Source organism: Dermacentor silvarum, chromosome 11 (genome assembly GCF_013339745.2).
Source record: "Dermacentor silvarum isolate Dsil-2018 chromosome 11, BIME_Dsil_1.4, whole genome shotgun sequence".
Classification (NCBI taxonomy): domain Eukaryota; kingdom Metazoa; phylum Arthropoda; class Arachnida; order Ixodida; family Ixodidae; genus Dermacentor; species Dermacentor silvarum.
In genome coordinates this window covers 85852121-86140478 of record NC_051164.1, presented here as the reverse complement: position 1 = coordinate 86140478, position 288358 = coordinate 85852121, and the positions used below count along the sequence as shown (strand labels likewise).

The window sequence follows — 288358 nt, the reverse complement described above, 5'->3', positions numbered from 1 at the left end:
TGCTACCACTAATTAAAAATCTACAGGCACTATTACCCAAATTTTGCATGGACTAGATGGTTTCAGTACCAGGGTAGTCGGCTTCAAAATTCATCTTAAGACGTTGCTTAAGGCAGTTGCAGTACAGCGGCTCGTGTTGGTTTATTCGTTGTTCCATCGTGGTTTCGAAATGCCATATTCCATTATTCCTCCAACATTGAGATTGGCATGCTCCAAATTGCTTCAAAATGAAATTTTATCTGCTCTAAACACCTAATTGAAATTTAATCTGCTCCAAGCTGCTCCAAATGCAATTTGGTCTGCTCCGAACTGCTCTAATAAGCAATCTCACTTGCTCCAAAAACTGCTCCAAAGTGACTTTGGGTAGTCCCAATCATGCGAGGTGCAAGGGCTCTGGTGTGGCTCTCTCCGGAGGGCAACATGAGTGCCACCCGTGATGTGGACTGTGTGGCGGTGCTGTCGCCATGGCCACCAAACTGTGGCCGAAACGGTTTCTTCCACCAGTGTATCAGGAAAAGCCTACTGCAGAGCCATCACAGGGATGGAAGTGCTGCGCCAATTCCACCACCTTGTGCCAATCTGCGCCAAAACACTAATTTCAAATGAAGTTGCCAAATTTAGCTGAATGTGCGTGTTCAGTGACAACCACACAGCCATAGACATGCATTGGCTAGCGCTTAACCCTGCAATCCAAGCCTAAGCAATCCATTTCAGCGTTGACGTCATTGGAGTGTGGGTGTGTTTGGTGGCATAATTGTGACTAGGCCACAAGAAAACGAAAACCATTGTATGCTATACAATGCATTATGAGTGTTTTATGAAAGTGTTACGTGTTTGCGCATACGCGGACCAGCTAAGGGTGATTTGAACTGGCGCTCATCTCATGGTGCAGTCAGGAAGGAAAGCCGTGCTGAATGAATAAGGTTGTACAGTCTGTTCAGCGTGTGGCTCATCAGTTTTGTTATGCATTTAGCACTCCATCTTGTGCCCTATTGGTACATCTGCAACAATTAATGGGCGAATGCCATGCGGTTGACGTTCTAAATCTATTTCGCACATGCACTACGTCCGTTTGCCGGAATAATAGTGCGACATGCCGACAAACAACCTACTTGCTTTCATGAAACTTGTTCGTCACAAATATCCAATGGCAGCCGCAAATGTCACTCAAATTTGCACTCAGTCTACATTATTTTCTGCCTGGCCACACCGCACAAAATTAGGCTTTTGCCGCCACTAACGCAAGCCAAAGATGTAAAGCTTCATAAATAGCGAACCTTTGCGGCCAAATTGTGGTCGTAATAAACGTACGGCGAAACTGCAAACCTCTGAAACTGCAATCATGGCAACTATGTTCACGACACAACCTGTGCAGATCAAGTAAAAAAATTTTAATAAACCATCGTTGGCCGCACGAAATATTGGTAGCCGTTTTACACTGGCTTTATGGCGCCTGTGGCGGAACCGCAAGTAAGCCCAAATAATTGAGTTTATCCAAAAAATTGGTCGACGATACCGGAAAGATAGTGAACACTTTTATCCCTTTATTGTAAACTTAGAACTATTGTATAACTTAGAACTTTTTCTCGGCAACTGATGTGAAATAATGGCAAACGTGCAATGACCAGTACATCACTTAACATTTATTCTGCGGTATTCTGCTATCTTAACTGAAGGTGGCCAATGAATGAATGAATAAACATTTATTTGAAGCAGTGACTTGTTAGTCGAGGTGGGAGGGTCCCTTATTCCAGGAACCCTCTGGCTTGAATCGTCCTCCGGGCCCGGGCAATGAGTTCGTGCTGGTCGACCAGGTCCGGCTTGGAGATAGCAGCCTCCCACGTCTCAGCAAGTAGGGTTGGGTCTGCATCTGCTGCTACTGGTTGTGTCGCTGTGATTTTTGCTCGGGTGTTCTTGCATTGCAGTAGGAGGTGCACCAGGGTGTCTGACACGTTGCAGTGTGGACAGGTGTAGCTGTATAGCGTCGGGTGGAAATGATGCAGTAAGCTTCCGTAGGTGAAGGTATTGCTCTGGAGTCGCCTGTAGTCGGTGCCTTCATTTCTCGTTAGTTTTGGATGTGGTGGAGGGTATACCCTGCGTCCAAGCCGATAGTGCTGCAGTAGTGCTTGGTAAGTTAGCGGTATTGTTTACGTTTTCTCCGCTGATTTGGGTGAGTGGGACATGTCGAGAATCTCGTGCGGGGAGGCCCGATTGACGCTTGCGTGGGCCGCGGTGTGTGCCGCTTCATTCCCCTCGAGTCCCTCGTGTCCCGGAACCCACATGATACAGGTGTAGGGGGGAGGAGTGTCGCCACGTTTCAGTATGTTCATCACTTTGATGGAGATCCTGCCCTTCATGTAGTTGCGTGCCGCTGTTTCAGAGTCGGTGAAGACCACTACGGCATCCTCACTTGTATGGGTGGCGAGTGCTATAGCGGAGCCTCCTCTGCTGTGTCCGCGCGTTTGTCGAGAATTGTCGCCAAGGCCAGTATCGTCCCCCTGTAGTCTGTGACGCTGATGGCGAAGGCGTTTCGGCCCGGATACTTGGCTGCGTCCACATAGCCAGCCTGCGAGTTTTTACGGTGCTTGTGTCTGAAGGTCGCCAAGAATTAAAAATTACCTGAAGGCACTACGTGAATGGTGTTCACTGTACCTTGGTGGGTGTTGTTCACGGTGGCCACTGTGACTATTTATCGTTCATTGTGCACGAATATGTTTAATTAGCTGTTTATAAATTTGGCTAATTGAGCAGATGTCAATGAAAATGTTGTGGATGACGTTGACAAGTGATCAATAACAACGTTTTGAATAGCGTAGGATTCGTCAAGACTTTTTTTAACGAGAAAGAAAGCTCGTGAAATAAATTTTAAAAAAATGCAGTGACCATGACAACACTTCTGCGCACCAAAGATTGCATCAATCTTTACACAGACCTCGTGAAATAGGGGCACTAGGAACAAGCGGCAGCGCTTTTTCTCGCTGCGTCAGCAGTTTATGGCACGCATCTTTGATCCCTATCAAGACCCCTTATATTACTGGTGCAGGAATGCGTTGTCACATGGATTTTAAAAAAAAGTTCGCAGGCTTGCTCTTGTTTGTTTCTTTTTTTTTCTGTCGGAAAAAAAGGGGACCACACAAGACCTAGGTCACCACATATGCTCTTATCAGTCATTTCTCGACGTATTCCACAACCTTTGCATTGGCACCTTATCGAATAAGTACGGCAATAAATGTTAGTTCATTAAAATTAAATATTAGTTGCTTGTTCACAATGAAAAAGAAACTCAACTAGCATTAACACAAGCCTATCAATATAGAGTGGACGTTGTTCAGGGAAAGCCCTGAGTTATTTTTTTCTTGGCCACATTTAGTTGGCACATCCGGTGTGTAATTTAAAGGTGGTTTCTGAGAAACCTGTATAGGTTTCCTTTGTAGCTTTATGCTATACAGTCAGGTGGATGAGTTTTTCCCCATCATGAATATTGCTCTCCTTGCGGACTTCCGCAGAACGGGTCTGCCGTAACCTGATAGTGTGCTGCAAAGTCAAATAAGGAACATTTGTGTCTGTCCATGAGAATGGAATGCGACAAATGTTCCTTATTTGACTTTGCAGCACACTATTTGGTTACGGCCTACTTCGTTGCATAATACGCAATTGTACGTTGCAGCACTGGACCCAACCAGATCATCAACACAAGCGAGTGCATAAATGGGGCCCAGAAATGACATACCGCATTCCTCACAAGCTCAAAAGAAGCCAATCAAGCGTTACAGACATATGATTGGTTGCAGTGGCATTAGCCCCAATTGTGAATACTGCCAGGTACCAGAAACACTTGACCATATATTTTGCGTTTGTCCGGCGTACGCGCAAGAACGACAGAAACTGGTCTCTTCAATTGCAGAAGTCCATAAGAGGCCCCTATCAGACGAGTTTCTTTTAGGTCCTTGGCCCAATGCAAACAGCGCAGCCCTGATAACCAGTGCCGCTTTAGTCTTTCTACAAGCCACTGGGCTAGACGCACGGGTTTAGAGATGCCACAACGTTGTAAAATTGTACATACGCACCTCCTCCTCTTATCATTATCATCCATCAGCACTTTTCCTCCCCGTCCCTTCTCCCCAGTGTAGAGTAGCAGGCCAGAGCAAGTTACAGCTCAGGCCGACCTCTCTGCCTTTCTGTAAATAAATTTCTCTCTCTCTCTCAAATAAGGAACACCTTTTCTTCATATGCTTGTATTTCACTGATATTGAGCTTTACCAAGCTGCTTCCAAATGCATATTTACTGGTCCAAAATGGACAATTCATGCTCCAAACCTGTTGCAAAGTGCCAAACTTGTTGCTCCCGGAGCTGCTCCAAAACTTCCTTTCCCGCTTCCATCCCTGCATCACTGCTGCCTGCGCAGCGCTCCAGATCCCCCTAGCCGGGCCTACGGGAGGGTGAGCGCACTCCAGGTCCACTTCGAGGCTGAGCAGGGACTGGACCCAGCGAGCCTCCAGGGACAGGAGTGGCTCCAGGCAACGGTCCAATTCGAGGAAGTCGCTGGACTGGAAGAACAGAATGCGCTGTTCAAAAGATAGCTAGCTTCTCTTCGTGTGGCACTCCAGAACATGACTACTAAGGCAACCAAACCAACCTCTGCCCCCGCGGTGCTTTCACCCCCACCTGAGAAACGTCCCCGTCCCAACGACACGCCCAGCAAGGCATCGCAACCACCAACTCCGCAGTTCAAACTCTCCCGCCTGCATATTCTCAACCGGCAGCCCTCCCCACGCAGTATGCCACGAAGGGCGAGGTAGAAGAAATCAAGGTTATCGTAGCAGCCCAAAGTCAACAAATGCAGCAACAACACCAACAGACGCAGCAACAAATACATCAGCTTAATGCAGCTCAACAAGCACAGAACCAGCAGGTTAACAAAACACTACACTAAATAGCTTCCCATCTGATGAGACTGGAGGAGTTGGTGACTGCCCTTGAAGCATCTAAGGCCAAGAGAGGCACTAAAACGGTCAACACCGACCTCGCCACAGGTCAACCCGCGCATAGCCAAGATGGATCAGCCTAATTCATCCAGAGTTCGAGGGAAAAATATTACAGCCTGGCAATGGAACTGTCGCAGATACAAAAACAAGCAAGGCACGCTCATACAGTACTTAGCATCTTTGGATCATGCCCCTTCCCCACGTGATTGCACTGCAAGAAATGAATACCGTAGCTAAATTGCCTGGATACAAAGTGTATAGCAATGAGGTAGACAACAGCCTCCACACCTTAGTGAGCAAAAAGGTCATGGCGATCCAACACCCCCGTAAACAGACAACCCCCAGTGGTGTTCTAATCGAAATCATCCCACAAGACACGAAGAAGTTAACACCCCTCTTCCACTTGAATGTCTACTGCAGGTCGAAATGCCCCCCCTCAGACCGGCAAAATGTAATCAAACAAGCCATTCATAAAGCAGGAAACAACCAGTTGGTCGTCACGGGCGACTTCAACACGGCTCACATGCTGTGAAGCCATGCTTACTCGAACCCACGAGGGAACAAGCTTTACACGCTCATAGATGAGCACGATTTGTCTCTCATCACTGATGCCACACGAATAGGAACGAGCGTCACCAGGGACACGGCTCCCGACCTCACCTTCACCACAAAGATACCTCGCCCCATGTAGAAGCATCTGGATGAGTACCTAGAAAGTGACCATGCTCTCCTTGCGACCACCATTGTGGGCAGAGATTATTGCGTCAGATAAGGCCAAGCCAGGCTCACAGACTCGATGAGCTTCCAGAAAAATCGATGTAACAGATCAACGGCACAGAGACGGAGCCACATCTACACATTGTAGAGTGGACCCGACAGCTACAGGCAGATGTTAAAGAACGCACCAAAGTACTGCAAACCGACACCATCGCTCCCAGCATAGACAACCACAAACTCCACCTCTGGGAAGCTAGAAAGTGATTGCTACATAGGTGGAAGAAACAGAAACATAACAAGAGGTTGAAACGCCGAATTGCGCTGCTCACAGAGGAAGCAGAAAAATATGCTGCATCACTGTGTAAGGAGAGCTGGCTTTCTCTGTGTGACAGCCTGTGTGGCTCGCTCAGCACAGCCAAGGCCTGGAGACACCTTCAGTACCTAATAAATCCCAGTAATTCAAAAACTGAATCCTGCTGAGATATGGCCAAAGTAATACATCAGTGCCCGGGAAGCATGGAAGATCTCCTGCTGACTCTCAAGCACAGGTATCTGCCGAAGCAACCCACGAAGACCCTTCATTCATACTTACGCCAGCCTAACACAGGGTTGGACGAGGATATCCAACTGTATGAGTTCACTACAGCCATACAGAAGCTCCGCAAGCACACGGCCCCGGGTGCAGATCAAATTTCTAATAAGATCCTTGCAAATCTCAACGAAGTCTCTCTCTCTCTTGACGGCCTTTCCAAATTGGAACTCGCTTATCATCTCAGCAACATCTGGAAATCCGGCACAATCCCACAAGAATGTAAGACCACAGAGGTCAGATTCATACAGAAGCCTGGAAAACCCCACACCATCAAAAACTTGCGACCCATTTCCCTTACTTCCTGTGTAGGGAAATTGCTTGAACAAAACGTCTCCACAACGCCACCGAAGTACTCGTAGAGGCTTACCTGACCCATCAATGGTTGCGACTTTCCACCACGACAATGGGACAAACTATTCTCGGCAGACTGGGCATTAACGTGCCACTGCAGCACCAACCACAAATGACGGCCTCGCTGCCTAAGTGTGTACGAAGCCTCATCCTGGTTCATCCGCTACCCAGAAACATGCACCTTATCCACAATGCAGGAAGAAGGGCTGCAAGGGATAAAGCAATCACCAAACAGTACGGAAACCATCCACTAGTCAATTACACCGACGTGGCCCTGTACCCCGGCAGGAAAGCCTCCACATGCATCGTAAGCCAAGAACACCTGACAAGTGTCTCCATCCCCAATGACAACTCCATCGTCGCCGAGGAAGTAGCAATCACCTTGTAGGTTGCACAGACGACCGCAGACACCATCATAACAGACTCCCAACAAGCGTTCCGCAATTTCTCGTACGGCAGAATTGTGTGGGCGCCAGCGCATCACGACATCCCAGGCAATGAGATGGCGCATCTCTTTGCTCAAAGCTTCATTTACCGAGCCTCTGGCATAACAGAGGAGCCCTGGCACCCTAACCCTCTAGTCTCTCATCAGGAAATCACCATACACTATAGGTTGCAACATTGAATATTCCCACCTCCGCATAAAAAGCTAACCTAAGGTCAAGACCGCATCCTCGGAGCACTCCAGACCAACAGCTTCCCTCACCTATCTAGAAACTACCGCTTCACCCCCTACATGTCCTCTCCACTTTGCCACTTTTGTGGGGCGCAGGGCACCCTTTACCACATGGTACGTGGCTGTACAGAATCACCCCTTAGCACACCCAATCCATACCACACACCTGAGCTTTGGGAGAGAGCCCTAGCCAGCTCTACCCTCGCAAGCCAGTGCCAGCTGGTAGCGAGGGCCATTGACATGACGAAAGCCTCTGGTTTCCTGGAAAGGGAAGACCACCCCGAAGACAATGCTTCAAGAAACCCTGAATAAACATGGTTATTCTCTCTCTCTCGCCGCAAGCGTTTCCCGGGTGCATGTGCACACGACCTTGAACAATGCCTTGAAAGAGGAGTGCATTGCTTTCATTGCTCACTGAAGCCGTTAGTGCCCAGTGCGGAGTGAATTACACGCATGTGATGGATGCGGTGGCGTCTGCTAGTGCGGAAGGCTCTTTGGCTGGTGCCATTGGGATATCTACATCAACTGGAGCTTGACCTCAAAGGAGGCTGCAGAAGACGAAGGCACAGAACGCTGAGACCAAAGCCAGACATGCTGAGGCCATGCGGAGGAAGCGGCGGGAGATTTCTGAGTTGTGGGCTCATAAGGTTGAAGCGAAGCGGCAACAGTGGGCAGTGGAGCCGGAACTTCGCGCCAGGGAAGCGGCGGCAATGCGGCGTAAATGTGAGCACCAACGTAGGCAACAAGACAATGATTTCGGGGTAAGAGAGGCTACATTGATGTGTCAGCAACGTGAAGAACATCCAGATCTTGGAGTGCGTGAAACCGAAACCAAGTGCCAACAATGACAAGAAGTTCCAGAAATTCGAGCCAGGGAAGCAGAAGCCAAACAATGCCAATGACGCCGGATTTTAGGCATAAAGGGCCCTTAAAGGTATCACTTCAAAATTGGGGTTTAGGTGGAAATCGAACCTAGGACCTTCGAAATGAAAAACACCCACGAAGGCTCGTTGGTTCAAGCGTGTTAGAGGGGTGGTAGTAAATGCCTTGAGATCTTTGACCTAGTAGAGTGTCTTATAGAGATGTACTGATGCGTACAGGGTAATTGTGAGTATGCAAATTTTGAATGAGGTAATTAGATAAACTGTCGCATTCTACTCTTAAAGGCGAAGCTCAAGCCTCTCCCAAGTTCTTTTAATTTTCTCTGGTTTTGCTGCCATGTATTGAGAGAATATTATTGAACCCTTTTATTTATTGTGAGAAAAACTGTCTTTCTCTAAACACAGTTCACACAGTTCATTATACAGTGTTTTCTTTGAATTCAAGAAATAAAGTATACCCTTAATATTTTTTCAATGAGAATGCTGTGTACAGTACCTCAGGGACGTAAAAGAACATTTGGGAACTTTTGTGCAGTTTCTTTGAACAATCTTGTGGGTTTAAAAAAATTTAATTCTGCGGTTTTACATCCAAAATCATGATCGAATTATTAGGCATGCTGAAGTGGGGTGGCTCTGGATTAATGTTGACTACTTGGAGTTCTTTAAAGGGCACCCAATTCACGGTACATGAGTGTTTTTCCATTTTGCCCCGATAGGAATGCGGCCGCCATATTCTCGAGCTCAGCAGTGCAGCACCATAGCTGCTGGGCTACTGTGGCAGGTAGATCTTGGGAGTTCATGGGTAAATCTAAGCACCTCACTGGAAGCACTACAGAGGATTGCCTTTTATTTATATACATGTTTCTCACTCTCTCTTTCAATTACACTTTACCCCTCTGCGCAGGCTGACATGAACAAGAAACTTCGAATAAGAAACTGTATGGTTGTTGGCTGCACCAAGACCACCAAGCCTCTACACCAGGTGCCCCAAAACTACGAGCTGCGGCGTGCGTGGCTGGAGCGAATTGGTATCCCGCCATCAGACACGCGAACCTACATATATGTGTGTGGACGGCACTTTGCCATCAGTGCTCACATGCTAAACCCAGATCTGGTGGACAAATCGGACTTCGCTTGTAGGTGGCGGCTGCGGCCAGATGCGGTGCCAACGCTGTTTCTTCCCACCGATTCAGTGAGTGCAGAGCATTTCTGGAGGACCTTTTGACATTGATTGTGGAGAATTGGCTGAGAATTTTCAGCAGGGTTTATGTATCCCCATCAGGTGCTGAATAGTGCACCAATAAGCAACAGCACTTATGAAAATAAGGGTGTGTTGAATACATCTTGCAATGCTTCTGATTGAACCTGTGTAGCAAGTTTTAATAATATGAGTGAAGTGTTTCAGATGAACAAGTTGGTCCCGGCCATGGCGGCCGCATTTCGATTGGAGCGAAATGCGAAAACACCAGGGTACTTAGATTTAGGTGCGCGTTAAAGAACCTCACGTGGTCCAAGTTGTTCCAAAGTCCCCCACTACGCCGTGCCTCATAATCAGATCGTGGTATTGGCATGTAACACCCCATAATTCAATTTAAAACAAGTTGGAAGGCAGACGGCTGGTTGTTTTTTCTTGGTGTCAGTATGTCGTCATGTGGCGGGCTGACTACTAACATTGTTTTTCACGGTGTTCCACATAAAACATATTTTTCGAGTAGCTGGATAGGTGCTTTCAAAGTATGCTTGGCACGAAATAGTTGGTCTCGTACCTGACATTCCTGTAGATAGTTATCGCGTGGAGTCCACTTTCTGTAAACTTGACATCAATGAAGCAATGAATGTTCTTAATCTGTTCTGTAGCTATACATTTTTCATTATTCTGAAGATGCAAGAAATGTGGTAAAACTATATTTTCAATGCACAGAATTGGGTATTTTTAGAAATGGCATACCCAAGCGTCTTCGTGTACCAAAAGCCCCATGCCCTGCTTGATTTCTTTTGTCCATCCGACAGTCTGTATCCCTAACTTTCTGTACTCAAGACCTAGAATTCTCTATTATTATGCCTGAAGGGGATAAACGTCACAGGGGTGCCCAGCTCCAGTATAGAAAAAAGTCACACGCCTGCGCGGCACACACGGCACAGTCACAGCGTAAGCTGGTGGAGCGAGCGGCTTAAGAGTAGCAATTTCGGCACCACGCACAACAGGGTCTTCGCGGCAAAGTCTCTTCGCCTCGTTTTGACGTGAGCGATCTCAACTGTCCGCCCGGCCTCGACGCCGAGCTGCGGTTTGTAATGCTCTTTGCACAGCCCGATGATGCTTGGTTGTAGCCGCGCACGTAGCTCTACGATTTGCTTCTTCAGCAGCGGTTCGTACCTTGCGAGGAGACGCCATAACGTGTACCGAAGAGGTACCGAGAATACGTCACGCACATCTCACATCAGGATCGCGTTTATTGCGCGCCTCGTCTGAATCGCATCTCGTCGTCTGTGCCTGTGCATGCGGCTTTTGTAGGTGCCTTAACTAGATGGCGCCGCCATACTTGCGGAGGCTCGGGTCGTCTGTGCCTGCACGCCTGCCTAGGGCACGTTTATAGGGCCTTTTTCTGATGCTGATAGAAAGCGCTTGCGTGGCTCAGTGGTAAAGTATCAGACTCCCACGCAGCCGGCCTGGGTTCGATCGCAGCGGAGACCGGGTACTTTTTTTCGCATTTCGGGAGATAGCGGTTACACGGTGGCGCCGGACAACAACGCGAACCTAAACGGCTATTAGAATGAGCCCATAACAACTTACACTGTAAAAAGTAAACTAGAAGTCTCGTTTGCAGATGCTTGTTTAGGCAATGGAAAAGAGACAATGGGTGGAGGTTAGTTCACCTCCTCACACAATCACTTTGGAACAATTTATTTGCTTCTGTCTTTGCTATCGCTGAACTGTTTAAATTCTTGCAGTAGAATGCTCTCTGGGCTGTGCTTTTAAACTTGCAATTGTATAACTCAAACTCAGTACAAGATCTGTGAAGGTTCTTTTTATGTAAGTCCCCCCACTTTGTGGAGTGGAGTTGATGAAGCTTGAACTTTCGGATCGCCTGCAGGCTCCATTGCAGCAGTACAGCTGTCGTTGTGCGAGGGGCACAGTGTTTACACAGACCACCCCTTCTCAGCGCACTGTTGGTGAACAGACCTCAACAATGGTTATGCATAGGGATGCTGGTAAGCTCATCCTTTGTTCAGCAGTCACAATGCTTGTGTATATGAAACTTGAAACTGTGGTGTAGCCTCTTTAATCTCTTCCTGCCAAGTAATATTTTAAAATAAATGAAGAAAGGAACAGTGGTGTCACTTAAAGGAATGCATCAAGTAGGAAAAAAAAAGAAAGTACTATACTATATTATCAATCACTTGTTACCTACAGGGTTGAAATTTTGGCAATGATAAAAAAACTTGAAAGGAACCTTAGGACTGCATAACAAGCAGTAGAAGGAGAATGTTGCATTGGGTGTAACACTTAGAAATGGGAACAAGACAGCATGTATTGAAGAGCAGATGGGTCTCGATGATGTTTTAGCTGAGATTGAGAGCGAGAAGTGGAGAAGGACAGTTGGCATAAGGCCACGTGACACAGTTGAGGACAGCAGCAAATGATTAGCCAGTGGGATGAGATTAGGTGATAAGGAGATTTAGGATTGGCTTAGTTGTTGTAGATCAGGGACAGCTGTAGAAACTTGTGGAAGTTTTTTCCAGCAGTGATCAATAAGGTGTTAACATATGGGGCAGAAACTTGGAGGATAACGAAGAATCTCGAGAACAAGTTAAGGACCGGACAAAGAGCGATGGAACGAAATATGTTAGGCCTAACGTTAAGAGACAGGAATAGAGTGGTGTGGATCAGAGAGCAAATGGGATAGCCGATATTCTAGTTGACATTAAGCGGAAGAAATGTAGCTGGGCAGGCCATGTAATGCATAGGATGGGTAACCGGTGGTCCATTAGAGTTACAGAATGGATACCGAGAGAAGGGAAGTGCAGTCGGCAGAAAACTAGGTGGGGTGGTGAAGTTAGGAAATTTGCAGGCGCATGTTGGAATCAGCTAGCGTAAGACAGGGGTAATTGGAGATCGCAGGGAGAGGCCTTCGTTCTCCAGTGGACATAAATATAGGCTGATGATGATGATGAATAAGCGATACCAGTGCCACATGGACACAGAAAAATACTATATTGTTAATACAATGTCATCACATTGTTATTGGTAATATTTGCATGGTGCTCAAGGTCAAACTTAATCTCAAGAATCTTAAAAGCCATGGTGGCTTAGTTGCTATGGTGTTGGGCTGCTAAGCATGTGGTTGCGGGATGAAAACCAGGGAACGGTGGCCACATTTTGATGGGGGCAAAATGCGAAAATACCTGTGTAGCTGTGATTTTTGCTTTTAGCTTGTCAATTTGTGTTTTTGGCAGTCTAGTGTTGTAGCAGTTTTATCTTTTACACTACAACCAATAATGTTTTCTTCCTTACAATAGGCCCTTTTACATATACGGATGCGGCACACAAGTCCTTAAGCAGCCTTTTCTTTTTCCACAACTTATCTTTTGTTGGCAAACATTTATTCAGCGTTTTTGGAAAGCGAGTCATACAGTAGCCATTAATTCTTGGAAAACTTATTTGCAACTAGGCTCTAATGATGTTGAGATGCTATATTTGTTAGGATTCTTTAATGAGAATTAGTGATCCTGTGTTTAACACTGATCCTAATTTCCTGATAGCTAGTTGACTTTTTTTTTACTAGTCAGTGCCTGCTGTATTCCCAATAATACCGATATAAATATTCCTGCTGTAAATACATGCGTCTGCGTTTGACCATGCGATATTCAATACTTAATATTCAGATTCTATTGTATTCTGTTTGTATTCTAAAAAGTTGATATTCACCCACCTCTAATTAAAAAGGGTCAAATCAAGACAAGCTGTGCTTGACCTTGTAGAAATGTGCCACAGCACCACACGTACGATAAGAGATGTGCAACGGATTTCGAGGGCGAACGTGTCCCTTAACTTCTTTCTTCATTATCAGCTAGAAGATGCATGCGGTCACTTTTTATAATTGTTGCTATGCAATGCATCTGACACGCCAAGTGTCACAAGGGCTGGCTTGCACGAGATTATTCCACCTTGTCAGCCATGTGTCCATTGTCTAATGGTTAGATCATTGGCTTCTGTGCCGGGGACTAGGTTTCAAAACTGACCCTCGGACATTTTTTTTTTTTTTTTAGTGGCAACTAGGGACACCTAGTGCTTAGGCCCAAGTTGGCCATAAACGGGCAGAAACTATGGCGTCTCACACATGTGCTCTTGGGACAAAGGAACGACAACGCAGTAGTGCAGACAATCAAAAGGGCATTTATTGCACCTTTCATACACTAATACATGCTAGCCGAATTACAACCAATAGAACATTCACACGGGCACGCGACGAATCAAGGAAGTCCGACTCACCGCGACCCGATAGTGAGCGAATACGTTCTCCCCATGCTATGACACCATCGCCTAGTCGTTCACGTGTACAGTCACGCGAACGGTGGCGCGCTCGAACGGTCCGTGTTCGTCCATACCGGTGTCCTGCTCTTAGCCTCGCGCGACGGTCGCGCGTAGCGGGCCGGCGCACGCGCGAAGCGTCCGTGCGTGTTGGTCGCCGATCCCCAAGCCAAAGAGGAAGCGCCGTGGACCCCTTTCTCCCAAGTCACCCCGCCGCCCGGTGATGCCAGCATCGCGACACTCACGCCATCTCTCGCAATACGCTGCAACCACACCGACCGCCGCCGTTAGCCACGCGGAGAAGCCGGACCACGGGAGCCACGCCGGGAAAACAACATCAGGCGACGCGTGAGAGTCGCGCATCCCCACATCCCCCCAACCTTAAATCACTACACATACTCCGGCGAAGCATGTCACAAGGTCTAACAACGCGCGCGTTGTGAACAAGAGTTAGTACATGCGACAGTGGCCGCCGCCGAGGAAATGTCCACATGTTATCCACAACATGGGAGCCGACATTGTCTCTGGGGTTCACCGCTGGCGCCCGTTGGTCACAGCACCAGCTCTGCAGATTCGACGGCACGACTCCAGCCTAGGACTCCGGAAACGGCGACGCGCCCTGCCGGCGAGAGCCGCTGTAGCCGTTGGTGACTACCGGCTCTTTTCCCAGCCGCCGAGGGTAACGAGCCGGACACAGGCGGCCGCCGAAATCGCTGCGCCGAACTGGACCACAGGCATCTGCATCGCCTGGGGTAGCTCGTTTGTAGGCCGGGGCAGCAGCGCAGACGATGTGCAGGTGACAGCAAACCAGGGGTGACTCCGCTCACGCTGCGTACACTCAATGCACTCGACAAACATTAAAGTAGTGCAAGGGAGAGGAATTCGGCACACGCATCGCCCACGTGGTACGATGTTCAATTCGGCTAGCAAAATTTCGGGTGGCTATTCAGATGCTAAGTTCACGTGAACAAAGCTCGCTTTCTTGAGTCGAACGAGTAATTTCAATTCGTGCGAGACGAACAAATGTGCGACACCTCAACACCACGGTCCACCAAGTTGTGTCCCTCAACGTGTGACAGGCGGCTTTGTAATGCCTTAGGCCTAATGCGTCGCTACTTTGACAACAACCGGCATCAAAAAAAAAAAATCACCCAAAATGGGCACAACAGGCAGCTGCGACGAGACGTTAGCTCTGTGAGGTGGTCGTACCCCGCTCGGTGCACACAGCATGCCGAGTTGACGGCGCCCACCGTCCCAGACGGTGTCGGAGCGCCTGGTGCCAGGCCGCAATACCAGTCAGCCCGTAGCGGCACCCGTGGCCCGCAGGCCACCCGGCTCCCTGAGCCGCGACTTCCGAAGTCAAAGATATAGAAGAAGCTATTACACAAGAAATTCGGACCACCCACGAGGCTTTCGTACTCACTCGCCTCAGGCTTGCCAATGCTCCGCGGGCGCTAGGCCTCGCTCTCCCAGGATGCAGACCACGTGGCTCTCGTACCAACAAGTGTACTTCAACAAAACACTCGCGAAAAGGCTTAGCATGTTGAAAAGTTCAAACACGCTACAGCGACCGTCGCCTCACTCAAGAAAGCATGCCGCCGACACTAGCGATCAAAATCCACGCTAGGACTGCGCTTCGGTTGAAACAAAGGTTGTCTCGAACCGTGCAAAACTTTATCGTCCAATGCCCCAAGAGCTCCACGTTGGGCAGCCAGATATGGGGTCTCACACATGTGCTCTTGGGACAAAGGAACGACAACGCAGTAGTGCAGACAATCAAAGGGCATTTATCGCACCTTTCATACACTAATACATGCTAGCCGAATTACAACCAATAGAACATTCACACGGGCGCGCGACAAATCAAGGAAGTCCAACTCACCGCGACCCGATAGTGAGCGAATACGTTTGCCCCATGCTATGACACCTTCGCCTAGTCGTTCACGTGTACAGTCACGCGAACGGTGGCGCGCTCGAACGATCCGTGTTCGTCCATACCGGTGTCCTGCTCTTAGCCTCGCGCGACGGTCGCGCGAAGCGGGCCGGCGCACGCGCGAAGCGTCCGTGCGTGTTGGTCGCCGATCCCTAAGCCAAAGAGGAAGCACCGTGGACCCCTTTCTCCCAAGTCACCCCGCTGCCCGGTGGCGCCAGCATCGCGACACTCGCGCCATCTCTCTCGCAATACGCCGCAACCACACCTACCGCCGCCGTTAGCCACGCGGAGAAGCCGGACCACGGGAGCCACGCCGGGAAAACAACATCAGGCGACGCTGAGAGTCGCGCATCCCCACAAAACATACAAACCGCGAACTGGGAAAAAATTCCAAAGAAAGTAAAATGAAAAGTACGTTCTATGAGCTGAGCTCATCCTTGACTGTTTTTACCAGGAATGGGGATGAAACCATCTCATTCATGGCATGGAAGGGTTAATGTCATTTTTTATTGAATGTATTTACTGCAGTCTCATTTGGCAAAGAAATGTGTGCTCTCAACACTGTAGCTCGTGCAGTTCACTGTACTTAAAATATCACTGCTGTTGCTGCTGGAATCTGCTATTCAGTGCAACACAGAGGGAGATAAGCAGTGCTGTCAACAGCTATGCTTGGCAAACAAATTCAGATTGACTCTGTGTCAACTTTAAAAAGAATCAACATCAACATTGATGCGATAAGTGTCATTTTTGTTCTTGGCTTCAGTTTTACATGGAATGGCCATTTGCAGAATACAAGAAACACCAAGGCTGACTGCACTAACTATAGTTTGCATTTATTGCATTTACATAGTAGTGTATTAAAGATGATTTCAAGTTGTAAGCACATGGGCATGTGCAGTCATACCTCGGTATTACATAATCGCATCTGACACAAAACATCTTCGTTACATCCAATATTCGTTATAAACATATATCTGTTAGACTGTAAGAGTGACCCGCCGCCGTGGTGGCTTAGTGGCTGTGGTGTTGCGCTGCTAAGCACAAGGTTGCGGGATCAAATCCTGGCCACCGCAGCCACATTTCAATGAGGACGAAATGCAAAAAACGCCTATGTACCGTGCATTGGGAACACATTAAAAATCCCCTGGTGGTCAAAATTAATACGGAGTCCCCCACTACGGCATGCCTCTTAATCAAATCATGGTTTTGGCGCATAAAACCCCAGAATTCAATTAGACACTGTAATAGCGGTGAGGCAATTTTTATTTTACTTCATTATATCCCATAATTTGTTATATCCGTGTTCGTTATATCGAGATTTTACTGTATCTCAGTTAGCCTTGAAAAATTACTTGCTTCAGAGGTCAGTTGTCATCATTATCACCGTGCAGAAATCACATTTATACATGTGGCAGCAGCTTAAAAAATATCACTGGGGATCGTAAAGCTTCAACCTCTTCATACTTGTGCCACATGAGTGAGGTTAATGCCATTAAGTATTGAAGATATTAAGCTTCTTAATGTCATTATATATAAAGTGCTGCTACATGCGCATTTTGATTACATTCATGATGACAACACCTGCAATAAATGCAGCAGGTTTGCTTGCCTATTGTAATATAAGCAAAAATGTTAATTAGCTGGCAATAACCAAGCTATGCCACTAAACACATTTCATTTATTAGGCTTTTATTATGCAATATTATGTCAGATTAAATTGGAAGCTTTTTTTTTTTTATGTGGAGCCGTAAGCGCTAACTTGAGAGCAAGGGTATGCCTTCTACAGCCGAATGAGTTGTAAGAATGCACTACACCACAAATGGCATTAAACTTTAAGGCATTGATATATTATGCCTTTTTTTTTTATGGTTGACAGTTGTGCTTTGAAATAACAAATTGACTACTGTTTCTAAGAGCATATCCTTCATTGCACTAACTACGAATGCACTGCGGCAGGCACGCAGATGGGTCGTCACGTCACGACGGCAACACAGACCGCAGCATCTTTTTCCCAGCCATGACCAACGCAGAACAACGAGCAGAACACTGCTTTTCTAATGGTATGCCTAGTTCCAACTGCAATAAGATTTTGGACCATATAAAAAGACTAGTTTCAGACAGTGTAGATAAGAGCAGCCTTCATGCAAAATAATGTCTGATATGCTAGTGGATGTGCCATGAAAAGATGCAAAACATAGAAGTCGACAGTTGTTTTAGGCCTGTACGGTTTTTTGTTAGCTTGATGTTACACGCATTTTATGCCATAAAGACTACACACTTTTAAGTGCACAGATTGCGTATTCGTGGCGAGGAATTGCAAGAGCAAACTCTCGATCATTCACATGTGTGTGCGCTGCAGAAACTGAGGCATCTCTGCAGCGCCTGTAACTCTAACTAGTGTTATTCACATAATTTGATCATTGAGTATATTTCCTGCCTGCTAGCATGTATGTAGACATGCAAATGTGAATGTAAACACTGGTGTAGCTCAATTTCTCACAGAAATTATTTTACATGCAGAATGTGCAGTGTGACTAAAAAGTGCACGAGTGAACAAGTTCAACAAGTGCTCGAGTGAACGACAAGTTCAACATTGCTGAGTCATCAATTCATAATGCCCTTAACCGGCTGTTCTACTTCCTTTCCAGTATTTTGCAGGTGGTCCTCCGGTGACCTACATGTAGGACAAGCATCAGCCCAGCCAAGTTTATTTCAAGGTGCAATGTGCTGGTAAGAGGCAGGCATGCACTGCCTAGAGCAGCCTAGAGTCATCGGCTGTCCCTACGTAGGGGTTGGGACGTTGGGTTTCCGAAGCCAACGGAATCGGAAGTCTTACTTCAACCAAAAGAAGTACCCCTCTACGTTATGTCAAAGCATCCTTTTAAACATGTTCATACTTTTGTGATTCAATGCATAAAACAGCATTTTATTAAAACAAGTAACTGGAACACCAATGCATTTCATCGGACACTTTGAAAATGAATATCTCGAAGCTTGTGCAGTCATCAGAATTAATTCCAAGTGGATACACCTTGTGAACTTACCAGCTATAATTCATAGATTTGAATATGTGCCATAATGCAATTAATTAAAAAGTTTATTAGTGTAATTATGTTAGTTATATAATTAAGCATTTTGATTTCTCATAAAACTAATGGCCACCTCATCGAGTAATTTAGATCAAGGGTTAGAGTTGTGCTATCTGCCTCAGGCAATTTTTTTAAATTTTGGACCTCCTGAAAAAAAAAAAAGTCACAGTTCGAAAGGCGAAGCATTGATTGCAATAGTAAATTATTAGACAGCTATATGGAGTAAGGATAGTAGTTTTATCGGCAGTATAAACTTGTGAACATTCGCTTACTAATTCAACAAGCATGGTCTCATGCGCACTCAAGCAAACATGAACACATCTCACTTGATGACCGCGGAAGCTTGGTGTCAAAATGCTGAAGTGAGGAAGCGCGGCAGTAACATCGAGCGAATTGACCTTCGTGCTGCCTCTCGCTTCAGTGCAAACTCTGTCCCCATCGCCGATCGCTTTCAAGATTTGACTCACGCGATCACCCTATGTGCAGCAGCCGCCGGTGCAGAACAAGCCGCCCCCCCCCCTCCCTCCCCTCACCCCAGTACCTTGCGCACACGAGATTGAGCTGCCACCGTCGGCTTACCCTTGCATGCTTTCATTCGCACATACAGCATACGGCGTGCAGTGACGATGTTATCGCCCTTCGACTTTATACGTAACATCACGGCGACACCAATGGCGACACAAACTGCGCCAATGACAGCAGAAATGCATCTGGAGTGTCCATATAATTGCCATCGTAATAAAAACAACACACAGTATAAATATTAAGATACATGTCATTCTCTTGGTGATTCAGCAATATAAGCAATATTTCGACTTATCCATTTTCAATGTAACCAAGTGACTGCAGCTGTTTCAATTTGAAAAAGAAAATACTATCTTTTGTGCATGCATGTTTCATAGGTGGATACAATCTGGGTGGCTCAGCTTACCCCTTGCTGCATCGACTCCTGACACTATACAAGGCTACAATGAAAGGGCACGATGCAAAGAAATCTACAGTTGTCTTCACAGCCTGCAGAGGGGGATACTTGAGTGCACCTTTGGACTGCTGAAAAACCTGTTCTGACGCCTCTTCAATGCAGCATCCATAATGAAGACAATAATCATCGGAGCATGGGTTCTTCGGAACTTGTGCATTTGCTTCAATGATTAGGACAGTGATGGATGAACTGCCGACATAGTCCATAGCTACTCTGTCGTGTGCTGATGACAGTGGCATTGAGCCCAGGCCAAGCAGATTGAGAGATTGTATTGTGAGAATGCAGTAAACAGTTGGGTTCTGCTTGTTGAGTTTTGTTGTTATTCAGTAGTTTATGCAACAACACATTTGAATTTGCCTTTGGGAAACATTCTCTTCCACGATGCATACACATTTTGAAGTTTGTGTGCTCCTGACAAACTATACTAATGTTCAAATCGTGAGACATCATGTTTATTTGGGAATGGATTTTATAGTTTTTTAGTTTGCTGTGGAGTGTAACAAAAATGTTCTTGGAGTATGTGCTATAGTCCACTTTCGTTAATATGACCCTGACGGGAGCAACGAAACTGAGTGAATTATCCAGCGGGTCGTATTATGCAAGATGCAGAAAAAATGCCGAAACAAACCGCTGATTCACTTGGCAGTATTTTGCTTAATTTAGCATGCCCCTGAATCAAGCACGGGCCAGCTTTTTACGTGTCAAAAGTAGAAAACTAACACAGAATTAGCATTAAAGCTCCTAAGCAAAGTAGAAATCTAATGCGCAGCCGATTTTTTTTGCAAGAAAAACGGGCAAGGGTCAAATGTGTTGCACAATGGCGACCAGTTTTCTAAAGTCAACTTCGCCGCAGTACATGCTTGTTATGCGGTAAAGCATACAAACGCTGCCAAGGCAGTTTTGGTTTCGTATCCGATTGCAAACGATTTCAGGCAAATAAAAAAAAAAGTGAGCGTTGGAGTTGGGGTAAATACCCTAAATGGACCTTATGAGCTGTAGTTATTGCTTGAAAATATTTGTAGGGCAGTCCGAAGGTAGGCGTTTTCGAAGGAAGATGACAGGTGTTCAACACATTCACTGTCCCCTAAGTTCCGCCGGGACACATGTTGCCACTAAAGGATTCGCTATTGGGATCACCATAGGGGTCAAGTGCGTGCGTGCTCACTGGCCAAGTTTGAATTATCTGGCAGAGGCCAATTTTAGTATCTAAATAACGAAAGTTTGGACCCATATAAATGTATTGGCGCCGACCGGGCCCTTTTTTGAGAGAGAGTTGTTTATTTGAAATCAAATACACGCATTGGAATACGTATTCAAAAAGAGCTCCCATAGCACATGGCTGAAAGGGGACCTCCTGTCAGAAATTAAGTGGAGATAAATACAAAAAATGGCAATAAAACAGCATTAAGTGATTAGTTGTAACAATGGAAACATAGCAAATATACCTAGTGCGTAATATATACCATAAGAATATAAACACAGTGAATATCAGTCACACAGAAATTAAGAAAAAACGACGACAATGTAATGATACTGATCAGTTACACAGCGTTAAAGAGTGAAGAAGAAATGAAAGAAGCTCTTTCTGAAATGCTCCTAAAGATAACAGTTGCTTAGTGCTCAATGGTATGGTATGCCAAAACTGAACCGCTGCAAAAGTAGCGGTATGCTTGCCATAATTGGCACGTACATGTGGTAGTAAAAAATTGCTGTTCGAGGGAAACCTAGTCGGGTCAGGGTCGAACTAATGTGATTTTGCAACACATCAGCTGCCGTGGTACCGTTTAATCAGGATTGAATTAACGAAAAATTGAATTAGCCAAAACAGAATTAACCAAAGTCAACTGCATTAGCTTCTTTTGTATTTTGTCTACAAACTTGGAAAGTAAAAAGTCCACATATCTTTCTGACAAAAGTTGTGCAGTTCACAAATGCTCAGTTCTTTTTTCAGGTTTTTTCTCTTGTATTCAAATTTGCATAAGTGGTAAAGTTACTGGAGCAGTACTTTCACAGAGCAAGCTTTATTCTTTATTTTTTTGCTCCCTGTGCACTGACTTGTAGAAAAAAGTTCTAGATGACCTGATGTGCCCTTATATTTACTGTTAATGAGCCCTAATCTGTTTTTGTACACACGACGCGCAGCTTGACTTTTTTTTTCCCAATTTTCACTAGCTGTGGGAACAAGGCAGTGAAACAATAAACTGGATAAAAAGAAACACCTTGTTGGGCAAATTTGTGCCCTGAAAGAAATTGATTAACTCCACTGACAATGATTGTGACAAGCATTGTTTCAGGACATCCTTTCAACCACAGGCATTATCTAGTATGTGAACTTGGGAGCAAACAACTGGCCACTAAACACTCGTGCATAGGTTAACTTGCTCGCTCATGATTATGCTTACTCATACTCACACAATCATGAGTGTGAGCATGAGTGAGTGGGGAGAAAACTTCACTGACGATTACGATACTCCCTAATGCGAAATTTAAGTGCAGTTGTTTAGGTGTTTTGAATTCGCAATACATTGAGGCAAAGAATTTGATTCTGAGCGACAGGGTCCTCTCGGTGGCAGGGAGCGCAGGAGCCGTGTAGAGTAACTTAGCTCGGGCAGCTTGTTTAGCAGCAGCGGCAGACGAGGCATTTCCACCTGTTGCGTCACTCATTCTTCAGAAAGAAAGCGTGCACACGGGAACACGTGGCTCGCACGAAGCGCATTCTCTAGCGGCGCAGGCGAAGTAGTGCATGCGCAATGGGTCCGAAGCCCACGCCAGCGCTTTTTTTCCATATATGGCATCGGTGGACGCACTTGCCGCATGCCTGGTCGCTGCCAGTGAAGCACATCTCCTGTGCCACTCCGCTTTCCTCCTCACGCATTCGCCATACTCTCCCCCTCCACTTTCCTCCTCATGCTTTCGCTGAACCTTCCTTCTCGCCCTCTCTCCGCGAGTGAGTGAGTGCCGATGAGTGTGAGTAGAGGCGAATAGTACCGTGAGGTAAAGGCCAACTTCAATTAACTTTTACTTCGGCTAAATTTGTTGTAAGTGAGCATAGTACATAACACTAAAGCAATCTTGGCAAAGCCGCTAGACTGGTATAATTGCAGTTTTCTTGTTAGCGGTCTTTAAACAGCACCTAAGCAGACAACGCGTGCACTAGAGGTTGTCGCTATGACGCAAGTCACAGCATGTTGCCTCTGAGATTTTTCAGCATGCCACGAGCACCGCTTTATCTCGGAGGTCGCAGAGAAGCCGTGAAATCTAGGTCATGCGTCACTTCCAGCGAGCAGTAATGGCGGCATTGTTTTTTTCAGTTTTGGTATCAGAAACAGCTATTTTTACTTGCTTTTCGATACGCTTCCACTTGTATTAAACATAAAATTTTGCACAAAGGCTCCTCCGTATGTAGAGTGTCTTAAACAAGAATTTTTACGCGGTCCAATATTTTGTTGCAGTTGGCCTTGAAAACTGATGAATGTGAGTGGGCATAAGTGAGAGCGTGCATCTCGAGAAAAAAAATTTAATGGGTGAGTTTCCTCTTAATCTGCTGATCTATGCTACCTCATGGCATTAAGGGTGCCAATTTTCAGGCCCTCGCTGTGACATTTAGGCTGTGTACTGCTTTTACTGGAGTAGTAAATCGCTCAAGTAGTTGTTTGGGAAAGGCAGCAAATTTTATTTCTATCCATAAACATAAGTTCTCGTGTCTACAAGGCTTATTCTCTGATGACCAAGGAACTAAAAAGTCCATATATGGCTTTCATAATGTGTGCATGAAGGCAGTGAACATTGATTCATGCAGCTGGCTTGTTTCACTTGTATGTATGATGACATATGATGGATGAGTCTTGATAGTGCTAATAGGACATAAGCAAATATTTATTATTTGAATTTCAAGATGGCTCATTTAGGCTATCTGTCTTGATACTAATTGCTGAAAGATGAATATGACGAATGGATTTTCTTCAATGTGGAAGTATGCTAGTAGCCTATAGTTGGTAACTACTTTCATTTGAATTTTTAAAACTGCCTTAATTGATTCACTGAATGTCCAACGCATAGGATGCCCATATTTTTCCCACCAAGGAAAACACTGCACAAGACAATAGAATAATGTTCCTGGGCACCTGTAACATATACTTGGTTATTAGTGGTGCACTGCCCTCATTCGAAGCACGAGGTAACTGACATACAAAAATATGTAACGTTAGACTATGGAATGTTCTAACAAAATAATTTATATATAGTTAACGCAACACCAGTGTTGTAGTGTGCACTAAGCTAGTGTTTTTAGAGAGAGCACAATTTTCATAAAACACATGTGGCAAATAGCACTATTCTAATCCTTGAGCTGGATCGCTCAGAGATGGTCATTACTTGCACAGGAAATGGAAATGCATTAGCAACAAATTAACAAAATATCACTAATTAGTTACTTTGTAGTACATGGTGAAATTTACAAATTGCTAACTGATGAATTCACAAGGTATATCACTTAAAATTCTGAACATAACATTTGTTTCAGGATGTGCATATGGGACAAAATGCGCTGGTGTCTGATTTACTTTCTTAGCAAAATGCCATTTTATGCATTACAGAACAAAATTAACTTAAACACCAATGCATTTCATTGCACACTTTTGGAATGCATATTTAGAAACTGCTGACATCCTCGGAATATGTTCTAAGTGGATATGCCTTGCAAACTCATTGGCTGCGATTCGTTCATTGCATTATGTATACTAATGTAATTAATTAGAATAGTGGTGTTAACATGTGAATGTAACACACCTGCTGTGGAATGGTCCCAGACTTCATCAAGCCCATCTTCACCACCTTCGTGCGGCAGGCCTTCACCCTGGACACCCTCCCGACATAGAAAGCTGGATACAGGTCCGAATACCCCATTACTACAATTCCCTATTGGACTACTTGCGTGAAACAAAGCTGTTCATGTATCTCTGACAACATTCCTATTATGCCTAAAGGCAGGCTTTTGAAATAAATACACAATTTGAAATTTGATTAGCAATTAGCCAATTATACGTTTTTATTTCATGTGCAATTAACGTCCACCTCTTCAAGCAATACATCTCAAGGATTAGGATTGGGCTATTTGTCATAGGTATCTTCTATAAGTTCTTTTTACTCTAAAAAAAAGGCACCTTATATTTACACTAAGTGACTGTGTGCATGCAAGCCAAGTGATAAACATAGTTGCACAGTACTTATCTCTCTCCAGTCACGTTGTTACTTGTATTAACAATGTGTCCAGAGCAAAAAAACAGATCATCAGCACACCTACATGTTAAGGACTTCAACGAGCTTAGATTGAACATTGAACCACTAACAGATATGTTTTCTCTAAATAACAATTTCATCATTTATGCCCAAAAGAACTACAATATAGACAATACTTGAACTGTAACACGACTTCAAGTTGACCAGCCCTCTATAGTAACTCGTAAGTTCACTCTTGATGGGTTAATAAGGTTAATACCTGAATACCTGATAAGGTATTCTTAAAAAGTATGTTTGTTTGCATTTGTTAATCCACAATAAAATATGGATTATTGGAAGGGAAAATGAAAGTCAAAATTACATTTCTTTTAATTTGGCGCCTAAACCTGAAGTGCACGCAAAATGCTACCTACGTTAGTTTGCGCGAAGAGTGAATCCTTCCGTGTGTTTCTACGGATAACTCTAGCCAACACTTCCTTGTGGATATGGGCCATCTTTATGAGGCAGCAGCAATTAACAAGCACGCGTGTACTACATTACGATTGCTGCATACATACGATGACGCGTGTCCAGGCATTGTATGCTGCAACACTGGCAAAGTGAAGAACACACGATGGCAGGTTCACTCGTGCACGTACGCTCCTTCACTTTGACAATGTATGGCTAGTTGGTATTCCATTCCAAGAGAAAAACTTTATTAGCTTGACAGTGAAATTGAGTTAATTAAATGTGACTTAATTGGTTCTTAAGCTTTCTTTGTTGTTGTTCTGAGAAACACACATATATATCGCAGCTGTCGGAAGAGTGTTTAATTCTCTTGTTCTTTGTAACTTGAAACAAAGAAACAAGAGAAACACTGTTCTGGCAGCTGCAGCCCCTCGCATGCTCAATGCTAACATGTGACCCCACTCTCCTGCAATCCACTGGCTGTGTTTCTCCCCTTCCCTTTTGGACGCTACTGGATATACGCGTTTTCGTATTCATGGCTACCTATATACGCTTTCTTTTTCTTCTTTTTTTTTTTTTTTTTTTTTGAATGCACGCGTGTTGGTAGTCATGACGCGCACGTTTTTTTCTTATTATTTCTTTTTCTTTTTAAAATGTGTAATTCATCGTTAATTACAGAGAATGTATATATTGAGCTCTGGGTGCGTGCAATCGCACTCTTGATGAAGGCCGGATCCCGGCCGAAACGTCGAAATTAAATGTTTGCTTTTGCTTTTCTACGTGTGCCTGCGCTAAAGCCCCTCCATAGTACTACCGCCGTGAGCTGATGGAGGGGCTTTAGCCTGCGCTTCTTTTACTTTATTAAGCACCAGATATGAATAACTACTTCCTTCACACAGACACACTCACACGCGCATACACACACACACGCACACATTTTTTTTTTTTTAATTTCTTTTGCCGCTACACTGCAACCTAAAAGAGCTGTCATTAAGTAAATAATGACAAAGTACGCGAGTTATGCAGTACGTACGCGGCACAAGCCGCAGATTCGCCGCACTTTCTATAGCAGACGACGCGGTCGGTGCGTTTTTACCACAGCTTACACCACGCAGGCGAGGCTTCCAAGATTTTAAGCAAACCGTGCGTTTTTTTTGTTGCCAGTCTTGGAGGCCACGCAGTTAAATGGCTCATGTTTTCGTATTCCGCCAGGGCGCTGGCGGCAAAGGTCGCGCAGCCGCCGTCAGGTGCCAGCAGGCGTCAACGCCCCGGGAAGCGATCGACGGCCGCAACAAGCAGCCGCTGCCGGCGATCGCACGTGTGATCGTCGTGCGCTGGCCGGCGGCGGCAGTGGGCAGGCGCTGATGCTGAGCTTACGAAACGGCAAGAGCCGCGGAAGCACTCCGAAGGACGGCCAAGGACGCAACACCACCACCGCAAACATCACCGCGCCGTCGACATGGACCTCAAAAGCTACCAGTTCTCCGTCTTCGCGACCATGTTTTTCGGCTACGCCTTCTACGCGTACAACCGAAAATCCGTTTCTCTCGCTCTTCCCGAGTTGATGGAAGAGGGATTGACCAAGGAACAGGCAGGTAAGTAACGTAGTACTCGAGCTGACTTGCTGATTGGTCTAGTCGTCATTCATGTGCACGGTTGCCGATGGCACGCACTTCAAACGGTCGTGTTGTTCGCGTATTGACGGATGTCATTTTCTGACGAAGGCAGCGAACTTTTGCAGTTCATTTCTTTGCCACGACGTTGCTTTTGACGCTTCCGTTTTCCATGTTCAGATCCGGCGGGTTGGATGTCTGGCATTTACGCGGCATATTTGCCGCTGACGCGAAGGTTGGGATAACAAACACTCTATGTATGCGCAGCGATTCAGAAGCGCTCGAGAACAGCTGCCGTGAGATTATGGACGACGAGTTCGTGATCTTGCCTGGCTTGAAATGCGAACCGAGGTGTCGTAAAATACCGGATACTCGTAAAGCGCATTCGCGCTGCAGCTATAGGGCGTTCGCAACATTAGACTTCACTTCCCGGGTCGGTTTTAAGCATTTGGTGAAGAGTGCTCTAGCTGTTATAGAAAGTTCAAAACACGCGGCTTACGATTGGAATTCGTGGCATTTCATTGCTGCGCCCGCGAGAAGTTATGTTAAGTGGTATTTGTAGTTCTCTGAAAGAAAAGCCAGCCGGAAAGGCATTCTCTCCGTCACTCAACGACGGGACAAGAAATTGCCCAAGTTACCAACAATGTACCAATTAACAAGTTAAACTAAATTCTTAACCCATCTGCTCTGTCATCCACCCGAATGTAGCACCAAGCTCCGAAGAAACCCCTACAGGTCGCTTCGCAGTTGAGGAAAAATTCGACCTGGTTAGGGATTCAAACCTGGGACCAACGCCTTACCGGGGCGGTTGCTCTACCATCTGAGCTAACCAGGAGGCTAGCAGATCGCAGCGCAAGGGCGAATTCATCGGCACCCGGAAGCACAAGGACACAGAATATGGTAAATCACTTCTGCGGAATCCCGGAAGCTGGAATTTTTCCTCAACTGCGAAGCGTTCTTTCTGAGAAACTCGTGTGGCTTTCCTGTGTAGCTTTGTGCTACGTTCGGATGGATGACAATTTTTCCCTTTCATGATACTTCCGCCACCTTGCAGAATTCCGCAGAACTGGTTTACCATCTGCTCTACTTAACTTCACACTCCTCTGTACTTCATTCTAAACAATCAGTCTTGCTATGTTGGTGCAAGCAGCAAATGATACCGCAACCAGGAAAAACTACCCACAATTTGTAAAGGGCACGGCACAACTGTCGAGATAGCTTCCGTGTAATGCCACACGACATTGTGCACGTGAGAAATGCTGGGCCAGACAGCAGATATCTCACAGCACATCCCAGCACAAGAGACGAACAGCAGCCGTGCGTGTAACTTGTGTTTCTTGGCCCAATTCCACATCTTTGCCGAGAGATAAAATGGTGTTTTGACCGTGTTGTGGACTTCCACGAGCCTCCCTGGAGAAAGGTTTCATAAGTGCCTTTCTCTTCCCCCTTGCCTTTCTCCGACCTCAAGTTGAGAGGTTCGCTTGTGATGAGGTATGTGTTATCACCACACCAACTTGGGAGATAAGCAATGCTGTGAGGCGTTGTTCCCAGAGTGGCGTGCGCTCTAATTCTTAACTTTACACCTTTATGGCTGTTCCTCGGCTAGTGTTGTCTTGTAGGCTCATCTCAGTGGCGTGGCCCTGTGCTTTGTCAGGTGGCCGCTGATTAAGCAGCGGCTGCACTCATCTCGGAAGACTTGAAACTTCCACTGCCTTCAGGTGTCTTATATAAGTGCAATCAAAAGTGCCCATGAGAGAGAATATCTAATCAAGTAGGATAGGGTATTTTATTCTCCCATGACCCCTTGTCCATGCTCTCAGACCGAGCCTTTTATCCATGTTAAAATGCGAGCTGAGATGATAACAGAAAAAAAAAAGGGGGGGGGGGGGGGAAAACTGCCATGTGGCAACATGTGTCAATGATCTGTTCATGTTGTGCCACCAGCTTTTGTAAACATTGACTCTAAACCAAGCAAGATTGTATTGTCATTACTGATGACAAAGAAGACGAGAAATATGACATTTCAGATGCTGTAGGAATGAAGTCGAGAACCAGTGTGTGGCACCAACACAAAGCCGTCGTATAATGTTACGCGTTCGTCTTGGTGCTTGGACAAGTACAAGAGACATTTACCTGAAAGAACTAGAAGGCATGGTTGCTTTGTCCATGTGAGAGAGTATGCTGATACTATAAAACTAACCGCGACATTAGGACATCATTTTTCATGTTCCTAAGACCGCTATAAAAACCGACATCTGGAAGCAAACAGTGCAATATTACAAACCACAAAGCAGAGAACATAAGTGCTCTTCTACCATGTCCTTCAACTTTTTATACTGCTTCCTTCAAAATGTGAGTTTAGTGATTAAGTTACCCAATTATCTACTCTGCAGTAAATACTGTCTAAAAGGCAATGTGTTGCTGAAATCTTGTAGGGCCTCAGGAAATTATGCAGTATGTCTGGATTTCAACGTTCCGCTTATAATAGGGCTCACGGTTTTAAATGGGCACTAAAAAGCAATGTTAAATCAGTTCAGGCTGGTGATAAATTTCCTCAGAATCTGGCAGTAAAACACTCTTAAACACGAGAAAGAACGTTTTAATGTTTTGGTGACTATAAAACATTCCCAGATGGTCAACATTAATCCAGAGCATCACACTACAGTGTTCCCTAAGACTAATATGGGTACGCATTTACCTTTGTCCTGTATTCAAATGCTTTAGTTATGTGTATGTGATCATTACTGGAGAGTAGCTATGATACTGCTGGGATTATAGTTGGAGTGTTCCTGTAAGGCTACAACTACTTCTGGCAGCCTTTAAAGCAGGGTGGTGAAACTTGTCGTGAAACGAGTTTGTGATACACCATGTTTTGACAAATCAGTTCTGCGGAACCCTACAAGGTTGGGGAAGTTTAATGATGTCATCCACATAACTTGTAACATGAAACTACAAAAAAAACCTTAGGTTTCTTTTGCCTGATTTTGATCTGATATGCTATATTCAGTGCTCCTGCACTTTGAGTCGGATTAATTCGGCTCCACGCTGCAATCGGCTAGTCTTCTGGTTGACTGAGATGGTAGAGCGACCGTCTTTAAAAGGTGTTGGTCCCAGGTTCGACCCCAGACCAGTACATACCTTCTTCAACTCTGAAGCTTTCTGAGAAACCTGTATCTGTTTACATCTTTGTAGCTTCGTGCTGCAATTTGGGTTGAGGACAATTTTTCCTTTCATACACCACACGGTGTTGTTGACTGTAACCTGTGGGGATTGTGGTACGCCCTGTTGTAGCCCTGCGGCTCACTAAGCCCAAACTCACGGTGGTCAGTTCGCTTGTGCCCCAGTGATTTTTCTTGACATTGCAGGCATGATCATCAGCAGCCAGAATTTGGCTTATGCCGGCAGCAAGTTCATGGGCGGCGTGCTCTCTGACCGACTCAGTGCACGCCTGCTCTTTGTCTGTGGCCTCATCCTCAGCGGCGTGGCGACCTTGCTGTTTGGTACTTCGCCCAACTCTGTACTGCTCTTCTCTGGATTCTGGTTCCTGAACGGACTGGCCCAGGGATGTGGCTGGCCATCTTGTGCCAAGATCCTCAGAAAGGTGAGCTGCATTCAAATAACCCGCCGGGGTTGCTCAGTCAGCTAAGGCATTGCGCTGCTGAGCACGAGGTCGCGGGACCGAATCCCGGCCGCGGCGGCCGCATTTCAATGGAGGTGAAATGCGAAAACGCTCGTGTGCTTGCGTTGTAGTGCACGTTAAAGAACCCCAGGTGGTCAAAATTTATCCGGAGCCCTCCACTACGGCGTGCCTCATAATCAGAACTGGTTTTGACCCGTAAAACCCCAGAAAGAAGAAGAAGAATGCATTCAAATAAGAGAGGGGGCCAGAAACTGTGTGGTGACAAAACGGAGCCTTTATTTAATGCTAGGTGCCGATGGCAAAAACTATTAAGTGGGTTGGAATTACAACTTCAGTGACAGTGGCAGCTGGTTTCCTGCCTGAACGTATGCTTAAGATTACTACCAGAATCATAGTCATCATCATAATCATCTACCTGTCCTTCTTTCTTCTCAGTTCACTTAGGTTTACTGCAGGGCGAAGGCTTCTTCTAGCAATCTCTGATTTCCTTCATCTTCTATAAGCCAACTCTATCCTACACCTGCAAATTTTCTTATGTCATCACACTTGTCTAATCTGATACCCTTGACTGTGTTTTTCTTCCTTTGCCTCCATTCTGTCGCTTTAACAAGCCACTAGGTATCTGCCATGCTATATTGTTAACATAGCAACAAGGTAGTCATAGCAATAGGCCTCAAAAACAACTTGTTGCAAAATCTGTTGTTCCACTTCAGGGGCACTTCACAATTTTTTTTTCTTTACTAAAGTATTATTGTGCAACAAAAATACACGGACGAGAGAGAAGAACACACACACCAAGCGCAAACTTTCAACTAAATTTATTGTGCCACTGAATCGGTTGATATGTGTGAAGCAGTATAGACTGCGCATGTGCTTACATGAACTAAAAAAGGATTGCGCATTCGTGTAACATAGTTACGAGTCAAGTGATGCCACCTCCAAGAAACTTGGTTCTTTTTCTGTGAGAGCCAGTGAAGGGAAACTAACACACTTATCACCCAATTTTGCAATTATATGCACTTCAGTTATTTCACAGATAAGCTGCGTCCTGCCACGAGACACAATCGTGCAATCGTCCTCGATAGGTTTGCAGCCGTGATCGCGACAATGAATCACCAAGAACCCACCGGTGCCATTTTTTACGTTATTGCGGTGTTCGCAGAGCCAATCATTGAGGCAACGCCCAGTTTGCCCCATATATTGCTTCCCACATGAAAGCGGGAGATGGTACACCACACAGTGAACACACTCGACAAACTTTTTTCGGTGATGCATAGTCCCTAACTGGGGGGGGAGAGGGGGTGCGCCATTTGGATCCTTCAACTTGCAAAGCTTGCCGAGCTTGTTGGGAGCAGAAAAAACAACTCTTACATTTGCCCTTTGGGCCATCTTTTTCAAGTTATCAGATATCCCGTGCATGTAGGGTACAACACTTACTTTGGGGCGTTTGACGGGAGGGACATCAGCAACAGGTTTCGGCGTGCTGGGTCGCGCTTCTCTTAAAATGCGTTCCGCGACAGACACCTGCATCAGCTTGGGATATCCAGCAAAGGACAAACGTCGAGTTTGCTTCTCAAAACTTGCATCCACTACATGCCAGCAAGACTTGCTAAGGGCATTCTCGAAGCACAAACTGATAATAGCCCGCTTACAAGTTTAGAATGTGCGGACGTATATGGCAGAAGTGGCTTGTTTGCTCGCGGCTCATACGACCAACATGTGTGGCTATCCTAAAAGCTCGGGCGAAGATCAAGAAAGCAAATAGACCTCTCCACGGGCAACTCATCAGTAGTTTGAAGGGGAACTAAGCAGTTTTTAAATGTTTCTAACTCTTTCTTTGTTTCCAGAATGAAGGCATCAGAAGAGCAGTGAATAAAAATTAGAAAGTCATCAACGTATCTAAATATCTTAAAAACTGCAGTGCCTTGCACTTGTAATGAAATGTCCTGGCCTAAATAGAATAAAAACAGGTCGCTAAGAATGGGAGCAATGCAGGAGCCAATACAAACTCCGCTCTTCTGCAAAAAACATTGGTTATCCCAAGTAATGAAAGTGGAATTAAGATAAAGCTGTAAAACTTCTAAAAACTGACTACAAGAAATACCAGCCTCATTCAGGAAGGACACAACGCCATACTCATCAATACATTGCTGAACACAGGACAGTACGCTTCTATGCGGCAAAGAATAATAGAGGTCCTTAACATCGATAGAAAACGCCTGAAGGCCACGGTCAGAATGCAACTTCAGCAAATCAATCACAGTGTCTCAGCTCTTAACAAGGAAATGGTCACTGACAGGCTTTTTCCCTGTTCACATTACATTCTTGCCTACCTTGTACAGTGACTAGCTTTTTAATTATCGATCCAACTCACCTTGTTCTATAATGTGTACTATTTGGTGGTAATAAAGTTTTTGGTTGATTAAATAATTAATTAGCTGGTTGGCAGCGAGCTAAGAAGTCATAGGAGAGGAAGCACAGGCATGATATTCAAAGCATCCAAGAATGCTTAATGTCGCTTCGGTAGAAAACACTCAATTATCTGTGTGCACATTTACCTAATCTGAAGTACCATTTTGTCCAAAGTGGTTCTCACCGTCTCAATTCGGCACCTGGTGGAGTGTCCTCTCTGCATCTGCAAACATCTCGGGTGGAGTGGCTCCTTTTCTCTCTGCATTCCTGATCCTGAACTATGGCTGGCGCTTTAGCCTGACAGTAGCTGGTAAGTAAGGCCTCGCGTGACTTTTTGTTTTGCTCCAGAAATTTCATTGTTGCCATGTGTAGTGGCATCCATCTTGTATACTTGTGTTGGGGCAGTATTCTTGATGGTCACTTTCGAGGACAGTCACTTTCGCATGACTGGCACTGGACGAATAAATGTCTACAGGGGGCATGTTCCTGGCTGCCAGGAATGCTGTTGATTAAAAGTGGACATTCAAGAACACTGCCTCAGCAGGAAGTTGCACTGTGCTAACCAGCTTTGGCTTCCGAGTCTTCTTGGATATGTGAAAATAATAGCTTAATTCACCACTTCTTCCTGGATGTTCCCGCATTTTAGCATCTACTTTGTCTAATGCCAAGCTTTACAAGAACAACTTTTGTGTGCTTCACTTATTGTGACAGGAGATAGGTTTATCACCCTGCTAAGTACTAGTGGATGCCTAACTCATATGCCCTCTACAAAAACATCTAAATCTGTGCCCTTGTGTAGTGAAGTGAAGTTTATTCTTCTTTTCAGGGAAAAGAGGGGACCGGGACAAAAGGCAGTAAGGCCTGACGATGCCCTGGTACCCATACATTTGGCAGTAAAATGTACATAGAAATGCATCGTTCTTTAAAGAAAAAATTTATGTAGCTACTTCTTGAGGGGTTGTTGGTGCGAGTGCTATAGAATTCAGTAATGTAGTGGTGAGGCCCATAAAACTATCAACCGGAGTTTGCGTAACAAGATTTGGTGAACTGACATTAATGAAGTAGTCATTCGGGGTGTTTGATAGCTCACGGCCAGTTAATTTACCATTAGCTGTGGTTATTTCACTAAGTTGTGTCCATTTAGTTTTGTGTTTCAAGTTATTAACATCTCGCCAAACTTTACGACTATCATTTTGAATTTGAGAGAAATGGCTTATGTAATAATTAGATTTAGCATTTTTTAAGTCTTTGTTAAGTTTATTTCTAAATTGTTTAAATTGAGAAAGCAGAGCTAGATCTCTGCTATGGAGAAACTCATGAAACATTTTATTTTTCTTTCTTATCCTTGCATAAAGTGATTTGTTCATCCAAGGCTTCTTAAACTTCTTAACATTAATTTTTCTCTCTATTAGTGGAAACTGCGTTATATTGGGTTAAGAAGGTATCAATAAATTCAGAATATCCTGTATTAACTTTTTCCGAATTAATACCTTCGATTAGTTTTCGAAACTCATTGAGAGCAACATCATTAAAATCTCTGGTCATATGCGTAATGGTGTTTGTTACTCAGTTTAATCTGAGAGGCATAAAACAAAATATCGGCAAATGGTTACTAACATCTAAGGATTCGGATTCAGTGTGTGGAAGCTGAACATTTGAGATACAGATATCTAATAAAGTAGCCGTGTTGCAAGTTATTCTGGTAGGCAAAGTAATATAGCTTATACATGCCTAAGAAGAAATGAGGCTCTGCAATTCCCTTGAATGAGAATCATCTGATAATAGGTCTATGTTTAAATAACCCGTTAAAATGAAAGGTAGTTTATTAAGTCGAGGAAAGTAAAGAGGCTTTCCAAGAACTCAAAAAATTCTAATTTGTTACCCTGAGGGGGTCTATACATAGCAACAAAGATTATCTTCTGTAAGGATATAGCTAAGCACTCAACGTTGGGATTTGTGACTGTAACATCGCTAACCACAGAGTGCAAATGACATTTTTAACATATGCAGCAAGGCCACCACCTCTTCCATGGGGCCTTGATAAACCATTGTAAGTATAGTCATCAAAGAAACATTCGTCGCCATCAATGCCAAACCACGTTTCAGAAAAAAGCATAACATCAAACTCCACCGACAGCGACCCTAGAAGTAAATCAAGATCGTCACGCTTGTTTTTCATGCAACGGATATTTAAATGAAAAGCCGAGAAATATATTTTACTGGTACTTTTAAAGTTAGAATTAAAATGATCAGTTTTGTATCTAGTACAGGCAGGTGGAAAAAGCACCGTGATAAGTCAGGAATGTTGAGCATGCTGCAAAAATAATGTTATTATCTAGTCATCTTTGCCAGATCAGCCTCCATGTGTTCATCTTTCCGTGCGAAAACCTTGCCCCCGCTCGTCCAGACAAACTTCCACGCCACTTCTTTCTTGCGGGCAATAGCGGGGCCAAGCAGCTGCTTGTTAGTCTGCGTAAGATGCTCGTTTACATAAACGCTGTCGGTCCCAGATAAGCCGAGCTGGTTATTTGTTACCTTTTGCTTCCTGGCCTTGGCAAGAAACGCATGACGCTTATCTCTCCAAACAAAACCAACCAAGATATTGGTCTCGCCTGGCTTGCGCATTGGGATCCGGTGACACGTGTCAATGTCATGGCTAGCAACTGGTTCTTTAAGAACGTCGACAATTTTTTTTACAATGTCAACAGGATTCTCGTCTGGCTTGATGCCTTTTATTTCCAAGTTACTTAACCTAGCATACAGCTCCAGCTCTGCGACTCTCCGTGTTAAGCACTTGTTTTCATTTTGCAGGGTTTCATTAATCTTAATCAGCTCGCCAATTTCCTGTCGAAGTGCCCTCACGTCAGCGCCAATTGCCTTTGTTTCGTCACACGTGTCACTACAGAATTTAACACTGTCCTTCACACTACGCAACTCCATCTCATTTCCTGTCTGAAGTCTTCTAGAGCCTTCATAAATTCCTTAGCATTGCCAGCCACACTTAGAGATTTTATGCACACATACAGTCAAAGTTTGGCAGCACTGCGCAGCAATGGAACAAGTAACTACTATTTCAACAACGCGCGAGTCTCATCTGCGCAAAACAAGTGGGTGAGCGAACTTGGAGACTGCTTGCGCACCGCTGCCAAACTGAGCTGCCGCTCGTGATGCCGTCTGTTATAAAGGCAGCAGGTTATAAAGGCAGCCTTCCACGCTGATTGGTGGGCTGTGCGGCGATGCGCCAAGTAGCTGGGAAGCCGGGCCATTGAATCAGCGGTCTTGACACTGTGCCAAACGAGATGAAATCTCGGTCCGTCTGCACATGAAGCTACGCTGTTCCTTGACGTAGACAGTGCAGTAAGTCGTCCCTCGGCTCCTTGCTCCTTGGCGAAATGCGCAGCATCTGCACAAAACGGGTGGGTGAGTGAACTTGTAGACTGCTAGCGTACCGCTGCCAAACTGAGCTCCCGCTCATGATGCCGTCTAAGTACAGTAAAATCTTGGTGATACGAATCTCGCAGGGTCGCGTGAAATATTCGTATCACCCGAAATTCGTATCATCAAAACATACACAAAATCAAGAAAAAATGAATTTATTTTTACCAGAAAAGATTCCTAATAGTGGAACCCCATTGATACCTTCCTTGCTGCTGCGTTTTCCCGGCTGCTACGTCACGTTTTCATGGTCACGACCTAAATCTCATTGACTTCCACGTACAGTCGAATCTCGATAATTCGAACTCGAAGCGGCCCGAAAATTTGTTCGAATTAGAAGGACGTATTTTTGAATTATTCGTGCACCATAGCATAATGCACGAACGGTGCGGGTCGTGAAATATCGCGGCGCACAAGAGCATAGCGAGCGATGTCCACGAAACTGCCCGCACCGGCGGCTTCCCGATAACAGCTGAACACGAAACTTCAGGGTGCGGGCGGTGCCGGCGCGGCTACGGGCGCACGCGGATACCGTGGAAGGGGAGGGTGGCAGGGAAGCGGATTTGGGAACTCCAGCGCTTCGGTTGCTCCCCTCGCCCTACCTCTCAAGCCCCTCGTAGCTCCCTCACCTTTGACTGTCACCGTGCACGCCAGCTACCGTGCCGGCGCCAGCTCGCTGAAGTTTAGTTTTCTGCCGTTATTGGGAAGCGGGCGTTTGCCGGTATGGGCATTTTTGTTGGCCGGACTGGGACACCGCCGCTGCTTCCCTCTGCGCCGCAGCCGCAGCGTGCAAGGTCAACACGTGACTAGAAAATAGAGGAAGCATAAAGGAGAAGGGTGCACTGCCATTTTCTCCGTGTGGCTGAGACGTCGACATGTACACGCATGTTCCGGCACAACACAGAAACGGCGACCTTGCCATGTGAGACAGGGTAAAATTTCCGCGCCGCATTTTTTTTTTTTTTTTGCTTTCTGTCTTTTTTTGTTCGTGCGCAGCATTGAGGGGTCTCTCCTAAGCTTTTACTCTATGGCCGGTAGGAGGCGCCGCCGCATGATTTGGCGTGCTGCTGAGAACATTGTCGGTGCATGGTATGTCCGAATTAACCGTCGCAAATGCTTTCGCCTTGGATTTACCGGGCGTTTTTGTACAGCCACGTGACATAGCCGTGTGTCTGTGCCGGTCCCTCTGCTGGCTCGGCCGCCGCCGCTGTTGATCACACTTTCATATGATCCACAGCAGCACGGCAACGCGTTCGGAACAGCCGATTTTTTTTTCGTATTGTGAGCAATGTATTTCGGCCAGGGAATGTTACGAATTCGTATCACACCGAAATTCGTACCAGCCGGGATTGTATCACCGGGGTTTTACTGTAATAACACATTTGCTATGATTGATCAGCAGTTCTTCAAGCTTAAGAAGGGTGCACTGAACTAACTTTCTGATCGTGTTTGTGTGCGTCTGTGTATTCATTACCTGTGTACATTTCTTGTGGCCATTCTACCATGGCATCATAGTACCAACTTGCCCAACAGCACGTTTTGCTTTCCAACAGAAGAATGACACTATACAGAACTGCATGCCTGCTGCATCGCTAATGAGCAAAGTGCTGTAATATACTAACTTGTACAGTCTACACCAGCTGTGGAGTCTGTGCATGTCAATTTGACCTAAAAATAAAATGTAGTTGTAGCGGTTGTTCGTTCATTCAGCTCTTGTCATGTCTGAGTGCTCATTCGTATGCCCCACCACAAATATAGTTTTAGCGCCTGTGCAAAGGTTGTTTAATTGTTTCATCAGCAGTTATAACTGTAATAAATTGTTAACAGGTTGTGACAAAGCTTATTTCTTGTGACATAACATTGCCATTACTGCAAAACTTGGTACTTGTTAATTCTTTAGTATTGTTTTAGACACAGTAGTCAAGATCTTGGGTGGCAAGTCTAAAGGCAGAGAGTAATCTGCTTTACGTAGTCCCTGTCACTCGTACACTGCTCAAAACCTCTATTCATACTCTATCAATTTGAGCCACACAAAATTCTTCAGAGATCTGTGTGTCCTGTTCGAACTTTTATGTGTGAAGCAGTATTTGTGCATCTAAATGAAAATTCACATATGTACATTACACATTGCATGTTCAGGTTACAGGGGTGTTGCAAAATTCCTTATCAAATATAGGTTTTTATAGTACAGTACAATTCTTTATAATGCACTAAAGTATAGCTTATTTCAAATGTCCCATAAGACATGAGAAGTGAGAGGAAGTGCTACTGTTGGCCTTTTGATGAGGCTTTTGCCCTCCTGTATGGCATCTTCTGTCACGTTTGCCCGCGTCCCCTAGTGCCACAAAGAAATGCATCTAGCCATTAACGTTCCACGTAGTGATCACAGTAGGAAGGCTCAATTTCGGTCTTCTACTGATTTTCATCAGGAACCGTGTCAATCGCCATGGGAGCCGTAGCCATGTTCACACTGGTCAACTCCCCGACCGATGTCGGTCTAGAAGCACAGGATGCACCTGGCAAGAAAGCCGCAGCAGCTAAGAAGGATGTAGCAAGCAAAGGTGAGCTTCATAACACGGGGCAAAGACAGCCTAGTCGTCGGGAATTTCGCATTTTAGTCGCTCACGCGAGTGTGCAGGAGAGCCCCAGAAGCCGGCGGCCGACGACCGCAGCTCAGCGACTGTCTGGGACCTGATGGTTAGTCCATTCCTGTGGCTCGTGTCATTCAGCTACCTGGTCGTCTTCTGCGCTAAAACGAGCGCTGTCGATTGGGGCCAGCTCTACGTGATGGAGGACCTTGGACACTCGCACTATGCAGGTACACCAAGCTGTCTTTCTTGTTTTTATAATTGTTATTTTTGTTGTTACTACTATATTGTCGTCATCTCAGACATCGTTGCAAAGCCAGTGTAGGTTTGGTTTTAGTTCATTAGTGGTGGTGTGAGGGGCTGGAAAAGAAGTGCTACAAGAACTGCAGGCTCATTGTCACACTTGTGGAAGTAGTGCAAACAGGCGATAGTCTCAGTACATTCTGACGGGCTTGAACTTGACCACCCACCCACCTTTGATGTGACTACACACCAACACGCAGCTGTAGAATAAAAATGAAGACGGAGAGCGAACTTATTTAGGTGTAAGGGTATACGCGAAAATCCGTCATAGTCGGCGTGACCGAAAGAGGGTACCAAAAATGGCTGACGGCGCGCAGAGTAAGAACACATAAAAAAGTGCTCGTATTGACGCCTAATTTCTCAGGGAGGTTCCTTTAAATAAAGTAAATTGATGGCTTTTAAAATAAAATTTGGTACGTTTCGGTCTGTGTGGGAATCAAACCTGGGCCTCCGAGGCACAAGATGAGCACGCTTCCCCGACACCATGGCAGCTCCACAGTTGTGGCTGACTGAAGGTGTGGCCTGGTGCGTGCGTCATTTGGGCACGTGATGGCGCAGCCAATGGAAAAGATGTAGTGCCACGTCATGAGTATATAAAATGAGCACGTTCATGATGTTCCAAGGTCTACAAACGGTGTAATGCTTTCGCATTCCCACACATAAGCAGTCTTAAGTGTCTCTGCGGAATTTTTTTTTTTTTAGGGCAGAGAGATTGACTTGAGCTTGTGAACTCGGGCTGCTACCCCCCACTTTAGAACAAGGATGGAAGATGATGGTGTTGAAAACAGTGGTGAAAATATATTGGTGGTGAACATAGTGACATTGCAACCTCCATCCATAAGTTGGTGTCATGCGTAAATTGTAGCCTGGCACGTACTGTAAAAAAGACAAGAAATAGCACACCTTGAACCTTCTTGCATTTTGTTCTGTTACTGCAAGTAGTTGTTTCTTGCTTATTAATGTGCATACATCACTCCACATTAAGAAAGCTTTTTGCTAAGGAGAGAATGCTAAACTCGGATCTTTGTGGGCCACCTCTTCCAACCCTCTCGCATGTTGTCATATTAATTTCTTTACAAATTGCGTCCTGCTTGGCATTTTCTTGTGCTGTTCTAGGCAGCGCACTAACAAGCAGCATAGAGTCCGGTGGGTTCTTTGGAGGCATTCTGGCCGGCTTCCTCACTGACTGGTTTCTGCGCCGGCATGTCAAAAAGGTGAGCTGCTACCAGCATATGTTCGCTAAGGAAAGCAGGTGCTTCCAGAGGGGGTTGCTGCATCTTTGGCTTACAGAGCGTGTGCCATTGAGCTTGTGCCATTTTCTGTGTGCTACTGTAAGCCAGTTAGGTAATGGACTCACAGAACAGAAGATCAGGACACTAGTCTCAAATGTCATCCTCACTCGTCGTTGTAGTCTTCTGACCTTGGGACCCCTTTCTGCATATTCTTTCTGCATATATAAACTCAAATAACTGTGAACTTGAATACTCATCTTTTTATGACATGTCACAAGCTCTAGGAAAAAATAAAATGCCCTCTACAGCAACTTGGCAATGCAATTTGCTTTGTCACTGATTTTTGGAATGAAATATGCTGTGGCTTATCGTCACTTCAGCCATGTCACATTTTTGTTAAAGCTGTTGATGGCTGTGTATGGCAACACCACTGGAAACTAGAAAAGCTTGGAAAAGATGGAATGCACCCTTCTACTTTCTTTTCTATAAAATTTTAGCAAAGTTAATGAAATCGTCGGCTGACCAGCCTGCTTACATGGTTCCTCAGGTGACAGCTGCATTTTGATTGCTTTTCCAAAATGGGACAGACAAAGCCAGGTGAAATAGGTATTTAAAATTTTTAAAATAATAGCAGTACCTCCGTGTCAAATAGGTATTACACAGCAGTGTCTTTCTAACTTTACAAGTTCGGAAACAGGTGTGCTTCAAAGTAGCAGTTGTGCACTAGAACTTGTTTCTTTTAATGCAAAGCATTCTTTGTATTTTACCAGGGACTTTTTAGTAGCTAGGTAGGAAGGCTCATGTCTTGCCTGGTTTGGGGCTTCTTCAATGAAAAAAACTACTTTTCCTGTAGTTGGATGTCATTCAAGGTACCCCTAGTGCATAAGCCAAATGCCTTACCCTTTAGGCCACAGATGCATGCATGGCACGAGAGCACAACAGCTTACCATACTCCTTCCAACTTGCAAGCTCGTGCTTTGAGATGGTTGACTCGTGCATCACGTTGCATAGCAACAGTTTGCTTCCCTCGTGTATCCCTCATCTTACCCTGGTGGCAGCTGGCGCTTTGAAGTGTTACATGACATTGCATTGCCTTTAAAATCAGTCATAATGGGTAAGGTTGCAACATTTCACCATCGGAGCACAATAAATCAGTTGCCGTCACATTGTCGCACTATCATCATTGTCGTCACACACGTTTATTTCACACACACAATTGCTTGCCCTTGTAGCGCCATCTGGTAGCACTTTGCGGAACCCCAAATGATGGTACGTAGCCAGCTACCTGCGAAATGTTTCACGTAACATTCATCTCTCGAGTAGGTGTGACCTGCATAATCTTGTTTTTTTTTTTTTTTTTTTTCCAGGGCAGCAAAAGTAATGCAAACCCTAGGATACCCGTTGCAATACTCTTCATGGCTGGGGCAACCGGCTGTTTTCACCTGTTGTGCTTCACTGTAGGAAAGGGGTCCTCGGAGGTAAGCCTTCACTTTTTTTAAATCTTTGTGCAGTGATGTTGCAAAATAATTTTAAGGAGTCTTGAAACACCCAAAATATTGCAGGTAACTATCACCTAAGAATATGATAAGAGGCTTTGAATTTCCTAGGCTTTTGCTTTCATTTGAATATTGTGTTGTTGTCATTGTTGTTGAAAAAACACTTTATTCCAGCATAGTGTAATTAGTGTAATGCAACAGGGTTGACACTATTATCTACTGCCCTGCAGATTACATGGAGCTTAAACACAAGCATCTCAAAAAGTGCAGTTTGAAAAAAATCCTGTTTGCATATCGGGCAATCCCAGTGACATTAGAATAAACATTAATTGTCAACGAGGTGTCTCTGATGTTTATTACAGTACCTTCTACCACAGCCATTAAGCATCTTCTGCTTGGGTTGGCTTCATTATGTTGGCTTGGCTAGTGCTGCCAAGGGATGTGGACGAGGAGACATGTGCTTGTGAAGTACTTGGCACGTAGCTCTTTGCCTGAGTGTAGTCTCTCTTGAGCACGTGCAGCAGGACAGCGTTGGAGATGGGAGTGTTGTTTTTGCATGCCAAGAAAGATGCTAGCTCACAAACTCTTTCATTCTAGCACAAGTGAAAGCAGGCATTCATACGCATTTCTCCAAGCAAGGCTGGTCACATGATTTCTAATTCACTTCACAGCACTTGGTCGAGGCACCATTGGCTGAAAGGATTTAAAATATTGTCTCCCATCTTGTCACTTGGAATTGCAGCTGTGGATATCCAGCATTGGCCTGGTCCTAGGCGCCTGCCTCTATGGACCTATTGCCATCTTTGGCGTTGCTGCTTCAGAGTCGGCACCAGCCCACTTGTCGGGAACATCGCACGCCATCGTTGCACTTGCAGCAAGTAGTGAGTGACCCTCATGCTGTTTTCCTTCATAACAGATGTTTGTAAATAAGACAGTTCATTATAAAGGGCTTTTCTAGCTAAACCGCTGCATCTAGCATTTCTGTTCAGACTGATCACAGAGTTGAAGTATTAAAGTGAATTTTGTTCATTAGCATGTGCAGATTCAGCACTCCCTTACTTCATTTGGAGAAAATCTATAAGTACACATTGCTCATGCTGATGTTGGAATAAAAATTGGAGGATGCTTAAGCTTCGCCTTTAAGAGTGGAACGCGATAGTGTTATCGGGCCCCGTTCGCATCGCGTTTTTCTTTATGAGTAGGCTTCACTACAACACACAACGTGGGAAAGCCAGCTTACAAAGAACAAGCATACACTGATCCCCTTAAAGTTGGCTTCACTTTTAAGCACAAATGCATTGCTTGGGTAGACATTTCTTTAGGGGCAATATAAGTCGTCTTATATTAAAATGTGGAGGCCCTAGGGCCTTTTTTTATCACTTTATTAATTGATTGCTGTTGCCCCGAGGCACACACGTGTCCAAAACGCATTAGGCAGGCTATGTCCCAGTTTGACCTGCCGAGGACGAGAGCGCCATCTGGATGGTGCTTGCGGATGGTGCTCGGCTGTTGTATAGTTGAAATGCTGGAAAAGGGGTTTGTTTTTGAGTTTCCTCATAACACAATTATGTTTTCTCGTACATTCAAATTACAGTCCAATGCTATCATGTCTGCAGGTTGTCGTTAAGTCGTACTTTACGATTTTCTGACGAATATTACTTTGAGAAATTCAGTTTTTGCTCACTAACGCTTTGCGCCACACGGAAGGACAGCACAGTCGGGGTGGTTCAGGATGATTTTCTTAGCTGGGCAACGCCCCCGACGCCGACACCAGATTTTCTGCAACACGGGGCCCTTAACGCGAACTTTCTCAGTGAAAGGAACAGTAGCGCCATCTGTTACCAGGTCGAACACAGAGAGTTGTGCAATTTGTCGTAAAGTCAAACGCAGTGAACCTTCTGAGATGGCTCTTCTATGCCCATGAGGGAGCCTTCAGGAGAGTGACGGTGGGCTATGATAAGAGCCTACGCAGGCTGCTGAAGCACACACTAACAAAAATTACAGGCACTTTGCATTGCATTATGATATATTCATTCCCTTAAGCTCTTTATTAATCCCAGTACCCTTAAACATTCCCCCACTCATTCCATCTCATTTTTTTTTTCTGCCTTCAAGTTAGTGCGGAGGGCGACTCCATACCTTGACGGAAATATGTTCACTGCACATCATTGTAGACAAACACAGTCAAGGCCAGCACTGGCTCAGATGGATTGATGGCACAGTTGAACCCCGTTTAATAAAGTATATCACGTGACACAAAAGGACCTTCGTTATATTCGATATTCATTGTTTGAAAGTTTGAAAGTTTATTTAACATAAGTAAGCTATACAATTACAAAGTACACACTTTTGGGACCCAACAAATTTGTTAAATGGTCCCTACCGATTGTTATAAAGGAGAAACACTTCTATGGCAGCTGCTGTTTTATATGCAGAAATCACATAAAACAAAAGCAGCTGAAATAACTAAAACAAAACAAAAAAGAAAAGAAAATACAGTAGTACAGAAATATTTCACACATAAGTTATAAATTTTTCAAACAATTTTCTTTCTCACATCATCAAAAAATAGCAGCAGAGGAAAAGAAAAAGGGAGGCTGTGTGCAAGCATGTGCAGTGCTACGCATTGTCAATAAATGAGTGCTTTAATTGTTTAAGAAATGTGTGCAATGTTCTTAGAGTGGTTAGGTTACTGTCAAGCCTATTCCAAACTGAGGTGCCTGTAAACTGCAGTGTAGAGTGGCCGTAATTAGTATTTACCTTAGGTAATAAAAAACGAAAGCGCGATACGTTCCCAACAGTGCGAAGTGAGGGGCGAAGCGAGACTCTTGTCAAGGCTAGTTTTTCGTTGACTATTTGATACATGATGGAGGCGATGTTGTATGTTGCCAAATCGTTAATGTTGAGGATGTTCAGGGTTTTAATAAATCTTCACTCTTAATATGTGTATTGTGGGGTGCCACATTGTTGTAAGCATATATTCCATGCATGCTGATATTGCCGAGAAACATTTTAGATTTGCTTTGTTGTGTCCGATAATCCATTATATCCATGTTTGTTATGACAAGCTTTGACCGTAATTAGGGGCTTTATAGGATGGAGTCGGCTGGTGCAGGGCAGAAGTAACTCAAGATCACTGGGAGAAGCTTTTGTCCCGCACTGGACATAAAAAATAGACTAATGATGATGAATTTCTCAGTGGTTCCTCCTGTGATGATCCTGCAGTGAAGAGCAAAGTAACACCTCTTCATCATAGTGTCACTGAGCATTTAGACACTGAAAGTGTGTGATAACGGTTTGAGTGCACGTGTTTTCAAGGAGCATTATTGAAATGTTGGGTCTGCTTCTGTTGAGTGATGGTGTGGCCTGCCCACTCCTAGAATTTGAGGCGGGCACGTCTGGTGGAGGAATGTTAAAAATTGTTGGAGGCTAGAATGTGATAAAAATCACACCTTGGAACACATAGGAGAACAAGGAGAGATTAAAGCTTTTATTTTATTTTTGTTTATTTTATTTAAAAAATACTGTGGACATGGAGTCTAAGCAAGGGGGGTGTTACGCAATACAGATTAATAAGAATTGAACCAAACACTGAAAAAATAAGTTTAGATACAAGTTTGTTACAGATCATGGGGCTATCCTTCAGTCTGTTGATTACAATCCGCTATCATTCACAGGAAGAAAAGCAAACTTAAACGTACCTGTTCTCGTAAAAATCAGTGTCAGAGAATGAGTGTGGTGGTGTCTAGTATGCGTGGCTATCAAGGGTGATAAATATAGTGAACAGTCTAAGGATTCTGTCCTGCAGTGCTTTTCCCTGCACGCCTGAAGTATTGCTTTTTACCATACATGATGGGATACGAACTAAGCCTTCCGGCTATGCTTTTAAACGGATGGTAGGCTTTTGAAACTAATCAATGAAGCTCCAATTCTAATGTACTATTTCTCAATGCCTATCAATGTCATTAGGTTGAAAGCTTAACTGTACATTTTTCTATTCGTCTGCAGTTGGCGCTGTCATTTCTGGACTGCCGTTCAGTATTGTAGCCGACCACTACAACTGGGGTGCCGTCTTCATCCTCCTGGAGGTGTTGTGTGGTGTTACGTCTGTGGTGCTCTTCCTGGGGATGAACTTCAACGCGAAAATGGGAGCATCGAGATCAAAGAAGGACTAGGGTCGACAGTCATCACACCTACTTTTGCCTACTCATTCCTTCAAGCTTCCACTTACAGACCTCATCGTTATTGCATCATTCCTCTCGCGTATCAAACGACGTTAGACTTTCAACTTGGAGACTCTCGCATCATAATATGAGAGAAGGAAGCGGCACTATTCTGTATTTTCTGAATTCCTCGGACTCCTTCAAAGAATGCCCAAATTTATGAGGAAATGCAGTTGGTTACAAGACAAGAATTACAAGCTAGCAGGCATCATTGCAAGCAGTCATGGGAGGCTTGAGTTAGACATCACTTCCAAAAACCTCTTTGACTTCCCTGCCCCACATTTATAGCAAGGTCGCCTGCCACTGTAGAGAAGGTGCACTGCCACCAAATATTGAGCTTATACAACTGTCATTATCCTTCATACTATTAAGGGGTACCAGGTAAATTCAGGCCAACATGTGAACACCTTTCTCAAAGCAAGCCTGAGTAATCAGTGTGGCTTCTCTCACGATGACCTGAAACTAGCTAAATGCTGCCTCCAAACATATGATATAAAAGCCTCGGTTTGTTTGAATTAAAGATGTGCAGTCTTACATTTTATTTCTAAATGTGTTTTGAAAACTGGCTGAATTTCTTTTAAGACAGCATGAGGAAAAATGGTAACAAATCTGGTCGCTATGATTAATTACGATGCTCCATTGCTCTGTGTAATAGTGGTGGGCTTTCTCATGTTTAACAACACTAAGGTGTCAAAATGAACTTACGTACCTGTCCTAGAAACCTAGCATTTTGAGCATGCAAAAAGCTCTGAATGTGAGGGTACGTATCAAATTGCCATTTTTGGAATGACCGTGCCACAAGTCCAAAGAAATGCAACAAGTGATTATACAATTTTAATGATTGACTCGACATGTACTAAGCCAAGGTCCGTTCATTATGTGTAAAAATAGTTGACCTGCTATGTACGCAGCCAGCTTCCTTTCCTCAGCCTTATCCCATTGTCTAAGGTGAAAGTGGGAGGTAGACTGAGAGAAGATGAAAAGGGAAGAAGAGCCAGCAGAGTTAGTCGAATGGTGCATGTGTGTCTGTTCAGTTTGATATGTGTTTTATACTTTATTCTAGCTTGAAGCTACCTGTACTACAGAATCTGTGGCTACTTTACAGCCATAAATTCAGGAAAAGGGAAAATAAATGTTTCCACTATTCTGTAGATTTTAATTACTGAAGGGAAACCTGGAGTTGCAATTGGTTAACCACCATTGAAACTGTGGGTAGCATGTAGCAGTGGCGCACCGACGGGGGGGGATTCGGGGGTTGGAACCCCCCCCTGAGGCCGACTTAACCCCTCCTTTTGTTTAACCCCTTTTCTTTCCTTACGCATTTGAGTACTGCAACTAAGATGTAAGACGCGCAATCGTCTGCACACTCGCAAAAAGCGCATTTTTTTAACAATTTCCCGTGAGGAAATCGAAATTAGTGCTGTTTAGATGGTATTGGCAAACTGTCAACCCCCCCCTGGCAGAGATCCTGGGTGCGCTACTGGCATGTAGGTCTTTCTGTGATTTGTCATGGATTCATTGGGAAAGCACTTTAGAGCTTCTTTTATTGTCCTTTACGATTCAGTTGTGTTGCTTGGTAACCTCACATTAATTCTTTGGAACACTTACCCGCCTGTTTCCATAGAGTGCACAGGTGCAAACCCACTTTTCTGCTAGCTATTTTCCTTTAAATAATTTAAAGGAGAAAAGGTGCTAACTAGGGTATCTTTTCGAAAAGTGAAGCTTTCACATATGATGCTGTTGAAATTAAAATTTGACAGCTAGCCCACAGAGTATGTAATGCAATAACAACGCACAGACGGCGTCAATTGTTGCCATTGGTAAACAACAGATTCGGTTTTCCACATTCACAACTATTTCATTTTATTGCATAATCTTTAGCTCATAAACAGATCATAATTATTTCCAGTCACTGAACCTAAATTATGATTGGTGAGCAACACTCACACCACAAAGTACGCTAGAGGGTTGAAGGTTAGGCAAATCCATCTACTGTCCATTGTTTCCTTTGGAGGCTGAACAGTATAGCGGCGGCGCATGCAGACTCTAGGTGCTGCATTTTCCCCCCAGTGTGCTCACTGTGAAAACCCATGGTTGATTCTACCCGGTGACAAATTTAACCGTATTAGCTGCGTAGTACAAAACACTACTTAGTAGTTGCTCTTTCTGGGCTGCATAGCTGGCCTTTAGCTTTTATTTCCATGTTCATTGAATAATAATGTAGGATTTTTGGTGGAGTGCTAACACAAGGTATTTTATGAAGACGTCTCTGAACTATACTTCGGTTTTTATTGTGCTAATCGTTTGTGTAACTCTAACTGCACAAGTTTGGGCAGAGCTTTTGTGACATTAAGCTTGGTGAGAGTTTCTTTCTACAAGTCAATTTGCATCGTCATGGACAATGTATTGTTGTACTTTTTGATAAAAATAAAGATGACTTGCATATCGTCCAATGACCTGAATTGACTTTTGCTTGATTATTTGAGTTTCTTTTTCACTGCCTAACCTTAGTTCATCATTGATATGGTGAAATTCACATGTGCGAATTAGCCAACTGTGCATGGAGCTGTTTCCAGTTTGCCCTGTTTACCATTCTGCTGACCCTGAGCCATTCTGCCACTTTCTTTTCTTGAGTACAATGTTTTTTTTTTTTTTCAGCCGAGTTGAATAGTGTTCCCCTATGTTTCCTTCATTGGTCATACAAAATAAAGGGGAACTCTCTATTCAACCCAGCCTTTCATTCACTGACCATACAATGATGCTCTTTGGCCATTTCTGGCTCTTGCACCATTAAACGCCACATATCGTCATTGAACATACGAGGTTGTTACTTATCAGAAGAAAAGTGCACTTTTCCTTCTGAAACTGTGGTATGGTGCATATTTCATCTTCATTACACTATGGGCAACCAAGGGCTCCTATGGAGAACGGCAAGATGTCCTGCAAAACGCTATAGACAAGATTCAAAGCTACCTTCAGGCGGCAGGTATGACCTGCGCCCCAAACAAATCGGAATACCTGCAGATAAGACCGCCGCACACCCAGTCCAACCGTGCACCCCCACTTCACCTGACGATTGCCGGACAAGGCATCAACAGAACCCCGGTAGCACGAATAATGGGCATGCACATACAAGAAAATAACAGCGTAAAGACGGCAATAGACAAACTCAAACACAACAGCAAGAGTATTACAACCCTCATAGCTAGAATAGCAAGAAGTAAAGATGGGATGACAGAAGTCGAGACATTACGCCTCGTACAGGCCTTCGTCCTCACCCAAATCACCTTCGCTCTGCCCTTCCAAGCTACACGCAAGACCGAAATAGAAAACATCGACGAGCTCATAAGAATCGCATACAAAGCTGCACTCCAACTTACGAATTGCACGAGCACAGACAGATTCATGTTGATCGGCATAAATAACACATATGAAGAACTGGCAGCCGCAACGCTAATCGCACAAAAAGAACGACTCAACACCACCCACCAGGGCAGAAAACTACTGCAAAGACTGGGATACCCGCTCACCCCCCAATACTGCGGAGACGACACAGTCATCGTACCGATGCACCTACGGCTTGCATCATCGTGGAACTGGTCCCCGAGAACATGCATCCGCTATACAACCAAAAGCGCCGGCAAGTGCAAGCACGAAAACTTCTCCAGAGAAGGAACGATCCTGATACTTACTAAACTGACGCTAGCCTTTACTCCACAACACCACAAGGCCCCAGAAAACCGACATAGCAATGGCAGTAACTAACCAAAAGAAAGTGGTGACCTGCGCATCTATACGCACCAGATCAAGCGCCACCGCAGAGGCAGCAGCCATAGCCCTCACAATCAAAGAAGCAGAACGAAGAGGTCGCTCCGCATATATCCTGACGGATTCACAGGCCGCCTGTTGGTTCTATTTTAGAGGCACACTTCCCAGGTGCGTCACCGATATCCTGGGCCCCACGCTGACAGAGGACCATGGTGTCGTCTGGTTCCCAGGGCACACAGGCCTGGAAGGCAACGAGGAGGCCGACTGCGTAGCTCGCGGACTTGCTGGCCGAGCTGCAGAAGACTCTTCAAGGCCCTTCACAAACCACCATGAAGGTCCCATCACGAGCAGGCAGATTTTGGAGGACCAACGCCTGACCAGACGGAAGTACGCTCCTGCACATCCCAAGTTAAGCAGCCAACAAGCCAGGGACTGGCGCCGCCTTCAAACCAACACTTACCTGCACATATCAAGGTTGCACGCAATGTTTCCAGAGGTATACACATCCAGTGTATACCCCTGGTGCAACGACCACACAGCCACACTGACACACATTACATACTAGTGTACGGAACGCCCAGCCAAGGCCGTATCCAGGCTGGTGAGCTCATCACACACTCACAATGTGGTCTTGGGAGAGGCACGGCTTTGCGAGCTGGCACTGGAAAGCCGACTGGTCACCCTGGACCAGGCCCAGCAAGCCGCCGCGGCCAGTGGGGCTCTACAAGAGGGCTCCACCCGAGATCATAACCACACCAACCACTCTTCATACAATAAAGTTTATTCATTCATTCATTCCTGCGAACACCACTAAGAATACCTTTAAATTGTGTCTCTCAAAACTGCTTTTGTCAGCTTCAAAAAACATTGCGTTGTAGTCACTTAAATCTTGTGGTACTGGATTTTCTTTTTTGTTTCACGACGCACTCTTTATACTGTTATTTGGTTGTTGTCATCATCCCTTCAGAGTGGTACAAACCCACTGTGAAGGATAGACAACAACTTAACTGGAGGTTGTAGGAAGAAACAAAAAGAATATGTAAATGAGTGGTGAGCCTAGCAAAAGCAAAAGAAAAAAGCTTTAAAAACTTCATAAAATGCAAAAGAAAGAAATGCAAAGGAAATCTTACAAATTTTGTGTACAAATTATATAAATATAGAACAGTAGAGAGAAATAAATCACGGGAAATATAAAAGACTCATTAAAATGGGAAACATTAATACATAAGGTAACTTGTGCTGAAAGGCAAATATTGTCTTCTTTTTCTTCAACGACTTTGTCACCATTTCGGACACCTACAAATTGGATTACTTAGACCTTTTTTGCAGTCTGCTCCTAAATAATGGAGTCCTAACTCTAAGGCCAGGTAAAATATTCTAGAGCTGAACATTTTTCGTGCAAGAAATGCATATTGTACTATTGTTGAAATGTGCTCTAAAGAAAAGGACATAGCTGTGTGAGGCAATTGTCTCTTGAATATCTGCTCTTTAACTTTCAAGATTTCACTTTAGTTGTTTTTTTCTACTACTACCCGATTCATGGCCTATCCCCTATTGTGGGTTGAGCCAGAACAAAACACAGAAACAAAGAAAAATAATAAAGAAAGCAAATTTTAATTGAACCGTCACTTGGAGTTAATAATGAAGTCCTGGATGGTGGCCCTAACAGCCTTGCAACTCTACCTGAGAGTTGAAGCTCTAAATGAAAGGATAACGGGAATTGTCAGATCCAGGCAAATTTTACAAAAGAGAATTTCAAACATTCTTTTTCTCGATACAGTGAAGCGGTGGCATGAAAAAAAAAGGGGGTCTATTGTTTTGTCCACATTACAGAAACCGCACCAAACCAAAGCTTGAAGCATCCCTCACCAAATAATGCTTTTGGATTTTCTCTCTGAACATTTACCTACGCAGGTCTGGTTTGGTGCCTGGAGGTTTGGTGCAGTTTCTGTAATGTGGACAAAGCAATAGATCACTTCTTTTTGTCATGCCACCGTATCACTGTATTGATAAAAAGAATCATTGAAATCCCCTTTTACAAAATTTGCCTGGATCTGACAATTCCCGTTATCCTTTCATTCAGAGCTTCAACTCTCAGGTAGAGTTACAAGGATGTTAGCTCCACCATCCAGGACTTTGTTATTAATTCCAAATGAGGGTCAAGTTAAAATTTGCTTTCTTTATTATTTTTCTTTGTTTATTTCAGTACATTTCAATTCAGGCTACATGATTCACTTTCATGCATCTGTATCATTGAATTTATACTTTCTTGCGAATTTGCAAATTAAATTTAACTTCTGTAGTCATTTAGCTTTGCCCACCCAAGTCTCGGCCAATCCCCCGTAGTGGGTATGTGCCGTGGGTCAAGAGGAAAACAACAACAGCAACAACGGCCTCCCGAGCCATGGTGTCTGCTTTATGGCAGTGTGTGTTGCAAGCCACTATGGCGTAGGCCTTGGAGAGTGCGTTGTCGCGCTTCCGCCTCACCGGCCATGAACATAGAAGTTGAAGACCCGATGGTGGCCCCTGCGGTAAGTATGTTTCTTTTCCATTAAATCATATGCATGCATCTTAAACCTCAGTGCGGTAGCACATCAAAATTACAGTACACCATACACTAAAAAAATTCACAGGGTCTCTTATGTTATCCCTAAGACAACTTGATAGTGAAAGCCCGAGTGCCGATGCATTAAAGATGGACACGTGACGTACTTTGTTTCACAATCTCTCTTTTCACATTCTCTCATTACTCTTTAATTTTCTTACTCATCCTCTTAATTCGTTCAGTCATCCCCCTGAATTCGCTTGGTGTATGTCGCTTAGTCATCCCTCTTAATTCCAAAGGTTGAGGGTTCGACTCCCGCCCAAGGTCGTGGGCTTGAGTGCCTTAATTAACTTCGCCTTCATTAACACCAAAGGTCGTGAGTTTGAGTGCCATAATTAACTCTATCTTAATTATCTGTGCCTTAATTAACTTCACCTTAATTACCACCAAAGGTGGGAGTAGGTCTAGGGTTCGACTCCCACCAAAGGTCGAGGGTTCGTAGCCTTTTGCACCTTTTGTGTCGACACATTTTCACTCAAGGTCGACTGACTGATGAAACGTATAAGGCTTTCGCCTTTAAAAAAAAAAAGTTTACACCCGTTAGGCTTATATTTGTCCCACAAGAATAATCCTTATCTGTCTTGCTTGCTTTTCCTTTCCTGACAACTTTGCACTCACTACTTTCCTGTCAAGAATGCTGTGTCATACTGATAATGCGCATGCTGTTCGTGACCTGGAAAGGCCAGGCATGCAGCATTATGGAAGGGAATGGCACGCAAGATAGCTGATGATTATTGTTTGAGGATGAAATTAAGCCCCAAAGGGTGCAAACTTTTGTTAGAGTGTAGTGCGAGTCTGGAGTGTGTAGATTTGACAGTGCTGCCTTGAACTGTATCTAGCATTTTCTTCATTTATTTGTTCTCATTGACTCAGGATTTCTGACTGTATTTGTATGAGTAGCAAAAACACTGCATTGGAGATCACTCATGTAAGTTTTTACATGCACTCAAAGTTTAGGTTCAAGTTTATTCACTATTAGTAGAACAGAAAAACACAGAAAATTTTGATGGATTCATGATGATATTGATTTATCATTAACATATTGCTGGGGGTCCTGAAGTTACGAACTGTCAGGATGACCTGCGCATAGAAGAACATTATTTGAACACAATCAGCGTTCAGTTGTTTGGCATATTACGATAACTTTTTAAACAGATATTAAAACTGAAAAGCAGATATCATTAACAAAAAACACAGAACTAATTGTATGGTTTGAGAACCAAGGAGCGAACAAAAGAGGTGAAAATGCACATAAAAGAAATGTGAACAAAAATGGTTTCTGGGAGTACTTTGGAATGAACAAAATAGAATTCCTTGCTTGTCCGAACAAACCATAATTGTTGAACTTATTACCTAACTGGGATGATACCTGAATGCCCCAGTAAAACCTTTCTGATGCACATTTCTCAAGGCTGCACAAGTATGATATAGAAGCCTGCAAATCTCATAATGTGAATGTGCTATTCATATCACAGTGCACCAGTTAGATAAATATAAAATGTAATATATGAAAATATAAAATATAGATACAAATTTTTCGTAAACACACAATGGAATACCAAATCCAGCTTAGATTCTTAGCAACCTCTTTAAAGGTGATTTTGGTGATTGCCTGGATATTCATTGTCTGTAACCGTTTGTAATTAAGATGGTAAGGAAACATTCTTGAAGGTGATTGTAGTTCATTTTCTGAGCTTGCTGAATAAAGTTGTTTTAGATCTATTTTTAACTTCACAACTCGCCAAATCTGTTTTTAACTTCACAACTCGCCAATCAGATTAAAATTTGACCTTGTTGCTATGACATGGTATGTATGTCATAGCATGTATGTGTGCATAGGTTTCAAGTAAACCATTTGTTGAAAGATTATCTTGCATCCTCTCGCTCTGTCTGTTTTAGTGCATGTTAAACTTGTGACCCTGGGACTAGTATTGGATACATAAAGAACGATGATTTATTTCTTTCAAAACCAGAGCTTGTGCAGCATTTGCCATGTGTGCTTGTAGATCTGCTTCTTCTTGACATCACTTGGCGTGACACTGGTTTCTCCAAAGTTCTTGACATGTTTGCCCTGACTTGCACTATTTTGATTATGCAGGATGACTGTCGCCTAGTGCTGGATTCGTCACTGAACACTGCCAAAGCGGCTTCAGCACTGACAGTCTGTGTAGACAATCCAGGGGTCCACTTTAAAAGTGAGTCTGTCACTGCTGCCTCGATTCATAGCAGTCTGGCAAAATGGAAGTCTTTATTGACTTAGAGAAGAAATACCTTGCCTTCATGAGCTGAATGCATGAATGGTGCAGCTTTCACTTTGGGGGAAAAAAATTATGGTGCCTTGCTTAAATGGGTTGTGCAAGTGTACTCATTATTTCACGAAGAGCTTTACAAGACCATTAGTGCTTATATAGCAGAAAAGATGTAAGTGCTGTCAGAATTCTCAGCTGGATTCGGATCATTTTTATTTTGTGTCACCTGCTCATGTTTCATACTATTTTAACAATACACGGGATCTTGTAGTGTCTTGCAGTCATCATAATCATATCCACTGCAGGACCACAGGATACTGCATGTCTATTGTTGCAAAGTTATTCTGTGGATAATTATGTGAATAAGAAAAAAACAAGCAATCACTCCCATTCCATATGCAGCTTGCAGCGCAGTGAGTTTATAACAACATGTTTTAGTCCCAGTACCATGTGCTGGGGCCTGAATTGTGCCTCTACGTCCCAACATAAAGAAATTGTCATTCCAATGTTACACTAGTGTCATGCTAATGGCCAACATCAAAACTTAAGGAGACTTTTTAATGTGGTAATGTATGTAATGTGTTTAATGTATGTCTGTATCTAACCATTACATCGTTCACTGGGTAGTGCATGGTCGAATGGGTAGCACATCGGGCTGCTGTGCTAAAATAAAAGGGTTCGAAACCAACATCGGGCTAACTTTGGTCATTGTGTAGGTGGCAATGTGTGCCACTCTTCAATGAACCTCTTTCGTGTTGACATGGGTCACTTTAGGTGCAGGACTGTGTAGGTACCGCTGTTCAGTTAAACTCTTTGATGCCGACTTAATTAGAGCACTGGGATATGTGCCACGCAGTCTGCGCTGGTCATCAGTGAACCTCTTTGATGCCAACTTGGGTCACTGGGTAGGTATGTGCCAGTAGGTGCTGTGCTGCACTTCAATGAGTCTGACGCCAACTTGGGTAACTAGGTATGTGCCACTAGGAATGTGCCGCTCTACAATGACGAACAAGATCTCTTAAAATTCTCTGGTGCTAAGCAGAATCGAACCCATGTCACAAGAGTTCCTCAAGGACAGCAAGCTGACCCTTTAGCAGGCTGCACCACAAGTGCGCTGATTATATGCTGTTCTTCAATGGACCTCTCACCAACTTGGGTCACTGAGTATGAGCTACTGGGTGTGCGGCATGCGAGGGAACGATTCTCAGCGTTTGTATAGGCACTGGCGTGCCACGCTTCTCGTCTCGGAGGCCATGTGTGGACTTCTCGGCAGCGCCACGAGATGGTGCAGTTTGCCCAGAAAGAAGCACGAGAGAACAGCCCGGTTGCTGCATGATACATTTCTATTCGCACACACTGGCAAGCCATGCATTTCGGAGGCTTCGTTGCAGGCGCTGAGGTGGCACCACTAGATGGCTTCGAGTGCTCTCAGGCAAGCACGAAAGAGGAGTCCCCGCTGCAGTACACACCTCATACATAACTCATTTCGACAATGGCAATACGCTGTGTCACTTTATTGATCCAATGCTAAATGCATTTCCGTTGACAGTCATCATGAGATGGGTTCTGCCGAATTTTTTCTGCTATCCTTATTTAAAGGTTGGATGGAACAAACTGATGTGCACCTGATAGCCCCGATTCACATCACATTTGAGACTTGTTCTTGCATGATGAGATTGTTCAGGATTAATGTAATGTTTTACAGTTATTTCAGATTATTTAGGCCCATCTATAATCTGTCATTGTATTCATAAAAATTGGTTGTGCAGGGTTCTGCCGGTGCGGTCTCCAAAGGCCAGCCTTCCTGGATTTGGAAATAGGTGATCCTGGCTTCATCCAGGAGCTACACACCAAGAAACGCAACCAGAAGCTGATGGTCCTCATTCTTACAGTGGCCTGCATTGTAAACCTGGCTGTCACAGGCATTGGCATAGCCTACTTGCGGCTGCACTTTGCACAGGAGGACATCCTGTCCATCGATGAAGTGTCACCGGATGCTCGACGGGACAAGGAGGAAGGTAATGAAACTTGAAATGCTGTATGTTTGATGGCAGGCGCTATGGTTTTCAGTGTCACAAAAAGCTGTCACTTCCTTGCTCAATATCACTTTGATGGCCTGTTATATAGCTGATATCGTGCATCTAGACGCCCGCAAGACTTGACGGATTAGACATCTGGTATATGCCCGCTGAATACATCTGCATTTTTCATCAATAGTAGATTGTGTAAATCATTAAAAATTTATTGAAAACAGTACATATGTTGCAGATGAAGCAATATCAAATGTGGGTGTTGAATGCGTTAACCACATCAAGATCCGTGATGCACCAAATGTCTCCTAGCTACTATTTGGTATACTAGTTATACACATTTTGTTCCTTGCCGACTTAAAATGTTTGATATGAAAATGGATTACACTAATTGCGCAGGTCACCCTGAGTGTAGGCCGACAGTTATCTGTCGGCCTATATACATAAGAAAATAAGAAAACTAACAGTCATTCTAGGTATATGCTATGAATTTGACTGCCTTTCTTACAACTTCAGACTGAGGGAAAAAACATTAGTTATATGTTTGTTTATACTGTGGGCTATGTCAAATGGGATTTTCTATGCCGGCGGAAAAGTAGAATGCTTCTGATGCGTAAACTATATCTGAAAACCATAGTGATCACAAGTTGTGATGTGGTGAATGCTTACCACTTTTACTATGGTGTTACTGTGTCGACTGTCTTCCTTTGTACAATATATGTTAGTGTGTAGGTACTAGAGTTGTCAAAACGTTAACAGTGTATGCCATGTGCTTTATTACAGCTGCCAGTTTGTACAGCCACATCAAAGCCATGATCAAAAGAAGAGTCAAGGCACCTACAAGTGCAAAGCAAACATCAGCAACACCAGGCTATAGGCCAAAGCACAGGCAAAGAACGCGGTGGACATCCCGCTTCCACTTCCCGAACCTTCCATGGTTCAAAAGTGTCACCACAAGCATGGCACCCAAGATCTTCAAGGCACCTTCTGGCTACTCTTTGACATGAGCTGTCAGGTGGCTTGCCCTTGGAACTGTACAAAGCCAGCTGAAAATGGCTGAAATGAGAAGTGAGTGCCATTACATGGCACTTGGGCTAAACAATTAGCCCATTGCTGCTGTATCAACCTTATGCATCCCACGTTGTGCTACATTAGTACAGACTCTTGCAAAGTGTCATGTGGGGCTGCAAAATATAAATTATGAAAGCTTTGCAATTTTTTTGCATTGCTACCTATACTTACGTTCCACCACGCATTTATAGGTCCCGAGGTGAAATAGCCCTGTTTTGTTTGTAAGGTTTATAGAGAGTTAACGTCGTTATTCAACGGGTGCATGACTCGACCATTTTTTACTGCTTAAGTTAGGGAACAAGTAAAAATGAAGAACTGAAAGAAAGGGAATTGGCTGTTAGGTAGACTCTTTCTTGCCTTATTATGTTATGCCTGTGGTATCATTTATGTGATTAGAAATGTGATAGTTGCTTGTTTAACTTTCGTCACTTGAACACTGCTCTCAAAAAAGCTCCTGGGGAGACTAGGATGGGCGCATACAATAAATTTCTTTCGAGGAGCGGGGTTAGTAGCGGCGTAGCAGGGAGTGACATGTTTAGATGCATTTTATTCACTCGGACTCTCAAAGATTTGCAGTTATGTTAGCTCGAATCACTTTCCACGTCCTGGTCAGGCCACGCGTCTGGCAACCAAGCTATGCCGCGCGCGGAAGCTGAGCGAAGCGAATCCAAGCCAATCCAGTTTCTCTGGGGTCTTCTGCCACTTCGACATCGCGCGTAGGTGATGCTGACGGATCCGTGAGGAGACGGGATGCTAAGACACCGGCGGATCTTACAGCTCTTGTTCCTCACTGTGTTCTGCGTCACCGCGTCCCACGCCTTTATCGATGGTCTCTACTGCGGCAGGGAGAGCTGTTACGATGGTGAGTGAATCCCCTCGCGCACGTCCACGGACGGTCGGGTTCTCTGAGGAACCGACGACGTGGTTTCCACACGACGTGACCTACCGAAAGTGTAAAACGTGACATCTTACGAGGAAGACTTAGCGCTTCATTGGCAACGCAGTGGAAGAGGCGCTGTCTTTACGCCGGAGCTGCCGTCGCTTTGAAAGTATCCGTGAAACAAGCAGATAGGCGCCGATTTCGAGTTTCGCTTGTTGCATAACATATGCGTCAAGACAGCTTGTTTGGCACCGATGCTCGTTAGAGCTCAGCGTTACTTGTTTTCGGGAAGTATTCACTTACATGCGCCTCATGCAGGATCAATCGTGCGTCCATGTTGTCGGGCTATTTTGCTCGGAAATGACAAAAAAATCTGGCACCGGCCGTGGCCGTGCTTGTATGAAACGTGTGAGAATTGTCGTACATTCTCCCGAGGACGCCTTACATTTTCCGCTTGCAAGTCCTGGCTGGCGATTTAAACATGGGCTTCACTTGGCCGGCCTGGCCTTTGAGGTCCTGTGAGAACTCGCAGCGTGTGATATATCGACATTGGTTAGCGAAAGCACATGTTCTGGACGGCGATGTCTTGAAGTCACATTAGGTCATCCCAATCCCTTCCTTGTTGCACACCGGTCACGGTCGCATCATTTTTTTTTTTTCAATTTTGCTGCCGTCATTGCGGTTAATTGTGTTCACGAATTCATTGTCCGGTGGCCTTCGCACCGAAAAACTTGCAGATGGTCAGCCCGTGGACAGAGTAAGCTTACATTTGTAGTGGCCTTTTTCGCTGCAAATTTAAGTGCAGTAGTGCATACGAGACGGAAATGTCTCAGCTTTGGCTTACAGGAAAAATAACATGGCAAGTTATTTGGTTGTGGATGCCCACATAAAACATTTAGCTGTGGTCTGCTGTTCAAACATCAGCTTACACAGTGTGACAATATATATATATATATATATATATATATATATATATATATATATATATCGCGTGGGTATCGGAATGGCATATCAGAGGAACAAAATAAGTGTGCAGTTCCTCATCACGGAGAAACAGTAGAAGTATCTTGTAGAACTGGTTTCTCCTTGGGCAAACATGCTATCTATATATCTGGGTACCCCAACGTACTTTCTGTTGGACAGGTTATGTCCCTGAACCTTAGTTTGGCAGACTCACTCACAAGTACACTGACTCATATGCTCTTCACAGTTAGTGAGTGACAAAGGGTGTGAGTAGATGTGTGCATGAACAGGAGTGAGTGCCGGTTACCATAGAAACGACAGTTAGTGGATGTGAATATGAACATGAGTGGCTGTCGACGAGCGTGAGTGGAGGTAAGGATGTGTGTGAGCGTGTGCCATTGAGTGAGCGTTGGCGCCAGCATGAACTTTGATTCGTTGCCAGTAAGTGTGAATGGAGGTGACTGTAAACGCAAGCGAGTTTTGGTCAGCGTCAGCATGAGCTGGAACATGGGTGAGTGCTGACAAGCAGGCATGTAGCGGGGATATTTTTTCGGAGGGGGCCCAAGCCCCTTCAGTGGTCTGTACAAACTGTTCTCCCACATTATCTGATGGCCCATATTGCAATTTACAAATTGTAGCCGTGGACTTCGCAAGGCGGATCCACTTGGAACGAATTCTCGGAATGACACCAGTTTCGAGATATTAATTCCCCAACTTTGCGGAGAAATGCATTGGCGTTTCAGTTAATTTTGAGCTTCAATGCATGAAGTGACGTTTTGTTAAGAACCTAACTGGAACGCCAACGCATTTCTCCGCAAAGTTCTGGAATTAATATCTCGAAACTGGTGTCATTCCGAGAATTCGTTGTATGTGGATCCGCCTTGCGAACTCCACGGCTACAATTTGTAAATTGCAATATGGGCCACCAGGTAATTAGTTAAAAACTTAATTAGTGAATTTTTGTTAATTATTTGATTATGCATTTCAATTTTTTGTGCAAGTAATGTCCGCCTCTTCGAGTAGACCAGCTCATCAACTAGAATTGTGCTATCTGCCACAGGCAACCTTTAAGAATTTTTGAAAGTGTTCGCTGAAACACCCTGTATATATATATATATATATATATATATATATATATATATATATATGAAAGAGAAGAAGGGAAGCACAGGGGCTCGATTTTTGTTAATCACGACACACATGGGTGACCACAGCAATGGTCTTTTGTAAGAGATTTTTGTACTGTGGGGTGGAAAGGGATATGTACGGTATTTCAAGTGAAGAGAGAGGATGAGCAACTTGGTCATTGGCCTCGGCCATGTTCTTTTGCCCGGTAGATTTTGATTGGAAATTGAGAGGCACCACGCAGGGCATGTTCACATTGTCGTGCGACTTGTTTTAGTGTATCAGCTTACATGATGGCCGGCACGCCGGCTTCAGAAGGCAGTTATATGATTCATTAGACACCTTCTATTGCACCTCTTTTTTTTTTCAAAATGATGAAAAGTCATTCACTTTATTTTCTGGTTGAATACATTGATGTTACCAACAGTAGGCAAAAAGTTTCTGATCGAAGGTTTATTGAAGTCAACACCATTTACATATTGTGGATGAATCAATACTTCAACTTAGTTTTAGTTGGGTTTATAATTTCTTGATAATAGATGGGTGCCTTAATCTAGTTCTAGTGTTCGGCCACCATTTCACATATAGGTAGGAGGGGGGGTGAATGTTATCAGCAGTGCAAATTGGTTGGTTGCATAGTCACAACAGGGAGCTCTGTTTTTCACATTTTGTCTTCTATGCCTAACTGGTTTTCTTTATCCTTTCAGTATTGGGCATTACAAGAGACACATCCAAGGTTAGTGCAGGTTTCCACTTGCCACCGGGCTATTAGTGTCATTTGCTTCTATTTAGCACTTGTGACTAAGTTAATGACACTGAACCGCACTCTCTCGCAGGCCGAAATGGCGAGGGCTTATCGACAGCTGGCAAGGAAGTACCACCCTGACATGCACAAGACACAGGTAAGCATTTGTAGCTTACTTATTTATTTTTTGATCCACACCAGGTTTGGGCATCATACTCAAGGTTAGACAGCGTGAGAAAGCACTGACAAAACAAGTGTGTACATGCAGAATGTATCTCATTCCATGTGTACAGAAACAACACCCATTCTGTGTGTTTTGTGTGTGTGCTTTCGTGCTGTTTATCCTTGAGCATGTTGCACTGACTTGTCTGAACTGAACTTTGTTCATCATAACTTTACAGGAAAGAGTCTGCTCTTTAGTAGTAGGCATGGCACTGTTCTGATCACCATTGGCTTGCAACTACTACTTTTCGAACGTAATTTCACAGTCGGTTTGTTTTTGCTGAAAGTAAGAATATATGCTAATTTAGCCTTCTGAAGACGTCCACTAATGTGACATACTTCAGTAAGCTTGAGCCCCTTGTTTTTTCATCACTTAATTTAAACAAAGTCCAAACCTAGTTCTGGCAAAATAAAACTTAATTGAATTTTGATTTAGGCTTGTGATATAATAGCCAGGCTAGACCTCGGTGTTCATTACTATATATCGGTTAACTCTTATTAGTGCTATATTGGTGAACCAACTCGCCCAGCACCAAGTTGTGATTTGTGATAGGTCTGTCACGAGAACATGAGCTCTCATAAGAGATCTATGCACAGAAGTGTACATTGATTGGTTTGTCGACATGCTTATGTAAACTTCGTAAAAAAAAAAAAAAAAAAGATGTACAGCTTTTGCCTGTAGGCAGCTACAGTATGCCACTTTTTACATAAAGGAGTCTGTATTGTGAATCATCTTATATGAAGCTTTATAGGTTATCTTTATGGGAAATTCTTTGAATTGGGTTTTCTGGTTGAAAGGACCACCAAAAGAGTTCCTGAGTAGTAGAATATATTACTGAAGATCGTTCTTGTGAATTGTAAAAATGCTTTCACGCGTGCTTTCTGGTGATGAGCTTCAGTTTGAGAACTGCACGATTAATTAAATACCCAGCACTTTGCAAAAGTTCAAGCTGTAGCAAACTTTCTGGACATGCCCATGAAGGCACGGACCACGTGGGGACCACTGTTGGAAATGCATTTTATGCACAATACCTCATGATTCCTTTATCGAGGAATGGGCATTGTTTTAGTTCTTTGGGAGACTCGAGGCCACAGGTGACACTCTGGAGGATGAACAATGGAAGAAGACAGGTGAGGACAGACATCAAGTGGGCAGAGTAGGAGTGATTGATAGTTGCATTGGGAGCAAATTTTGGCTTGCCTGTGCATTCATTACAATGCACATCAAGCTTCTGAGCAGAAAACTCCGGCGTAGCTGCACTTTCAGCTAACTTTAGCTGAAATGTTGAAAGCACTAGGCATTTCAGCTGAATGCACCAGAGACCGTGTGTCTGCTGCCAGTAAATATCTTACAAAATTCCAGGGAATATTGTTCTTTTGCTTGACATTTCATTCCATTTTACTACATTAAAGACCACACTAAGGGTGTGCTTGAGGAAAAACCAGACCGCCAATGGTGCCTGGTGTCCACAAATTATATTTTAACAGGATCCGCTCAGTCGGGTGGGAGCGGGACCAAGCGCCGCTGGCCTTCGATCTTGCAGCCGCCGATTCCACTGCTTGTGCACCATCAGCAGTGCTGGGCGTGTTGTCGTCTTTTTGGTCGGATCACTATAGCACATAGTAGCGCACTACAAGGGTATTGCATAAGGGATTGCTTATTACATGGAGGAGTGATGTGGTTTCATGCCCAAATTGCTGCTGAATGCACTGGAAACCATGTCATTACTCCCAATAAATATCTTAAGGAAAATTTGTTTTTCCTTGCTGGACAACGATTCACTTTGTTACCCTGAAGACTCTGTTAGGTGTATATTAGGACTTAACTTTACTACCTTAAAGACTGCATTAAGGGTATTTCATATTGGGTTACATATTACATTGAGGAGTGATGGAAATGCAAGCACACATTGCAGGTGAATGCACTGGATACCATGTTACTCTCAGTAAATATCCTGAGAAAAAGTCTGTTTTTATATACAGTCAAACCTCGATATAATGAACCTCAATTTAACGAAATTCACAATGTAACGAACTATATGTATTTCCCCATCTTAGTTCTATTGAATTAACGCAACCTCAATGTAACGAAATTCTCGGTATACATAACAAAGTTTCTCGCGGCAAGTACAGCTTCGTTGTATCGAAATTTGACTATTACATTGAGGCATGGTGTGAACATGTGCCCTTTCCTTTCACCCTGACATTGTTTCATTGATGTTTTGTTTGACCCTGGGTGCTATGTATCCTAAAGTGCAGTTGTGACAGGAAGGAATTTAACTGTTTCATTGATGTGCCTTGCATTGCATGGATCATTCAATCTCTTCTTTTTAGTGCGTTAGCATTCTTTGGGTACTTCACGTACCATTTTCTCGCCTACAAGAGTCACTGGGTTGTCTTTGGTCGAATGGGTAGTGCATCAGACTGCAGCCATTGCTCTTTCACGCTGACATGAGTCACTGTAGATGCGGGACTGGGTAAACACCGCTGTTCGAAAAAATTCTTTGACGCCGACTTGGAGCACTGGGTATGTCCCAGTATGTGCCGATTTAAATTATTCCGGAGTACCCCACTTCACTGAATGTCTTGGATGCCAACTTGGGTAGCTAAGCATGTGCCACCAAGAATGTGCCACTCTACAATGACGAAAAAGATCCCTTATATTTCTCCGATGCTGAGCGGAATCGAACCCACTTCGCAAAGGTTCCTCAAGGACGACAACCCGATGCATTAGCAGGCTGCGCACTAAATGCACTGGGTATGTGCCACATGTGAATGAGTGTATTTCATGCCAACGCTTTAGCGAGCTGCATCATGAATACAGTGGGTGGGTGCCACTCTTCAATGAACCTGTCACCAACTTGGGTCACTGAGTATGCGCCACTCGGGGTGGGGCAAGCGAGAGAACAACTCTGCGTTCGCAGGCACCAGTGTGCCACGCGTCTCGAAGGCCACACGCTGACTTCTCGGCAGCACCACCAGATGGCGCAACGTGTCCAGAAAGGACGAAAGAGGAGCCCGGTGGTCACATAAAGCGTTTCTCAACATTCGCACGTACCGGCGTGCCGTTCATTTCAGATGCCAGCCCAGGCTTCGTGGTGGCAGCGCTAGGTGGCGCCGAGTGTTCTTAGCGTAGCGCGAAAAAGCAGTCCTGCTGCACTGCATGCCTCATGCATAACTTTTTTCGACGGTGGCAATTCGTTGCGTGGCTATATTGATTTAATGCTACACATTACCATTGACAGTCATCGTGAGTCACTCTGACATTGTTTTGTTGGTGCTTTGTTTGACCCTGTGTGCTATGTTTTGCGAAGTGCAGTTGTGACAGGATGGAATTGAACTGTTTTAAGTGATGTGCCTTGCATTGCATGGATAATTCAACCTCTTCTATTTTCTTTTTTCTCTATGATCCAGGAGGCAAAGGCCAAGGCTGCCGAACGTTTCACACTTATAGCGACTGCTTATGAGGTGAGTGATAGACGAGAAAATTTCACTGGCTAAAGATTTTGCAGAATTTCATCACGGTCTACATAATTAAGCCTCCTGCAGGCCCCAGGGCTGTCCCAGATATCTCATATTACCCCTGTCCTGCTTCACCTAAATCCAATCTCTCTTTTCTAATCCAATCACTATTGCCTCAAGTTATTTTTCCCTTTCTTAGTCACCCGTAATTGCTGGTATAGTAGATGGTTCTATTTATTGCACAATTTGTCAAACTCCACTTTTTCCTTTTGATCTCAACGATAAGGTTATCTAACCTCATGTAATCCCTAATTGACTCTGAGGTCTTTCTCTCCAGCATAAGTCTCGCAATAGCAATACTTCAAAAGCATGCAGAGGTCACATATCACTTTAATCAACTTCATGCTTTGTAGCAAATAAAAAGTAAATACATTGATAATTAAATATGCACAAAATAGTTTGCCAGGGAAGGTTTTAAATTGTGAAGATTGCTGTGCGACTTTCTTCATTGCTTGCTGTGATATCTTTCACAGATTCTCAAGGATGATGAATCTCGAAAAGATTATGATGACATGCTGGATAACCCAGGTACTAAGCAGATTTTTTAACTTCTGTATGAATGGCCTCTACTGTTTCTTTATTTTTTGTATATACATGCTTTGTGTGATGCGAAAAGCTTTAATAATAATTTAGGCATTTATTTTTTAGTGCACATTGCATTTACATGCATTTGAATGTGCAGCATTTATACTTGGGTTACCTGTTTAAATTTGTTTTTTGTCATAGTTATCTTCTAGTGTAATGTTTACTGGTGAGCATATGTTATCGTTTGTATTTCTGAGTCAGCTACAATTTCTTGAATTTAGTTTGTAACTGGCTTGTTTTGAGATAAATTTTCTCAGTTTTATTCCATGTTGTAGTGTCTGAGTAATCTGTGGACGCTAAAGTTAACAAAGTGGTCAATAAAAAAGTCACTCGTGTGAATTTTTATATTTATAAATTTCAGACTGTTCGCAAAAAAAAAACACGCATATTTAGGTCCTTGCCATGATTAAGTTGTTTATAGTATGTGATTCTTTTTTCTATGTCTCTTCAGCACTATTTCCTGTAACCAGCTTTGCTGGAATGTTACTATCTGTGTGTATTTGATTAATCTGAGTTACTATAGCATAACAACTGCATTATGTAGCAAGATGTACTGGAGCTAATAATGTATATTTGTATTTGCATGGATGTACAATGTTATCATACCAATGTGCTTTCAAATCATCGTTTGCTTGATTGATTTCTGTAGATTGTAAAATCTGAAACTGTTAACAGTGAAATCTGAAGTGATTCAGTGGTACCTTGATGGTAATCCGATATGTGCTGCTCATATTTCAGAGGCAATATACCGGCATTATTACCGGTACTATCGCAAGCGCATGGCACCTAAGGTTGACATTCGCATCGTCCTCGCAGTCACAATCACAGTCATCTCAGCCGTTCAGGTGCGAACCATTTATAATGCTTGTCACATAGCTCTGCACGGACTTGGATGTCTTTTCTATTTTGTTACTGAGTGCCGGTGGTGACAAACTTGAAGAAGCAGGTGACACTTGAAGTTTGGCCTAGTGAAATTTTTACAGCTGACAGGACTGTTTCAAAACCACGAAATCTTGAACAGAAGTATGCCAGCTTCGATTTTAAACACTTTACTCACATTTGACTGGTGGCCTCTATTCTCTTGTTGGAGTGCGTAATACCCTGCGCTCACTTGAAATCTGAGCTTGAGGACGCCCATGCGAGCTAAATGTGTGGCGTGCTCCCAGAGCATACCACAGCAAGCACACCAGAGCCACCTTAGAGCACATGCAGGAGGCAGGTGCAATGCAAGCCACTTAGGCTGACACGGCGGTGCGGAAATAAGGGAGGCAAGGGGTAGTCACATCTTGAAGGCACTCCCGAAAAAAGTGTCAGGTGTGGCTTGACCAAGGAGGGCAATTGAAACCAATCAGTAGAATGTAGCCAGGGCAATTTAGATAAATGGAATGTAAAGTGCCCTGATATAGAACACTCAGAAACAACCAGTTGAATGTATCATTACGTTACTGTAGATAGGCTGACAGGAATTTTATACTATCTACAAAATTATCACAAGGTAGCAAATTGTCACATTTAGTATGAAAGTGTTTTATGTTGACTGCTTTATCAGTGAGGCCACTTAGTCAGCTATCAGGTGTTTGCTGAAATTGTCTGACAAAACAAAAATGTCATAAGTGCCTCCTTTTCACTACTGCATGCTCTTCTAGAAAAATTTACCGCAAAGGGCTTACCTGTATGTTAATGACGATGGTGATAGGAAATGCTTCTGTAGAACTCTGTTAAGATTTCAAATGTCGTTGGGCCATCTTCTAGCTCAGTGCACCTAAAGTGAACACACTTCAGCATGTGTAGCGTAATGTCTAGCTTTCATCGAATGTTCTCAGAGGGTGGGCGGTGTGGGGTTGTCATTGTAATGCAGATGCTCTCTTGAAAACTGCTTTCTCATCAAGAGCATGCATGTGCACAGCTTAGTGTCATTGTAATCATGTTCATGCCACTTGTAGCTGCCATTATGTGTGCCTGAGATACGTTGCCATTGTTAAAAGTATGTGATCTTAAAGAGAACATTAGGTTAGTAGTATTATGATAATTAAGTTATGCTTCTGTGATAGCAAAATGCCGACTTTTACCTTAAGAGGAGGCTTCGTCAGTCATGAAGGACCCAATGATGAGAGACGGGCGGCAACACTGCTCTGTAGTTTGCGCACTAGGGCCGGTATTTTGTAGCGATGCCTTATGCTTTATCCTATACTAAGTCTTATCATCCACCGCTCACGGCTGGCTGATCCGTTGATAACGTGAGCGGACCGTCGCTTTGACCACTGACCAAGCGCGAAAAGGCATTAGCATCGGAAAGGCATTGCTACAAAATAGCCGCCCCTGCTTACCGTGATGTCACAGGTTTTGACAGTACCTTATCGAGTCAACTTAGTAATTGTTTCTTGGTAAAGTAGGACTGCATTGTGTTCCAAAGGAACCGAAGACATTGTCTAGGAAATTTTGGGAATATTACCATTGTCAAACAGCAAGATACGAGAAAATACTTTTGCAATATGAGATGTAACGCTGATGTACCGGTACTGAGGCTCAATAAAGGAGCGTTTTTGCCTTCGCTTGGTCTAGTAATAATCAGCTTTTTTTCTGCCAAATGAAACTCTACCAGGCTAAACTGATTTAGTGTTGCTCTGTAGTGTCTGTTTGACATGTGACAGTAAAGCAGTATAACCTTGGTATAACAGTCATGGATATATGAATTACTGGATCATAATGGAGTACTAAACGTAAAACATTGATTGCAGATAGATATCAGCATGTAACAATATATGCTTAAACAAATATTAGATATAACAATGTTTGACTGTATTGTGGACAATTGAAACATAGCGTAACATGGAAACCTTCTTAAGATTAATAACTCAAGAGTGCAATTCTGCACCGCTGTGTAATACAGTCACCAAAGATGGTGTAGGCCCCAAACTAAGTGGGCAACTTGAAATCATGCTGACATCACATGAAAGGTCGAAACTTGAAAGAATGGGTTCTTGTTTTTGTTTTTCCCCCTGATCTGCTTGCCTTGCAGCATAGATGCGTACTTATAGGGACACTAAAGGCAAATACTAAATCGACGTGGACTGTTTAAATATGATCCCAGAAACCTCACAATGCTTGTTTCGTGCAAAGAAAAGACTTAGTTTACGAGAAAATTGCGTCTGAAGGGTCCGAATACCTTTTATGGCAATTCAAATCTCCCGCCACACCAACCGGGGAGTGGTGACGTTGCATGCGCCATCACCGCCCTTTGCTGCCATTTGTGAGTAAAACGGCACCCAATAGATATGGCAGTACGATGTGCTGCTGGCGTGGACCATTTGGGCATCCAGCGATATCACATAGAAGTGGAATTCTCTGCTACTTGCAGTTTGTGCGAGTTTCGCGAGCCAGTAAAACCAGTGCAGCACTACGCGATAACATAACTACTGAAACTCGAAAGCGCGGGTAGCGCAGAGTCGAGCAAAAACAAACCTTATAACCGCCCATGTCGTTGTCAACAGTGTAATTTAAATGAGTTCTCTTTTCTAAAAATGAAATAGAACTGGTCAAGTAGCATTTTCTTTCGTCTTATAATACAGTACAATGATGTTTTTATAACCAGCGGTTGAGTGCTAGTGACACAATTTAAATGAGGAGTGCCTTCATCATCGGGCAAGTACTTGAATGTCCCAGGGGAGTCTCTAATCAGGTGCTGCATTTACCTCAGTTTCTCGATTACTAAGGCTCTGTTCGCGACAATATTGACGCCTTAGAGATACTTGAGCACTAATCGATCACTTTAGCTTTGTCTTTAGTGTCCCTTTAAATAAGATTGTGGAGGCCCTTGTCACGGGGAAATTGTACCTATCTAGATCTTAATATCCGTGAGCCAACACCTATAACTGTCTGCTTGATCCGTTCATAGCTTGGCAGCTCTTGGAATCCACTCTCGAGTAGCCCTTGTTCCCTGGGCAGAGCCTGAACAGGTGGTTCTAGTTAGCCCTAACTTGTTCTCATTTCATTCGTCCATGACAGTAATGTTAAGCATCTTACTAAACCTTTGAATGCAACATATAAAATTTAGCTTGCACATATATTTTATGTTACAATGCAATCTTCATTTGATTCTTGGTGCCTCTTTTTTTTTTATTTAGTAATACCCTCCGAGCCGAAGGCATTATAGGGGGGAGTTGTTACATTTAGTTCAATATCTCAATATATGGTATTAGCTAGTGCAATTTTGTAACACCGTTGTATACACAAATAAAATCCTCAGTGCACAATGTTAGCTAGAGCTAAACGAAACAACTGATGTGTTTTAGCATTAGATTAATGGTTGTTCCGGCTCTTATGAAGGTCCTGACACTGCCTTGACTGAACATCTGCCTTGGTGCTAATTGAGGTACCAGTAATGGTTGCTGATCGGACTATGACTTCTTTTCTTGCAGTATTACGGTGCATGGCACAGGTATCATGCTGCCATCGACCATCTCATCACAGTGCCTAAATACAGGCTCAGAGTGAGTTTCCCTTTTTTATTTTTCATCTGCAGGACTTGGTGTATAACAACTGACCACTGAATAGTTCTGTTTAAATCAGGTGGACACCTCGTCGAAGTTTAGTGCTTGGATTGTATTACTTATTATTGGGGTGTTTGAATATAGTGAGATTTTCTAATCAAATGCCAAATGTCTTCCTGCTTTGAAAAGTAGAGCCAGAAACATGGAGAGGTAGGGTGGCTATTAAAATGTCTCTGAAGTCGCATGGTGGTATTAGAAATCCATTCAGCTGGGCTACTTGTGAAAGAGCAAAAAAAGTGAAAAGCTACCATAGCTGCCAGTTCGTTTACTATTACTTGGTACCAGCCAACAAACCAGTTGCTGGTTGGCTTCGGATTGGTGCTGTTTAGTGGTCAATGAACCTGTATAAATGCATGGGCCTTCTTTTGTGGGAGTCAGGCTATAATAGTCATAGTGATCACATTTGGTACACGATACAAAGTGGACTCTTGTTAAACGATAGCTCTAGGGACCAGGGAAATAAGTTCATCAGGACTTTCATTTGCCAAGTTTCAAAGCTCAAGGGTACACAAGATGCCCCTTTTGTAAAGGGGCAGATACATACTTTATTGTCAACAGCAGTATAATAGGTGTGCAAAACAAAAGCACAAAACATACATACAAAAAGAAAAAAAAATTTCATTGCCACTTTAGTGAAGCAACCACTCTTGAAGTCTTCGGAAACGCTAAGCAAACTCACAGCTCACCAACACTGCCAACAGAAAGAAACCGCACCAAGCCACAACAAAGCCACACTAACTACAGCACCAACAATAGCCAGCAAAAGGCACCTTGGGGTTAAGGTTATGGAACTGGTAACAAAACCTGGAAAGGAAAAGCGCTAACAGCGATGCCTGTTGCAATGCTGCTGGATTAGGTACTCAGGTTTATTTTTGGTAATTTCTAGTTTTGTTTACCCGAAGTTTGAAAAAGTGGGGCTGTTGGTCTGTTTAAGTGGCAATTCCGTTTAAGCGTTTTCCATTTATCGAGGTTCCAATGCTTTAGAATATTTGAAGAAACCTTATATTTCAAGAAGTAAATTCTCAGTTATCATGTACTTCTATTAGAAACAGGATTGGTCAGTTCATATTCTGGATTTAGAATGTTCACACACTCTTAATTATTAAGATTAAGCAGAAAGTGAAAGCAGTGTTTTTTGTGTGTAAAAAGCAAAGTGGCTTTGTAATAGCCATAGCTAACTTGTGCGCCTAGTATGACTGTCATTTGCAGTGTTATTCCAAAGAAATTTATTTCATTTACTGCAGGCACAGGTAAAGATGTCAGGCGATTATGGGCACTGAACTCCTAGTCAGTGCAATATGTGATTAAAATGTCGCTGAACGTGGCCAGTACCACAGGATGTGCAGTTGAAACTGAGCATATTGAACTGGGGAATGTTCGCGGTACCACAGGATGAGCAGTAATAACTCAGTTTATTGTACTGGGGAGAAAAAGATTGTCATCATTTTTTAATGCGATTAACATTCTTTGGGAACTTCACCCAGCTTGCGGTATGTCCGCCCGTCCGTGTCTATTCTCATTCACTCCAACTTGGGTCACTGGGTAGTCCGTGGTCTATTGGGTAGAGCATTTGGCTGCTATGCTGACGGAACTGGGCTCGAAACCAACCGTTGGACCAACTTGGGTTACTGAGTATATGGCGCTGGGTATGTGTCGGGGATCTTCAATAAACCTCCTTCACGTCAACTTGGGTCACGTAAGACAATCTTGTCTAAATATATAGTATTTAGATACGCACCACACGCATAGTTTGCGGTGTTGGTGCTAGATGGCACAGCATGTTCAGAGTGAAGCGAGAGAGAGGAGCCTGGCTGTAGTACCCGCCTCATAGATGACGCGTTTCAGCAGTGACAAGACGTTGTGTTGGTACATTGCTTCAGTGCTAATCGCATTAATTTTGACAGTGATCGTGGGATGATTTCTGCTGGGATGTTTTAAAACTATAACTTATGCTGCTTGTTAACTTGGTATGCCATGTTACTATTGCATCCAAATTAGACGAAGGGGCCACGGAAAGGTGTATAGAGACTTGAAGAAGTGATCCACAGAAGGCACACAATGGAAGCCTCAGCCTGGAACCAACATTTCCACAAGGGGACGCACCTTTGTCAGGACCTTGACGAAGATACCCTTGTCAAAGATCTCGGTTCAAGGCTGAGGTTTCTATTGTACTCCCAGTGATTTTACTAGTGTACTACAGTTAAACCTGCTTATAACGAACCTCCATATAACGAATTCCTGGATATAACGAAGTTTTTCAGGGAATTTGTCAATTTCGTTATATCCAGGTTTAACTGTAGTTACCTTGTCTTACACCTTGTCCAGCACATGTTACCTGGCTGTACCAAACTAGCTGCCGTATACCATTTATGTGTTTATCATACATGACACCCTTCAGGTGCCAATTATTTCTGTCCATTGAACACGGCGGGTGCGCATGGCGCGGCTGCACGGGCCTTATCTTGAAAGCGATCTGCGATGGGGGCAAAGTGCTGATAGCTACGTGTGTGCTGTGTTCTCACTGCTTAGTTCCCATTGAAGCGAGAGGCAGCGCGAAGGTCAATTCGCTCACTGCTGCCGCTGCACTTTCTCAGTCTAGCGTTTTGACAGCAAATGCGCACAGTCATCGAGTGAGATGTGTTCATGCTTGCTTGTGCGTGTGTGACACCATGCTCGTTAATTTAGCTAGTAAGCGAATGTTTACAAGTTTATACGGCCAATAAACCTACTATCCTTACTTTGTATAGCTGTATACTAATTTGCTATTGCAATCGATTCTTTGCCTTCTGGGTGAAACTGCAACTTTTTGTTCGATGAGTCGTTTGTCAGTGACCACTTTCCAAGTGCTATCTCGATTATCAAATTGTCACTTGGTGCAAGATGTGCTTGCTGTATAGAAAGCTTTGTTAACTTGATTGCCAATTCTATAGTGAGGCACGTCTGGTCAGATTGCAAGCATGATGGGAATAGTGTTTTACTATCTTGAATCTATGCAAGCATTAGCAATTGCTGTGAAATCTATGCTGGTGTATGTATAAATAGCTGATGGACTTGATCAGTGGGAATAGATTCGACAGCCGATGACCATGCTCGCCGCTGTCATCATGTGAGTGTCGCTTTCTTCCTGAGGACAAGTTTGCCCAATAAAGGGTTTGAATAACTATTCACACTTGCTTATAGTTTTTTCTTCTTCACTGTCACTATAATGTGACAATATACCTAGACTGATAGATTTGCTATAATGTATATGTACTTGTATTGCACACCTGGTTTTACCGTCACCTTTCAATTGGTTTTGTTTGCAGCTATGTACTATCATCGTGCATTCTAGTTCAAACGAGTTGAAAATGACTCGAATTCATTGTTGCATTTCCAGGTTCAGCTGCATTTGTAACAGTGGCTTAATTGATGCTCCAGAAGGTTCATTTTAGACCATCCAATGCTTAGGAACCGGCTGCAAAGCAATTGCACATCCCACTTTCTTTTATATTCATGGAACAGGCATTCTTATATTTTGAGTGCGTTGTTTAAATTTATGCTGGTGGTGGTACACCCTTGATCAGTAGTATTGAGACGGAGTTCTGAGAAAACAAAAAAAACTAAAAAATTCTTTGGCAACTCATACTGACTACCTGAAACTAATGTGTGCACTGCAATGTTCGTAATGCTAAGTCAGAAGTGCACTTTTCAGTTTCAGGTTGCGTGACAAGACATCAAAAAATTTTTTGCAGAAGCCTTGATCTGCATATCACTGTTCATGGGGGTACTTGGGCTGAAAATCAGATGGCTAGTAATGTAGCTGTTTATCTAACCTTTTTTTTTAATTTCTCAACTTTCGTACATGCAGGCCATGGAGATTGCCAAAAAGGAAGGGTTGTTTAACCCAAACAAGAAAAAGGACAGGAGAAGAAAAGTGAGTCTGCACTGGTGGCTGCACAAATCTCCAAACACATCTCACTTCTATGGGAGCTTCACTCTCATGGGGATTTTTTGTTCTGTGATTGTAAGGAAGCAAGTACAGCGGCAATTGAGGCCAGTTGGTTATACATAAACATGCTGTTTTGCAAACAACCTTAAAGCTGTACATTGTGCTTTGCGTGGTCTGTGTTCTGTCCCATTTTAAAGTTGTTCTGCAAAATAATGCATTTATCTGAGACAGTGTAAGGAAGCTGCTTAAAGGGACACTAAAGGGAGACACTTAATCAGTTTAGGCAGATAAAGTATTCTTACAAAGTTTCATTCTTGTTAATTTGACGACAACAGGTTGATAATTAGAAGAAAAAGTGAAGGTTAGATTACTTTTTTCAATTTAGCACCGGAACCCCAGCACTGGTACGCCAGTGCGAAGTAACAGATTCCAAAGTAGTTTTTTCACATTTGAATCACTGTGGCTGAGTAGAAGCTGTAAGTAATAGTTCACTCTGAGTTCAGTCTTTGGCCCCTTTAGACAACAATGGTCATCTTTTAACTTTACCATTAACAACTTAACAAGCGCCTAGGAGACGCTGTCCATGGTGAGGTGTCACTATGATGCCATGGTTCGCAACATTGTCACCACCCATCTTGTTTTTAACACGATAGCGTTAAGGGCCCCATGTCGCAGAAAATCCGGCGCTGGCGTAAGCATTGGCGTCCGTGACGGAGAAATTCATCCTGAACCACACAGGCCCTCTGTGTGGCACAAGGCGTTCATGAACAAAAATTGAATTTCTCAAAGTAAAATCTGTCAGAAAAATTTTAAAGTACGACTTAACTACAACCTACAGACATGATAGCATCGGATTGTAATTTGAATGTATGAGAAAACATAATTCTGTTACGAGGAAACTCGAACACAAACCCCTTTTCCAGCATTTCTACCATAATAGCGGGGTGCTCGGGTAGGTTACTTGCGAAAACCCCATCCAGATGTCACTCGCCTCGGCAGTTGGACACCCACATGCCTCGGGGCAACAGCAAACAATTAAGGCCTTCACATTTTGATATAAGATGGTTTGTAGTGCTCCTAGAAAATAGTCTTCCCAGCAATGCATTTGTGTTTGAAAGTGAAGCCGACTTAAAGGGGTTTGGTGTAAGCTTGGTCTTTGTAAGCTGGCTTTCCCACATTGGGTGTTGTAGTGAAGCCTACTCACAAAGAAAAATGCGATGCGAACGGGGCCTGATAACACCATCGCGTCCCACTGTTAAAAGCGAAGCCTAAACGTCCTCGAATTTTTCATCTTTTCTGGTTTTACCATGCCTCCTCTCACAGTAAGAGTGTCCATTCCGAAATTCCAGGAGAGTAATTCACTAATACAGCTTAACCTAATATTACTTTATGGTAGTATCCCTTTAAGTATTTGCGGCGCCATGTCTGCAAATGAGATGTGAATGTTGCTGTTTAGGTGTCGATGAGCCTTGTTATAACCAAGTAACGTTGTCAGCAGCAGAAAATTTGTTCTTTGTATGCATATTATTGCCAAGCAAGCGAACGCAGAACTTGGGACGAAACGCAAACAAATTAGCAGTAAGCTCTTTTGTGCTCAGCTTCATCAGTGAGAGGCACCACCACTGTTGGGGCTCCATTTTTCAGGCTTTCTTGCACAGATGTTTTGCTGGTTATTAACTGCATTGATGCCATTGCCTACAGGAAGAGATAAAGGAGGAAGAGGAGAACACACTCAAGCGCATCCTGGAGGAGCAGGTAGACATCCGGGGCGGCTACAGCAAGCCGACAGTGCGGCACGTGCTCTGGGTCCAGCTGGTGCTGCTGCCCTACACGGTGGGCAGCTACCTCTGGTGGCAGGCCCGCTGGCTGATAAAGTTCAACCTGCGAGGCGAGGAGCTGGGCCTGCCCGAGAAAGAGTACCTCATCCGACGCCAGATGGCGCTCTCCCAGTCCCAGTGGGACGCCCTCGAGGAGCGCGATCGGCAGGGCTTCTTCCGCGACGAGCTGTGGATCTCCGAGAACTTCAAGGTGCCACACATCTTGCCATTTCTTTTTTTTTTGCATTTTGTGCGTGCATAGGGTGCATCCATTTGAAAAGGAACACCTGGTTGCTCTCTAGGTTGTCATATTTAATGTCCTTGTTTCCATCTATAGAGTTATGATGCATCGTAAATCACTCTAACTTTGTATTTACCCGATCCTAAAATTCATCCTGTTTTTATGGGTTCAAAGTAACACAATTATGTGCATATAAATCTAATGTACACTCGATTTATAACAAAATAACATAGCATGTCTCGCAATCCGAAAAGGACGAAACCTGCGCAATGCACCTTCACAAAATGTAAGTGTATTCATACTTAATGATGATAATCTTCACACTCAGACTGCTCTTTATCGCTGTCTACGGACCACAGCATGTTGTTTCAGGATTGTTTTATAATCTGAACTTAGGTAACCACTCCACAACAATCACGAATGGAACAGTGGTACCATGCCTCAACTAATCACTTCGCCACTTCATCTTGCAATGCATGCAAGTTCCCGCAGTGCTGAAAACATTGGATGGGGACTCTGTTGCCACTAGCCTAACATGTAAAATAACAAATGAGCTTTTGTTATTGAAGCAGTGCGTTGTTGTGGTCAACTTATTCAAAAACTTGTTCTGTCGCCATCTCGTGATGACAAGGGTGATGATGCTGACTGGCTCTCGTGGTAGGCTGTTGTCAGTGCTGGCCAATACTGCAAATGCGGCTTCATATGCAGTTGTAATGTGTAGGCACTTTTTGGAACCACATTCCTGGGAAAAAATGAAAAAACAGTGCATACATTAGAATTGGGTAAATACAGTAACTAGCCAAAACCAATGTTCTTATTGTATGCACGTCTTGATTGCACATACCATGTGACACTGCAAAATGCATAGTTCGGCAGTACATAAGCTAATACTCTCTCATACTCGCTCACTAATATTTACAACAGGATATCTACTCATTCACATGTCGGCACTCACTCACGTTCTTAATCATTTCCATTCATACGTCCACTCATTATCACCATCACTGACATTCGTCTGTTCTCACGTCAACTGGCACTCACTCCTGTTTTAACTCTCATTCACTGGCACTCAACCCCATTCATGCCTCTGTCTACTCACACCCTTCGTCACTCACTAACGCTTTATCTCATGCCTGCGAAATGAATGGAGCGAGTGCAAGTCAGTGTACTCACGAATGAATATGTCAACCTACATGCAGATGACACTCTGGCATCACGTGGTGTTTTTTCCAGGTGTGGAAGCAAAAGCAGGAGGACGAGATGAAAGCCAAGCTTGCGGAAAGCGCCCGGTACAAAAGTTACCGGCGGTACATGAAGAACCATGGCCCTGGGCAGATCACTTTCGAAGACTGAGCCCGGATTAGGGCAATAAATTATTTTTACGTTTTTCACTGGGCTGGCCCTTTACTGTGAGTAGCACTGCGATGAGTGTGAAGGCGTGACTAACCCAGTGTCGGTGTTATTGGTCTGTCCTCTGTCCCATTACATCTCGGTGGTATCATGCATCTAATTGGTTGGTATGGTTTTTAAAATTAACTGTGTTTCTTTAGTTTTTATGTCTTTCATTGATAGCTTGCAAGTCAAATCTGTCATGGAACTAATAATTTGTGTACCTGTCTTCTGCAAAGGACCATGCATCGGTTTATATGAGGCAGCAAGTTATAGTGTTTGCACTGGCTTGTGAAGCGTGTTGTGCGAGTCCTCCTATGTGTCATATGTGCCTCCAAAATGCCTGGTCATGCAAAATTTTACTTGGGATAAGTTATACATCGTGTTTGCATTGGTTCATGTCATTTTGTCGGAAACCTCATGTGTGTCGTATTTCTAATCAAGCACAAAAAAAAAAAAAAAATAGAAGGGCCAAAAAAAGACACTAAGTTGTGCATAGAAATCTAGGAGGCAGCAATCACCATATGTTGAGTGCATGCTAGATGGAATCACAATGCCATACTGCAACAAACGCAGAACCCTCACCAAAGCATGCAGTAGCTTTGCCTCACTAGTACTAATTTGTCAATATGCGCCTTAAGTAGTTATTGATGAGCAGGAGCACATACATCAGCAACACTGTGTGCATTATAAACCTGAACTTGCTGTCACAAGTACTTTCAATTTAATGAATCCTGTACACATCACATGTGCATGTGTGCAGCCTCCAAGGAAAGCAGAATATGGAATACAGCAACTGATGCTATTTTCAGAATTTTTTGCTGGAATGTGGAGAGTTTTTTAAAATTTATTTTTTCTGAGAATGATACTGAGACAAATTAGGCAGTAACAAGTTGAAAACTTTTGCAAGCTGACAACTGCCCAATCTAAATCTTGCTGTTCTACTGACTCTTGTTTCCAGTGTTGCTTTGGTTGGGTTCTAAACAGCTACCATTTTATTGCCGAAAGCTGGTTAGTGATAAATTCATAGCTTGCTTGCAGCATGGAAGTCCAGTGACATCACTGTCATCTGTCGGTGAAAGATAGAGAAGGAAGGTGTGAGAGGGTAGAGCCAGATGGAGGCACTACAGGTTGTCATGGCAGCACGGAATAGGTGGCATCTGTGCTTGACATCAAGAGAGGTCACTGACAGCATCCCTGAAATTTTTTTACTTCAGCTTCCACATATTGTTGGCATGCTGTGCAATATCCATCGCGGTAGCTTAGTGGATATGGTGTTGCACTACTGAGCTTATGGTCACGAGCGCGGCCACATTTCGATGGGGGCAAAATTCAAAAACGCTTGTGTACTTAGATTTAGGTGCATGTTAAAGATCATGTGGTCAAAATTAACGCGGAGTCCCCCACTACGGCATGCCTCATTGTGATTATAGCACATGAAACCCGAGAATTCAGTTACTTCTGTGCAAATGCCAAGGGACTTCGTGTGTTTGCTGGTGTCAAGCCCTAACTTTGACACTGGAAATTTTATACATTGGAAGCAATTCTGCTTTTGCAGCCGGTCATGCATGCTTTGAATGTTGGCGCGATCTTCGGTTGGGACCACAGTTGAAATGGCTTGGAAAATTTTGCCATCTCTCTTATGCATCTGCTCCCTCCCTTTTCTTAAATGTATATGTACACTGGGTGGTTTTCCTAATGCAAAACACTTAAAAAGAGTGTCTTATATTTAGGCCCCTGCACTTTTCGCAGGTGGGCTATGTGGCTAAGCAAAACGTTGGGAGCAAGCATATTTTCAACATTTGTTTGAAAAATTGTCTAATATGTGCCAATTACACTTTTCATTGTTCAGTTTAGGATGCATGTTCAAATTGTGAAGTTGAAGCAGAGCGGCACATTCGAGATAGTCGAACCCGATATATCGAATTTGAAGGGGATCCCAAGAAAGTTCGATATTTAGGTAATTCAATATTTAAAATAATAGGCCTTGAGGCAAATGGCGGCTTACCAATTAGTACATCCGAAGACCGCTACATTACTGCACGTAACACAGAAAAAAAGAAAGCACACTTTATTTACCTGCAAAAAAACTGCTAGGTCACTTTCAACTTCATTGCAAAGTCCAAGTTGATTCTTTTCTTTATACTTGCAGCGGCCATCGCTTACAGAAAATGAACTCACCAAATAGGCACTCAACCCACACGACGATGCCACGAAAATCGGAAAGAAGAAATGTTGACGTTCGTGGTAGCACGCGGGCTAAACCCAACAGCTCGACGGGGCTCAACTGACTGCACATTCTCTTCTCCACCTCCATGTGCCAGAACACCTCAAAGTGCACAGGGAAGTGCACTTTGAGGTCTTCGGCGTGGCGCCGCGTTCGATAAATCGAATGTGCTGGTGAAAGGGCATTCTATATACCCGCGCACCAGCCCTATACATTTGCATGGGATTTTCAAGGGGATTTTACAGCTGTTCGATATACACAATAATTCGCTATATCTGAGTTCAATATATCCGGATTCCACTGTTTTAAAGTTCTGCAAAATTCTCCTAGAATTGCATTGGTGTTTCAGTTAGTAGAAAGTTTTAGAAATAGCATCTCCAAGTGGCTTTGCTTACCACAAAACGCAAACTCGTAAGTTGTATTTCTTTAAGTTCTGCATAAGAAAAAGCATTGGGTACTTCTCGTGTATGTGGCCGTGCGTGTGCTTGGGTGCATGTGTGTGTATATAAGTGAGAGAGAGACGCACGATTTGTAATGAAACAATTGTAGTGAAAACAAATTGCAACAAAGTTGTGAGCAGTGATATTCCAAGGTTGACTTCTTCTTCACAAAGCTTGCGTGCAAGGTGGCGCAGTGGCAGCAGCGGACCCATTTGTTCGTAGACATGCTTTGTCGCCGTCTTTTTTTTTTATTTCTTTTTATTTACTATGTTTAGCAAATGACACTCCAGGCAAAATTTTGCCATTGTCGTCATCACCATGATGTTCCGTATAAAGTCCAAATACGATAAGACTTTTCGCGCCCCATGTGCCATCTTTTGTGGGTGTGCGGGTGAGCACACCCACAAGGATGGTGGCTGCAGAGTGTTGAACTGAAACTTCCTTCATTCCGGTTTTGCTTGACTAAAAAGTTCAAACCGGCTTGAACTAGTTAATTTGCATAAATGAATAATTACAGAACAGCACAAATTTATTTTCTATAATACCTCGATGCTACTGCTAAGCTGCACTGAAAGATTATGCCTGTTTGTTCTTGAGGCTGCACGTAATGACAGAAGGATGTGATTATATGTGATGCATGTAAGGCATGTGAAAAGGAGTAGCCAGCACCATATTTCAGTGCCAAAATATGTTTATTTACTCATATCAATAAAAAGAAAATCAAGCAGATTCAACATCAATGCTGGAATCTGTGGGAAGTGAAGCTTTATTGAGGGAGAGCGGAGAATATATCTTGGAAATGCAAAGAGCCCTTCAGCTTGCTACTAGTACAGATAATGCATGGATAAAGGTGGCCAACCTGAATGGAAAACTGTTTTCTCTTTTGGTTTCGCTCCAGAATTTAGATAGTCACTGTTATCTTTTTAAAATTTTTGGTCAGCTGAGTTGCTGTATCTGGTGCAGGTTATGTTAAACATTTTGAGGCTTCTAAGGCTGTATTTGTGGGCAGCGAATAGTCGCAATAGCTGCAATAGTGCTAATTGGCTGGGGGTGCCTGTACTCAGCCTAGCCAATTAGAACTTCAGCAGCAGACAAAATGGGCATGTCCACCAGGTGGACACTTACAGAATACCCTCCCAGGAGAAGGAGGGGCCGAGCGAGGAGCAACAAACACCCGTACGTGGCACACCAACCTTTTCTTTCTTTTTTTTTTAGACCAACGCAATAACAAACAAGAATTGCCACCTGTAAATCTCCGCAGGAGCCTCCACTATACTCAACAGAAATAAGAGAAAAAAAAGTTTCATGACTTGGAGCCTCGAACAATGGAAAGCATTACTAGTGCTATGACACCGCTAAGAGCGGCAACGTTGAAGTATGAAGCGAACTACGTGAAGCCTGGCGATCATGCTTGGTCTTGTGATTTTCAGCTTGACCGTTGCGACTAGAGATGTGCCGTCATAGCAGCTGTGGTGAAAGAAAAGGGCAAAGGTATGCTTAGATTTGCTGTGTTATGCTCAATTCAACATCAGCAGAATCACCCCCCCCCCCCCCCCCCACCTCGAAATATCAGGAGAGGGACTCGAAACATGAGGAGTAATTCCAACTTCCAACTGGATTGATAAGTTGCATTTCTGGAACATCAAAAAGCTCAGCCTCACCGTGATCGAAGGTTAGTGAACAAAAGAAAAAGAAAAAATATGGACAGAAAAGGCAGGTTGACGCCACCTCGAATGTCTCGCACTAGGCCGCCGTGACGTCATGAATTTTGACGGGGTCATCTCGGGTTGCTAACTGATTATCGATAAATTGATAACATTGCATTCCAGATAAACCGTAGACTCAAATTCCATTCCCGTTCCAAAGCGGCGTGGGTCAAAATCCATGATGTCACGAAAGCCTGCTCGTAGTGCCGGAACCTGAAGATGGTGTCGCCACTTTCGTATTTGCGTCTTTTCCTCGTTTATGGTAAGTGCGGCCGTTTTGCTATTGCAGAAGCCTGATGTACTATAGCATAGCTAAATTAAGTTTATAGAAATGGCTGTGCGTGTCATTCGCTGCCAAGGCGCGTGCCCGTACTTGTAGATTCCCGTGTCCCAGAACTCCGCACGGAGTATGTGCAGGTTGTTGGCGAGGTCTATCTTGACGCGGCCATCGGACAGCTGGGATACGACCATGGGGTTGAGCAGCACGGAGCCGTTGCGCCACTGGTAGAACTTACTGTCAAACCGCTGCCTGCATGCATGCGCCGTTTTTCACGTGAACTCGGGTGCGTCGACTGAGTGCGTATATGTTTGCTCTTATGCTCTAGAATTGCAGGAGAGTGGATAACCGGGCTTCTTCGTTGTGTGTGTGTTCGCGCTTCCAGTCAACCATGCTCTAGAATAGTTGCGCGCTTCTGATTGAAAAGGGGCACGCGGACGCGCACTGCAGCGGGAAGTGGTAGCACCACAATCGCGCTAAGCGCCGTAAATCTATCGCAGTAAACATACAAGCTTATATGAATCATGTCATAATGCATAATGCACCATAATGCATGTCATCGAGTTCTCGCAGTCGTCGAGCAAGTTTATTCGGGTAAGTTCTTGAAGCAGGCGAAATCGTCGACAACAAAGTCGCTGAGAAGTCTTAATGATCTAAAAAACAGCGTGTTGCTTCTCACTCTCTGCTGATTCAATTATACTGCTGCGTGATTGTGCCCTGTGCATAAATTTAAATCGTCGTGAATAACGCGCGTATGTATATCACTAAAGGCTTGTCCTCGGGGCAAGCTTTAGAAAAATGAGTGCTATCACCCCCCCCCCCCCCCCCCCCTTCGTTTTCTGTGTCATGTCCACGGGATTTTTACTAATTTTGATGTTGACGGGTTGGTAGGTGTGCGAGAGCAATGGATGGAGATTGCGCTCCCATGGTGATCTTCAGGCGAACTCGCGATAATCGCCACGACATCCCTCTTCGCCCAGAGTCACGCGGCCTTAGTCACGCACTAGTTCCTGGCATCCCAACAATGAATTCCGAGCCAGCACCGTTTATCGCCGCCGCAGTGGACGTCATCTCGAGCCGTTCGGTGTTATAACTAAATCTCGTTATTACACCGACCTCGTTATAACGAAGTCACATCTGACACAAAACTATATTCGTTATATCGGATATTCGTTATAGGCACACATTCGCTAACACTGGCTTATTTATTCAAAATACCCCTAAAGGCCCTCAAAGACATATTGATGATAGCTTTATATTAACTTCGTTATATCCGATAATGCGTTATATCCGTGTTCGTTATATCGATTTACAACTGTATAGGTATACAGCATAGGCTCTACTCGCCTCGAGCAGGAAAGGAGAACCTCGCTGCCGCGCACCCGGCTGACCGTTCGGCGCCGCACTCTCTTGGGCAACTCGAGAATCTTCTGGCGCAGAGAGAAGATGCCGCGGCTGTTGTCTACCACCTCCTCAACGAGACCCGACGAGTCAGTCACCACCACGACGCCCTTGCCCCGAACGCAGGGCTCCTGCGGTTTAAGAGTTCATCTTCCCTTTCCCGTTCACCTTCACCACGATGCCTTTACGGATAAGTAAGCAAAATGTTTTGCAGTAGAGCGAACGACCGGCCTAGCTTCTACCGAAGCTGAGAGGTCCTTGGAGCTTGACATCACCTTCAGTGATTCAGAAACTTGGGCCGGTTGGTGTAGCACATAGTTTAGTGCAATGTGAGTGTTCTTTTTTTTTCTTTTTTTTTCTTCTTTTTCGTGTGTTTCGTCTAAGCGCTGGTTTTGCAGAATCCTGAACTTATATAGCATCACCCCTTATCAGGCTGGGAGGCCATCCGAGCACTACTGTAGTAACCTGAAGACGACGGACTTGAGTTCTTCGCTACATACACGCTTCGCCTGGTCCATAGTGCACGTAAATAATTTTAACTCCCGTCTATACTTTCTCTCTATTTTAACCCCTCTCCTCAAGCGTGGGTAGGGCCAATCAACTGGCCATCTCGCAGTCCGAGCAAAATGTAGGTATGAGCTGTCTGGTGAATTATAGCAGGCAGCAGTGCCCTGCGACAGATACAGAGAGAAGAGGTCGCGAGCATGTTTTTGCATTTTGCCTCCGTCGCAATGCGGCCGCTGCGGGCGGAAATCGAACCCGTGACCTCGTTCTCAGCTGCAGGACGTCATATCTCGACCCACCGCGAAAGATCGTAGAACAATCTGACAGTGATGCTAATTCCTGAACGTTAATTGTAACGTACTATCGACCAAAAAAGTTTACAGACCAAGGGATCTGACAAAAGGCTGAATATCTCCGCAGCCTCAAAACGCAGCCTGTGGTATTCCCATTTCCAGCCTCTACTGGTGTATGCGAACAACGTTATGATGTACGGTTTTACTGGCTACTTTTAAAGGCTGCTCGGATATTTAGCGTTTTCTGAGATCCCGTGGTCCGTAAACTTTTTTTTTTTTTTCGTCGATAGTTCATTATGTCATACGCTCTGCGGAAGCTAGTCGTGCAAGTCGCTTGAATTTGCGTGGTTTCCTGTCAAAAATGTTCAGCGACGCCACCTGGTCATCTTGGAAATATAATATTGTCCCTTTATGACACGTACACTGCACAGGCCAATCATGTGCACGCTCCAGTGGTCCTTGAGCACCGACGAGATGACATCCGGTATCAGTGCAGACCGACAGGGGAGGCCTTCCGGGAAAAGGTTCAGGAGAAGCGTCATTATTGCTGCTTCCTTGGGTAGCGTCCTGTTGACACCCTGAAAGAAACAACAAAAACGTGTTAGACTAATGTAAATAGCTACATGGCCTTCTTTTGTCACATATCGTATGTGACTGCTGGCTGGAGCCCTAAGAACTAATACAGTGCTCGAGCCTAACTCCTAGCATGTGGCATCCTCTTATGGTAGCATCTTACTTCGCATGAGTTTAGTTCGGTTGGCCGCTTCTCTGCAAGTATGGCTTATCCAAGCTTCGACAATGGTGGTCCTTGCATGTGCGGTGACCATAAATATGCACCAGTAGTATTGTCCCGATTGCATTCGTGGTTTGTTGTATCGATGTGAAGCTGTCGAAAACACGTATGATATTAATATCGCAAACCAACAACGCAGAGGACGAAAAACTACGTAAGCGAGAGATACAGAGGGCGCTCTTTTGACACCCCTACGCTCACGCGACGTAAAATACGACGCGATATGCGACTGAGCGCAGCTACAAACTCGCGTTGATATAATCTTACCCTTCGAAGCTGGCTCTGCCGCAGCAAGGGTGTGATTGCAGAAAAGCTAGAGTCAACGTGCTGATCTTTTATTTCTTTTCCCTTTTTTTAACGCTGGTTTTGCTACGATGGTGACCTGCTTTTAAAATAGAGATCTTCAACGTGCTCCTGGATTATTCGGGTTGACTGGAGCTCAGTACGAACGTCTCGCCAACACTCATCCCCAATAGAATAATTCTGTCGCGGAAAATTTTGCGCCTTGCGTCTCGTGCAACGCGGTAGTGTCTTGCTGGACAATTTCCTGGCATGCGCTCTCTTCATTTTATGCTTCACGTTTATGCCTTAGATGACGACTGCTTTTCGTTTTCATACGCATTTCTTACAGAAAATACATCTCCCAGCTAAAAGAAAGTGTGCTGATGCTGAGGGGTACTATAATACAAACCATCCTGACTGTAAATTCTTATCTCGTTTTATGGAGCTCGTCTATATTAACCCAATGCTTTCTCGCTCCTGCACCCGGCGCGGTGGCTCAGTGGCTGTGGCATTGCTCTGCGGAGGACGCGGGTTCGATACCCGGCAGCGGCGACCGCACTTAGACGGGGGAGAAATGCAAGAACGCTCGTGTGCTTAGCACGATAACGTGCTCCAGGTAGTCTAAAGTAATCAGGAACCTTCTGCTGTCGCGTCCCTCATAACTCACTTTGCAGATTCAGGTCGTTAAACCCTGCAATTTAAAATTTCCCGCTCGCTTGCCTGTCGGCTTCAAGTTCGTAAAGTGCAACAGGCACGCTCAACAACGTAAGGGTGTGTGAATCTTCTGTTATCTCAATACGTTCGATCTGTGGCCATTTACGGCAGTAAGCGTCAACCGCAGGCTCCGCGACGCGACAACGTGCTCTTTCTCTCGCTTTACGTATTTCCAGTTCGTCGCACTAGGGGGGCACGCACGATGCCGGCAACGTCATGGCCGAGATCGTCCTACAAATTGCCCTACATCATCACCTAAACTGCTACTCTTTCTCAATATATCGCATGTACAGAGAACTATCGGTTGTACGGTTATCAAGGCAGAGAGAAAGGCATGCTAGGTGGCTCTAACAGAACTGTTTTACAGCGATAGCCCTCTACAGGCGATGTGCAGCTATCGTAAGAGAGCTATCGGTTTCCGGCTATCGCTATCGCATGTATATGAATCTATTGGTTCTACGGTTCTCTTGGCAGAGAACGCATGCTAGGTGGCTCTAACAGAACTGTTTTACAGCGATAGCTCTCTACAGCGATGTGTGGCTATCGCCAGAGAGTTATACGTTTATGGCTATCGCTATACAAAGAAACACAGGCGAGTTGACGATAACATATCTGCTCAAACAGCTATACCCGCTACGGGGAGATATCGTAGAATGCTGTCGGTCCTACCTTAATGCTGCGACAACACAGGCAAGCTGTCTTTAACAGAGATCTTGGACGGCTGTTATCGGTGTATAAACACAGGTAAATTGGCTCGAACAGAGAGGCATGGAAGCATGAGGCAGCACAGCAAAGCATGAATCTCGCCTTGTATCCGACGGTGCAGATGCCGGCTCGGCGGCGCCTGCCGACTGAGCCGCAGCGGTCGCAGCCGCTCCACTCGGACCACTCGAGCCACGTGACCAGCGGAAAACCGGCGACGTCGGCTCGCTCCTCGGTGCTGTTGTGCGCGTTCTCCCAAACCTTGCGACGAGAAACATTTGTGGAGATCACGTGTGAGAGCATCTTATTACCTTCCTTTCTAATGCGCATTGAACGCGATATCATGGTGACCTATCGGCAAAAACCACTCATTTAGGCTTGAGAGGACCTTGGACCATATCGTATCAGTGACAGCATTGTCGATGAAACGTGCATCTAGTTATTGCAGTGTTATCTTTATAGAATTTTGAAAGTTGTGAACTTTGAAAGAGGGCGACCCTATAGCATTTTGTAGCAATCGTTTTTCTTAATGCGATCAACATTCCTAAGATACTTTACACACTTCCCGGTGTCTGCCTGTCTGTCTTATCATAAGAAGCCAACTAACAAAGGCACCAAGGACAGCATAGGGGAAATTACTTGTACTTGTTGTGTCTCCAAACTTTTCCCGCTAACTTGGGTCACTGGACGTAGTGCATGGCTACAGCATTGGGCTGATGCGCTGAGGAGACCCGGTTCGAAACCAACCGCCAGATCAACTTGGGTCACTGTGGGTATGTGACACGTGTATGTGTCAACCCTCGGTGATGATGATGATGCTTTATTGGCATCCCCTTCGAAACGGGGCGGTGACAAATAGTCACTTAGCCTGCTTAATTTAATCGGGTAAGCTATACATGTTTTTCATTCTACCATTTTTCTACAAATCTCCTTAACCTTTTTTTTTTTTTCGAAACTTCTCTATCTACCTTGTACCGCTACGCATGCCTGTAACATATCCGGTCGTATCAATATCTCTTCCCTGCTCTTTTTCCACCAATACTCTAAACGTCTCTTGCTTATCTCGACTGCTGACCGGTTGATGCTTCCGTCCACTTTAAACCCAAGTGCTTATGGAAAGTGTACGTTTCTTGCGGGTCTCATTGGGTGAATCCCTTCGCATTCCACTAGGATGTGCTGAGTGGTCTCTGGATTTTTGATGCAGCATACATATGCCTCATCTAGTTCTGAATATTTGCTCCGGTATGTTTTTGTCCTTAGGTAACCGGCTCGAGCCTCAAGTAGCATCTAACCTCAATGAACATCTTTGGCGCCAACCTGGGTTACTGGGTTCGTGCCATTGGATAGGTGCTGCTCTTGAATTACAAAAACGTCATTTAAAATTTATCCGGTGCTGGGTGGAATCGAACCCATGTCATGTACTCGTATATTCAGACAAGATTGTCTGAATATATATTTCCACACGCGCCGGTAGCAGTACTGTTTGTCGCTGCATTGCTTCAATGGTGATCGCACTAATGTCGACGTTCATCGTGAGATGGATTCTGCCGGAAATATTTCGTGTCCTAATACCAGAAGGTACATATAAAGACAGTCATGAGTACAAAAGAAATTCATGCAAGAAACACTTCAAGCAAGGTGGCCTCTGGTCAGCACTACTCCTCGCGCCACACGCACAAGCATGCCACAAAATGTGCTAATGTTCTTAACTGCGCGAGTAACTTAAGACAAACCCTCCCTCCTCTTGTTCGTAAGCTAACCATATGTCTGGTAAAAATGCTCCGGAGTTCTTCGAATACGCGTCGTCTCTCAAGTGCAACTGTAGTCTTCATAGTCCTGACGATTGCTTATGGTTCAGTACCCGAAGACCCTGTGATTTACCCCAAATGTTCTGCCCTCGGGTCTGCAGCGGATTCTCTCCATCTGCGGTGGGCTTACATACTGCGAGCGGTTAACTATATGCAACAATTCTACAGGCCACTTACAGGCTTTTTGGTAATCTAGAAAGGAAGAAAAGAAAGGGAAGACGTATAGGTGGCGACGCCGCATACTATAGACGTTGATAGCAGGAGCTCTCGCGCTAGTATGCCCTGACGCATTGGATTCTGGCGGCCTGTGCTCGGACCAAGCTAATTTTATTGATGGACTACATCGCATTCAGAAAAGAGTCAACGACTGAATTTGGCCACTTCCGAGAACTTTTACTGGAAAAGTACTTTATTGGAAAACATGGAAAAGTAACGCCGAACAGACGTACCAGCGCTGAGGTTTTGGAGCAAAATTCGCAAAACTGGCACGTTTACCCTCATTTTCTCCTTCGTAATCAACCTCTTATCGCGAAATCAATGAAAATATGGTTTTGAAAGAACACTTCACCAGTCAAACTGATTTTCTGCAGTTTCAATTTAAAGCGGAAGGTGATTACGATCGCACTTGGGATGACGATCGTACCATGGAGTACGGTTCCCGGGCCACCACCTGGAGGTGGTAGGTGGCGTACTCCCTGCCAGCCCACATGCACCGGTAGAAGCCCGTGTCCGAAGGCAGCGCGTCCGTCACAACCAGGGCTCCGTAGCCCATGAGCTGCCGGCGCGTCTCCCCCTTGCCCAAGGCCACGGGTGCGATGGAAGACTTGGAAAGCGGGTCGACGCGGTGCCACGGAGACTGCGCCTCGGACTCCGGAGGAAAGCTGCGCGCACGCCCGCAGGTAAGCTACGCCGCTCCAGAGGCCGAAACGGCAAGTTAAAAAAAAAAAAAACGAAGAAAACACTCGTTCCGGGCCTTCTCCCTTAGGTTCATTATGTGGCAATTGCCAATTACAAAAATGCCAGCATACTGCAGAATTTCGGTGGTCATGATTACGGCGCGATCGTGCGTTCGTGAGGCTGTTAAACGATCTATTGACCCGTTTAAAGGAGTACTCAAGTGATATCTTCGACTCATCATTTTTTTTCTTTTCGCCTTCGATGAAGGTTTGCGCCCTCTAAAGCCCTCTAAAATGTGTCTTGGCAACCCTCGTAGAGCGCAAACTAATTTAACATGACAGTTTTCCTACAGCCAGTTTCGGTTTCCAGGAGGTGATTGTGTTGTGACGTCATAACGCAGAATATGTTCACTTGGGAGCAGGTTTGATACTTTTCGCAGCTAGTGGCAGCATAGCAAGCAACCTGGCGAACCATCATCATCAGCCTATATTTCTATGTCCACTGCAGGACGAAGGCCTCTCCCTGCGATCTCCAATTACCCCTGTCTTGTGCTAGCGTATTCCAACTTGCGCCTGCAAATTTCCTAACTTCATTACTCCACCTAGTTTTCTGCCGACCTCGACTGCGCTTTCCTTCCCTTGGTATCCATTCTGTAACCCTAATGGTCCACCGGTTATCCATCCTACGCAATACAATATAAACCGACGTAAAACACAGGGACAGAATAGATGAGTTATTAAATACGAAGCTTTTGTTAAGAAAGCAGGATGTCTATCTTTTTTCTAAATGCTACAACATCGCGAATGCTGGCGATGCATTAAGGGCACGAACGAGGCACCGGCTTATGACGGCAAGATGGTTCTGCAGAAATCCGAGAGGTGGAAATGTTTCGTTAAGGGAAATACTCTTATCCATGCGAAAGTAGCGCAAAGCTAGAAAGGTTCTCGGAAAGTTTCGTGGTTGAAGAAAGATGCCTGCTGGTGCGGGGATCGAGCCCTGGACCAAAGCCTTTCCAAGGCGCTCGCATTACCAATTAAGCTAATTCCCCGAGGCTAGAAAATCGCGCAGTGAGGGTGCCGCTTTGCCATTTCGCCCTCGCTCTGCTAGCCTACTGGTTAGCTCAGATGACAGAGCGACCGCTCGGCAAAGGCGCTAGTCACGGGTTCCATCGATCACCGGACCAGGACGAATCTTCCTTCAACTGCGAAGCTCTCTTTCTTAGCGGGTTTCCTTCATAGCTTCGTGTTACCCTTGGGTGGACAAGTCTTTTTTATTACTATTATTTCAAGCACACAAGGCTGATGAGTAGGAAGCTGACAGCACATAGTACATACATAGCACATACCGAGCAGCACTTACCATATGCCAGGGCATGGTAGCTCCACCTTCGAGCCCAGTAGCACGAGAACGGATTGGCGTCGGGGCGGCGTGTCATCTGAACGTTCCTGGATGCAGCGCTCGTACTCGTCCCAGGACCATTCGATCTCCCGCCTGTACGAGCGCAACGGATTGTGACAGCCATATAAAGTTGCGAAAGTGGCTATAGATTTCCCTAGATATGCGCAAATGTCTTGGCGGACCTCATTTTTTGACCGCCGAAACCCCTTTTGTATTCCATCCTGTTTCGGATTGCTCCCAACCCTCGCATACGCATGAAATTTGGCTGCTGTGCTGAGGGACGCGGGTTCAAAACCAACTCGTGCACCAATTTGGGTCACTGGTTACGTAACACTGGGTATATGTGCCGCTCTTCAATGACACTCTTTCACAACTTGGGTCGCTATATAGGTAGGTGGCAGCTAGTGTGGCACTGTGTCTGTGTGTGTGTGTGTTGCTCTTCCATAAACCTCTCTAATGCCAACTTAGGTCATTGGGTATTTGTGAATGGGCATGCGCCGCCTTTCACAGTAAACAGTATATATAACGTAATATCAAAAATTACGCAGTAAACGTCAGATCGATTGCTAATAGCATTAAAGTCGCCAGTCATCTCTAAAAGATGGATGCACCGCCATTTTTCTTTTTATTTATTTCGTTTTTTTTGCGCTAGCAATAAAGTTTACTTGGCTCCGCTGGCCTCTGTAGAAGTTTAATATGGAGGCACAGTTATGCAAGTCGCATTCGGCAAACATGAATTGATGCACGCTTTTATTCATTCTTTCCAAGAAGCGTCAAGATCGAAATGAAATGAATTGCCTCAACTGCTTCTCCGGTGCGATAGTGTCAACTGCTTGACAAAAAGAAAGGAAGAAGACAGTCGCAGTTTCGCCCGAAAAGCGAAGCATCAATTGCGATAGCAAATAGGTAGAAGGCTATACGGAGTATAAGGATAGTAGTTTTATCGGCTTTATAAACTTGGACACATTCGCTTACTAACTGAATTAACAAGCATGGTGTCAGCGCGCACAAGCAAACATGCATAGATAACACTCGATGACCGCCGACAACCGCTGTCAAAACGCTGGCGTGAGCAAGCGCGGTTTGCAGCAGCGAGCGAAGATTCGTGCGGTATATCGCTTCAACGGAAACTGAGCGGCGAAAGGCGCAGTGCATACACAGGTATGCGCTGCGCTTGTATGCAAAGGTATGCGATCTGTGTGCAGATCGCTTTCAAGATACGGTGCGCGCGACCACTCGCAGCCGCGCAAAGTACAACAACGCAGTTGCTGGCACAGCAGAAGCCAATTTTATCGCCCATGGACTTTATACGGAACCATAAGGTGACGGTAGAAATCCGTTTGGAGTGTCCATATATATAATTGCTATCGCAATAAAATGCATTGACTTGTGAACAAGTCGCGTGTGGTTTGCATTACGGTTGTGTGTTTTGTACGTGCAACTTTCTTCTGAATTTCATGTGGTCTCTGCTTCATAGATGAAGTTCTGCATATGTGGTGTCTTAATGTGTACTGAGACTGCACTTTTTGACCTACAACCGTATTGGTAAACAAACAAAAATAAATAAATTGTACGACTGTGCGAAGTTGTCGCCTATTGGCGGCTATCGCGAGACTCACGCTTTGAAGAGGCTCTTGACGGCTCCGAGAAAGTCGTAGGCGTTGCACTGCGGAGTGGTGATCACGAAAAGAATGAGCACAGCTTGAACAGCAGTAGCGTCCGCTGCACCGTTGCGTTTGGCACGGCGAGCCAAACAAAGCATATCCTCCTTAATTGTTTTATACTTATGGCGCATACCCACAGCGGCCGGTTGGGCAAAAGGATAAGTAAAATTTCTCTTGATTTTTCGGAGGGGAGAGGTACTAAAACAGGGATTTCGATGCGAACACCTCCGGGTGAGAAATTGTCAAATAGAACGAGACCATTCGGCCTGCTCACCGCAAATTTTGTTTTAGAGCGAAAACTGTACTACGCCATGTCTCGCAAGGTGATTCATCGCGTCGCAATGACCTTGAGCCGCCATAGCGCGTGGCAGGTGTGACGTCACGCCACGTGATCTGCTGCGGAGAGGCGTCGCAGCAGATCACGGCGCAGAGCTGCGGCCCGCAGCTCTGCCCTAGGGCAGGGCTTCTCAGGACCTATTTAATAAAGTTCTTTGTCTGTCTGTCTGTCTGTCTGTCTGTCTGTCTGTCTGTCTGTCTGTCTGTCTGTCTGTCTGTCTGTCTGTCTGTCTGTCTGTCTGTCTGTCTGTCTGTCTGTCTGTCTGTCTGTCTGTCTGTCTGTCTGTCTGTCTGTCTGTCTGTCTGTCTGTCTGTCTGTCTGTCTGTCTGTCTGTCTGTCTGTCTGTCTGTCTGTCTGTCTGTCTGTCTGTCTGTCTGTCTGTCTGTCTGTCTGTCTGTCTGTCTGTCTGTCTGTCTGTCTGTCTGTCTGTCTGTCTGTCTGTCTGTCTGTCTGTCTGTCTGTCTGTCTGTCTGTCTGTCTGTCTGTCTGTCTGTCTGTCTGTCTGTCTGTCTGTCTGTCTGTGTGTCTGTCTGTGTGTCTGTCTGTGTGTCTGTCTGTCTGTCTGTCTGTCTGTCTGTCTGTCTGTCTGTCTGTCTGTCTGTCTGTCTGTCTGTCTGATTGATGGAATCTAATCGATTACCATGGTAGGCTGATCGCCCCCTCCCCCCCATAGTTTTATTTTATTCATTTTTTCCTTTTATTATTGCTAATATTATTACTTTAAAGTTATTTTTTAATGTTTAATGATTTTTTATGTTTTAATGTTATTCACGGCTTTCTTCTGACTGTTTTCTTTTCTCTTCTTTTCTTCCTCTCACAAAATTTTACTTTCTAAGCTCCAGCGTACAAATCGCTGATGGCATTTTTTATATAGACCGAATTTAACCACCCGATTCATGGCCAATCCCACACTGTGGGTATGCGCCACAACCACTCAGGTCAACAACAATAAGAACAAGGCTTATCAAACGCGCCCGGATCGCCGTTCGCCAACGCTTACAATGACGGAGCCAACAGTGATCGTCCGCGCGGGCCGCACCGCCCGCTGCACCGACGTCCGCAAGACCCGGTCGCCGGTCATCGCCACGCAGCCGCCGCCTACGGAGCGCCGAAGCCAACGTCCGAGGTATAGGCAACCACCCAGCCGCATTAGCGTCATCGCTCAGCTTGCGCTTGTTCTATGCTAGCTTCGTTCACACGAAGTCGACGCGAGCGGGTCGATTCAGAACTCGAGATGACCCAGCCCGACCCGACAACGTTTACATGCATCTTGCCAAGCTGGTCGGACGAGTCAACCCAACCCTTGTAGGCGGGTTGACCGAAGTCACCTCGACGCTCACTCGGTCCGACCTGCTAGCGTTTAAAATCCGAGGACCGGTTTTCAGATCTACTCTGCCCGCCTGTGTCGCGTTCATGTAAACGTCATGGCAGGACGAATTGGTGGCCTTCAATTGGTTGTATATGTATACGTATGGATCATCTTTGCTAATAAGGTGTTGACAGTAGCGCTATACTGTTCATCCCACCTTCATTTGTGTACGTCGTCGTCCCTCGGCGTAACCGCGCGAACGCGCGCTCGTGCCACTGCTCGCGCGTTCGTCTTCTTCCACAGCTGGCTCCGATGCCGCTCATCATGCCAGCGTTCCCATACTACCCGTCCCTCAGCGAAGGCGCTGATGGCACTGGCCCACTGCCAGTAGGTGCACTGATTTCGGTTTCGAATTCTTTACCTCCATACATCGCGAAATAACGACACGTATACAGCTGCGCTAAAATTTCGCGTTAGGAAGTATCGTAATCGGCGGACATTTTTTTAGCACTAAGACTCCTCAACAGCTATGATATTGACACTTCAATGCAGCATGTGCGCACTGCTTCAACGAAATGCACTTTATGATCTTCAAGCCAGCTTTGCCCACTGGCAGACTCATCTTTTAGTCGACAAAAAGTAGACTGAATGTGTTTGAAAGGAACTTCTTGAAACTGTTGACGCACATTTTTTTCGCAATAAGTTTAGCGCGATGCAAACAGCCGGACATGGCGCTCGTGCCGTGTCTCTTCATATGTGCGGTTGTTTGCTTCGCTCCAAACGTTTTCGTAAAATTGCAAGGATATGTGTATATATAGAGACTATATAAACAAAAGTCATTAAGAGGTGTATTTATTTTGCATATTGCCACACTCACATACGCACGCACACTTTCAAACTATTGTTTGCTTAAAGGCTATTTTCAAAAGCCGATAAATATTTGACAGCCACAACTCCATTTGAGTGCTACGTTATTCGAAGCATTCTTGTTTGGTAGGAGAAGGGAACCCACGAACTGCGGTAATTTTCTGAAGCGATAGCTACACCGCAGACTGTAGAGATGAAATGCTTATATTACATTGCGTGGTTTTGAGCAACACGAGAACAGGGTGAGAGCAGGAGCCAACGTTTCGACAAGTGGACTTGGCCTTGGGCGACAAGTCCACTTGTCGAAACGTTGGCTCCTGCTCTCACCTTGTTCTCGTCTTGCTCATCGTCTTGAATTTCCATCTCCCGTATTCCACGCGTGCTTTCCCTGGATTCAGTGGTTTTGGCATGTAAAACCCTATATTTTTATATTACATTGAGTTGTTAGAGATGATGATCATGTGCAATTTTACATTGTGATAGTATGCACAGTTATACATATCTAGGTCAATTGACATAATTACTCGATGTTCATCACTTCACTGATTGTGGTTTGGGTCGTGTCATGACCGGTGACATCAATGGTTTCTCTGGTGGATTCACCGGTTAGGGCGGAGCAAGCGCAATGTACGTCATTGCCGACGTCAATGCACACTTGTGGAACTACCCAAGTGCTCTATATGCCTAGAATCTGAGAACTGATGTGTCGAGCGATAAGTAATTGCACATTGTTTCATGGGCGCTCCACCGGGTCTGAAGGTCACATTGAGCGCTATCTGGGGGTTTGATAACAGCTGTGCGCTCCAATTACAGCCCTAGGTCACTGTTTGAGACGCTGTGTTAAACTAGACTGCCCTTGGCATTGGCCTATATACGATAACGGTTAGATACCCTGTAGGAAAAACGGGTCCACATTCGACAACAATGCTTAATTTGCGTTAAAGAGGTTAAAGACCATAAGTTATAGACGGTGTGTGCTTTTGGTTATTACTTTGCCCTATCTCGTGCTGCTAGTTTCCTTCCAACCAATAAGTACCAACGAGCCCGACGGCACGCAATTGACGTCTATAGACATTCTGGCTAGAAACATTATTGCAATACATCTACAGGATTACTGGAGAGAGCTGTACCCGCGAGTGCTGTACCTACTGCAGTAACTATATAGGATGCCCCAGCTAACGTTAGCCAAGCTGTTCAACGAAGAAAGAATGTTTACAGAAAACATGGTGCAAGATAGAATTTTACGACCTACGGTGTTCGGTTGTCAGAACTCTGGCGACCGAACATCGTACGACTTATAATGGTACCTTGCATGGTGTTTCTGAAATATTTTTTTTAGTTGAACAGTTTGCTAACGTTAGCTGGGACACAGGGTAAATGGCGCGTTCTGCAGCTGAACACTAGAGCTGATGGATAGGTAGCACATACAGTAACTCTACTGAGCATGACGTTGTTGCAGATTCGATTGCTCATCTGTCGGTCGCTTACAGAAGATTTGGCTTTCAGCTGACGCTGTTCTTGTTGAATGCCTACGTAAACGTTCGTACCCTTCTGCATTTTATTGCGATATCAATTATATGGATAATCCATGCGCATTTCTGCAGTCGTCGTCGCCGTGATGTCCCGCATAAAGTCCAAGGGCGAAAGCACCGTCGCCGCGCACCGTATGCTGTATGTGCGAGTGAAAGCGTGGGAGGGGAGCTGACGATGGCTGCTCAATCTCGCACGCGCAAGGGAGGAAAGCGGGAAGGACGCGCGATGTCTTCCGTCGCGCGCGAGGCACCGGGCGGAGGGGAAGGAGGGGATCTGCATTGGGGGCAGAGTCTAGGTGCGCCGACGGCTCATACCTTTGTGCGTGCTGTGTTCTCGCCGCTCAGTTTGCGTTGAAGTGATAGACAGCACGAAGGTCTCTTCGCTCACTGCTGCGGCCGCGCTTCCTCACGCCAGTGTTTTGACAGGCAGTGTCCGCGGTCATCGAGTGTGATGTGTTCATGTTTTCCTGTGCGCGCTGAAACCATGCTTGCTAATTTAGTTAATAAGCGTATGTTTACAAGTTTACACGGATGATAAAACTATTATCCTTAATTTGTATATTGCTATATACTAATTTGCTATCGCAATCGAGGCTTCGCCTTTCGGACGAAACTGCGACTTTTTTTTACTCGCTCTCGTACGTATAAGAGGTGTAGGAAATAGGGAAAATGTCATCCACTCAACTGTAGCTCAAAGCTACACCCCCAATTTAATGTTGTTTCGCGCTACAGTCGGGTGGATGACAATTTTCCCCTTTCCCTGAACCTTCATCGACTTTGCGGGCACCCGCAGAACTCATTTGCCGTAGGCATGTGATGATCTCAGGCGTCATGCCGTAGGAGAGATGTTTGTCACATATGTTCTTACGCGTTCGCAGAGAAGATGACGTCGTCGTCACTGTAGCCGAAGAACAGGAGGCCCGGAACGAGGCCGGTCCTGAGGGCGTCCCCGAGACAACCGTCGCAGCGACGGCAGCGCCTTCTCTTTCCGCTCCCGTTCCGCAGCAGCAGCAACGCAGGGTGCGCAAGCAGGCAACGCGCATCGCCCACCGCCTACGGCAGCAACATGAACGCCGAGAAGCGGTAGATCATGGCTCTAGATCACTATACCCATTGCTTCCAAGATCGGGCGCCGCGCGGCTGCCAATCCCGGAGGCTGTGTTATATGATGGCGTGGTGCTGCTGAGCACGAGGTTGCGGGTTCAAATACCGGCCGCAGCGGCCGCATTCCGACAGGGGTGGAATGCAAAACGCTCGTCGGATTATTAAATTTAAGTGAATGTTAAGTAACCCTGTGTGATCAGAATTAATCCAAGGACCTCCGTTACGGCGTCCTCTCGATCATAACCCACACAGCCAGTTTCAGAAACTCCACAAATGGCTCAATTTTGAAACTGGCGTTCGTAGTAAACCAGTGAGGCGAATCAGAACGTCAGTGGAGTGAATGTAGACGCAGTGAGCACAGGTCGATGTCAACGCCTCTTTCATTTCGGCAGGCGCTTCCCCGCGTCGTCGAAGCGGGTTTCGCTGACCGACCCCCGCCCGGCGAGTCTTCTGCGAGTGCCCCGGGATTCACGTGGGTGCTGTCCTCGCTGGCCGGTGCCTTCGTAACTGTCTCCGTCCTCATCGGCGTGGTTGGCTTCTTCGTCGTCAACATTCGTACGTCGGGATCGTATGTTTTCGTATATCCTGCAGGTTATATGTCTCGCGTTTTTTTTTTTTTTTTCGCGTAGATATATCTCGTCTCAAGCGACATGTCATGCGAGACATGTGCATGCGAGACATCACGAGTAGTCCCGCGAGACGTTGCGAGACGCGTCACGAAATTTCACGAAGTATCGTGAAAAAAAAAAAAGAAATTCTGGGCTGCCGTTTTGGACATTGTAAAATTTCGCCATATCCATTCCAGCGTGTTTGCGTTTCGAAGTTGTTTCAGAGAGTGCGTATATACAGCTACACTGTAAACCAATAAGATACGACAAGATGGCGACATCGACAGCATGGCGAAATTTTACGGCGTTACAGATTTCATTATGCGTCACACGAGACCTTACGTGCATCGTGAACACCTGCACGTAGCATGCGTAGTGCGGTGAAGTAACGCGATGGACTGAAGATGTTGCGCACATGCGTCTGTCGAGAATGCACGAGATGCTGTACAAATATTAACAAGATGTCTCGCGGGCTGCACACGTCGCTCAAGAATTCGAGGCTTTGCCTCGAGGATTAACGAGACCGCAGTTGTCGTCTGCGAAAGGTCGCCAGCAAAACTGAAACTAGAGCGAACACATTCATGAGATACTGTGCCCACGCAGTTGACACCGTTTTAAGTGTACCCTTACGTTGCTAGATTCCAGGAGGCTAAATGAAGATATCAGCATTATTGGGCGTCCAGATCTATGGCCTTTCCTTTTTTTTTCGGTATTAAAGATCTGTCTTATGGCCGGTCCACAGCCGTAAAATGAATCACAGTTTGTACCCAACTTCACTGATGTGGAAACTGCACCCTCTATGAGTTATTTTTGCGACGAGATTATGGTTACTAAAGACACTGCGGGTTGTCATTCGGTGCCGTAGAATGTAGAAATGTGTGCATGAAAAATTTGCATGATAGATACGGAGCGAGCATGTGAGCAGTCACTCATAAAATTCGCCGTGATCCTATGAAATAATGAGTTTTTAAAAATTATTTATTCCACCTTTTGTTCCTATGACAGCCGGTGATGAACACCGCCTCGAGACTGTTGGTAAGCACGCCGGAATTTGTCACAGTGTATGAGGCTTTTCGGGTCCTCCACTGACTCGACATTTCACTGTGTTCTTGCGTATTTGCCTCACTGTCCAGGTGGAACGGACCGCGACCGCACGCAGCCATCAGGTATGCCCGCGACCTGCCGCGACCTGCTTGAAAGCACGCTCTGACAGAAAAAAGTTGTATTACCTTGAGTCGGCAAAGTAGAGAGAGCTTTAGCGTGTGTGTATATGCATTACCCATACGTACACGCTTCACCCATGTACGTGTAGGTACTTCGTGACGTCTATTGGTATTACCTTTACGGACAAGCCAGGACCTTTGATCGCAAATGGTAATACAGCTGGCGTACACGCGAACAGCCACGCTGGTGACGCTATCTTGGGATGCTGAGATCCCCGAGTATAGCAGACGACAGATATAACTATTATTGTTGCAGCGACCGACTGTGTTTTACTTAGCTTGGGGCTATGACCTAAAAGGCGTTAGCAGCAGCATATTAATTAACGTGTAGTGGTTTCTACACCCTCGAGGACAACATTCAGGCAAAAAAGAAAAAAAAATCTGGTTTTAAAACGCGTTGTGGTTGAAGAAGCGTCACTATATTGTCACGTAGTAGTGACGGTAAAGAAAACAGTCGTAAAACTGTGTATGACGAAACTGGTTGTTTATTGGGCGAACCTGTGCCCACAAAAGCAAGCTACACTCAAAGCACAATGATAGCGGCGAACACAGTCGGCGATCGTCGAAAATCTGATCAGCGGCGAAACGCGTTGGCTTTTATACATGAGTCATCGAATGTTCCAGGTTATTCCCTGGTGCCCGCGTGTCTTCCAGAAAGTTCTAGACAATTCGCGTCGGTCATACAATCTGATAACATAAGCGTCGGTGAATACAGACAACGGAAAGAAGCATCGATAACGTTCGAGAAGCTTTTGATGCAGGCGCGTCCTGCGCCGAGCGATAACGTTTAACACTTGTTAGCCGGTGGAAAGCGGCCACCGGTGAAAGATAAACATGTATACGTGTCAATATGTCGCTACCGGAGCTGCTGCCACGTCTACGTCACCAGCGTCCGTAAGCGATAATACATCTGTACAGGCAGGTTAGAACTCTTATCTTTTTTTTTTTTCTTTTTACTGCGCCGTCGTTCTCTTCCTCCCGTAGCAATGCATCGCTTCAACAGAAAGGCAAAAAAGAAAAAGAACACTTTTTCGATTCTTGAAATCCTAGCTACGGCCACGCTTAATGTCGTTTTTCTATGACTGAACGTAATCTTACGATTGTTGATTTTTAATAGACGTGAAAGCAGACAACGCACCCAGTAGGGTGCGCTGCACAAACTCGGTGCGTAAATTTGTCGCAGAAATCTCCGAGGCTGTTGGCTTCTGCGCAATATAGTTCGGGTCCCGCGAAAGGGCGCTGTGCCGGGACATGTGCCCGATTTCGCAAGATGCTCTTCCCCCCAGAGCTATTTGTAAGAATATACGCTCGTCAGTTATAATAGCGAAGGCGAGCGGCCAGTGAAAAGCAGTTCTTACGAACGAAAAGCATTGCGAGTTTCTGCGTCTCTGGTCTTGCTTACTTTACCCAAACACAACTTTCGCTCTAAATGGACGTATTTGTCATGCTGCAGTGCCACACTGTAGCACACATTAAATGATACAAACACACGACGCTACCGCCGAGTCTCAGCGCGTATTTATTTTTCTTACACACGGTTTCTTTGTGTGCGTTTCTGTCAGCTTACGTGCATATGGCTAGATACAAGGCCACCAGTTATATGGATTACCAGTCGAAATCAATGGGTCGCGTCTAGGCCATAAGAACGTTATATTGCGATGACTTGCATATTTTTACAAAATCTCATCATAGAGGCCACCTTCTCGAACAAAATGAAATCTTCTGAAAGATGTCATCTTGCTATACCAGCGCAGCACAGATAAAACGTGGATGCAAGAAGATGACGTTTCCTTCTTTCTTTTTTTTTTTTTTGCCTCTCTCTACGCTGGCGTTCCAATACATACACGATGTAACAAGCCCTCAACACAACAAATACGCGTAAACACTAATTGTGGATGGGTGGCGTAAGCCGAAAATGCGAAGTGCGCACTTCGAAGTATGGTTCGTTGATGTACTCCGTCCTCTGTTTCAGAAAATCTCGACGGCCGTAAGTATAAGATACCTCGCTGTCGCCGAAGGCGTTGCACACTAAACCAAGCCATCAACATTATTCACATTGTAATAAAAAAGACAAAAGAATGATGACATGGCGGATTCTTAACAATCAAGGACAACGGTCACAGTACCAAGTGTCAAGTCTCAGTTGTGTCTTGACTCGATCTAAAGCTCTTTCTTGACTTCCATGATTGGGTGGATTATATGAGCATCTTCTTTAAAATGAGATTGTTGCAGGCGTCGTCAACCTCGCGCTTTCGGTCCCTCCGCGTCTCCTCTTGACCCATGATATCCGCTGGTTTGTGGTAACAATAACCATCGAATAACTTCTATATGCGATAAACTAAAATAACATGAAGTATAATGTGCTCTTCATTGTGTGTCTTCCCTTCCTTCACGCCGCCAGTTATACGGTCACCTTTCCTAATCTCCCACCCAGACCAATTTACGTTTTATTGTGATAGCAATTATATGGACACTACAGGCGCATTTCTGCCGTCGCCGTCAGGTTCCGTATAAAGTCTAAGAGCGATAAAATCGTCGCCGCGCGCCGTATGCTGTATGTGCGAGTGAAAGCGCGCGAGGGTGAGCCGGTGATCGCGACTCAAACTCGCGCACGCAAGGGAGGAAAGCGGGAAGGAAGCGCGCCGTCTTCCGTCGCGCGCAAGGCTCCCGGGGCAGTGTAAGGGGGAGGCGGGTGTTCTACACCGGGCGGCCGGGCGCGGCCGCTGTATCTTGAAAGCCATCTGCGTCGGGGACACGGGCCGCCCTGCTCTGTGTTTTCGCGGCTTAGTTCGCGTTGATGCGAGACGCAGCACGAAGGTCAATTCGCTCGCTCCCGCCGCCGCGCTTCCGCACTCCAGCGTTTTGACAGCGAGTTTCCGCGGTCATCGAGTGAGATGTGTTCATGTTTGCTTGTGCGCGCGTGACACCATGCTTGTTCGTTTAGTTAGTATGCCTATGATTACAAGTTTATACGGCCGATAAAACCACTATCCTTACTTGGTATAGTTGCCCACTAATTTGTTATCGCAATCGATGCTTCGCCTTTCGGGCGAAACTGCGACTTTTTTGCCTAGTGTTCTTCGAACCCTAGACTTCGGGCAGACCAGTTGCACATTTACCTCTGGAGTAATACTTCGTCATTCTATAACAACGTGTTCAATAACGTTGTCTTACGCCCGATTAACCTTCAGGTGTGCTGGTGTCGCATTCAAGCTCTTACTGACAAACATAAAGGAGGTGAGAGCGTCTTTTAACAACACTCGCTCGCCCTTGTTCGTGGGTCGTCGTCGCAGACTCGGGCTGGTCAGCAGCGGCCGGCAGGGACGGCGTCCGCACGTCGGTTGTGTGCTACTGGAACTCCTCCAGCCTGCTGCGGGCAGCGCCCAAGGACTACGACCTGGGAAAGCTGTGCGCCCACTGCTGCACCCACCTCGTCTACATGACCGCCCAGCTGAACCCCGACGGACAGCAGCTGCGGTTCCCCGAAGACGACACCGGTGTGTAGAGTTTGATCAGCAGGCGCTGCGAATTGCTGGCGAATCCGGCCGCAACCGCCGTGGATTTCAGCCCATTTATTCCGGTCGCATTGTCGCAGAAATAGGCCCGGTGGCGGCGGCCGCGACAGAGTTCGGACTTGGTGCAAATATTCACAGTAGCGCTAGAGTGGTACTGTGCCTGAGCATTAGAAACGCCAGAAGGGTATGCCGTACGTGTTGACGTCATCAATATGAAGCAGTGGTAATCGTACCAACGGCGTAAGAAGCTGGACTTGCCGCCATAGCGGCCTGCCCGCCGCTCGACTGGAACGTTTTCGTACCGCACAATTGCAACGTGTGAGACACGGTGAAGTCGTTGCAGAGCAGCAATTTCTTTTGTGCATTTTGGCGCTGTAATAGTTCCAGAAACTTGATAGGTTGAGTGTTTGATTTCTTTCGAATGCAATATATGTAGCCCTTCTTTACTGGTAATTAGCTGGACCCAAGTAGGCGCTTTAATAGATTCATGACGTCAACGGTCACCTAGTAGAACTTCAGGTTGGCGTCGGAACCCGTCTTACAAAGTTTCTTACAGAGCTCTGCCTTAACAGCTTGACAGTTGGCAGACATCGCTTGCATATGCCGCCACGTCCTTCTTCAGTGTGCGCGATATAAACACATCGAATGCGGAGATTCAGCCAGGACTTGCGTGCATGGGCCACAACCGCATACATGTCGCAGGGCTCAAGTCGGTGCGCGACATGGACGCGTTGAAGACGAGCCACCCGCAGTTGAAGCTCGTGCTCTCCCTGCGGTTGGAGGGATCTGGGGTGCACAACCTAACCGTCGGCGCTGAGGCGCCGTCCATGCGCATCCAGCTCGCCGAACGCGTGGGCCACTGGCTGTCCGAGTTCAACTTCGACGGCATCGAGATCGACTGGGACCGGCTGCCGGTTGACCTCAAACCCATCTACGTGGACTTCGTCAGGGTGCGTGCACGTACGCGCCAGAATGTGCCGTGATGACTGCGGCCGAACAGAGGGCGCCTAGTTGACGCGCTTCTCCGGCGGCAGGTGTCGCTCATCGAGGCACAATGTGAAGATATCTACCCAGCAGTCAGTTTAGGCTCCTCTGGCCTCCTTGAAGCCCTTGGGTTTAGGGATAGCAGGGGGAAAGTAAACATGTCCTCAATAGAGGTGATCGGAGGTTTGGTGGCAGAAAAGTAGGGAGACCACAAAGAACGGAGGCATACAAAAACAGAGTTCCTAGTAATGGTTCAAAAAGTTTGATGCTGCGAATTCTTTGTATCTGGGTGTTTTCTCAAAAATATAGGTAGGACATTAGGCAATAATAATAATAATGGTGGCGCAATCCACCAATTCGTTTCAAAGGGGGCGCTCATAACATCCATATCCATCCATCTATCCATCCATCCATGTGGCGTTGACATCGGGGTTTTGTTGACATCGTTAACCTCGTTGACATCGGAATTTGCTACATTAACATGCAGGGTGGTCGCAAGCAGGAAAAATGGCTGGAAATTCAAACGCAGCTGAATGATGAAGCGATTAGCGTGTACGCCTTTACCGAAACGCATCTACGAGATTTGGAGCAGCCGCCTGTTATTGACAATTTTGTATGGGAAGGGTGCAACAGAATGACCGGTTCAAGGAAAGGCGGAGGCGTAGGCGTACTAATTAGGCGAGGTCTCAAGTGGCGAAGGGTAAACGAGACATGTAAAGAGCATTTATGGATTAGCTGCACATGGCAAGGTAAAAAGACGTGGCTGGGAGTTGCTTAACTGTGGACAGGTAGTGATATATAGCAGATAAAAAATAAGGAATTGGTTGATTGCATTAGAAGCGACATTAATGAATAAAGTAAATCGGGCCAGGTGATATTAGTGGGAGACAGGAACGCACACATGGACGATTTAGACGGATATACTGATTACAACGGCTCTCTATAGTGCTGCATCTGTGTGATGAACAGAACCTTATAGTAGTTAACAGGGAGAATAAGTGTCATGGATAGGTAACGTGGCAATGCGGAAACAGGCAGTCATGTATCGACTACGCCTTAGTCTCAGAAATGGCCTACGAACAACTAGACCAAATGATAATAGACGAAAATGGAAAAAAATAGCCTGGGAAGCGATCAAAGACGTTTAGCATTAAAGTTTGAGCGAGATACCAACGCACAACATGAACAAATAGCCTCAGAGATTTTAAAAATGAATGACGAGCAAATAATAGAGATCGCAAGCAACATAGAGAAGAAAATTGAGGCTTTTCCTACAGCAGTCTGGGAATATGAGGAACTGGTGGACGTTATGCAGCATGAAATCAGGCAGACACGGCAAACAATTGTTAAATTGGAAAGAGGAAACCACGTAAGTGGTGGAACAAGGAAATAAAACAAGCTATAGAAGAGCGTAAAGAGGCATCTAGAGCTCACCGAGAAGCCAGAAAGTTGGGATTACAAGAAGAAGAGGTGCTCCTTAGATGGAATACATACCGAGAAAAGAAAAGGGTGGCGAGTGAGCTCGTGCAAGAGAAAATTAAATGCACAAGTGAACGTTGGTGCACAACATTCACAAAAGGGACAAAGGCGCCCCAAAAAGATTCTGGAACCATAGAAAAACACTCGGAGATCCAACTAAAAACTCGCAAACGGCTATAAGGGATGAAGACAGTGACATCTACGAAGGAGACGATGCGCTGCGGTACAGCACAGACGTTATTAGGGATAACTTCGGCACGAGAAAAAACGTAGTTCAGACAACAGATCCAGCAACAGCAGAGAGGCCTGAAAAATCAAAATTTAGCATAGAAAGCTTTTATTGAAAAAGGCAGCAGAAAATATCCCTAAGAACACGGCAGCAGGACCCGATGAAATCCCAATACAGCTAATCAAAAACCTCGGTCCAAAAAGCAAGGCACTGCTAATGCCATAGAGCAAGTGATTAGAACAAAGAAAATTCTCGTTGGATGGCGTGAAAGCAAGATGAACCTCATCTACAAAGGCAAAGGAGATAAGGATAAGGCGAGCTCATACAGGCCATTTACAGTAACGTCGGTGATATATAGAATGGCAATGCAAGCCATAAAATTAGAACTGTCGAAGTGGGTGGAGAAAAACGATGTATTGTGGGAACTACAGAATGGGTTCAGGCCAGGCAGACGCTAAGATGATAATGTGTTTGTACTAACTCAGTGCATAGAGATTTCAGTAGCTCAGAAGAGACCTTTATCGATAGCATTTCTAGATATTAAAGGAGCTTATGACAACGTAGACAGGGAATTGTTATGGGATATTCTTCAGCACGAAGGCATAGATGACGATTTCGTGGAGCTGCTGAGGGAGATATATAGAGACAACCAAGTACAAGTGGTATGGGAAGGTCGGAAAGGTAATGAAATGGTGGGAATTCACCAAGGATTGCAGCAAGGATGCCCTCTATCACCATTGTTGTTCACGCTTTACGTTAACTGTATAGAAAGACGACTGGAAAACAGCGAATTAGGTTATGATTTATCCTACATGTGTAATGGACAAATGGTGCAACAGAAGGTCCCTGGACTGATGTACGCAGACGACATTGTGCTACTAGCGGACAATAGAAAAGATTTACAGATACTTGCGAATATCTGTTGGAATGCAGCGACAAATCTAGGCCTTAAGTTTAGCACAGAGAAATCAGGAATTATGATCTTCAATGAAGAGACGAGTAACTTCGTGGTGTAATTCAACAGTAAGTAATACCCATAGTGAAGCAATATAAGTACCTCGGCGTACACATAAACGAAGGAAAGAATTACTCAAGCAACCATCAAGATAACCTGAAAATAAAGGGGAAGCGGAATGCAGCAATAATGAAATACAGAACACTGTGGGGCCACAATAAGTATGAGGTGGTGCGTGGAATCTGGAAAGGAGTAATGGTGCCAGCGCTAACATTCGCAAATGCCATTCTATGCTTAAAATCGGATATCTTGTCGGGGTTGGAAGTTAACCAGAGATCAGTAGGCCGGTTGGCTTTGGGAGCCCACGGTAATGCCACAGATGAGGCCGTGCCGGGTGACATGGGTTGGGCCTCTTTTGAAGTCAGAGAAGCACAGATCAAAATTATTTTTGAAGAAAGGCTCAGGAACATGGATGAAAATAAATGGGCGGCTAAAGTGCACAAGTATCTCTACATGAAGAGCGTGGACACAGAATGGAGGAAGAGGTCAAGGAAGTTGACAACCAACTACAGGATAATCGAAACTGTAAATAGACAACCAGGAGTCATCAGAAAGAAAGTGAGAAAAATAGAGACCGCGAAATGGATGCAAGAATGGAAACAAAAAGGACAATGGGGATTTACAAGAATGAGAAGAAAGAAATTAGAAGGGAAAATCTGTACGATAACACAAAGGGCAGTGCCTTGCTATCTGAGGCTCGAGCCGGTTTCCTAAGGACCAAAACATACCGGAGCAAATATTCGGAACTAGATGAGACATGTGTATGCTGTAGTAAAGATTCATAGACCACTCAGTACATCCTAATGGAATGCGACGGGATCCACCCAGCGAGAACCGTAGCTGACGTGCAACTCCCAGAAGCGCTTGGGTTTAAAGTGGAAGGAAACATCAACAGATCAGCCGTAGAGATAAGCAAGAGACGATTAGAGTACTTGTGGGAAAAAAGCAGGGAAAAGATGGATACGACCTGGTCTCTTAAAATCATAGGTAGCGCTACAAGGTAAATTTTCGAAAAAGAAAAAGAATAATGAGAGGTATACAAAAATGCTAGATAAAGAACATGTATAGTATATCTGATTAAATCAAGCAGGCTAGGTGACTATTTGTCGCCGCCCCGTTTCAAAGGGGATGCCAATAAATCATCATCATCATCATCATCATGTTGTGCTCATAGCATCCATCCATACATGTTAGAATGTGAAGATATTATACCCGGCTGTCGGTTTGGCTCCGCTGGCCTCCTTGAAGCCTTCGGGTTCAGGAATAAGAGGGGAAAAGTATACATGTACGCAATAGGAATTCGTAAAAGGCGATTGGATACTTTGTGGCAGAAAAGTGTGGAGACCAGAAACAAAAAGGAATACAAAAAAACGAAGTTCTCGCTCATGAGTCAAAGTTTGAGGCTGGGAATTTGTATTGCCCGTTTAAAAAAAGAAATAAGATAGGTAAGACATTCGGCAAAGTAAAATTTAAAACATTGACCGACGATTACGATACACCCTAATGCGAATTTTTAGTGGAGCTGTATACGCGTGTTTTCATTTCGCGATATATTGGCTGGTGCGGACAAGCTGTCTCGTGCGGCACGTTGGAAACGGAGCGAAGTGTGGCGCAACTGCCTCGCTAATCGGGAGAGCGCGAGAGGCGGCGCGTGGGTGCGATTCACAGCAGCCGCCGCAAGCAGACCTCCGCTCATGCCGCGCTTTGTTTCAATACAGACGACGCGCGCTACTCGGGCGCCATCCCGTAGCATCGTCGCCGCAGAGCCCGTCTTGTGCGGCACTACGCTTTTCTTCTCACCCTCCTCCTTCGCTTTCCGCCTCGTGGTTCCGCTGTACCCACCTTCTCCGGTTTCCGCCTCGCGCTCTCTTCGCTATCGCCGTCTTTCAACATTCGCTGTGCTCGTTCGCTCGGCTAGGAGGGACAACGCCGACGCTCACCGCTGGAACGGGCGCCTAAAGAGCTGCGCTCGAAGAGCTTGCAGGCGCAAGTCACCGCCTCGTTTCAACGGGGACGCCCATAGCATCGATCCATCCGTCATAGGCCGAACACATCGTGTGGCGTAAAAAGAAACTTTGAGGGCAGCCTCGGTGCAAGGAGTGCAGACTTGATTATGCAGAACTCGTGCTTCCGACAGACAGCCGCGGAGGTGCAGGGAGTAGCAAGTTCCACCGTTATGTGTCTTGTTGCGGTACGTAAATAACGCAGCTAAATGACGTTTTATAAATATTTTCTGCGCTTTTCATTGTGTCGCATGTTTTCCTTGTTTTTTTTTCTTACGTATTATCTCATCACTTCATTTTTGCCGCTATGTAATCGCTTCCCGTCACAGATTAACCCAAAACAAGCAGATTATTCCAGTGAAAGATTCTGAACAGATAAGCGGTAGTAGACCACCGATTATCTTCTACGCATCACATGTCTTGTCGGACTTCACTTTTTCCTCTTACTCAGAATTGTAGCATATCAGCTAACCCGTTTATTTTATAATCGACACTGCTTGTCTCATAACGACGTATATGACTTTTTCTGGGTGGAACAGGTGATAGCGTTACATCGAAAACCTAGTTTGTTTTTATACTAAAGTCAAGTAACCCTTTCTTTTGACATAGTCGGCTGTTATATTCTCATCCCGCCAATTTCTATCTCGTGCGCCTCAGCATTACACGGCATGCGATCTCGGTTCAAAGTGTTGAGATGGTTTGAACTATACTGGAACAAGAAGAGAAGGTAATCGTGTCGTCGTCGTCATGCTGCCGCCGTCATTGTCGTCGTGGAGATGGCGATAACTTGAAGGTGTCGCGCCATGCAGGTCGCTTAAACAGCTAGCTAGTTTTTAATGCAGGCTAAGTATTTTTTTTTTTGCTATAAAGACGGCTCTTAAGGCAGAATTATTGATGTGTATATGTGTATTATAGTATGTGAGGCCTGTGTTGTGTATGAATTGAAGCAGTATTTTGTGGAATCTATTATCATGTATCCAGCGGTCATAGCTAGTTGTGACACGGTAGCAGAGGCCGGCTTGCAGTAGGAGACGCGAGCGTTCCGATTGTAAGCCTGGACATGTCCATATTAGGTGGTACGCATCTGCCTACATCACTGGGGCGGAGCAGACACACGGTGGGATAAGAGCGCGTGTGTGTCCTGCCGGAGAAAAAAAAAATTTTACGGGCTCGGAGAGAGTTAAAGGCTTGAGGTGGGAGGGGAATAGAGAGAAGATCGGGATTAGGAGGGCAGTGTGCCTGCTGGCTACCAAGAGAAGGGAAGCGCAGTCGGGGACGGCAGAAAACTAGGTGGGTGATGAGGTTAGGAAATTTGCAGGCACAGGTTGGAATCAGCTAGTGCAATGCAGAGGTAATTGGAGATCGCAGGGCGAGGCCTTCGTCCTGCAGTGGACATAAATATAGGCTGATCATGATGATAATATGCCTGCTGGTTAGCAGCAGGCGGTCATAAGCCTTCTAGGGGTTCTCTCGGATGCATAGTTTCGTTTTCTTCGTCTTTCTTTTTTCATTCGGCCATTCACCTCAGGTCTTCTGCCTTGCCTGTGCAGGCGATGCGTATCGAGATGAAGAAGGTCCGCCTGCTGACCCTAGTCAGCGTCCACATGAAGTGGGGGCCTTCGTACGACGTGGAAGCCCTTCACGGGTACGTACTCGCGCTGGTACCGTTGACACCGCGCACATATCTCATGCCTTTCGCCGTGGCTTCCGAAATTTCCAGCGCATGCGAAGCTTCTATAGTGAGTTAAGTGTCTCTTTGGCACTATAGCCCGTGTGTCCTATACCCATTCCTCAAACGATGTCACCTCCTTAGGCCGGTACACATCCCTGAATGTTCCGAGTCCTTCGCATTCCCACACGAGGTGATGGACATTTGAAGTTACCTCCCTCGAACATGCGTGCTTTGACCGTAGTTCCTTAAGATTATTTGGAAATAAAATGGCACTGCGGTGCTATTATATGTAGACTCTAACGAAGATAGGATCCTAGTTGTAATGTACAGCTGCAGCGAAAGAAGATTAGTACAAGTGGGCGATAACCGCAGCAGAGAAATTGCGGTGCGCGGCGCTCTTGTTCGAATCCCGTGCACACTGGCATCATAAGTACCACATGATTCATGTTTCAAAGAGGGGGTGCCTGGCACTCTCGTTTTCGGCGTGCTATAGCGAACAACAGCGTCGCGTGCCGCAATTTATCTGATCAGGTGATCGGTCACTTGTGCTAATTTTTTTCCGCTGCAGCTGTACGTATACTGTTGTGTGCATGCATATGCTGAGAGATGAAAGGGGGGCTTTGGATCGGCATTCTTCTCCATGGGCCAGGGCACATTGAACACGCATCTGGTCAACAGCGTTCTGTGTGTCGCAACGGTCGAGTTTCTCTTAAAACACTCGAGAGTCTGCATCTGCGCAGGCGCGCTTCACCGCAAATGCGTTGCATGTAGTTTCTGCCTCCACCATATAGCTGCCTTACTTCGCAGCTTGAGCGACCTGCTGATCGTGCACGCGTACTCCAAGGAGGACGCCCCCAAGACCGCCGTACCGCCGATCATCTTCAAGGAAGACCTGGTAGGTGCCTAAAATCGTAGTCGCTCGATCCGTCCGCTGCAACAAAGCAACTATACATGTACGCGTCTCATACGCGCAAGAATGCGTCTGCCGCATTCTGCTGGCGTGCGACGGCGCAATCACGCACACTAAACTCCATTCACGGCAGACTGTGAGCCGAACAGACGAGAATGAGAACTTTACTTGACCTCGCTAACGCTGCGCAGACGTAACCATAGCTAATGCTATACGAGTCCTGTTCAGCCAGTCAGGAACAAGAACCGCTGCCTGCGTGTTCCCGAACAAGGTTGAGGGCTTGCCCTTTGTGTGCCTGTGATCCTTCAGTGGTCACTCTACATATTCATCGGGTGTCCAGCACTGGAGTACTGGTGGCCGACAATGGAGGAGCCCTTGTGTGGTTCTCGGATATTGCAGAGTTTGTGAAATGGGAATACAGACATCGCAGACATCGAGTACAGACCCTCGGAAAAGCACTTTTATGTAGAACGTATTGAGCAACAGAAAGCTGTATCGGGAGTTTTTCATGTTGCTCTACAATTTTCTCATTTACACTTTTCGTCTAATTATAATCATTTGAGAAGTTGATTAATTAAGACTAACTATGTAATTAGATGGAATGAAAAAATAATCTGAGTATCTCCGAGGGACGGCAAACAACATTACCCTGGTTCTGTCCCGCTACGTGGCATTTGCATATTTTTAATGTTTGGCTCAAGTTACCTGAAACACCCTGTACCTCCTACCGACATCGCCGTGGTGTGCAGGTGGAGGCGTGCGAGGCGTTTCTGGGAGACCTACGGTCGCGACAACGGGTGGCCCTGGCGTTGCCCCTGTTCGGTTACGCCTACAGGCTACGAAATAGCGCGCGGTACGAGCTGCGCGCCGCAGTCCGGGGTCCAGCACCTCCGGGACCGTACACCGACGAGCGGGGGCTACTCGCCTATTTCGAGGTGCGTGCCCACCTTCTTCTCGTCATCGGGAACATGGCCGCATTGATCATCATCACGACCACCACCATCATCAACTTATTTAATGCCCGCTGCAGGAGGACGAAAGACTCCAGTGGATGCCCATTTATTTACAAGCTTCGATCCTGCGTCGACCTACAGTGCCCTCTATACTATAGTTTCAAATTTATTAATATGGTCACTTTGCTTAATGCACTGCCGACTGCGTTTCTCTGACCGTGTCACCAACTATGGTAATTAGAGTGAATTGAGCAAGTTGGTATTGATTTATGTGAAGAAAAAAGAAAGCGCCAAAAAAGGGACAAACGTAGGGAAAAGAACGCAACACGAACACTCGTGCTGTGTTCTCTTCCCTACGTCCTTGTCTGTTTTGTGCGCTAAATTTTAACGCGACAGCGTTAAGGGCCCCGTGTCGCAGACAATCCGGCGTCGGTGTCGGCGTGCTGCGTCCGCGGCAAAGAAAGTCATGCCGAAACACCCCGACCACGCAGACCCACCGCGCGACGCAGAGGCGCTGGTGTGAATTTCTGAAAGTAAAATGCGTCAGAAAAATCGTAAAGTACGACTTAACCACAATACAGGCATGATGGCGTCGGATTGCAATTTGAATATACGAGAAAACATAAGTCTGTTATGTGGAAACTCGAACACAAACCCCTTTTACAGCATTTCTACCATTGATACAGCGGCGCGCGCGGCGGGGTTGCCCCACCGCGCGCGCCGATCCAGGCGGCCGTGCCCAGGCGCCGGCCCAGGCGCCGGCGGCCGTGCCCAGTCCCACCGCGCCCAGTCCCACCGACTGGGCACCGCCGCCTGGATCGGAACGCGAAAAACTACATCCAGGTGGCGCTCGCCTCCTAGGCAGCGGTAGGGTGCCTCGATGGCATCGAGGCACCCTAAGGCAGCGGCGCGCCGGGGCGAAGGTGCAGAAAAAAATGTCGCAGTTTCGCCCGAAAGGCGAAGCATCGATTGCGATAGCAAATTAGTAGAGAGCTATTCGGAGTAGGGATAGTGGTTTTATCGGCTGCATAAACTTGGACACATTCGCTTACTAACTGAATTAACAATCGTGGTGTCAGCGCGCACAATTAAGCAAACATGAATAGATCACACTTGACCGCAGACAACGACTGTCAAAACGCCGCAGCGGGGAAGGCTCGCGCTGTCTATCGCTTCAACGGAAACTGAGCGGCGAATGCACAGCGTATACAAAGGTCAGAGCAGTGTGGAGATAAGAGACGGTGCGGGTGACCGCCAACGCAGGGAAAGTTGTGCAGAGAAGTTGTTGGCAGAGAAGCTGCCCCCCCCCCCCTCCTTCCCGCGCTGCCTTCCCGCTTTGTTGCTTTCGCGTGGGAGATTGAGTGGCAAGATACGCCTTTTGTGCCCCTCCCATACCCCCATGGCCTTTCGCGCGACGGTCGCGTTTGCTTTCCGCCGTGCGTTCGCTCTCCGTGATAGCACGCGGGGGAGTTCGCCCTCTGTGATAGCACGCGTCCCCCGCGCGCTTTCGCTCGCGCATACGGCGCGCGGCGACGATTTTATCGCCCTTGGAATCTATACGGAACCTCACGGCGACGGCGACGCCGATGGCAGAAATCCGGTTGAAGTGTCCATATAATTGCTATCGCAATAAAAAGAAAACTGCAGTTGTCTGGAAGCCTGACAAACAGGCAGGGACCTTTGAATGCTATCGCGTTCCACTCTTAAAGGCGATGCTTAAGCGTCCTCCAAAAATTTTTCCCGCTCTGCTTCTCTGGGCCAGCAGTTACCTGTTTTACGAATTCAAACTCCACTTCTTAATCTCGACATCAGTTTCTCTAGTTTTTGTCTCTAACTGGTACTATCTGCCCTGTCCCCCGTGTATTTACGTCACGCCTTTCGCCTCCAGCCATTCCACAGCTCGCTGAGCGGCCCTTAGGTGCCTTCCAAGTTCTTTCCTTATCCTCCAAGTTTCAGTTCCTTGGGTAATCGCAGGAACAATGACACCGAATTATATGATTTTTCTTCTCAAGCATATTGTCGGTTTAATATGGCTAAGTCCAGTGGTAGGTTAGTCACAATTCGTGAGGCTACAGTGTTCTCGGGTCTTCACTGAGCAAGTATATTCCAATGGCAAGTCGAGAGCAACTGTCTAGTTCAGATGGGCGACGACGCAGCCGTCAAGTTTCCGCCCCAGGTCGTGATATTGCCGTATATTTTGACGGCATGTCTACTCCGGTCTGGTTATTTTGTTTGTCTCTAAGAAATGGAAAGGGAGACAAACATTCACCCTATATATATTTATAGCACCAGGGAGTTCCGCGGGCGCGATTTTGTAGCGATACCTCCGCTCGATTCTGTGCCACTCTTATCATCCACCATTTGCGGCAGGCTGATCCCATTGATAACGCGGGCGGTGCGTCTCTCTGACCATGCACTGAAGAAGCGCGAGCAGCAGGAATAGCATCGGAAAACGCATCGATACAAAATCGTGGCCCGGGACTCGGCAGAATTCTCTTTCTTAGAGTATTCGCGGCTTTTGTAAGAGGACGTACCTGTTCCTAGGTGCTCCGGCCCTTGGCCGAGGTTTCACTGATGTTAACGAAGGCGAAGCTGATATTGGACTTCGTGGCTTTGCAGTCGGCATACCCTGTGTATATTAACTTGCGGCGAGCCGCAGAAGCTGTTTATATGCACGTGCTGAACTCGCAAAAAAAAAAAAAAAAAAAAAAAAAAAAACCGATGAGCGCGTGTGTATAAATACCTCTGATAACGTGAAGGTGGCTTCGCCGTAATATGAGGACGTTTAGGGAGAAGCTCGTCTGTGTCGGTTCCTCCGTTTTACGGTTCGTATGCAGGTACGGTTGGAATATATATATATATATATATATATATATATATATATATATATATATATATATATATTTTAAGTGCTCGGCGACACACATATCGCAGCAATGCCTGGCCGAGTGGATAACTTGAAGAGGCGTGAAATCATTACAGTACAAATAACAAAGTTTCGTGTGTTAACAAAGCTCCACTCAGTAACTCCTTAATTATTCACTTTGTGTTACATGGCGCGATTGCGTAATAGAAGACTGACAGAATAATTGGGGTGGTGTCCCATTTGGCATAAATCACGTGACTAGTACGGAAATACTTGTCTCCAAAATGCGCTGCGGAATGCGTTAGCACACTTTTCGTTTTGCACATCAATGCGCGATAGAGTCGATCGTTTCGAAAATGGCGACGTCCCAACGTTAGCCCTGTAATGTCCAATGTACCACATGTGTGCTACGCCGATTTGCATACCTCAAAATGACGATTTATTCGCGCGAAACAGGGCTAGTTTATAGTTTCGGTTTTTGTATGCTAAGGTGAAGTTTAATTCAGACAGGGATAGTTGAGAAAGCAAATAACCAATTAATAATTACTAATAAGGTAATTCTAACTCGAATAACATTTCATTGTTGTTGTTTTCTGCACAAATGTATAGCAGAAATAAAGGTGAACTATAATTTCCCCAATTTCCCTTGATCTGGAACTGTGTTTGGGCATTACAGGGTTGAAGAAGTTGTTTACTCCAGCGTAATAAACGCACGCCTTTCAGATCTGCCTGGAGTTCAGCTCCGACCTGTGGGTTTCGCTGTACGACAAGGAAGCTGACTGCAAGATCGCCGTCAACAGGGACAAGGGGCAGTGGATCGGATACGACAACAAGGCCACCATTCTCAACAAGGTGTGGTTCTGCATGCTACAGCTATAGCCTAATTGTTAGCGGCTAAGCTGGTCGCCGCGACCTAGCTCAGTCGTTCCGATCCTGGGAACGAGGTCGCGGGTTCGTGTCCCTCCTGCATTCCGATCAGGGCGGAATGCAAACACGCTCGTGTGCCTAGCTATCGGTGCACTGTAAACAAACCCGGCAGGCTAAAGAAACTGCTGCGTTAAACACAACCAATCAAGTTAGTGATAATTCAGTCAATCTATATGTGACAGTCGCAGTGCAAGGTCATGTTTTGCACAAAATTAAGTCGTCTTACAGCTAGGGCATGGTAACGGCAAACTTTGAGCACGAGTAGCACATATGTCATTCTCATAACAATTTATTTGCTTATTTATAACCACTTTGTTGTGGTAACGTCGCGGTTACGTACACACAAGTGCTTCCAACATACAAGTTGTCATTTGTATATAATTGAAAGCAATGAGTGCAGTGGGCTGCTCCTCACGAAGTATCTTGCTGCGGAGAAGCCCAGCTTTAGTGAGCTCCTTTTAGCCAGTTATGCACCCACGCAAGGACAGCTTTCACGGTGCGTAGCAAGCAACGCATTCGATATCCTCTGTGTTTCTCTTTCTCTCTCTCTTTTTATTTCAACATTAACCTCGTGTATTGGCAACTTGCACTTGCTGGGTGCAGCGAGCTTGTCCCTCATACGGATGTAAAGCGCACCACCGCGTGTTTCTTGTTTGTTTTTTTTTCGTTCTTTTTTGTGTTTATTACGAATACTCCTATGAGCCTTTTGTATATACGAACATCTCCACAAGACAAGAACCTGTTGAAAGCTCCTGATAAAATTCTGTTCCAGAATGTTTTTCACTGTTGATCAGGGAGAAAGGAGTACATTAGTGAGCATCGCGCAAGTTTCTTCCGTGGCTTACTGATACAGCTTTGAGCGCACACTTGAATATTTTATCACACCTCACGGACCACAGCAAACAGAACTTTCGAGCGATCCAGTTGGAATTATGCGTTATGCGCAAGCCATAGCACTGTGCGCGACAGCGCACATTGAGCTCAGCGCTCGCACAGTAGTACACTGCGTACACACGCGCCGGCGATATATCACCGCAGGTGCTGTTCGCCAAGCGCATGCGCATGGGCGGCATCGCCGTGGTGACCGTCGACATGGACGATTACAACGGCGACTGCGGTCAGCGCAATGTGCTGCTCGGTCAGCTGCACAACGCACTCAATGAACTTGACCGGCCAATCAAGCGGCTATCGGCCAATCTCAGCTTGCCCCCGCAAGCGCCGACCACTGGTGCCGCCGGGTCCAGCAAGGGGACCACGGTGAACGCCTGACGTCCGCTAGGCCTGACGGACGTCGCTAAGCCTAACACCTCCAAGTGCGGGAGAGATTTTCCAATTTTATTGCGCGTGCTTCCAGGCAAGAAAACACGTGTGAAGAATGTGCATAAATTAAAATGAACCCATGGCGTACTATGACTTATGCCACACAATTACTATTTAATTGTTTCAATTCACATGCAATTGTCACCATGTTGGGAAGAGATAGCTGAAAGCGACATTTTGGAGCAGTTTCTCAATGTCATGACAAGATATAGCACATGAATGCAATGCTATATGCATCCGTGAAACTATTTGTTAACACAGAGTGCTCTGAAAACGTTCACGATCTTGGCATATGCAGCGACACCAAACTATGTGCAATGCTGTGGAAGAAGTTTGGTAATCGGAATATATCTCTTTGGTCAAGTTGCATGGTCGCACATGTTCGTGCGAGCCTACGTGCGAGGCTGCCGCAATGGGCTGTAAATGGAAAACCTAAAAGGGAAAAACAATGAAAAGCTGAATTATACAAAACAACAGATTAAGTCATATAACACAGTTTGTTCGTCCTTACGGATAACTTTTTTTTTTCATTTATCAACAAGCCTAAATAAAAACCAATTACATATAATTGCAGTGCAAATGCAGCTACTGCAAGAAATCTTGCTTCCACAGCATTTCACGCTGTGTGCGAAATGGAGTTTGGTTCTCTGTGTAATCCCCTTTATGACTCAAGGTCAAATATTACTGTTACTGCGCATGGGACACTGTAGACACACTGTTGCCATTACAGCTACTGCTAGTGTTCACCAAAAGCTTGTGCAAAGGCAGCATTACTTGTTGGCTTCACTGCCTTTACCAAAGCAGGTTAATTTGCCATTTATGAAGAGCATATTTGATACTGGCCTTGAACCAGAACGAGTTTTGTGCTATGGGGAAAGAATTAGGTGCCCTTTTCCCAGCACCGTTGATCAGGTTGTGCTGCTGGTAATGTGGACATTGAGTCACGTCTATCCGCTGACTGCACACTCACTACTCAGAGGAAACCAAGAAACATGTAAAAATATTTTATTCACAGTGCATGACAAGTGGTTAAACAAGTAACAACAGGCTGTGGGAGATGCCCATTGGAGACAAGCCATCCTCCACACCGCCTACAATGTTTGACAGATGTAGATTCATAAAGGTCTCTCTTGGGAACAGCCACTGTTTCCTACTTGAACAAAACCTCTATCACCACAACATAAAATAAAAACAAAAAATCTTCTACATAAGGACAAAAAGGAATGTCTGCAAAGACTACACTCGCAACGGACTAATATAGAAATTAACTGGGCATCTATCAAAACCAACATCTGCATTTGATGAAAAACAATACTTACCAAAATCTTTAGCTGGCTTTCATACTGATGCTCTGCAGTATTAAAGCTTTCACAGCTTGTTTACTTGCATTGCGCAATTTTATACTAAATGCCATGATGTTGCCATTGACTGCATTTTCAAAAGCTCCGCACACTGGATATTTGTCTCCAGGGCCTGCGAACACCTGACGCTCTGATAATGGTTACACATCCCCGTTACCCACTAAGTCTGTGTTACCACAGCTCAGATTCTCTGTCAGTAGAAGGCACTTCAATCACGCGTAGGGAGTCCGTCAGCCTTGCCACTCGTTCCCCTTCAACGACATCGCCGATGATCCAAGCTGGATAACCCTCGAGTTGCTCGATTTCTGCACAGTATGCTTGAGCGTTCTCTTTTGGTAGGCACATAAGTAGTCCACCTGAGTATGGGGAAATTAAAACATACAATAATCAGTCAATGACAGTCAATGACAAAGTGCCCATAAAGAAGTACTGACACACATAAACACTAGCATACGTTTCTTTCACATGAGAGGATGACACTTAGCATGTACTACAAAGGTCGAGAAACACTTAAGTTATTTTAATTTGATATTAAAAATTTCGGTCTCAAAATGCCAAGCCTGGCGTCATCAACATTACCTTGACGTAGGGTTTAGAAAAATCAGTTGAGAATGTCGTGTCGGTACACCTTTAAAGCCTAGAGTATAATTACATGCTTGAAAGAGCAAATGAGCATAACAAAGCTGCAAGCATGAATGAAAGGCTTTTGTTGCATCTGTTCACTGTTGCAGTATGCCACAGTGGCATAAAGGCATACACAGAGAGTTGCTTGCATGAAAATGCACACATGTTGGCATTTTCACACTGGCTGACATCTCTCGTCTCCATGGCAGTTGCTGATAGCTTTGGTACTCACACATTCTGTTCACTGAGCTTCCCGATGATTTCTGGAAGAACAAAGGTAGGCTGCCAGTTCTATGCAGCACTTATTTGCCTGCATGACTGAAGATGCTGCTTTTCCTTGCTCTACACAGACAGTGCCGCAAGGGAAGCCGTAAAATATAGCTACAGGACCCATTTGCTGGGTGGCATGAAAACACTGCTGCTCACCAGTTTTTGGCAATGTGTGTTCTGCCAACAACAACATGCCATGCACGTTTTCCCACTAGCATGGCCATGCTTGACACTTCTCACAGTAGGAAACCGATTTCGCACAGAAAGCCTCTTCTTACGGCACAACTTTGCTCAGGAAGCCGAAAGAGCTGTTCATGAAACTTTCTTTCTGTGTGATCCATACTTACCACGCAACAAAACATTTTCGTTTTACCCCAGTGGCTTAGGTTCCCCAATTTTCATTACAACCTTCTATGAATTTGTTAGAGATTCACATCCTATGAATGAATGAACACTGCATGGCTAGTAACACCCTCCCCTTTCCCCACTTAGGTGAACAAGCCATTCTAACCAAATAAACGGTTTATTACAGCTGTAAGGACAATATGACAGCGGCCGACGTGGTATGCCACCATTCCTACTTTTATTCAGGAAGACTGAAGGCTGACCAGAGCGGCAGCTGTGGCATCTAACCAGGGCGAGAACGAGAACACATTCTACTTGCTAGTGCCTCGTGAGCCAATCTCTTGGGATTCGCGATGATGATTATGATGGATGGTGATGATGGCGCTATACAGCCATTCTTGGTAGGGAGCCTACATGCAAGCGCTGTTTTAGGGTGGTGACAACACCAAAAGTTTGAATGCTATTTACCAAATGGCTATCAAATGACTCTTAGTAGCCATTTTGATTCCCAATCTCACTAGAAGTCGCGGCACATTCCTTTTTTTTTTTTTGTCATGCTCTGATGTACCCATGCTAGCACGCGATCTATGAACTGGCTTTACGCCTTTAAGGATGCTCAATAAATAGATTGCAGGTCAGTAACTCACCTGAGGTCTCGGCCGAGTATCCCTGCATGAGCTTGAATGAGGTGCCTGTGGCGGCCAGCAGGGCAGGGACCTTGGCGATGATCGGCAATGTGTGGATCACGAAGCCCACTGAACACTGCTGCACTTGGACCAAGTTTTGTGCGTGGCCAAGCAACCCAAAGCCAGTCACGTCCGTGGCCCCATGGCACCCATGTTTGTGCATCAGCTGTGCCCCTGTATGAACAAAAGGGCACATGTAAGTACAGTGCTCTTTAACATTACATTTCTGCTGCTGTTAGTATTCATGCCTTCGATGAACTTTGCTTTATATGCTTAGGCAGGCACCATAGGTGCACCACTGTATGATGTTACCAGGGCACTGATCAATTTTGTAATGCAACAAACTAGCAATACTTTCAAGGTAACTCATATCAGGCTGCCAGCTAGAACAAAGCTAAGTGGAGGTGATGTCATCAAAGTCACAAGCCTTATTCTCCTCCTTGGTTGCATGGTAACATTGTGACTATCACTTACCCAGTAAAATAAAATTTAGCTCCCTGATTACACACGGCAAGTTCTCACTGGCTATCATAAGCAGCCACAGGCCACTGCAGTGCTTTTTGAACAATTCCTCCTTTTCTCAGCCAAGGAATTATAGACAAGGTGATTAAAACTGTATTGGTCATACCTTGATGAACATATGGTCTTTGTGTCCTCAAACCAAATCCAAAAGAATTTCGCCACTTGCAGCTAGTCTTGGGTGTGTCGCCGAGGTGCTTTCAAGAAAAGCTAACCAGCAGGGCTACATACAGCATGAGAAAATCTGACGACTTACTGCAAGATAACCGACAAGTTGCGATTTTATAGTGTTGTGTGAAGTACCTAGGTATTTGCTTATGCATTGAATTTTTGAGACACAGATTGACACATTAGCCAAAAACTAAACTTCAGGTCCTATCACTTCTCAGTAAATGAACACTAGTTGCTGAGAAGGCACAAGGTTGAAAGAGATGAAATTAAACACTACTACTGTTGCCTAACTTCACATGCAGCTTACCATTGAAAATATGGCTTGGCTATGAGTAACATCACAGTTGTCAACAGAAATTTGAACTAAACCACTCAAGAGGAAGATGTGCGTAAAAACGCTGACCTAAACCAAACAAACGAGCACATACCAGTAAGATTGAGGCGTGCCATGCAGTCCATTGCTCGAAAATATACTCTCCGAACATCTTCTTCGGTGATGCCAGCCTTATCTAGTTGAGCGCGACGCTCTGGCTTCTCAAGCCACTGATGAGCATTCACAGCCACCTGGGTGCCCAAAGGTTTGGTCAACACCAGCACATCTCCTGCTTGAGCATTGTCTGGCCTGTAGCAAAATTCAAATTCTAGTTATTCACCAGTCGTTCATATTCAATTTTACTTTATTTACCTATAATTAGTCTGTGTAGCTGCCTAGGCTAAAAGTTGTTGTGAAACAGCTTGAAGGAGGCTAGGCAGCCATTACAAGGCATATGCAGAATTGTGGAGAGATTGCAGAGGACAATAATTGATCCACTAAATTCAGGAGAGTAACAAATTAAATTTTAATCAAGGTTGAAACAGGAGCCTATGAAAAGGTGGTATGAAGCATATTAATTGTAGTATACATCACATATATAAGACTGTACACAACCATAAGCATATGCATATTTATTTTCTCCTGGTAAGAATGAATTAACAGTAATCTCACATATTAAAGGCTTGCTTATACGAGACAGTTACTTCGCAGAAATTTAGGAAAGATAATCTTAAGACGATAAAATACGCTACCGTACCAACACCACACAGGCAATAGTTTGCTTTAATCATGCAGCTGGGGACATGTTTTGCAAATGGGACATGCATACATACAAGAATGAAAAAAATAGACAGCATCATGCACATATGATAAGAAAGCACTGGACGAGCTGCAAAATATTTTACTTCACCATTCTACATGATACAAAAAGCATAATCAAAGATATGTTGACTGAATTCTGTGATGGTGTGCTAAGTTTGTAATTTGTGAGGTAACGCAAGAAAACAAAGGCTTCAGAAATAAATACACAATACATCCATGCAAATGTCTAGCGCAACTTCTTTTCGAGTATATTGTCTTCTTGCGGTGCTTCATAAGACACGGATTCTAGAGACCCGTCAGTTCAACAAGCACTTCTAGAATATGAGGTACGCAAAATGCAGAGCCCATTCACAGAAGTTCCCCGAGTTCACATTTGAAGCAGTGATACCTGTTTAAAGGATAAACATTTGGCCTGCTTGAATGTTACTTTTTAATGTTGTCGAGCAAACTCTCAATGCTTTTACCATCTTCCACAGGTTCAGCCGTCTTGTATTTAACATACTGTAATATTTGATCTCGAATGCCTTACCAAATTACTGCAAGGGCCCTAACGGCAGGCCAATATGTGTTAACATATATTTGCTCTTCTGTTTTTACATGTGAAGTATTAACTTGCGTTACTGGACTTCATTCTAAATGGCCTTACCACTAGGTCAACTGGCACAGCAAATCTCCCCACACTTCCTTATGCAGAGCCTAACACAGTCAAAAGCAGGGCAGAATGCCTAACTTAAGAGAGTACAAAGTCTGTTCGAAGAATGTGCTCACGAGATAATCTCAGACTCTCTGCAGACTGCTGATGCCACACCACCAATCATGGGCCAGGGGTTGAGCACTGTCTGGCCTCCTGTGACTCTAGTGCCCGCTTCTTCAGCCAAGTCCTAAGGAGGAAAAAAAAAAACTCAAGCTGAAACACCACCACGGCCAGAACTTCTGTGATAAGCACCAGCCCACAAATGATGCAAAAACTTCACACACTGTTTAGTTCGAGAAGTCTCAACGCAATCTAACAGTAAATCATAAATAGAACACAATTTTTCAAAGTCTAAATGCAGGGCAAACTTTGCCTGACGTGTATCTAAAAAAGACACCTTGAGCTGGGATAATGTAACGATTCTATTACAATGCTTCGTCAATGGTCCGAGTGGCACTTTGCCCAAGTTATCATTGGAATCGCCCTGCCGTGAACAGTGGATAATATAAAAGGAATAGAATACCAATTAAAATAGTTACTAGGTCACCTTTTGCCAAACTCGGTACAAAAGCATTAAGGCAAATTATTAAATTTGCAATTGGGCATGGAACCTGTTTCAACAATCAAGTAACCAGCACTTCCATACCAAAACCAGTTCTCATGTCCATGACCAAATATGGCTTCATTAAAACTTTCAATCTTTCATAAATGTGCTACTATACCTTGATTCCCTTGATGAGGAGGGGTACAACAATGTCCCTCTGTTTTTCAGTAAGCTTGGTGCTCACAGCCATCACCATCAGCATGTTGTCACACCGAGTCACTCCGAGAGCATAGAGGTCAGAGAGCACATTGGCGCATGCTATCTTGCCCTGCGACATGTGGAAAAAAGTATGTTGCATGCATTATAAGCTCCATTGGTCTGTTTCTTCAGCAGTTACTTACCCTAAGGCCAGATGCAGCTAAGTGACAGCAAAGGTTTCATGGGAACAAAGTATGACTGGAAAGGTCAGGCAGTAGCTGAACAAAGTAAGTCAGCCAAAAAATTCAACCATGTTCCCTTGGCTAATGCCAACAAGCATTTACAAGCAATGCATGGTGTTCAGTGATCCTACCCACACTAATAGTGCAGCTACATAAGTGAAGCAAAACAGTTTGTATACAGTGTACTCGAAGTGTTTGAGGACACAATGACAACCTCAGGAATACCATCAATATTACAAATGAGATTGGGTATACTCGTTCCAAATATTTTTCAGTGTTTCTCTTGCTACTTTTCTATAAGACTGTTAAATAAAACGATCTTCAGCCTCAATTACTGACTGAATTCGGCTTTGATAATATCTATACACTCGGATCAGATAGTGTGTGTTAATGTTAGGCAGTGCTTCCACAATCACAGCACAACGCCTTAGCATGTTGTGTGGCTGTTTGTTAGTCTTTCTCTCAGTGATGCCCGTCATACATAATGGCATAGAGGTTTAGGTATTCTGAAATAGGACGCCATATTAGGGGTGACGTGGTCGCTTAAGTTCACAACCAGACGTTCTTGGTTGACACAGGCATTTTGGCCTCAAGCAAATCCATAACTTAAGAGCGGCGTCTAATAAAATCATGCACAAGAAGCTTGATTTTTGATTCTGCCGCCTGAAGCTGCCACTGATCGTCAGTGGCCAAAATCAGGGTTCTCACTCATTATGACCTCCTCCATGTGCTCGAGAAATTCAACCGTCTGACTGAAATTTGACCACTGGGAGCGCTTAAGTGTCATTGTCACAAATGATAATTGGCCACAAACTTTTGTCTCACCCAGAAAACAAACCATTTTGTGACACTTAAGAAGGTGGTGATCTCCAAGTCGCTCTGGTTGGCGTGCAAGGTGACTAGGGGAATGTACTGCTTCATCTCCAGTGTCAGACTGAAAGGCGATACCCGGGAATAATAAATTTTCTAGATAGGTGACAGAGGGGTTGGTGTAGAGTGCCTAGACAGAACGAGAATGTTAATGTCTATAGCGGTTTAAAGCCCTGTGCTCAAATACCTTGCGCACCCAGTAGATGCGACAGCAATGCAGTAAAATAGTAAATCATAGTGCACTGTGATAGGCCTGTGTTGGGTAAAACTTACAGCTATATAAGGATCGTCAACAGATGGATAGAAGTAGTCTATAGTTTGAACCAAGGAAAACCCAGAGTCTCCAAGAGGGACAACACTGGAGTCCATGCCAATATCTGCAAGAGAAGTTGTAACGGTAGTCAGGTCTATGGTGATGTGAAATACACACAGAAGTGCCACTGAGTAAGCATAAAAGATGACAAGAAATTGAATAGTGGAGTGGTCATTATCGTGTCTGTGCTGTTTACCTAACATAAGACCGTTAAATGCTCACAAAAAGTAATTGAGACTAATTTGTAACTAGCACTGCATTGCAAAATAAGGCAGTCCTGCTCCTGAGAGGCAACGCCACGTCAGTTTCTCGACTCAAGATGGCAAATTAAAGTATGCTCTATCAGGCACAAAAAGCTACACCAGTATACCTGGGATGTATTCTCACATATAAATAGTGGCATACTATTCAATTATTGTGCTAGTAAGCGCCGCAAGAACTTCGATGGTACAATTTTGCAGTGTACTAAAATGTGTGCCTAACATGAAAAGCAATTCAAGATTTCAATGAACAGCATTACACTTATTTCTCTCTTCTTCTTCTTTCTGGGATTTCACATGCCAAAACCAGTTCTGATTATGAGGCACGCCGTAGTGGAGGGCTCCGGATGAATTTAGACCAGCTGGGGTTTGTTAACATGCACTACAACGCAAGCACACGGGCATTTTTGCATTTCGCCTCCATTGAAATGCGGATCCCGCGATCAGCAGCCTTAGCTGACTGAGCCACCGCGGCGGGTACTTAATTCTCATTTTGCTATGAGCAAGCTCTTTCACACTTGCAGCAGAAGCAATAAGTAAAGTACTATTTAAACAACAGTACACCTTGTATGTGTAAGTCATTATATGCATGTGTATGCTCTTGCCCTTTTATAGCACGCAAGATCATCTACACATTTGATTGATCTACACAAATGATTTGATAGAGATCAAATCATTTCTCTAACACCAACACGTATGACAGTCCTTGACTGAATGTCGTACCAGTGTCTTTCCTAAAGGAATTCCACATCAAAGAAGTTGTGGTTGTATGAGGACCACAACGTCTTTGAAGTAGCACTCATTTCGGAAGTTTCATGCCAACTGATTTTGCGGTTGCCCGTGTGATTCGGTAAGGGTCAGCAGTGGTTCAAGTCGACGTGCAAGGTGAATTTCAATGAGCAACGCGCAAATACATGTGACGATGTCTCGTAGTAACTGCACGAACGCCGCCACACACGCACCGATCTGGGTTCCCTCGGGGTGGTGCGACACAGTCTGCTGCGCTCCGCTGTCTCCCCTCAGCGAATTAAGCAGTTTGTTGAGCACACCCTGGGGAACCTTGCAGCCTCATCCTTTCATGTCGGCCAGGCCCAGGAGCCGAAACTCCGGCTCCAGTCCGTGCTCGGCGTTGTCGAACGGCCGGTAAGTGACCACCGAGCCGCTCGCGCCCCGTCGGACCACGTAACGCCGGCCGGCCGCACCGGCACCACTGTCACCGCTCATCGTCGAGGGGAAACCAGCTAGACTTCGAGCCACGGGCGCCGATCTCCTGTCAACCCTAGAGGAAAGGCGAGATGAATAAATAGCTTTCTATCGATGCATATCCGCAATCAGCTGCGAATAGGATCGGGTAGCAGCCTGAAAGCGTCTCGCGCAGCACGTTTCAAAGGTTTACTTGCCTGCTTGAATTTCTGAGCAGCTGTCGGCCGCAGCTCCAATATCGACCTAGAAACGCTTTCATGGGCTTTACCGCTTTCCCCCACTCGTTCCGCAACTTTCTTTGCCGGCCCTGTAATCTTATAGTGCTGCTACTGGGCTCACATACGCGCGCGAAACCGCCTTGTCGCCCTCTAGGGGCTACTTTGCGGTTTTTGCCACAATGTGTGAACATAAAATAATATAAAGCACGTATGAAAAAATAAAAAGTGCGTGTTGTCCTCAATTAAGTTATGAGTAGATATAGTGACAATAATATGTAGTTTTACTATATTATGAAGTAAAAAAACAACTATTATTATAAGCAAAAAGTTCTCGCTAGATGCTGCAGCGCTAATATGTAAGCAGCGGCAATTTTTTTAAAACAACATGAAGGTTTGTCTGAGTGGTGCGCCTAAGTGTGTTGACAATTTGCGAAAATCCGCGGGAAAGATAAACGATCGAGAGCCGCCGCAAGCTCCTTGAGAGATAAACTTTACCGGAAAGTAGACGACCAGCAAAAGATTGCGTCTGCTCGACTGATAGCGAAAAGCCTTTTAACGGCGACGTTATCGTGGCATGGTGAAAATTGCGCGAAAGCTACTTGAGACAGGTAAGCTAGTGGGCAGTTACAATGGTCGTTGCGAAACCCGCCGGTACGTCTGAATCCCATTATCTAGTAACATTTGTCTTATGTTGACAAGGAACTGCTCCCTTTCACATCAGCCCACTCAAAACTTGTCGAACTGACATCACAACAAACATCTACAAAAACAACGTAGCAACATATGGCGCTTCACCGCAGTGCGTGCGGGTGCATTCCCTAATTTAAGAAGTGCCAGGTCATAGGACGCTATAAAAGTGCTTATGGCCGTTTGATAGCTGAGGCCTTTGCAATCCGCCGAACAGGTGAAGCTTGTGTAAGTGTTCTTTCCTTAACGCTCGGTGAAAAAGAGATCATGGTACGTTGAAAGTGCATCTGGGCGGTTTTGTAGTTTGGTTTTATCGCTTTGTCACCCCGTCATATTTACCATGCGACAATGGCTTGCCGATCACGTGTCGGTTGTTTTCCCGCCTCCCTTTTTCTTTTATTGCTCCACCGCAATAAACCTTCAGTTGTCAGTCAGCGCCTGTGGCGTGTGTTACTTCTTCTGTGTATCGACGTTTTTCTTTTGCGCTGCTTTTACCTTTTGCGATCATGCTTAACCAACTGTTCCTGCGTTGCACACTTCTGCAAGGAATGATCATTTTTAAATTTCTGAGGAATTTTTTTTAAATAGCCTGTTGTAGATAACATATAATTCGTCCTTGAGCTGGATTATTCAGAAAGGCGGATATCGATTGTACGAGAAATCGAAATACACACTGAACTAATGAAATAGTCACTAATAACTTCGTAATTAATTACTTTATGACACATATTACAATTTACGAATTGCAGCCGGTGAGTTCGCAAGACCTATCCTCTTCAATCTCCATGATGACACCAGTTTGGAGGTATGCGCCACCAAACTCGCCGTAAAAATGCACTGTTGTTCCACTTACTTTTATTGCGATAACAATTATATGGACTCTCCAAGCGGATTTCTGCCGTCACCGTGAGGTTCCGTATGAAGTCCAACGACGATGAAATCGTTGCCGCGTGCCGTATAGGCTGTATGTGCGAGTGAAAGCGCGCGAGGTACGCGCGTCCTTAACGTGCACTCAATGAACGGTACAAGGGTGCTTTTGCATTTCGCCCCCATCGAAATGCGGCCGCCACGGCCGGTAATTGAATTGAAGGGAAAAAAATTTTTTTTACAGACCAACTGTTTATTTAAATCCGTTGGTTCAAGACATGTGCACCAGGTATAATCACAACACAATTTGTTTAAAGCTGGTGTGCGTAAACTGTTCACACGGAAGTTTAAAGGAACGGAGTAAGGTTCCCTGAAAACCAAGCAAGCACGCTCATGTGCAGCGGCTTAGCTTTAGGTAGTTAGCAGTTTCCGGTTTCTGGCACCCAGCGCCAGAAAAAAAAAAAAAAAAAAAAAAAGCCCTTACAATGAAGTGCAGACGGGTAGTCGGCTAGTCGCAAACCGCCGACGTTTCCGAGTGTGGCCTATTTGTCTTTGCGGTGCAAATTCCTATCCCACTGATTTCGTTGGGCTTCGTCTTTCGGGGCTTTAAACAACGACAACGTCCGTTCATTTAGCTCACGAAATCCGTGTACTGGCTCTTGCAACCTCATCTCATCTCCCATGGCTCATACCCACTACGGGGGATGCCAAGAATCCGGTGATTTCAACTATATATGTTTATTAGAATTTAAACAAAAATTTGTATAGCAGAAATTAGAAAAATACCACAAAGAATTTTAAGATAAAATAATTTTGACATAAAAAATGTAAATAATAGGAATAATTCATAATTCTAGAAATACAGCAAGGTACTCTTTTTGTGCCTCTTATGAAATTGTAAACTCCAAGAAAAGCATCCTTGTGGCTGTGTCCCAGTGAAGTCACCCCAAAAAGAGAGAATCGTTGGCGAGGTTAGTCTTTCGAAATGAAATTTCTAAGTGTTTTATCAGTCTTAAAATTCGGTGACACAACAGAATAACTTCTTGTTGGGCGAGCTGGTGTTTACACTAGCGCTCGTCTTTCCTTTCGTCTCGTCTTTCGCTGTTGTCTTTTATTTCGAGTTTTGCGCTAATAAGTATCATGTTCGGTGGCACAAGAGGAAAAAAATAAGTAATCAATGAATTCAGGTGCATTGCAAAAAGAACATAGAGGTGACACAGCGAGACCAGACCTGTGTAAGTAAAAATTTAGAGGCGGTATATGGCATCTCAATTTTGTAAAGGAATCTGACACCGATTATTGTTCTACGGTAAACAAAAATAGTGGAAATCAGAAGAAGGCGTTAAAATAGATTTTGCGATAGCGCAAGAAAATCTAACGTGTCGGAAACGCGGTAAAAGACACAGAAACTGCGTCCGCAACCTCACTGACAGCCGCTACTGCGGCCGCGATCTCCTCGGTTTTTTGACGCCAGCGCCACGCGCGGCGGTTACAGAAGTGGCAACAGCTCTCCCATAGGCCGCGCCCCGCGCTCTTTCCACTACCCACAGGGTATTCTAGTACACTGTAACCAGAGGCACCGGCAACAGTCACCAACGCCGCGCGCGTTCGGTGCGAACGCGGGCAAAACGCTGCCGGCGTCGATTACAGTTCTGCACGTTGCTGGTGCTGCTACGTGTCCAAGCTTATACAGCTGATAAAACTACTATCCATATAGCTCTCTACTAATTTGCTATCGCAATTGATGCTTCGCCTTTCGGGTGAAACTGGGACATTTTTTAAAACAAAACGTTCTTTTATGCATCGAAGCACAAAAGTAACTGGAATGCCCATGTATTTCGTTCCACACTTTAGGAAATATTCGAGACTGGTGTCATCCTGGAGATTCATTTCAAGTGGATAAGTCTTGCGAACTCACCGGCTGCATTTCGCAAATTGAATATGTGCCGTAATGTAATTAATAAATAAGAATTAAAATTAATTAATTGTATAAGATTAATGCAAGCGCATTGTGAAATTTTGACTAATTATTTAACTTTTTTGTTGACAAGTTGGACGATTGATCCTACTGCAAGACGTGAAGCCTGTCATTCGAGTTCACAACCGGTTCCAGACGTGCAAAAAATTGAAGCTGCTAATTTCTGCGGCGTAGTGAATTCTGGTCAGTTTCAACCGGAAAATGGGACCTGCGTATGCCGAAGCTAGGGCGCAATTGTCACACCCTTAGCAGACAAAACGAGCTTGACATGAGCGCTTCAAGCGCAGTTGGCGTGTATTTTGCAAGGTTGGCACGCATTTTGTAAGCTTAAATTAAGATAATGTGCTGCGCGGTATGCAAGCCCACTAATCTGATAACCATCGAAGCACGAAACGAAAGCGAAAAAATGATTCACAACGACTGAAGCCGTATTTTGAAACGATTCACTTCACTTTTCATTTTATCTAGAGTGTACTAGACCATTGTCATAGAATAAAGAACCAACTAGAATAGAATAACGAGCCATTGCCTAGTACACTCTAATTATATCGTATCAACCGTAGTTGTAAGTGGCGAAAGTAACGATGACGGCGGCATCCTGTGGTGAAAAGGTTTTCAATGTGAAATGTTAAATATACGGAGTGTTCTTCTTCTTCTTCTTCTTCTTTTTTTTTAGGATGTACAGATAATTTTTTAAGAATGCTGTGACCGTGAGACACCTGTCGTTTTAGCATACGAGCTCTACGGCGCGACGGAAATACTTTGCCGCTGCTTAAGTTACTCTGAAAAGGTCTGATTTCAGGAACTTTCCTTTTTTCCTCGGAAATTGATTTACAGAAGGACAGCGAGGTTGGCCTAAATTTTGCTGCAAAACAAACGCGGTTTTATGTCACTAACGATTGCAGCGCTAGACTGCGTGCAGCGGCAATATTCTGTCAACGCTACCGTGATGCATTCTACTGTTGCTACTCTCTCTATTAAGACTCTTTTGGGAAGCGGCGTGCAACGTGCTCTACGTGCTGTCATCACTACTGTCACAATCTGCGTCTGCGACCGGCGGCTCACCGGTAGGATTTTACATTCATTCCTGCCTTTAAAAAGTTCAAGTCATGGCTCCCAAGAGGAACAATATGGTGCCGAACGGCCACTTCCATAAGGACTGGGAGCGCTACGTGAAGACGTGGTTCAACCAGCCGATGCGCAAGAAGCGCCGTCACGCACACCGCGTGAAACGTGCGCGGACCATCGCGCCGAGACCCGTCAAGGGTTCCCTGCGACCCGTCGTCAGGTGTCCGGGTTTCAAGTACAACACGAAGCAGCGCCTGGGCAAGGGTTTCTCCCTGGATGAACTGAAGGCCGCGGGCATCGCCAAGAGGGTCGCCAAGACCGTCGGCATCTCCGTGGACTACAGGCGCCGCAACAAGAGCGTGGAAAGCCTGCAGCAAAACGTTCAGCGTCTCAAGGAGTATCGCTCCAAGCTGATCTTGTTCCCCCGCAAGGCTTCGAAGCCAGGCAAGGGCGATGCGTCGGCGGAGGAACTGAAGCTCGCGACGCAGCTGCGCGGAGTCATCATGCCGCTGAAGAAGAGCACCCACCGTGAAAAGCCTCGAGTCCCCACGGAAGAAGAGAAGAAGTACAGCGCCTACGTGCATCTGCGGCAAGCGAAGGCCAAGGCACGCCTTTGGGGCAAGCGGGCCAAGAAGGCTCGCGAGGCAGCGGAAACCATGGAGGCGCAGGCACCGAAGAAGGCCTAGCCTGTGCTTTGTGTCAATAAATTTGAAGGAAAAAATCAACCTTTGGTGGTATTCTTTATGGTATACCGAGGTGGCCGCAGGAAACTGCAGTTGTTCTGCACATTGTACTGGCTTGTGTTTTGCGCCGCGGTCGATCTATTTGTGATCACAACTTGGAGCTGCTCATCTTAGTTGAAATCTCCCTACGTGGGTATCTCGAAGGAGTTGGTATAATAATCGCATTTATTGTGATGAGATATTTCTGAAAGCCTCCTGAAAGATACCTGTCATGTTGGTTGAGTAGTGGTGGTCGTTTGAACAAATGCATGACTTCAGTGCGCTATATAACTGATGTGCAGTACAGCTGGAGCATGTCAATGGCAGCTGCACCATTTAATAATACATTATTTGTATCCAAGAAGGGTGTGACCAGGCATACAGGGCTGCAAGAGGCATAACTGCCCATGCCGGAGTGGCTTGCGTGCCCAACCTGGGATCCATTATTGCACTAACACGTGCAGATTAAGTGACAGGGATGTTGTCATGATTGGACATTCCTGCTGAAGGCTACCGCAAACGCTGTGTGGTCGTTAAGATAGGTCCGACGTCTTGCATTTTGGTGATGCAACAGCACGCAATAGCCACGAGGAACCATGCCTCTCCGTTCGGGTGAGAAGGGGCTCAAGGCAATTAGTGTGGTGCTTCAGATGCGGTGCACCCACTATTGTCTGGTGGCAGGAGCATGGCGTTGGCTTAGGAGATGGATGGTGGCAGGCTGAATTTAAGGTGTAAGAGACTGCCGGGACGCGACTTGCAACAGGATGTCAGTCCTGACGTGTGTGGGAGAGGCGCCGACTTATGTAGGTGGCACGACGCTGTCCGCTGAAAAGGTGAGCTTAGAGGGTCGTGGATTGCAGCTCGTGACTGCATGGCTGATAGCTTGGAATTGTGTGAGGCTATCATTGCATGGCAAAAGCTGGTAGTGCAGTGAGTTACAGACATATCAGACAATCTTAATGGGCTCATGCACATGTAAATACAATTTACCAACATATACATATATTGCAGTTTGTGATGAAGGCTTCCCAGAACAGTTGGTAGTAAAGTCGCATAAAGGGAAAAGATCACTGTGGTCTCTAAGTGTGCTTGAGAGACTCTGAAACACAGGCTGGGGTCCTGCAAGCATTTTCTCCGTGAGAAAGTAATGATGAAAACATGACTGAAACAGGAGCCCAGTCATGCAACAGAAGGCTTAGTGGATTTGTGGCACTATTGAGAATACATTCCCGAGAGTGCCTTTAATGTTCTCCACCCAGATTGGTGTTCCACCAGATCTAACATACTTCATGCAGTGAGCACAGCTGGACACGTCTTCAACGAAATGTTTACTAAATACTTGCATAACTATCACTTCTATAAATCGCACACATTCATAAAGTCAGGTACCCATTTACATCTGATCGGAGCTTCTCAATGTCCACTCCAATGTTGCTACCCTGTGTTTTGCCGTTGTCGGGGTTCTTCATCAGTTCTTGCACATAGCTGTCGGGCAGCTTGTGTTCAATCGCTCCAGCCACGATGACGGCTTTGTAAAGAAGTGAGGGCATATTTTTCTTTCCGGGCCTTGAGGGAAGATAGAAGTATGTCCGGCAGACCACTTTGTCCCCTGATGGCAGCTTGACTGTCACATCGGCAGCTTCATACTCCCTCTCCTGCCTGCAAGCAAAGATAAATAAAGGCAGAAGACACATAAGTATGCACATACTACGCAAAAAGAGAAGTGCAATAACTTTCTACAAACTTTCACATATCCACTTCAGACTCGGACTGCTCAGGGACACGACCGATTGTTTATATGGTTTTTAATATCGGCTAGCATGTTACTAACATAAAAAAGACGTTTTGTTTACTTATTTATTTGGGGGTACCCTTGGGGCCGAAGCATTACGTTTGTATGTACTTTCATATGCTTAACTGTTAGAAGCATGTTACGTAACCTGCACCATTTAATGACTGGTGCTCTTCGTCCCACACTAGTTTTTCTTCCTTGCCATCAATCCCTTTCTTGCATACATGTTCCTTGCCATCATATTACAGCATCAAACTGTTGGCCAGGTGATGTGGTTCTTTTATGTGAAGAGAAGGCAATACGTGGCTGGTCACATACACTAGTTAGAAAATTTGCTACATGCAGGAATAACAATGCCAGTGACTGCCCGTGCAGGATGTATACATGTCTATTTACACGGTGTTAGGATATAGTGAGGGTTGCCACATTTTGAACCTTTTAGGCACTACAAAAAAAGGTGCTGAAGTATTTTCTTAGACTCACCGGTCAAGACTATGTATGTCTCCCTTCGGAATTGTCCATAAGACTCCATGCGTGGTGCGCTCGGCACTCTTTTTCAGTGTGGCAGCAGCACCTTGCCAACTTTCAAAGTCGTCCACAAAACCCACGTAGTAGCCCTGCACACAGTGACATTGACAATTTCAATTTTACAGGACATCACCATATATATATATATATATATATATATATATATATATATATATATATATATAGGCATAATATTTGGTCTCCCATGTAAAAACTGGTGTAACTATGACCAGTACTGCAACTATGACAAAACAGATAGACTAGGCACAAACAAGTGCTGCTGACCTGATTTCCAGTTAAAACAATTGCTAACTATAGAGCTGGAACAAGCAACTACTTTCTGGGAAACGGCACTGTAAATCAGATCATTTAGTCAGCTATTTTCACCTAGCTGTAGAAATGTACTTGTGATGGAGCCTGAAATGCTATCCAATTATTTTTCGCACACAAACTCTTTGAGGTCTAAGAGGGTTGAATGGCAGCCACTTCGAGATAACAATTGTCACAGAGTTGTTTACAAAGAGTTCATGTGTGGTAGTTGTATTTCACTGACAGTGAAGGAGCTCAACAAAACTTACTGATAGCAGCTAATAATGATAGAGATCATATATCTATAACAGGCCTGATATAACTTGCAGCTAGTGTATCACTTACTGTACTTAAAATTTAGTTCTGGAAGAACCCATCTCACGATGACTGTCAATGCGGTTAGCATTCAAGCAATGTAGCGATACATTGTATTGCTGAAGACACTTTTATTTACAAGCTGTAGTGGAGGAAGTAGGCTAAGAAGGCTAATCGCATCCATACACCTAAGTGCCACAGGCCCTCCACAGACGACAGTGTGTACACCTTCAGAAGCCACAAACAATGCTTCCCTAAATGTGGCCTCTCAACCGCAGCCAGTTTTGTCCCTTTGGCACTGTTGAATTGGGCTTCAGCATACCTGACTTCAAATAAACTACGGCATGTTTGCATAGGCATCTATTTCAGTCTTAAAACGTTTTTATATATGCCAGCTAGAATAGTGGCTGTTGTCACTTTTAGCAATCAGATGTGTACCTGTGGAATGCGCTCACAGCAAGTTTATAGAGGTTGGAAAATAAAGATACCGACACAAAGTGCGGTAAAGTAGGCTATGCTATCACATCAAAAGAATCCAGGATTGACTACAGATGTACGTGGTGTTAGCAGTTAGCATTGCAAAGCTAACTGAACTCAATTGTTCCTTTCTCTTGCGACATGGGTGAGCCAGCCACAACTGGCAAATCAGTACTGCAGAATCTCGCAAGGTGAAGGAAGTGTCATGAAAGGGAAAGGTTGTCATCCACCCAAATGTAGCACGAAGCATATGCAAAAGAAACCCTTACGGTTTTCCCATAAAGAAAGCTTCACAGTGCAGTTGAAGAAAAATTCGTCCTGTCATAATGATGATGAAACATGGTGATTAATGCTTATATATACAAACACGTAAAACAGTGAGTCTAGCCCCTTTTCCATTCAAACATCTTCACTTGGGTTTAAAAGAAAGCGCGCTTACGAGTCGAAGCCTTGGCGTTTACCGCTTTCCCAGATTATATATTACACGGGTGTTACACGGCGCGCACTCCGCGCCACGAGAGGGATGGAGCCAATCGCGGTCGAGATTTTCGATCCGGATCGGGCTTGACTGCGATCGAAAGAGGCCGCCGCGGGTGACACAGTATTTTACACGAGGTAGGAGTAGCCTTATATGAATCTGCAGATAGCTGCAGATCATGCTATAGCACGAGCATGATTACGACTGACTGCTTGCAGATCATATGTGCCATTAATATATGTACATGCGCCGCGTTGAGAGCATTAACTTGCGTACGTAGCTAGTCGAGTGTCGACATGACGAATACGTACGCACCTGAACTCTGTACTCACCTCGAGTTCTGCAGTGTCGAAAAACTTGGCCGTCGGGTTGCGGATGTGCATGCGATGCGACCACATGTTACTGCCGTAGGCGAAATACAAAATATCGTCGGGGCTACGGGTCTTCCTTGCCGACGAAGTCATCCTAGCGTGGGTCGCGCTATGTGCGGGCGTCCGCGATGCAGCTAATGCTGTCGCGAGAAGACCGCCGTACTTTACGACTCTGCCAACGGGACCGGGTACGAAGCAGAGTAGATTCCGCAGCTGACACTGAGCCGACAGGCAACGCAGAAACGGATGACGCATGGCATGTCGCAGACGGTTTTTGCTACCGCAGCATGCTGTGCCATTTGCCCGCGCGCTGTACAGGCAAAAACGCGATCGCGGCAGACGCTCCCATTGAAAGAGCTTAGATAGACGCCGGTTTGTTTCACCTAGTTTCGCCCCTGAGTACACGTGAAAGCCATTGGTTGCGCGTCCACTGCCGATATGCTCGATCGTATCCCAGCAACTGCGTACACACCTGCAAACTATCTCCGTTGAACCCGTAGCGTGAACATGCCCTGCAAAGCGTCGCGCGTTATTTTACTCGACCATCATTTGTCGCCCGCTGAACATAAACCACTTTGGACAAATAACGTGCATAGCCGTGAGCAGACGCCACACATGTCCTTGCGGTAGGAAGCAGTCGGACCGGTTTGGGCAAACAACGGGTCATTTTCTTTTATTAGTTTGATTTATCTCCGTCACAACTTGACTGATGAACAAAGAACTGCCACAGGGAAGCCTGACGACGCTACAAAAAAGGGAAAGACGAAAAGAAGAAAACAAATGTGAAAACTGCGATTTCCCTCTCGTTTTCGAGGCAAGGACGACGGCGCAGCGGACCGCCTTCCGTCGTCTGCTGCGCGACAGAGCGTAGAGAATAAAATATACGTAGCTACAACCACTGCAACCAATTTCACCTCAAAAATTGTAACAAAAATAAGCGTTTGCATTGGGTATTTACAAACTGTCGCGCCATCTGTGAAGCAAATAATAAACTAATATTTGTATTAACAAAATGTTTTATTAGTTTAATTTACTTATTTTTTTGCTTGTAGAGGGCCTATGTAATCTTGTAGTTTTAAAAGTTGCTGCAGTTTGTGACGTAGCACAGAAGGCGCAGATTCGCAACTTACTTTATTTACACGAACTGTGAGCGAAGAGGAGAGTGAAATAACGACGAGATGCGACGAGAGCCGGCGTACCCGTCGTGCACAGCGCGGTGGCTGCTTCTCAAGTCAGCTGGTCGTCTGCAAGGCTTAATCGCGGCAGCGCCATATATCTGTCCGGATAACAGCGTCCCGAATGTGTGAGTTTCGGCGCCCTGCTTCTAATCTCTCTTGTTTCTTTCCTCTCGCGTCTTTGCGACAGCGTGTTCTCCTCCGCGTGCCAGTTTTAAAGAGCCACGAGCGTTCGTTCGCGGTGCGCGGTTTCTTTTGCTCTTGCTCCTCGGGCTCGCTCGCGCAAGATAGCGGGTCTGTTGCTTCAGTTTAGCTTCGTGCATCGGCGCGAATCGGGCACTGTGAGTCGTTTGCACGAGCTCGGGTGTGCTTCGGTGCCTCGTCGTCGAGTAGACGAGTCGGTGTGACGCCTGTCGGGAGAATTCCTACACGACAGTTTCTTCAATTACGGTTACTGCTGCTGCTCCTGCTGCTGCCGTGTTTTATTTTCGCGAACGGGCATTGTCGAAAGGTCGCGGAATCACGCAAAGCTTTCGCCACTGTCTGACGACGCACCTGCGAAAACCTTGACATTTTCTCCGAACGGAATCAGCTGCCTAGTCTACTTAGTTCATCTTTTGATGTAACATTGCAATGAATCACCGGCCTCTATAAGCACGCCGATCTTTGTAACCCATCGTGGACGGAGCTGTCACTCTTGTCGACTGTCAGTTCAGACTGCACTTTCGCGAACTGTGGTAGCAATGATAATTCAAATTTAAGTACGGGCCTTGCCAGCGTACTTGCATCGTAAATTCGTACTTTGAAGCAGTCGCAGCATATCGGATATATTTTAGTCATTCGCCTTGACAAGGTGATTTGATTTTGAAGCTCTTATCATGTAGTGCGCGTCAAAATCGTGCGGAAGAGAGACAGCTCAAAAGAGAGAAAAGGAAAGAAAAGGGAAGATCTGCAGCTGTTCTGTTTGTTTTTTTATTATTTATTTTTGCTCGGCACAACTCATCCTGTGTTAACGTGCCCGCGCATGCTACAAAGCACGGGCTTTTACAGGTATTCGACAACCTGTAAATGACGGGAACCGCCAGTATTCCACTGGCGGTTCCCGTCATTTACAGGTTGTGTGAATAATTTAATTTCTCTTCATGTGAATATACAACAACTGGTTCCTGACATTTCTTCTGGCGCGGAGCACCTTGAAAGGTGAAAGGTCCGGCTGAGCGTGTCGAGTACGTGGCGTCTCGTGAATTAATTAAACAAATACGTTGTCTTCTCTTTTTGATGTTCTTGTTTTAATCCTGAACTACGCATGTTCGAGACACGAAATGCGCGTCGTCAGCGGCGTGGAGAAATGAATTGATTGGTTCGGGGGATGTTCGATCTGTCTCGCGTGTGTAACCCGTTTCCAATGCTGGACAGTGACGCCTACGTTTTATTTCATATAATTTTTTCTCTTGATTTATTCCGTAGGTGTGATTTCGGCTGTTAGTTTTCACTAATGAGTGAAGACAGTCATGATTATCCCGGCGACGGTGCAGTAAAGTGAACGAGGTAAATTTTTTCGTGAGCACCGGTTACCAGCGGCGACGCGTACATACGTCGCTGGCTGCGGGATACGCACTGATTAGCAAACTACGTAAATAACTAAGTTACCTAATTAATCCTTGTTATAGTAGTGGTAACGTGGGCCACATGTTATTGCGGAAGTGAAGCCAGCTACGGTTCAAGGCATGATTCATCATTTACCGGGAGAGTCATTGGACCAGCTTCGAGATAATCGTCCCAATGTGCGCACCGAATCCACTGCATTAGCATTCAACTCAAATAAAGCCCTGAAGGCCCCCTCCACTCTTCGCACTTTTCCGCCTCACATACCATGTGAAGCACCTTTCAATTAGCTGATCATTTCAGGGCGGATATACCGTGTGTTCTCATTTTTTAGTTCGAACCGATTTTACCGCGCAATTCGTTCTCTCTAGGTGAATTATACCATACCTGAAAATGTAGCCGTCACTTGCGCGACAGTTCGCGCAATCTTCAGGCAGCTGGCTAATGAGGGGGAAAAAGAAGATCGCTAATTAACTTTTCAGCTTAAATTGTGTTTAAATTGCTTAATTGAAGCCGAACAGTACAGGGAACTCTTGTCCGCTTAGCAGCTTTTTCTTTTTTTTTTTATGATCTACGAAATACATTTGTATTCATTTAACAGTTTGCCAAACGCCAAAAGTTTGTCCGGGCCAGTCTTGGCTATCATATGGTGCCAGGGTCATGGCCGCTCGATAGAAACGCACGTTTCAATCGAGCGGCCGCTTTCTGGTTAAATGAGGTCATACGTCGAAAAAAAAAAAAAAAAAAGAACAATTCCGTCACTGCAATGCCACCATTGTAAAGAAAGCGCTAAAGAACAAAACTAAAATCGTTTTCTTTCGGTAAAAAAATTTGCAACTTTCGCTTACGCATATATCCGTGGCCCAAGTTTTGTAACGGATTATTTTCGTCCTTTTTCATTGGCTTGTAGGCCGCAGTTATATCGCCGCGGGATCGCTCCCAACTCTGTCCGACGTGCACGATAAGAAAATAATATATGATCGAGTGATAAGGATCGTTACGGAATATGGTTTTAAAAGACTTTATAGCCTCGTTTTCATCACGAGCCTATTATTTCATGTCCACTGTCAAGACGAAGGCCTCACAACCAGCGACCTCCATCCCGTCCCTGCAAATTTCTTAATCTAATCACACCATCTAATCCTCTGCCGTTGTCGACTCAGTTTCCTTTCCCTTGGCACCTATTCGTGTGTTGTAGTTAGCATTCACTCCGTTATCTGCTCAATGCGTTACACGATCTGCCCATCTCAACTTCTTGCCCTTAACCGCAACTGTAAAATATTAGCTATGCACCTATTTGGTATCTTATCTATACCGTTATCCTCCTCCATCTTAACGTACGTCACACCTATCACTCGCCTTATATACAGGCCTTGTCATGAAAGATCTCTCTTCCGCGTATGCTGTAGTACTTGTTCGATAACGATGCAAGAGCGAAAGATAAAAACGAGACTGTGCTTACAAAGAGATAAGGGTCGTTCGCGAACGGGGCAGCAAAATATCGTTTACTCTTTTTGGTCTTCTCAATTCGGTCCAAAAGCGCTGAAAAATGAGGCTGACTAGACATCTTTCGTGACAGTCGTCGAAAAATTTATTGCGTGCAAGTCGGCTTGGAGCACGTGGGTACACGCTTCGTTGGCGCGCTCAGTTTTCATTTCTCCGCCCCCCCCCCTCCCCCCTTTTCTTTCTATATATATTTTTTTAAGTTTTGAAACTCTTTTCCTGGTGCGCGGCTGTGAAAACACCGCTTCCATATACTCTTTGCCAAGGCTGTCGCTCGTCATATAGCAGTTGCCTGCGTGCGTTTCGAAGGACACGTATACGGAACGTGTACTATAGTGATCCATAAATTGGCGCTACACAATAACTGAATCAACTTCCTTTCGCGCTGCAGTTCTGTATTTTTATCTCCTCCATACCCACAGTTCTCGTATGCGGGTACAACTGTACCAACTCCGCCGTCTCTTGGCTAAGGAGTTATTGACACATGCCTTTCGAAGTTGTAGTAGGTTTCTACAACTTTCTGTAACTTCGAGAAGTATGAGTCGGTACTCCTTAGCCAAATACTATACACACTTTTTGCTCGTAAAAGAAATGATGCATATGAACATTGGGAAACACTCGTAAGATATTTTAATTTGGTATAATGTTGGGCTCTCGAAATGCCGGACATGACGTCATCGACATGAACGTGACGTCACGACGCAGAGCGAAATTTGCCGCCGTCGTGTATCAATAAGGATAGATAGTGTTGGAGTTGATTACAAAAGTAGCAGCCGCCGAGCAATCGCAGGAGTGTAGTGAGCCGGTGTCTCATGACGTCATGGCACATTCACCTCCAGCGGATGCCCTAACAGGTTGCTATTCTGAGCCATGTGAAATTACGCCATCTCGTCTGCGCTGATTGGCCCACAGAGCTGCTACAGCCTCTCTGATTGGTTAGATATGCCGCCATTACAGAACATGGCGGAATTTGACGATGTCCGGAATGGCACTTCAGTTTCATAGAAATTATTTAGGACGCTCTTACGCTCGTCATTACTTTTTGTAGTGTTGAAAGGGTTTGAACATTCACTTAACGTGAAAGCTTGACAAGTCGAAAATGTATCGGTACTCCTTCAAGATGCACTAAAAAAAGAATCCTAAGGCATATTCATCATCATCATCATCAGCCTATATTTTATGTCGACTGCAGGACGAAAGCCTCTAAGGCATATTACGCTTTCTTAATAGTAGAACGGCTGATCTTATTACTGTAAGAGGAGGCTTAATTAATAAGCAATACATACCCCAGAAAACAAGCAAATTATGCAGACCGTGCGCATGGCTTTTGCAAATTATGCAGACCGAGGCTTTTGCGGGTAGCCGATTATCCAGCACCATTTTGCGTTCCGCGAAGCTTACCAAGGGGCACCAACTTGTTTGTGTAAGGCGAGAAGTTGTGTGTGTGTGTGACGTGAGTGTGGTGACAACAGCAAGACGGCGGTCGTATGACACGGCGACGGCGAGCTGTTCGACGTGAGTTCGCGACATGCCGATTGTTGGGTTCGCTATACACGGTGCTGGACGAGCGTTAGTGATATACGCGTGCACAGTACTACGCAGTACTAAGCGTGCTGCACGCTTAGTACTGTCAGCGCTAAAGCGCCGACATCGGACCCGCTACCTGGAGCTCAGCAGCGCCATAGGTGTTGGTTTGGTGCCCATGGATGGGGGGGGGGGTATGGCTCCACCCACTACGGGGGATCACGCCATGAATCGCGGCAGTCGGTAAAAAGGCAAGGGCACTTAAAACGGATACCCACTGAGCTACCGCGGCTGGTGGCTACGAACTTCTATTGCGACAGTTAAGCGGCAACAAGATATATAAAAAAAAAAAGTGATGAATTGTTTCATCCTAATTACAATAACAGCACAGATCCGAGGGCACCAAACCTTGTCCTTTTCTTTCTTTATTGTCTTTGCTCAATTCACACAGGAATGCAAACCGTACCTGTGTATATATAGATAAAACTTCAAGCATGTGATGCTGCTGCTGCTTCATTTTGTCACGAGCGCTGCGCTATAGCCTCGAAGCGTAGTAAAAGAGCTGCTGAATAAAATATGGAGCACGTTCTATCGTGCAGCTGAACCGTGCACCCACGTTTTTTTATCGAACGGCGGGCATATAGCGCGGTGCCTGTTGCCATCGCGTTGCATGCGGAGTTTCTGGTCTTGGAAGCGCGGCTGAGTCACAGCGGGCGGCTCTTGTCATATGCGGTGAACTGGTTTTCCTCGGTGCAATGCGAAAGGCTTTCATGGAACGAGGTTGTTGCACGTGCTGTGCCCGGCGAGAGGCCGGGGCATAACAATGGCCCGAGCGTCGCCTTCGACTTTTAGTTTGTTTGTCTTGTTTATTTTGTTTTGTTTAGTTTGGACACGTGAGGGGCTCCCCCGGCCAGCGACATTGTACCACGTGCTTCTGCGACAATGTATCGGATTCATTCATTCGTTCGTCATTCGTTCGTTCATTCGTTTGCTCGTTTCGCTAGTTCGTTCGTTCGTTTTGTTTATACTGAGAGCCAGATTAAGTTCCACCTACCCGGGATTCTTTGAAATGTACCTTAATCTAAATACATGGGCGTTCTCGCACTTCGCCCCCATACAAGTGTGCACGGGAATTGAAACCGCGACCGCGTGTGCTGAGCAGCGGAACGTCATTGCTACTAGGGCCATTGCAGCGACGTGTAAAATTTCGCTAATTAACGGTTTAATTAATACTTTTAGGGGGACTTGTAATCACAAAATGAATGTCTGCCAATATATCCTTAAAGCTTAATTAAGCTTGTGCTTTAAAAAAAAAGAGCTCTGAACGCATACCGCCATTTGCGAGATATGCGGACTCAAAATGATGCCGTGAAATACATTGCTGATCTAGTTAACCTTTTTTCTTTTCTTTTTATTATAGCATCTTTCCGCGTTGCGGGACCATCTTGGCAGTCACGTCCCATTCCACGCTATATTTTTTCCGCAAAGTGGAGGAATTCCTGTATCTGCAAGAAAAGTTGCAACTCCCAGAACTGCGTCAGGGTGCGTCGAGGAGACCGAAATGACTCCCTTGTATGACCCCCAGCAGTAATCGTCGTCACTATTGCGTACGCTATTTATTTGACGTTCTGTGCATGCTATACTTCACTGTAGGGAGCGTTACGCGCATGGCTGTTCGTTTCCTGCATTAAGGACCGTGGCCGGGCGCAGCGTTAAAGAAAGGAAATGCGCATAAGATAGAAGACGATTGTGTCGTTGAGGGACAAGTCCCACAGGGTGCATGGTCTTTTCTAGAGCGTAGGCTGTCGTTCTTCTTTCCTGCTTGGCCTTGACAGCTCAGAGCGCACGTGAACGTACGGAGATGGTATAGATAAAAGGTAACACACACGCAGTCCCCCCCCCCCCCCTCCCCCCCAAGTCCTTGCTCAAGATGTGGCGTACTCATTGGTTCTGTATAATAATACTTGCCTTATCGCGGATATCGCTTGTTTTGCAGGATGCGGGGAAATCTTGCGCCCCCGGCATATACCTATAGGTAATAGCGTGCTTCCAGCCGTTAAGATAAGGAATGGCATTCGCCGAGCAGGAAATGACTCTGAACGGAAAGGTCTCGCGTGAGATCCCAAGATCGGGTCCTCCATCTTTACCGCTCGCTCGCGCCAGCCCGGTGACATTTACGGCGGTTAGGCTGCTGTGTTCGAGGCCCCGGGTTCAAATCCCGAAGGGAGGCGGCGGCGCTAGCTACTTTCAGATGAAGGCGTATACAATGGCAGAGATGATTAAGTTGGCAGGTTTGTATACGAACTCTTAGCAGACATACAAGAACGGCATCCGCCGAGAGCAGTCCATTAAAGGGACACTAACGATTAGACCGGCACAGTATTCTTCCGAGGCTATGTTTTCGTTTATTTCTTTGTAAGGAAACATTGATTAGTAAGAGTGATGACTGGCTGATGAACACGAGGTCGCGGGATTGATTCCGGGCCTCGGCGGCCGCATTTCAGTGCACGGAGGTGGTGCTACACTACGGGGTTCTTTACGTAGCCCCAGTGTTTCTTTGGTACGTTAAAATGAATGAATGAATCAATCAATCAATCAGAAAGATAAAATAAGGGCCAAACTCCCATTTTAAGAATTTCTCGCCCAAACCCCAGCGCCGGTATATGTCAGTGTGACGTCATTGATGTATTTTTCTCGTCTTTCGGCCGTTGTGGCGAAGTTAGAAAAGTTATCGAAGCTTGCGAAGTCCAGCCCTTTGGCTCTTTTAGAACGCAATTTAATGTATCTTGCCGTAAAAAAAAAAAAAAAAAAATCAACTATAGACTCGAGTAGACGACGTCAAAATCTGTGACGTATCGGCGTGCCTCCTCTCACGATAAGAGTGGCTTTTCTTGCTGCTGTATAGAAGCGTACGTAATTTACCAACACAGATAAACTTGTTTTTCGCTTTTAGTGCCATTTTAAAGGCCTGTTAGCATTTCCAGTTGGAAGCTAGGAGCTTGCACGAAGACAATTAGGAACATTCAGGAAGGTCACCGCTTCAGCTGGCGCTTCCGCGCCACTCGCCCCCCAAGTCCTGAGCGCCGGCTCCGCCTGCTGCTCTCCCCCTCCGACGTCAGCACGTAGACTTTAAGCTAGCAAATGTTATGATACTGGGATCTACGAATTTGAGCTTGCAAATTGTTGTTGAGAGCATCGCTACATGTGCTGTTCCTGCTGAGAGATGCATTTATTTACACCAAGGCGCAGAGGTTGGCCTGAGCTATAGCTGGTTATGATAACTGAATGATGAGAGATGACAAAAAAAAAAAAGTGCATATGTGTTTCTGCTCAGAAACTGTTCCTAACTCTATATCGTTGCTTGGCTATAAACTTCCTGATAACACATCGGCAAGTGTGAGATTTTTCTGTATGCTGCTGCTAATGCTGCACAACGGCATGGCGCTGAGCTGTGCTTCCTAAAGGGTGGCAGAAAATAGCGCCTCTTAATTCTGTCGTTTGAATGCTTCCTTCGGATCGAACGAAGAACGCCCTGCGCTATTCACAATGTGTGCCTGTGTAGATTCGTTTCATAATACCCTTTCCTGTATCGTAAAAGTTATACAATTAAGAACTATGAATCGGAACCCACTAACTATCCCAACAAGCATTAACTAAGAACTCTGCTTGTATCAGAAATGTTATGCAAGGAGTTTGGCCCGTCTCCAACAATACAACGACAAGCACGCGCCTATATAGCCATGCGCGGCAGCAACATATGTAATACAACTATATCGTAAAGAGCACAGAAAAGAATCATTGCTAAATGGTCGAGTTTGTGGCGCCGCAGTGCTATAGCTGCAGTAAACGCGAGTCATTTGTCAACGAGCCGCTTTTATTGCCATCTTTTTCTTTTAAAACGCGCCTAGTTGTTTTTAGACAAAAATAATAATAAAAAAAAAGGGGGGGGGGGAGGGGGTGACTTCTTCCCGCAATTTTCCTTGTATGCAGTGCATGCACTTGCTCGCACCCACGTGCGATCCGCCTACACACTTACATCGCATTGTGCAGCTATGTACTCCGCCCATACTGCTGTGCTCTCCGTGTGTGCACATATGTAGCACATACAGCGTCATGCTCCTTTTCCTTCAGCCGCTCCTCTTTCGCTTTGGTGGAGTCTGGCGCTCTGTTTGCTTATTTGTTTGTATATAGTACTCTCTGGTATCGCCTTGGGCTTGGCGTCTTTGCTACGCTAAATTATTTCTTTGAAGAATCGTTAGGAGTCCCATCGTGACCGTGGCGCCGTTGTTTGCTATAACGAGGGATTTGGTATATCCGGATTTACGATAACGAGGTCCTTTCGCGATGGGATATTCGCTAAATCGCATGACCGAAGTAGTGATCTCGCGTATTAAACGTAATGTGTTTGATCATCTAGTGTTAATGGTATTTCGCAATTTTCGCAAATTTCGATCCTTATAAAAGACTAAGTATGCGTGTGCAGACATCATAACGGTCTCCTTTTTCTGCCATCTGCGGCAGCTGCAGCGGGGATATATGTACACCGCGTAAGGAAAATCCAGCTTTCATGTTCGTCCCAATTAAAATCGACTATTTCCCGTTGCCTCATACTTGATACGGCTATGTAAGCTGGGAATGATATGAAGGCCATGCAGGCTGAGGCTATTTAAGCTGTAAAGGGGCGCAGCGTATTCTGCGCGCGGTAAAACGGGGCCCACCTGGAGAGGTTTGAGAGCAATGTACGGTTGTATGCATATCGTGTGCGAGTGGTTATGTGTATGCGTGCTTCAGTGTTGTCCTTGCATATGGCTTTTCTGGCGCCTGCCGATATTATGCGGGACTAATTAAAACCATCTAGTCCAAATTACAGTTCCCTTGTGTGCATCGTGTGTCGCATATGTGAGTTTGCGGAACATGAGAGACAAAAAAGAAACAGGGGGGGGGGGGCTAGCATTTATTCAACCTAGCTTTGCGTGTAGTTTTGCTGCAGTGCGCGTAGCAGTGGCTTTCGCGTACTGCGGAGATTTCTCTGCAGCTTCGGCGTTTCGAGAATCATCTCCGAGCAGCACATATCACGTAGCTCGCTCGCATCGTATCGACGTTTTTTTCTCGAACTGCGGTGCGGCGTTCGAGTTGCCATGCCGTCCGTCCGTTCATCCGGCCGCAATGTCCGCGTATCTCATTTCTCAACCCCCCTCCACCCCCTATCCCCCGTCTCATTTTGTGTACTCCCCTACTCGAACAGCGCGACTGCGCCAACGAGAACAGCAACGCAGTCACGCGTCAAAACAGGTGTACGATGGAGAAAAGAATGGAAAGACGAGAAAACGAAACTTGGCGAAAGCGCGCGCTTTCCTGCCCGGCCCGGGTGCACGTGCACCCAGCGACCGCACGCGGGAACTTGGTCGCGCGGCTGATCTTGCTCACTCGCCGTGCAGCCCATCAGAGCAATGCGAGACGCGCGCGAGCGTTGCGACTCCGGAGTGGGAGAGGGGGAACAGAAAGGAGAGACTTCGCGGGTGCAACTGCACCCAGATGACCTTGTTTCTCTTTTGCCCTCTCCTTCGCCTGCTTTCTTACTCTCCATCTATCATATTCCTTCTGCTGAGCCTTTGTCTTCTTCGCGTGCTTATTTTGCAGCTCTCCTCCTTCTCTTCTTCCAATGTGGGAGAGAGGAGGGAGTGCCGGGACCTTTCCTTTACTCTCTCTCTCTCTTCCCTCGTTCTATTTTTTCTCCACTCTCCTCTCAATGTCTTCCGCCTCCTCTTCGGTTCCGCTTCGTGCACTGCATCGCGGTACTACTTTCGTTTGTTTCGCTCGGCGCCCCCGCTTCCCCCGCCTACCGCAATTTCCGCTCCATTACTCGCGCGCGCGCCTTCCCGTTTTATTCGTCGATACCGCCACGTACGTTTTCGGTTTCTGACCCCAAGACACTCCCCCCCCCCCCCCCTCCCCACCTCGAAACACTGACGCACACACTCTAGAAAGCTCTTTCCACGCACATGCTATAGCGGGCTTCCGTTCGCAAATCGCGGAGTGGCTTCTGTGCTTTCATCTCTTCGTTTTATTGAATCGGGCTCTCTTCTGAGTTCGCCGCCGCTTGGGCGTGCGTGCCCGGCGTACCGGCATCCGTTCCTGCGGTTTCGCTTTTCGGGCCTCTTTCCCTTACACATGCATTCTTGCTATCTTGGCGTGTATCCTTCTTTTCTACTTCCCTTTCCAAAGGAGCGGGAGAGGCTTGTTCTTTGTTTCCTAGGTCACCTGTCCGTCGCCCTACCACGCGCGTTTCTTTCATGCTCACGCTTTCCGCCTCATTGTTGTCTGGGAGCAAATTGACTTGGAGTGTGTGACCATGGCACGCGAACTCAGCCTGAGTGCCCATAATGTAGGCACTCCCCACTTGCTTTGTGAGTTGGCTGCAGTGTATCACAGTTCTTGACCTCTCGTGCCATTTTACTCCACCCCTTGGAATTGTGCAACAGAAAATCTGTTATCTTAATCCACTCCTTATAGGCGTTTTCATGTTGTATTTATTTTCCTTCATCAGTACCTGTTAATTGTGCAAATGGAAAATTTGTGCTGGTGGGCAGCACCTTTATTTCAATTTTCTTTCTCCACATTTCTTGTGGCTTGTGTGGCAGTCCCTTTTATACACGACGCTCAGAAACAAGGTGGTGCTGAAAGATGTCATTTGTATGTAAGAGATTAGACCAAAGGCATTGGACAAAAATGTGTGATGCCTTTTGTCACATGTTACAGCACATGCTCTTGTCCAGAAGCAAGTGAGAGCTTCTGTCCTCACATCTAAAAGTTTTCAGGACAAAACTGAAGTAGGTCAAAGTGGGCAAGTTGTTATTCTCTGTCCCCCGACATGGAACTATAACTGCAGAAGCAGCAATAAATGTAAGCTGCTCTGCGGGCTGCTTGTGTATGGGTCAACTACAACTACGGCACGGCTCACGCACTGCGGCAAAGAGAGATAGCCTGCCGCCGTAGGACATCCATCCATTAGCGCTAATCATTGTCGAAGAATATGGAGCTGCTCGCAAACTGGTTCTCACACACCCTCACTCTTTTACACTTGCCAGACAGGTCAGTCGTTGGTCCTTGACGCCCCTTGACGGATGCAATGGGCAATGGTGAAGGCTTATAGCATGCTGCCGGAGGCACCTTTTGAGCAACCTCTACCGGTTGTCCCAGCTAACATAAAGCAAGCTAAAAAAAAAAAAAAAAAAAAATTGAAGCTCTCTGTGCAGATGAAACCTACTGTATGTTGTTAGGAACATCCCGATAAAGCTGGCAGTTTGCTTTGTGTTCTTATCAAATAATTAGTGGTTAATAATTATATAACTCCTAGATTATTACCTTTAGAGCCACAATGTTGAAAGGTTTGTAGAGCACATTTAAAAAAATCAACTTTCAGTTCTTTGTGAAGTGTTGCCATTTGCATAGCTGACTTTTTTTTTTTTTTTCTTGCTGAAAGGCCAGCCAGATCTTTGAAAGCCACCATGACCCGCTGCTTGCATGCTCCAGTGGCTTTCATTTAAATGTAAAGAGAAAGAGCTAAGCAAAAGATAAAACATTACAAACAGGAGGCGATGTGTTCAAATGTGCTATGCAAATTCTTTGTATTCAAATTGTGGCCCTAAATGAAATAATCACAAAGTTGGTAATTACTGATCACTAAATTATTAAGAGCACAAACAATACTGACAGCTTTTCCAGGATGTTTCTAACAATATACACTTGGTTTCATCCGTACAAAAAATATCACTTTTTTTTAAACCTTGCTCTATGTTAGCTAAGACACCTTTATTCACTATGCTCTGACCTCAAGTTAGGGCCAATTAAGTGTGCCAGCCTTCAAAACTCGAGGGAACATGTCTATGCTCATTTCCTGTGGGTCAGACACAATTTTGTGTGGGGTACAGGAAGTCTGTGGGGGAATGCAGGGGTGATTGTGTAGTTGAAAGGCTTCTTCCTGTCTTGAAGACCTAACTGTGCTCCCTTTTGGTCTGGTTTTTCTGTCTGACTCACATATAGCTATTGAATTAGCCCACAGCTAGCATTAGATGTTACCTGTTTGCGAGTGTTGAAGTGTCTTAACAGCCTCTGTTGCAACTTCAATGTTTGTGTTTGAGCAAGTGTGAGGCTGCACTTAGGGGTAGTATGACAATTTCTTGAAATGTTTAATCTAACCGGTGTCAAACACGTTCACTGAGAAAGGAGGCTATGAGTGCACTTTTTAATATCTTTACAATACCATGTTGCAGATATGCTAATATGCAAGGAATATGCAAGGAAAGGCTGCTTGAATAATGTCGCAAAGAGCATTCATTCAGTCTTTGTGTCTAATTTATGACATTCCTGAGTTTCAGCTGCTATACCATATACATACTCAATTTTAATCGCTCCTAGTATTTTTCACTTCAATAATGACTAGACACTAAAGAGTGGTCCTACTTCAGGAGCTAATGTAAGACGTAATAAATAATTTTTACCTTTGCTTTTTCATGCAGTTCAGTTTAGAAAAGTAAGAAGAGTGCCTAATATTAAGAATATATGGTAGTTCCTCTTTTCATAGCTGTGATTAGTGGAGCCAATAAATTGGAAAGTTCGATGTTTCTTTATCTAAGAAGAGCCATTCTCACAAGTGAGTTTTAGGGATAAAAATGTTGCAAAACATTTCTGACCCAACAGAATGTGCTCTCTCATACCCCAGAACATGTTAAATAAAAAGAATGTGGTTCATGGAATACTACATGTATGCTAATGGGTATCTAGGTACGGATACATGCTTTAATAATTTATTGTCCTACAATAATGTGTCATTGCACTGTTTCATTCATCTATGAAAAGATTTCTTATGGAACAGTTTGTATCTATGTACAAGAAGCCCACTTTTATCACCTTGCTTATGTTGCCATGCCATAAAGATAACAAAATGGTTGCCGGGTTAATAGAAAGAGAGGATAGCTGGGCATGTGGGACTGCCCCGTGTGCCTCCTTGTCTTGCTTCCATGGGAGTGGTGATTATGTTATTGAGTTCTCGATTCTGTGGTATTGCAGAGAAACAGGATGAAGTTTTGGAACCAGCTGTATCTGCTACTATGGAAAAACTTTGTAATACATCGACGACAAAAGGTAAAGTTAATAAGCCGGCTCGCTTTTTTCTTTGTGGGTCTCTGTAACATGAAGTACTATTTCTTGCATATGCTGCTTCAGTGTTGATGCAAAGTATATAATTGATGCATTCCCTTTCCTTTGCAGGTGCGCGTGTGTATAGAAATAGTATGGCCACTCATCCTCTTCTTCATCCTCATGTGGGTCCGTACTCGAGGACTCCGTATTTACATTCACGAGTGTAAGTGGTTCATTCGCATTGTCATCTTTTGAAGCAGCATGAAACCTTTTGCATGCATTCCTTCTGTTCTTTTTCTTGGCTTGCTTTTCCTGGCTATTGTATTAAGCCAACTCTGCTATTAAGTTGTTCATTATCTGCAATCTCCAAAAACCATTACTCTTATTGTGTTCTAAGTTGTATCCAAGCTTTCTGGTATTGTTATCTTTGTGCCCTGATTACAGGCATTGTACATGATATGGCTCAAAACTCGTCTCTCCACTGTTTTTGAAGCTATGAGAGATGACTCTAGCATCACAAGATGCACCAGTGTTGGTCCAATGTTAAGCAATATTGGCACAACATTGGACAGCAATGGCCTTACATTGTGAATCAAATTAATCGAAATTAGATTTTCTTTTCCAGTGTACATGCTGGATGGTTTTGGGCTAAAAGCTACATAACTATACCTTGATGTATCCCAAAAGACCTTACAAGGCAAAATCAGTCAAACAGTGTGTGCACAATTATAACAGTACAATATAGCAATAACTAAATCAAACACAAATGAAGGCTGGAATTGCTGAAAATGTGAATGCAGTTTAAAGAATGAATAGGACAATCTAGCATTTTTCTCCATCAGAGAGAATGTAACAATGTAGGAGGATGTTATTGATAGTTGGAACACCGATCAAAACACAGTATAGAGTAGGTTCAATATGTTATATAGCTTGACAAAAACCATAAAGAAACATCATTTATAGTGAAGTAAAAGTGGCTACTGTGCTCACATTCATAGTGTTGTGCAATGCACTACAAATACGTTGGCTACATGGTTCAAGTGCAACTCTGGTCAAGTGTTTCACTAGTCAATGCAATGTCTTTAGCCTTACACTTCACTTAGGCATACTGCATCAAGAAAAAAGTGAGATAAGTTTTAGCCTAATGGGGCTGAAGTTCTACGGGTGATACTGTTCACAAATGTACCTAGGTAATTGCTTTGCAGTGACATTGTGCATAAGGTACCCTTGAGGAAAATGCTGGTATTATTACGTGCATATGTGAGTTAATTATTGTGTGATTAGTACAGAGTGGAAGTCATTCTGACTCGCTCCTTGTCATGCATGGTTGGTTCTAACATTGAGCGTGCGCTAGCTAGCTAGTCTGGACACAAGGAAGCGTTTCATGGTCAAAGCGAGTTAAACAAAATAAGCTGCTTTGTTTGCTTGAAGTAAAGTTTGTTTCCTTGAAGCAGAAAAAAAAAAAAGAATACAAAACCCAGGCACTTCCTTGTGCGAGACATGGTTACCTTGTGCAGAGTAAGGTCTGTCATACTTGTAAAAATAAACTGGTAGGGGCTTTTGTGCAGCTATTGTTCAACTAGGAAAAGCACAAATGGCAGTTGTTATACTTAGTGTCAGTTCACAGTGTGTAATACTTGTGCGTTACCTGTTGTTAGCATAATTAAGCACTGATTTAGAATATTGGCAAGGCAGGACCTGACCCTGATACCCTTTGCTATCGCTATGGTTGTATATATGTAGCATAATTTTAAAGGTGTTGAACACCTTTGCCTTTGAATATGCAGAGAGCATAGTAGTATTTGCATGAGCAGAGCCACTTATTTTCTTTTCTTCCCTCCCCTTCATTTGTAGGGCAGCAAACCAGATACAACCTGGTTAGCCTAGTTGCGTTTCATTATCTCTTTCCTTTAAATGACAAGTTGTACTTGTGCTCAAGCAAGAAAAGCAAATTACGAGTGATTTATGAAGGTGAAATCTAAAAGTTAAATTTTGCAGTGATGCTCATTTTGCACAGCACATAACGCTGTGCAAGATGATGTTGAATGCATGACATTCAACATCAGATTTTTACACTACTTAAACTTGTGAAAATTATAGTCAGAAGAAGTTGTGGCACCTGTTTTATCATATACAAAATTAAACCTCCCCATAAAATATCATCATCATCATCATCAGCCTATATTTTATGTCCACTGCAGGACGAAGGCCTCTCCCTGCGATCTCCAATTACCCCTGTCTTGCGCTAGCGTATTCCAACTTGCGCCTGCGAATTTCCTAACCTCATCATCCCACCTGACTTTCTGCCGTCCTCGACTGCGCTTCCCTTCTCTTGGTATCCATTCTGTAACCCTAATGGTCCACCGGTTATCCATCCTACGCATTACATGGCCTGCCCAGCTCCATTTCTTCCGCTTAATGTCAACTAGAATATCGTCTACCCCCGTTTGTTCTCTGATCCACACCGCTCTCTTCCTGTCTCTTAACGTTACTCCTAAGATTTTTCGTTCCATCGCTCTTTGTGCGGTCCTTAACTTGTTCTCGAGCTTCTTTGTTAACCTCCAAGTTTCTGCCCCATATGTTAGCACCGGTAGAATGCAATGATTGTACACTTTTCTTTTCAACGACAGTGGTAAGCTCCCAGTCAGGATTTGGCAATGCCTGCCGTATGCACTCCAACCCAATTTTATTCTTCTGTAAATTTCTTTCTCATGATCAGGGTCCCCTGTGAGTAATTGACCTAGATAAACACATTCCATAAAATATAGCGTACACCAAACATTAATCTTACGCTAAAGGTTCTACCCGACGCTCTACCCGACGGGATGGCTCAGTCAGCTAAGGCGTTGCGCTGCTGAGCACGAGGTCGCGGGATCGAATCCCGGCTGCGGTGGCCACATTTCGATGGAGGCGAAATGCCAAAACGCCCGTGTGCTTACGTTGTAGTGCATGTTAAAGAACCCCAGGTGGTCAAAATTTATCCGGGGCACTCCACTACGGCGTGCCTCACAATCACAACTGTTTTGGCACGTAAGACCCCAGAAAGAAGAAGGCTAAAGGTCTAATGGCTTCCTCTTTCGCAAGTTTTATTCTCTCTCACTGCACTCGCCGAGTACATGGAAAGACAAAATTAAGCCTTTGTCTGCTTAGGAGATGGCTCTTTCAAGAACCTGGTTTCAGGCGCTTTTCAACACCTTCTAAGGGGCAATGGCATATGTACATTGACTTGTGGCTCCTTTAGTGTTCAGAATACTGCATGGACCTCTGAAGTGTGTAAGTGGATTCCACCCAGTCTAGCTCTTACTTAGGTGCTATGGGCACTGTTTAGCTTCCAAGCGCACACATGCACCTCGGTGCTACCGACCTTCAAATGAACATTGGTGTTTGCTGGCACAGACATGACACCCGCACACAGTGATAAACCAAACAAAGCCAATAGTTTATTGCATCTTCCCAGCAAGACGCGCTGGTTTCCAGGACACTTGATGAATGGGCGGAAGGTAGGCTAGCAGGGGCATTCACCTTGGCTTAGTGCTGCAGCCTCCAGCATCCTTTGTCGCTTGCTTTCCGTCATCATTGTTCTTGGAAGATGCCAATTTCCACTGCTTTCACTTAGGTCGGTGTCTTGTCCACCGTTTCCCACAAGTGTAGCCCCTTTGACTTTCACTTTGACTCTTTCATCTCTAACATTAATGATCTGAACAGCACTGGCTAAAAGACATTTTAACAGCATTCTCACTGTTTCGAGGCACCTGTGCTGGATGTCCCTGCCAGTGATGTTCAGTATCACAAGCCCAATCATTCAACTTTAGGTTCAAGGTCAGTGACTAATTGTATTATCGGGTAATTTGTTCAAACATTGGCCAATGGGCAATGGGGCAAGCGTTCCTTTGAAGCATGATGTACAATGCCACTATGCTTTCCTGTGCACTGTCCTCTCCAGGCCATTTCGATGCCAAGGCCATGCCTTCTGCCGGCCTGCTGCCATTTGTCCAGTCAACGGTGTGCACTCTCAACAACACCTGCCACAGAGAGGCAGCCACTCAGAGCAGTGCCGAGCAGCAGTACAACACATCGCTGTGAGTGAGCAAACATTTGTTTTAGCTTAACTGGTTGTCTTTACCATTGTAAAACAATTCTAAATGAATCTTTCGCAAGTGATTTTCTGTACAGCGTTGGAAAGACTGGTCGAAGGCAGAGGGCATGACACACCGCTCCCTGTGTCGTTCCCTGACCCTTTATCATGTCCTTTTTGCAATGTGCAATGAGTTATGCTTTGTCTACAAGCCCAATTATCTACCTTCATGCTTAAATTGAGACTCGTGTGAATGGTAGTAAAAACAATATTCATTGTGTTGTTGTGCCTTTGTGAAATAGGTGTGTGTTGCTTTTTTTTGTATATTGCAGTACCATAAGTACTGCCACGTAGCGTGTACTATCTACAGTCATTCTAACGTGAACAGTGTAGTGTGTGGTTTATGTGCAACCAAAAAAAAAAGGAACAGCGCAAAGCTCTATGACCGACTCTGATGTGTGTGTCGTGAACAAAACACAACACGTGACACCAGGACAGTTGGTCAAACATATTCACGACCTTTGGTAATCGCTAGGCTGCACAAAAGGCACACACACCCCACGCACTCCGCTGTTTGCCTTTCAATGACTGCAGATAGTGCATGTGCAGCAGAGACATTGATTGTGTTCATTGGACTGCATGTTAAGGCTAGCCTAATATGAGCAAAAGTATCAATATGATTCGTGGTAACAGAGCCACCTCTTAACGCTGTCTCATTCTGCAAGATCTATTCCGGTCATTGTCAATGTGCCTACTGGGGGCAGTGCATGGTCTGATTTTTCAATGACACACATCCTAAACTTTGACACAAAAGCTTGATTTTGTTGTTGGATAGGGCAATGGTCCAGTTGTAAGTGCCTGACTTGGCAGCTTTCGCATAATTTGGCCAACCATGCAAGGAAGGTTATAGGAGGAGTATTCTTGTTCAATCACTTTAGGAGATACAATCACTTTCACAAGTGACTTGGCACCAGACATATTGGTGACCACGTGCGACACCGTTCTTCGAGCTGTGCCAAGACAGTGTCTTGACACTTTACACTTGGTACTGTGCAAGGTACACCGTTGCTTGTAGACGCTGACGCCTCCATAGCTGAGTCATGCAAAATCTTGCAGAAGTGTTTGTATCCCCGAAAATGACCGACTGACAATACAGCCTCTGTACACTACCTCTACATCTGAGTCTGCGTTTGTCGTTAAGCTGACACAGTTTACTTTTCTTTTGCAGAATTATTCGGTTGGTCAGTGATGTGAATCATATCGTAAATGAACATTTAACGAATGAAGACACAGTAAACAGCATCAAGCGGTTATCCCGTGACTTGGAAACCCTCTCTTCATTTGTAAAGAAGCTCACAAGTGCCCAGTTTCCGTTGTCTGGTAAGTGCCCTGAACACTTTTTTTCAATTTTCAATAAGCAGGCTGGCAGCTTCATGTACTTTTGCTTGAGTTCAAACTAGGCATAAATTCTGCTGTAGTCATACCAGTCGAACAGTCTTGTGCATATTTAATCAAAAGTATACAGGCCACTACTTTCTTGCATCTGCTAGTGGACCATTTAGTCTGGTGCCTGTGGTGCCTGTTATGTCGCTGGCTCTCCAGGGCTTTTAAGTGGGGCGGATGCCCTTGTGTGCCACTGTGATTTTGTGCTTGGTATTGTGGGCATGTGTTTTGAGTGCTAGGCTTGGAGCAATCCTTGATTGCATGTATTGTGACCCAACTTCTTTTGACAAAGGCTGTAAATATTTATGCGAATATTTGAAATGTTTAAATATGGATGTGGCCACCATTGTCACATTTTGTTGAGAATTGAATGCGGAAATTTTCATGTACCGAGATTTCGGTTTTGTGTCAAGAACCTGAGGTTGCCAAAATTAATTGGACGCCATCCACTTTGGTGCCTCCTGTGGTCCTGTTTTTCTTTGGGGCATTGATCCATATCAATCGTTAGCTGCAGCTTTGAATGAAACAAGTCTTAAACTGTAGATAGTGCTAACAAGAATTGTGTAACATTCCAATGTTCCTTTGTAGGAAGGGTTGCCTTCGAGGATGTTCTGAAGAATGATGAGAACACAAGGCGCGGTTTCGAAAGCCTAAACATCTCCAACAAGGACTTCTATCCTGCCTTCTTCAAGTCAAGCGTCAGCGTCCGGGCACTTCAAAAGGTGAATGCTTTCTTTGTATTGATGCTTGCAAGTTGGAGCACTGCACAGTGAATTACTGTGGCAGCATCCCTGTTGCACTAATGCTTAGTGTTTCTACTGAACTACTGAACAGTGCATATGACATGGGTGTGGGCTGTGCTCTGCTGGACCCACTGTGATGGGTCAATGGCTAGGGTGTTCTGTTTTTCACTGTCTGGGAATAGATGGTGTTTGTTGGCCCCTTTGGTTCTTTGCTCATCGTATGCCGCCCTTGCATTTTGTATGCCGCCCTTGCCCGGCATTTGGCCTTGTTATAATGCTTGAGTGGTCATCATTCTAGGTTGGTTGGTTGGTTCGGCTTGCAGAAGACAGGCTGTTTGAGCCTTGCAAAGATACTGCCAGCATTTTCTCCGCCTGATGTTTGTGTTGTAGTCCTGGGACATTTACCACCAATTAAAAAGGGCCGGTATGATCCAAACCATGCACTTGCCACCGCACATCTCTCTAATTTTTAACCACGCTTGAGTGCCCCAGTTTCAAAGTTATGTTCCTTTTTCTCAGGCTTTGCGCCAGTGTTAGATGCTGAACCTTGAAACATGGGTACCAGACAGGCAGACAGTGAGCAACACCTCTCACAATGTTGGGACTAGAGCATGCATTCTGAATCCTATGCTGCTAGGCAGGACAGTGTAGACTTGCTGTGGTTGCTTAGTGGCTGCAGTGTTGCGCTGCTAAGCACCAGGTCGCGGGATGAAATTCCAGCCACGGCGGCCCCATTTTGATGGGGGTGAAAGGCAAAAATGCCCGTGTGCTTAGATTTATGTGCATGTTAAAGAACCCCGGGTTGTCAAAGTTAATCTGGAGTCCCTCACTACAGTGTGCCTCACAATCAGGCCGTGGTTTTGGCATGTAAGACCCCATAATTATTATTTTTTTCACCAAAATGTATGCGACCATTGTGTAGAAGTGTGACTTTCTCTCATGGGAGGCCTCTTGTAACAGGGGAAATATGAAAGTGGTAGAAGCAAAGAGAAGTGAGCTCCTATGAATTGTTTGGGAGCTGTCAGGGATAGAAGGCATGCTATTCCAAGCTCTGCTGATAACTTTGGCAGAACCTGTGTGCCTTTGTCACAAGATACATTGTGTCAAATGGCAAAGTGAATGCTTAACATGTCTAAAAAAAAAAAAAAAAAAGGCACGCTTCCTCTGCTCACGGCTGTCGGGAAGAATCCTGCCACATTGGCCCAGAGGTATGGCATTCTGTTACTGAGCACACAAGGTCATGGGCTTTATTTCTGACTCTGGTGTTTACATTTCGATTGGTGCAGAAAGAAAAAAATGCTTGGGCACCTATATTTAGGTGCTTATTAAAGAACCCCCGGTGGTCAAAATCAAACTGGAGACCCCCCCTGTGTGTCACCTCCCATAACACGAGTGGCTTTGGAATGTTAGACAACATTATTTAAACCCCGTGGGATGTTAAACCTCACCGATATCAATGAGTTTTTAGTTTGTTGAGTGTTGTGGTGTGTTTTGCATGTGTTATGTATCTGTGACATGCACTGTGCATATCATTTCATTTTTCATCGTACCCACATGGAGTAGCATGCGTGCCAGGCAAGCCTCTCCAGGATTGATGGCTAAGATAATCTTTTTTCTTGCCAGATATTTGACAGGGGTAAGGAGGGAATTCGAGGCTACTTCTGCAAGCCAGGTGCACCCCAGGTGCTTTTTGTAGCTGACGCCCCAGAAGGGGGTGACGAGCATGGTCACCTGCAGCGTGACCTTTGCAAACTGCCTGCCACTGATGGCCGTGCCTTCACACTGCAAGTTCTGAGAAGCCTGAACTGGACCGCTGTGCTGCACGAGGTGGGTTCCTGATTTGTCATATTCCCTGTGTGCCAGAATACATGAATATGAATGTTTGCTTGTTAATTGGAGAGGTTAAAAAAAATAGGACAGTTAGCTTCATTTCAGAAACTTTATGGAATGAACTTATAAAATAGAAATACAGTGGAATCTCGATGATACGAATCTCACGGGGTCACGAAAAAAATTCGTATTAGCCGAATTTCGTATCATCGAAACACAATCAAAACTAGCTAAATTATAGAGTCGAGAGGTGAACTCACTCAGGCACACGTACGTAAAAAGCATTTACAGTATAGACCACTTATAACGTAACCATTTATAGTGCAGAACTGGCTACAACGCGGCCTTTTCCGATTCCCGTTTACCCTCCCATAGAACTCCATGTATACGCATACCGCTTACAGTGCAGCCGCGTGAGACGAAATTGCTGCTTCCGTGGGAAAATCTCGCCGACAAGGGCGGTAGCGAGCACGAGGTGCGCCCACCGATGGGAGAGGAGATCAACGAGGGCGATGCGGAGGAGGAGCATGAGACGTGGAGCACGAGTCCAAGGGCGATAAAGTCGTCACCGCGCGCAGTATGTGCGAGTGAAAGCGCGCGGGGGACGCGCGCCTTCACGGACAGCGAACGCACAGCGGAGAGCAAACACGACTTCCGTTGTGCAAAAGGCCGTGGGGGTATGGAAGGGAGGGAGGGAGGGAGGGGGGGCGACGCTGTGCTGCGGCGCCAATATCTTGCAACCGAGCGCAAGGGTAACTGGCGACCCAATCTCCCCACGCGAAACGAGCGAAGCTGGAAGGTAGCGCGGGAGGGAGGGAGAGGGGGGAGGGGGGGGCGGCGCCTGTGCCGGCTGCCGGTGTTGTCGCGCGCGCCATATCTTGAAAGCGATCTCCACACGGCTCTGACCTTTGTATGTGCTGTGCTTACGCCGCTCAGTTTCCGTTGAAGCGATAGACCGCACGAACCTTCGCTTGCTGCGGCGGCCGCTCATGGGGAAGCGCGACCGCCGCAGTGAGTGAAGAGATAAAAAGAAAAGCACAAAAGCAACAAAAGCGCCACCGCTTCAAACTCCTTGCGCCCAGTCGTGGATTCCGCGCTGTCCGGCGCCGCGTCCGCGCCTCCGCACCAAAAGAGAAAAGGAAAACGCGCGTTACTGCGCGCTGTTCTCTTTAGCAACCGTCGGTGGGGCGGCGTTTATTCGTATCAACCGACGCGGGTGGAAAATCGATTCCTAACAACCGTTCTCTAGCACGTTGCAAAGTAATGAGGCTTGGCCGGGACCTCAGAAAAATTCGTATCATCCGAAAATTCGTATTAGCCGTGATCGTATCATCGAGATTCCACTGTAGCAGTACAAATATGCTTTCAAAATATTTTTTTGCAACCTAATCAAAGACCAAAAGGTGCAAACATGTACGACCAATGTGTCATGAGGGGTGCTCATGATGCATCAGAGTTCATCATGCAGCTCTGCACTCATTGCTTTTCACTAGATTGCGCAAAAACCACGCACGCAACTGTTCGCATTTGAACGACTGCGGATAGTACATGTCATTTTGTGTCATTTTCTGTATGCTTGAATTATGTTTAGAAACATGCAAAAGTAGGATTCTGCTTTGCTTTGAAAGCACACTTTTGTGTCGTTGATTAATTGTATATGTTGTACACAAAAATCCTGCATGGTATATATTCTCACTCATGTGCGTGACACAGATTGATTTGTATAGATGTTGAGTATTGGAGAAGCCACTTTGCAGTGTTTAATGTTCTAAGCAAAACTACATCTCACGTTCTAAAGAAAATGGAAGGTGCCATAATGTGGAACATTATTCAAACGGCAGTACCAGGATGGTGTGATTGCTGGCAGTTTATGCAAGGCTAGATTTGCCTGCAGGCAACGTCACAACAACCACCACCGCCTCCCGGCCGCGGCAGCTCCACTTCAGTGGCGGCAAAATGCAGAATGCTCGTGTACTTAGATTTAGGCGCACATTAGGGAACCCGAGGTGATCAAAATTAATTGACAGTCCCCCACTAAGGTGTGCCTCATAATCAGATCGTAGTCTTGGCACGTGATACCTAGAAATGTAATTGTTTTTTTACCAGTACCGCCACCAGGTACGCTTCGCTGCAGGGCATTTTACTCAGCAGTGAAGCTTGCTTGTGGTATTTAAAATATTCTCTACTTCAAGGAGCAGCTTTTACACAGACCTTTATCTTATTTGATTATGTGTTAATAGGGAGGAGAGCTGGCTTTAAATGACTTGTTTTGATGACCACTAACAACTCAAAGATGTAAATCTTTTGCATAGTGTGTAAATAAACCTCAAGGGAAAAAAATGCAGTAAATGCAAAACAGCATACAGCACAGCATAAATGCGCAGCACTTCGTTTGAATATTTCTTTTTGCATACGTTTGCTAATACCAGGGGTGCATGGCTACAGATTAGGCATTGCACTTAAAATGAGTTCATGTATACTTCGTGGACAAAATCGTTTTGATGCAATGAAAGGTGAAGAAAAAAAAAAGATAGAAAAAAAACACGTTATTAAAATTTTGGGATAAGATACTGTGTTCTCCGCATTCCGCATTTTGCCGCCACTGAAGTGGTGGTTGTAACTCTTATTTCTAGCATCTAGAGACAGGCAAAAAAATTTTTCGAATTTAACAAGCTAATTATATGTGGCATTCAAAAGGAAAAAGAAAATCTCAATTTTCAACTTCTGTTGGCTGTTCCTGTTAAAAACATACTCAGATCTATGAATAGAATATAAAATATGTAAGTTTGTGCAGTGACATCGTTGATGCCTGCCACTGTAACTCAGTTGCTACGGGATTGCAGAGCTGAGCTTGAGCTTGCAGGTTAGATCCTGGCCACAGCATGCATTTAGGGGCATGTTAAAGGACCCCAGTTGTCAGAATTAATCCAGAGTCCCCCCCTCCCCCCCCACTGCAGTGTGCCTCATAATCAGATCATGGTTTTGGCACGTAATGCCCTAGACTATAATTCAAATAATTTACTAGTCGGCGGGGAGATTTAAGTGTGAGAAAAATTTATAAAGGGAGTGTTCTCTTTAAGGCTAGCTATTTTCTGATCCAATTAGTATTCACTTTTTTTTTTCTTGCGCCAAGCAAGCTCTGTGAGTCAGAAAGCAGTAATATTGTAGCAATTTGTATTGCTTTGCTGTTTGCTTTTAGTGTCTCTTATCTTTTGTCAGTTAATGTTGTTGTTATTGCTGTTTATCCCGCATCAGGTGTCATCTGTTATGAAGGAAGGCGGCCACAACTTCAGCACAGCTGACTGGGTGATGGCTTTTCAGGCGGCTCAGGATGCTCGCAATGAGGCACGTTCACTTCTCTCTTGCATCCTTGCAATCCTCTTTCTTGTTGAGAGTAACATCTGGAGCGAAAAAAAAGAAAAGAAAAAGAACGAACGCCTGACAAGGAGCACAGGGCACGGTGCTTCAGTTCCAGCCATGGTGTCATCAAAAGTTGGAAATATTACTGAAGCTGCGTACTGAAATTCGAACGTATTATATATTGCTAGGACCCACTGTGGTAGCTCAGTGGCTATGGCGTCTTGCTACTTGGCACGAGGTCATAGGTTCAAGTCCCAACCATGGTGACGAAATTCTGCTGAGTGAGGATGGTAATAACACTCATTTACTTGAATTCAAGTGCATGTTAAAGAACACCAGATAACTATCTGGTGGAACCGGATTGTGGAACCAGATGTTCCTTTGGTTACATTGCTTCAAACCCTATAATTTGATGAAATTTTTTTTTTGTATTTAATTAGGTTCTCAAAGCAAATAGTTGCTGTTTGATCCAATCCTCAAAGTGAATTGCTGTGATTCGAAATTATTAATATCGTTTTAAATAGCTTTTGGATAACTGTTACTGAGGTTGGGGTGTGGGATCGACAAGCAGTTTTGGAATAAATAAGCATGATTTTATTGTTAAGTCATAAATTGGTGGACCAGAACCACAAGTCTAGCAAAGGCTTGCTCTCTGCTTGGGAACTATTCAGAAATGGTTAAAAAATTAGGCATTCTATTCATGTTCAGTTCACTGTCATAATTTCTCAATTCATACTGAATTTGGGTTAAAAAGTCACTGTTTATGCACTTGTATTAGAAAGCAGCTATGTCTTTATGCATGTGCATGTGACAATTGTCATTTACCCTCAACTGCCTCTTGCCATCTTCTTTTCACACTGCAATCTTATGTCTCGAAAAGGATTAACTAACCAAAGCCATACTTTTTTTCTTGCTTTTGTAGGACACTGGAAACATTGTGTCTAATTTGTGTTTGTTGTAATGTGCACTCAAACCAAACAGAGCAGTATTCATCAATCTATCTGTACTCCTTATGTCTTTAAGGATGTATGATCACGCGAAGATTGTGTAAAGAACGCATTCAAGCTAGTTTTTATGAAAATAACCATTTGTAACTGTTGGGTACGGATGTGATAAAACAGATCACATGAACTTGAGAAGGTTGCTGTAGCTAAGGATATATACAACGTAATTTGAGGGTTCGCTGTGGATCCAAAGGATCCACCTTGGTTTACAGAGATCCACATTGGTTTAGACACTAGTTAGTTAGAAACTGACTTTGTGGTGTCATTGTGATTACTAACAAGCTGCTCAAAGCTTTGTAAACAAAGGTGCAAAGCGTTTGTCATTGCCCTAATTAGGAACTATCTATTCACTCCATTTTTTTCAGTTGTGGACACTGACCAGTTTTCAAGAGCTGCTCAAGGGCTTTACCGAGAGAGTAGACCAACTGTCCGAACTCTTCACCTGGGGCCGCTCACGACCGAATGGCACATTGGCGAGAGTGATTCAGGTGTCGCTGTGTGGTCGCAACATGTCTTCTCTCCTGGACACAGAGCACGGCCCAGCCCAGCGTTTTGAGGAGTTCCGGGAACAGGTCAACAGGAACCTGCAGGAACAGAATGATGAGGATGTGGTCTCGGAATACGTCTACGACAACACCACCAGTGAGTGTTTGTGCAAAGAAACTGGGGCCTCGGCTAGTTGATACATCTTTAATAGTATTCATAAATCTAAGACAGTGTCGGCCGATATTATCATGTAATGAATATTGGATATGACAAAAGTATTTGTGTCAGATAAGACTTCGTTATACAGTAACTATATGTAATATTAATCAATTAATTACTTGAAAGCTTTAACACTGAATCGGATATGTTAATAGAAGACAACTATGACCGATAACCAACAGGCGAGTAGCCAATCCAATACAGAACTGCGCATACATCTCAGACGCAGAAAAAGCAGGAATGATGTATCAAGCAGATACAAATTATTTGGTAAAGCAACATCAAAGCAATTACGTGAAGTATAACCAACATAGTAATGTGTACAATGTGTTTGCCTAGTGAATATCAATACGAAAAAGAAAGAATCAAAGATATTTCACTACATGTTATCTTGCTAGATAATATTTAAAGTGGGTGCAAGTATGAAACAACTTAAAATTTATATTATTAAGCCTTTTTACAATTGTGAGCATAGTGATTTAAAACCAGTCGTGTTAAAGTCGTGCATGATTGGAGCAATCATAACTGGCATCAGCAAATCAGGGGCAGGCTGAGTTAGTACAGTAAAATCTTGTTACAAGAGACACGGTTTCAAGAGACATGGTTACAAGAGACACTCAGTTACTAAGGACAACTTTTTTAGGTCCCTAGAGTACACTATTTAGGAGAGACACAACCCAGAGATGCTCACGCTATGCGGCCGACGTTGTACCGACCCATATGCGCTGACAGTTTGATTCCCTTCGCTCGGTTGTGTTCCGTTCCGCAGCTGGATGCCATTCCTCGCGTGGTTGAGACTACAAATTGCACCGAACTTTCTGTCATGCTTTTATAATCGCTATTGCACTCCCTCACCGACTCTGCAACAGAGTACCACTGAGTCGGATTTCCGTCGCAGTGTCCGCGGCGCTGGTCGCTTTGTATGCTGGTAGTCGGACTCCAGAGCCATCGCCATGTTTCCATGAGACAACTCTGTTTAAATCGTCGGGAGCCAAACTGCGCTGAGCGGACGCGGGTGGATGCACGACCGGCCCGGTTATCTTGCTGTGAATCTTTGCCACGTCAGGACTTTGCACCTCGCTCTTCGCTTGCTTTCTGTTTCGTGCCACTATCGCTCCGTCTGCAGTTCATATCCCCCCCCCCCCCCTTCTCCGCTCATGCGCTTACTAAGTTGCGCGGAACTGAATGATAGAAGGGGAGCCATCATAAAAGCCTGGTCGTGCCGGGACTTAAGACAGCCGACATGAAAAAAAGAAAGAAAAACGAATGCGGCACCTCGTGTTACGTTCTCCTGTGAGCAGACATTAGACTCCCCAGGAGTTGTATGGTACGGAGTAGCTGTGCGCTGTGTGCACACATGGCTAGTACGTGGCCGTATTAATCGGGGTGGAGGAGGACAACGACCAGGCCATTGCAGGGCAGTAAGTGTCGGCAGTTGAGGCTGACGAACATCTAAGAGCACTTCAAAGGTATTGTGAGCAACAGGAAGGCTTGCAAAGTGAAGTGCTTTACCTCCAGAAGTTGGGAAGGAAGCTAATACAATCTGCAAACACTAAACAACAAACTCCTATGAATGACTAAGCCATCTGAGCAATCTCCTGCAGATGTGTTTAAACACACTTTGATGCTGATGTATAATAAAGTGATCTTGCTGACTCCTCAGAATTTTTGAATTTTTGGTTACAAGACACCTTGGTTACAAGAGACATGTTTCCCGGGTCCCTTCAGTGTATCTTGTAATGAGGTTTTACTGTATAGACAAACACGAAGATTGATGATGGTCTGGTGCCTTGCTCAGGGGTATGATTGACTGTAGTAATTTTGTTATTATCCTGGCATTGTCCAATCATGAGCAATCAACGAGCTAACAGCATTGTAAATTTAGCATGTGGCTTTTCTAACTACAACTATAGCTTCAACAAAACTGTGTGATGTTAGTGAGACAACGCATAGAATGTACGCACCTAGCTTAACAGAGCAAGGTTCATTGCGTCAATCAACACTGTGCTTCTGATAAGGGTCAGCTGGGACATCAACGCATATCGCCACAGATTTTGAGGGCATATTTTTCGAAACTAAAGCACAGGATTTCTGCTTAATAGATAGTCATTAATTACTCCATGGCTAATTACTCCATGGCTGAAATTCCACCGTTGGGTTGTGTACTTTAAAGGAATTAACTGCAAAGTTAAATAGTGAATTTATATGAACGATTAACATCACTCTGCAATTCGTCTTACAAATAGTGTCCACCTCTTCAAATAATGGCTGGTGGGACAGAATTGCAATATCACAAGAGATCTTTAGTAAGTCTGTTTCCTATAATTTCGATAACCTGTCGTATCATTAGCCAAGGAAACATTATCTCCCCATTCCGAGCTCTTCTTTCTTTTTAACTTTTATTGTTTCATTTCAGAAACTAAGAGCAACAGTGTGGTTCTCATTTCCTGTTTGCAGGCCCTCGCTGCAATGCCGTCTTCCGGAGCCTTGAACACAACAGGCTGATGCGGTTCCTGTGGGGCCAGGTCAAACCTTATGTTCGAGGCAAAATTTTGTTTGCCCCCAACAACGTGGCAACACGGAGGATCATTAGCAAGGTCTGTGATTCCTTGCATTTTATGTTGTAATTCATTTTGTCAAGTACAGCTAATTGGCTCTTTCTATTTTCCAGCAGTTACTTGCATAACAGGGGGTCTCTTGGCAGCAGTAGGTCCACGTTGGTCCATTGGAAAATGGATTGTGTCGGCAGTTGGCTCGCATCTTGCGGGTGCTGCAGTTGCTGATGCTTGTGAAATTGCTGTTGATGAGCTATGCATGTACGCAGAGACAAACCAGCACCATATTCGCCATGCTATTTGCCAGGAAGCAGAATGTTTCTAGACTTGCCAAGTAGGGAAATTTACTAATGCTCTGCTACTGTGTGTTCCCTTTAACAGTGGACTTATGTGTGCATTTGGTGCATTGTTATACTTTTTTCTTATACAATGACTTCTGTCTTCTTTCTAACACCTTTATAGCAAGATTTTGTGCTTACTGCTGCTTTGTTTTTGCTCAGATTTTATAGTGAGGTAGCATTTTTTTGGTCCGCACCCTCCAATGAATACATGGCATCTTTCTCAGCACAGTTTGTCCAGACATTTATTGCCGACAGGTGATTGAACTTGGTCACTTCTCTGTAGCATCTCATTCTTCTGATGACAAAATGGACTTACAACAGTGGCCTTTTGCGTTTTCTTTATTTTTTTTCTGGACAAACCACAAAAGCAAAGATAGCAAGTGTTTCATTGAACAATGCAGTCTCAAAAATGCTATATTTCTGCAAGATATGAGTGAGCACAAAGCAGGCAATAAGTGCAGATTTTTTAAAGAGTCATTAGAATAAATATGCAGATCTCTATACCTTAATGTTTAGTAATGCTTAGCGTCTTAAGAAATGGTTCAGCTCATTTGAAATTCGCATTTGACAAAGGCCAGCCTGTGGAATGGGCATGCATTAACATCTGACTGTGTCTGCACTGCTGTCACAGGTGAATGAAACTTTCGAGCCGCTGAACAGACTGATGAAGTTGACTCAGCGTTGGACTGTGGACATCGCACCCAAGCTGGTACATTGGCTGAGCAACAACTCCGCAAGGTTGGAACAAGTCAAGGTCAGCGATACATTTTTTTTCTTTTGGTGGATTTATTTATTTGCCATGATAAGTGCACTGCTGCTGAGAAGGGCTCATTGTACCATTTAAACATTTGGATTGCTTAAATTGATAATGTAGGACAGCGTTGTTATAAGAACGTTTCAAAGGCTCTCTTGACTTTGTCTGGTGCTAAATTGAGCCTGCTGCAGGAGCTAAGCAGTTGTAGTGGCCGTGTAGTGGCCGCGAGAGCGCCACAACGTGCAGGCAAAGGCGAGGAGCGAGCGCAGCTCCGAAACCTTTCTAACCACCATACCGGTTGCACCCCGCACCCCCGTGTCCTCCACTCTCCACCAATGGTGACGAGTGGAAAGGGCGAGCAGCCCCAAGGGCGGTTGAAGCAAAATAAAAATAAAACCAATTGACAGTTGGGATTCACGCCGTCGAGATGTCTCTCTCTCTCCTCCGCGCATACTCGCGTCCCAACACAGTTATATTGTGCGATGCTGATGAAAATGAAGTTGTGGGTTGGATTCCCAGCCATAGTGACTGCATTATGATAGGTGCAGCAAAAGCACTCATGCTCTTATTCATAACTACATGTTCAAGAACACCAGCTAGTCAAAATTGAAATTTAGAGCTCGCTATTATGCAATCTCTCATAGCTTGTCTTTTGCGGCTTTGGGCCATGAAACACCATCTGTCAATCAATTTCAATAAATTGGGAACTTGTTGAGATGGCTTTGCAGTTAGAGTTTGATCACATGTGCAAAGCACCTGAACAGTGTAGAAATTATTTTTTTACTAAGTTACTGAGTGTACTAAAGTAGGCCAGTGCATTCAACACTTTTTTTTTTTTTTTTTGGCATGTAGACTGACTGTGTCATTCCTTTCTTCATTCATTTGTTCATACATCCGTTCATCTATCCATTTAATTAATTAATTAATTCATTCATTCATTGTTTGTCACTTTGTCCATTAGCTTGTATACGATTGTATACTGCTTAGGGGTACTTCCGGGTTAGTATGGCCATCTTAATTTAGATGTATTTTAATGTTGCTATTGAATGTTACCTTTGTCTTCTGCATATTAATCTACAACCCTACTCTTACATTTTTCTCAGTTAAGGCTCTCAATCATTTGTTGCAATTCTACCCCATTGTTGCTGAACAGGACAATGTCATCTGCAAACTGAAGGTTGCTGAGATATTCGCCGTCGATCCTCACTCCTAAGCCTTCCCAGTCTAAGAGCTTGAATACTTTTTCTAAGCATGCAGTGAATAGCATCGGAGAGATTGTGTCTCTTTACCTGACCCCTTTCATGATAGGTATTTTTCTACTTTTTTTGCGGAGCATTAAGGTAGCTGTGGAGTCTTTGTAGATGTTTCTGAAGATATTCACGTATGCTTCCTGTACTCCTTGATTACGCAATGCCTCCATGACTGCTGGTATCTCTACTGAATCAAATGCCTTTTCATAATCTGTGAAAGCCGTATAGAGAGGCTGACTGTACTCTGCAGATTTCTCAAACAAGAATTCATAACTTAATAAAGCTTGCTGCTGGGCTAGTTCGAACTAGTACTTGATAACTGGTGTGCAATGATGCTTTTTTCTTTCTCGTCTTCCTTCCATGGTTGTTGCGCATCTATTTCTCACCAAGAATTCATGATCGCCAGTCAGCCTCTAGAGTTTGTGCAGGAGTATGTTTATCTAGGTCAATTACTCACAGGGGACACTGATCATTAGAAGGAAACTTACAGAAAAATAAGAATGGGTTGGAGCGCATACGGCTGGCATTACGAAATCCTGACTGGGAGCTCACCGTTGTCGTTGAAAAGAAAGTGTTCAATCATTGCATTCTACCAGTGCTAACATATGGGGCAGAAACTTGGAGGTTAACAGACAACCTCGAGAACAAGTTAAAGATCGCTCAAAGAGCGATGGAACAAAAAATTCGAGGCATAATGCTAAGAGACAGGAAGAGAGCGATGTGGATCATAGAGCAAAAGGGGATAGTCGATATTCTAGTTGACATTATGTGAAAAAAATGGAGCTGGGCAGGCCATTTAATGCGCAGGGCAGATAACCAGTGTACCATTATATAGTCACAGAATGGATGTTAAGGGAAGGGAAGCGCAGTCGATGATGGCCAAAAATTAGGTGGGGTGATGAAATTATGAAATTTGCAGGCGCAAGTTGGAATCAGCTAGCGCAAGACAGGGATAATTGGAGATCGCTTGAGAGGCCTTCGTCTTGCAGTGGACATAAAAATAGTCTGGTGATGATGAGGATGATGATTCTTGTAGCTGTTATTCTTGCTCAAGCTGCACTACGTTTGATGGCAGTTTCATGTGAACCCTGCAGAAACTGTCCACTTCTGAAGGCCTGGAGGCATTCTTTGTTGCTGGCGAAAAGACGGGAACCAAGGCAACCGTAGAGGAACTTCCCCAGGCTGCCCAAGCTCAAAGTGTGCTTGAGTGGCTGCTCTCCGACTGGGACGGTCGCATTGAGAGAATTAACAAGGTGGCACAGGAAATGTACCACGTCTTTGAGGTGAGTCATTCAACTCTGAACCCGCCGTGGCAGCTCAGTGACTATGGCATTGCACCGCTGAGCACAGAGTCAGGGTTCAACTCTCGGTGGTGGCAGCTGCATTCTGATTGGAGAAGCATGCAAAAATCCTTGTGTATCATGCTTTGGGTGCATGTTAAAGAACCCCAGATTGTTAAAATTAATCCGGAGTCTTCCACTGGTACAGTGTCTCTCATAACCCACTGTGCAGTTTCGGGATGTTAAACTTGGCAATTTAATTTGATTTGTTCAACTGCGAAGTAACTGCTGTCTCTGGCTACTTTTGTTCTTTCTGCAAGGAAGCCTACCTTAAAGCATAATAACATAATAACTGCTTAATTACTTATGACGTTGTAGAACAAATAGAATGTTCAATCAGTTTTGCCATAATACAGAATATGTGATTCATATGCGGGCCAGTGAGATTGCAGCAGCTGCATATTTTGAATGCATGATAAAATGCATCTCTTTCACATCAAAACTGCTACCAAGAGAGTTGCGAGTATGCCGTCTGTCCGAGCTGCTGTGGCCAAGAATTAGTAGTCAAAGGCAGCAGAAGATTAGATTGAGTGATGGGTTTAGGAGATGTGTAGCTTTTGAGTAGGTTTGGTTGACAAAGGACTCGGAAAAGTGGAGAGAGCTGGGAGAAACAATTGTCCTGCATCTACGTAACCCTTTCAAAAGTTACCTTTTTTTTTTCTAGATGTGACTGCCCGGGGTTGATTTTTTTTTATTGCAGATGTAAAATCTGAGTGACCTATTCCTAAAAAAAAAAAAAAAAAAAGGGAAACCCCTCAATTTTTTTTAGAGTGACCATAAGGTGACAAGAAAATATTTTACATAAGCAAACATCCATTGTTTATTCGTGAATACAGCTGGGCTTGCATAAGTACCTATAATAAGAATAAGAAAGTAGATACAGTGGAATAGATATATTCCATTTTGGCACTTTGGCAGTGGTCCGCATCGAAGGAATTGCCGCTTGACTGACTTGTAGATGAGCAACCGGCGCACACATCCATAGCGTAGTCAAACTGTGGATGTGAGCACACAAAGGAAACTCGATGGTTGTGCGCCCGTCAGAAAAACCACACGAGTTGGAAACTTGCGGTTATCCTCCGTCCCATTGGCAACGAGGGTCAATCAGTTCTCACGTGTCCGAAGAAACACAGGCATAGCAGCATCGTTCATATACGACAGCATCGTTTGTAATACCAGCACCTGCCTGTGAAGAGATGTATTCGCACCCCTGTGAGCAATAAACGAGCAAGCATCTAGTGGTGACCCTTTGAGACATTAGAAACCAGATTGACATCAGTTTTTGCAAGCGCAAAAAACAGAAACAGCCCGCGAGATGAAACCAAAACTAACCACCATGTGTCCGCCCACACGCACATGTGCTAGCGGTCACCGACATGCCGGTGTAAACAAGCCATGGAATTAAAACCAAGAGACTATGGAGCAAACGAAAAAAAAATTTTTGTATCCACATAGGGTGGCAGCACTTGCTGGGCAAGAGAGAGTTGAAAAATCGGTGCCTTTCTCAAACGTGCCAACGGCATTGTAAATATATGGCATCAACCATTTGGGACTTGTTCGCGGGGTCGTATATATTTATGTATTTGACCCTCAAAGGGGTAAAATAGGCTGATAACGATGATAAAATTTGAGCCACGAGGCAGTATGCTTGTTCATGTTCCTTGATGAGGTTTATGTGACTGACCTGCAACATATGGGATTAACTGCGTGGTTGAGTCAAAATTTCACCTTTGGCAAGATTTCATCGTTGCCAGGCGCCTGCAATGTCACATTTCAGTGTCACCTGCAGCAGTGTAGTGCTCAGAGATACAGCCAACTGTTTTGCTATAAAATTAAGAGGTCTCGCTGAGCTGTGTGGTATGGATTTGATGTCTAACACTGACGTGATGTGCCCTTTAAATGCAAAGGGTTTGCTCTCATGGGATCAAGTGCACTGCATAGGTTTATGGGAGAGAGCCTAGTCAGGTACTGAATTGCCTTTTGCCCCCCCCCCCCCCCCTCCTATGTATGTAAATTGTCAGGCTTTAATAAAATAGCTTGAATTCTAATTTCAATTATACATTCGACTGGTAACATTTGTGTGCTCTAGAAGGCTCTGGTGGTGCTCTTTACATTTGGCTGGTTGAAACGAAATGCTCAGAACACATTTGCCTGTTTGTGTCTGTCAAGTGTCTTCTGCAATTGCTCCTGGAGCAGCTAAATGTTCGATTTTGACAGGCTTTTTCGTGCTCCAATCTTGAGGGAGCTCCAAATCAGTGCAAGCCCAGCCAAAGAGCAGTAGGAACCTTAATTTTAGGCAAAAGGCCGAGAGGCAGTGTCAGTTGAATGTACTATAAGGTTTGCCTTGGTTACTCACTATGTATGACAGCATAGTTTTGTACTGACAGTATCTGGCCATGTTGTTCTGAGTGCCACATTCTTATTTTTTTTTTTCTGTTCTCCAGTGTTTCGAGATGGACCGGTTTGAGGGCTTCCCCTCTGAGGAGGCGCTGATGCCACGTGGTTTGACACTGATGCGAGAGAACAAGCTCTGGGCGGCACTAGTGTTTAGTGGAATGAAGAGCTCTCAGGACACCGAGGTGCTTCCACCGTTCATCCGCTACAAGATCCGCATGGATGCCCGCAAAGTGGACTCAACAAAAAAGATTGAAGACAGGTAATGGTAGGATTTCCAGTGGCTCTCAAACCTTTAGCTGTTCTGGACCCCTTTATTCAGTTCGTCTTTTTATTACGTCGATGTGGGCAAAATGCAAAAACGCTCATGTACCATGTATTGGGTGCACGTTAAAGAACCCTGAACCATTCAGAAGCGTTGACTTTTGGATCATTTGGTTCATTGTGTAGTGTCGTTTAGCGGAATAAGGGCGGAAATAAGCGATGTGGATAGGACAGACGCTCACTTACAACTCAAGTTTAATGAAGTAGTTTCCAAGGAAGCGGAAGGGGCGCGCATGTGCAGTCAGAAGGCTCATACAGATTCACGTGAAAAAGTTAACCCTACTACCTAACCTAACACCTACTCAGATAATTTATTACGTTATTCGTCAGCGCTACTGACGGGACACAAATGCACGTGGCTGATTGTGTGCATATCTGGCCAGCCTCATTAATTTCCCTCACCTGTCTGTCATTAGACTTGCTCACAATCATTTGATTGTTAAAGAGCGGGGTGCAACTGCATTTTTTAGTGTGCACAGGTAGGTGCATACCATTTGGTGGCAAAAAAAAAAAAAAGAACCCTAGGGGTCAAAACTAATCGAGAGTCCCGGATGAGGCACTACGGTGTGCCTCATAAACAAATTTGGTTTTGGCACATAAAATGCTAGAATTTTTAATCGGTTGTCATGCCGTTGTCGTCATGTTGTCATCGTCATGCTCATATACTCGTCGTCATCCCATTGTCCTTATGCCGTCGTTGTCACACTGCCATCGTTATACCAAGGTCATCATTTCAGAATCACCATCTCATCGTTGTCATGCCGTCATCATCATACCGCCTTTGTCATTTCATCAACGTCATTCCTTCTTCGTTATTTCATCGTCGTCACCTCGCTGTGCCGTTGGGCGACCTTGGCAAATGAATGCAAAACAAAGTGGGCCTATACCGGAGCCGTGTATGTCACATGTAGCCGAAGCAACGTAGGTCTCGGAATGACCACTACAGATTTTAAATAAATGTGACTTAATCAACACAGTGTGTCACTTTATTGCTTTGAATACTTATTGCATTACTGTCAACAGCGATCATGAGATGCGTTGTGCCATAATGTTTTCTGCTTACTTCTTTTATAAAAGAAAATAACATGCGCTGTAGACCAGATGTCACACTTGAGACCTTAACAAGGAGAATGTCACACTTTAATCTACCAAAGTTGTGTTTTAGCTACTTTTAGCAGCCTCACGCTGTCTGAGCAAGAAATAAGACAGGTAAATCTTGTATGCTGAAATGTAGGTGCTGAAGTCAGGTTTTAGTGAAGGCAGTCAAACTTTGCAAGTGTGGTTGAAAACCGAGCCCTTTTTTTCTTTATTTGCTCTGAATTGGACCGTAGAATGCAGCTTGACACTTAACCTGTTGTCACAGCTGCCTTGCTATTTGCTTTTCTCGTTCTTTTAACAGAGACGTATCTTCAGTGGTGCGTCTCTGAATTGGTTGTTGTGAGCTTTCTTGTCTTAGAAATGTCAAGAATTGGGCTGGTTGATTATTCATGACTTGAAGACTACAACACACAAGAAGATGAGGATGAAGAAAAGTGTAACGGACACCAGCACTGATACCAATACTCCCACAATTACTTTTTCCTGAACATGTATGATGTTCTTCGTGTTGCACCAAGAGGTACAAGGAGTCCTTGTGCAGCCTGGCTTGTGTCTGCCACTCAGAACAGAGGTTCTTGCATGTCTCCTACCGGCAGGCTGACGGGCTCACTGAAACCACCAAGCATAGCTTTTATGTCAGGAAGGTGGCAGAGGTTGCATTCGTGTCCTTACCTACTGCATACAAACAAGGCTGCTTCCTCTTTACATCAAGGCCTTGTTTGGAAGTTTCAGCCACTGTTTCACTTAAAGGTCTCCGAAGAATTTACAGATCTCACATTTTAAAGAATGGTAGTTTGACTGCTGATTTCTGGTTCCAGTTATCTGAACTTTGCTTCATGTTCATTTTTCTCACAGAATTTTTCGGCCAGGTCCGCGCCGTCGCCCGACCATTGACCTCAAGTACTTGACATTTGGCTTTGCCTACTTGCAAGACCTTGTGGAACACTCCATCATAGCGCTGCAGACAGGATGGGAGAAGACAACGGGGATCTACCTGCAGCAGTTTCCACACCCCTGCTACATCTTTGATCAGTGAGTTGGCTTATCATCCTTTGCCTTTTGGGGGGACACCTTTCTACATCTGTAGCTCACCAGTTCACTGTTCCACTTGTGTTTATGCTTACAGTACTGGGCTTTCATTCAAACTTTTGTAGAGGTAATACTGTCTGAAGAAAAGGAAAGAAAAGTGCAGTCAAGTACGGCAGAAAACTAGGGGATGTGATGAGATTAGAAAATTTGCAGGCATATAATAGTGTAAGATAGCGCAAGACAAGGGTAATTGAAGATGATAATTATGTTGATCATGATCACGCCATTCACTACAGACAGTGAAAATTGTGTTGCGTGTTTCTAATTGGTCACAGTTGGAGCTTTTCTAATGACCAGCTTCACCTTAAACCTTTTCTAATGGTGTTTCTAATTGGTTATATTTAGCTCTCTGTGCAGGTTAAGTCATTAAATCTGCTAGCCTGCATTAAGTCTGTTTAAAAACTTGCAGCACAGCTTTTACATACTGCAGTATACTGGCTAGCCACAAGCAGTACTTTGTCGACAGTGCTGTGCCCATGGTTTAAAGTGTTTGCTGTTATAATGCGTACCTGCCTCTTGTGTTTCATTTCATGTTGCAAACATGACACTCAGTCATCCGTGAGTCGTGATAGACTTAAGCACTATAGAAAACTAGTTTTAAAAATGGCAAGCTTTCGGGTTTTCGAGCTGTTTCTGCAGGTCGTGAAGCTGACAGTATTGCCAAGGTTTAATAGTGTCATGTCTTTATGCTTATCGAGCTTTAATTATAGAACAGGTCAGGAAACACACCTGCACATGGCCATAATTTAGTGAAATACGAAGTCGTAGACTGCAGTGCACTACAAAGGTGTGACTAATTTGCATGTTGCATTAACCTGACCAACTTAATTGCCACTGCATGTGCTACAGTGTAACACCACATTTCTTATTCTGCTACTTAGGCACGTTGAACTCCATTTCAGACTTCTCACACACATTATTTTTTATTCACTGCGGTTAGCCACAAATTATCCAAACACCGCATTTTAGCACATCTGTTGTGCAGTGAAAGTTAAATTACATGTGTAGCATTTAAACTGTACCAGCAAGTCTAGTCTAAAGCCAGCTAACCTGCTCTTTACTGTTGAAAAGCTAGCAGCTGCAAACTGCCTGTCCAAAAGGCCTCACGTTCAGGATGTACAGTGTAGGCCATTGTTAGAGGAACACCTACTTAGCATTTCACCATTGATTGCAGCTGAGGTATGACATCATCAACTGACTACACGAAGATCGGAAGATTATTCTTCCGATCTTAGTGGCCGACATGACATTTATGTCATGTCGGCCACTTTTTTCACTTCTATCATATATTATCCACTTATCAGCTGAAATGCAGAAACATTGTGGTTCTATTGGCTTTATTACCAGTTGAGTGTTGCGTTTGAGAGTGATCCACACTGTACGCTCAACTCGGTTGCATTTGGTTGCATTTATGCACATGGTGTAATCAGTGCTCTGTTCCTGCGGTCTTGAAGTTCTTACTGTCCAGATGTGGAACTGATGTTTGTGTGCCTTTATCTTATCTGTCTGCTCCAAACGCAGGTTCATTGTGACAATAGCCGAGTCCTTCCCCATGTTCATGGTACTCTCGTGGGTTTACTCGTTTGCAATGCTCATCAAGAGCATTGTCCGGGAAAAGGAGCTGCGTCTCAAGGAGGTCATGCGCGTCATGGGCCTGGGAAGTGGGGTCCTCTGGCTCTCCTGGTTCATCGACGCATTTGGCTTCATGCTCATCTCTTCAGTTCTCCTCACCTGCATTCTCAAGGCATGTTGTTCCTGTGCTGTTCCTTAGTGTTTCTTCCTTACAAAGCTCTCACTTGCATCTCGCTGTAATGAAACACTGAACTGAAAATTACGATGTGAATTTAGAATTTTGTGGTGTTCCTAACTGCCACTGATTGGAGTTAGTAGCCTTATAAAGAAAAGTTTTAGTACAGCGACACACTATCTTGCTGGGCTAGTTAGCGCATATTGACTGGTTTGACATAACCAGTCAATATGTATGCAATAAGTATGCAGTAACATAACCAGCCTCTAATTCCTTGTACTTACTAATCCAAATTGCTTCTTGATCTGAAGTGTAAAGACTGCTTAAAACAAGAACACGGAGGGAACAAGGCCTATATGAACCATTTACAATTTTTGTGTCATGAAGGAAAAAAAAGAAAAAAGGCACAAAGAAACAACCAAGGGCAAAGCAACTGAGGCTTTGATGAGCAGGTGACAAAGGTGTGTGTGCGTGGCAGATGCCCTGCTGCTGTTTTGTTCCGAGTTCACACTTTCCTAACCTCATATTCTCATTGCATTCTCATTTTAAGTAGTGTCTCTGCAGAGCAGTTACAAAGGCATCATGTGTTGTAGTTTGTATTGTGCTGTATTGAAGCTTTATAGCAATAGTCCAAAGTTCTTGCACTTCATTCAGTGCACTCGAAAGCTCAAAACACTGTTGGTTCAAATGTGAGATCTTGGCTTGGCAATTTGCATCTTTTATCAGATGCCAAGCAGCACTTGTTGGTAAGGAACGACTTCCATCTGTACTCGTGATGTGCTAATGTTGACTGAATGCCTTGAACGTCTTTGTGTTGCGCAGTTTGGTCAGGTGCTGGACCATTCGGACCCGGTGGTAATCTTTGTGTTCCTGGCCTGCTTCGGGGCGTCCATTGTGTGCAAGGCTTTTCTCGTGGCTGCCCTGTTCTCGCGGGCCAACATTGCGGCTGCAGCTGGCGGAATCCTCTTCTTCACCTGCTACCTGCCCTATCCATTTGTCAAGCTCTGGAAGGACCGCCTCAGTCTTCACCAAAAGAGCGCTGTTGTAAGTGCCTCTCTGTCATACTCTTCAACTCTTTGCTTGAGGAAAGCGAGGGTCAACCTTCAGGTGGCTGTGCATAGTTGCTCACTCCTTGCAACTTTTGGTCCTTGCAACTTTCGGTCACTGGGATTCTCAGTCGCTGTGGCTTTTGGTCGTTGCAACTATCTGTTGTTGCAACATTCAGACATTGCAAATTTTATCATTGCAACTCCAAGTTGTTGCAGCTTTGAGTCATTATCATGACATGCTGTGCAGTTAACCCATTCATCACCAAGTTTGCGAAATCACTGACTATGGCAGTTAAAACCAAATTAGGCCAGCTTAAAACAAGACAAGAAAGAAGTATGTTTTGGGTCACTTCTATGTGACATAACACGCCAACTTTCGTTAATGTAATTGTGCACACTTACTTTAGATGGCAGCAGTGTTTGTCTCTGTTCTAGCATATGTAGTGCATAATATGTGCATTCCTGGCTTTCCACATCGATTTATTCATTATTCAAGCCTAACATGTGCCAAAAGTATTTCTAAGCGACAACATATGACCCGCATGTGCTGTCTTGCATCTCACAGAGCTTGGTGCCCAATGTGGCCTTCGGCCTCGGCTGCAGCTACTTTGCCCACTTTGAGGAGGAAGGCGTTGGCGTGCACTGGCACAACCTGCTCCGGGGAGGCCTGCCCCCGGACACCTTCTCCATCGCTCACGTCATGGGCCTGCTGCTGCTCGACGCTGTGCTCTACTTTGTGCTCGCGTGGTACATCGAGGCTGTCTTTCCTGGTGAGCACACAATGACAATAAATGCGCACTGTTTTCAGGCCATGTATTAGACTAGAGACAAACCTACTTTATCAGAAGTGAAAAAAAAAAAAAAAAAAAGTCATGTGGAAACACAGTCAGCAGCCTAGAGTCACTTCCTACTCACTGTGAAGTAGGCATGCTTTTGTGAAACTCAGTGATGCTTTCTATGTTGTCTTTAGATGGGGTTGGAGCTTAATTTGTCTATTGTTATGATTCATTTCGACCAATGAGCTCCAACCCAGCTTTTCATTTTGTTGGATGCTGGAGGCCTTGAGAAATTCAGGACTTGAGGACAGTTAATAAGTTAACTGTAGTGTTACTCCTCTCATAAAATATCTGCACCACATGGGATGTGCTTAGGGGTATGCTTTTAATACTGCTGGTTACATAGGCAAGAAACTCTCTGATCAACTGCCTTCTGTTGGTCAGTTTGTTCAGTTGACTGTGCCGCTTGATGTGCGCAGCACATTATGAGCAGCAGGTATTCGATAGCACAGTGTCACTCCTGTATCATGGGGCCTTGAAACTGTGCTTTGATGAACTTTGTTGTAACTTTTTAAGCCAAGGGTTCACAAAGGCAATCCGAAGGGCCTGTCATGCTCGTGCTTACCCAAGTACTAGCTTGAAGTTTTGCTCTTTCTTAATCTGCAGGGCAGTATGGAGTGCCAAAGCCATGGTACTTCTTTGTCACCAAGTCCTACTGGTGCGGTTCTTCACATTCCGACAGTCCAAGAAAGTCGGCATGGGAGTCATGTAATGGAACGGCTAGCTTGAATGGTTAGTCACATCATTTGTTAATTTACGTATTACTAGAAGGCAACGGCACGGATTAGAGAGCAAATATGGTTTGCACATACCAATTCCAGCTCACTGGGTTGTCTGCTATGCTGCTGTAGTCTGCTACTCGCTGTGCGGCCACCAAGTCCTGCTAGTAGCCGCACAGTGTAGCAGCATAACAGACGACCGAGCGAGTCAGAGTGGGTGCTGAAGCATTGTGGTGTCCTGCTGTGACCATTTTCTCCATAATGACGTCACAACACATACACCTCCTTGAGAAATGTTTGTTAAAAAAGATGTTACAGGTGTAAATAATTTAAGGTGCTCTGAGCCTTGCCAGTATTTTTTCTATGGTTTCGAGGTTGGGGACCTTAAAGCAAGAGATGAAAAACAGGAAATGTAATGGCAGTACTTCTTTAAAAGGAAGTGAAGGTGGGCACAGATAACACAATGTATAGAGCAGGTAACCGGTGGTTTATTAGAGTAGCAGAAGTGGTGCCAGTGAAGGTAAGTGCAGTCAAGAGCAGCAGATGATAAGGTAGAGTGATTAGATTAGACCAGATTAGAAAAAAAAATATTTGCAGGCATCTCATGCAGTTGGTTGACTCAGCGTAACAGTACTGCATTCAAGCATTATGTTAAACATGTTTTATTGGTGATATATTGCCACCTCACTCCACAAAAGACACTAATGAGAGACATTGAGTCAGTTTAGATTGGTAAAGTATTATTTCAAAACTGTATTTTTGTTAATCTTGCAGTAAAAAGTTGATTACAAGAAGAGAGAACGAAGGCCAGACTTCCATTTTTAAAGTTTCATGCTAGGACCTTAGTGTCAGTATTTCAGAGGGACATAATGTATTTCAAAGTATTTCTAAGTATTTGAACCATTTCAGCACTGTGCAAGTCCTTTAAGCTTGCTATTCGACTCCGGTTAATTCAATTTTTCAGTTAATTCGATCCTGATCAAAGGTACCAGCATAAGGCAATGCATTTCTATGGACCTAAACTTTCGTTATTTCGATCCTAAAATAGTCTTCGCCAGATAACTCGAACTTGATCAGTTAGCATGCATGCGCCTAGTCTCTATGGTGACCGCATTAGTGACCCCTTTAGTGGCAGTGTCTGTCTCGGCAGAGCTCAGGGTACAGTGAATGCATTGAACAGACCAGAGTAGTATATGACGAACACAAATGATATCATGACATCCGTGTCACGTAGGTCATGAAACGGCCACCTACGTCCTGGTGCTCTCATGGTTGTTTCGTTAACTTGGTAGGTACCAAAGTTGGCATAGTATGACAGGAGTGTACGATGAACATAAGTGATAGGTCATGACAAAGTCATGACATGCGTGTTATGTAGGTCATGACAATGACTCAGCAGAAAGATTAACACTCAAAGACCACTTAAATGGGTTTGGACATGGGTACTAAGTGAAGGAAACACTAAAGGGTGCTGTTAGAAGTCATAGTCATGAACATGACTCGGCAAAAATGACAATGACTCAGCGAAGAAGATTAACACTCAAAAACCACTGGAATGGGTTCGGACGTGGGAACACTAAAGGACGCTGGTAGAAGTCATAGTCATATGCATGACTCAGCAAAAATGAGAATGACTCGGCGAAAAAAAGTTTAACACTCAAAAACCAATGGAATGGGTTTGGATGTGGTACTAAGTGAAGGAAACGGCTAAAGGTTGATGGTCGAAGTCATATTCAGGAGCATGACTAAAGCTTTCGCCTTAAGATCTCTTAGGTGTAGCTAAAGGGACTCCTGAGGACTTACTGACATGAATGTCATGACATGCGTGTCATGTAGGTCATGAAAGAGCCGCATAGGTCTTGGTCCTCTCATGGTCGTTTCGTTAACTTGGTACGCACACTGCTTTGTATAGCATCGATTCCCACAAGGCAGTGGGATGTGCCGGCTTTTTTTTTTCTATGCCTTCTTCACACATTGTGACACCAACAGGGTCATGCACGTAAAGCCATCAGTGTAGAAGCTGTCCGAGTGGTCCATATGTGTCCATATATGGCCAACACGCCTTTGCCATGCAGTCTCACGGCCACTCTTTCCTCGTACTCTTGCTTGCATGTTGTGCGCAACCCACTGATTTCACCTTGCGTAGTGTGTTTTGCACTGTGTGTGCTGCGGCAACAGCGTGTAGCCAAAAAAAGCACAAAGTTCTGATAAGCTAGAGTAGGTGGTATTTTCAAACAAGATTGACGTTCAGTACTGATGTGTCCACGTATCTTCTAGAGAAGTATGCGGTGAGGAGCAGAGAGCACCCACGGGGAGGGTAGCGAAGGTGAGAGAGGAACTGCTCGCTCACCCTTTAGCTCAGAGTGGTTTAAATGCCCTTTAACTCCCAAGTTATTCATACAAAAGTGTACAAAATTCACCATCCTTCCTTATTCCAGCAAATTATTGCACAGTAGTATATCCGGATTCGAAAAATGGGCAGTTTCTTTCTGTTCACACTAAATGTTGTTGAAAGTCACATGCTTAAAAAGAGACTTTCCCTTCGCACACGTGTAAGGTTTGTGAATAGTTATCTGAACAGATGACAACAAAAGAAGTAGAAAGCATTCAAGAACTGTGTCCAAGTGGCAAAAGTAAATTGCTTATGCAAAACGAGCACAGTTCATCTCTGACAAGCAAAGCAAGAAAATGTGTGGCCTGAATGAATATGGCTCGTCATTTCCGATATTGATACAAACAGCTAGGCTTCGATAAAGCACAGCTAAGGATTAGTATTTAAAGGGTTTAACAAGGCTCCCTTACTGACATGACATTCATTGTGTGCCTTGTTTCTGTGTGAGTAATAATGCATAACTTTCTTTTTTGACAGTCTTGTAAAAAGAAAAATGCGTCTACATCTGTGAACATAACGTGCTTGTGTGCAGGGAATATAGGCGTTTTACAGTGTATCTTTTTTCTTCGAACACTTCTTTAAAAGAAACATGAAATTTACGCGAATCACATCACTACAGATTAATTATCTGCCCAGGCAGGCATAATTTGTAAGAAAAACCAAAGCAGTTTGTAACAAACTTTATACAGCACATGTTTATATGGGGAAGTTGAAGGGAATCGGCATAAATGAATTTTACCGCATTTGAAAATGGCCATGTAGACCAAAATAACTGGCAACAAATTATACTTTCAATTTACCAGATTATACACTCTGCACCACGAAGCGGGGCTTGCTAGCGAGTCCAGCCCCTCTGTGACCTAAAATTGTGTCATAAAATGAAACTACCGTCGCTGCTTCTCCCTTCCCAAGGTCTGATGCCAATTGACGCTTTGTGCAGCTCCTAATCCAACGCCTTGTCACTTCAGCAGCAGGTGATAGACGGACCACTTTATCACGCGCTATGGCAAAGAAAGGGGTCAGGCAAGGAGGCAAAATCTTTCCCATGCTATTCACGGCATGCTTAGAAGTATTCAAGCTCTTAGACTGGGAAGGCCTAGGAGTGAGGATCAACGTCGAATATCTCAGCAGCCTTCGGTTTGCAGATGACATTGTCCTGTTCAGCAGCACTGGGGATGAATATCAACAAGTGATTGAGGACCTTGACCGAGAAAGTGTGAGAGTGGGGTTGAAGATTAGCATGCAGAAGACAAAGGTAATGTTCAATTGCCTGGCAAGGGAACAAGAATTCAGGATCGCCAGTCAGCCTCTATAGTCTGTTAAGGAGTACGTTTATCTAGGTCACTTAATCACAGGGGACCCTGGTCATTAGAAGGAAATTTACAGAAGAATAAAATTGGGTTGGAGTGCATACGGCAGGCATTATTCTGACTGGGAGCTTACCACTGTTGTTGAAAAGAAAAGTGTGCAATCATTGGATTTTACCGGCGCTATCATATGGGGCAGAAACTTGGAGGTTGACAAAGAAGCTTGAGAACAAGTTAAGGACCGCACAAAGAGCGATGGAACAAAAAAAAATATGCTAGGCAATGTGAAGAGACAGGAAAATAATCAGAGAGCAAACTGATAGCCGATATTCTGATGGACATTACGAGTTGGGCAGGCCATTTAATGCAGAACCATTAGAGTTACTAGTCGAGGACGGCAGCTAGGGAGGTGATGAAGTTAGGAGATTTGCAGGTGCAAGTTGGAATCATTTAGCGCAAGACAGGGGAGGGCTAATTGGAGGTTGCAGGGAGAGCCCTTGGTCTTGCAGTGTACATAAATATAGCCTTATGATGATGATGATGATGATGATGATGATGATGATGATGACAAAGCTTAATTTTACGCTGCCCTACCACATCACAGAGGGGTTTGTCACGGTTCGTTTATGGAAAGTGACTTAAAGTAATCTCGCTATCCATATTTTCTATTCAAATGAAGGATGAGAGCGTTTGATCTCAGAAGTGAAAGAAGAATGTATATTTACATATAGAAAGCGGAAACCAAACACACATAAACAAAGGATAAAAAAATAAAGAGCACTCTACACTGCTTATAAGAAAGACGGTTCTCACAAATTAAAGTCACCTGCAATTCTAATGCTACAGTTGTTGGGTGTGTCCGACTACAGAACCACACTAGAATGAGAGCGGGGTGCGACTCACCAACACTTCGAGAAGGGACCTTCTGTTGGCTCAGTAGGTTAGGCAGTCCAGGTTCTGCCTGTAGTAATCTGGAAGCTTCGAGCCCGTGGCCCTGACAGCTCACTCCAGTCACGCGGTGGGACCTTGTCCTAGCTTCAGAGGCTAGGCAGACCAGGTTCTGCCGGTAGGAGTCTGGAAGCTCGGGCCCACAGCCTGATGGCTTACTCCCGCTCCCGGCGGACACTCACTTCTTCGGCGCTCACTTGCGTCTGAACACTACCACGCCGTTCTAGGGTCTCTCCCACATCTCTTCTTCGTCCTTCCTTTTCTCCTACGTCACCCATTGTGTACGGCCCTTAATGGTCACTTTCTTTTTAGTATTTTGTTTTGACGGCGCGTCAGATTTCGTGCGCGTCGCTTCTTCGTCGTCGGCTTCTTGCGCTCACCCATTCGCTCTCGATGTTGTCTTCGTCTGCACCACTCTATTTATCTACGACACTGGCTTCGCGCTCTGTCACAACAGGGTTACACCATGAGCCGTGCTTCGCAATTCCACAGGTGTAATCACGTAAATTGAACAAACAATTTGACAGCAGTTATCTTAATATACATGGCCATTTTGTTAGTAGAAACAAAGAAGTAGACTTCTACGATGATTCCCTCCAGCGTTCCCCTATAAACATGTGCCGAAAAGGTTGTGACTAAATAGTTAATTAATGTAGTTCGTTTAATTAGGGAATTAAATTCTTTGATTTTTCTTGCAAATGATGTCCGCCTGGGCAGATAATTTGACTGTAGTGGTATGATCCAGGTAAACGTCAAAGGCTGTTTTTGAAAAATGTGTTCGAGATGAAAAAAGACTGTATGCTCGGAAAATGAATGAATGATGAATAAAAGTGCCTTTCCTCCTTTCATCAACTGCATGTGACGTCAGGAAGGACAGAAGACATGGAGGAAGAGCCACGTAACCTGCCACTTGGAGTGCTCATCCGCAAGTTGACCAAGGTGTACACTGGTGCAGACCGGGCGGCTGTCAACGAGCTCAGCCTCAACTTCTACGAGGGGCAGATCACTTCATTCCTTGGCCACAACGGGGCTGGCAAGACGACCACTATGTGAGTAGCGATCATCACTCATTTTGGAGTCTTGATATGTGCTTTCCTCTTGTAAACTGTACCACAAATTGTTTTGTGTCTTGTTTCTGGCATGTGGTGGAATTGACAGCCAACAATCGAGCTCATCAGCTTACTATACTACATGCATGGAGGCACTAAACATCTGTGGTTAAAAATCAGTCTCTGGGCAACAAGACCCTAAAATATCTGAAGCGTAGAACACCAACAAACCAAGTACAGTGAGCGCATTGCATCACATGTGCAGCGACACATTGATCTTAATTCTGGGCACATTCACAGACATGCCCTGGTTCAGAAGAATAAACTTTACACTCTTGCATTTTCAAGCAGTGCGATTCACAAGAACACTGCCTAGATGTGGTTCACGTTTGTGTTTTTATATAGTGCAACTAGCCACTGTACTGTCACATAACATCCAGATGGCACAAAAGGTCAGAATATAGTCTGCACTCTGAATGCTGATGTTTCAGAAGTGCGCTTTAGCAGGAGCATGCGCAACCTAAAAGATTCATTGACAACATTTCACCTTAAGCTGCCTAGGTTAATATCATAGTTACAGCTTGAATTAATGCTCCTAAATTTTTTTCTTGCTCCTTTTCAGCTCCATCCTCACAGGTCTATACCCTCCAACACAGGGCACGGCTGAGATCTATGGCAGAGACATCAGAACTGAGATGGACATCATCCGTCGAAGCCTTGGCACCTGTCCCCAATACAACGTCCTTTTTGACAAGTAATTCTACATTTTTTGCCTTGCACTTTCATAATTGGGGCATTGCAAAATGTGAAAGAAAACAGCAGCCACTTTGAACAACAAAGTAGATTTCTTTGTATCTGCATTCGCAAATGTCTGAAAACACTTTTCTTAAAACTGACATATTGCTGCATAAAGTCATTGCTTTTCGTTGTATTTTGTCCTTGTCAAACAGTGTGGTGGTCGTATGACACCAAATATTTTGTTATGTGGCGTGACATTGAAGAGTGCCGTGACATTGAAGAGTGCCGTCACCTCTCACTTTACTTAAAATGTTGTTTGTGTCCTGTTTGCTCAGAACAGTAATTCACAGCATTCTTGTTCCTACTTATGGTTCTCCACCCTGTACTGTAGTGTTTGTTTAAAGCTTCGTTTGGGTAAATAGATTTGTTATTTCAAAATGAAACTGCAGTGCTTGAAGTAATGCTATACCATTGCTTGCATTTTTGTTTGAAGCTTTTATTAAAAACATGCGCAAAGTCACTAATGTATCATGCAGACAGCAACAACAGCGATTGACATGTTTCTCTTTATCGCAGCTTGACAGTTGCTGAGCATCTCTGGTTCTATGCTCGACTCAAAGGCCTTACAGCGGATGTGGTTGGATCTGAAGTTGACTCGTTCGTGCGCGAGTTAACCCTGGTCCACAAGAGGGACGAATACTCATGTAACCTCTCAGGTGAGTCATTCGCAACCAGCTAAACAAAGTACTATGTCGCCAGTCGAGGGATATAATTTCTCGTTTTCCGTAGTCTATTCACACAGCAGTTAAAAGCTCTAAACAGGGTTTGTGGTGTCCATCCTATCCTTTACGCCATCGGTCATCAGGACAACTCATTCAAACCTCTTCTTGGTTAATGGAAAACTTGCCGTCACCAAGAGCGTTTTATTATAGCGGTTCTTTGCTCACTACGTATAGTGCACACCCATCTAACGCACAACTATTTATTGAGGAACGAACAACCACCTATATGCAATGAATGCCAAGAACACACATTTTAATTACATGCCGTGCTATTGAAACACGAGGACGAAAATACTTTTGTAAATTATACAGATTGCACATGCCTTTACACCCCACTTTATCATTAGGATATGTTCCACTTGTGCCCCTTACAGATGTTCTTAAGTTTTTAGGTGACACTGGCAAAAAAAAAAAAAAAAAAAACTTTACAGTAATGAAATTGCGGTTGGTTAGATTTCTCGTTGATATTTATCATCCTGTGGTTTGCACAGCATAGCCTTAGTTGATTCTGCACCATTAAACTCGACATAAGCATATGAGCAAGCTGCTTATAAGCCACGTCTTCACCGTCACCATGTGGTGAAGAAAAATAAACTTTGCCTGCAGTCTCTGGGGATTGAACTCATGCCATTGTGGCAACGTGCACTTGGAGCCAAACTACTGAGCTGTCGCGCGACATTCACACTTAGCAATTCGTTGCGGAGTTTTGTGCGATGCACAGACTCTGAAAATCGGGGCGTTTGGGCATGTACGCATTTCAAAGGTGACAACAGGCAATACGGTAGTGGACGAAGGCGATGTGTGCTCCACAAAGAAGTTGGTCTTCACAGATAGCTGCTGTTGCAATAAATGAGTTCAGAGCCAAAGGAACCGTTGAAGTCTGATCATTCTTTTTCTTTGTCTCCTTACTTTCTGGAAACATTTAGGTGGCATGCAGCGCAAGCTCTCTGTGGCCATTGCGTTTGTTGGCGGGAGCCGTACGGTAATACTGGATGAGCCGACAGCTGGCGTGGACCCTTATGCACGGCGAGCGATCTGGGACCTCATGCTCAAGTACAAGCAAGGTATGACTCTTTCAATTCTTTAAACTTTGTTGAAAGTTATTCCAGTGTTTTCCGTACTCTAAAATGTTTTTGTACGTTACAATGAACAGGTGTGCAGGGTATAATTTGTAGTCTCGGGTTCTCGCATGCTGCCTTTGAGCATAAGGCTTGACGGCCAGCTCCCTTTTGCTCGCCTTGTGTAGCTGGGCTTCGGCTGTACCAGGACAAGCATAAACACGACAACACATGGTAGAATAACAAGCACAACAACGTTTATTGCTCCAGAGGATTCACATGGAAGCAGGCTAGTTATGACTGCGACATTTGCCGGGGTCGATCGTGGGGCGAACAATGGCAGGGCGTGACAAAGGATGGGAACGAGATGTTTACCTGAACTCCTTCCTTCGTCATGGCTCGCAGTCTTCTCCCCTTACTAGCGTTCGCCGGCCGCGCTGATTTCGACTGCCCCACCTTGTTCTTGGCTTGGTCTATTGGGCACGGGGCTCCGCGCACACGTCACCGTTACATTTGCAACCGGTTTCCAAAAGGGTTGCGCCTCCACGAGAAAATTCGCATGGCTTCCCGCACGGGAAGAGGGGAAAAAGGCATCTGCTCTTCTCGCTTCCGTGGCGCACGTATTGTTTGTTTGAATCGTAACATGCAAACATATTCTTGTGTGTTCATTGATGTGAGCAGCTAATGCGATTCATGAGTTCAAATGAGTTACGCCTAATAAGTGTACATAGGAGCTAGTTACACATCAATACTGATGAATTCAATAACAACAGATGAAAAAAAGTTGTGTTTCATTCTGTCCTTTAGAGCTTCATTGCAGCCTTCTATTGTATCATTGGTTTTCATGTAAAACTACATAGAAAAATGGTGCTGGTTATTCAGATTAAGGCAGGACGAATATGTGTATTGACTTAAATAATGTGGACTCCTGAAATTGCGTGCTGCAGCCTTTTATGCTCAAAATCTTTTCTCCACTTGGTCATAAGATCAAGTAGTATCTGCAAAAAGTGCATCTGTGCGACATTGAAAGCTGTCCAACTATAGACTGTGAGTTTCTGATAATGTCATTGTTGGCAAGAGTTGCATGGTCATTCCTCATCTTATAGATTGTGCATGTAGAATCTTCACATGTGTCAATATTTTGCACTTGCTGCATTTGCCTGTAAGAATAGCCTACAAGCGATTCAACCAATCATGTATGCTATCATGGTTCTCAGTGTCTGATGTAGTGTGGCTTCCAAAGTCTACCGTTATCTGACCCTCTGTCTGAAAAGTGTTAAAGGAAGCTATAACTTGGAGTTTACTCCGTAGATTTAGTGTAGAAAATAGCATAGTGAAAAGCTCGAAAAGCAGTCACAGTATTGGGCATATCTTGCATCTAGCTTCTCGCGCTTGCCTTGTTGGCATTGTTTACAGCCATAAACATTGTATCATAAAGCAGAACTCGCTTGTGCAGTAACTGTTCAACTAAGTTCAACCGATTCTCATTCATTAGCCAGAACCCCTATGAGAACCAACTCATGCAGTTCAAACACGCTCAGGAACAGTAACGGCAGCAGCCAGGGGACGCCTTGTCCAGCAGCACGGCCTCGGTGTCCGGCTCGTACGCGCCACTCGTGACCGACGTGCTACAGTCGCACGTCCAGCACGACCTCGGTACCCAGCTCATATGCCGCTCGCAACCCACGTGCGGTGGTCACACGTGAGGAATAAGCTTGTGGGGACTTCTAAATGCTTCACCGCTGTTTTCCCCACGTTCTCTGCCGGTTTCGACTGTCCGAGCCGCGTGCTCTGCAAGATGACATCTAGTCTCCAGCAGAGTTCGTTCCCCCATCAGTTGAGCGATCCCCTGTTCATGGGCGACTTGCACTGCTTCCCTGTCCTCAGCTCGTTTATCGCGCTCTCTGTTATGGTGCTCGTCAATCCACTCTTTTAGTTCTTTACCTGACAAGCCAAACTCCTTGCCTATCGGAATGAACTTCTCCCAGTCCATTTCCAACCACTGCACACAAGCGAAGTGCGGCTCTTAAGGATGGAAATCGAGTTTAGTCCTTGTCGCGGACGCCAGAAAAGACTATAGTCAAGTACTATATAGCCAAAGACCTTTAGTCAAATGCTACATTTGGAGGTTGCACACTTTCAGGTCGCACAGTCATTATGACAACACATCACATGGACGAAGCTGACCTGCTGGGTGACCGGATCGCAGTCATCAACGAGGGTCGCCTGCGTTGCTGCGGATCATCACTGTTTCTAAAGACCCGATTTGGTAGTGGCTACTACCTGACCCTTGTGCGGCCATCACGGCGCAGCAAGTCACTGAAGAGTAGGCCATCTCCCACAGCGCCTGCTTGCAAGGATGTGGTAAGCGAGCTTTACACTCTGTTTAACTTTTAGCCTGTGTCAATAAAAAATATTTTTGAATTGACAGACTTTAGTGATTTCTCCAGCTATGAACTCCCCTATTGTGACAGCAGCACGCTCTCGTAAACAAACCTTCCGTCTCGTGAAAAACAACTTTCTTTCTTGATGCACTCAACTTGATGCACTCAACTTTTTCTTGATGCACTCCAGTCTGTAGGCCAGTTGGGAAATGTACAAGAAATTAACAAATTAGCAAAGCACTGTGGGGCTTGCTAGAACACCTTGCAAAAGAGTGTGGTTTTTTAAAGAACTATTGTTACTGGCAGGGCAACCAATATCTAGTCCCAAAACATTGCACAGGTATAGTTGCGACCCTCTACAAGCTGATAAGGGCATTCTACTATCAGCGTCAAATGAAAGCCGAACAGCGGAGCGCGTGCCACAAGCACTGTTAACATTATAGTGCGCGCTGTCCTGTCATCGCCACTGACAGGCGAGCACATCCGGTGTGGCAGCACTGCGCGATCCCCCTATAGTGCGTTATCTTCACTTCTGTTCCAGTTTTCGTATGGTGAGAGCGGTGGCCGGCGTGAGCATGCCAAGCGCTTTTCGTCGTATCGCTCGCAGTTCTTCGCTTTTACTCCAGCGCTGCATTGCAGTCAGCGTCGGGGCACGATAAAAAGATACATCTAATCGCTTTGTGGTTGATTTCAAGCTATCATTTTTTCTTGTCCAGCACAACCTTGTTCAACCACAAGCGATCGGCACGCCCATGCCGGATACCGTAGCAGCTGCGAGCGATATGCTGCGATGCGCAGGTTTGCCGATCGAATGCATGAATGTTGCAGAATTTTCGCGTCTGTTTTCTTTTTTTTTCTTCCTTTCAAAATCACTAGTGGGAACACAGGCAAAAAAAAATCGCACTTCAGTGGGGTGGCGCTGTACTACCAAACCGGATGTGTGGGCCTGTCTGCGCTGATGACTGGACGGCGCGCACTATGCTGTTTCTAATGCTTGTGGCACGCGCTCCGCTGTTCGGCTTTCATTTGACGCTGATAGTACATTCCTGTGCAAAATTGGAAATATTTAATCAAGCACTTTTATGCTGTGACACTTGGCAGTGGATGGTGGAAACATGAGCAGTGCAGGTTGCAGTAAGGAAGTAGCACACTTATGGCATGGTGCATTACAGTGAAATTATTTCCTTTGGTGGGAAAGTGTGACAGCTTTTGTGGGCCATTGATCAATGATTCTGCAAAGTCGAGTGATTCCACTAAGTTTATTTGAACTGCATTTCATGAATAAATAATGGGCATTAATCCTATGGACCCTGTAATTATCCTTATATAAGTATTTATTTGCTTATATTACTATTTTGTTAACATCGCTACACATGTAAAATTTGTCAGTTTTGTAATGTACACCTATATACTACACATGAAGTGCCCGTGCTATTTACACACTGTATTGACTGTTCAATTCATTGTACTCATGTTATTTTGCCTGGTTTTGTTTCAGGTACAGAACCAGACTGATGGAGTGAACAGTGATTCATCACAAATTGTCACCCCGTCATCGCTTGTATCACCATTATCTGGAAACTCCCACGACGAGTCCAGTATGAACTCTTTTGGTTTTTAATTTTGCTCAGCCTTTTTTCGATGCTTTTGAGTATAGTGCCATCGTTGATTAACATCAGTCGAACTCAGCTGATAGCAAAGTGGTGACTATTCTTTCCTAAACATGAAGATATTGTGAGATTGCCAAGTATAAACTTGTTGAACTTTGAAGCTTGTGAAGTTGAAAATTTGCATATTGTAATGATTGTGACTGTGCTGTTGTGACAGTTTTTTGTTATCAAAAAGTTAGTAGTTGGTATAGGGATTACTAGGCTTGCAAGCCTATGAAACATTTGAGCCAAAAGCTACCATTTGCTCCAACTAATTTTCTTAAAGTTTCCTATACAAAGGATTTAAACAGAAGCCCTGGCCTTTGCCAGATCGTAATTAGCTGGAAGACATCTGTTGTCATATTGTGGTATGCAATAGCCTACACACGATAGGAGCAGAAGAAAGATTCTGCAAGACTGCATCTCTCATTTTCTGATTGTATGCTCATAAAAAAAAAAAAAAAAGTGCAACATAGTTCCGTTTGTGTCACCATGTCTTGTCGAGAATATTTTTATGTAAAGCTTGCATGTGTATTGCTAGACAACCTATTTTCAAAACAGCTTTTTTTCTTCTTTTGGGAGGTTGAGCACAACTAGTGAACCACACACGCAGTACACACTTAGTTGGGACAGTATTGAAACAAACATTTTGAATTAAAGAAGAGAAGTTTTGCATTTCTTTTTCCTTTTAATTCCAGGAAAAAACTTGGGAGGTTAGAAAGTTAACCCAAGATGAGCTGAACTCACTTTGACTGGGATCAGTACAACACAGCATAATGAGCAGGATCATATTTATGGGGAACAGTGCTATAGGGGGTGACGAGCAAGAGTACAGTGTAGACCGCTTATAACGTAAGTTGCCGGAGTCGCGAATATTCGCACTATAAGCGGTACCGCACTATAACCAAAGCAACAATTTTCATGACCCGCACATATGCAAAACATGTGCACCGAGCCGTCACGCGTATGCGACAGTTGAGGAATGCGGCTAGAACGTCTGCATTCAATTTAACCCGCCGTGGTTGCTCAGTGGCTATGGTGTTGGGCTGCTGAGCACGATGTCGCGGGATCGAATTCCGGCTACGGCGGCCGCATTTCGATGGGGGTGAAATGCGAAAACACCCGTGTACTTAGATTTAGGGGCACGTTAAAGAACCCCAGGTGGTCCAAATTTCCGGAGTCCCCCACTACGGCGTGCCTCATAATCAGATCGTGGTTTTGGCATGTAAAACCCCACAATTTTTTTTGCATTCAATTTACAGTCGAATCTCGTTATTTCGAACCAAATCACGCTGCGGCGCCTCTGACCGGCATTGCTCCAGCACCGCCATAGAGTTAAAGCTTAGGAGAGACCCCTCAATGTCACGCGTGCGAACAAAACAAAAAAAAAAGAAAGAAAAAAAAATGCTGCGGTAATTTCACCCTCTCTCAAATGGCAAGGTCGCCGATTCTGCGTTGCGCCGGAACATGTGTGTACGGGCCGACGTCTCAGCCACGCTACCGTACCCACGCGTAGAAAATGGCAGTGAACCCTTCTTTCTCCTTTATGCTTCCTCTACTTTCTAGTCACGTGTTGACCTTGCACGCTGCGGCTACGAGAGGGAAGCAGCGGCACTGTCCCAGGCCAGCCAACGAAACTGCCCGCGCCGGCAAACGCCCTCTTCCCGATAACGGCAGAAAACGAAACTTCGGGGAGCTGGTGCCGGGCCGGCTGGAGCGGCGGCGCCTGCACGGCGGCGGGCGCGCACGGTGATAGTCGAAAGTAAGGGAGCTACGAGAGAGGGCGAGGAGAGCCACTGAGGCGGCGGAGTTGCCGAGGCGAAATCCGCTTCCCTGCTGTCCTCCTCCCTCACATTCCACGGTCTTTGCGTGCGCCCTTCGCCATGCCGTGCCGGCGCCGCCTGCTCCCTGAAGTTTCATTTACTGCCATTATCGTGAAGTGAGCGTTGGCCGGCGTTGGCAGTTTCGTGGCCCTCGCTCACTATGCGCGCCATGATATTTCACGACTCGCACTCAAGATTCTGGTTTCAGCCTCACTGGCTGTTTGTTCGCACCACGTGCCCTTCACCCCCCTTTTTCTCTCTTTCTTCGCACTCCTTGGGGCGCCCGTTTTAGGGGAGCGTTCGCGGTCTCCGCTGACTTCCGTACTCCCAGGCAGCCGCACTGTAACCGGTATTTCGTTTCCCGCAACTGCACTACGTATAAGCGATACGTGTATACATGGAGTGCTATGAGAAAATTAACGGCAGTCTGAAAAGACCGCACTATATCCGTTCCTGCACTATAAGCGGTTACGTTATAAGTGGTCTATACTGTATGTATGCACACTGAGCTCTGACTTTCAACTGCATATGTTTATTTGAAGTGCATACTAAACGCTGAGAATGTCAATTATGTTTATTCAAACTGAGCACTAAACACAGATTTCCAAATATATTTAACTAATGAATGGTCATGTAAATAAACATAGCTAAAAAGTCAGCGCTCAGTGTTTGTGTATGCTCCTCACTCACCCTGACCTTTGGTGTTGTTTCTAGTAAATATGATGCATAAACAACTAGCACAGATTCATAGATTGTTAGAAGGTTTATTTCTGATGTCTGATTAAGCAAAGTTAAAAGGTGTTTTTTTTAATCCCCCTTTCTATTTTTTGCTCTCTGGACTTTATCAGCCGAGACACTGGACAAACTAATCCGGAGACACATCCCCAAGGCAGAGCTTGCTACAGACATGGGCACTGACTTGTCGTACCGACTTCCAGCAAGCCCAGAGACATACTCTTCCTTCGTGTTCCTGTGCAAGGACCTTGACGCCAACCTAACAGAACTTGGCATAACCAGTTACGGAATCTCTGACACCACCCTCGAGGAGGTGGGATGACCTTTTCTTTGCTTTCGGAATGAAACAGTGATGCCACCTTTCGTTTTCTTTCTCACTTTGATAGTTTTGAGAAATGTGTTGCTTTCTCATTTACTGGGTGTAACAACTTGTATGTCTTTACATTCATATTTCTTTTGTGGTAAAATACATCCTTTCGACAAGAAATCACAGGCAAAATCATGTAGAGAGTGGTGGATATACTTGATGTACACTTGACTTTCTTTAACAGAAACTCTTAACAGTCTGGAAATGTTGTTTTCCCTAGATTCTGTGCATTTCTGTTAAATCTGAAGTTTTGATAGGATTGACAGACTTCCTATGTGTTCTTATGTTCATAGTATATATATATATATATATATATATATATATATATATATATATATATATAAATTGGTAGGAATGATTTGATGCAGTTATATACAGCATAAAATTCAGATGAGCGTCCCACTGCAATAAGTGATGGATGGGTTTAATGCATAGTTTAGATGTAAAAACACCTGTGTGCCCATGAATGTGAAATGTGCAAGTGCCATAAATATAATTTGTGGCCCGTGTGAAGTTCCCTCTGCGTAAACTTTTTATTTTCTTTAAGCCATCATGTGTGACTACACTGTGCAAGAAAATGTCCTCGTAAAATTTGCATGCAGGTACATTTGAATACAAGAATCATTTATATGTGCAGACCATTTGTAATGCCTATGTAACTTGAATTTTCTTCATCTGAACTAAAGGTTTTCCTGCGGGTGACACAAGGTGGTCCCAACATCAGAAGCCAAGCAAACGGTGAAGGTATGTGCTTTTGCACATCAAGCACTGTTTCGCATATGACTATTTGCTGCTTCTGTTTTAAGACAACAGGCAGTCTATGGCATTAGTTAAGATTATGGTGTAGTCTATCAGTACTTTAGAAGTTATCTTTATCTGGAATATGTGTGATTGGTTTATGTTGTTATTCATTGAATGCTTCACAGATAGTACATTCTCACTGCCCAATTAGGTGGACTGGACTGCTACCTGTTGTTATGGGATAATTTCCTGGCAGCTTATCTTGACCAGTCTCTGCTTGGAGAACCCTAAAAACCACTGTTAGAGTTTTGGGGTCATCTAGATTATGTGGCAGGCTCTGCTAGTTGCCCCACGCCTTGTGACATTGTGGTGGAAAAACTTGCTGTTTCCTTTCGGCCCAGGATCCTTTTAATATTGACACAGCAGCCAGGAGACTTTTACAAGCAACACAGATTGTACACAGACACGTTAACACGATACAGAACGCTTTACATGCACTGTGAACTAGACTAAGAGTTCTGAAGACATTTGTTCGTCTATATAACGATGTGCCTATAGCACTCATGCAGCACGACTCGTCAGTGTGCGTCATCGTTGTGGTGCCCGTAACGGTCGCTTGCGATGGCCCCGTCTTATGCCGTCGCCACCACCCCGCACCTGGTTGCGACGTGGAAGCAGGGGAAACAGCAGGCCGGCAGAACACCAGGCTCACTGCTGTAACTGGCCAGTAACGCCTGGCCTGTAACGCCTCGGCCGCTAGAACATTGGGCTCGGTTGACAGACAGGTAGCTCAGGCGCCCCAGTTGCCAGCAGGAAGCACTGCACCAGGCCGCTATAGCAGCAGGCCGCTGATGCGCAGGAGAGCCCAGCCACGAGCGGGATCTCCACCCAGGGCCGCAGGTCGCCAGTACCTGAGCCTTGAACCGTCATTCTGCAAGCTGCCGTTCCAGGCTGCCACTCGCTTTCATGCTCTGCGCGCTCTGCCCGCCGCTTCCTTGTCCGTGGCACGTGGTCTTCTTCTTCCATTATCATCATCAGTAATTTTGCTCTTGTTGCCACAACACAATCATCACTCCAAGCTGGTATTTCAGGCACTTTGTCCCGTCACGGTATACGCCATCACGGACATTTTTGTTTACACAATATTTTTTCTTCTTTCCTGCTTCCATCACTTTGTCTTTCCGTCATTCTCTTATCCCAGTAGAGGTTAGCCTTACTTACAATAAGGTAAAGCATTATTCTTATCTTGATGTTAGGGACACTGCCAAAATTCACTTTAAGAGGCTTGACAAAGTGTCTATGCCCTTCCTGTCATTTCTTTGGCTTACTCGACAATGACACCAAATGGCAATCGCCATGACTGTGTAGTACCTGACTACAACTATTATCTCTTGATGCCATTCAAACTGAAAAATTGACAGTTGCTGTGAGCCTTTCGTGCAGTTATCCACAATAGTAATTACATACCAGGTGATCTCTACCACCCTGGTCCTGAATCTGTGGATGGACCGCCAAAGACCAGGCTCCAGAAGACCTTGGATGCTTTACGTCTGTGGTGCTTGTCCCTAAGAACTTCAGCAAAGACCGTCAGACCAGATCCTGAAGATGCAGGTATGTTCTGCTTGCCTTGTTTTCATGCTTAGTGTAGTAATGCTTAGCTTTTGTGCAGTTTGTGTGTCTAGTGTTCAAGTGTTAAGTCTAGTGACTGCGCTTGTAGGTCTTAAAATGATGACAGCTGTGGGTCATGATTGCCCTGTGATTTGATGACTATCTAGATGTGAGATGTAGTTTCATATTCAGAATTGGCAGTGTAAAAGAAAGCTTTAGTGAGTTCAGCTAGCCTTTAAGATTAAATAAGTGCTACTAGTTAGCTTTTAATGCAGGGCTAGCTTATTATCTTTGTTTTGCAAAACATAGTACTTGTTGCAAGCTTTCTTATACACTCTTTTTAGCTTTACTGTCTAAAATCAAAGGCCAAAGTTGTCCCAGCTTGGCAAAACCTTTGTGAAAACTATATCCTATTTATGTTAATTAATAGTTTGTGCATTTTGTCTTCAGACAGATGCACAAGATGAAGGCATTAAATATAGCTTGGAGGGTGTTGCATTGTTTCATGTGCTTGTTTGTAGCTGTAGAAGTCTTGTTGCTTGGTTTGTTCTGGTGTTTTTTTTTTCTTTTTATTGTTTACTGTTGTTTATTCTTGTCTTGCCTGGAAGGTGGCATGCCATGAAGATTCAACCAATCAGGCCTCACTTGAGCACACTTATTGCGTAACAATGCCATGCTTTGAAATTATGTGCTGTTAAGGAGACAGTCAGAGAGCTCCCTTATTACACAGTTTATCAATGTACAGCAAAAGACGTCAAATAATAAATTCGAAGAAAAAGAAATCTGCATGGGTGTTCTAGCTGAAGCTTTCAACAGGCCCTTGATTCTGGGCTTGGCATTATGTCAGGTGAATAAATCATGAGCACATCACCTCAGTGAGCACTTGCATGAGCTACCACTGCTTGCAAACCATCTGGTGCATTTTTTTTTGACAAATAAATGTACCAATGAGAAAGGAAGTGTGATGCAGCAATTAATTAATCACCAAGTTTAAGTACAAGGGGTGTTAATAAAGTTCTTACTATTGGTACCATAAATTTGGAGCATGCGTACATGTTAGTTAGTGCACATCTCTCTAGTTCTAGCAGAATATAAAAACTGTCAGCAATCTGCTCTCTACATTTCAAGCGAAACAAGTCTAAAGGGAAATTCATGCCGATCTGGTGGCAGTCGGTGTATGGTGGCGGTGCACCATACACTGTCACCATACACCACCACCAGCTCGGCATGAATCTCTTTGCACTTGTCTCTCTTGAAATGCAGTGAGCAGATTGCTGCCCGGGCTTCAAAAATGGACAGTTGATCTAGTTGGTACGGATTTGTACTTGTAAAGGTACAGCGTACACATGCACAAAGGCAAAGGACATAGCATTTTCTTGCATTTTTGTGTGTCCTTCATGCTGTATGTTTGAAAGTATGTTGTCAAGACTACAACCCGGCTCAACATCATGCTGCGTAGATATATAAATAGCTGTGATGTACATTGGTCACAGAAACTGATTAGCACAACTGAGCAGCAATCGATATAGTGAAATTGTGATATGTGGCACTGCTACTGATGGCAAGCTGCTAGCAAGAGCATCGGGTCATTCTTACTCCTCACACTCGACTGTAATTCAGTAAAAGTTGCATCGTGGAAGAGTAATGACTAGCCAGCATACGAATGCAAGATGGAAAGATCGTGGTACAGTATCGATTCATCATCAGTCAAACACTGTTGTAGATAACTGATGACCTTCCCTGCACTGCAAACGTGAAAGAACCCAGTACTCTCGCTATCCTATTTCTGCATAGCGGCACCGCTTATCACAATTTCACTGCCTCAGATGTTGTTCACTTGTACCAATCACTTCTCGTTGACACTGTTCGCTGCAGGAAAGGAGGTCAATGCTTTAATAAAGACGTGGTTCACACTCACTCACTAGCGCCTGACAGAATGATACAGTCATTGATAGTTTTCAGGAAAGTTTGGCATAAAGTCGCTTAAGTCTGCTCAAGTGAGGCTTCTCTCTGAAATGGGTGTTGGTTGGTGTGTCGCTGTCGCTTACTGTGCCTTGCTTGCTATGCGCTTGTTCCATGTGTCACTGGCAAATAGTGGTGCCCACCTCACAGCTGCAAGGCAGCACCTGGCAGCGGAGATGCCTAGTGAGTTTGGCTTTTCGTTTTGTTTCTGTTACTTTGCGCCTCCCATTTTTGCACCCCCATCCGGTTTGGCTGTTGCATTTTGTCTTGCATGAGGGGACGGCATGCGATTTGACCTTCGCATGAGTGTGTGGGGTCTTGTGGTTTCCAGAGTCGTGGGTTCTCTGTAGTGACTGTGAAGTTTACGACTTAGTGTGGTGCAAGGGTGCTATTTCAATTTCCATGATCCAAGATTGATGAATGAATTAATTCATTAGTGATATTAAATGTCCAAATACTGCAGAATCACCTGTGAGAAATGGCTTAGTGGAAGCTCCCGATTAACTTTAGTCACTTGGATTTCTCATGGGCATAAATCTAAGTGCACTGGTATTTTTGCATTCTGCCCTTCCTGGAAAACAACTGTTGTGGTGATCAGCAGCAGAACACTTTAGCCACTGAGCCACTAGGATATGAGCTGTTATATTGTGGGTTCCGCCAATCCTATGTAGCTTATCAATGACCCAAAAGTAGAGTTTTAGTTTGCAAAGCCATACTTTTAGTAGTCAGTTCAAGTCAAGCCAAATGTGCCATATAGACACTAGTAAATACAATGAAAGGAGAAACTGCTGTGTAAATGTAGTAACAAAATGCAGGAATATTGAAGGTACATGATTTGTTGAGGCAGAGGAGAGATTTCCCCATTTGCACTTTAAAAGCCCTTTTTGTAACTGTAAAACTAGCTTTTCTGCAGGCCAGTTTGCCAAGCTAATGACAGAGTTGCTAGTTATGTAGTCAGAGCTCATGTTTACAGTTTGTGTGCACTTGGACACAAAAGATGTAAACGTTGCTCACATGGTGAAACCATGTGCAGCAGACAAGCACCAGTACTTGCAGTTTACATTGCCCCTTTATTTGAAGTGCCACTATTAGTTCAGCAGATGTGCATTACAGAGAAGAGCACTTGTGAATTTGGAAAAGCATTCTTGGCGCACAGTTTAATCAAGACAGCATGTGCAGTCTAAGGCTAGAAAGAAAACTACATGTCACAGCTGACTCACTGCACTTCATGTGCTATGCTTTAGTGTATCCCACTGCTGTCTTGGTCATGCAAGGGAGTGATAAGTATGTTCAAATAGTCAAATTATTGAAGTGCCTCTGCCTACCCCGACTTTTCTTATGATGATTTCTACATGTTGTCAACAGACTTGTGTCACGTGAGCACCAATTTTCGTCCCCTCACTGCTTCTTTCAGTGAAACTTTCACATAATGACGGTGACAGCATGTTAACTGAAGGACACAGAAATGAAGGCAACACAATGTATCCTTGCATTAACACGTTACTTTATTGATTAAGTCAAGCTAACTAACCAAAAAACAACAGCTACAACTTTGACCACATTCACATGGAATAAATGCTCTTCTGTCCTCATCTGTTGCCAGATAACACAAACGCTGACAGCGACCTCCCTGCACCACCTATCGTCAAGAAAGTAGCCGTGGGACCGCTGCTTCATCGGCGTCAACTCGCGGCCATGTACCGTCGTCGCTTCATGCGCAACACTCGGAACTACAAGGGACTTTTCTGTGAGGTGTGGACATTTCTTAAGCAGCATTCCAGAACCACTTCCATTGATTTGGTGCTTCGTCTGTGGCTTATATTGAGATGTAGTAAAGAATCAAACATTGCCAAAAGTGTGAGCTGAGAATCGAACTCATTATTTGGCTACCTTGTGCGCAGAAAGGCAAGCAACACTCAAATTACCATGAAGGTGGGCACGGTCGTCAATTGTGTAATCTGTACAACACCATTTGTGATGCGCAGGCACTCTGATCAGGCACTCTGATCAGGCACACCTCTTTTGCTGTAGGATTGACAACGTTCAAGAAATTTCAGATACAGTAGGCACGGCACATCTTGTGCCAAACAATTTGATAGCAGGGATAACTCAATGAAAAATGGTCACCGACAAATGCTCATTGGGCACTAAAAACACTTCTTACCTGTTGCAGTAGTAGTGATACCAAAAGTATTGTGAAAAAGAAAATTGGAGATCTGTGCATGTCTCGGAGCTTACAGAGCCATATGTGGAGAATTGCTGTTACACCTCTCTTTCTGTGCAATTGTATGCAGTCTTGTACGCAAGATAAACTGAAAATGTGCCCAATTAGTGCTCAAATCTGCAAATTTGTGAAGGTGGAGAGCTTCAGTATGCTTTAATGTGAAACTGCCATTGCTTTACCACCTTCCTCTGTACCATTGCCGAAATATTTTTTTCAGTAATGCTCGTATTAACTGCTTGAAGCATGAAAAACTCAATAAAGAACTTCAACGACAGCAAGACGCCTGTAATTCAATATCTTCTCATCCTGTACACTTCCTTAATAAGCTATGCATTTGGCTGATCCAAATGAAGCGCTCGTCCCGTGTTCTTCCTCGTCCTTGTGTCGTTTTAGCGCTATGAATCCCAGTTAAAATTACAATGACCTACCAACACGCCCAAACTTCTTCCCTGCTAAAGTGATCCCAAAGCCAGGAATATTGGTCACACTTCCATTGAAAACTCAAAAAGCATGTCATCAACCCTTAACATATATTTACTGTCAAACAAACATGCAACGTAAATGATAAGTGAAGAGCAAGGAAGTAGAGAATGCAAATTTGATGCAACCACTGCAGGCATAATTTATTACAAATAAAACAGGTACTGCATAGAAACATGGCACTAAACAAAATATGCCACCAATAACTACCATCTGCATGTGAAAGTTAATTTACAATTGGCTACTGGTATAGAAAGAAGAGCAATCTACACTTGTCTCTCTTATTTTCTTAACATACTGCATCCCAAAATTTGACAGCAAGCATAAACTGTTGGCAAACAAGAGGATTTTTGAGGCAATCCAAAAAAAAAAATAAAAGCGGAGACCGTATGTAATATATTTTCTACATATATTCTACACTGCGCAGTAGCTACCCTGTTATCGTGGTCGAAGTGTGTACTAGAGCATACTTGGTCATTCGCATGCTCTCCTCTTGAAAACCAATTCACCATCTGTTGTTATCTTGATCACTGTTCTAGATAATCCTGCCCGCTCTGTTTGTGTTGCTGGCCCTGCTGTTCACGTTACTGATCCCACCGATGTCCGAAGAACCGCCCCTCGAGCTGACGCCTTGGGTGTATGGCCCGCCAAATTACGTGTTTTATGGGTGAGGCTGTAGCACTTTTGTTCACACTTGCCAAGGCCTGAAAACTATTGCCAAGCACTTAGCAGCCTAACCAGCTTTGGCACTGAACTTTTTACTGCAGTAATGGCTATATTTGCAGCTATGTTGTGTGAGCTATACTCATGGAATGTGTTTCCACTGTAGACTATCGTAGTAGCTCCTTTTTAACGATCATTGTCATGTCACATTTTAAAAGTGAAATAGAATAAATAAGTAAAGGTAAAAAAGAACCCCGGGCAATGAGCGACACATTTTGGCTCTTCGCTTTTGGAAGTACAGTGTAGACCGCTTATAACGTAAGTCGCCGGAGTCGCGAATATCCGCACTATAAGCCGTACCGCACTATAACCAAAACAACAATTTTATTGCGATAATGGACACTCCAGGCGCATTTCTGCCATCGCTGTCACCGTGCTCTAGGTTCCATATTCGCTTATTAAATAAATTAACAAGCACGGCGTCACGCGCGCACAAGCAAACATGAACACATCTCGCCCCTTGACCACGGAAACGAACTGTCAAAATGCTCGAGTGATGAAGCGTGGCGAGTGAATTGACCTTCGTGCTATCATGCCTCTCGCTTCAACGCGACCTATAAGCGGCGAAAACATGGCGCGCGACGGACTTTCCCCATCGCAGATTGCTTTCAAGATAGGGCCAAGGCGATCGTATCGCCTCAAGTCCCTAGATATTTTTTGCTTTCTTTAAGTAGCGACAAGCTTTGAAGTACCGCTGACGAATCCCATTGGGCAGCACTCATTCCAGCAGCCATGTTCTTCCTAACGCTGTTCACCCGCATTCAGTTGCACGCTGCTGTGAGCAGCGTAGATAGCAGCGGTCGTTGACGGTCGCATGCTATCTAGGAAGATCATGGCGACCGACGGAGTAGATGTCGCTACTTAAAAAAGAGCAGGAAATCTAGGGACTTTAGTATCGCTGAAGTGGATCGTTGCAGATTACATCCTGCTTCGGTCCACTGAAACCATTCTGCATTGCTTTGCTGGCGAAAATCCTCTCCTTCTGTTTGCACCAGTCCCGAATGCAAGTTTCGGATTCTCCGAACGCCCGTGATGCGGCCCGATTTCCATCCAATTCTGCACACATGATCACTTTCCTTTTAAATGCGGCATCATGATGAACTCGGTACTTCATGCTGATAGAGCAGACGCAGAGAACTTGAAGACAGACGGTAGACCAGTAGCGCACCCAGGATCTCTGCCAGGGGGGGGGGGGGGGTTGACAGTTTGCCAATACCATCTAAACAGCACTAATTTCGATTTCTTCACGGGAAACTGTCAAAAAAAAATGCGCCTTTTGCGAGTGTGCAGCCGATTGTGCGTCTTACATCTTAGTTGCAGTACTGAAATGCGTAAGGAAAGAAAAGGCGTTAAACAAAAGGGGGGGTTAAGTCGGCCTCAGGGGGGGGTTACAACCCCCGAATCCCCCCCCAGTCGGTGCGCCACTGCGGTAGACTATTGCATAAGCATGTGTAGTGCAGCACATGGAGGAAGCTACGGTAGCTAGCCTTGACACGCGTGCGAGGCAGCTATTTTGAAATGCCGACGGCTATATGGTAACGCAGATTTAGGGTCGTACTCTATTCTAACGCGCACGCAATTTTTGGACCTGTTTTATCGGAAAAAAAAAGTCTGCGTTAGATTCGAGTAAATACGGTATTTGTGGCTTGAGGGGAGCGTTTGCCATCTAGGTTGACTGCCGAACTTCCTGGCAGTCACACTGTAACTGGTATTTCTTGTCCCGCAACTGCACTATAAGCAATACGCGTACACATAGAGTGCTATGGGAAAATTAATGGGAGTCTGAAAAGTCCGTATTATATCCAGTCTGGCACTATAAGTGGTTACATTATAAGTGGTATATAATGTAGATTCACCATGGTGGTTCATTCTCTATGGCATTGTGCTGCAGAGCACGAGATTGCAGGGTTGACCCCGGCCACAGCTGCAGCATTTGGACGGGGACAAAATGCAAAAGCACTTGTGTGTTTAGATGTAGGTGCCTGTTAAAGAACACACAGTGGTCAAAATTAATCTGGAGCCCTCCACTACAATGTCTCTAATAGCCCCAGTGTTACTTTTGAGCATTAATGCCTGCGAATCAATAAATCAATCAATAAATCATCAATAAATCAATCATTCAATCATCTTTTCTTTTTTTCCATTTATTGAAGACATGGTTGCTGCAGTGACACAGTGAAATGCCTTTCTGAGTGTACGTTATATACTGTGACAGTAATGCTCTATGGTTTCTCGCATAAACATATGATTCTATGCTGGTCTCCTTCACTTTGTCAAAATTATGGCGAGAGTTCTAGAATTGGGTGGTGTCTGATGTAGGGATTTGCTTTAGTTCAAATATAGTCTGCATACCAAGGCATGCACTGCAGTGTAGAACCACGCTTAAAACATGGATGTTTGTTCCTTCTAGCTCTGAAGACACATCCAGCCTACTAGCGAAAAAGTACACAGATGCCCTCCTGTCCACGACTGGCCTTGGGGCACGCTGTGTTAAAGGGGAACCCCTGAGGTTGGTATTGCTGTATGTAGTATTTGTGGTGGCGGTATGTAGTGCAGTAGGCTTTCGTTCATTCGATTCCAAATAATTCAAATTTTTGGTTAGTTCGATCCTGACCCAAGGTTCCGGCTGGTGCCCATGCATTTCTATGGGCCCAAGCTTTCGTTATTTTGATCCTAAAATTAACCTTCGCTGGATAATTCGAACTGGACCAGTCCGCACGCACGCGCCCGACCCCTATGGTGACCCTAATAGCGACCCCTTTAATGGCAGCGTCTGTATCAGCGGAGCTTAGGGGACAGTGAGTGTGTTGAACACACGTTATCTCCTGTCGAAAACGCCCCTCTTGGCCTGCCCTAGAAAGATTTTAAAGCAATAACCATAGCTCATAAGTTTGATTACGGTATTTACGCGATTCTAACGCGCATGTATTTTTTTTGTTCGAGAAAATTGGGTCGGAAATTGCCTGAGCGGTGCAATCGTATACGAAAGCAAAACCGCCTTCGCAGCGTTTGTATGCTTTAACACATAACACGTCTGTACTACGGCGAAGCTTACTTCAAGAAACTGGTTGCTATTGTGCAACACATATTAAACCTTTGCCCCTTTTTCTTGCTAAAAATCGGGTGCGCGTCAGCTTTCTACTTTATTTAGGAGATTTGATGTCATTTCTAATTTAGTTTTCTACTTTGGACTCATGGAAAGTGGGCACGCGTTTGATTTGGGGGTGTGTTAGGCTCGAGGCAAATGCTGCCAAGTGAATCGGTGGTGTGTTTTGGCATTATTTTTGCATCTTGTTTAATTGGACTCGCTGGTTAATTTGCTCAATTTCTTCAGTCCCATGAGGGTCCGGAAGTCGACTGTATTGGTATTGCTGTGGCACTTCCTTCACAGAAGGAAGTTGTACAGCATGGTCCACTCTTAAAGGGAACACTCGGTTCAAACTTACTCATTGATTGCAGGATGTGAAGGCGTTCAGGCTATACTCATATGCATAAATATGTGCCCTGACACTTCACAGGATACGTCTAGTATCCTGTGAAGTATCCTGTGATTTTTTTTTTCAGTAAAATGTGTTGCTGGGCAAGTTGGTTGAATACTAAGAAATGCAGATTAACACTACAAGGAACTGTTCTTTTATTTACTTCATTACCATTAAGGTGTCATCTTTAACAGTGGTCCGTAATGTATATTTCTGGTAATTTCCGTAAACTAATTAATAGGCCTTATTCATAAAATGTAACATTGTATTTGCACATTGTTTAAATGCACAATTTGCATTATATGTGTTGATGTTTGCAGGGAAGTCCCATGTAATGACCCATAAAGTCCCAAATAGCCTTGTAAGTGGAGCCAATGTCAAGCCATGATTGTTTGGTATAGAGCCAGTCTGGTCCAACATTGGGCCAATATTGGATTCTCTTCCTATGTTGCTTGGAGTAGGTACAGTCTGTATCACACTTAGGGGAAAACTCGGAGCGCATTGCAAGGCGCTCCGAGTTTTCCCCGAAGTGTAAAACAGACTGTACATGAATCACTTCAGCCCATTTGAATGTTTTTTAATGGTGTTGCAGACTCACTGCGAAACAGCACTAGCAGATAAAATGACGTCTGTGTTTATTATTGCCCATTTTGTTGCATATTTTCCACGTAGTGGCCTGGGGTGTGCTGAAATGGCGAATGCGAGTGTCTCAGTGCCTGGTGCACCTTACGGCTATGAATCCCTTGAGGGTGGCGGTACTTGCACTTGTGCAAGCGGAGCACAGCAGTGCATGCACAACGCAGGTGGCCCCACGCCGCCTGCTGTCCGCACTGCCACTACCGATGTTCTACTTAATGTGACTGGCCGTGACATCTCAGATTGGATTGTTAAAACCTGGAATCCTTACCACAAGACAAGGTATGCTTTTGTGATGGTAATATATAAGGCTTTACTAGTGCTGTATTTGCATGAACATAACACTATCATAAATATAGTCAAAAGCTTTAGCCAGTACATATAAGTATTACTGATATCACTCAAGCAAATACTAGGATGAAATAGCAAAAATGGCAACAGTGGTGCTAGTTACATCTGGTGATGCTTTTCTTAACCAAACCTCATGGGCTTATTGCATTACTTGGTTGTGTGCAGTGAAGTATAAATTGGCATGAACATTATTGAGGCAACAAAATATATTGTCATACACAATGTTTAATGCCAAAAAGTGTGGCCCAGCTGAAGAATGTTCCAGCATAGTTTGGTTTGAACTCAGCATCACCAGATGTCATCACCAGTGCTGCTGTCCGTGTTTCTGCTCACTATTTACTTGAGTCTTGAATAACAGTTTACTTGATGAATACAATGCAAACAGTGTTTATTGTGGCCATATTGTGGGCTCTTTAATGTAGCCTGATGTACACTCATGCAGGGCCCTTCGCATGTCTGTTGGATGTTTTGCCTAAACGCGCATCTGTGTAGTGGATTGGGCCATTGAGTGTAAACTGAGGGCCATAGATAAGCATTCTTGCGGCAGTAGTCTTCTTCGCACTATTGTTGTCCCAACATTAAGAAGTTGCTCTCCTGCATGACTTAGTTGCCTAGTGGCTGAAAAAAGTAATTCAGTGCTAGTATTTGTGCAAAGTACAGCAGATATGGCAAAGCAACTAAACTACTGGACTTACTGTCAAGTATGGACTGTGGAAAATGGAAGCTTCATCGCAATGCGTAGGTGCATTCACTTCTGTAAATATTGCATCATTTCAGATTTGGTGGTGTCCAGTTTGGAGTGAAGAATCACCTGACATCTCTCAACATCACCGCTCTTGAGGAAGCTGTTTCTAAAATGGACGCCCCTGGTGGTCTGAATCTCTCGGCAGCAGTCCTCACCTTGCGTCGTGGCGTGGACAGCTCCAGAGTACAGGACAACGTGAAGGTTTGTTCTCTGCAACTATTAATGTGAGGTTCGCCTTGTTGCAATCATGCAATCTTCATATAGCACCACTGGTAGTCTCCTTGAATGCGGAAGTGTACTTTGCAAAAAATGTTATTGCATTGTGCACAGCTGGGGCCTCGTTTGTTTTATGAGCTCAAGTGATTTGGGACTTCAGTGGTAGTGCAGCAAGTCAGTAAGCTTTTGGATTCAAAAGCTAATCACCAAGCAGAGCTAATACAAAATATGATTAGACTTCAGTGATTTCTCCAGCTCTGAACTCATTCACTGTGACCCCCTTTAAAAGTGCCTAGACGTCATGTTTTTTATTGTCTTACCTGTAAATGGTACCATGGCTTGCCTTTCTTGTTTGTCTCTTTTACTGTATCAGTCTGTTTACCGCCCTTCTTTTCCTCTGTCCTTTTCATCCCTCATTCCCTCCTCTAGACAGAGTAGCATGTAGAAGGTTATTCACCCGTCAGCATTAATCTCTGCTTTTCCTGAAACACTTTTCCTACTTCTTTCCGTATATAGTAAAAGTTGCATACAGGCAGTTGCCTTAAAGTTACTGTCATCTTTGCTGTTAACCCTCACAAAGAATGTTACTAGTTCGAAGCAACTGACTCTTGTGAACTGAATCACAACAGGTGTGGTACAACAACAAGGGATGGGTGTCCTCTGTGGCATACATGAATGCCATCAACAACGTAATGCTGCGGGCACACCTGCCATCCCAGGCTGATGCCAGCTACTACGGCATGTCGGTCATCAACCATCCAATGAACTTCACTCAAGACCAGCTTCAGGACGAACTACTGTGAGTTGCCCACATGTCGTTTGCACTTAATGTCCATTTTTTTTAGTGATAGTTGGTAATGGTATCGTTGGTTAGGAATTGAACTGATATTGCTAAAGAAATTTTCAAAACTACCTCACACTCATTTTTTATCTGTTGGATTTTATCTATTTGGTTTCTCTATTCTTTCTTTCCAGCATTGCATTAGGACAGAACATAAGTTAGAGAGGAAATGTGGGTTCACAGTGCTTTTATGGGCGAACTTAATGCTATTTTTTTATAGGACTTGGTTATGGGATGTGAGTGAAACAAATGATTTGTGACCTATAAAGTGACAGTCAACAGACACTGGGGTTAGTTGAATGTATTTGGTAGCAGCAGAGAATCAAATGGAATGATGTAGTTACGAAATTTGCGGGTATGGGACAGGCAAGGCTGTTACAGGACATGAGCTAAAAGTGCATTGTGATGAGCACACATATAGCTCATGAAGGATTTTGGTCCTTTATTGTATGATAAGACACAATATGAAGGTAAGTAACATTAGGCACAACCGAACTTGGATAAACTGCCTCAATGCAGCTTATTCAAAGGAAGTATAAAAACTGTTTAGCTTGTTTGCCATCTAAACCACTTTTTCAGGTAATCAAGTCAACATCAAGCCATAATAGACCTATTTGTCAGATGTGTTTGGTGTGAATACGGTCACATTTGTATCATGAGTGACCTATACTTAAACTGGTGGTTATGGTGGCGATTATGTTTATAAAGTCTATTGATGACTGTAAGGTATGGTGCTGAGTTTGAAACCAGCATGCTAATGCGTGGTTGTTCATCATGTGCAGGAAGCGAGGTGGCCTGAGCCTGCTCCATGCAACATGTGTCATCTTTGCCATGTCTTTTGTGCCGGCCAGCTTTGTCATGTTCCTCATCGAAGACCGCACCTCAGGTTCTCAGCACCTGCAGTTTGTGAGCGGCCTCAAACCGTTCCTCTACTGGATTGGCACCTACACCTGGGACCTGGTAACCACCTTCCCCTTCTTGTGTGTTTACTTATTCTGATGTAGTCGTGCACTCACGCAAAAGTGAAGCACTTTCAAAACTACAGGCAGCCAGTCAAGCCAGATCAAAAAGTTCTATAAAAAAGACATGCTGAAATATGCTAACATGCTCTTAGTTGTTATTACATCTGATTTTTGTGTGTGGATGTGTGCGAGCATCTTATAAGCTGACCCACTATGGTAGCTCAGTGGCTTGGCATCCTGTTACTGAACATGAGGTCATGGGTTTGATTCGCGGTCGCTGTGGCCACATTCTTACGAGACAATCCAAAAACTCTCAAGCATGCTAGAAAATGCCAGCTAGCCAAATTAATTCTGAGACTCCCACTACAACCTTTTTCACAGTTTGTGAGCCAGGGTGCGTACAGGTCCTTGAAATCCTTGAAAACCCTTGAAATTGAAAAGTGTGTTTTCAAGGCCCTTGAAAGACCTGGAATTTTTTTCCTTCCTTGAAAATCCTTGAATTTCGTGAGCAATGCACTCTGATATCGACATTGCGACCTCCTTTCTGTGGTAGAACGCCATCCATTTGACAAACTCCCCATTTCAAAAACAATACGCCGGCGCGAGCACACATGATTCCGTTTTGCAGAACTGCACGGAAAAATAAAAGGCTTCACCTCGTCAAACCGCGAACGGAGCGAGAGGATAACTGTGCCGCGCTTCAGTGCTTGCTCGGCTGGCAGTGTTTACGCTGCTTTCCTCACCCTATCATTCGTTTCACTCCTCGCCCGTCGGTCTGCCTTGTCCCACTTTCACTCTTGCGCGCGAGCTGAAGCTAGTGAAGCTAAAGAGAGCTATAGTGGAGAGCAACTTTACTTACCACTGATGCTCAGTGCCTTTGGGTGGAGGTTTGTTATATTATTATTTATCATAAGTGCAATAACATTACCGTATTTTCCGGTCGCACCTTTGTATAAGACGCACCCAGTTTTTCTGAAAAAACAATGTTATATAAGTTGCACCGGTGCATAATAAGACGCACCTGTTCTTTCGCTAAGCGATTTAAAAAAGTTACAGTGACGTTTCGCTCGATGAACACGGGTCACACGCAAGCGTATGGTGCCATATATTTCCACTCCAGGCGCATTTCCGCCGTCGTGGTTGCCGCGATGTTCCGTACAAAGTCCAAGGGCGATAACAGCCTCTCCGCGAGTGAAAGCGTGCAACGGTGAGCCAAATCGCGCACCAGGGAGGAAAGCGGGGAGGCAGGGGAGGGGGGTAGGGGCTGCCTGTACTCTCATAGCAACTGCGTAGTTTGCGCAGCGGCGCGCGCCGTATCTTCATAGCGATCTGCAGGCGCGATGACTTCGGGGTCGATCGACTCGCGGTCGGCCTAGCGCCGCTTGCGTTGCTGCTCCATCCTTCTTGCACGGCGCTCAAGAACTTGATCACGAGAACCCGGCACCTCGATAGCGTGCACAGAACCCGTAGCAATTAAGTCAACCAGCGCGCTTCGCGTGGCCATAACATCGGATCGGATTTTGACGGTAGCTTTTCCGAAAAAAAAAAAAAATTGCTCAACCTTGTACTCAGCCACGCAACGCTTGAAACAGCGAAGCTGGGCCATCGTAGCCCAGTATTTTCCGGAAGTGCGCGCGAACTTTTCATCTTATTACTCATGATGATGATAATATCTTTTCTCGCGTCTCGGACTTACGGCCGTCACAGCGCGTTGCTATGCCGACAACGTGTTCTAGCAGACCCGCTCCGTTAATGTGTCTCTCACTCTCTCTCTCACAGCGCGCAAAACCTCTTCACCTGTCAGAGCACGAGCGTGCGAACGCGCAAGCTGTGAACGAAGACGACGACGCTCGAGCGCAATCATATGGCTCACATAAATGCATGCTCTGCAAGCGTGGCTGTATAGCCTAGAAAACAAAAAAGGCTGTATAGCCTAGCGGTTACTACGCTCGCCTTGGGACCGGGCCGGGATGCGTGGGTTCGAATCCCGCCTTGGCAAGACAGTTTCCTTTATTTCTTCATAGTGTCTTGATACGAACCACAAATTACGGCTGGCTTAAACAGCTTCGCTGTTAAAAACGTGCATAGGTCGCACCGTTCTATATAAGACGCACTGACGAAAAAATTCAGCAAAAGACGCATCTTATACACCGGAAAATACGGTATGCTGAATGTTTTGAATATGTTTGATGAACCAACCCAACTAATACTGCAGAAACCTGAGCAGCTGTTGTGAGTGTTCGTTGTGTTAACGTTTAATATTGCTGACTCGAGAAATGATCAAGATAAAGAAGAAATGTTTTACAAAATTGCAATATACATCTATTTGTTATAATGGATGTGTAGCAAGACTACACTGAATGGTTTGGAAATGTTCGGTAAACTTGCCCAGTTAATACTGGAGAAGTCAGTGTAGCTGTTGGGAGCATTCATTGTGTTTTGTGAACTTTTTTTTATATTGTTGTGAACTTGAAAGGTGATCAAGGCTGGATATTATTAACATCATTGGGATATGCATTTATTTCTTTTTATTTTAGTGCAATAACCCTATGCTTAATGGTTTGAATATTTTCGGTGAACTTTACCCAGCCTATACCGGAGAAATCTCAGCCGCTGTTGTAAGCGTTCATTTTGTGTTGTGATCTTGAGAAGTTATCAAGGCTAGACATTTTTATTTTAATTGTGATATACATTTATTTATTGTAAGTGCAATAAAACTAGTCATTTTTGGAAATGTTAGAGTAAAGAAATCCTACTTTTGATGCCGCTTTGAGTCCTTGAAAAACCTGTGACAGGTCCTGGAAAGTCCTGGAATATCCTTGAATTTTTGCCTTGGAAACCTGTACGAACTCTGGTGAGCTATTTTGGGACATTAAGCATCAGAATATGATTTGACTCATCCCAATAGTTGAATGACATACACATACTTGCAGGCTTTCTAAGCAACCTGTGGGTTGGTCAGGCATTAGTGACACCTAAATGTTGGAAATACCGCGCACTGAAGTCTAGGAATTGAATGCCTATGCTGTAGAGTCCTTTCTGGATTACAAACTGATTTCAAACACTACATTGTGGCGCACTCTTTTGGATGTTACCATTGGTCTTTCAATGGATTGTCTTTGCAGTGCAACTACGTTGTGCCTGCTGTGTTGTGCATCTTCATCTTCATGGCGTTCAAGGAAGAAGCATACGTCTCCCATGACAACATTGGTGGGCTGGTCCTTCTCTTGTTGCTTTATGGGTGAGCTGGTATTTGATCTCTTGCTTATAAAGAGGACTTTCTGTGTGGTTAGGGTTGCATGTTAAGCCTGTTGGTATGTCATCTGCTGGTGTAGTAACATGAATAAAATGTGACCCTTATCAAAAGCCCAGGCACTGCAGAATTTCAATTTATTTTTTGTAACGAAATAGTCATGTGTTACTTTTGTGTGTAACAATCCAAACAACACAGTAGGTTTATAGGAAGCTGGAAACTTGAGGTAATCAACAGTGGGCCAAACAAGGGAGGCCTCAGCTTGGAGCCAATGCTTTGACAGAAAGACTAGTCTTCGTCAGGGCAATATTGTCAAGACAACAATGTCAGGACGTGACGTTGTTCCCTGACGAAGAGGGTACATTGTCAAAGTACAACATCAGAGTACGTCGGTGTAAGTCGTCAGGGCAGCAATACCAGGACAGCTAGGTCAGGATGTGGTGTTGCTGCCCTAAAAAAGACAAATTGACGAAGGGACAATGGGTAACAACGTCGGGATGCGAACAGTGGCTGAACCAGAGAAGCTTGAGCTTGGAGCCGGTCTCTTGACAAGAGGACTAGTCTTCATTAGGGCAACAGTGCCAAAACAGCAACATCAGGATGTTATATTGTTCCTTGACGAAGAGGGTACAATGTCAGAACAACAACGTCAAGATATGACGTTTTTGCCATGATGATGACAAGTTCTCTTGTCAACCAGTGATATTGACAAAGGGGCAACGGGCAAAAATGTCAGGATGTGAACAGCGACCAAACAATGGAAGTTTCAGCTTCGAGCGAATGTCTTGACAAGGGGACTAGCCTTCGTCTAAGCAAATGTCACAACAGGACAGCAACATCAGGATGTGACGATTTTCCTTGACGGAGAGCGTACAATGTCAGAGTACAACCTCAGGTTACATCGTTGGACCAACAATGTCAGGACAACTACGTCAACACGTGACGTTGCCATGACAATGACAAGTTCCCTTGTCAACCAATCAAATTGACAAGAGAACAACGGGCAACAACGTCAGGATGTGAATGTTGCCCTGATGAGGACAAGTTCCCTTGTCGAAACATTGACTTCAGGCTTAGGCTTCCCTTGTTCAACAGCTCTTGATTGCTTTTGCGTGTCACTAGAATTTACGCAACATATTACACATGGCATGCACCTTTCTTCTACTGACATTTTGCAGGTGGTCCAGCATTCCACTGATGTACCCGTCGTCATTCATCTTCAGCGTGCCCAGCTCTGCATTCGTCACCCTTGCTTGCTGCAATCTTTTTGTTGGAATTGTCAGCACGGTCTCCACGTACGTTTTGGAGCTATTTGATGACAAGGTACATTGCGTTCTTTCCTAGTGCCTCCTCTCCACTCATAAAATGTTTTTAGCATGTTACCATCAACATGTATATGTTTACAATGGTATGTGTAAATGTTAAGTGTAACAATGCTTTGGTTTGGGCTTGTTGGCATTTTATCAAACACCACACAAATGCATGAAAAGAGGTGTACATGTTTTAGATGTCAACAGATGTGGTGGCTCAGACTCGTTCCATGCCGTTCCCAATGCAACTGAGCTTTTTTGTAGGTGGGGCAGTTGATAGCATTTTCACATTTTCACATTTTTTTTTCCCCCTTTCACATCCCATTGTGTCAACTGGCTGCTATAGCTGCTTAGCTGCTGGTCATTGTGATTTTATCCAGAAATAGTTTGCATTTGCAAGGCCCATGAGCAATGCATCTACATGTCCTTTGTTGACATGGTGTACATCACATTTGTATTCTCTAAATTTGTGTTTATTGATTTATTTACGTATTTATTATGTTGTTGTTGTTGTTAGCCAGTCGGTCAGTTAGTTTCTTACTCTCTAAAGGTCACAAGGGCATTACAAAGAAGAGTGCAAATAACAATTGATATCATTGACAGCAATTGTGAAGGTGACAGTTGGTAGTGACGGAAACAACAAGGTAGTTTCAGTCACTGCTAGTTTGCAGGACAAAAGAATCAAAGTATGCATTAGTGCAACTTGTGGCAATACCAATTTTGAGGCAATAATTACTGCATGAAAGGGAGAAAGTGTCATCCACCCGAATGTAGCACGAATCTACAAAGGAAACCCAATTGGGTTTCTCAGAAATAACGCTTCACAGTTGAGGAAAAAAAAACTGTGAAATTTTTCCTCAACTGCGAAGCGCTCTTTCTGAGAAACCCGTATGGGTTTCCTTTGTAGATTCGTGCGACATTCGAGTGGATGACAATTTCTCCCTTTCATGACACTTCCTCCACCTTGCGGAATTCCGAAGAACTGATTTGCCAATAATTACTGCAATATGATGTATATGTCAGCTGAAGCAGAAGCTGGTCTTTCAAAATTGGGCTAGTGCAATAATGATTATGGAACAGACGGATATGAACTTTTACAGTGTACTTTTACAGTGATATGAACTTTTACATTGCAGCATAGGTAAGTCAAGATTAGCCTTCGTTGAGAAAACAGTAGCAAATTTGTGGCCTCCAAGTACTTTGGGCTCTTACTTTAGCTGCTAATACTCTGACCTCTGGCCAGAGAATACTCTGGCCTTGTACTGCGGCTCCAGGCTTTGGCTAAATACCTTGACCACATACCTTACTACATACATTGGCGTCAGAGTACTTAGGCCTCGTACTGTGGCCACATACTTTGGCGTCATATTTTGATAGTATACTTTGGCCTTGTGCTTTGGCTGCACACCTTGCTGCATACTTTGACATCAGAATACTTCGGCCTTGTAATTTGGCCACATACTTTACCCTGATACTTTGACTGCCTACTTTGGCCTCATACTTTGGCTGCGCATTCTTTGATCTTGAACTTTGGCTCCAGGCTTGCATACTTTGACTGCATGCCTTGCTGCATACTTTGAGCTCAGAGTACTATGACCTCACACTTTGGCTGTAAAAATATACAGCCAAAGTGTGAGGTCATACTTTGACTGCATACTTTGGCCTCAGAGTACTTCAGCTTCATACTTTGGCCACATACTTTCATAGCATACTTCTCCAGCTTCTTACTTTGGCCACATACTTTGATAGCATACTTTGGCCTCAGAGTACTTCAGCTTCATACTTTGGCCTCATACTTTGATCTCATACTTTGGTCTCGTTGTTAACAATAAAACCTGTGTTAGCAGTCAGCAGCATGTGGTGTGATTTTCTGTTCTCACCTCCTCTGCTGTGCTGCAGTTGTGTTTGATCATCCTGCTGTACTGTGTTTGCAGGAGCTGCAGTCTATAGCCCGAATCCTGCGCAAGGTGTTCCTGGTGCTCCCGCAGTACTGTTTGGGGAGGGGTCTAATGGACATGTTCTCTAACCATCTCACAGCTGAGGCTCTAGCACGATTTGGTAGGTCATCTTTCTCAAGGGCATTCACTGCTATTGAGATAGCAAGTGTATTTTTTTTTTTATTGTAATGACTTTCGTAGCCAGTAACTCCTTTTGCATGGTTAACTAAGCACACATCTTGAGACAGAACAAAAAAAGGCAGACACAGGGAAAGTGCTAGGATAGTGCTTGTCCAGCGTCTGCCTTCATTTGTGCTATTTTAGGGCGTGCACTTGTTAAACCTGCTAGTAGGAACTAACTAGCCCAGTAATACATTCTTGTAAGTAAATTTTTTATTAACTAAATCCTTTTTTTACCATAGCCATGCATGGCAATTGCCTGTTGTTACAGATGCAGTTGCCTTAATTTGCTGGAATCTCTACGAAATTGTATGGTTAATTTTGACCATAAGAAAGTATTGCACGAACATTTTGGCCCTTTTAATACCTGGACCTTGCATGAGTACGAACAGACCACAGATGATGCATGCAACACTACCTTCTTCCATTGCACTTTTTCTTTTTGTAGCACCTTTTGGTACTTTAGTATTTGTACTTTTAAATTTGTATGTTCATTTTAAGTTTTCATGTACTAGCAATATTAGTCAGTAAGTTCTTCCTTATTGTTGACTGCCATGTTCATGATGCACTAAAACCCATTATAGGATTACTGACTGTTGAGCTAATTGGTTTTGCATTTTAAAGGGGCCCTGAAACACATTTCTAACTACTAATAAAATGGTCCTACTATTAAAGGACGTCTTCTCACGAATCTCATGCTGTAAAAATTTTCGAATCCTTCAACTCCAAGAGGAGTTATCACACCGATACCCAGCTTTCTCTCTGTTTTCATCTCCGCTAGTGCACTGGGAGTTACACACACCGATACCCGGCTTTCTCTCTGTTTTCATCTCCGCTAGTGCACTGGGAGTTACACAGCGGAGAAGCCAAGAGGGCGAAGCCCAGCACAAAAGTTAGGTGTCGCAGGGGCGAAACGGCTCACCACGACACCCCGTGGCGGCCGCAGTAGACTACGCTGCGCAGCATGTCGCTGCCATCTCGGAAACCACATGCAGCAGACACAGCCTTGAGCAGTGCAAAGATGAAATGATTTTCCTGTCTTTCTGAGGTTGCAGACATAAATAATTCTCATTTATTTAACTCATAATTAACAATTGCGTATTACTCATAATGCTCTCGTGATCACGAAGACCATATTACCAAACAAACAATGGCAGCATGTGAACTTACAAATGCAAAAGAAGGCCAGAACCGTGCTTTCATCGGGAATGGTCAAGTTGAGCATCTTCTGGGCGCATCCATCCAATAGCATTGGTCGCCCAATTGCTTTCAATGTGACGGCATTGCAGAAGCGAGGGAAAGCGATTTTTTGCTGTGTTTGACACAAGAGTTTAAATTTTCTGCTGCATGCGGTGCAGTAATATTTCGCTCACATGTTCACAGCAGCCTCTACGACTGACTAGCTATGTATTTTTACAGTGTTGAAAAAAATTTTCAGGGCCCCTTTAACTAAGAGTGCATCACTGAAAAACGCTGCAACAGATACAAAATGACAGGAATGAGTGCTTGTCATTTTGTGTCTGTCTTAGCATTTTGTGCTTATATAACTTGGTGAAACCCGCCAGGAAGGCCTTTTATCTGCCGTCATCAACATTAATAATGTCGGAGTTAAAGAATTGTAATTGAAAGTTTCATGCATTCACAGTGTTTTTATACATTTTAGTGCTGTGTGCACTGTCCACTGTTTCAGGTTTGAAGACCTTCAAGCATCCACTGGAATGGGACTTCTTGGGCCTTAACCTCGTTAGCCTTGCTGTTCAAGGACTTGTGTACTTCATCTTCACGTTGCTCCTACAGTATCGTTTCTTCGTGCGAAAAAGGTGCATTTTCTTACCTGCCTAATTGGTCATCTTTTCTTTTCCTTTTGCTAAGAAAAGAAAAATTACATCAAAACATGCAATCTTGCATTTATGGTTTTCTTTTTATCAATCGACTAGTTGGCTTGCTGCTTGGAGGTCTCTTAATACATTATTGGGTTGTGAAAAAAAAAAAAAACAATATCTGATATCTTGGTCCAGAAATTTTCTCCTTAATAATCAGGTGCACTATTGTAATTGTGTGTGCTTTTCTGGGTGATGTCTTATTGTTTTGCCTCATTCACTGGATTCGGTATTTCTTATTACATGCCATGGTGACCGAGTGGCTATGGTGTTCTGCTGCTGAGCCTGAGGTTGCGGGTTCGACTCCCGGCAACACATTTCGTAGGGGGCACAGTGCAAAAAAATGCTCACTTACTTAGACTTAAGCACACATTAAAAGTTCCCAGGTGGTCCAAGTTATCCTCAAGTCCGCCCACTGTGCATGACATCTCATGATGTGCATTCGCCTGGTTTAGTGTTTGCATTGTGGCATAGCTTCTGAATGGTGTACAGTCGGACCTGATTATAATGCAGCTGGATGAAGCGAAATTCTCTCTTCATCAAACACACAAAGCTTACTGACTGATAATCATGTAAAATAACTCTTTCATAACGAGCTGCACGTTGGGTACATTGAACTTGAGGCACTCGGTGCCAGTGCAATTAAGATATAAAGGGAAATGGGCTGGAGCAGGTGTACACAATCTCTCACATAGAGAACGCAACTCTTAGTGATGCTGAGAAACAGTTTACAGTGCAGCCAAAATTACTGTGTGTAGTTTTGTCTTCAATAAATGGATTTCTTTCCTTGCTTCTTTTCTCCACTGCACAAAAAAAATACTTATATATAACCTACACAGCACCAAGGTAATTTAAGTTCATTATAGATGAATTTGGGCATTAGTAATGCTGCGACAAGGCAGTGTTATGGGGCAACATTACAACGAATTGGTACGCATTTGGATGATTTCGAATTACCTGATACTGTATTGAAATATTTCTCGCACACAAGCCTGGTCGTTATAAGCGAGTTCAACTGTAGCACACAAATGAAAAATTGCGTGATATCAAAGTTGTCACCTGTGTTTTGCATAAAGATGAACATTTCATGAGATTGCATGTTGCACAGCTTGCAAGTAAGCACAGTTGTATGCGTCACAATTAGTTGCATAGTATTTAATTAACCGCTTGCTTCACATAAATTCTAGCATGTGCGTTGGCTCTGCATATATTTTCCTAATAGTACAGCTACTCATCAGTGGTCCTCGTGGATGGATCTTCTATTACAACTATTTGTTTGTGAAGTTGTACCTTTTCGCCATTCTCTTTTCAATACCGAATATAGAGCAGAAGAACTTTCTTGGAACTCCTTTGGCGCTGCACCTTTTCTTTTGTAGGCAGCAGACGGTGCCCTTTGACCCGAAAGAGCTTGCAGATCAAGATGTCACGCAGGAGAGAGACCGCGTGCTCGCTGGCCAGGCAGACGATTCCATACTCAAAGTGGTCAACCTTACCAAGGTGAGGGACATGAATAGGCAGCAAGAGCCTTCAGTGAAACGGAGCAGGCTTTGTCGTAAAAGCAGGCGAGGCCTTTGGAAAACGGCGAACAACTGTTTCAGGGCACCCGATTGCCAGTTTAATTTATGGCAGAAAGCTGCAGGCTGGTTAGATTTCTGGTAACTGATTCATTTTCAGCGCTTTGGAAGAAACAGGAAATATTCAGAGAGTAAAAGAGAACAGGGTAGAGAGGACGTTGAAGACCAGTGTCCTCCCTGACCTGTTCTTCTTTATTTGGTTAGGTTAGGTTAGGTTAAATTATGTTAGGTTATGTTATTTTCTGTTTCTTCCAAAGTGCTCGAAATGCATCAGTTGCCAGTTTAACTTTCCACCGAGTCCTCAGTTGCACACTGTATAGTATGCGCACAGCTCCAGCTGCTGCCTCCTCTTCCCTTCTTCACCATTGCGTGCAGTAGAAAACACTGCCTTGAAACTTGTGTTTCAACAGGATGTATCAGTTTAGGCACTGATTCCTGTAGCAGAGAGAGGGAGAGAAGGAAAGGCAGGGAGTTAAAAAGGACACTAAAGAGAAAAAATGATTGGAGCTGTGTTAGTAAACTACCCTCCTCCAAAAAAAAAAAAAATCTCACCGTGAGAAGTGGCTTGGTAAGCCAGAATAGATGCAAGAACAAAAAAACTGGCGGTGACGCTGCGTTAACGTTTCCTGCACCAGCTCGTCGTGTTGTCGTGGATTTTGATGCCACCTGCTCGGGCCTAGTTAATTTGTTATCAGTAGAGATGGACTACATTGTATTCTAAAGGAGCCAAGGACTTAACTGAGCAAGTTCTAAGAGCTCTTACCGAGCCATTGTGGCCCAAATACAACAAAATACTTTGAAATTCATGACACGTGTCAGCACTGAGTTTTTGGCGCGAAACTTTGACCTTCATTTTCTCTTCTTATAACCAACCTACTACTGCATAATTAGTAAAAATAGAACTTAGAAAAAATACTTTATCATTCTGAACTGATGTAATGATTCTTTTTAGTGTCTCTTTAACCATTGTCACAACTGGTTGGCTACTCTGCAGTGATGAAGGGGAAAGACAGAAAGAGGTAGAAGAGTCAGTGTGCACACACCCGCAAAGTTTGCTCACATATAGTCGCAAGCACTCGCACAGCCCGACCGCCACCAAAAAGCGCATTTGTGCTTTGGTGGCCTTGTGCATAATAGAGTTCTTCAGCCAAGGTGACCCTATTCAGCGTATTGGATATATGTAATCTTATGTATTTTTGCAGAACGACGACATAAGCCGACAGGGGTAAGCAAAATGAACACGTAGTACTCGTGTTACCCCTTTTTTTAAATGTTTGTGCCCCAGGGCCCGTTTCCCCCCAGCATACTCTTCGCTAAGTAGACGGCATGGTGCTTGTTACAGACGGATACATATCCGAACTCAGTGGCCTACCACCGTTATTATCCAGAACTTTACTCCGATAGATGCAGATTCTGTCAAGAAAGGGCAGACTTACAACATATGGTTTGGGCTTGTCCTGGGTTACCCACACAGAATAAAACACACAAGACCAGAGAGCAGTGGGAGACCGCGCTGCTCAGCTCTGCACTGGAAGACCAACTTTTAAGGCAATCCAGCAGGTCAGAGCCCAAGGGCTTGAGGCCGTCATCTCGGTAGAGAGGCCTAGGTCTCACAAATCTGCTGTACTAAAATAAAGTTTATTCCTTTATTCCTCCTCCTCCAGGTTCTATGTTCTTATTACATTGCTGTATGCAACTTGTTTAATGGCTAATGTTGCTGTTGGCTCATGTTGATTCAATGTTTGTTACCTTTCACTTTATTTTGCCATGTTTATGTTTATAGGTTGTCTCAATGTACGGGATATCCCAATGGCAAAGAGCTCATCGGTTTAAGCTTGAGGTGTCGAACATTAGTTAACTTGAAGGAGGAAGGACTACTTGCCAGGCGCAGATCAAATACTTCAGCCGCAAGGAACATTGCGCAGTTTCCTGTGACCCAAAAGCATGCACTATAAGTGATCTTGATGCATGGTCTCAGCAAATAAACCTGTAGCAATCATTTGATTGATTGATTGAGAATGACAGAAAGCTTAGCAAGTTAGTTGGTAGCGACTATTGGTATGAAAAGGCAAGCACACAAAACACGGACACAAGGGCACTTGTGTTGTCCTTTTCATTTCTGTTGTCTCCGCGTTTTGTACATCTGCCTTTTCAAACCATGAATGGTTGATTAATTGAATCGGAAAAAGCAGCACTCACATTTTTGCAGTTGCAAAATAGGCAGGCAATCAGTGGCATTGAAGTGGGGAGCATGATTTTTTTTTCCTTTTGACTTTTCTGCATTGTCTCATTACTATGTCTTGCCTAGGTGTACCGAGCTGGCCAGCACCCTGCTGTGAACCACCTTTGCGTCGGTGTCAGGGCAGGTGAATGCTTCGGATTGCTTGGAGTGAATGGTGCTGGGAAGACCACCACATTCAAGATGCTCACTGGGAACACAGAAGTGACAGAAGGAAACGCCTTCATCTCGGGCTACAGGTACATTATAGCGAACTAGCAGTTGCCTCCTGCACAGTGGCTGGTGCGTTTTCTGACCAAGACTTCCATGACATTGTCTGAATGCAGCAGATGATGGTAGTTATGAGAGAAAGCTGCTATCCACCATACTGCATTTCTTGTTTATGCATTGGGTGTTGTACTGCTCTTGAAAACTTGAAGTACTGTAAAACTTTGTTGATGCATTCTGGAATGAATGAATGAATGAATGAATGAATGAATAGAGGAAACTCCTATTCAGCATACTGAATATATATATGTCGTCATATGTGTTGGATGCTGAACTGCTCCAGAATACATGTATAATTACTGTAAAGCTCTGTTTATATCTTAAACATATGGACAGACAAGCGGGCTGGTGGTCATATGAGTGGGTTAATGGTTCATGTTTTAGGTCTTCCATCTAAGCAGAAAGCGATCCATCCTCATCACTTCTAAGGTGCGCTTTGCAGTGTATAGAATATAGTTCAATGCAAAGCTACATCCTTGTTCAATGTGCTTGAAACGTCTTACTCTATTGTACATGAAATGCCCTGCTTTCGCGTCATTTTTCGCATAATTCTGTGAAATTTGTTTTTCTTGCAGTATACGCACACAAATAGATCTGGCACGGCAGAACATTGGCTATTGTCCTCAGTTTGATGCATTGGACCCTTTGCTCACGGGGTGGGAACACTTGGAATTCTATGCACGGCTTCGTGGAATACCTGAGAAGTATGTTCAGAAGGTTTGTATTGGCTTCTATGTTTACTTATTGCATAAAAGGACCTGGAATTAGTTTTTTTTTTTTTTTAGTGGCAATTTTGTGGTCAAAGGAATGGCCACACATCTTTTGAAGCAGTGCTTTGCAGCAAACCTTGGCTGTTGATAATCCCTGTGATAGCTGTTGCAAAAGTGAAAACTGCGGGTTTATTCCACATCTGAACGTGTAACTGTAGCACAGTACCACTGCATTTTGTGTCAAGAGCGCTTCTGGGGTATCTCTCTTTCTTAAAATTCTGTTATCTTATTCACAAAGCACTTTGTTTGCTAAAATAGTTTGTAAGAACATGTGCTGGCCAGTTGTGATTGTGCACATGTTATACTCGCACACAACTTTCTGTAGCAATGAAAGAAAAGCTACAGGTTCAGAGCTTCCACATGTCTCACTGCGCCAAGTAGCCCTGCCACGTTTGACAGCGCATTTGGTTTCTTGGAGCGGATACTAAATCGGTGTAGTGTTCATGTGCGACGGTCTTGCATTTTGGCAAGACGCGGAAGAGAAAAGCAGAAATATAAGTCAAATTTACCACTCATTCGTGTGTCTGTCTTATTTTGCTGCTGTAGATAAGGTGCTTATGTCTTCTCTTTCCCAGATTAAACTAATACAGATGAAAATGTGGCAGTTTTTCCAGAAGTTCTTTCACTTGTGCATGCTTTGTATCCATAGCTTTTCCTTCAGTGCCACAGAAAGTTTTCCTTGAGTATAGTAAAAGCGGCCAGCCAATGGTAATATGTTCTTACGAAAGAAAACCTTTGTGAATTCAACTCCTCCCTTTGACTTTGGTGGGCTGTGCTCTTGTGTAATGATGCAGAATATACATAGCCTGTAAAACAGGCATACAGTTGACTCTTTAATAATTCAAACTTTAATTATTCAAAATTCTGGCCAAATAAAACAACCTTCAATTTACTGGTCGGGCTGCTATTTTTCAATCTGTGATGGCATGAAGATGGGGCAGGTTAGTCATTTGTTTTCAATGTTAGTGTTAATGTTAATGTTAAAGTCAATGTTAGGTTAATGTTAGGTTAGGTTAATGGTAAAGTCAATGTTAGTCATTTTTTTTTTTTTGCATACATTTTGCCCCTTTGTTTCCAAACATGCAATAAAAGCTGTACATTTTTCAGGACATTGCTGTGTTGGTGTTGCAGTCTTTACCACTGTAGGGCACAAAGAAAATTATTTGAATGCCTTTTTCCCTAGGTTGCAGACTGGGGAATTCGCAAACTTGGTCTGCACCGTTACGCCCACCGATGTGCAGGCACCTATTCGGGGGGCAACAAGCGAAAGCTGAACACTGCCATTGCCCTAGTCGGGGATCCGCCACTGGTGTTCCTGGTGAGAGCTACTCAATTTTTTAATTGAAATTACTTAAGGTACGTTTGGTAGCAAAGGATAATAACCTCAGAGGGAGTTATACTGCAGAAACTTGTAGCACATAAACACAACCCCTGCACGCACGCACACACGCACAAAAAAAAAAAAAAAAACGGACCATGAGCGTTAACCTAGGTAGTGGCGGAGGGAGGCAGAGTCCACTGTATAAAACATGTGTCTTAACAACACAATCTGCCAGGCTGGTAAATTAATGTGTAGAAGTTTCTAATAAGCAACAAAGACAGTACCACACTAAAAAAAAAAGATGGGGCATACATGACTTCTTGTGGCGTTATCCCAGTTTCTGCACTAGAAGTGTAGAAGTCAAAATCAAATCACAGGAGCCTAACATACTAATTTAACACATGGCTATCAGATATGCCCTATTAGGGAGACTTCAGTTTAATTTCGACCACCTGTGGTTCTTTAGTGTGTACCTAAATCTAAGTACTATATAAGTGTTTTATCACCACTGAAATGTGGCCTCTGTGGCTTGGAATCGAACTCGTAAACTCATGCCCAGCGACAGAATGTTATAGCCACTGAGCCACCGTAGCAGGACACAGTTGTAGAAGTGTGCAAATAGTGTTTTTTGAGACCGAATCGAATAGTGCCAAAAGCGAATCGAATCGAATATTGAATACTTTTCGAATAATTAATAGCCATTATCACAATTATTATAAAACGTTGTTCATATCCCAGTATTCTTAAAATTAGCAAGTTTCTGTCATTACATAGTACGTTATAAAGCACTGTTTATTAAAAGCACAAATGAGGCATTAGGAGCAAACAAGTAGTCTCTTCGCATGCACAAGGCTCTTCAGAGAGTGCGAATGATCGCTGTACAGCTTGTAAAGTGTGGCTACCTAATTGATGTAGCCTGCTACACTACACAAGTTCTTATGTTTTATGTCTATACCATGCCTGTGGTGGGGGAAACTTACCGTACTTCTGCTACATTTTATGTTAATTTGGGTGCAGTTGACGTTGTGAAATATTGTAAATGTATCCAAAAAATATTCGCATTTACGCATAGTGACTATTCGATTCAAAGACCGAATCGAATAGGACACTATTCGATTCATTATTCGAAAGTTTAGAATATTCGCGGACCCCTATACAACTGTATAAGTATGAACTTACTAATTCGTCAGTACATGTTGAATTCCTCTAATTGTTTAAATCTCACTCAAAGGTTTGGAGATTTTTGAAGGGCTGACCCCAGAGGTGCAGGATAGGTTCGTTGTCTTGGGTCAAGTACCATTTGCTTGAACATTTTTTTTATTATTACTTGCGTAACTCATAAATCGTGTGAAATTTTCTCGTGATTAATATAAACTACATGAAATGTGTCGTACATGCCACGTCCAACCACGACGAAAGTGGACGCAGGAAGATACAGCCTTCAGTTGATTGATAGTGGCCAAAGGGAGGCTTCAGGCTTGATTGAACGTTTCTACACGGGAGCTCATGTTCGTCAGGGAAACAACTGCTTTTCTGGGTAGATTTACATAGCTCTTTCTTGTTACATTCAAGTGTTACCTGCCATCACCACAAAATAAACAAGTGTGTCCCTTTCTGCCTCACCCCCCCCCCCCCCCCCCTGCTTTCACTAACACAACTAATCTCTCCGTTTAAACATTTCCACTTTGTTTACCCAGCCCTCCCCTTACTATTTCCTACCAGCGTAGGCTCCTCATCCTTGGTGAAAGGGGAGCTATGTAAACTGTGCTGCAGAATGCAGTTGTTGCCCCAATGAGAAGTTTCCTTCTTTTAAAACATTGGCTCCAGGCGGAGGTTTCTCTTTCTTGCCTATTGGTGGTCAAGACATGTCACATGCTTTCACATGAGCTGCATTATCTATGATCCTCGAAGCATTTGTTAGCCTCCACAGTGCCTGGCTCAGGCCTAGGAAAAATTTTTGCTTGCAGGTGTGATTCAGTTGTTGTTCATACACTTCTATGAAACATTTTGCTCTTGTAATCTTGCACGGATTGACACAGTGGAAAAAACAGCTGCAGTCTTTGGTGTTCCCATGTGGCACTCATCTCTTCTCTTCCTATATTTTCTCGTTTAGGATGAGCCCACGACAGGCATGGACCCCAAGGCTCGCCGTTTCCTGTGGGACTGCATCCTGGACGTTGTACGAGATGGCCGCTCAGTGATTCTTACGTCACACAGGCAAGTCACATTTGAGGCACTCCACAGACTGACAAAATGCAGCAGAGCCTTGTTCATACATTTCAGGAAAGAAAAAGAAAAAAAAAAAAAAACGTACTTCCTCAGAAAAATGTATTATCTGGAATTGACTACCAATGTCCTCCTTAGCGGTGACTGTATAAGCCTGGAAATGATACGAACTGGGAGCATGTTAGTGAGCTTCTATTGCTTAGGGTTTCTTGTAAAAAATTAAGGTTCTTCTGAAATTTTGAAACAAGCCATCGGTACAAGATTGGAGTGATTTTTCTTATTGTATTTAAATTGCCACTGCAGATCTGTAAAATGGCACTAGATCTATGTACGCAGTGAAATTTATTGTTTTTCCACTTAAATATTAAAATGCCCACCTTGCACACTGCAAAGCAAGACTGAGGGAAACAGCAATGTATTTTTGCGGTTTGCTTCAAGGCTGGATAGCTTGAAACTGGTGCTCGTTTCAGGATTCCTACTAAAAGAACATACTTTGAGCACTCACTTTAATACTGCAGTAGCAGAATGTGCCCTGAAGTGAATAATTAAAAGGTTAATTAATAGTATTTTGTTACCTCTACGTTGTTTCACATCACGATTTGTCATGCAAGTCTAAGTAATCGAGTCATGCAGGTTTGTTTGAAATAAACAAAAAGTAAACTATGTACCGGGTGCGCGATGTATTTGAGAACACTATTCCTTATTGCCATAGACACCAGCAGGCTCATCATAGCTATCTAGGTGTGCGACTTCTTGTCGTTTGACCCCTTATCATTCATTCTGCGCAGTTTGTTCAAAGATGGAAGTGTACAGGTTGACGCAGGAAATGGAACGCCATGCAGTCCTCATCGCCTTGGCCGCACACCACAGCGACTTGGAAATTTCCACCTTTCTGAACGTAGCGAAGTCTTTCGTTTACAACCTGCGGACAGAACTGATGTGTTCTGGCGGTGACGTGGCATCTGTGGCGAAAAGGAAACAACTGTTAGTGGTCGTCAGAAGCCTTGACTTTCTCCGGCGGCTGCAAGTCATCGTGAGTGACGACCCATGCAGGAAGTGAATGCGGGCCATTGCAAAGGAGCTCCAAGTCGTAGAGTCGACTGTCAGGCTTGCTGTGCACGGGGACTTGAGGTACCATTCCTGTGTCATGAGGAGGGGGCAATTCATGTCCGATAAAACTCGGGAGAATCGTCTGCTCCGGTCCAAGCGCTCGCTAAGCAAGCTGAAGAGCGCTGAGGAGCCTGGAATGCTGTTTTTTTTTTTTTTCAGATGAAAAGAACTTTGACCAAGACCAAGAAGTTAACCGCCGTAATGGCAGGTGGCTTTGCGCAAGCGCTGATGAGGTGCCTACAGTGATGCACGCAAAATTTCCGTCGTCTGTGATGGTGTTAGCTGTCGTCAGAAATGAGGGTGACGTCATGCCGCCACACTTTTTTGCAGAAGGACTCCGCGTTAATGCTGCCGCGTACGTGGAGGTGCTTGCCACCATTGTAAAGCCCTAGATAGAGACTGTTTCGAAAGGAAGACCTTCTGTCTTTCAGCAAGATTCGGCTCCCGCCACTGCCTGCGTCACCCAGGAGTGGCTGGTTGACAACTTCTACGACCACGTCACTCCCAACTTGTGGCCTCCTAGTACTCCAGATTTAAATCCACTCGACTACTATGTCTGGGGCGTCGTTGAGAGAGAGGCCAACAAACAGCCACATAATACAAAAGACTCGCTGAAGGCTGTCATTGCTGACTCAATGGCCAACATCTCTAAGGACCACCTGATCTGTGCATGCAGCAGTTTCCGAAGCCAAATTGAATCGGTTATTGCTGTGGATGGCGGATTCATTGAGTAATTGTGGAAATAAACCGCATGAGAAGTATTTCCCCAAGTTTGGTGAAAATATGTCTATTTTTGCTGGAGATATTCTTCTCTGCCTGAAGACAACATTGTGTTCTCAAATACCTCGCGCACCCGGTATGTGTAGTCATAGCACACCATCTGGACTTTATTCTTTTCATTGATTGTGGAACAAACTTTATAGACGTTTCACATGCCACAATATTGCCTAGTCAAATGCCATAAAAACTCTTTTGCCAGTATTGATGTTACTATGGCACACTGTTGATATTGTCACTCACTTTTTTCTTGCAGCATGGAGGAGTGTGAAGCATTGTGCAGTCGGCTGGCAATTATGGTGAATGGGCAGTTTCGCTGCTTGGGGAGCATACAGCACCTCAAAAACAAGTAAGCATGTTGATTGATTGATTGATTTGGTTAATGTCTCAAAGTAACACGTGGTAAGGCACCAAGTGAGACCTCTGGATTAAATGGTTAAATCTGACCAGCTGGGATTTTTGTGCCGAAATCTAAGCATTCTTGTATGCTGCTCCCATCAGGATGCAGTTACTGTGGCAGGGAGTTGAGCCTGAAACCTTGCGCTTAGCAGCAGATTGCGGTAGCCACCAAACAACTGCTGTGGGCAGTAAGCTTATTACTAAATCAGAACAGCATACTCAAAGAAGGTCTGAGAAATTGAGCATTGTCCATCATCCAACATTGTCTCATTCACTTCTCTCATTGTTCTGGCATTTTAATGTGTGTAAATATTATCTCACAAGTTGGCCAGTGGCTAGTTCTGATGGGAATTGCATTAGTGATCTAACGAGTACCTGATGTGCACCGGTCACTTGTTCCTGGGGCTTTTGGTCTTTTGCATTGCTGCTCAGCTTGTAGTCACGGGTTTGACTCCCAGCCATGGCAGCCACAGTCTGATGGGAGCGCAATACAAAAAGCACCTGCATATTTAGATTTAGGTGCACAGTAAAGATCCCCAGGGGGGTGGTTGAGAGTAATCTGGAACCCATCATTACAGCGTCTCTTGTAGTAGTTAGTGTGTTGTACTGATAGTTGATGTGTTGTATTGTGGTAGTTGTAATGATAGTGTTGTGATAGTGATGATGACTGGTGGGGTTTAATGTCTCAAAACAACTCTGGGGCTATGAGAGGTGCCACAGTGAATGGCTACTGAAGAGCGTAGTGAAGGATTTTAATCAAGGTTGTGTTGTAGTCTAAGCATTATGAAAAAAACAGCTGCGTATCTTCCATACAGGTATGGCTCTGGCTACACGGTGACTTTGAAAGTGGGCGGGACCTCGTCGGAGCTTTCCCAAGTTGCCTCCCTGATGGAAAGCTCATTTGGTGCCGCCGACGCACAGCTCCGGGAGCAACACCTGAATCAGATGGAGTACCAGATATCGCCGAGTGTACCACTTGCAGTCCTGTTCCAACGGCTTGAAGCGGCCCGCGAGAGTTCGTCGCTTGACGACTACTCTGTCACGCAGACAACGCTTGATCAGGTGAGTCTGGCTTCTAACACAGTTGTGTAGTTGCGCGTAAAGGAGTGAGTGATTTTGGGTGCTAGAAACGTGCCTCTGCATGATTCCTGCTTCCGTTGGGAGATTCAAAACACTATCGGAACTTATAGTGCCAAGATTCCAGCCAACAAGCTGAAACTAGCATCTCAATTGTATTTGTTCTTCTAATTATCTTGACTTGCACAGTTGAAGGGGTGACAAGATGTCACCTTTCAGTCTGGTCCTTTACCTATCACGAGAATCATAAGCAAACGTGAGATACTATCTTAATCTTGCTAGGTCAGTTTAGATCAGTTAGGTCAGGTAGATTTTGTAAATAACTTAACTTATGTGTGATGTGCTGACCACAAATGAGAGATGCTGTAATAGAGTGCGACCAAAGTTTGACCGATGATTTGACCATATTCTGCATGCTATCATTGAGGTCAAGTTATTATAAGTTGGCTAATGCAATGCATGTAAGTGCTGATAAAACAAAGGGCTGTGCACTAAAAATGATGGTTTATATAACTTGACTAATCTAAGGGAAAGCATTATAATTTGCATATTTATGCAGATTAACATAAATGGATGCATAAATGAATGCATAACATAACATGGATGCATATTTAACATTAACAGGACTTAGGTTCTGTGTCCGTCTTACATTAGCACTAATATGCATCCATCAGGCTGTCACCAATTTGCCCAGCAACAACATTTTCGTCAAACAAAGTTAATCGTAGTGAAGTCAGCGGCTGATGCTTATTTGACATTACCTTGTTTCAAAATGCATGTGTCTGGTGCTGTTCCCGACAGGTGTTCATAAACTTTGCCAAGCAGCAAGGTGATGTCAAAGGCGAGCAGGGGGACGCGGAAAGCGACCTGCCATCTCCATTGCCATCTTCGCCAAAGGCTACACACCCTCCCACCAGCCCTGCAGTTGACAAGCTCACACCCGTCGTCAGCATACGACCGGCTTCTGCTGGCAAGTATAACTGTCTTCATTACAGTGATAGCTATTGTACTGCTAATTTCTTGCCAGATAGTGGCTGTGTGTTTTGTATGTGCATTGGCAGTGGTGCCTGAAAGCTAGAATGAAAAAGGGAAAATGAAAACTTTGCACGATTGCAAGAAATCTTCAGGAATTTTGAAGGGAATACGAAAAATCATTCTAGCCAAGATATTATTGAAAAAAACATCATAGTTATTTCTTCGTATGGCTTTGAAGATTGAAAAGTAAGGTTAAATTATAAAGCATTTCTGAAGCAGGAGCTTACAGATGTGTACTATTAATAGATGTAGTACCAGTTTATGCAAAACACTTGATACTGTTGCATCAGGTGGTGGTGCCAATAAGAAGCATGATTTTTTTTTTTTTTTTTTTGGGGGGGGGGGGGGGGTCACAATTTAATGGTATGGCTACAGGGCGGACAGGAACCTGCCAGATCAAAAGCCAAGGACATGCTCAGATGATGAACACCTTTTTAAAGCAGTGATAAATGGGGCTGTGTGACATGAGTGAACAAGATAATGCCCTGTGTAATTTGTTTTCCTTCTTAATCTTGTTTTCTTGGTTCTATCAAGGTTATGCTTCCATTCGTGTAAGAGACACTCACAGCACCAGATTGTTGTTGTCACAAATGCTGTAGCTTCTTTCAAAGGACAGGCCTGCCTTATCATATTGAATATGCACATAGTAACTTTCAGCCTTAGTGTGGTGACTGCAAGTTAATATAGAAGGCTCGATGATGCCGTATAAATGGGGCATGGCTGTAAGACATGTCAATCCCCCAGACATCTGAAATGTTTGCACACCTATAGTGTCTGACAAGTTGTAATGCTTTTTTTTAGCGAGCACAAGTTTATTCAATCTAAATTTATTTAGTTTATTGTTGCCAGAGGTCGTATTCCTGATCAAATGCTTTCAGGAATATTGCTTTTAAGCACGTGATGATTGATTGAGCCAGCAGAGAGGTTACCTATTGCTCCTGTAAGGCATTGCGCAATAGTTATTGCAGTGTTGATCATGGCACACAAAAATATCCCCAGAAGTGATCAGTCAAGAATACGATCCCTGTTTGCATCTGTCAAATCCACGTGACAGTGGCCAGCATTCTTGATTTCTGCATTCTAACTTCCTTATGGTAAACACAGATCTAATGAATTATCAGATATGACATAGTAAATATAAAGGTTGGTTGGTCATACTTCATTTCAGTGATTATATTGCACTGCTATAATAAAACTGAAAATGCAGCATCTGACACAGTATCAGTTACACTGTAGCAAATTTTTGTTCGCACATAGCTCGAAATACATGCAAGCCAGCAGTAAAAGAAACGAGACGCCTCGAAAAGTAAATTTGTACATTTAAGTAAATAGATGCAAAATATATGTTTTGGTCACTGACGCCATTCATGAGCAGCCAACAAAGTTCATCTCTGCAAGTAAGCTTGGATTGGAATGGCTTGGCTTGCGGTACACTCATGGCTAATCTTGTCTTTTTGTGTTTTAGCATTGTTTGCATTGGTAATTCTGTTGCATGGCCCCTAGTGCAAATTTGTTGGCACCAATTTAAGCCCAATATCCTTTAAAACGAATATAGGATATAACGAACACAACTTTGCTCCAAATGCAACTTCATTACATCAAGTTTCAACTGCATTGCAATAATGTGATTATATGTAGTTCACACATCTCTGCACGCAGGTCCGCTGTCACGAGGCCAAGAACTCATTGAGCTTCCAGAATGGATACGGGAGACCGACATTGTGTGAAGCTGCAGGGCTGCACTGCAAGGTGTTTTCCAGCTGTGATATCCTCCATCATCGAGCGCGTGACCAGTGGTGCTTTCTTTGTCCCTCCGCTTCAAGAACTGAGAGAAAGCCAGGCGTGATGCAAGTGCAGAAGCATGGGTGTGTTCCACCCAACCTCGTGAGATAGGCGGGTGATACATTTCTTTTTGGTTATACTGTCGTCGTTGCAACTTTTCCGCACGAAGCTCCGTTTCAACATCCTTGTGATCGTGCCTGCTACCAGCAGGTCCTCACAACTGGTGAAGCTATTAGTGGCACAGACTTCTTGATCGGAGGAACTGGCAGGGATTTTGTGTGCGGCATCAGCCTTCATGATCTGGCTGAAAGTGTTCATTGTTGTTCCTTCTTGCGGTTGTTGTTGAGTATGTACAGGGCAAGCACAAATAATCTCCCCGATTTCCTCGCTGCCTTGTAGTTGTGGAGCGAAACTGCAGTGGTGCAGCTATTGATATCTGCTAGCTACCTATTGGATAATGGCAATTACAATGCGACCGTGCTGCAGGAAGCATTTTGTTGTTGTCGTTGTTATTATTATTTTTTTTTGCAATGTGGTTGAGGCAGTTTTTATGAAGATTTATGGTCATGTTCATGCAATCTGGAGGATTGGTCGAAATTCGGGAGCCTCCCAGACAAATCGGGAGACTTCGCAGGCATGGGTGACCAAGAGTGTTGCTGATGTCAATTTAGGAAGGCTCTATCTGGTATGCTCATGGCCAACGAGCTTCTGTTTTCGTGATATTGGTTGAAACTCTGCTTATCCTGATTTTTTTTAAATGTTTTTACAGATGCGAGTTAATGGGGTCTTACTGTATATAGGTGCGGAGAAGAACTCTCGAAATTTTATTCTTCGGTTAGAAATGCACAGTGTGGGCACAGTTATTTACTACACACAAACCCAGATGGTAATTTCTTTTTGCCCACACATGCCAAAGTGTATCCTGTTTGGCACTGTCTAGCACAGCTGTCACCCATGTCTTAAGTTTATGAAAGCTAGATGGAAGGTGTTGTAAGTACTCATGATTGCGGCAAGTTGAAGACATGCAGCGGTTGTTCATTTCATAGAATAATATTGAAGGAAATGACCATACCTATGTTGCCACATTCACAAATGCCATCTGCCATTCATTCAAGCCATCTGGCACTGGCTAAACCAATGAAATACAGTGTAGACCGCTTATAACGTAAGTCGCCGGAGTCACGAATATCTGCACTATAAGCGGTACCGCACTATAACCAAAACAACGATTTTCAAGCCCTGTACGTATGCAAAACATGTAGACCAAGCCTGTAGACACGCTTTGTACTATCGCGTGCGCATCGTGATTACGTTTTCTTCAGTGAGCTGGCAAAAACATAATCGCGATGTAGCCGGTGCTCTTCAAGCTCGACAGCTTTGCACCGAGTCAAAACAAAACAACTGTTTGCTGCAACCGCTGCGGAAAAAACCGTGACCACTGTCGACGCGATTATGAACGGCGATTTTGCGGTGCTGAAGGCACATGCCCGACGCATGCACCGAGTCGTCCAGCCACTGCAACTGGCCGTCAAAACAGCGGTCTCTATCTATGCGATCATCGATGGCGACTACGCAGTTTTTTAGGCACGCAGCCGAAGCGCGTACCGAGTAAAAACGAAACTACTGTTCACCGCAACCACTGCGGAGAAAACCACGGCCGCTATCGACACGATCGTGGATGACGACTACGCAGTTACGAAAGCCCGCGGCCAACGCGGTGTTATGCGCGGCGGTAAACGCAAGAATACAGGCTTTAAATACACAAATATGCTCGAATTGTTCCGGCATTGCTGTCATTCACGTATGATTTCAACTGATGGCCTTGGCGATGCGGACCCCACCGCTTCATTTTGGTTGGATGCTAGCGCCGTTCTTGCTCTTTTGCGTCGCACATTTGCGGCGCTCCTCGCTCACCGAGCTCCGAAAGTAGTCCGAATGAGCCGATGTGCGGCCAAATAAGTCCGAATTAACGAGAGTTTGATTGCATTGAATAATGCATACGCCAGCCGGCAGCACGCACCTTGTTGAGAAGCTTGCTCGCTGCCGCCCTTGTCGGCGAGATTTTCCCGCGGAAACTGCATTATAACCGGTATTTTGTCTCACGCGGCTGCACTGTAAGCGGTATGCATATACATGGAGTTCTATGGGAGGGTAAATGGGAGTCGGAAAAGGCCGCATTGTAGCCAGTTCTGCACTATAAATGGTTACGTTATAAGTGGTCTATACTGTACTATATGGCTGTCAAGTCAGTTCACATGAAACTTGTTGAGTTAGTCTGCAAAATAAAATAAAAAATAAATGGTATTGTTTTTATACTTGTCGCAGAAGGCAGATGGGGAGATCATTTCTGCTAGCCTTGTACTGGTTCTCACAGCCTGTCACAAGTTTAAGTCTGACAAGCATACTTGGTTCTGCAGTATGATGCTTTATAACGCGTCATTGTGCTGTGCAACCTTGAGGTCATGAGTTGCCATCCTGACTTGCTTTGGGTGCCCACTGGATTTGCTTTGATTTTTTTTTTTTTTGGCTCCCAGTGGATTCTTAAAAATGATTTCGGTGTACTCGAATCCATTGGAGACTCAAATCCACCCATGACTATTGTGACCATGCTCACTGACTTGCTAAACCGAAAGTCACCCATGATTGCAGATCAGCAAGTCTATGTGCATTCACATATCTCAAGATTGCACGTATGAATCTGTGCCTGTCAAGAATGCAAGTTTGAACCTGTGTGCTCTGTATGGGTTCTGCGAAATCGTGGTGATAAGGTCTGTGATGGTAAGAGCATGACTCAGACTCTGAGTTTGACTTTGAATGAAGACTTCCTGGTGTTATATTGGGTGCGTGAACTACAGAGCGATGTTTCTTGATATGCAGGTTTGTCACACTGAAGTTTGTGATACGATCTGCTGTAAAAGTAGTGAGCCTGCCTTGCTTGCATTTTTCGCAGTCTTAGGATTACAATTTTTAATGCAGCGCAATGTTTTCATTTGTGAAATTGAAGGTCGTGCACGTAACTTTCTGGTCAGCATTGTCTCCGCTATAAGAATTGCCATAACAAGCATTAGTAGCACTGAAAAAGCATTTGTTTTCTTCGCCTTTCTGTAGGTTATCACGCTACTCTCAGTATGAAGCAATGGTAGCAGATGGTGCCTATAATACTTTTTGGGATGCAAAATGGAGAACCGTGAGAGCTGGCAGGCATACAATTATGACCATTTGGCTACAGCACTCCAGTGAATCTTTTAAGCTTGAAGATGTTGTGAAAGACGAGCTTGCAAAAATCTTGTGAAAGATGAGCTTGCAAAAATTTTTAATTCAGAACCGTCTTGCACAGAGAATTTTCCTCTGCAAGCTAAGGTGATTGAGCTCTACTGCTTCTGATTCAGTTAATATCATCCATACCAAATGGCATTTTACTATTGTAACATACGAACCTAAAGGCATGCAGCATGTTTTTACTATTGTAACCACTCGAAGTTGCATTATTTTACTCCTGAATGATATGTTCATTTTCCCACTGATGACTGATCATTATTCGATTACGTGGCAGTCTTGCTTTTGTGCATTGACTTGAAGTCAAGTGCATTACTAAATTGCATAACACGCTTTCCATAAGACTTACCTTAGGATCAGTAATCGAATCAGATGATTTTTTATGTGTTGTGTTGAGAAGTGATGCTAGGGTAACTGCAACATAATGAGTCAATGCGGCATAGATGAGAGACCCATCTAGCTGCTCCTTTATTGTTATAGTGACTTTACAGTGTAGTGTGTTCTGAAATTTTGTTCTTTTTGTGTTGTCAATTTGTTACTACTTCCGATTCCATTTTACAAGGTTCCTGAACAGTTGCTTTGAAAAGCGCTGGTCTTACATTAGCAGGTAGCATTCCTCTGTTTTCAGCATGGTTGTGAAACCTCATTGTTTTGTAATATGTGTATTTTATTTTTTAATGCTGTTTTGGAGCAGCAATAGTATTCTGAGCACCAAAAAAGTTGGAATTAGTGTACCAAAGATGTTTATTGGCACCTTGTATCACCATGATTATGCTCATGTGAACTTCTTTCATGCAAGTACTTACTGTCGCAGTGGGTGTCTACTAACCTCTCTGGTACGTTAGAGGCAAGTGCAAGTTAAGACTTGCATTGGGAACTCCGCCCGCACTACTACTACTGCCAGCTGTGTTGTACTACATAACACGTAGAGTTCATGAATCGCAATCCTTTTCCTTCTTCTGACTGTGAGGATTAGGGTTAAGGTTGCAACAATCATTAGGTAGCATTTCTTTTTTTCCTGGTACAAAACTGTTCTGTTACCACAAAATAATAGTACTGCCAGCACTTGATGAGAAATATTATTACAAAAACTAATTGCATTAAAAGCAGTAGCTATATACTTCAGATGGCAAATACAGGACCATACATTAAAGGTACAAGGGAGTTCCTTGCGATAAATACATCAGTAAAATCATTTTTGGAAACACCTGGTGAATATTCAGTTCATTTTAACTCAATTCTGTTAATTTTCAACTGTGATTAGTTCACAGAGCAGTTGAATACAGCACACTGATAAGGTCACTGGAGAATAATGATGTTTGCAAGATATATGCAACTGATGCAGCATGTTACGAACACATTGTACTCTATACTGTACGACCAGAAGCAATTTATCTTCTAATAGAATGATGTGTGCAGGAAGTTTATGAAGTTTATGCCTCCATGTAAATCTTCAGCTACATTTAATTTCTTCATTTTCATACATATTTCACTGTTAAGCGTAGGCTGTGCTCAGTCTACCCGACAGTTTTGGTAATCACCACATGCTCTTGTTTTAATCTGCATTATGAGAGGAAAAGGTGCTACAGCAACGTAAAACGTAGGTATGTTCTAGTATTGATGCACCAGTGCACTTTCTGTGGGAGCCAGCTTTATTTCTCAAGTAGCGCAGAAAGATTGCCCGGTCATCATTTAGCGACCACTACGCAATGTTCTGGCAGTATAGTGGCCTATGCTGATTGCAACTTATAAGCATTTACATCTGTGTTACGAGTGCCAGCCAAGCTCGTGAATTTTGTTTTACAATGCTGCCGTACACTTCCTACTGCCATAGCACAGAGCATAGTGTGTAGGGGGCACTAGCGTATGTTTAAGCTATTAAAGTGAGCTGATTGTAAAGGAGATTGCTTGTGAAATGTAGGTTGTCGAGTGCTGAAAATTGCCTGTGCGCTTGTTGTACACATTTTCGAATGCAGCAGTAACGACAAGTAGTGTTAACCACCACTTGGGTTGAAGGCAAGCCAATGTTATATGGAACAAACTAGCAAGTGTCATCATGGTGTTAGCGCCACTCTGCAGACCTGTAGTGGTCTTGTCATTTGTTCAAGGATCGTGCTGGTAGTTCTCTGTATTAAGGTCCGTCTGTACAGCGCATTTGCATCATAGAATTTTATCATTGTTACATAGCTAATGTATCCTGACCACAAGGATTCAGTACAAGAATATGGCATCCTTGCAGCGGCCCTTTGCCGCTGTAGGCCACCTAAGAAAAGGGAGAGCGAAACGATTTCTAGATGGTCTGTTTAGCAAAAGCATTTATATAAAAGCAGTCATAAAAGCCTTCACAAACAATAAAAGAGGGGCGGGGGGGTCTCCTTTTTTGTTTTTGAAAATTCAGCAGACAACTTCAATAAATGTATGAAAAAAGGAACGTGATTATGTTGAACTACTAACGAAGCTTTTAATGATGACCTCGAGGTATATGTACAGAATAGTGGCAGAAGAAAAATACTGATCCATATATCTCTAAACACTCTCACTCCAACCAAATGGGAAGATAACCCTTGTCATTCTTTGTCAAGTTGATTAGGCATTCATACTCTTTTTGCCATGACAAGAAAAAAGATTACTTTCGTAGTTTTATTGGACTAGAGCATCAATAGATACGTGCATCAGCATTTATTGTCTTTTTCTTTTTTCCACAATGCCACATCTATAGTTTAAGACCTCATCATTAAAGATGTACAGTCAGCATCAAAGCTTCACAGACCGCTAGATCCCAGAAAAGGCTGAATATTTCTGCAGTCCGGACATACAACCTTGTATTAGATTTCCGGCTTGTGCTAAGCATATGCAGACAGTATAGTGTTGTACAGTTTTACTGGCTACAGTCACAAACTGCTAGGAAATTCACTGTTTTCTCGCTGTCCACAAACTTTTGAAGCTGACTGCAGTTGGTAGTCCACCAGTGTACTGAATTTTCTGTTTTCTTCTTACGTGTTGTCCAAGTTGTCTGCTGAATCCCAGAAAATTAAGGGTCCGCTATCTCAGTTGAGAGACATTTTTCTAGTAAGCTTGTTCCCGTGACAACTAGCAATGTCATATATATGCATAGTGGAAACAGATTGATCATAGCCCGATACGTTTGTACTGCATTTCAAAACACAGCTTGGTGTGTGAGCGAAAGCCGCAATGAACAAATACAACCATTTTCCTCTCACTGCATAGCAAATATCGGAGCATTATATTTTTTAAGAATGTTGATTTCAACATGCTGTACAGTTTGTCCCTGTTTGGGGCAAGAGTTGGTGGGTGACTTTTATTTCATCGTTGTGTTTTATAGTGATCTCTGGACAAGACAGACATCTGAGCTTAGGTTAGAATTTAACTACGAGACCTCAGAGCCTTAGACATGTTGTATATATGTGCAATAGCTTTTTAACAATGTGAGACTTGCTGTGTGTGATTTTCAAAATGCAACAATTTCGTCTATTTCTCTTAAAATTGGCAGTTTTGCTAGGTGAGATCTGCCTGCAGCAATACAAAACATACCCATGCCTAGTGCTGGAGATTGTTCATATTTACTTTTATCGACTGTGGACAGTTAGTTGCACAATGTCATTTCAACCGGCGGACACTCTAAGGCCCCATTAACATAAAAAAAAAGAAAGCATATGTTTTCGGAGATGTCAGTGGCCACGTATTTGACCCTGTGAAAATAGCGTATTTCAATATTGTGTTATGTGTATTCATCCCAACCAGAAACTTGTTACACCCATTAAGTGTGAACGTCTATAGCTTATTACTATTTTTGTGCTGTGATAAACACGCATTTGCTTCTGACATTCAAAGGTGCACTTTCTGTCTTCTGGGAGTAGTTTCAGTGCACGAAAGGTACTGCAGTGTTGTTTTGTCATAGCAGTCATCTTGTTGTAAATGCTGATAGACAGCTATGCAGTTTTTTCTTTGGGATCCATTCCTGTCATTCTTGTTGCAGTCACAAACCACTTAGTAGTGACTAGATGGTGTGTTCTGTTATAATGTAACATTTTGCTGTGCGTGCACGACATTCTAATCTACATTCATGAACACGTCTCATTTATGCAGTGGCTTTAGTGATCCTGCGATTTGTTTTGTTGCAACTTGGTGGAAGTAAAGGTACTGTTTTTCTTTTTCTTCAGGAGTCATGTCTCTATTTTCTGTGCAGAATATTGCCTATCAAGTGCATCTCTGTTGTAATAATTAGACACGAGTCAGTGGCGCACCGATGGGGGAGGTTTCAAGGGTTCCAACTGTAGAGCAGAAGTAGCTAATATACTGCAAGCTTTGGTCGCATCTATAATTCAAGTCTGCAGCCGACTCTACAGCTGGCATCTGCGAGTGAAGACATTCACCAAGTCCAGGCGTCGAGCTGGAGGCCATCTATGATGCATTGACCTCCTTGTGATCCAAACTTCCACAAGAAACATCGAAACTAGTTATATATACACAGATTTGGTCCAAGTGGAGAAAGACCTCAGCAAGGTATTGAACGGATCAACTTTCACAGACAAAATGCATACCAAAGTGTCGACATTCCCGTGCATGGTACGAATTTTTCTGGATACCCCATTTGTCTTCACCAGTACACATTCAGGCAGATGCAGCAGTCGCAAACATACAGTCCATTACCACTTTTCCCGAAACACCAAGCGCTTACACGGCTATCAAAAAAGGAAACCCGCTTCACCGTTCACACTTCACAAAAGGGAAACCAATGCTTCACCGTTCCACACAGACAATGACTCTGTGAATCAGACCTCCCACCTGGTCTCTTATGACATAAGAAGGTTGTGTTAAGAAGAATCCGCTTCGGTGCTGCATTGACGCCAACTGCAACCTGTCAATAAGCTCCGGACCATCGGCCAGCCTTGAGCGCTGGCCCTTCTGCCCTCACCCAGCTGCTCTCGCAGATCTACCGCAACTCTTGTGGAGTTGTACCAGACTGCGCTTACCAAGGCACTGCTACTTGTCTAAAGTGGGGCTACATCTGTGGTTCTATGGTACACAACAAACTTTGTCATCAACATAACAAGCTATACATGTACATATACATGCTTCACATGTTTTGTGCCATAAGGGGCAAGATTTCAATTAATATGAATGAATAAATTTATAGGCTAGTTACCATATTATTTTTTTCAATAACAGTCACTTTTCTCAACAAGGTAAGTTTCTGTGCGTGATTGGTTTATTGCTTCACTGATTCCTAGCTTCCCAAGCAACAGGGATGCTACAAGAGACACTGTAGAGATGGGCTCTGGATTAATTTCAAAGATTGTGTAGGGTTTCTAAACACGCACTGAACACTATGTCATTCATTCCCATTGAAATGTGCTGCAGTGGCTTAGCACTGGACTTGAAACCACTTGGAAGCAAAAAGCCATAGCCACCGTGGGTGTTTTTTGTGCTGTGAAAATACTTTTTTCAGGCTTGATACTAATACTCTAATTACATTGTGTGATATGAAAATGTAGCTAAAGGAATTCTCTTTTCACTGGCATAATTATCACATATATACTTATTACATAATTCAACAAAAGTTTATATTGTGAAAGTTCGTAAAGCAAGGACATCTCTTTGCTTGAAAAAGGAGCACATCTTAGAAAATAATCACAGCAAGAACACTTCAAAATATACAATTTATAGCCTGTTATGTTACAAAAAGGTGCTACAAATTGCTGGAAATAGTACATATATATGGCACAAAAGTGTTCTTTCCACAATGACGAAAGTCACTTTGCATTTCTACTTTGCATCTCTCGTAGCATAGCTTGCAATTACGGCGTTTTTACAGAACTTGGGGCTTGTGCTCCGACTTCTTTGCAGGAGATGGAGAGAGAGAAATAGAAGAGAGGAAAGGCAGGAAGGTTAACCAGACGCACGTCCGGTTTGCTACCCTGCACCGGGGGTAGGGGGTATAGCGATGAAAAGAGAGAGAAAGGAATTGCAAGACCGTAGAGGCTTGGGCTAGTCTGTACATACTCAAGAGGGAAACAGCTCGAAAAAAACACGACTAGAAGACATGAAGGGAGACACACACCAGCGCTGGTGTGTGTCTCCCTTCTTGTCTTTTCGTGTTTTTTCGCGCTGTTTCCCTCTCGAGAGAGAAAGGAGCTTTTCCAGCCATATCGCAATTTGTTTCCTGTACACTTGGAAAAAATAAAGCTGTTTACAACAGCAATGTCACTGCAGTGGAAGAACAGTGTCTTCCACCACCTGACACACTCAACACGTTATAGGATGAAATTAGCTGGTCCGACTTGCCCACACCAAGCATGCCTTTGTTGTACTGTTCGATCAAGAGTGGTTTCTTTATGGAGACCATTGTCCATTCGTCTCCTCTCCTCACATTTCGCGTTGCATCGACATGATTGTTGGCAGTATGTGCTGTGCTCATCATATTTACAGCACACTTGTCCTTCCACTGTAAGTACAGCACATCTTGGCATCGCAGCCAGCGAATGTCCCCTCGTGTTGCTCCTTTTTCCTAGGTGGAGTCTTTCAACTGGGATGGAAATTCACGACGATCTTTGCGTGTTGTTCCGCACGAGAGAGTTTTCCGCTCAAGTACCGTATAGACTCGTGTATGGGCCGCATCAGTGTAAAAGCCGCACCCCCAACTTGGCAGCCCCAAATTTGGGAAAAATTATTTTCAACGGAGAAGCAATTGCGTTCGGTGTCCCGAGGCCATGCACGTGCATCGGCGAATTTCGCACGCTCTGTACTTCCGTGTGTAGCTACTAGATGGCGAGAGCCATCTAGTAGCAGCATTTATTATCTACAGCTATCTAGTAGCGGCCCTTCCATGGGACCGGTCCCGTGTAAGGGCCGCACCTTGTCATAATTGTGAAAAAAATTGCTGCCCTTGCATGAGTCTATACGGTAGATGTACAAAGAGGGAGGTTGACATATAAAAGTCATCAAGGTAGATGGCATACCCTTGCTCCAAACATGCCGCACACCGCACACAGGCGGGCCACAACATCATCTGCAAGTCCTTTAGAACTTGGTGTTTCGCATTCCCTGGTGTAAAAACTGAATTGGACAGTAGCCTGTGCTTGAGTCAGCAAGGAGCCAGAGCTTGTATCCCCACTTGACCCCATTGTCCCACATATACTGACGAATTGCAGATCGCCCTTTCGACGTTACCATTCGCTCATCAACACACAAATTCCGATATGGCTGGAAAAGCTGAGAGGAGACATTGTTGATATGTTGCAGCAGATATGTAATCCTGTGCAGCTTGCCATCCCTGATGGGGTCAGACTTCTCTGGGTCCATGACACTAAAAAAAAGTAAGAAATGGAAAGAAACGGCTTCTGGGCATAATCCTAGGAGGAATGAGGCCAGAAAATAATTCCGAGGTGCACGTTCCACTATAGATGCAGGCGAGGCAACTCCACAATTCCCATGTAGATGAGAACTCCTATGCACTGCATCACTTCATCAGGAAAGAAATTTTCCATATGACCCATCCTTTTTGGCATATGCTTATTTCTCCAAGATCTGCATCCACGCGCATATTTGTTCGTTTTCTCACAGATCAGGTTGATTAATACTGTGGTGAAAAAGAGTTTAAAGGAATCGACGGCCCGCACAAAGCGGTTCGCGTCACAACGGGGCGCCCCGCCCACTTCGACCCCCGGGTTTTGTCCAGACTAGTAAAAACTGCACACGCTTTACAGCTGCTGGAAAGAAATCGTGTCCGTAGGACGTTGAGACCCTGAGACCCTGAAATAAGTAATAGAGCTGTCAGTACAAGCTCCGCCGCTCATAATTATTTGCCACTCCCTGGTTACGCCACTGCTAAAAAGGGGATAGAATAAAGAACTGAATGAAGTTGCACAGTGAACTAGACCAGCAGCTGACTGGGCGAGACTAGGCTCTAGCCATGGGCAGACCTAGAGTGTACACTCTAGTCAGAAATCACAGGCCGCAGTCAGTGGCGACGACATGCGCGCACGAGCCAAGAAAGATACTAAAGTCACTTTAGAAACTTATGAAAGATACGACAACCATGCGCTTCCTTTCGGGAAGTGCAACACGGCGAGATGCTGCTCATAGAATAAGTTGAATAACCAACTGTGCTGCTCAAGACGCCGAAGGACTGTCCAAGAAGTGTCGCTTGAAACAGGCAAGCGTCTGCTTCTACTTTGCTTGTGGGCTACCGAGATGGTTGGTTGGTTTCTTCCTGTGTCTGTGCAACGCCTCCTATTTAGGAGGCGTTGGTCTGTGTTACAGTGGCTGTGCGTGCGTGTGTGTGTTCTTTTTTCTTTTCAAGGCGTCGAGCATTTCGCGGGTTCCTCGATCGTCTTTCTGACATTCTCTACTACTGCTGATAGGTGTTCTCTGGTACTACCATGCGCACATCAAGCCAGGAATCGCATTTCCCCCTTCATTTTACTGTCATTGTTGTAACCTTCTCTAGTTTTCTTTCTTTTTTTAATGTTGTCTTCGCGGAAGCTACGAGAAGCAGCATCCCCATCGCGTCCGTCATCCGCTGATGAATCCAAAATGGCGAATTGTGTAGGTGCGTCGTCGTCGCGATGAGCCCCTACGCGGCATCGTTTTTACGTCGTGTCAAGCTGAAAGCTGTCCTCGTACGAAATTAGAGCTCTCAGCGACCGTGGGAACAGAAGAAAAGAACCCTGCAGGAGCGCTTCGAACAGCTGAAGAGGAGGCAGCGCAGAGCCTGCCCCCCGAAACCTGGTAAAGGCATCTCTTCCATCGATATCTGTTTATCATCGCCCGTGTGAGCTCAGCTCTTTGAACGAAGCAGCTGCGTAGACAGCGTTACGGCGACGCGTCGTGTTTTCACCGCTCTACGGAAAAGGAACGCGCTGCGCGTTTGAGTCCGTTCTCCGACAAAAGAGGCCGCAACAGGGTGCGCGCCGCCGAGAAAAAGATGGCCACCATGTCGCAAACGAAAGTGCACACCTCCGAAGGATCGGAGACCGAGGCTCCCAGCGGCGCCCGCGTCGTGCTGAAGCTGAGAAAGCCGGCTTCCAGGAACCGGCCCCACGTCGCCTGGACCGAGGGCACCGTCGACAACGAGCACATGAACCGTCGCAAGTCGAAGTGTTGTTGCGTGTACGTCAAGCCGCACAAGTTCAACGAGAGCTCGAGCGAGAGCGAGGACGAAGAATGCGAGAACTGCCGCGGCCACGTCGAGCGCAGGCGGAGGAACAAGGAGCCGGCGGCGCCCGCTGGCACCGTTACGACGGCTTCCGCGGAGTCGACGGCCGAAGAGGTGGCGGGCGCTCCGCCGGCCTCCAGACGCCACGTCGCCTGGGCCGCCGACACGGTCGACAACGAGAACATGAACAAGCGCAAGTCCAAGTGCTGCTGCATCTTTGAGAAGAGGCACGAGTTCGGCGAGAGCTCGTCGGACAGCGAGGCGGACGACTGCCCCAACTGCCGCGGCCACAAGGAGGTCAGATCCAAGAAGAACGCGAACGACGCCGCCGAGCCTCTGCTGGCGAGCCAGTTCATGGTTCACGGCGACGCCTCTTAAAGTGCCGTCGTTTCGTACACAAACTCGCAGTGGTGCCCGTTTCAGCCCAGTTCCTTTGCTGGAGTCGAAGGAGAGAGACGTTCATCCCAAAGACACCCGCTTGCCCGATGCATCCTTATGGCGACCGGCAGTGAAAAAAAAAAAAATTAAATTAGGTGGCCGCGTGTACGTGCCATAACTCTGTCGTCTGAGAAGTCAGAGGTACCCATAATTGACATATAGCTGAGAAATGACAGGGCTCACGAGTAGACAGGGCTCACGAGTTTATTCATGGTACTGCGCCTCTGACCCAGGAAACTCATGGCAAAGAGTTGTTTCTGAATTCATTTTCTTACTAGCCTAGTGGTGCAGAGGGTAGAAAAGGTCATTAAGTGGCTGTGCACAAAAGCCTGCTTCAAGTTTATAGATGCATTTTAAGCTTACTTGCTTTGTTAGGCAATTTACCACCTCTTAGCCAAGTGCTGGGCAATATGCATTCTTCATTTCGTAAACATTTCATTGTTTTGCATTGTTGGGCTGTTGATGATGTTGCAGTGCATATTAGCCCTAAGTCTGTGATAATTGTGTTGCACAGTCTGTGAGCAATTATTTGTTGAGCTGTGGTGCTTATTATCAATCAGACATAATTGCACCTGAAGTGGGAAAGATGAAAAATGCTGGAGTGCCTGCTTCCCATGAGCAAGACAGCTGCAATTGTGTTGAAAGACATCACTGCAAGAAAAAAAAAAAAAATGATCGTGGCTGCCATAAACTGTCTGTACAAATGTTGTTGCCAATAAAGGACGGACTGAAGTACTGTGTTCTCAGTTTAATTTTAAGTTTGTTCATGGGGTGAAGCAAGCCAGTTTTCCCCATCCATGGTTGGACAACATATTGAGCGTAGCCTTGCCATAGCTGTTTCATCTCAATAGATCAGCATTGCTTAGTGCCAGAGGATCATTTTGGATACAGTGCTTGTAAAAAAGTTGAGCAACCGCATTAAGGGGTCCAGTTTATGTTAATGGCATTGTAACAGTACTCAACATAGTGAATTGTGCACAAGGCTGCCTAATAAGTTATTTTGTGCATTCCTCCAATTATGCTGTGAGAAATGCGTGTACACAAGAATGTTCCAGAGCTCGGATGCTGAAAAACGGCTAGACTGTCATGACTGCAGAGGGAAAAGCGCCATTGGCTGACAGCCGTCCTTGTATTTCTATCGATTTTCAGAACAATGGAGGAAGAACGGCTTGAAACGGAAAACCGGCGCTTGGCTGACCAACTGTCCAATCAGGTGTCTCATCTCAAGAGTGTAAGATTACTCAGTCTGTCTGACCTCTTGCATTCCCCCCACCTCATGTCAGCTGCTTTCCTTACAAACTTAAAAGCTTATCCATACTTTTATTTTAATTATATGGACTGCACACATTTATCATTACCTGCTGCACAGGGTGACTGGATGTGGTGCTCTGCAGCTGAGCTTCTGGTCAGGGGTTTCATTCCCGACCACAGTCTGATCGGGGTAGAAAGCAGAAACATTCAAGTGCATTTGGGTGCATGTTAAAAGCCGAGGCGGTCAAAATGAATTTGAAGCACTCTGCTATAATCTCCCTCATAGCTAGGATTCTGCGTGTTAAGATTAATCAGATAAAATCTGAAAAACGCTAGCCAGTTAAAAAATTTGACAGTTTGGATGTATCCAGAAAATTTTGGGGCCCACAGTTGAACTCGCATGACCGTGTCGTGACTACACTTGCGGAAAAAAAAGTGACAAGCTGAAGCTCTTTGTCATGATGGTAAACTCCTCATGCAACTTGGTCATTGAGTTAAGGTCCGGAAAAACATCTCAATAATTGAAGAACGAGAGCCCGAGTCTACTTTTATGCATAATGTGCGCCTGTAGGCGCCACCAAGTCAGTGGAATGACACATCTGCAACAAATTTTGTGCGGACATTGACAGCATGTTTGGCATCATAGGTGAGGAGATGTGCCATGAAGTCCAGCTTCCAAGAGTTCTATGCTACTGTTGCAGAAAAGTGAAGGTGCACCAAGCAGTGAAAACATCCTCAAAAGTTGCAGTACACCAGCGAGTCATTTCGGTACTGCGCTCAGATTCTTAACCCATACATGAAGACAAGTGCTAGCAGCATTTGACACGCATGAGCAGTTGTTTTCTGCCGTTTTACCACTGGTGCATAGCAATACCTTGCTGGAAAGAGATTTTTCAGAATACCATGTGTATTCTGTTGAAGAAATCCTTGATGCCCTTGTTTTCTGAAGGGTCCATGGCTGAGACTGGCCCATCCTTTCACGTCCTATGCTGAACCTACTGGCTTATTCTATATCCGGTGCTAATGTAAAAAGGGCATTCTCAATGTTTCTTTCTGTAAATAAAAGCATGCCACAATGACCGATTCCTACATTGGTTAATATGCGTGTATAAATTACGGTAAATTGTAATGATGGATAAACCTTCGTGCTATTCTAAATGTTAACTATAAATGCAAGTGGCTCTCTTCTTTTTTTCTTCGACTTTTTTTTTTCTTTCTTCCTTTTTTGCTAACAAGGCTGTTTTTGGGGTATGGGTGAGCAAAACTAAAGGTTAATAACAGCAATGAAGGCCAGAAAACTCAGAATTTAATTCCACCATGAAGGAATGCTTCGATAAGCTCCAGTTATTATAAAAAGAAATCCTAAAAAACATTTTCCGATTTTGCCCAAAATTAAACTCAGAAAATGTAGAACTCAGCTCGTAGCCTACTGTACAGCTTCAGGATGTAAAACTCCATCAATTAAATGAACCCTGAAACAACTTTGACAATTCTGTACAAGTGCATCGAGTCTTGATAATCGCAAGGACCGGTAGGCCCTTGTGATTATCTAGGGTGAAATCTCGATGCTCTGCATAACCTGTGTAATTTGATTTTGAACATCCGCATCGCTACAGATCACACAGGCACTGCTCCCCCCCCCCCCCCCCTTGTTTTCAGCCATCTCTGGCCATTCTGCATAGAATGGGTGAGCGATGTCACTCGGGCAAGCCGTCTGATTGGCTTCCCACGTGACGTCATCAGGAATACTTACACCGTGCAACTCCACTAAGCTTATTTTTTTATAGCATATGTATACATAGTAATTAGTGTACGTGTACCTGCAAAAATAAGTACACAGATGCAGTAAATGTAGACATTTCTTCAAACCAATGCTGCCTGGGAATGAAAATCATCTGCTACAGCTATTGTCTGTACATCAGGGGCGTAGCCATCGATAATAAATATCGGTAGTTTAAGCAGACTCTATGAACTCCGACGAGAACTGTCAGCGCCTGCAACAAGAGTTTACTTACGCTGTACTGCGCATAACAGTAATCCATGCTTGTCGGCTGTCTGTTTCGTGCATTCTGTTGCGAGTCGGTGGAATTTCACTGCTGGCATCAACCCCTTCATGTGTACATTGCTGGTTTGGGATTCCACAACACAACAGCAACTACCAGCCTTGCGTAATTGCTGGTTTGGGATTCAACACAACAGTAACTACCAGCCTTCCGTAGAGGCGCAATCGCAAACAAGAGACGTTTCGTGCGCAGACTTATCCTGTGCGAGCGCGGCCTAACCGGCACCTGAAGGGAAGCGGCGGAAATGTATACCGGAAATTTCGACCACCTGGGGTCTTTAACGTGCACCTAAATCTAAGTAAACGGGCCTCGAGCATTTTCGCCTTCATCTAAAATGCGGCTGCCGCATTAGTTGCTTCAGAATGCGGCCGCCACATTCTCGCCCAAAACCTCAGAGAGTGTCAAAGCCTTGACAAACACCGTGAAAGTTTTTTTCCATATGTAGAAATGATTCGCTGTAAATTACCAACCCAAACGAAAGCGCCCAGGAATGAAATTGTGATAGTAGCACCGGTTCCTTGAATTATGTCAATGCGAAGCGACGAGAACAAAGGGTGGGTAAGTGGGGCGGGGGGTTGCAGAAAAAAATTTTTTTTTTTGGGGGGGGGGGTGTGAACCCCCTGGCTACGCCCCTGCTGTACATGTTTGTACAGCTGTTGTATGTACATTTGATGCACATGCGAGGGAAGGAGAGGAATTAAGAGCTGGGTTTTGCGGGAGCTTTGTGAGGCTGCGCATATCAAGGGGAAGGGTGAGAATGAATGCGACAAAGCTTAATAATAGTATAGTGGCGATGGCAGCTGATGGGATGCGGATGGGTTATCTCAGAAGAACGCAAGTACAGCGACGTCTTCTGGTGCCAGAAATATGAACGGTACCACTAGTGCTGCACTGTGCTCGCCTTTTCGACGAGCACTGCACATAGACTTCATTTTGAAGCCACTACCAGCAGTAAGGAGAAAAATTGTGCCGGAAAGAGACTCGGGAACACACTCGGTTCGAATCAACTGGAAGTAGACAACACGGTTGCGCCCAAAAAGGCAGGACGCAGCCATTGTTGCACAGAAGAAAAGCTGAGGGGGTATGCCACGGCTTGAGAAAAGGGTAATGCTCAACGTCTTGTCTTGCGTGTGTAGGCCATTTCATATAGTGAGCTGACATAAAATTCTTGTGAAAAAGCAAAAAAACACACCACCATTGAAATGCCGTTAAAAGATCCACTTTTAATACAGTTAGCATTCTTCGGGAACTTCAAGTGCTTTTCACTATACCCATCCATATATAACCTCTTTCACGTCAACTAGGGACACTGGGACCTGTATAGACAATTCTTTACCTCGTGGCAAATGCTCAGGAATTAAAAAAAAAAATTGGGGGGCCATTGGGTAAGTGCAACTGTGACACTAGGTGTGTGAACATTCTTGGCCAGTCCTCGAGAACGGATGTGTCACTGGATGGGTATAGACAAGCAGAACAAGAGGCAAGAAGTGAAGGCGGCTAGAGAGAAGGGAAAAAGTTGGCTTCAAAAGCAGCCGAATGTGTTCAACAAAGTGAAGTGAACAAAATGGGACAGGAGCATGCTTTGAGTGAGGAGAATTGAGCTACGGAGAACTGAAGAAGATGCCAATAACAGAAAATTAAAGAAGTCGGTTACATAAATTTGGCAAGGTGTGTTGCTACATTGGCTCAGTGCTAGTCAGATTTACGTCGACGTTCATCTCGAGATCGGTTCTGCCGGAATTTTAGTTTTCCTGGTAATGACTTTGATCTGCTTCAAAGAAGAAGTGCTGCAGAAGTAATACAGGAAGGGAACAAACTGTTGCACTCCTGCAATTCCACTTCAACAGCTGTAAAAGTTTCTTGTAAAAGAATACTGTGAAAGCTGGCTTTGTTATACGGGGGATAGTACCGGTGATCTACCCAATTTTGTTTTTGAATTGCTCGACACACTGTCACAAAAATTTCACTGTCACATTTTTCTAGGAGACCGTGTAATAGAGCTTTAATATAATGTGGAGTGTTTCAGCAACAATTGTGCCACATTATCCAAAGCAGTATTCACAACGAAAGCTTTACTTTTGCTGGCCTTTATTCACAGCAGTGCCAGACATCCAAAGTAGTGTGCTAATCACTAGTATTGTCATCAAGTTAGAAAAATTTTCGGTACATTTTAAATAACTATTTCAGGGAGTATGCTGCATTGCACAACTGCAGCTAGTCGCTCCCCAAAATGTTTTCACTTACCGTACTTTCCGGTGTATAAGACGCATTTTTTTTCTGAAATTTTCGTCGCTGCGTCTTGTAGAACGGTGCGACTTATGCACGTTTTTTTTTTTTCCCTGGGAAAGCTGCCGTCATAATCGGATACAATGTTATGGCCACGCGGAGCGCGCTGGTTGACGTAATTGCTACGTGTTCTGTGCGCGCTATCGAGGTGCCGGGCTCTTCTCATGATTGAGTTCCCGAGCGCCGTGCGAGAAGGACGGAGCAGCAACGCAAGCGGCGGCAGGCCGATCGTGAGTCCGCCAACCCTGAATTCGTCGCATCTGCAGATCGCTGTCAAGATACGGCGCGTGCCGCTGCGCAAACTACGCAGTTGCTACCAGAGTACAAACCTTCCCCCCTCCCCCACCTCCCTCCCGTGCTGCCTTCCCACTTTTCTCCCTTGTACGCGATTCGGCTCACCGTCGGATGCTTTCACTCGCACATACAGCGTATGGCGCACGGGGACGATGTTATCGCCCTTTATTGCCCTTGGACTTTATACAGAACATCGCGGCAACCACGACAGCAGAAATGCGCCTGGAGCGGAAATATATGGCACCCATACGCTTGCGCGTGACCCGCTTTCACGTAAAGAAACGTCATGATTTTTTTTAAATTGCTTACCGAACGAAGAGGTGCGTCTTATACACCTGTGCGACTTATATACGTTTTTTTCTGGAAAAGCTGCCGGTTTGAGGGGGGTGCGTCTGCGACTTATAGACTGGAAAATACGGTAGTCATAATAATGAGGGTACCATGTGTTTCTACATAATTTTGCCTAAAACCACCATGAGATACATTTTTATACATATTTATGTCCCACAATGAGCAAGTGGTACTTTGTGAAAAAATAATGAGTAGAAAGGAGGCTACATGAGAGAAAATTTAAGCGCTGCTGAGCTACGAAGTGATCAGATAGACGTGTGTTAGGCACAGGGACAATAACTTCTCAAAAGCCACTAAAACTCTTACTTGACTGGGCCTCTCACAATTTCATTCGAATACCCACATAAGCCAAAGAGCAAGTTGTTCAAACACACACACACACACACACGTAAAAAGAATCAGCACATTTTGGAAGTAGATATCTTAGAACTTGTGCTACTTTGAAAATTATTGCTTTGTAGACATTTTGTGAGCACTGACTGATTTGAACTGTGCATTTGCAGCATATGCATTAAAGTTACTGAATGGTATTTGTCAAAAATTGGTTAATTGATGACGTTAATGGCAAATATAACGAAAACTATGATGTGCCGAAACAATACGACTATTGGCGAGCAAAATTAGCTTCTCTTTAATGCCCCTATTTTTAATAACGGCAAACAATGGTTGCTGAAACGTGCCATAAGGTTGTTTCCGTCCTTAGCAAGGGTGTTAGTTATGATAAATTTGTAAGGGTCGGGGTATGTACTGTGTCTCGGCAAAGTGGCTTTAACCTACTCCACATTGTTTGTCCCTAGCTGGCCTATGACATCGAACTGGAGACCAAAGAACACAACCGCCTACTTGGAGGACTCGTGAGTCATATGTTTAAAAACTTCTGTGTTGCTATGATTTATTGCAAGAAGGGCAGTCAAGTTTTTTCAATTGTGCACTATCCTAGGGATATCATCATCATCATCAGCCTATATTTATGTCCACTGCAGGACCAAGGCCTCTCCCTGTGATCTCCAATTACCCCTGTCTTATGCTAGCTGATTCCAACTTGCGCCTGCAAATTTCCTAACTTCATCACCCCGCCTAGTTTTCTGCCGTCCTCGACTGCGCTTCCCTTGTCTTGGTATCCATTCTGTAACTCTAATGGTCCACCTTGGGATATAATGCCTTATAAATCTTTAAATTTCACCGAGGAAGCTTTTTTTATATCCCACCACATGCACAGATCTGCCTGCCAATAGCTAAGCATCAGCTTTGTAGGTGCTTGGACTTGATGTATAACCTCTTCAGGCGCTGTTGATACAACTAACACATTGAGAAAACCCCTCACTATAAAGGAAATTAAAAAATCATTGAAGTAATGATGTTTTAAAGGGCCCTGAACCACCCCTCGGGCTTGGTAAAATAACATAGTCTGTGGTTAGTATACGTTGCTGTGAACAGTTCAGCCAAGTTTTGCTGTTGTACACGGTCCGTGGAGCTCGCAAGTGGAGTGCGAAGTCACGTTTCTCTTTAACGCTCTCTCTTTTCATGCAGAAGCCTGTTCCTCACTCTCTTCTGAACACTTTATTTCCTAATAAAGCGGATTCCCATACGCGGCTGCTATTGGTAGCTGCGGTGGGCTACGTAGCGTAGATACCAGAGCCACCGTGGAGTGCCGGCACGATTCCACTGGCTAAGTGCACTGTGGCTGGCTGAGGACAACCGCATTTGGCTTACGTTTAGTGCGTCATAGGCCCCAAAATCAGAAGTTGTGGTGTCTACGTTAACATCCAAAATGAAATTTGAACTGCGTGCCACAGGGAGATCTAGAAGGCGGACCATCGTGGCCACACCCCACTCCGCCATAGCCTTCGCTGTGCAAGGCATTGAAGAAGGAACGGGAGCACAGCAGAGGCCGTGTTTGATTGCCAATAACTCCGCTTCTGCTAAACGCATTGAAGTACTTTTTGCAGCAAAGTATTTCTGAGAGAGCCTATTTTCACTTCAGATGCCTTTCTCCACGTCAATAAAGAGTGGTTCAGGGCCCCTTTAAACATGTGAGATACATCCCAAGAGGCTTCTTATTGTACCTGCATTCTGAGATTTATCAATATGAGCTAGGTGCATTACTGAAAGGAGTTATAATATTACAGTGAGTTATGTTTGTGTGTTTTTTGCAATGCTAGTATGTTTTCATGTGGGAAGGCTCTCTTCTTTCATGGCTTTTGACAGTAATGGATTGCACTAGGCGAATTGCTGAAGTTTATTGCTGTTTTTCAAATACAGTTCTTATGAAATAGTTGATACGACTCCTGCACTTGAGGTATTCTTGGGAGCTCAGGTGTGGAGTTCATACTTGTGGACACACCAAAACTCACTGAAACTTCAGGATTGCAAGCCTGTTCTGCTGCAGCTTGTCTTTATTGATACTGAAGATGAAAGAAATCTGTTCAACCTAAACATTCAACTGTGAAAATTAAGTGGCTCCTGAAGGGAATAATCTGTAGCAAGAAGCGCGATATAAATACCTCATTTATGACTGCTGATATAATACCTTTCATATTCACATGGGGACTTTATGGGGGCACTTCAGTACTGTTTGAACAACGTTAAGAAAACATTTACAATCTGTAGGCAATGCTGCCATGAGTATGTGAACCAAATATTTTTCCACTGCATGCAGCAGGGAGCCCAAAATCTCATGTAAAAGAACGCCCACTCTCTAGTGCGGCTTTTGAGCACCCTTCCAATATGTCAGCCGATAGACCCCAGCCATTGAGGGAATGTTCATGTTCATGAGTTACTCCCGAGTGAAAGCTCATGCTTGCATGCTCATTCCTCCAGTCTTCTAGCAAACGAGGAAGTGTTGTGTGCTAACATGTCACACGCTTCTCACCACTCCTTCAGCGCCTTTTGGCACGTTTGTCAGGTGCCAAAAGGCAATGAAGCCTTGAAGGGTTACCTTAAGTACACCATGTAAAGAACAAAAAAGGTAGGAGCAGTAGGCATGGCATTGCTGTCAGCAGTGCCCCAGGAAATGTTGCGTTGAGGAGGAAGGGGGAAAGTAAGCATTGCGCTCTGTATATCTCCGTTATTATTAGGTGCTTTTCAAAAACTTTCTGTGGTAATATATTCATTAAAAGGCATTGCACTCACTCGACTGTGTTTTCAGTTTTGAAGAAAAGGTATTGCAGGGCTTAAGTAATAGTGGGTTTTGGTGAAGTATAGTTGGCAGTACTATATGATAGGCCGGTATCATCGAAAAGGTAATATAAAGTATATGATCTCTGGACTCTACCAGTGCTAGCCTGCACAGTAAAAAACTCGAGACAGCAAAGAAACTTTTAAGGGAAACTGGAGTACCTTGAAAAGGGGGATCGAAAGGAAGGTGGTAGGTGTAATGGTTTAGAGAGAGCATGACAGCAGTATTCAATGTAAGATGCAAGTGAAATTCTAGTTAAGAATAACAGGGATGTGGTGCTATAGCCCAGTGACTATGATGTTGCTCTGCTGAGCTTGAGGTCGTGGCTTCAATCCTGGCTGCGGTGGCCGCATTTCAATGGGAGCGAAGGCAAGAACGTTCGTGTATCATGCATTAGGTGCACATTAAAGAGCCCTAGGCAGGTAAAAACTAATCCAGAGTCCCCTCGCTACAGCATGCCTTATATTCAGATTGTGGTTGTGGCATCTAAAACTCCAAATTTTCTTTTCTTTCTTCTTTTTTTTTTATGAAAGGAAAAAGTGGTGTCGAGCAGGTCATGTAATTCACAAAAGAAGTAGCTGCTGGTCTGTTAACGTAACAGTAGCCGTCAACAGAAGGGAGATGCATTTTAAGGCAAAAGAGTGAGATGAAGTAAAAATAGAATAAACAAAACAAAGAAAGAAAACAGCAGACCTGAGCAATTCCTATGGTGCTGAACTCATGTGCTGTGACAGCAGCAAGGCTCTGACAACGAACATCGCCTTCTTCTCAAGAATAACTTCTTTGCAATGCAACACAATGCTGTCCTTATGCACTACAGTGTTTGCCTGTAGTGGCCTCTGAAATACATGCACAGGCACTCAGAACCTGCGTTATGTGCAAAACTTCATGCACATGCTCAGGAGAATTGGTAGGCTAGGTGGTTGGCCGTGATCATTTCAAAGGCAGTGCACTTCTTGAGACATACTAGATGAACACTATTCAGTTGTGCTTGTCTGATTTAGTATTCCTCTATGGCTCATTCACATTCATATGTTTTGCTGACATTCATATGTAACAAATAATCTGCCTCACCAAATTATGTGTTGCACCTCCATAGTGAAGCTGTTGAATATCATGCACGCCTGCGTGCCACTAAAGCACGCAGGTCTGCGTGCTTTAGAGGCACCTATGAGCAGCTACATATGTGCAGGCAAATTTCCGTAATTTACTGTTTGACTACGCAGAACATACATGTGTTCAGTGGCACTGCTTTGTGAGTCAAGATGCTATGCTATATAAACCAGCTTGCTGAGGCTCGGATTGTTTATAGTGCAAGCAATACAGTGGCGGTGAGGCAAAGTTTTGTTTTGCTTCAGCCTATGGTGAAGATGAACCATAGGTTAAGAAGGTGGCCTGACAGCAACGTAATGACCGCAGGGGCGGATCCAGGTTTTTTCTGAGGGAGGGGTCAGGTTCTGTCAATCATGATGATGATGATTGTAGTCTTTCTTATTTACCGAAATTCACCGTTTCTGCTCATGATAAACCCGCCTTTTGTACGGCTAGTGCAACGCCTGTAGCGAAGCCAGGTATTGGTTTCTCCGAACTTATAGGAAAGGGACGTTGCCCAACACAACCATGTGCTTGGCGGCTGTGCCTGATAATGTATCGAAGTCTCTAAGTCTAGTTGGTTCATGCACATGGAAACGTTTCTTTGATTTTCCGTAGACGCAATGCAAAAAAAAGTCTGCTTAAGACCAACCGCCTCAGATGTACTCTTCAGTTAAGACAAACATTCGGAGTGACCACCACCGCTACCGATCCTAAAAGCTAGGGTGCCTTGGATGCGCCGTGCCCGGGGGCGCGCACATCGAGGCAGCTTACTGGAGGCCTGCGGCGCTCATCGTTGGTGGACAGAGGCGGAAAACAGGAGGAGGAAACAAAATAAGTAAAAAGAAAAAAGCGGAGAAACTCTCCTGGCTAGTGCCGTTTCTCAGCGGGAACATGTGACCTCACGTCATATGGGTCCCACAGGGTATGGCCTGTGAGGCGGCAGATGCCTGCTTGAACTCCCTAGTGAACTTCTTCCAGCAGCACGAAAGCACAGAAGGATTTTTAAGGTCATTAGGTGAGATGATGTCGTTTATGGCTGCTCGCCGATTTGCACAGAAGCGACAAACATCCATCACGGATTGGATAAAACCAAGTAAGGATACCACTTAAAACAGTTTTCATCTAAATAAATGCTTTTTATGTAATTTTCCCCCATTGTAAGTACTTCATTTACCATTTTTAAGTAAGATATTTGGATGCACCTGGTCATGTTGCCAATTATTTTTCGGAATACACTTCTGTTAAGACGAACTTCCGATAAGATGAACAAATTTTCATGGTCCCTTCAAGTTCGTCTTAAGGGAGTCCACTGTACTTTATAAAGAGCTATCACTCGAGCTATCGTTGAATCATTGGAATCGACAAGCACAGCACAAAGGTCTTGAAGCAGGCAAATGTTTATGAAACGAGAAGGCGAACAAAAGACGGCAGTGTCAATGCTGCTGACGTTTAGGGCATTTATCTGATTATAAATCAATCCAGTCACTTTTCTTCCAGCTGGAAGGAAAGTAGCTGTCTTTAAATACGAATTACGCGAGCTGCTTGCTTCGCGACGATCTGAAGGGCAGAAGCAGACGGTAGCAGATGACGAAAAAGCACCGGCCACAGCACTCACGGCGCCTGCGTGACACTTGCTACAGCCGCTGGTCGGCGGTGGCGCCGAGCAGACGCCACGCACTCCGGTGTTTCCTTTAACAGTGGACCGCTCTGTACGTCACCAAGATGAGTTACTCCGAGGTGAAAGACCCAGCTATTCCCTCGCCTCTTGCTCTTAACTCCTCTCCAACTAGATTTCTTTTTCGCGCATGCGCACTGGTTCCTACGGAGGGCCCTCCTGGGCACGGACGGACGTTTCGCCTAGGTATATACAGCATCGCTGTAAAACATGTATAGTATACCTGATCAAATCAAGTGCCCTAGGTGACTATTTGTCACCGCACCGTTTCAAAGGAGATACTATTAAATCATCATGATCATCACCTGAAGTTTCTCTGGCGTAAGTGACTGTAGACGGTGATGTTCTTCCTCGGATTCATGGTCCTGTGATGCATTCTCCGCTTTTGCACGGCCCGCTTTCGCTGTCTGTGTTCACGTTGCTGCTGTCGACACCTCTCCGCTTTGTTAGCTTTGTTTCTCCGGCTGAGCGCGCTACGCCGCACCCCTGGCTTTTGCAGGCAACGGTAAGAGGCAACCGATGACACACCGAGGGGGAACTAAAATTAAATTATGGGGTTTTACGTGCCAAAACCAGTTCTGATTATGGGGCACGCCGTAGTGGAGGGCTCCGGAAATTTCGACCACCTGGGGTTCTTTAACGTGCACCTAAAGAACCCCACGTTAAAGAACGAGGGGGAACTAAGTTAATCAGGCGCGAAGGCGCTCGCGCGGACATGGGCATGTTTGACAAAGGGGACTTCCCCTCACTCGCTCGACGCAGCCGATGGGACGAGTAAGGCATAGCCAGCGCCAGGTGGTCCAAGGCATTCATGAGAAAAATTAACTATGGCAACTTCGCAACAACACACCCCTACAGAAAAAAAGCTAAGCTTGTGAGTGAGCTAGCTTTACTTCTACATAGCTGCTACCACTGGTACATGCGAAAAATACTTTTAAGGAATTCTGGTGGCCACATTTTTTGCGACAGGGCCATCACCCTGTCAGCGAGGGGTGATGCAGAAATCTGAGGGAGGGGGGTCAGGACATCCGGACATCCCCCCTGGATCTGCGCCTGAACCATGACAGTCTTGGAGGCCACAGTCTTCCAGGCACTACTGCCTGTTTTGAGTCACAGGCTCACTCACAGAGGCTGCCACACTCTTACAAATTTCGATGACAAAACAGTCTGAAGAAGTAACACCAGTGAATTCTCCTGTCAAGAAATTCAATAAAGTTGGCCAAATTGAATTCTCTTTCATGTTTAAATGCATGCTAATCAACATATCATTAGCAGTTGACTACAATCCACCAACCAAAAATGTGTGTAGTGTTCTTTTTTTTTTTTTCAATCTGATTGATTGTGAAAGCTTTTGATTATTTCAATTTTTTTTTCTGTTTATAATGTTCTCTTGTCTAGCTTTTTTTTTCTGTATCTGTGTATGTGTGTGTGTAGCTACAATATTGGGATAGAAGACTCTACAGTAGCCAAACTTCCCATACTGTCACAGTTAATAAACAATAACAACAATTAAAAATGAGGCATGTTAATTCATTGGACTTGGTGCCATGTCCTTTTATTGCTTGTTCCAATTCTCACCTGTGTGTGCATGATTTTCTCATTTAGGAAAGCTTTTTTCTTTTTTTGGCAAAGGCAGTGTCCTGAACACGGTGTAAAAGTTATATATTACATAGCTCAACTTAATACGTGTCTATAGCATCACTTTAAAGGGCACTACAAAGTAATGCTATTACATTAAGCTTTATTTGTGAGTTGCACTTCTTTAATAGCAAAAGGGCCACTCTTGCTGTGATAGAAGGCTCGGTAAGCCATGAAAGACAAAGTACAGGTGGTGACACCACATTGCAGTACATGATTTCATGTACTTTGACAATGTCCCCTCTGCCCTAGTCAACTATTCTTGGTAAAGAAAGACCACATTGCATTATAAAGGATTCAATGACTCCATATAGCAAGTTTTAATAACGTTCGCTGTGTCAAGATGGCCCAGTTCTAAGAAAATACCTTGAAATCCTTGATGTCACGCTGATTTAACAGTGTGGAGGCTTCAGTGTGAAATAAAAACAAAATTTGAAGTATGGCACTCCATTATGATCAACATTCTTCTGTCAAAGTAATTGAAATAAGGTTTGAAAGCAATATTTTACCAGTGTAAGCTGAATGTGCATTCATGTGGCTTTTCACCAGGGCTGGGACTTTGATGGATCTCAAGGCATTCTCTCGGGCAGCATGGGCCGCGTGAACAAGATGCTCAAGTCCAACAGGTCCAACCGCCGGCTCATGTGCTACGTGATTCTCGGAGTGGTGGTGTTGGTGCTGCTTGGATACGCGCTTGCCAGCAGGGCGACTCATCAATGATGTTACCCAAGCAATGCAAAGGATGTGCACATGCATAAATTTCACATGAAAAAACTGCTTTGTCCTGACACCTGGTGGGTCATCTGTACAGTGCTGATGTACTGTGGCAGCCACTGTTTGTTGTAATTTGCTTTGGAATGTACTGAAGGTTGCCAGGTTTACTGACTTTGTGTCTGGACGCTAACTTTTGAGTTGTGTTAGCTACAACATTTCAGCTGCTGTACTGCTTTACTACTTTCCCGTTCTTGAATGCTATGTTCTCCGTGAATTGCCGGACCACTTCATTTCCGTGCTCGTCGTGGGTAGAAGGGTCAGAAATGCCTATGCTGTCTAGATCCCAGAAGTGCTGTAAGGTTTCAGGCACGGCAGTCTCTGTGCAACTCGTGCAAAGGACGCAAACGTGCACGCGGACTTCTTTAAAAATGCGACCGTTGCATGTTACAGGCCCTTGAAATGTCCAGCCAAGCTTGGTGTTGATCGCAGCAAGTCCTGTCATTTCGTCGTGCGACCAAACATTGTGCAACTCGTGCGAAGGACGCAAACATGCGCGCGGACTTCTTTAAAAATGCGGCCGTCGCATTGTACAGGCCCTTGAAATGTCCAGCCAAGCTTGGTGTTGATCGCAGCAAGTCCTGTCACTTCGTCGTGCGACCAAACATCGTTTAGCACGAGCTTCCACATTATGTCTGCTCGAATGAGCAAGCTTATGCCGACTTCTGTTTTTAGGCCAGGAAGCGATACAAAGTATCCCCTCATCCTGCTCCCATGTGTAGGGTAGCAAATCGGTTGTGCTGAACTGGTTAACCTCCCTGTCTTTCCTTCTCCACCCTTTCCTTCTTTCCTTCCTTGAAAGCAAGGTCAGATACAGTTGAACCGGAAAGAAGTCGCATTCAACATGAGAATGGCTTCATTATAGCCTATATTTGTTATAAGCATATATTTGTTACAAGCTGATATCAAGGAGCAGCTTTTTATAGTTACTGCATTATATCAAATAACTTCCTATATCCATGTTATATCGAGGTTGGATTGTATCACACCGCTAACATAATATTTTGGTAGTAATGAAACTGCTCATGAGCAGTCATGTATTGTGCTATGAAATTCAGCTACTTGTCTCATTTTTGTTTTCCGTGATGCTGAAGTGAATTCTGAGGTCATCATTTGAACATGTCTCTCACATCCACGTAGAGGAGCACGGAGTATGGGTTCCTTATACATCATTAAGTCATTATTTGGCTAAATTTCTCTGATGTGTGGCTCAGAGTGGCTACTTTTGGTTATATTTGAGGATTTTATGGCTACGTGTCGAATTTGGGACTTGGGAACCCTAACACTAGCTTTCTTTTTTGTCTCTCACTCTAATGACACTTTCTTTTTGTTTGTTTTAGTCTGCCCTCTTTCAAAATAGTACTATGTAGTGGATGCTTGATGATCTTATAGCAACGTGGATCAGCTCTTATGTCTGAAGAGTCACATAAGGTGGTTATGTGGCAGTTTAGCTGTTCATGTAATGTGTGAAACAGGTAACTAGTGGTCTATATTATAGGAGAAAGATGGGGTGGCTAGGGAAGAATGTGGTTCAGGACAGCAAAGATTATGGAGAATAAGGGGATGAGGCAATTGAGCGGCTTGAGAATGTTGTGACCTGTCGTGGGATGAGAATAACTGGACATTGCTATAGATACCTTCATTCTGCAGTAGTCTTAAATTATGCTGATGATATAGTCTAGTTCTTCGTGTTATATTCTGTTTTGATTAAGAAGAAAACTGCTGCTGGCCTAATTTGGAGCACAGGCATATTATGGTGACAGCATAATGCTTCTCAAGTGAGTGTTACCCTGATAGTTATAAAGAACTACATCATGAGCTGCAATGGACTTTCAGCAGAAACATTCTGAGTTATGTAATACACATGCTACAATATTGGGAGGTAGTGTAAGTGGGCAGAAAGGGGGATTACATTATTCATTGCAGCAGTAAGTCGATGCTAAAACATCTGAAAGCCATGTAAACGTCTCTGCAAAGGCCTTGAAAGATTTGCCATGTTACTAAAGAAAATGGGGCGACCACATAGCTTCTGCTTTGTTAGTTTAATGTTACTTGCAAAGGTAAGAAAAATGTAGCAGCATACATAGCTATATTGTTTTTCTCTTTACTTGTTTATGATAAGATACATATCCGTTGCTCTTGTTAGCAAGAAAGACTGTTATGAATAAGAAGTGATGGCGTGGAGTTACGACATAGACTTACTCATGCAAATTCATATCACGGTAGTAATAGCATAAGTTTTTTGTGAACAGGTGAATCTATTTTGCAGAGAACCATGAACAGAAAATGCAAAATTTTACATGTGTGCTTTTGATGCAGCTTGTAAAGAGCGCTGCTAATCATGACTCATGACATGCACAAGAAGGCTGGCTGATATCAACTGTCTTCATTATTGAGCTCAAGAATTATGAAAACGTTCAAAACATTGCACAGCCAGGACTGATCTTGCCAGCTTCTTGCAATAACTACATATATGCAAGTGAGAATGTTTCCACGTGTTCGTAACATGGGCTTCGAGTCAATATGGTGAATTTTGCTGGCCGAGGTTCACAGCAGTGGTGGAGTTCAGAATTTGCATGATGATCCCAGACAAAATATTTAGCTGATTTTCTCTTATTCATTACCTAATTAATTACTGTGGTAGTGCAACTAGTGCAATTGCAGAATGTAAGCATGCCATTGCTCAAGCCATATTTGCAAAAAATTCTTACACTTGCATCACTTCCAAGATCACCGTTCCCAAAACTTGCTGCAAGTTGCATTGGTATTCTACTACATACTCATCGTTTTCTCACAAGCCTTTGGGCAATATGTAACAAAGCTTCATTGAACATGAATGTATGGAAAATCAGGCGTACAAGACACGAACGCAAGGAAACCAAGAGGGACAACATAAACACCGACTATCAACGGAAATGTCACACAGGGATGGAAAAAGAATGAAGACACATAAGCTTTCTGCACATGCTCATGGGAAGGCAAGCGTAGTCCAAAATTTGAACATAGTGTAGTTCTATTCAGACATAGATATTAAGAAGTGCCTCTTATGGTTGAAGTGTGGCATACCAGTAATAGCAGTAGCATGTGCATAAGTCAGGCCTTGATTATCTTGCACAACAAGGAATATTCGTGATGTTATCTTTTGCGAGTGCCCACTGATTGATAGGTAGGCACTGGCTTCCCATGAGCACAGATAGTTTTTGTGTATTCCTTCTTTTTCCACCCATATGACCTTTAAGGTCATAGTCAGTGTTTGTGTTGTTTTTGTGTCTGCATTTTGTATGCCTGGGATTCCGTACCATGAAACCCTACGAACTTTCTCAGCTTTCTGTTGTTCTAAACACCAAATTTTTATTGCTGATTTCAAGGACCATTATCTTGAAATTGGCGCTGTTGTCAAAATCGCTGCTGAGTTGACTTGTCTTGACCATTACCAGGCTTTAATTTCCCAAATGCAACATGCGCTAAAGTCATTAACCCCTTCCGAGCCTTGGGCGAGCTGTGCTCCTGGTGAAAACATTCCAGGTAAAAATGGTCATGGACGAGCTAAGCTCGTCGATGGTACTTTTCATTTTTTAGCAACGCCATGGATTAGCTGGTTTCATCTCGGTGCTTTGTCATGCTTCTTGCAGATGGCCGCACACAATCTGTGAGGCAGAGCATGTAGGAGCGAGTTTATTTTTGCAGAGGAAGTAAAACAAGTTGGCAACTAGGGTCTTTAAACATAGTGTCGCTAGCAGTTCGAGCTTCGTTGGTTTCCTCGCGAAAAATAAAAGCTGACTTCAGCGATTAATCCGGAGTTGAAGTATATGCTGTTCTTCTATTGAAGAAAGCACCTAGATTCCCAATGCACGCAGCTCAATTTTTTAGAGGCATTACTGGTGAATTAGACAGTCTGAAAGCCATGCGGCAAACTCCATATAAACAAAGTCCCTGCCTACCCGCCTTGCTTCTCGTTTTTGGCATCTCTAGGTGAGACCATGGATGTGGAAGACACAGATGACCATTGGAGTACTTCAGAGTGTACTCTGCAGGCGAACATAGAGTTTCATGTTCTCTTTTCATACCTGTGGCATAATATATGGTACAATGCTGTTAAGATTCAGTTTCCTATAATGGTTGAGGTTTTGAATAAATAAACACTTAAAGCATTGTCTGGCAGCGTTTTTCATAAGAAATGTCCCAATAAAAGAAATTAGTCATTTTTGGTTAGAGTTTAACATAGTAGTGCGTCATGGAAGGGGTTAATTAAAATTTAATTTGTGTTAATTATGTCCGTCCCATCCCCACTGCTGACCACCGTTCCAGTGTCAGCAAATGTAGCTAGACACTTGGAGGGTGGCAGTTTGGGCTAGTTGAGTTGGTATTCCATAGTCTAATAAGCTAAAAGCGCGAACGAAGACGGGATGACAAGAAACACAGACAGGCGCTTACTTCTAACTGAGTCTAATGTGGGAAACCAACGATTTTTATACATGTTGCTAGAAACATGTATAAAAGTTGTCGGTTTTCTGCATTAAACTCAGTTGGAAGTAAGCGTCCGTCTGTGTTTCTTGTCATCCCGTCTTCGTTCGCGCTTTTAACTTATTAGACATTAGAAGTGCAAGCAACAGTAATTTCCTTACTTTTCTTTTGCTCATTTATATTTTAAAAAAATACACTTACATAAGTTGTAAAATTCATGGTGTGCACCACTCATTTGAATTTAGGCCAGAAAAAGTATCTGCGGAGTATCTTCTGTGGACGTAGCTGTTACAGAATTTTTTTGGAACCGCTTGAAATTATGAAGAGATACGTAGGGAGATGGTCATAACAGTAATTAGCCACCCATGTTGGTGCACTGGCACCTCAAGGTCATGACAGGTTTTATTGGAAAGTAAATGCGGATATATGAGGGTCTGATCACTGTGACTATGCTGTAAAGTTGTAAGAATTTTTTTTTTCTTTTTGCACAATGAACGATAACTGCGCGCCCTATTCCGTCCGGCCTTTTTTGGTTCACGATCGAAACGCACATTTGGTCAGGATTACAGCGTCATCCCGGCGATGCCACGGTGATGTAATGTTAAGTTAAATGTACATTGAAATACGTTCCGTGTAGTGTATCTGTTTGAAGAACACTACAGATGCAAATAGCGAATAAAAACAGATTAATTGTTAGCTAGGTTATGAATTTCTAGAAACCTCGACTGATAGCGGCGTGTTTCATGCCAGGTGACGACCGAGTTTAAGTCTGGGTTCCACCTTAATTCCACAGTCTTTCGATAGGCTGACTCGTAATCGCTGACCCACCACGCAAGGCCGGGTTTCGGCGGCGTAACAGCAATCGGGCAGAACGAAAACGCGCCACTCATTGCCTAAAACAACGTTTATTACGCGCCAGTGGTATCACGGGTCGGAAAATGAAGATGGCTCGTATGGCCCGATACCTTTGTCTTGGTCGGTCGTATAGCCAACAAAGGATGAGCGTGACAGACAGAGAAGCAGGCGTTCACCTGTGGCCCTTGCGGTGACAAAACTGGCACTGATCACCTTTGAGATCCCGGTCATAGAAACTATGATAAAGGTGATATTTCAAAGCGCTCGGAAGTGCTCGCCGACCTCGGCACACCATACGTACCACTCGCAGCCTTCCAGCTGTGCCAAGATATCCCTAAAATGACATCTCAAAGATCCCTAGTTAATTTGCCGAAGAACATGGCTATCTTTGTATGTTTCCTGTGGTTCTTGCGAAGATGTGCGCTTAAATATGTCGCGCTCCAATGTGATGTAACACCAAGAATAACAAGGACTAGAATGGAAGGACATATATAGAGCAAGCGTATGCTCGTTTCGCCCCCCCCCCCCCCTTTTTTTTTTTCCCTGCAACCTCTAGCTGTAGTTGTCCTCGTCACCTGTGATGATGCCATTAGAAATAAACTCTGCCACTTCGCCCTTAGTTCTTATTCACGCTTTCTCGTAAAGGAATTAGTTGTCAGTGAAAGTGGCAGCTTTGGCATCCTGAAAACTGATAATTTTAGTTTGACCACGTGGTCTGTCCTAGCATTTACCTTATAGCGTCTCTGTTGTGCACACTTTCGCGATCAGCAATCGAGTGCAGAGCTCAACGTCATGCGGTACACGATTTGTATGCTTGCTAATATGAAAGGGAGCACGCAACAAAGAATTGTTGTATCTCCAACCTTCTGTGCCTTCTTTCTACCACAGAAATTATATCAGCGGTGACATGAAGACTGTAAATTAAAAAACGTAATGTATGGTAGCAAATTTTTCTAATTTTTCGTTAGACGTTTCCTGCAGTGCGTACAAATAATGTTTTCTTCAAATAACCAGTATTTACACGTTTCAAAAGGTCACCTCATTCAATTGTTGTGCACTTTTCTTCAGTTGGATGGTCAGCTGCCTGATAAAGTTTACAATTCCGAGCGCAAATATTATTGTGCTATAGCACTTCGAAAGTAATTGGAATGAGAAATTACGCATCCGTAAATTCTGCGATGTGCTTCTGCGATGAAACTCTAGTAGTAGAAATTGGTTCCGAGATACAAGCTTCGCATCAATTGAGTCACTCGAAATCGTGGCCGCTCGATCGACGATGACGACAAGAGAAACGGCAACGGCACGACTATGACATGGGTACGTTCCAAATTTAGAAGGCAGACGTCAACGTGTGACAGACGGCACGAGACCCGGAAAAAGTAAGTAGCACTATAGTAGCACTATTAGTTTATCGCAAAAAGAAAGGGAAAGTGGAGAAATGGATAAATTTCATTGTCTTTCTAAACTGAAGTCTGGGCAAAGTCTGGGCTTCCCAAGGAAAGGAACATGGCGCGGTAATATGCGTAGTAAATCTCGCTTTGCAGTCGACACCCGGAGTGCGCGGCCATGGAGAAAATAAGTAACAGAACGAACACAGAATAAAGGAAAATTACAATAAATGGGGTTGTATTAAGGACATGACTACATTTAAGAAATAACCCTTAGAATCCTTAGTGACAAGGCTGGCGCGTGTACGACTGTGCTGGGGTGATTAGCCTATGGGTGGAAGGGGACGGGTAAGATGACGACGCTCAGGCGTCGGCTAATAAAACAAACAAGTGCGCGAACTTCTCAAAGCTGCCTTTGAAACTATGGCAAACAAAATATTTAAGGGTGTTCGAATATTGAAACTTCCAAATCGAGTCGATAACATACTTCAGCAAACAGCGCAAAAAACGGGACACGGGAAAGGGGCACACGACACAGGCGCTGTGTCACCTGTGTCGTGTGCCCCTTTTCTGTGTCAAGTTATTGCGTTGTTTGCTGAAGTACGTGTTTGTACCAACAAGCCCGGCTATATATCCACTATTATGGAGTCGATGATGAATATTCGAGAGAGAGAGAAAAAAAAACAACACTGAATATCGAATCGAACGTTTTCTCTTCTCTAAAGCAACAGGAAATATGAAGTTTGCACGGAGTCCATTTGATAAAGCAAAAGAAATACAGGTATGAGCCATTGCTTAAGGACGTATGAGCCATTCACAAGGTCTCTTCGATTATCCGTCTCTGACAGTCCCGGACTGTCCAAGAAGCTGCATATGCAACGCTCATTGGCTGAAAGCACTGCCTCGGGCAGTCCGGGATTGCCAGGGACGGATAATCGAAGAGGCCCACTGTCTTTACGCGAAGGACAGATTTAATTTTGAAGCAATTTAATTTCGAAGAATGGCAAGCGGCAATGGCGGGCGAATGCCGCTATACCACGCCGCCGAGCAAACTCGAGACATCGAACGCAAGCGACAGCGGCGGGACTGCGGGCATACCGCCAGTGACGTCGTTCGCTCCGTCGCAGCCGTCGCATCATGTAAGGTTTAGTTTAGGTACACCCAGGACAAGTTTCAATCACCCCTATTTTCCTGTAGGAGAAGGGTTGGTTAGTTTTCTTTCTTTCTTCTTCTTCTTCTTTTTTTTTTTTTTTTGCTCGACGCATGATATGAAATAAAATCATTGTGTTTATGCTATAGGACAATATTACATAAAATACTGCATTGGTTCACGTCATTTCGTTAAACTGTTCTTGTGTGACGCGCGCACTCTTATGGCGGACCCACCTCATTGGTAGGCCCAACCAAGAGGACCACACGGAGGAAATTACCTCCGCCGCCGCCCGCAATGACGCTGCTGTAACTAACACAGTCTTCACGGACATTACGTGGTGCCATATGGTGTAGCTGGCGCGAAGGAAGCGGATAAGGACAGGAACGAACATCTTTATCCGTGCTTGTAATTGTTCTTGCACACGTTTTTGGGGATCACCGCATATACTGGCTATACCATGGCATCTACGCAACAACCCGCCCAACAACAAGCATTCCATATATAGTGTGCAGAGGCATAGCGAGCCGCTGAGCACGAGGTCGCGGGATTGAATCCCAGCCACGGCGACCGCATTTCGATAGGGGCGAAATGCGAAAACACCCGTGTACTTAGATTTAGGTGCACGTTAAAGAACCCCAGGTGGTCCAATTTTCCGGAGTCCCCTACTATGGCGTGCCTCATAATCAGATCGTGGATTTGGCACGTAAAACCCCATAATTTAATTTTTAGGCAAAGCGAGCCACCCTCGCCTACGTTCACGACCAGCACCAATGCACGCCGACCTTACAGTTCAACAACTAACCCAACGAAAGCTGGCAGCTACACCCAGAGGCTGGAGCAGAATCGTTTTGTTTTTCACAAGCGAGCAAACTGCCGTTTTAGTTGTATCATATTTTGTTGCGCATTTGCGCAGCGCTTTTTTCGTTGACATTTTTATTTGCTCGGCTCTGTCTTATCCTCTTCATTGGATTGTTTGATCTTTCAAAATATTGTCCTTTATGTTTTGTATTTACGTACGTTTTAATTTCGGTGTTTGCGTGACCTTGTGCCTCTCCCGCAATCGGACCCTAACAGGGGCCTGCAGTACGACATAAATAAATAAATAATTAAAAAAGATCGCTTGCCCGCCCTACTTGCCCGTCTACAAAGATTTCTGAGCAAGTAACTTACTGCGCAAGATACATGCGCAGTATACGCTTCTTGTTCAACGAACGAACCAGTCCGCAACGATGCACTTCTGGAACAGATTGCCGAGAGGCACTCATAGGTAAGACAACCCGTGCGGCGACACAGATCTGCATGCCAGGGGATTAGGAATACCTGCACTAAGCTCCTCACCGCAACGAAAATTCAGGTAAGAGTCCACTGGGCACCGGGACACGTATGCGGGCAGCCGCGGAAGCAGTAAGGTCTAGCACGCGTGTGCGAGAGAGCGAGCAAACTGCCGTCCACTCCGACCCTGACATCGCAGTGCCCTACGCGTCATCGGATCGCTACGCTGTCGAACAAGATAGCTATGCGGCCCGCTAGACGGACAGACGGCAACTACACGAATCCTGCGCCCCTGTGTATACCACAAGGTCCATACCAGAAGCGCATGTATTCATCATAATACACACGAGGTCCGTATACCGTAGAGGACGTCCTAGTCAAACGGAGTAAGAACATCATATAGATCCGCCTGGCCTGCACCAGAGACAAGAGATCTTTCATCGACACTGACATGGTCGGCCTGCAACGCTATAGCGCCAGCCCGACGGTTCCCCGCCCGCTGTGGGAGTGCAGCGGCCTGCATCAACACCGCCGCCAGTTCATCAACCTCCTATATCAAATGCCAGAGGGATTACATATCGTGCCTTAAAAAAAAAAAGAAAAAGAAAAAGAAAAAAAGAAGAAGAAAATTCCGCTCGCGCCAAGATCCTCCCGCCCTCCTGGTTTCCAACAACTAGGCCATTGAGTCATCCTTATTGCAATAAATGGATCCAATAAAATATGACGGATGAACGAATGGACGGCAAAGAACAATAATTCAGGGCCTGCTTGTGTTTCTAGTGCACAATAAAAAAAAAAAAGAAACGTTATTTTCAGGATGCTGTTCGCAGGCGAGACTGCATTTGTTGCCAAAGGATTTATTTATCCATCAAATATATATGGCACTTGTTAGATGGAATGGCGGCCTGCGTTGCTGCTGCATGCAGCAGCATGCGACTGCGCGATAAATTACTGCTGCGATGCTCGTCCATTGCGAAGTCTTGGACTGTCGGTTCAAGCGTTCCGCATGCAGCGGGACAAAGGCAGCAAACCAAGCGATATACAGGGTGTCCCAGCTAAAGTAGCCAATGTTTAAATACGATGGAGTGTACTAGGAGGCTCAAACCAACACAGTGGTGTTGGAGATCGCGTGTTCTAGTCTGCGGTATTTTTTTATTTGTTTTTGCAAAGTCAATTAGCATAAACTAATTGCCGAACTTTTTAAATATTGACTTCACCAAGAAAGTTCCAATACGAAAGTTGTAGATCACATTTAAAAATGGCCGACTGAAGTGTTTGCAATTAAGTACCATTGATAGAGCATCTTGTAATTGCCTTTAAAGAAAGCCCGTGAAATACAAAAAATAAGCGGGTGATAGCACCACTATTTCTATCAGCGCTCCCAGGCGACCGATCAAGAAACGAAATCTGCGTATCTGTAAGCGGTTCCGGGACGGGCTTGGCGTTTCCGAAGGCCGCAATGTTCGCGCCAGCAACTGTCGCTAGTAAGATATGATAGCAAACGAATAGAAGAACATGACAACATTTTGCTTCCCGATTAAACAGTTCCGCGGTCAACATTTACTCAAGCCCGAGCTTTTTTTTTTTTTCTTCTTGCCTTGCGTGTTCGGGCTTCATTCCACAAGTGGAGCGAATGATATGTTTATGCCATGTCACGTCGAAGCGCGACACACCATCACCGCCGCTCGCTCTGTGCGCCCGATCGCGACAGGGCACGTGAGTGAGTCTCGCAAAAAGACATGCGAACAATGTCCTTTTACTGATCGGTCGTTTGGGGGCGCTGAAATAGTGGCGCTATTAAAACCCCTATATATAAAAAGTAGCGCCATTCTTAGATCTTGCCGCCACCGCGCTCACCTCGGCGTTTCATTCTCGCCCCCTCCTGTCTCCCCAGCCTCCTCCGCTCCCCCATTGGCCAATCCGTGTCACGTGGAAGCACGCGTTGCGCTTTTGTATATTTTTTTTTCTTTCCAGCGCGCTCAGACCGCCATTCGCGGGCCTGTGCGACAAAAGTTCTGTACGTGCAAACGGATCAAACGTGTGTGATGGCATGCTGCTGCGCCTTAAATTGCCGCAACCGACAAGGCGAGGGCAAAAGGCTTTTTTTGTTTACCATCCGGCGAGCGCAAACGCTTGCTGCACACTTGGTATTTGCGCCGTCTCGCATCGTCGCGTTGTTACTTCCAAAACGGCATTATTAAGGCCAGTTACTGACTGACGAAGCAGAATCGCGCTTCAAAAACTTCCCCGCAGGGCGCGATCGAAGTTTTCCGCGGATTTCCTCTGGTAGGCGCGTTAGCTGTCGTCTGCCACGGCAGGCCCAGCGTAGCCACTGTCGATATCGCGCCTCGATCGCGCTGGCCGCGCCGAGCCGGACAGTGGAACGGAGGATATCTTACGGAATCGTAAGATAACCGCAAGAATAAAAATAACGAAAAAAAAAAGTCAGCCAAAACGGCCGATAAATCGCTGCCTACAGTACGAAGACGACTCATTATCACCGTTGGCTCGCATGTCTCCTCAGAATAGGTAACCACCGAACCTGAGGAGCTATCAAAGCGCTGTGTCACGGTTCCACGTCGGCGCAAATAGCGGAAGGGGAAACCCTCCAGACGGAGACGGTCTGCGCCTGCGCGCGTAGTCGTGTCTTGCGGTTGAAACCGTTATCCCAGTACAGTGTATCCCTAGCCAACTCTCATGCATAGCATAGTCGTGCTCTTTTCCCGGTAATTTTGGAGATGCGCTTATTCTGCACGTTTCGTGCTCGCTGCTGCTGTATAGAAACTCGATCGGGTCGTCGACCGTGGGCCTTCGCGCGAGATTGTGTCGCACGTCGTTGAAAATTGCGTGACTGGTTCGTAGGAATAGGCTTGGCGACCGCTGCGCCCGAAATTCACCGAGAATTGGTGAGCAAGAATGCCGGCTCGGACGCCGGAAGAAATTGCGAGCCCTTTTCAACGCGTCATCAGCTGGGAGACACTCGGAGTACCACCTGAGCGGCGAAAAGAACTGGCACCAAGCTGAAAGTTGCGAATCAGTGCGAATGCGCATGCCGTTGGCACCCGGCTGTTGACCGTAATTTTAAGAGTCTAGTTGTGTCCCAGATCGCGATCACTTTTGGCGGTAAACGCGCGCTCCGCACGACGGACATTCGGAAAGAGACATTTGTGCGCGTCGTTTGCAATTGACGAGCTGTTCGCTGGATAAGACACTTCGGCATACCCCAGAGTGACGAAAAAAGACGGAATTACTCGACTCGCTCCAGGCGGAGGCAGACAGCAACGGTAAGTGGCGATCCTATAAGCGTCGCGGTGATCGAGTTCCGAAAGCCGGCAGTTACTTTCGCAGCTCTTACGGGCAACCTGCCATTAGTTTATGTTCGCATTGTATGGCAAAAATTGTAGCTACTTAAGATCAGGCAGTGGTTCCTTGAATACCATCGTTGCAGTCTTTACTGTGCTGAAACCGTGAGAAGTAAATCCAGGGGTGCGAAGGGGCTGCTGTGAACACGGAACAGGGCGCGGCAGTTTGACCGACCAGACGACGCGTGGCGGTGCTGCCGGCCGCGAGCGCCTTCCTTTTGGCCATCGTTTGATTGTTCATGCATTCACGTTCGATATGAAATACTTTAATTCTTGCGCGACAAAAGGCGCGTTCAACTTAGTGACACGGCAAATCAGCGACAGAAAGGCTGCCATGGCCAGCCGTGGCTAACGCTCTGGCCGTCAACGGCGGCCTCTGCCGCTGTCGTCGTCGATATATCGTCGCCATGGCCCATCCCGGTTTGTTTCATAGCTGCAGCGGTCGGCGCTTGGGAAAGATACGCTGGCGCTCACAAGATCCAGCCGCAATAATTTCGCAAAAAGAGCATTCTCGCGGTTCCGTCAACTACGGTGACCGACAGCCCTGGGCCGCGATATTGTAGCGATGACTTATTACTTATTCCATACTAGTCTTATCATCCAGAGGCAGTTCAGAGGCGAACACAGTTTTGGCCACTTAAAGTGCAGGATATACGTCAATTATAGAATAACATGGAAAATTAGATTCATAATGCAGTAGCTTAGTTAACATTAATTTCCACAGAAACATTTGTTTTATCTAATTAGTTTACACAGCAGCCATAAGCGACATGTTCGTAGAAAGCGGGGATGAGTAATCATTCATGGTCAGGCCATGCAGCACAAGCCATACCTGTACATGGTGTGCAAATGTGTTTTTATTGTAGTAAGCAGATCTTTCGGTTATTTATCTCTTTGTTCTTTACGAGAGAAACAATGCGCCAACTACTGCAATAACTACAGCTAAGCGAAGCAGCAGTCACGTTGCGCAAATCTTGAATGTAAAATAGATAACAGGAACGCAAAAGTAGCGGAAAAGGTTCAAGACAGATTCTTAGTGCATGCTCGCGAGAAAGTGCAAAGCTTGATTTTAGGTTCGCTTGCTCTCTGGACTGAAAAGAGCGTGCAGAGTTTGCGCCTTCGCCGAACGAACAACAATGAGAAAGTGCATGCGCGACGGCTGCGCATTTATCCGCATGTACAGCGGCAACAGCTGATCGAGCAAGTCGGTGCGCTGCTGCGGGCCATGTTAAACGTGCCAACCTGCGCAGGTTGTAAGATTTCGGCAATCCTGGCGAGGCCAGCGTGACGTATCCAACTTCGCCGGCCGCTGTCTCGCACGCTCAAAACGCCGGACTATCTATCCGCGCCTTCACAGTGAATCAAAGCAGCAGAAACGTGCTTGTACTTTTCCGACAATCCGACAGTGCACGAGTACTTCTGTTCCACGACCAATGGATTCAAGAATACATCGGTGATTTTCATCAGAATCTCATCAGCCAGATGTTTTCACACACCGTGCGACCATTTCAGCCTTATTACCCACTGTGCCTCTCTCAGATCGGCTAAAATGATTTGGTCGGCGTAAGCTACTCGCTCTCCTTCCACAAAACAGTGCAAACTGGCATCACACTGCACGAAAATCATCTAACTACAGTGTACTGTACATCCAACACAGTGGGCCTCTTCGATTATGCAATCCCGGACTGTCCGCAAACCATCCGCGGCTTCCGGTCTGACTAGCCCTGACAGAAGAGTGCGTCACAGTCAGGTGATCCAGCTGTCGGGGAATGTCCGAGATTTCGGTCGAAGCACCGCGACCGGAAGTCACTCTCCTGGCTGCCATCGTCTGCTCTCTGCTACTCGTAGATAGCCCCCTACCCAGCGTTTTTATTAGCGTGGCCTCTGAAATGGCACAGTCTTAGAGGCGTACGTCGCCGACACAACCATGAAGCTAGCACAGTGTAATCGTAGCCTGAGCGCGTAGAACGTTTTCGCAAAGCGCAGTTTATTACGTCGCGCTAGCCAGCTCATTGCCTGAGAAACTTAAGTGGAATTCCCACACGGACGTAAGCAAAATCGTAGTGGTGGTGAAATATATTTATTGGCCCTAAAATTGCTGTGGAGAGACTCCGAAATCATGGTCGTGCCACGTCGCTGTTCATGCAGAAAGCATCCGCCTACATCCTCAAAGCTCGCGAGACCGTCTGCTAATTAAAGGCCCGACGCGTGAGAGAGCGCGTGTACACCGTCTACTAATCCTGCACGTCAAAAATCAAACGCTCGAACTTGGTAGCAGAAGAGATCAACATATATGTCAACAGCAATCCGCGAAGCTCCTATTGTATACCACCCCAGCTACCGGCGTGAAATAGCCGCATGCAATGTATGATTCCTTGCACGTACGCTAGTTTCACTTACCTGAAAAGCAAAATTCACCTGCTTACTGCGGACGTATATAGCAATGAGCATGACAGATTTCGTGAAACACATTAAGAAAAGCAAGCATGCGCGCCTCATCGCTGTGCTTCTTTCTTAAAAAAAAAAAAAAAAAAAAAAAAAACACGACGACTAAAGCTACAGCAATTAGACGGCTCGTAAAAACTTGCATGATGGCACACAAAGCACCGATGTAACAGAAGCGATAACTCAATGCACAGTAGTTGCCGTCTGGAGCGCGCAAAGTACGCAGAAGCACACGGAATCTTTCACAACATGGCGTCAAACACCGCGCGCATCTTTTTAAAACAGCCGTCGTCTGCTAGCTACTTGCGCTTGTCCGTGCAAACATCTGCTGACAGCTCCAACAGTCCGCGGGCAGTCCGGAACTTCCGGTCCGTGAAAAAACGAATGCGCTTCTGACAACACTCGGACTGGTGGGCGGAGCTTCGGAAGCTGTCCGAGCAAAATCGAATGCGGCACAGCAGTCCCAAGCAGTCCGGGACTGTCAGGGACTGATAATCGAAGAGGCCCAGTGGTTGCGGCGACGGGGGGACCTCCGTATAGCCGCCATGTTGCACAGTGTAGCCAGACGCGGCCAGTTTTCGCAGCGCTCCCTGCAGTTCATTTGAGTTGCGAACAGCGTTCAAAATGCGCGCGCCCAAAACCGAAAACGGAAGTGATTGATGCCGACCGCTTGGCGCGCTGCAGTCAATTCGGCCGCTCTTGTTGAATTCCTTTCACTATGCCAGGACGTGGATCCCGGTCTTCAATATAAAGACCGATTGTTACTGTTAGAGCCCGTTTATACACACGACGAACAAGCAGCCTGTTATGGTTTTATGTCGGCGTAAACAGGGGAAGGGGAAGCTACTGGGGAAAAAATAGACGGATGCTGTCAGTCCCACAGCCGAGTATTACGGCTAATCCACGGTCCCTAGGCAACTCTCTATAGGGACATTTCCAGAAAGCGCGCGAAGACCGAGGTCTCGCCCCGCTAGTGTACGTCGGGCTCTCGAGCGCGCTGCTGTGTCGGGCACTCGGTCGGGTCATTGTCAGCGGTTCATCGCACCAGGCTGTGCCGCACGTCGGCCAGAACTGTTTAACTGGGTCGCCGCAACACGCTTGGCGGCTGCCACATTCAAAGTTGACGGATAATTGGAGAGGGAGCGGCACTTGGGCACTGGAAGATTTTGCGCGCCATTTTCAAGCTCTCGCTGGTTCGTCGTCTGTCGGGAGAGGCTCTGAGTACCGGAGACGTGCTGGGGACCGGCGAAAAAGACTGATACCACGCTGCATACTTCGAACGGTATGAATACAATTTCTCAACATATTGAGAAACTCTATGGGTATGAATATGCGTGCCAAGGGGACCCACAGTTGTGGCGGGAAGCTTTTGGCGGGAAACCGACTCCGGGTTCCCGCCAAAAGAAACCGCCGCAACTGTGGGTTCCCTTGGCACGCATATTCATACCCATACAATTTCTCAATATATTGAGAAACTCTATGGGTGTGAATATGCGTGCCAAGGGGACCCACAGTTGTGGCGGGAAGCTTTTGGCGGGAAACCGACTTCGTACAACGGACATTCAGAAAGGGACAGTGTGCGCGTCGCTTGCAAGTGCCGAACTGCTTGCTGGATTTTGTGGACTTGGTCATACCTCGGAATGAAGAAAAAGACAGTTTAAGGACTTGCTCCAAGCGGCGGCGGAAGGCAGCAACGGTAAGTGTGGATGCTAAACCTCGCGGTGATTGAGAAACCGTTCGTTTCTTTAGCAGGAACTTACTGGCAAACTGCGTGATGTCAATGTGAGCAGTGCGTGGCAAGACTAAGGTAGAGTAAACCTAAAACCAGACAGTGGTTACTTGAATACCGCCGATAAAGCATTTTGCTGTGACGAACGCATGATGAGGGGCTGTTGCGCGTGTTAATACCTTCATGCATAGCGAAAAGGTAGCAGGGCTCGGCAGTTCGAAAGTTAACGTTTGCGCTTGTGGAGGTTAAGGTGTCTTTCTGCATCTCAGCCCCCAGCTCGGGCGTGGTGCCAGTCTTTTGCCAAGCTCGTTCCCGTGGAATCGTCGCCCCAGTGGCAACATGGCGGTCATCGTTAGCGCGGCGGAGTTATTTCCCGCGCAAATTGTGCTTCTCCCTCCTGGCGAGGAATCCGCCGGTACACGTCGCCAGGGCGCGTTCGGATTCCCCTCCGTGGGTGCACGTCACCGAGGCGCGACCTGATTGGTCTCCCCGGGATCGCTGCTGGGCGCCCTTTCCTCCGAGCTCCTACATCTCTACATGCACAGCTGAGCCCGGCGCTTGCACGCTGGGCTCCGAAGACTTCTCGTGCTTGGTAGATCGCTACTCGGTTGGGCGAGCGCAGCGGCCGCGCTTACTCGATCGGCCTTGCCGTGAGCCTTTGCCCGCAAGTCGTGACGGTCGCACAGGTTTGCATCTCCACACATTAGCGAGTTTGGACACCGCTGCGAGCAGACCGTACGTTTGCGTATCACGGACGATGTGCAGTCAGGACAGATCTCTGTCAGAGGCTGAATCGTAACGCCAGTCGCGATCACTTTCCTTTTAATGAGCGTTTGCTCGCGGTGCATTCGTACTTCGTGTTCGATAATTAATTCATGTGCGACCGCAGGTGGTACGTCCTCTTTAAAAGTGCGATCCCTGAACCTACGAGTCATGCCCACCGGAGACTAGTTTTTCTTTTTTTTTTTGGTGGTATTAGAATTCAAAAATCTGCTGCAGCACATTTATCAGAATTCTGCCTCCTGAGCTGGACTATTGTAAGAGACGGTTGTACATAATTTGCGCGAGAAGCCAAAATAATAATCCAATCATTACCAATATTTTACTAATGATAGTCACTTTGCAGTACCTATTGCGAATTGTAGTCAGCTTTCAAGGCATGTTCACTTGGAACAGATTGTGTGTGCTTTCCCAAAACGTGCGACGAAATACAAACATTGGCGTGCTTTATTTTTGGCATTCAATGCATAAAAAGGCTTTTTGTAAAAGGAGCGGAACAATTTTTTTTTTTTTTTTTGCAGCGATTTTGACAGCGCCGATTTTAAATATGGTGCTCTAGTTTAAAAATTTCTTTCATGCGAATGCGCCAAATTGAGAACTTAGTGGCTCCATTTCCCAAATTGCAACCTGTCTCTTAAATTCATCTTAAACGTTGATTAGGGAAGTTATGTTCTGCATTTTGATTTCGAGTGATCCAGCTCAATATTTAGGTTTGTGTTAATATGTGGACTTGTGTTAAAAATTGTTCGCGTGCTGTAGTAAGTGTTTTGTATGCTTGTCTACTTTGAAATATGTTGTAATTTGCCGTTGTCGTGATCCATTCCGGCTGTAACGTTTCCCTCTCTCTCTCTCTTTTTTTTTTTTTTTCGTCTTTGGATGCCGCGCGACAGCTGTTTTTCTTTGTTGTTTTGTTTTTGTCGAGTATGATGCTGGCTGCTTCTCGCGTGAGTTGCGTTTCTTTGAGGATGAACGGCGGTGCACTATAATGTGTTTTTTTTTTTTTTTTTCACTTGTTATTTCAACTGTCGGGCGCGACGCTGAACCTTTTCTCGTTACTTGTGTGTCGTTGTTGCTATTGTGTTAAGCGTAAAAATGACCAGAAGCCTTTGATTACTCCAACTAAGTATTTGATTACTTTTAGACTTTCATTACTAAGACTAGTTACTAAGAATCGTGTCCTAGATGCATAAGCGCCGACTACGGGGGGGGGGTCTCCGGGGCTCGAGCCCCCATCGAAGTTAGTTATAAAGCCGTAAGAGCACTAAAGTTATCATGCAGGAAGGTGATTTCTAATTTAGGGTTTCTTTTGACTATAAGAAGTCTTACTTACTGCTTGCGTTTGAGCTTACGTACCAGCTAGCTCTGTTTCGAGTGTCGAGCCTCCGGTGGTTCAATTCAGGAAAAGGAAGCGCTACATTCATTTTCTAAGGCAATCCAGCTCATTGCAACGTAGGATTTTAAAATAATACTTAATTGGTGATTTCTCTCTAATAGAGAATAGGAATGCCTAATTTATATGGACCTGTGAAACTGGCGATATATAAAATGTGTTTTTTTTTCTTTTTTTTTTAGACAATACAGATTTTTATTTTTAAAATGGTAATGAACGAAGTGAACGTGGCGTTTTCGCAGACGAGTTCATCGGCGAGGCGGACATTGCCGCTAATAACGTGAGCTTCAGAAGACTAATTTGCAAAACTTCACTGATTAAATACATTTTTTATTCGTGCCTCGGGGACAGTTGTATAAATGGCAAATTAGGAGGCAGTGACGTTTTCATCCACACCCATTTTTTAAAGACCTTGAGAATCGCGCCTAACTGGAGATATTCAAGAAGTGTGCGGCTAAGTTCGACTGATAGCATGCCGCGGCAAATCCTAACCCGGCACACAGCCGCACATGCTAGACAAAGCGTATGTGACGCATCAGTAGCTGCCGCGACTACAGCCGAGACGTCCGATTTAATTGCTACTTCCTCGCGCTTTATTGTGGTCACGGCGTTTCGGTCTGATATGACAGCGGGGCCGCCTTTTCTGTGCTCCAGCGGATTGCCTGAATTTACCGTTAGGACTCGATGATAAATATCTCGAATTAGACGCGACTTTCAATGTAAAAAAAAAAAAAAAAGAAAGAAAAATGAAGGTGCGTCAAAATGTGAGTACCTTCATATTCGCCAGTTCAAGTGTATAAAAAAGTTAATAAATAATTTATTGTTTATTCGTCTTCTGAGCCTCACGTTACTAGCGGCAATGAATTTCCGCCTCGCCTCGGAACTCATCCGCAAAACGTCACGTTCGCTGCGCTAATTATAGCTCCTCTTTATAAAAAAAAAATCTGGATTGTGTAAAAGTCGCATGCCGTGATGCGACTTATACGTCGTGCAAAAAGAGCTGCTCTTTCAGGGCAAAGTATTAACTTTTGCTTCGAATCACTTGCCAGATTGTTCATATATAAAATTATTCCTATCGACTGTTCGTTTTGCCCATACTTTCCTGCACTTTCGCTTTTTTTTTGTGATAGCAATTGCGTGGACACTCCAGGCGAATTTCCACCGTTCACGAGATGTTCTATATATAAAGTCCAAGTGCGATAACATTGTGGTCGCACGCCGTATGCATAGTGCGAGCGAGGGTGAGCCGGGCAAGATGGAGGCTTGATTGGTACATGAGAACTATAGTATAGAGGCTAGAGAACTGCTTGGCTCATGCACAAAACACGTACAATGTTCCCCGTACATTGTACTTGTTTTCATAAGATATAATACATTTTTTATATCGAGAACAATGTTTTTATAGTACTGCTTCTTTGAAGCAGGCTTTAATTAAACTGCGTCCACCATAAACAAGCTGGAGCTGTTAATTAATTAGGCAACTTTCTTGATAAAAGATTATACATCATCACAAGTTGTGCGACCTGTTTTGTCTTCTGTCTTTATCACAGCATTCCGAACACTAACATTTTCATTAAACAAAGGTGACAAGTAAAATTTAAGCTATTCATTTGATTTCACCTTCACAATAGGCATAAGCTAATGATTCTACTGACGTAGATGACACTTATATCCACGCGACTGGAATAGGGATCGAGATTTCATTTCATTTATATACCTTAATCACCCCACGAGGGGGTATTGTAGTACAGATGGTGACTTTCGCTGGTGGTTTGTAGCCGTTGTGCACCATCTTTTTGCAATCCATCAGCGCTCGGGGCTTTGAAACTACAGCGTTGGACACACTCCTTCTGATACAGAAGCTTTGCGGTGGACACCAGATCCTTCGAAGTTCTCCGATTCGGCGCTCTCAACGGCTGAGCACAACAAGGAGGCCACCGACTGGGGCGCTTATGCCACTTTGGTGGAAGTTATATTCGCACACACACACACATATATTCTCTCTTCATTTTCTGCTTTGAGATGCAAGGTGTGTAAGATACTTATGGAATATCGTACGTATCGCATCGATTTCAGACGCCATTTATCGCGGCGAAGATAGTTGAAAACGCCGTTCACGATGATATATTGAACGTACGTTCAATGAAGCGGCTTTTGAAATACTTTTCGCCAACCACAAACCACAGCAGTTGGCGTCATCATTCTGTAGTCAGCATTCTGCTTTATAAGTTCACAAGTGTCGGCGGCGGCGGTGGTGGTGGTGGTGTCGCGCTGAAAAGTTAACCGATCCTGGCGATAGTGTACGAAGGGTCCAAACTCAATGGCACATCCTAGGGACAATAATAAAAAAAATACCGAGAGAGAGGAAGAAAGAGAGAGAGGTAGAAAGAGAGAAAAAGAGACAAAGAAAAAAAAAGAGATAGAAAGAGAGAGAGAAAGAGAGAGACAAAGAAAGAAAATCACCACAAAGGTCAGATACAGACACGACAAGCTTTGCTTACTCCCATTTTTTCGACAGGGAAATGGCTGGTGATTTTTATCCTTCGTTGCCATTCTGCGCGCCGCGTGCCATCAGATGGTTCAGTGAACAAGAATACAATATGACTCCCTAGAATACAAGCCCTTTGCTCGAGCAGTAACTACTCCAGCACAACAACGCAAAGCAAGTCCTCTCTTCACTGTCGCTGTGGTTTCAGCTTTCTTTCACCGCTGTCACAGAGTTCTTTTACTAACAGGCACGGGAACACAACAACCACACACCCACTTTAAGCTTTGACGACGCAAAAGCAAACATCCAACACCGTAATGACACTCAAAACGCAAACACAGAAATCGACGCAAGCGCTGCGAAACTGCTCTAGCCAAGCGGACGACACGCGTTGTCGGCACCCACCTTTACACCCACCTACACGGCTGCGATCCCTGCCGGCCACCGTGGGCAATCATTGCAAACGGCGCCACGGCACACTAGCCAATATTCTAGGCACTACAGAGTGGAGGAGAGCAGGCGCGGCGCGCGGCGGAACGGTTGCGGAGCAGACGACGTTGGCTGCGGGAAGCGCGGTGCACGGGGCCGAGCAGACAACAGTCTGTGCGACATTTTTTTGTTTGAATGTTGGAATAAGGAAACGAAACCTCGATATGTGGTAAGAAATGTCGTGAAACATGTTTTTAAGTTTTCGAAAGTGGTTTACACAGTTAAACGCGCTTTGCCAATATTTCGACAAATAGTTGGAGTTAGCAGACGTGTTTCATTGCATCAGTTAGTTTGTGAAGAATTTCGAGTTGACAGACGTACTTCGTCGCAGGGTTTCTTTAGTGGACTGCCGGCGCTTTACGCTCGCAGTTCCTGCGCCCTTTATCTTTCATTTAAGCATCAATTTAAGACCTCCTTAATGTGAATTCTCCTACTTGTGTCCAACAAAGACTGCAGTCATCATGCCTTATTGCTGCGGGCCGCAATGTAAGTCAAGCACTGAGTGCCGACGTCCTGGCGTATCGTTTCATGGAACACCGGTCGACAGCAGTTTGCGTGAAAGATGGCTTGGGGCCATTCCTAGAGATACTTTTTTTCTGTTGACTGCGCGATAATGTTTTACGCAGGACGAAAAAAAAAAAAAAGACTGACATACATGTGCACAGTTTTTCGTGCTTTGTAAAACAGTATACAGGGTGTGTTTTTTAGCTGCACCAAATTTTTAAAATGAGAAAAATATAAATCTTGGTCACGTTATGTTTACCATTGGAGTGTGCGCATTGGCGGCCTCTAGATACAGAGCAATTTCCTCACTTACGTGCGTAATTAGCGAAGTTACGGTAATAGCTTTCTCATTATCAACAATAGGTGGCTACAGCAAATGAGTACTTTGGGGTCCGTCCTCGACACTACCTATCCCAATGATAAAAGTTTGAAAAGCGGAGTTCATGTGGGAGCTACGCGAACAATTAGTTCAACCCGGCAGGCTCCTTGAAACCGAAACTAGCGGCAAAAAGAGCGTCTGTGTCTAGAGTCACTGGAAAAATTTTCCAGTGACTCTATCTGTGTCGTGTCGGCTGCGACCCCTGCCGGCTACCGTGGGCATTCATTGAAAACAGCGCCACGCTCCTCCATTTTAAAGGGAGGGTGGTCGGCACACTAGCCAATATTCTAGGCTCGATAGAGAGGAGGAGAGCAGCCGCGGCGCGCAGCGGTACGGTTGCGGAGCAGACGACAAGCTATGCGACATTTTTTGTTTGAATGTTGGAATAAGGAAACGAAACCTCGATATGTGGTAAGAAATGTCGTGAAACATGTTTTTAAGTTTTCGAAAGTGGTTTACACAGTTGTTAAACGCGCTTTGCCAATATTTCGACAAACAGTTGGAGTTAGCAGACGTGTTGCTTTGCATCAGTGTTTGTTTGGGAAGGATTTCGAGTTGACAGACGTACTTCGTCGCAGGGTTTCTTTAGCTGACTGCCGGCTCTTTACGCTCGCAGTTCCTGCGCCCTTTATCTTTCATTTAAGCATCAATTTAAGACCTCCTTAATGTGAATTCTCCTACTTGTGTCCAACAAAGACTGCAGTCATCATGCCTTATTGCTGCGGGCCGCAATGTAAGTCAAGCACTGAGTGCCGACGTCCTGGCGTATCGTTTCGTGAAACACCGGTCGACAGCAGTTTGCGTGAAAGATGGCTTGAGGTCATTCCTAGTCTCTTTCTGTTGACTGCGCGATACTGTTTTACAAAGGACGAAAAAAAAAAAAGAAAAAAAGGACTGGCACACATGTGCGAAATTTTTCATCCTTTGTAAAACAGTATACAGGGTGGGTTTTTTTTTTTTTTTTTTTTAGTACGGAAGCATTTCTTGGCGAACATTTGCTACTTTGGCCGTATATCTATCTATCTAGTCGCCTACGACTTTGTGCTCTCATGGTCGTTTCGTTAACTTGTTATGTACCAAAACTGGAATACTATCACAAGAGTATCCAATACTAGCCAATATTCTAGGCTCGATAGAGAGGAGGAGAGCAGCCGCGGCGCGCAGCGGTACGGTTGCGGAGCAGACGACAAGCTATGCGACATTTTATGTTTGAATGTTTGAATAAGGAAACGAAACCTCGATATGTGGTAAGAAATGTCGTGAAACATGTTTTTAAGTTTTCGAAAGTGGTTTACACAGTTGTTAAACGCGCTTTGCCAATATTTCGACAAACAGTTGGAGTTAGCAGACGTGTTGCTTTGCATCAGTGTTTGTTTGGGAAGGATTTCGAGTTGACAGACGTACTTCGTCGCAGGGTTTCTTTAGCTGACTGCCGGCTCTTTACGCTCGCAGTTCCTGCGCCCTTTATCTTTCATTTAAGCATCAATTTAAGACCTCCTTAATGTGAATTCTCCTACTTGTGTCCAACAAAGACTGCAGTCATCATGCCTTATTGCTGCGGGCCGCAATGTAAGTCAAGCACTGAGTGCCGACGTCCTGGCGTATCGTTTCATGAAACACCGGTCGACAGCAGTTTGCGTGAAAGATGGCTTGGGGCCATTCCTAGAGAGACTTTTTTTTCTGTTGACTGCGCGATAATGTTTTACACAGAACGAAAAAAAAAAAAAAAAAGACTGACATACATGTGCGCAGTTTTTCGTGCTTTGTAAAACAGTATACAGAGTGTCTTTTTTAGCTGCACCAAATTTTTAAAATTAGAAAAATATAAATCTTGGTCACGTTATGTTTACCATTGGAGTGTGCGCATTGGCGGCCTCTAGATACAGAGCAATTTCCTCACTTACGTGCGTAATTAGCGAAGTTACGGTAATAGCTTTCTCATTATCAACAATAGGTGGCTACAGCAAATGAGTACTTTGGGGTCCGTCCTCGACACTACCTATCCCAATGATAAAATTTTGAAAAGCGGAGTTCATGTGGGAGCTACGCGAACAATTAGTTCAACCCGGCAGGCTCCTTGAAACCGAAACTAGCGGCAAAAAGAGCGTCTGTGTCTAGAGTCACTGGAAAAATTTTCCAGTGACTCTATCTGTGTCGTGTCGGCTGCGACCCCTGCCGGCTACCGTGGGCATTCATTGAAAACAGCGCCACGCTCCTCCATTTAAAGGGAGGGTGCTCGGCACACTAGCCATAGAGAGGAGGAGAGCAGCCGCGGCGCGCAGCGGTACGGTTGCGGAGCAGACGACAAGCTATGCGACATTTTATGTTTGAATGTTTGAATAAGGAAACGAAACCTCGATATGTGGTAAGAAATGTCGTGAAACATGTTTTTAAGTTTTCGAAAGTGGTTTACACAGTTGTTAAACGCGCTTTGCCAATATTTCGACAAATAGTTGGAGTTAGCAGACGTGTTGCTTTGCATCAGTGTTTGTTTGGGAAGGATTTCGAGTTGACAGACGTACTTCGTCGCAGGGTTTCTTTAGCTGACTGCCGGCTCTTTACGCTCGCAGTTCCTGCGCCCTTTATCTTTCATTTAAGCATCAATTTAAGACCTCCTTAATGTGAATTCTCCTACTTGTGTCCAACAAAGACTGCAGTCATCATGCCTTATTGCTGCGGGCCGCAATGTAAGTCAAGCACTGAGTGCCGACGTCCTGGCGTATCGTTTCGTGAAACACCGGTCGACAGCAGTTTGCGTGAAAGATGGCTTGGGGCCATTCCTAGAGAGACTTTTTTTCTGTTGACTGCGTGATATGTTTTAACGATGACGAAAAAAAAAAAAAAAAAGACTGACATACATGTGCGCAGTTTTTCGTGCTTTGTAAAACAGTATACAGGGTGTCTTTTATAGCTGCACCAAATTTTTAAAATGAGAAAAATATAAATCTTGGTCACGTTATGTTTACCATTGGAGTGTGCGCATTGGCGGCCTCTAGATACAGAGCAATTTCCTCACTTACGTGCGTAATTAGCGAAGTTACGGTAATAGCTTTCTCATTATCAACAATAGGTGGCTACAGCAAATGAGTACTTTGGGGTCCGTCCTCGACACTACCTATCCCAATGATAAAATTTTGAAAAGCGGAGTTCATGTGGGAGCTACGCGAACAATTAGTTCAACCCGGCAGGCTCCTTGAAACCGAAACTAGCGGCAAAAAGAGCGTCTGTGTCTAGAGTCACTGGAAAAATTTTCCAGTGACTCTATCTGTGTCGTGTCGGCTGCGACCCCTGCCGGCTACCGTGGGCATTCATTGAAAACAGCGCCACGCTCCTCCATTTTAAAGGGAGGGTGCTCGGCACACTAGCCATAGAGAGGAGGAGAGCAGCCGCGGCGCGCAGCGGTACGGTTGCGGAGCAGACGACAAGCTATGCGACATTTTATGTTTGAATGTTTGAATAAGGAAACGAAACCTCGATATGTGGTAAGAAATGTCGTGAAACATGTTTTTAAGTTTTCGAAAGTGGTTTACACAGTTGTTAAACGCGCTTTGCGAATATTTCGACAAATAGTTGGAGTTAGCAGACGTGTTGCTTTGCATCAGTGTTTGTTTGGGAAGGATTTCGAGTTGACAGACGTACTTCGTCGCAGGGTTTCTTTAGCTGACTGCCGGCTCTTTACGCTCGCAGTTCCTGCGCCCTTTATCTTTCATTTAAGCATCAATTTAAGACCTCCTTAATGTGAATTCTCCTACTTGTGTCCAACAAAGACTGCAGTCATCATGCCATATTGGTGCGGGCCGCAACGTAAGTCAAGCACTGAATGCCGACGTCCTGGCGTATCGTTTCATGAAACACCGGTCGACAGCAGTTTGCGTGAAAGATGGCTTGAGGTCATTCCTAGTCTCTTTCTGTTGACTGCGCGATACTGTTTTACAAAGGACGAAAAAAAAAAAAAAAAAAAGGACTG

At 44.6% G+C, this 288358-nt stretch overlaps 12 protein-coding genes and 1 long non-coding RNA gene across 19 annotated transcripts in view; 9 read left to right on the top strand and 4 right to left on the bottom strand.

Moving 5' to 3' along the window:
* LOC119432977 (uncharacterized) overlaps nt 1-20039 on the top strand; it is a 23305-nt gene extending 3266 nt beyond the window's left edge. The window contains exons 2-6 of one of the 2 annotated variants that reach the window (XR_007464251.1): nt 9108-9395; nt 11296-11413; nt 17623-17726; nt 18315-18396; nt 19658-20039. This is a non-coding gene — a long non-coding RNA (uncharacterized LOC119432977). Of the gene's footprint in view, nt 1-9107; nt 9396-11295; nt 11414-17622; nt 17727-18314 lie in introns of both variants that reach the window. The other variant, XR_007464250.1, reaches the window with a different exon arrangement.
* Nucleotides 1810-4644, bottom strand: LOC125941413 (uncharacterized). The gene is made up of 2 exons (XM_049658572.1): nt 4318-4644; nt 1810-2566 (listed from the first exon to the last, which is right to left on the bottom strand). The coding sequence occupies exons 1-2, from the start codon at nt 4379-4381 to the stop codon at nt 2148-2150; spliced, it is 483 nt and encodes a 160-aa protein (XP_049514529.1). The 5' UTR covers nt 4382-4644; the 3' UTR covers nt 1810-2147.
* Nucleotides 20040-26684: 6645 nt separating the features above from the next.
* On the top strand, nt 26685-47584 carry LOC119433554 (glucose-6-phosphate exchanger SLC37A4). Its single transcript, XM_037700802.2, has 9 exons — nt 26685-27017; nt 30401-30636; nt 33262-33397; nt 38952-39083; nt 39161-39340; nt 40530-40627; nt 42013-42123; nt 42884-43022; nt 46150-47584. The coding sequence occupies exons 1-9, from the start codon at nt 26882-26884 to the stop codon at nt 46314-46316; spliced, it is 1335 nt and encodes a 444-aa protein (XP_037556730.1). The 5' UTR covers nt 26685-26881; the 3' UTR covers nt 46317-47584.
* Nucleotides 47585-52443: 4859 nt separating this feature from the next.
* LOC119433328 (uncharacterized) lies at nt 52444-58208 on the top strand. Its single transcript, XM_037700478.2, has 4 exons — nt 52444-52663; nt 54836-54932; nt 56756-57004; nt 57800-58208. The coding sequence occupies exons 1-4, from the start codon at nt 52484-52486 to the stop codon at nt 58021-58023; spliced, it is 750 nt and encodes a 249-aa protein (XP_037556406.2). The 5' UTR covers nt 52444-52483; the 3' UTR covers nt 58024-58208.
* Nucleotides 58209-58760: 552 nt separating this feature from the next.
* Nucleotides 58761-78054, top strand: LOC119433872 (dnaJ homolog subfamily C member 25 homolog). The gene is made up of 10 exons (XM_037701153.2): nt 58761-58949; nt 61763-61791; nt 61892-61957; nt 65437-65490; nt 66018-66072; nt 66868-66974; nt 70548-70619; nt 74527-74592; nt 76309-76635; nt 77899-78054. The coding sequence occupies exons 1-10, from the start codon at nt 58838-58840 to the stop codon at nt 78016-78018; spliced, it is 1008 nt and encodes a 335-aa protein (XP_037557081.1). The 5' UTR covers nt 58761-58837; the 3' UTR covers nt 78019-78054.
* Nucleotides 78055-82076: 4022 nt separating this feature from the next.
* On the bottom strand, nt 82077-89973 carry LOC119433873 (Ig-like V-type domain-containing protein FAM187A). Its single transcript, XM_037701154.2, has 6 exons — nt 89845-89973; nt 87499-87654; nt 85325-85480; nt 84052-84236; nt 82801-82956; nt 82077-82188 (listed from the first exon to the last, which is right to left on the bottom strand). The coding sequence occupies exons 1-6, from the start codon at nt 89971-89973 to the stop codon at nt 82077-82079; spliced, it is 894 nt and encodes a 297-aa protein (XP_037557082.2).
* Nucleotides 89974-94446: 4473 nt separating this feature from the next.
* On the top strand, nt 94447-118662 carry LOC119432719 (chitinase-3-like protein 1). 4 transcript variants are annotated; one of them, XM_049659244.1, is made up of 12 exons: nt 94447-94623; nt 98084-98288; nt 98702-98864; nt 99923-99952; nt 100051-100083; nt 103434-103637; nt 104358-104605; nt 110916-111010; nt 111845-111932; nt 112697-112882; nt 116490-116618; nt 117732-118656. In XM_049659244.1, the coding sequence occupies exons 1-12, from the start codon at nt 94499-94501 to the stop codon at nt 117960-117962; spliced, it is 1737 nt and encodes a 578-aa protein (XP_049515201.1). In that variant the 5' UTR covers nt 94447-94498; the 3' UTR covers nt 117963-118656. The 4 variants fall into 4 exon arrangements, with proteins under 4 accessions (XP_049515201.1, XP_049515204.1, XP_049515203.1 ...); XM_049659247.1 differs by lacking the exon at nt 112697-112882 and having other exon boundaries at nt 117732-118662; XM_049659246.1 differs by lacking the exon at nt 100051-100083.
* Nucleotides 118663-119001: 339 nt separating this feature from the next.
* Nucleotides 119002-127555, bottom strand: LOC119433417 (inactive selenide, water dikinase-like protein). Its single transcript, XM_037700618.2, has 7 exons — nt 127208-127555; nt 125946-126049; nt 124541-124690; nt 123893-124005; nt 122418-122611; nt 121261-121473; nt 119002-119730 (listed from the first exon to the last, which is right to left on the bottom strand). Exons 2-7 carry the CDS (start codon nt 126039-126041, stop codon nt 119546-119548), a joined length of 951 nt encoding a protein of 316 aa, XP_037556546.1. The 5' UTR covers nt 126042-126049; nt 127208-127555; the 3' UTR covers nt 119002-119545.
* A 4617-nt stretch (nt 127556-132172) lies between these two features.
* Nucleotides 132173-132991, top strand: LOC119433418 (60S ribosomal protein L13). Its single transcript, XM_037700619.1, has one exon. It carries the CDS (start codon nt 132308-132310, stop codon nt 132950-132952), a length of 645 nt encoding a protein of 214 aa, XP_037556547.1. The 5' UTR covers nt 132173-132307; the 3' UTR covers nt 132953-132991.
* Nucleotides 132992-134300: 1309 nt separating this feature from the next.
* Nucleotides 134301-137906, bottom strand: LOC119432428 (gamma-glutamylcyclotransferase). Its single transcript, XM_037699594.2, has 3 exons — nt 137220-137906; nt 135264-135397; nt 134301-134647 (listed from the first exon to the last, which is right to left on the bottom strand). The coding sequence occupies exons 1-3, from the start codon at nt 137511-137513 to the stop codon at nt 134362-134364; spliced, it is 714 nt and encodes a 237-aa protein (XP_037555522.1). The 5' UTR covers nt 137514-137906; the 3' UTR covers nt 134301-134361.
* A 500-nt stretch (nt 137907-138406) lies between these two features.
* Nucleotides 138407-241658, top strand: LOC119433343 (phospholipid-transporting ATPase ABCA7-like). 2 transcript variants are annotated; one of them, XM_037700496.2, is made up of 48 exons: nt 138407-138561; nt 152135-152209; nt 152336-152429; nt 156150-156285; nt 157510-157661; nt 158313-158446; nt 160091-160294; nt 163553-163642; nt 165027-165303; nt 167824-167963; nt 168894-169016; nt 171361-171549; nt 174051-174262; nt 176278-176454; nt 178033-178255; nt 179081-179302; nt 179873-180077; nt 180750-180875; nt 186378-186558; nt 187181-187312; nt 187873-188012; nt 189005-189142; nt 191280-191500; nt 193019-193118; nt 195841-196040; nt 196781-196838; nt 198306-198446; nt 200556-200588; nt 202009-202157; nt 203649-203776; nt 206243-206341; nt 207984-208229; nt 209076-209244; nt 209889-210058; nt 210883-211060; nt 214188-214303; nt 215494-215638; nt 217560-217683; nt 219433-219562; nt 220999-221119; nt 223505-223674; nt 224278-224419; nt 225656-225790; nt 227907-228010; nt 230163-230255; nt 231121-231367; nt 232184-232352; nt 234077-241658. In XM_037700496.2, exons 2-48 carry the CDS (start codon nt 152144-152146, stop codon nt 234142-234144), a joined length of 7017 nt encoding a protein of 2338 aa, XP_037556424.2. In that variant the 5' UTR covers nt 138407-138561; nt 152135-152143; the 3' UTR covers nt 234145-241658. The 2 variants fall into 2 exon arrangements, with proteins under 2 accessions (XP_037556424.2, XP_037556427.2); XM_037700499.2 differs by lacking the exon at nt 200556-200588.
* A 3946-nt stretch (nt 241659-245604) lies between these two features.
* LOC119433521 (BET1-like protein) lies at nt 245605-265849 on the top strand. 2 transcript variants are annotated; one of them, XM_049658923.1, is made up of 4 exons: nt 245605-245651; nt 248241-248322; nt 254134-254190; nt 261472-265849. In XM_049658923.1, the coding sequence occupies exons 2-4, from the start codon at nt 248245-248247 to the stop codon at nt 261640-261642; spliced, it is 306 nt and encodes a 101-aa protein (XP_049514880.1). In that variant the 5' UTR covers nt 245605-245651; nt 248241-248244; the 3' UTR covers nt 261643-265849. The 2 variants fall into 2 exon arrangements, with proteins under 2 accessions (XP_049514880.1, XP_037556691.1); XM_037700763.2 differs by lacking the exon at nt 245605-245651 and adding an exon at nt 246004-246226.
* On the top strand, nt 246225-247823 carry LOC119433520 (E3 ubiquitin-protein ligase PPP1R11). The gene has a single exon (XM_037700762.1). The coding sequence runs from the start codon at nt 246423-246425 to the stop codon at nt 247029-247031; it is 609 nt and encodes a 202-aa protein (XP_037556690.1). The 5' UTR covers nt 246225-246422; the 3' UTR covers nt 247032-247823.
* Nucleotides 265850-288358: the final 22509 nt, after the last annotated feature.

Coding starts and splice junctions, on each gene's coding strand:
- LOC125941413 (XM_049658572.1), bottom strand. CDS start 4,381: ATGGAAGCGGGAAAGGAAGTTTTGGAGCAGCTCCGGGAGCAACAAGTT. Junction 2,567..4,317: donor AGTTTGGCACTTTGCAACAG/GTTTGGAGCATG, acceptor AAAAACTCGCAG/GCTGGCTATGTGGACGCAGC.
- LOC119433554 (XM_037700802.2), top strand. CDS start 26,882: ATGGACCTCAAAAGCTACCAGTTCTCCGTCTTCGCGACCATGTTTTTC. Junction 33,398..38,951: donor CTTTAGCCTGACAGTAGCTG/GTAAGTAAGGCC, acceptor GATTTTCATCAG/GAACCGTGTCAATCGCCATG. Junction 40,628..42,012: donor TGCGCCGGCATGTCAAAAAG/GTGAGCTGCTAC, acceptor TTTTTTTTCCAG/GGCAGCAAAAGTAATGCAAA.
- LOC119433328 (XM_037700478.2), top strand. CDS start 52,484: ATGTGCCGTGGGTCAAGAGGAAAACAACAACAGCAACAACGGCCTCCC. Junction 54,933..56,755: donor TCCAGGGGTCCACTTTAAAA/GTGAGTCTGTCA, acceptor TTGGTTGTGCAG/GGTTCTGCCGGTGCGGTCTC. Junction 57,005..57,799: donor TCGACGGGACAAGGAGGAAG/GTAATGAAACTT, acceptor GCTTTATTACAG/CTGCCAGTTTGTACAGCCAC.
- LOC119433872 (XM_037701153.2), top strand. CDS start 58,838: ATGCTAAGACACCGGCGGATCTTACAGCTCTTGTTCCTCACTGTGTTC. Junction 58,950..61,762: donor CAGGGAGAGCTGTTACGATG/GTGAGTGAATCC, acceptor TTATCCTTTCAG/TATTGGGCATTACAAGAGAC. Junction 70,620..74,526: donor TGCCTAAATACAGGCTCAGA/GTGAGTTTCCCT, acceptor TCGTACATGCAG/GCCATGGAGATTGCCAAAAA.
- LOC119433873 (XM_037701154.2), bottom strand. CDS start 89,973: ATGGGCTACGGAGCCCTGGTTGTGACGGACGCGCTGCCTTCGGACACG. Junction 85,481..87,498: donor TCTGCACCGTCGGATACAAG/GCGAGATTCATG, acceptor TGTTTCTTTCAG/GGTGTCAACAGGACGCTACC. Junction 84,237..85,324: donor ACATGATTGGCCTGTGCAGT/GTACGTGTCATA, acceptor CTTAAACCGCAG/GAGCCCTGCGTTCGGGGCAA.
- LOC119432719 (XM_049659244.1), top strand. CDS start 94,499: ATGACGGAGCCAACAGTGATCGTCCGCGCGGGCCGCACCGCCCGCTGC. Junction 111,933..112,696: donor TCATCTTCAAGGAAGACCTG/GTAGGTGCCTAA, acceptor CGTGGTGTGCAG/GTGGAGGCGTGCGAGGCGTT. Junction 112,883..116,489: donor GGCTACTCGCCTATTTCGAG/GTGCGTGCCCAC, acceptor CACGCCTTTCAG/ATCTGCCTGGAGTTCAGCTC.
- LOC119433417 (XM_037700618.2), bottom strand. CDS start 126,041: ATGGACTCCAGTGTTGTCCCTCTTGGAGACTCTGGGTTTTCCTTGGTT. Junction 124,691..125,945: donor TTGACGATCCTTATATAGCT/GTAAGTTTTACC, acceptor CACATGTCGCAG/GGCAAGATAGCATGCGCCAA. Junction 121,474..122,417: donor GGCACGCCTCAATCTTACTG/GTATGTGCTCGT, acceptor TTGTTCATACAG/GGGCACAGCTGATGCACAAA.
- LOC119433418 (XM_037700619.1), top strand. CDS start 132,308: ATGGCTCCCAAGAGGAACAATATGGTGCCGAACGGCCACTTCCATAAG.
- LOC119432428 (XM_037699594.2), bottom strand. CDS start 137,513: ATGCGTCATCCGTTTCTGCGTTGCCTGTCGGCTCAGTGTCAGCTGCGG. Junction 135,398..137,219: donor TCGACACTGCAGAACTCGAG/GTGAGTACAGAG, acceptor CACTGTGTGCAG/GGCTACTACGTGGGTTTTGT. Junction 134,648..135,263: donor GACATACATAGTCTTGACCG/GTGAGTCTAAGA, acceptor CTTTGCTTGCAG/GCAGGAGAGGGAGTATGAAG.
- LOC119433343 (XM_037700496.2), top strand. CDS start 152,144: ATGAAGTTTTGGAACCAGCTGTATCTGCTACTATGGAAAAACTTTGTA. Junction 178,256..179,080: donor TCCTCACCTGCATTCTCAAG/GCATGTTGTTCC, acceptor TGTGTTGCGCAG/TTTGGTCAGGTGCTGGACCA. Junction 231,368..232,183: donor CGCAGACAACGCTTGATCAG/GTGAGTCTGGCT, acceptor TGTTCCCGACAG/GTGTTCATAAACTTTGCCAA.
- LOC119433520 (XM_037700762.1), top strand. CDS start 246,423: ATGGCCACCATGTCGCAAACGAAAGTGCACACCTCCGAAGGATCGGAG.
- LOC119433521 (XM_049658923.1), top strand. CDS start 248,245: ATGGAGGAAGAACGGCTTGAAACGGAAAACCGGCGCTTGGCTGACCAA. Junction 248,323..254,133: donor AGGTGTCTCATCTCAAGAGT/GTAAGATTACTC, acceptor GTTTGTCCCTAG/CTGGCCTATGACATCGAACT. Junction 254,191..261,471: donor ACCGCCTACTTGGAGGACTC/GTGAGTCATATG, acceptor GCTTTTCACCAG/GGCTGGGACTTTGATGGATC.